We start from the raw sequence: 212776 nt of genomic DNA, 5'->3' as shown, positions 1-212776 counted from the left end.
AAAAAAAAAAAAAAAAAAAAAAAAAAAGAAAATAAAAAACTCACCAAAAAAAATCATCAAACAAGTAGAGGAGACATAATTGGCTAAAAATAAACTAGGAGAGAAAAAACCTCTAAAACCTCCCTAAAACTCCAAATCCTCTTTTTTGATTGTTCATTTTTATTGCTTTGTTTTTTCTTTCATGGTTTAAATTCCTTTTAGTATTTTCTTTTTTTAAATTACAAAAGCAACGAGTGAGCCTTGCGGGAAAAGCAGAAACTTCAGTCAATCTATATCTAGATCTACATATCATACACACACACACACACACGCATGCACACACTCACTCACTTTTTTTTTTTTGAGATGGAGTCTCGCTTTGTCGGCAGGCTGGAGTGCAGTGGCGCGATCTCGGCTCACTGCAAGCTCTGCCTCCTGGGTTCAAGTGATTCTCCTGTCTCAGCCTCCCGAGTAGCTGGGACTACAGGCGCCCGCCATCATGCCCAGTTAATTTTTGTATTTTCAATAGAGACAGGGTTTCACCAAGTTGGCCAGGATGGTCTCGATCTCTTGACCTTGTGATCTGCCTGCCTCGGCCTCCCAAAGTGTTGGGATTACAGGTGTGAGCCACTGCACCCGGGCCACACACTCACATATTTTATATACATATATAAGAACCTTGAACTCACTCACCCTGCTTAGGTACAACATGGTGTATTTTTCCAGACCTTTCTCTATATACACTCATATGAATGTATTTTCTTTCACTCTTTCGCTCTCACTCTCTCATTCTTGCCTTTTCTTTCTTTCCTTTTAACAAAAGTAGGATTACATCGTAATTTCTGTTTTGCAAACTTTCATCTTTATTAAACCAATCCTCTATTTTATCTTTTTTTTTTTTTTTTTTTTTTTTTTTTGAGACAGAGTCCCACTCTGTTGCCCGTGCTAGAGTGCAGTGGCACGATCTTGGCTCACTGCAAACTCCTCCTCCTGGGTTCAAGTGATTCTCCAGCCTCAGCCTCCGGAATAGCTGGGACTACAGGAGCCAGCCACCATGCCCGGCTAATTTTTGTGTGTTTGGTAGAGACGAGGGTCTCACCATGTTGGCCAAGCTGGTCTGGAACCGTTGACCTCAAGTGATCCACCTGCCTCGGCCTCTCAAAGTGCTGAGATTACAGGGATGCGCCACTGTGCCTAGCCTCCCCTATTTTTTAACATTTAGATTGTTTCCAACATTTGCTGTTATAAACCTCACAGTATGGTAATGAAAAGGAGTGTACTGCAACCACACAAGAAAAACGAATGTCACAGTGTTGAATGAAAGAAGCCAGACACAAAACATTTACAATATGATTTCGTTTGTGTAGTATTCTCAAACAGATAGGCAAACCTAAAGCTCAGCCACAGAGATGCATTCTTAGGAGGCAAAAGGACAAAGGCAAAAAGGATGCAGTCACCCAGCAGCAGGGTGGCTATGTCCTTCAGGGCTAACAAGGGTGCTGTGTCGGGAAGGACACTCAGGTGTACCTGGGGGCCAGTGATGTCCTGGCTCTTCACTAGTTGTGTTTTTGTGGGTTCTTACTTTATAACTATTAAACAGTACCTTTATGTTTTATGCACTTTTACATCTATATGTGCTGGCTGGGGGTGGTGGCTCATGCCTGTAATCCCAGCACTTGGGGAGGCTGAGGCCGGTGGATCACCTGAGGTCAGGAGTTCGAGACCAGCCTGCCCAACATGGCAAAACCCCATCCCTACTAAAAGTACAAAAATTAGCCGGGCATGGTGGCAGACGCCTGTAATCCCAGCTACTCAGGAGACTGAGACAGAAGAATCGCTTGAACCCGGGAGACAGAGGTTGCAGTGAGCCGAGATCATGCCATTGCACTCCAGCCTGGATGAAAGAGTTAGACTCTGTCTCAAAACACAAACAAACAAACAAATACACATATATGTGCCAAATCATGATAAAAACGTTAAAAATGAACAGAATAAAAATAGTTAACTAAAAAATTAACTAGAAATTTAAAGCACAGGGTAAAACTAAATATCCCGAAATGTAAGCAAAATACTTGAAAAGGCACAAAACGATGCAATTCACCTTCATGCTGCATTAAAATTCTAATTTTTGAAAAATAATGTGGGGTATACTTTTAGACCAAATTGTCCTTTGGGTTGAATTGTTTCCGCTGCAACTTGTTCTCAACCAAATTGTTTTCTGTCCAATTGCTTTTGTTTTTGAACCAGTCACCTGGATTATTCCAAAACCCAGGCATTTTCTGTGGCCCTCATTGTACTGTACAACTCTGATGGTGATCAAGTCCTTTGTTTTTAATAAAAACCTCACTGGCTGTGTTTCACCACCTCTGCTTGGGGCCATATGATACTGGAGACTCTTGTCCTGCCTTAGCTCTGAGCCTGAAGTTCACGTCTGTCTTTCTTGAAAAGCATTCATTCGTTTGTTCATTCATTCATTCATCCGTGCATCCATCCACAAGTGGCCATTGCTGAGCACCCACAGGCGTGGTCCTGGGCACTGGGTCAGAGCCGCAGGGTGCCTGCAGTCTCTGCTCCGGCAGAGCTCCGTGTGAACATCACACAGGTAAAATACAAGGTGTCAGGTGGCGATAAGAGAAAGTGAAATGCATCACTGCGGGGACAGCAGATAGAAAGTGACCAGGGAGCTGCGATTTTATACAGGTGGAGTCGGGGGTCCTCAAGGACACGGGGACGTTTGCACTGAGACCTGACTGAAGCGCAGTCTGCGGCAAGGGTGCCCGGGGAAGCGGCCAGGCAGGTGCCCCAAGTGGGGGCCCCCAGGTGTCCAGGGAAGAGTGAGTGAGGAGAGGGCTGGGGGGTGGCCAGGGCCTGATCGGGTGGGGACCCGCCGCTGGGGAGGCCTGAGTGCTGTCAGCCGGACGGCATTTGCGGGAGGGCAGGGTTTACAGGGGAGGCAGGGGGCGCAGGCAGAGCGGGGAAACAGGGAGAGGAGCTCGGAGGCTTCTGTGGGGTCCGGTGGCCCCGGGGGCAGGGCAGCCCCCTCCCTCGGGGCCTCTTCCTGAGACCAAAGGCCTCCACTCTGCCGGAGCAGCCCGCCCCCTTTCCTCCAGGGCGCGCCGCGGTGTTCAGCACCGCCCTCCGTGGCTGCAAGCCTTCCCAGCCTGCCCGGAGCCTCCACTGATCCCTCCTAAAGGCATCTGGTCCAAGCTGCCCCCGCTGCGGCCTGTCAAGCACTTTTGGATCCTGGTTCTGTCAGGCCCTAAGTGCCGTCTGGCAACCACGGGGTCATTCCTAGACGTAGAGAAGGTGCCATCCATTCCCGACTGCAAATGGCTGTATTGACGTTGACTGGAACAGGCTGAGGACAGTGTCCCCTCCATGCCGCTGGACAGCTTCCTGCAGTGACCTGTCTCCGCTAATCTAACCTTGGTGGGGGCCGAGGGATGGGGTAATAAAATATTGAAATTTGCAAGCTATTAATTTTGATTGTTTGTTTGAGACAGGGTCTCACTCTGTGGCCTGGGCTGGAGTGCAGTGGTGCAATGGTGGCTCACTGCAGCCTCGACCTCCCTGGGCTCAAGCAGTTCTCCCGCCTCAGCCTCCCAAGCAGCTAGGACCACAGGCACAGGCCACCACCTCAGCTAATTTTTTTTTTTTTTTTTTTGACAGATGGGGTCTCCCTCTGTCTCCCAAGCTTACTCTTAAAAAATCTGTGGCCAGCCTCGGTGGCTCACGCCTGTAATCCCAGCACTTTGGGAGGCTGAGGATCACAAGGTCAGGAGGTCGAGGCCATCCTGGCTAACACGGTGAAACCTCGTCTCCACTAAAAATACAAAAAATTAGCTGGGCGTGGTGGCGGGCGCCTGTAGTCCCAGCTACTCAGGAGGCTGAGGCAGGAGAATGGCGTGAACCCGGGAGGCAGAGCTTGCAGTGAGCCGAGATCGTGCCACTGCACTCCAGCCTGGGCCACAAAACAAAACAAAACAAAACAAAACAACAACAACAAATCTGTAACAGAGCAGATTCAAAGCTAGTTCCATAGAACAATTATTCTCATTTACTTGCAATCCAATGAACTTTCTCCAGTTGAGGAGAAAGGATGGCATTCCTTCCTGTTTCTGACAGGGGACTCAGACCCAGGTCAGCACTGCCACTGCCTCTGGCCTCTGGAAATCCCCCGAGGAGCCCCAGTTCTTCTAGACAGGAGGGATTCTTTCCAGCCCTGGGGCAGCTCCCTCCTACTCCTTGGCAAGTTTGTTTCCATAACCAAAAAAACAAACAAAAAAACCAAAAAACCCGTCACACTCACCTTCCCTCTCCACACCCTTGACCCCAATAACCTCACTCCTGCTTAGTCAACCTCACTTCCCTCTGCTTGCAAAGCATTTTTTATTTTACACAGTGATTCCGCGTGGCAGTATCCTCCTGTTCTCTACAAAGGTGAATCAGAAGTGACTTCCAAAATTACAAATACTAAAATAGGAAAAATGTTGAGTAAAAGTCAAGGCCAGAGAAGAGACTAAGGGGAAACTGGGTCACAAACATGCAAATTACAGGTTCTCACAAAATTACTAAAGGTGAAGAGTGAATTTGGCTCTGAGTTTCCTGACGGCCAAAGGAAGAAGAGAAAGATGATCTATTGCATGATTCACTGTTTCCCTGAGGTAAACACACCTGTTTTTCAGGGGAAAGCAATGGGATTGCTGTAATTAGTCCCAAAAGAATACTTTTCCCTGACATTAGAAAGTGTGGTGACGAGAAAGCAGGGCCAGGTTCTATCCTGATTATCTCTTTACACTTCCACTGATACCTCTTCTGGGCCCCACGCTGTTCCATGCCCTGTGCTAGTCTGCATTGACTGGCGGCTTCTTTGACCAAGGTTATTAACTGTAAGGTAGCCAAGAATTGTCACAACCTCTGCAGTTGCTCAGAGGTCACACTGGAAGTGTAGAGTTGTTCCTGTCTTGGTGGAGCTCTAGCTACTGTTGTTCTCAATTCGTAGTGCAAAGGTACATGTGAATGCTGGAACTGAAGTCATCTTGCACTCTTCTGACGAGATACTTGCAACATACGGGCATTTTAGCAAGGACTTCCTTCTGTCTCTCTTTCTCTGAGTCACCTCTGTACGACCTGGTCTCTCTTTCTATGAGAGGAGCTGCCCTGTAGGATTGGAGGGGTTTTAGGGTCATTTTGACCTTCCGAACAGCACCTAGGTGAGGTACCACCTGGAAAATACCCACCCCCCCCCCACTGTCAATGCCCACATTCTGTCCCTGAGTCACCCTCTGCTCCCCCTTTCGGTTTAACCACTTCCTGCCCACTGTTTGTTGTCTAAACAGCACAGTCAGAATGACATATTTGAACACTTCCCCACCCTCTAATGTAATTTTCCCTTCCAAGCTTATTTCTTCTCTGAGTGTTGGAATTTTGTATTCTGAAAATCCAAGTCACATGCCAGACAGTGTTCGAACGTTCTCTCCTTGGCTGGGAAAATGATCGTAATTGCTCATATGTACTGAATGCTTTCTGCATGTCAGGCACGGGGAAAAGTTGTTTGCATACTTTACCTTACTTAATCCCCCCAGCAGCCCTGGGAAGTACATGCTGTTGTTATCCTCACTCTACAGACCGGGTCGGTAGAGCCCCCGATACTTGCTTGGGGTCACCTAGGGTGTAAGGGTGGAGTTGGCATCGACACTTAGCTCCATTTGACCAGAGTCTGCATGTGACCATCACCCAGGACCACCTTCCGGGGTACCGAGAGGACATGGGCACTCCCCCTGAGTTTCCGTTTCCACTTGGTCAGCCTATTCGTCCCTGTTGGTCATTATTGGCTCGAAAGCTTCGCAGCAGTGGTGTTTTCCACCTTCCGGGGGATGACAGTATCAGCGTGGCAAGGCGAGTGTGCTGGATGTTCTGCTTGTAACCAAACGGACTCCCCAGCAGATGCTGGGTCTCCCATGCCTACTGGCCCCTGTACATGGCTGGGGGCTGCCTCCAGGTGTCACCCAGTCCGGCCATCTGGCTGGCCAATGGGGTTGGTTGGCCTGTGCCTTTCTTTCTTTCCCCTATCCCTCAGGCCCTCCCAGGTGCCTTCTCCTCCAGGATGGCTGCTTTCTTTGAAGGCAGACATATTTCTGACACAGGGCTCCCTGCATTGACTGTCTTCCTCACCTCTGCCCCCAGGCGAGGCCAAGAGCATCCTAGAAAAACCCCCTCCCTTTTCTCCAGGGCCTGAGTGGCCTCTCCAGCTCCAATAACCCCAGTCCACCCGCTCTGACCTGGCCTCAGCTGCATGCCCTTGGCCTCTGTGCTGGCTCTTCCTGTGGTCATCCCTTTGGATGAGATGGTTTGCCTGGCCCATTAAATCCTTAGCCTGTCTTCACCAGACATGCAGCCTTCACCCACAGCCCGGGAGGCTCCCGGAAGCTTCAGCCAGTTAGAGCCTGCCCTGCTGTCTTCCTGAAAGGGGGTTAGTCACTCTGTCCCAGCATAAAGCTTCCCTTTCCTCTGGGCAACATGTTCAACCCAGCTAGCAGCCAGCAGCCGCATCTACCTCATCCAGTCCCACAAAGAAACTCTCAGAAGCAATGACTCCAGAATTCTGCATGGAACAGAGTGGGAGGGAGCTGCCTTGCCACCCCGTTTGGCCTGAGCCCTTAGCGATACTACCTGCAGAGACCCCGCCTGTAGGGCCCTTGGCCACTGGAAGCCGAATGTCCTTTCCTTTTATATATATTTTTAAATAATTCCAACTTTCGTTTTAGATTCAGGGGGTGTATGTGCAGGTTACAAGGGTTTGTTTTTTTAGTTTTAGTTTTTTGAGACAGGGTCTCGCTCTGTCACCCAGCCTGAAGTGCAGTGGTACAATCATAGCTCACAGGAGCCTTGACCTCCTGGGCTCCCATCCTCCCATCTCAGCCTCCAGAGTAGCTGGGACTACAGGCCTAAGTGTCCTTTATTGATGGGAAGGCCTAAGTGGGCAATGGGCCTTCCATAGTCTCTTGGCAGAGAGCCTTGGTGTGGCCCTCCTCATCTAGGTCATAGTGACATAGAAGAGGCAGGCCAAAACTGCACTGGGTAATGGAGACTCCAAGGCTTAAGTAGAAGTTGTGTATGGTAAATACTGGTTGAATAAATAAGTGATGTCACAGGGTTCACCACCAAGAAGACATGGGATAGAGTGTCTTCCTCTGAGAGCATGCTGGTTTATTCCCACCAGATCCCCAGGAGGATCAGTAGTAGGGGGTCCTTCTTCACAACAGGCACAGAGGGAAGTTAAGTTTGAGAGGAGAGCCATGCCTTAGTAATTGTATTGTGAATTCCCAGTTTTCTGCTCCACTGTCTGGAATCTAAGGTCCCCCCTATAGAAAATAGGTAGCCTCGTTCAAAGGCTTAAACAGGAAAAGATGCTGTATATGGAAGACTGATGACAATGTGGCACAGCTCTTGTAAAAATTGGGGCAAAGGAGTATGGGACTCAGCAGCCAGGCTGCTGATGCTTCCAATCCCACCCCTCACCAGCTCTGTGGGCTTGGGGCAAAATGCCTCACTTCTCTCTCCCTCAGCTTCCTCACCTGTCAAGTTTGGATAATGCTAGCACTCCCCTCCCAGGGCCAATGCGAAGGTTCACAGAGGCCCTGCAGTGGCGCACTCAGCCCTTAGTCAGCACTCAGTAAATGTGGGTTGACCCTCATTATGACATGGGCCCATACAGCATTATAACAAGTGATATTTTTTCATCCAGCTACTGTGAACAAGTCAGGAAACTTCGGAAATAAGATTTGTCATCTTGTGGGGGAGGCTATTTTATGTGAAAGCTGTCTTTCTAATTATCCACAGTTCAGAGCTTCCTCTCCACAACCACAGTAAACAAGGGATCCTGATGCTGTAGAGAACGTAGCTTTTGTTGAGGTTGTGACCAATGCACTATTAGGTGGGTTCCATTTGGAGCTCGTCCACGGTGAAGGATCCTAGAATCACACATCCTAAAAGGACCCAGCTGCCACCCCTACCCTTTGGAGAAAGCAGACAAGGCAGGCCACTTGCCAAAGTAGCAGTACCAGAAAGTTCCTTTTTCATCAGCCCTGCAGGCACAATGCCAATGTAGTTAACTTATAGGGCACCATAAAAAACTTTCAAAAATTTTAGGTGGTTTTTAGAATAAGAAGACATTGGTCAACAAGGAGAAAGACAACTTTTTCCTTCCTCTTGACTCTGAAAAAGTGCTCTCCTGGTGTAACAAAAACAGGAAGACACACTGCACTTGGCGAACTTGCCAAGACGAGGACTTGAGCACCAGTGAGACTCACGCTGGAAAGGTGGCAGCATGAGGCAGGGCGTTTGTGTGCTGTTCTTAGATGTGTCCTCACCTTTAGGACACAGCCTGATACGGAGCGGGTGCTCAAGCTGTATTTGTTCAGTGAATGAATAAATGTATACTAACCAAATGGGTTAGTATGTAAAAGAATGGACATCCTCAGCCAATGCCTCTCTCCTCTCAGTGAGTTGTGCAATCCACGAGGTCTTTCCTTCCACGTGCCCCAGCCTCCAGGCCACACCGCAGCCCCACGAAGCTCTGCCCTGCCTAAGCACCTGCCTCAACTGCCCTGGATGTTCTCCTTCCCAGTAATGCTCCTTTCCCAGCAAACACTCACTCTTCCTCCAGGGCCTAGCTCGAATGCACCAACTCTGACTTCTCATGGAACTTTACCATACAACTTTATTCCACAACTAATTACACCGCATTAAATTGTGTGCATATCTTTCCCAGGCTACAGGCTGCTCGAAAGACGCGGAAGTCTTGGCAGTGCTTACAGCCCCAGTGCACTGCCTGCATCATCAGAGACACCCAAAACAAAGGGCAAGTCAGCCAAGAGCGAGTGAACCAGCAGGTGAAACCAGTAGGTGGGATGATGGGGCAGTGGAGAGGGTGGGACTGTGGCTAATTCTGATCAACAAATGGGCTCAACTGGAGCTACACAATCTCAATCCTCATCACAGGCTCCAAGGGCTGAAAACTTTTAGCTAGTGATGTTTCCCTTAAATTAAAAGAAAAAAAAAGAAATCTGATGAACGCAGTTCTGCAAGGACAACCATGAAAGGGCAAACTGGGATACAAAACATCAGAAAGACCACAATTTCTTTAATAATGAAATAATTTATTATTTGTTAACGGTTGAACAATACAGTTTACATATACACAGCAAAGATTCTCTAAAACATGTAGTTTCTAAAAATGCATGTGCTAACTGTAGTAAAAAGCACCATTCTCTATGGTCTTGACACAGGATTTACATTGGCGTCATATTTACATAAAGAAACATCTGGAAACAGAATAGCATACCCTTTCATCTGCTGCTCCCCTGTCAGGCTGTATGTAGCATTAGGAAGATGGCCCCCCCAAAATGATGGTTAACAGCAATATTCCAAGAGCACCAGTTCTAGGGACGGGGGTAAAGGCAAGTTTGGTTGTCAGGTAAAAGCTAAAATGAAGAATGCTCCCTCAACTTGCCACCCCCCCAGAGAGAAGAAATCAAAATGTAAAAATCTGGATAAATCTTAAAATCGGGTGCCTTATGATTTCTCACTTTATGATTTTGAGAAAAGGTCAGATACTCAATCTCTTCAGCCATTCAATAGCTGAATCTAGCAGTGCCTGTCAATTTCTTCTTTCAGAAGAATCTGAGAAAAATCATCCATGTAATATTGATAATGAAAAAAATCATGATAAATCACCTATTGCACACCCCACCCTCTAACCCAGTTATCTTTGAAAGCAAAGCATCCTACAGTCTATAGATATCAGAGGATGTAGAATGAGAAAACCACCTCATCGAAAAGGGCCTTTAGGTTGTCTTCAACCAGGAAGAGTTTTTAAATAGGAGTAGCCAGCTACTAGACACGCTAAACACGCTGCACTGGAGTCAAACATAGAAAAAGAATAGACTGACGTGCAGGAAATCGCGTTTAGCCTTTTACTACCTGATGTTCAACACTCAGGGAAGGCAAAGAGGTGCAGACAAACTTGGGGAAACAAAGAAGAAACAGAAAAGACCAGGATTTTAAAGTCTCTTGTGTGGTTCATGAAAAAATAAAAAATAAAAAAAGACCAAGACTTGGGGGAAGAAGTAGACTGTAAAGGACAATGATAGTGGTATTCTTGCCAATACAGTGTGGTATAAAAACCTAAATAATAATGTGTGTGTGTGTGTGTGTGCGCGTGTGTGTATAGACACTTTTCAAAAATAAGTTCTCTCTTGAAAGGACGGGGAAGAGGCAAGAAGAAATAAGCCCACAAAATCCATTCTCAAGCTCTAAGATATTGCTAGACGGTTATTTTGAGCATCACAATCCTACCTAGTTTACACTTTTTTCTTTTTTCTTAGCCCCCAGGATTTGCTTTTGGCCACTTTGGGGATGCAGAAGAGAGGCCCACAGGAAACCTAGGTCAAGGCCCCTTTGTTGCTTTTGAAAAAGTAGAGGTTAAAGGAAAATGCCCACCTTAAAAAATAAACAAAACAAAAAAACACTCAAGTGGCCAACTGCAGGATGAGGGCCTACTTCATGTTCAGTTCTGAATCAACACTGAAATTATTTTCATCTTGGGTTGACTGGGAAAATCTAGGTCCTGCCTAAAAATGTGATGCATTTGGAATCACTAAACTAGCATTAGGTGTGTGACTACAGAAAGGAGCCAGCAGTTGCTATCAGCACCTTGAAGAATTCAAGATCTCTGCTTAGCAAAAGAAAACCAAAATAAAGACACCCTGGGTGCTCGGCCCACCATTCAAAGCCAACAGGGGATGGAAAGCTATGTTTTCAGGATGTTACAGAAGCACACATATATATTTTCTCACTGAATGAAATTAAATTAGACTGCATACTCTTATTTTTCCCACTTGCACTATGATGGTATCAATAAGAGTGCAGTTTAGATTTTTTTAGTTTTTTAAAATCAACTTTCACATAAAAATATGCATGTGCCTATATTTATACATGTCTATATTTACGTACAATTGTCAAAGTCTTAAAGGCTGGGGTTTATATCTTTGCCCATCCCCTCCCAACCCCAAATCCCTACTAGAAAGGTTTTCATCTTGCTTAAAAAGACAAAACAACTAAAAAGACTATAGCTCTTAGCAGTCAGGCTGGTGGATCAGTGAATGAGAGAGGATAGACTGGCAAACCAGGGCTGCTGGTCAGCAGCGGGGGCGGAGGATGGGGTCAGGGGATTAGCTGCCTTGGGCTGAGTTTGCTGGTCCTGAAGATTACAGTTTTGGTTAGAGAGAGAAGCCTGTCTAGCATGCTGACTCGGTCTACCTCGAGCTTTGAAAGTAATGTCTAACCCTGCTGTCAGTTTATCACAAGTGCATTAAAAATATAGAGATCTATCAAGTTCCACATTTATATGCAATCAAATTGAAAAGGACCAGACAAACAGTGCAAAGGTCAAATAATTACTGTTTTATATTGGGACAGTACATTTCAGATTTCAACCAAAAGACAAAAATGCAGTTTAACTCAAAGGCACAACAATTGAAACACAGAAAATAATGGCATCTCTTGGATGCCTTATTTCTAAATTAAACAAAGAAGTACACAAATTTTGTTCCCTTCCCTCCCCCAGTGCAAGCCCACAAGCTTTTTCCAAAGTCTTGAGCTTTCGATGCTGTCCCGCATCGTGGACTTGTGAGGCGCTTGGATGTAGCAATGAAACAAAATGCTTGAGAGGTCTAGTGAATGGCATTCAAAAGGGACCTCAAAGTGCAGACATATCTTTTTCAAACATGTTACAGGCTGAGCTGGCTCTGTGAACACCATCACTCTGCTTAAAATCCAGGAAGCAGGCTTTAAAAATGCAAAAGGCATACAAGTTGTATTTCAGTGCAAATCTTTAGCTGGTTGTTGGAAAAGATTCCAAAAATTAAAAAAAAAAAAAAAAAAAAAAAAAAATCCTTTGTGTCACCTGCCCCTCCCCCCAGCCAAAGCTGAAATGAAGAAAAAACAAAGACAGAAGAATTACAGATGACTTTGGAATCATTTAAGAATCCACTACTTCCAATTAGAACATTTAGAAAAATACATTAAAGAATCATTTTTTAAAACACATAAAAGTAATCTTGCTTTTTGAAATTGCTCTTCGGGCATAGAATGAGCTTCCGTGGGGAGCGCGTTTGAGCTTTGACCTTAGCTGTGTGCGAGGTGCAGACGCTGGGGGAGCTTCAGGCTGTGGTGTGCGAGTGACCGCAGGCCAGCAGGCGCGCGGGGGGGTGGCTGCCCGCTGCCGAGTCAGCCATTGAGCCCTTAGGTCGCAGTGCGTCCATGGATTTTAGGAATGTTCTCATCACTTTGTGACACACTCTGCTTCAGCATCACAGATTTTACAAATGGTTCAAATTCAATGAAAAAGATTCGCCAGAGGCTGAAAACATCAAGACCTCAAAAATATGAATGCAAAAATATTCAGGGGAATGAACTAATTTTGTAGATACCTACATACAAAGTTTCTAGAACATCTATAAAAGCACAAAGTCATAAGAATTTTTTTCCATTACATTAGTTTATATAAAATGAATAAATAGTATTTATAGATTTAATGTGTCTTATGTACATATACATGTGCTCTGTTTTAGCTTAAATAAAAATGCTACAAAGTTGGAGACCACTTAAGGGAGAAATCATAACCAAAAAGAAAAATCAGCCTTTTAAACTATCAACCCAAAAGCCTCCATAAAGAAGTTTCTGGGTGTGTCCAAAAATAATCAATAAGGAGAGGAGTTCTAGTAACGGTGTACCATCCTCTCCTGTTCACCTGCAACAGAGTAGAAACGTGGACTTTTTCTTTCACTGATAATGGCTACTAGCGCTGCTAGTGCCACAGCTCAGTTATTGCTGAAAGTTCAATAGGAAAATAGATTATAATTGGACCAAATGTCACTTATTTGGGGGGAAAAAAAGGATAATCACTTTGTGTTAAGTGGGAAATGGAGATCTCATTTATCTCTGAGGTAGGAAAAAAAAATGTTCCAGAGACAAGTAGCATTAACAAAGTTGGAGGGGAGAATGTGCCTCGAGATAGCAGAACACAACGAGGTCCCAAGAACATCGCACAAAAATAGATTGTACCGTTTTGTTTGTGAGAACAAACAATTTGGAACTTTGATGAGCTGTGCAACCCCAAAGACACACTATCAAGGTGTCCATTTTAAAGTGAGAAATACTGCTCCCATCCACACGCGGTGCGTCGGGGGAATGAGCATGCGCGGTGTGAAGGGCGTGTTTTCTAGAGGTATTCCTGACTTCCTCACTGGTGGTGAGGTCCATGGTTAAGTGCTCTTAAATGCCGCTTTCAAAGCTTACTTTGGAGTTCTGAGATCAGGATCTCAATTTCAAAAGTTTGTTTCCTTCAGTTTCCTAAGTACAAGACACACTTGGACGTTCCTCCTAGGCAAGTAACATAGTAAGCCAGAAAACTGGAAGAAAGGTCTGGGAGAGGACACGAGGAGAGCAAAGAGGGGGACTGCTGAGATGTGGACATTGCTTACTCGGTCTAAGAATTCTTGGATGCTTCAAATTGATTGGAATGTATAGTCTCTCAGAGACAAATTTTTATGGCGAGTAAAAGAGAAGCTAGTGGATGCAATCAGAAACCCACAATCCTAAGCACTTCCTTGAAAACAGTTACAAAGCTGATTTTGGTCAAGGTGGGACACTGAAGTTTACGTGCAAGGGAGTTGTGGGCAGGTCCAATACGTTACCTAATCAGAACCAACAGGGAGAACCTTCAAGGAGGCAGCCGCAGTGCCCATTCTCTTAGAGACCAAGACATGCCTTGTGACTGTCCTGCAGCTTTATTCTCTTGATGCTGGCGCTGGAATAGCCCTCGTCACTGCCGAGGCTCTGCATGCTGCCCCGCTCGTCAGAGTCGCTCACGCTGCTGCTGCTCCAGTCCAGATCACCCGTGAGATAGTCCGTGCTCTCCACGTCAACGTCGATTTCTTCTGCAGGGAGGACAAGAGAGAAGAACACTGATGAAAGCGCTCTGCAGAAAACTCAGGTGCAGTGGCTCATGCTTGTAATCCCAGCACTTTGGGAGGTTGAGGCGGGTGGATCACTTGAGGTTAGGAGTTTGAGACCAGCTCGGCCAACATAGTGAAACCCCGTTTCTACTAATACAAAAATTTGGCCGGGCGTGATGGCTCACGCCTGTAATCCCAGCACTTTGGGAGGCCAAGGTGGGTGGATTACTTGAGGTCATGAGTTTGAGACCAGCCTGGCCAACATGGTGAAACCTCATCTCTACAAAAATACAAAAATTAGCCAGGCATTGTGGTGTGTGCCTGTAATCCCAGCTGCTTGGGAGGCTGAGGCAGTGGAATCACTTGAACCCGGGAGGCAGAGGTTGCAGTGAGCCAAGATCACACCACTGCATTCCAGCCTGGGTGACAGAGCAAGATTCTGTCTCAAAACAAAACAAAACAAACTCAGGTTGAAAACCAACCCCAAACAAACCCTTCTGTGGGTTGTCACCTAACTGTTAGCAGGGAGGAGGAACCTGTCACTGCAGGTCACACTGTTCGACTTCTCTACATCATACCCAATGTCTTAGTTCTTCTTACACTCTGCCTCCTGTCTGCAGCACTGAACCCCTGCTCTGGAAGTGGGAGAGGACAAGAGAGACAGGAGGAGAGTGAGAGGGGCTCACCCCTGTCGGAGTCGGAGCGCTCCGAGGAGACGGTGGAGCCAATGCTGTCCATCCGGATCCTCTCAATGCCCAGTTTCTCCAGCTGCCTCTTCAGGTGTCGCTGCTCTCGCTGAAGTTGGTCTATTTGGTGAACGGCTTTTCTGTCACAATCTTCAAGTTTCTGCAAGTCAAAGGGGTAGTTGTTGGGCCCCACAGGGAGATTTCTAAATGGTCAATGCCCCCCACGTCTTCCTTTCTAGCAGTAGAATGCGCCAAACTTCCTCAGACGCCTTCTGGTGCCACTCGTCAAGCTTCTCCCTGAGACAGAAGTCGACTGGCCAGTGACTCCTGGCTTCGTCTGACTCTTCAGCATCGCCAGTGCTGGGGGTACTTGTCCTGTCACAGGGATTCTGGGGGAGAGCTCTCACATGGTGGCACCCTGGTAGCCCTCAGTTTTAGTATCAAAAAGACTGCAGGCAGCAGCCCCCAACCTGATCTCCCTTGTTTGCAGCGATCCCCTGAACACCTGATCTCTGAACTAGAAAACTGCACGTGACGGGAGCTTAAGAAACATGCTTCCATTTAAAACTATGTTTATTCAAGTACATGTCCCAATTACATAAGCACTTTTTTGTGTCATGCCAAATCTCAATTAACTTCTGTTTGTTAGCAGGAAATAATAGTCCCTTTTGATGTCCTGATTCTAATTTGTCCAACAGAAGAGTTTAGAAAACACATTTCCATATAATACTCATTTTTACAAATCTGCCCCCTAGCTTCTCATATTCTTCAGATAATTAAGAAGATTGTTTAATTGTAGCTGTTTTGCTTTAAATAGAGGTTTTCTCCCAGAATTGTCATGAATGTAGGCTACTAACCATAATTAAAGTAACATTTGTCCAACTATAATATGATTATACGAACATGCTAAACAGGGATTTTGGCTCTGCAGACTTCGAATCCAACTCCCCTTACCCTTTGCTATTCAGGCAGCATAGAGAGTGTCAACTCTGTGCCCAACACCCTGGGAGGTGCTGGGGCTGCGAGGTGAGCACAAAGACCCAGTCCCCTGCCTCGTGGAGCATATAGTCTAAGGACTGAGACAACCCAGTGGTCACACAAACCACTGTCAAATGTCAGTTATGACAGGGCTAAGAGATACCCAGTGCCTGGACCACCTGTCCACAGGAAGGAGGTCACTGAGTCGGGAAAGTCAGCGAAGGATTCTCTGAGCTAGAGAGACTTGCACTGTGATCTGAAGAATAAGTAGAAGGGAACAGCATGGACAAAGGCCCTAAAGTAAGACAATACGACAGTGCCAGGGACTGGAAGAAGAGCTGGAGAAAGGGGACTTGGGGAACAAGATGGTGCTGCAGAGGCAGGTGAGGACCAGGCAAGGCAGAGCCTGGGGCAGGCCAGGTGACAGAGCTTGTCCTGAGCCAGAGAAAAATTTTAAACAAGGTCACATGTTGATTTGCACCTTGAAAGGACTGTTCTCAGGAAGCATGGAAAGCAGACGGGAGGGACCCAGAGGGATACAAGGAGACCTCTGAGGATTTTATTGCAGTAGACAGTGGGGATGAAGATGGAAGTAGACCAGGTTGTAAAATATTTAGGCCTTGGAGATGGCCTAGATATATACGGTTAAGGAGCAGGAGCTATCAAGGACTCCTGAGTTTCGGGCTTGTACAACTGGATGGAGAGTTGGATGGACCATTTAACCTCTGGTGCATGGGAGTGAGAAACACTAAGCTAGGTTTTTAATATGTTGCATTTGAGGTACCTGTGATTCATCCAATAGCCAGACTGGAGGAGTTCTGGGGAGAGGACTGTCCTGGAGATATAACAACAGACAAACCCTCACTGAACAGGTAAGGATAAAGCAGCATCCCAACAATACACTTACCTTTATGTGCAATTTGGCTTTTGTTAATAAACTCAACGTAGTGTGTCGACTTGATTCAGGTCCAAGTGGCACCAGCCCCTTCAGCTTCTCCAGGCACAAGCGAAGATGAGCCCGTCTATGAAAACAAGACCACGGCAGCATTTGAGATTTCACAGTGGGCCAGAAGCACCCCAGGCAGAATGAGTTCTAAAAGAGTGTGAAGTTGCCCAGCCCTTGCTATGGCAAATGCTACCAATGACCTCTTGCTGAATAAACATATTTTGAACCAGACAATTCTGGTGAAAACCAATGAGAAGCAAAATCCAAGGTTTTCAAAGCTAAGTCTGTTGATAATACAAGCGTTGGGGTAGGGAATAATATCTGCTATTATATGGTCATTCACATATGTAAATACTATATACAGCAATGATCCCTGATTCACGATGGTTCAATTTACAATTTTTTAAAATTTATAATGAGTTTATTGAAGTATTAAATGCATATTAGACTTGGGATGTTTTTTATTTATGATGGGCTTTTTGAGACATAACCCCATCATAAGTCAAGGAGCATATATATCTGTGGCGTTATTTGTTGAAGCTTTATTTGTAAAAGCAAAGATTGAAACAACCCAAATGACCAGCCAGGAGGGAACTGGTTAAATAAATTATGCTACATCCACACCATGGAGTACTATGTAGCTATCAAAAAGAATGAGAATGTGCTTTATGTCCTATTAGGAAAGATTTTCCAGATATATTGTGAAGTGGAGAAAAGCAAGATTCCAAACTGTAAGTATACCATGCTATCTTAAAGGCGGAGGAAAACAAGAATCTATATTCATGTTTTCTTGTATGTAGACAAACTCTGGAACGACACATAAGAAACTGGCTAGGCAGGGAGAAGGCAAGGAACAGTCAGACAGAGATAAGGAAGGAAGCGATGGGGGTTTTTACTGAGTCATTTTTTATACTTTTTGTTCTTGGAGTATGTCAGACCGATGCAACGGCATGGAGTGGGAGAGGGAAAAGAGCTAGATGAAGAAGCAGACATGGCAACTGACTGAAGAGAGAGCACAAGAGTTGCTCCAATTTAGAAATTTACATTTCCTTGAAATGGTTTGTGCTTTATTCTAGAACCTGGAAGATTCTGTGAATGTAAGAAACAGCTGAGATTTGGGGTTTTTGCTTAAGCTTACCACCTCCTTAAAGCCTTCCCAAGCCATCCTAGCTTACAGTGATTCCTCTATTTTCTCAGCATCACTTGTTTATACTATTCACTGGGAAGTTCACTGTACTGCCTGAATTGTTTTGTAATTGTTACTTAACGATTCACTACAGTCTCCTTAGAAAGTCAGGACTGTAGCTTAATCATTGCTGTGCTGCCACAGTGCCTCAAACACATATGTGCTTACTAAGTGTTTGCTGAATGGATTATGTCATCTATTCAACTAGACTTTAAGCTTCTAGAGGACAGAGTCCATCTCTACTGCATCTTTGCACCATCAGCAGTACTCAGAGTCTTCAGGTTTTAGATAACATTCATTGCCCACACACAACCTACCTGGAGCAGAGCTTCCTGGAGTCTAGGAGGCTACCCTCCAGCTGAATTGGGAAACAATGCAATGCCTTATAGGTTTGCCGTTTTTCCTCTTAAGAATTGTACTGGTATAGCAAAAGTTGAAATGTAGACCAAAAAAAGGAAATGGCTTCAGAAAGCTATAGGACAGGTGAATATGCATGATATTAATGTAAGAAGTCAATTCACACTCTCTAGGGAGACTTCAGGATGTTCCCCCAAGGCAGGTCTAGTAAGCGAGGCATCAGACTTCCTTCCTTCTGAGCCTCCTGCCTCCTCTAGGTCATGAGGAAGTAGTCCTGAACTCTCCAAGGGCACTCTAAGGTTTGGCAAGCTTGGGGAGTACAGCATTCCTTTCTGAGCTAGGAAGAGGTAATGGGACACGGGTTTTACTATTTTGTAAGTCTTTCACTTGTTCTGAAAACCTGTCCATGTGGCAGAGTCATAGCAAAGACTCACCTTACAGGTTCGCTCCTCCCACTACTGCAACGGGTGGGGACGGGGAGGGGAAGGGAAGAAAACTTGTATGTAAAACATACTTGTTAATCTTGGATAATATTCTTCAACAAGAGCCATGAAAATAGATGTTATTAGAAACACTATGAGAAAGTATAATTTATACATTTATAAATTTGTCTAATTTATTTCTTGTCATAAAACTTATAGACTAATTTTCTTTTTCTTTTTCTATTTTTGAGACAGAGTTCTCGCTATTGTTGCCCAGGCTGGAGTACAGTGGCGTGATCTCAGCTCACGGCAACCTCTGCCTCCCAGGCTCAACAGATTCTCCTGCCTCAGCCTCCTGAGTAGCTGGGATTACAGGTGCCGGCCACCACGTCCGGCTAATTTTTGTATTTTTAGTAGAGATGGGGTTTCACCATGTTGGCCAGGCTGGTGTTGAACTCCTGGCCTCAAGCGATCCACCTGCCTCAGCCTCCCAAAGTGCTGGGATTACAGGTGTGAGCTAATTTTTGAATTAGAAGAAAAAGTTCAAAAATTAAAATTATATTTGGATATTTTTCAGTCAGCTTGTTATTTGCAAAGACTGCATGATTCAGTCTGCATGATTGTCATATTAGTACTTTTATGATGTTGGTTTATATGCAGATATGAGTGTGTGAATTTTTTTAGGAAGTTTGTCCACTGATAAAAATATAATAAAGTCATCTTTTGAAGCATTGTCATTTCTAGCCTTATAGGAGTCTTGCCCAGAAAGTGCAATTTTCACTACCTAAATGTGGGTTTCCAAAGAACACTCCTAGTTGTGAAACTAGAAATAAGCCATTTGACTAATTCCAGCTGAGGCTAATACTTGTTCATTCAGTGTTTTCTGGCCTAGTTCTACAAAAATAGGACCAGAATTCTTTCTGGATTTTTGCAGAGACCCAAAGCCAACTCTGTCTTTGGCAGGGTCTGCCTTGGCCTTCTCTGGCGCCTCACAGCTGCAGCCTGATGGCTGCCCCCTGCCCACATGCCACTGCCTGCAGCCATCCCCACACTGGTGCCTGGGCCAACCACAGGAGAGCAATGAAATATATTAAGTAGACTCAGTTCCATCATATAGTAGTGAAATCCAATCTCTCAACCAAAAAAAGCAAACAGACCCCTCTGTTACGTACAGCTCCTACCAAGGCTCTCCAACCCTGACACACACACAGACACATAAACAGACACACACACACACACACACAAACTCCTGGGATCTAGAATCCCTCTGCCAGCCCTGAGTACCCACGGAGCTCCCAGATCCAAAACAAGCAGAACCACCACCCATCTCAGCATTCTCTTCTCAGTTCTGACTACTTCCCTGCCCTGCTGTCCCATTTTAAACCAGGTCAAACTCCCGTTTGGGGAACTAGCAGGGGTTTTGCCATATATCCTCAACAGGAAGCCACTCAACACCTCAATCTGACCCCTGCAGTTGGCTCTCCTCCCATCACATCTTCTTCAGACAGTCTTCGCTCTGTTGCCAAGAGCTACCTCCCAGCTTCCTGGCTGCCTCTTCCTTTAGCACTGATCCACACTGCTTTGTACTTAGGTCATGAACTTTAACAAACTTCACCTTCTGACTCTTCAGAAATATAACTTTAATTATTCTGAATAGGCTGATATACCTTTGGTCTACAGCGGCATAAAGAAACCAATCTTTGAACCATAATAAGTCATGCTCCCAAGCAAGTATGGCCTATAACTAGTAATGACGAATTTAGGTACAACTATAGATTCTCTTCAGTAAGTTTTAAGTATCCCAAATTTTATTGATTTTTATTTTAAATTTTTAGAAAATATTCTGACTCTTTCAGTCACTATGCAACCAAACATTAATGCAGTGATTAAGAGTAAATGCCTGGAGAAATGTGGTACATATACATAATGGAGCAATATTCAGCCATAAAAAGAATGGGATCCTGTCATTTGCAACAACATGGCTGGAATTGGAGATCATTAGGTTAAGTGAAATAAGACAGGCACAGAAAGACAAACATTGCTTATTCTCACTTATTTGTTGGATGTAAAAATCAAAGCAATTGAACTCACAGACATAGAGAGTAGGAGGGTTACCAGAGGCTGGGAAAGGTGGTGGGGGTGGGGAGGAGATGGGGATGGTTAATGGGTTTAAAAAAAAATAGCTTGAAAGAATGAATAACACCTAGTATTTGATAGCACAACAGGGTAACTATAGTCAAAATAATTTAATTGTATATTTTTAAATAACTGGAAGAGTAGAACTGGATGGTTTGTAACACAAAGGATAAATGCTTGAGGGGATGAACACCACATTTTACGTGATGTGGTTATTATGCATTGCATGCCTGTATCAAACACCTCATGCACCCCATAAATATACACACCTACCACATGGCCACAAAAATTAAAAATTAGTATTAAAAAAACAGTAAATGTTTGAGATCCTGGCTCTGCCACTTACTCCCTGTGTGACCTTGAGCAAATTACTTAACTCTGTGTAGCCTCAGTTTCCTTATTAGTAGAAAGAGGGTGACAAGTGCCTGCCTGGGAGGGCTGCCATGGGTACTGACTGAGACAAGGTATGGAAGCCCCTGGGTCAGGGTCTGACAGGGAGTACTCTGTATGTGGTAGCAGTTATCCTTTCAATCCTAGCTTCCTCTGTAGAAGGAGATTTACTGTGAGCAAACACAGATAATAATGGCCCTATAATATTCCTTTTACAATCAATAGGAACTAAAAAATGTCTCACTAGGCAGACAGAAGCTATCTGGCAAAATCCATTTTTCTGAACACTTCCTTGAAGAAAATGGACATCTTTTGTCATTAAAATAATTAATGGAAAATCTAATCCATTTTCTGTGGAAACACAGAAAATGCTTATGCTAAAGGTACTATTTCTTTACATTTACAAAATTAGCAAGGGTTTTATAAAGCCAATGAATGCAAAATAAAAGATTCCTTTATTTCCTATTCACATCATGGAGAGGCAGGGGTAGAAAGGATTCCACGGTTGGGAGAGAGGCAGCTGCCTCACTTCTGCTTGCTGCAGGAGCAAGCATTCTGAAGAGCCTGGGCCTGCCTCCTTGACCTCTACTGCAAGGGCCAAAGGAAAATAAAAATAGAGGCAAATACGTATTGACTTGCGAAGTCCAAGCACACAGATCTTAAAATATCTCACGTGCAATAGCAAGAAGAAAGTATAACATACTGGGGAGCAAATTTAAAACAGATTGGGAAGGATCTATGGGAAGAAAACTATAAAACTTTCTGTCGAAAGACAAAGAATATTTGAGTAAATGAAAAAAATAGCAGATTCCTGGATATGAACCCTCCAAACAAAAAATGTCAATGTTCCTCAAGTTTGTTTACAAATTTAACACAATTCCAAGAAAAAAACTCCCAACAGTGTTCTTTTTAATGCTGGGACTACACTTCATCTAGAAGAATAGATGTGTGAGACACTGCCAAAATTTTTGAAAAAGAAGAATAATGAGGAGGAATGTGCTGTACCAGATATTAAATTGTATTATAAAGCTTCAATAATTAAAAACAGTGTAGTACTAATACAGGAATAGGCAGACAAATCAAGTGAACAGGATAGAAATCCCCAGAAACAGACCTAAGAATAGATAGGAATTTAGCACATAAAGGAGATAATGCCACAAATCCTTGGGGAAAGAATGGATTACTCAGAAAATGGCAAGAGAGTGAGGAGGTTAACATCAAAATAAATTCCAAACAGATTAAAGATTTAAATATAAAATATATTCAGATACCACATATTTCTGTTGTTAGTCTTCCTTAACTCTTGCCAGCCATGAATTACGGAAAGTAAATATCCAAGTGAAGGAAGTTATTAATGAAGAAGGTGCCAAGCTGTTTGAGGCACCAGCTCCTACCAGAGCTTTGGCACTGATAGAAGGCACCTGGGCTAACCTGCGTGTCTCAGACAATTCTGACGGTAGCTCTTCACAGACCATGCTTCCTTGATTCTATCTATGAATCTCTCTCAGGCTAGTAGATCTGCAAATTGGGGAATAGATTCAACAGAGTAGGATTATTAGGCAGATGGTGCTATCTGTAGATAGTGTCTCCTGCACTTAATATACTATCCTTAAAGTTCTTTCTGACTTGGATGTAATCAAGACCAGAAGTGGTACCAAATGAGGGGTGTGTGGATATGTGTGTGTGTGTGTTTGAGGGAAGCACTGTTATCTGTGATTACTTCTCTTTATTGAAAGTGTAACAGGCTGGGCCGGGCGCGGTGGCTCATGCCTGTAATCCCATCACTTTGGGAGGCCGAGGTGGGTGGATCACTTGAGGCCAGGGGTTCGAGACCAGCCTGGGCAACATGGCAAAACCCCATTTCTACTAACAATACAAAAATTAGCCAGGTGTGGTGGTGCACATCTGTAATCCCAGCTACTTAGGAGGTTGAGGTACGAGAATCGTTTGAACCTGGGAGGCAGAGGTTGCAGTGAGCTGAGATTGTGCCACTGCACTCCAGCCTGGCGACAGAGCAAGACTCTGTCTCAAAAAGAGAAAAAAAAAACTATTATGTTATGTTCTGCTGCTTTCTTAGGTCACAGGCTATATTTTCTTTTTTTTTTTTTCTGCATTGTCAACCAGGCTGGAGTGTACTGGTGCCATCACAGTTCACTGTAGCCTCAACTTCATAGACTCAAGCAATCCTCCCACCTCAGCCTCCTGAGTAGCTGGGACTACAGGTGCACGCCACCACGCCCAGCTAATTAATTAATTAATTTATTTTGGTACAGATGGGTCTCACTATGTCGCCCAGGCTGGTCCTGAATTCCTGGGCTCAACTGATCCTCCCACCTCGGCCTCCTAAAGTGCTGGGATTACAGGTGTGAGCCAGTGCCCCCAGCTAGTCTTGGGATACAATATTGAGTAAGATCAAGTCCCTACCTTTGAGGTAATTAAAATTTAGTTGGAGTGCTCAAACATGTAGATGAATTATTGCAGAATGATTTGTAGGAGCTACATTCAAACCCTGACAGATATCAGCTCCCACCTCAAGTTATAGAATGGGCTCCCCTTTGTTCTTACCAAACACGTTCTTTCTTTTTCCTCACCCTCAAACATCCCATCTGACTTAACTTATTTCCAAGTTTTCATAGCCTATCATAACTTTCTTTTCCTTTCCAAATAGATCACCTTAAACAGGGTAGCCTATTTTGAGGTTTCACCATTTTATCACCTATCTCAGTGGGTGCACAGACTTACCCAATTAAATAGCATCTTAAATCCTATAAGATAATTGGAGGTTGAACAAAAATAATTTTAGATATGGGTATGTATGAGCTGTATAATAAGGAAAAGAAGGTATTTAGTATAAAGTAAGAAGGAGCAAGTCTTATTAATGGGACTCGTAAAATTAATCCCTTAAAGTGTCAAGGGTCACAAGAGATTCTTTTTTTTTTTTTTTTTTGAGACAGAGTGTCGCGCTGTGTCACCCAGGCTGGAGTGCAGTGGCGCGATCTCGGCTCACTGCAAGCTCCGCCTCCCGGGTTCACGCCATTCTCCTGCCTCAGCCTCCGAGTAGCTGGGACTACAGGCGCCCGCCACCACGCCCGGCTAGTTTTTTTTTTGTATTTTTAGTAGAGACGGGGTTTCACCATGTTAGCCAGGATGGTCTCGATCTCCTGACCTCGTGATCCACCCGCCTCGGCCTCCCAAAGTGCTGGGATTACAGGCTTGAGCCACCGCGCCCGGCCTCACAAGAGATTCTGCATTGAGAACAAAGCCCTACTAGGTGAAGATGACAAGTCATGCTTTGAAAAGGGAAAAAATACTTTCCTTCTTTCTCTAAAATGATCCCTTTATAAACAATTGCCAAGTGCATCATTATTACCAACTTAATTGGAACCCTAAAAGGTTTTGAAGATTTCTCACAGTTGTGCTGATAAATCTTTGTAGAAAATACAAAGATATTAATATATTCAGTGAATAATACATAAATAGCAGTTCACAGTGGCTACATTTTGGAGAGATAAGATCACTTCTTTATTAAAGTATAAAATGCATAAGTACACCTCATTAATACTTCCTTTTTAGAGCCTAATTTTCAAATGCAACATATATATTATAATCATACTTGTTGGCTCTATCCCACTGTTTGACTATTAATGCCTATGACAAAAAGTCAGGGAGTAGCCCCAGAGTTCCAGGTAGGAGACTAGAAATTGGTCAAATGACCAGCGTGTGTCTCTCCTCCACGTCTTGCCAAAGGCAGGTGTCATCTACTCAAGGGTTATAGTACAAGAAAGATGATTCTTGTGGTACAAATGTGAGTTCTTCTCCAGACCATCAATATAGACTGGATTTATACACTGATCCCTGTGTCTCTCCTTCGTAATAACCTTACCCCATGTTGCAACAAACATGGACTTGTTACAACATCCCAGAGTGAAATCTGAATGTGGTCAAGAAAGTTCAGAAACAATAAGAGTGATGCAACACATACCACAACTCAGGCCCAGTGCAAAAGTCAGGCCCCAGCCCTTCCGATATAAGGGACTTGGTCATTCGAAAAATCAAAATCCAAAAGGAACAACTACAGGGACCTGTAATCAATTAGAATATTCTTCCAGAAGAGACCTGACTGAATTAGTTTCTCATGCCAGACCAGATGCCACTGAAATACTGTTTGATCAAATGGAAATAACAGCTTAGACTGGGCTGCAGAGTCTTCCCCATGGAGCCACACAGAAATCTTCTGTCACAGGATCAGAAGACTCTGGCAGAGGTAGTAGCTCTAGACCAGGCACCTAATTCCAGCAAGAGCTGCATATGCACCATTCCAGAAAAATAGATGTCTACTATTAAAGGAAATGCCAGAGCCATCTTTTGAAAAAAGAGTCTATTCTACCACCTGGCTCCTGACCTATTGGCTGTAGCTTACATGTGTTTGCTCAGTCTCCATTTGCTGAGGGGCTCATTGAAAGGCTTTATTTTAAAGTGGAGGAATTCTCAGTTAAGAGAAAGATATAGCAGAATTATCATCAATAAAGGGTATATAACAACAAAATATTCAAATATTTTTATATTCCAACAATAATCAATTAGTTAACTAAAATGGGAAACCAATAGCAATCTAAAAATATACAAATCCAGGAATACCTTTTACAGGACATGTATAAGACCTGTGTGGAAAACTTCGCTACAAAACTTTGCTTAGAGACAGATCTGAATAAAGAGAGATCTCAATAAAGACACACACCAAATCCTGGATGAAAAGATCTAATATATAAGCATGAACTTTTCAAGGTTAATTTATATTGGAATTATGCAATGTTAATTTTTAAACTCCCAAAAGAAGTTAGGGGTTGGGGAATTCATAAAGTTTTTTTCAGGAAAAATAAACTGGTGAAAATAGATAAGACCATGGAAAAATAAAAAAAGGAGAATGCAAGGGTATGTATTGGCATAGAAAGAAGAGATGGATCAATGGACTGGAAGAATAAGTCTAGAAAAAGACCTAGCCATAAACAAAAATTAAGTATACACCAAAGGCAGCAACTTGAATCAGTGAGGGAAGACTGATTCTGTAAAGCTAAATGACAAACTGGACAGTTATTTTTTTTTTTTTTTTTTTTTGTTTTTTTTTTTTTGAGACTGAGTCTGGCTCTGTCGCCCAGGCTGGAGTGCGGTGGCCGGATCTCAGCTCACTGCAAGCTCCGCCTCCCGGGTTCACGCCATTCTCCTGCCTCAGCCTCCCGAGTAGCTGGGACCACAGGCGCCCGCCACTTCGCCCGGCTAGTTTTTTGTATTTTTTAGTAGAGACGGGGTTTCACCGTGTTAGCCAGGATGGTCTCGATCTCCTGACCTCGTGATCCGCCCGTCTCGGCCTCCCAAAGTGCTGGGATTACAGGCTTGAGCCACCGCGCCCGGCCAAACTGGACAGTTATGTGATAGAAAAAGTGTCAATATCTTTCATATATGTCCTTTATATTACTGAAACTTTTTAAAATAAAGATAAATTCTTCAGTAGAAAATTGGGCAAAGGCTATTGAATAGACAATTTGCACAAAGAGACGCACAGAGTCAAAGACATCAACACTGCTCAACTATGCTAGTAGTATAAGAAATGCAAATTAAAACAAGTTGCCCGTGCGGGTGTTTTTTATTTTTTACTTATCAAACTCATAAAGGTTTTAAGTTATAACATCAACTTGTGAAGTGTAGGGAAAGTACTGCCTATAACCTGCCTGGTGGACAATCCAGCAATCCTAAAAACGTGCTCACCACCAATTCCACAGCTATAAATTTATCCTAAGGAAATAATTATGACGTTGGACAGAGATTTTTCTACAGGTGGTTTAAGAAAGCATTGTTTAGGTTCTGGGAAGAATCCAAACTAGGGGACTGATTACACGAGGTTTAACGTATTCATATAATATAATACTGGGCATTAAGTAATGTTGGAAAAGGAGATTTAATGACGCTGGAAAATGTTTATAACTGGAAAAGATGCTACAAATTACTATATGATCCCATGTTGGTTAAAAAAAACTGTACACAAAAGTCTAGATGGATATAGAACAAATGTTAGCAGGTGTTACCTCTGAGAGGCCTATTACAGGTGATTTTACATTCTTTGTGCTTTTCTGAATTTTCTAACTTCCCACACAAAACTATATTTTCAGTTCTTTTCCAAAACAATTGGATATACTTCCAAGTTCCATTGGTTTTCTCTGAGTGCCAGAACCATGGATGATTTAAATTTTTAGTATTGTTTTCTATATTTCTCAAAATTTTCTGCAAGATTAGTTTAAAAAAAGAAAAACCACACACACACACCGCCCGCCACCCCCACACCCCTAAGGGTGTTTTCTTAGGAGCTCAGACCCAGAAAATTAGTTAAAATGCAGAGAAACACAGGCCATGTGCTGACTGACAAACCCCCTATAGAGTGATATTAATCTGAGCTCCTCCACAGCAGTGGGTAGCCTTTACTGGACTCTGTAGTCCCAGCACCTACTACATGGCATCTTAGGTGCTCAACACCTATTCTGTTGAGTAGAGAATACTACCACCACCATTCTAGAAGTCTTTTCATTTATTGTCCCACCAATGCGAAGATACTTCCAAGTGTTGGTGTTGGGTATAATATCCTTACAGTTAAGTCCTGATAATATAGAGTAACACTAATTATTTAGGATCTCTAAAGTGCTATAGAAAAGGTTTCCATTCAAGAAAACTAACCCAAGTATAATCAGCTCTGCAATATCAAAAGGGAAAATCCCATTGTTAGAAGTTCTTTTCCTAAGTTGCCTTTTCTTCTTCCTTTTTTTTTTTTTGAGACCCACGGCAATCTTTTTACACTTGATTATAGCCAAAAGGCCGAGAAGCAATGAAAGCCATGATAATCTTTTTATGCAATGTTATCAGGTAAAAAATGGCTAACGTGTATTAGCATTTACCAGAGTGGTATTCTTTTATAGAACTCAGCTACTAAAACCAGGAAGAGTACAAAAACAGCTGTTCAACTGACCTCCAAACCCTGAAGTTCGTAAACATCCACACTAATAAGAGAGGGGAGCCCAGCAGCTTTAACCTCCCCTGAACTGCAGCAACCAATGCTTGCTTAAATTAAGTACACTGAGTCCTGATTTTCCTTCTCTTCTGTTCACATGCTCTAGACTAGAAAGACTATCAAGACCTTAAAAGACCAAATTCCAAAAAAGAAAAGAAGGAAACTAGATAACTAACCCTTCAACAAGCAAAATTGACTGGTCATATGGAAGCAAGCTCAATTATAGGCAGCTTGCCTAGTGGTGACTTCACGTCCACTCTTCTAGACTTTTTACCTCCAGCTTCTTGTGCACACCTCAATCTTAGCACTTAGTATATTAACTGAAACTGTCTCTGCATCTTTACCATTGGACAAACTGCACATTTATCTTGGATGAGGACCTTGCCGATTTAATACCCTACTAGGAACGCATTTAATACCCAGTAACACGCACAAGTTCTGGGGCCACCATAGACAAAAAATAAACATCCCTGAGGTGCTAAAATAAATAATACAATTGACATTCTGTGGCATTCCTGCAGAGGCGAAAGTCACAAAGTTTTAGTAAGTCTTTATGTGAAGGGATCAAATTTTAATAATAATAATAATAAATACCAAAGTAAAGTATTAGAGGGGTAAAGAACTAGAAGACTTTTTAGTAGAAACAGTCCTGGTTTACCCACATCACTGCAAAAGCAGGAAGAAGGGACAGAATCTGAAGAGAAAATCTAAAGATGAGAAAGAGAAGCCACACTGACTACCTTTCCACTTTAAGAGATACTTTTGTGTTTCTAGTTCATGATATGTAAATAGCTAAAGCATAAAGGAAGTTTCAACTTAAAACATGGTCAGTCACGATCATAGAACAATTAAAAGGGAAGACGAAGGGATGAGCAGAAGCATATGTGCAGTGAGGCACACTCACCATCACACACATAAACACACACACACACAAAATTCCATAGTGGAGTAAAGCTAACCGCCCTCTTCTAGAATTCTACCTGCCTGGGAAGGGTTTGGTCTGCCCTTTCACTGATGAAACATAAATATAATTCAGATCCTGACTTTCAGAGTCAGGCTCCTTTTTCAAAGAGGGTTGGCAGGAAATAACCACGTCTTTACAGAGCCATCATTACACATCCTTTTCTTGTTCATGCAGGGCACTGAGAAAGCACTCAATTTGGATGGGTAGCCCGCATTTCAAATTGATGGGAGCTCAGAGACCAGAATGAGGCTAGTTCAATGGTTCTCCGCCATGGCTGCACATGAGAATCACCTGAGGAGCTTTTGAAACATATGAGTGCAGAGCCTCAACCCAAACCAGTTAAATCAGAATTGCTAAAGGTAAGGGTCTGGGCATTATTTTGTTTGTCTGTTTGTTGGCTTTTAAAAGCTCCACAGAAAGTTATCATTAATTTTTTTTCAGTATGGTAAAACCAAGTGTTTTTTCTTTGTTGTTGTTGTTTTGGGTATTTTGTGGCTTTTTTTTGGTGTTTACTAGAGATATACAAGAAAATTTGCTTTAAAATACTCCATGGGGAGAGGTGGTTTTGCTTATAGAAGACTGGCAAAATGCTGATAATTACTGAAGCTGGGTAATGGATACATAGGAGTTGATTAGTCACTCTACTTTTGTAGATTTGAAATTTTTTCTTTTTTCTTTTTCTTTTCTTTTTTTTTTTTTTTAAGACAGAGTCTCACTCTGTTGCCCAGGCCGGAGTGCAGTGGTGGGATCTTAGCTTACTGCAACCTCCGCCTCTAGGGTTCAAGTGATTCTCCTGTCTCAGCCTCCCTAGTAGCTGGGATTACAGGCACGTGCCACCACACCTGGCTAATTTTTGTATTATCAGTTGACACAGGGTTTTGCCATGTTGGGCAGGCTGGTCTCAAACTCCTGACCTCAGGTGATCCAGCCACTTTGGCCTCCCAAAGTGCTGGGATAACAGGTGTGAGCCACTGTACCTGGCCAGATTTGAAATTTTCTATAATAAAAAGTTATTTTATAGAATCAGCAGAAATAAAACTTTGTTCTCTACCCTCACCAGAAAAATCTACAAGTCTATGTGTATAATGTGTTTAATATAAAAATATGTTTAAAAATACACAGAAAGCTTTGCAAGTGATTCTAATGTGCAACCAGAGTTGAGAACCACTCTGCGGCCTCACTGAAGGAGGGGCAACTGGATTTGGAAAATAAAGATTTAAGTAAGCAGCAAGAAGCAATCCAGGTGAGAGAGATTCCACTCAGGCTGTGGCAAGATGGAGCCCAGTGACGGTGGTAGGCCTCCTCTAGTTAGGCACCATCTCCAATTTTTGCTATGCATACATTTGCCTGAATTTTGAGACTCTTCATTCACAAGTAAACTGCAAATACACATACATACACATGTTAATACACGTGTTAATATATACACACATATATTATGTTTGCGTATATATATCTATGTATACATATTTTAGATAACATTGCCAATTATATTCAGTAGCATGTAATGTTTAAAAAACACTACTTGTGGAAATATTGCCTCTTACTAAAATGCTTTGGTCTGTGGAATAGTCATCCAAAGGCTTTCTTCAGGAGTGGGCTGGTGGGGGTGAGGGTTAGGGGTGTAGTCTTTTAACTGGCAAGCTCTATATCTACCTAAGTAATTTATGAGCAATGCTGCTTAGAGGGTCCTGGGTGAATTCTGAAATCAGGTGCTACTAGTGGGAAGAGTCAAAAAGAGCAACCAAGTTTGAACTTAATGAACAGAGAATGCAACAAAGCTCCCCACATTCCACCTCCCAAATCCCCAACTCACCTATTCTTCTCCATTTCATTGTGAGTTGATCTGAAAGAGGGAACAATAAAAGAAGAATAAGATATTTTTGTCTTAAAGAACTACTTCAACACCAACACAATTCTTTTAACTTCTTTCTCTCCGAAGTTGATAGGAGAGATGTAGAAAGGGAGAAAAATTCACTGGGCTCTACTAAAAAAATTAGTCCATTTGAAGAGTTAGATAAATGTAAATACCTAAAATAGAGTTCAAGGTAAAGAGACAAACCAAGAAGCATGCCTTCTCTAGTGGAAATCCCTTTTAAGACAAGGAAGAAAAGGGGTCTATTTATACAAAAACAGCTGCACAAAGCAATGTGAATTTGCGTTACATAATATGACAAAGCCTTCTTTAGGCTAAGGGTAGAACAATGGAGGTAGCATCCCTACCCCACCCCTGCAGTTTTCCCTAGGGGTAGCATACACCAAAACTTTGTGTAAAGTTGCTTGACTATGCTGTTTTAAATAGTAAAATAACCCTCTTCCCCAATCTTCTGACTCCCTGAAGTAACTATCATGTACAAGATGCTACTGTTAAATAGCAACCAAATGATTTTAGGAAGGGGTTTCCGAAGCTCAGCTCAACATAAAGATGATAGGTTGGTTAAAGCAGAAGTTAGTGAAATGTGAAGTCCAGCTTTGCCACTGATATGCTGTGGAATAAATAAAATTCTTTACCGTCCTGTCACTGGTTAACCTGTCTATAAGATAAGAATAAAAATAATTACCAATTATTTACTGAACAAGTATAGGCCAATGAGGTAGCAACTGTAAAACTGATTAGAGAGCCTCGGATGAAAGGTGTGATAGATATGAAACCATATGATTAGTGTATTTATGGCTGACCTTAAAGACAAGGTCTGGCCTAAGACTGTATGGACAAGTTACCACAAAGTTATAAGAAGTCAATGTGGCCCTTTTAGTGTCCTCCTCACACAACTCCTTCCTAACCAGTTATAAATCTGGAAGAAGCTACCAGCATTATAAAGGAGCTGAATCTTGACCTTTCTTATGAAAATTCTCTGGAGTTTAACCAGCTCAGGAGTTTACTCCCTGGTTCAGCTCATGAATTCTGTTGGGCCATCGATAATCAGCACCTTACTGGGCTTAGGAGATATATTCTCACAGCTATCATGGAGGAATACCACCTCAAGAGTGCTCAGCCACTTATTTACATCAGGGGCACCACCACCAAGTTCACTCATCAGAGAATGGGGGTAAGGATAGCAAATGTGGGGGGATGGCGGAGGAAATGAGGAGGTTGTCTTGAAATGAGAAATTTCCAACCTAGCATTAAACTTCTCTTCCACAAGGACCTTGGGAATCAATTTTTATTCACAAAGAAAATATAAATGAGAAAATGACAGTATTATAAGTTTAGAATATTTGTTTTCTAGGTAAACAACACATGGACCTCATGTATTCAAACCAATCCAAAATTGGTTAACTTAAAAGTTTTAGGCTGGGTGTGGTGGCTCATGCCTGTAATCCCAACACTTTGGGAGGCCGAGGCGGGCGGATCACGAGGTCAGGAAATTGAGACCATTCTGGCCAACTGGTGAAACCCTATCTCTACTAAAAATACAAAAATTAGCTGGGCGTGGTGGTGGGCGCCTGTAATCCCAGCTACTCGCTTGAACGAGGGAGTCGGAGGTTGCAGTGAGCTGAGATCATGCCACTGCAATCCAGCCTAGCGACAGAGGGAGACTCCGTCTCAAAAACAAAACAAAACAAAACTTTAAAATTGTCAGACATGGTGGCTCAGACCTGTAATCTCAGCACTTTGGGAGGCTGAGGCAGGAGAACTGCTTGAGCTCAGGAGTTGGAGACCAGTGTGGGCAACACAGCAAGAGCCCATCTCAATTAAAAAGAAATAAAAGCTTTACATTGATTCACTTGGTTATCCCTCGGCATTCTCCAGTCACATTGTTCTGAAGGTTTATTGCCTTCAATGGCCAAAGGATACTATAGTTAATAAGTATCTGGCATATACGGCAAACCTTTGGCTCTAAAGCACGTGGCATTTTAACTTTAACCAGGACTAGTAAATTCAAAGTCTGACAGATTTTTTTAAAAAGATGAAAGTAGATGGGCACGGTGGCTCACGCCTATAATCCCAGCACTTTGGGAGGCTGAGGTGGGTGGATAACTTAGGTCAGGAGTTCGAGACCAGCCTGGCCAACATGGCGAAACCCCTTCCTTACTAAAAATACAAAAATTAGCCAGGCATGGTCACATATGCCTGTAATCCCAGCTACTCGGGAGGCTGAGACAGGAGAATCACTTAAACCCGGGAGGTAGAAGCTGTAGTAAGCTAAGATGGTGCCACTGCATTCTAGCCTAGGCAACAGAGCAAGACTCTGTCTAAAATAAATAAATAAATAAATAAAATAAAATGGATGAAAGTATATGCCAACAGTTGGTTCAGATTACCCTCTTTCACTGTAGACAAGGACCATCCCTTGTAGGTGGAGGAGAGGAAAGTGAACAGGTTGAGAAGACAGTAGAAAATAACAGCACACAGGAAATTCTTACCAAAATATTTCTGGATTCTTTGAAAATATATAGATAAACTAATAAATAGAGTTATATACTTATGTAAAATTTTGAATCCCCAAAATAAACTTTTAAACAAACTCCATAGGAAGCACAACTTCTTCCAAAATTTGAACAAAATTTTTAAAACTACAGATTTTCTTTGATTACTTGAGAGTGTTAAACACATGGTGCTTTTTCAAGGGGGACTTATAGCAAATGGCTAGAGCATTACTGAAGGGTATCCAGTTTACTGAAACTGAGTTATTAATAAAAAGCAGCCCTTTAAAAAATGATGAGTTCCGAGATGCCAGCCACCTCCATTGATGGGTAAACATTTACATTTTTAATTAAAGCATTATAAGAACACATTGATACCTTGTGTCAAAACTATTTTCCATGTGATTATGGAAAACAATGGATAACTCTGGAATCACTGATAAAGGTCAAATTTCACCATTTAAAAATACACTCTAATAAAAAAATAACTAAGCCAAATTATGGCGTATCTGAGATAACCAGGAAAGATCCTTGGGTTCAAAAAGACTCCTCATGTCAGGTCACTCTAGCCACTGTCTTATAAAACAACTGGGTGGCAAGTCCTGAACTTCCTCTTTCATATGAGTGCCAAAGCTTGCTTTACTCATTGAACAAAACACACTTTTAAAAAGTTCTAGATTTCAATTCTAAATAATTAGTAATTGACTTCAAAAATCAGTAGGAAAGAAACTTCCATCTTCCTACGGATAATTTCAAAAACAACTGATATTCACAATTTCATTTTCGTTTTTGTTTTAATAAGCAACTAGAGAAACGTGAATAAGATCTGCATTTTCAGTTCCCAAGAAGTTTCCTATGTGGCTAAATCTTATCTTTTATTGTCCAAGGAAAAGTACCTCCCCAGACTCTACAAGCAAAAAGCACAGCATTTTCAACCTGTATGAACAAGAGTAAACTGTTATCCAAGGGTTATGTAAACCAGCAGTAATCTCTCCCTATCCTTTACCTCAGTTCAAAATTCTGACCATACATGGCTGAGGATATAAAGCTGATTCAAACCATGGGGTCAAGCTGCTTTCTCCATTATGATTGCTTGTTCCTCAAAAAAGGAGCTATTCCAAATGGGTCATGAAGGAAATGATCACACTGAAAGAAAACTACCTGCTCCTGCCTCACACGTGTGCCTGGTGCTACCTCTAGGTTTAATCATGGTCTCTCAGAAATCCTTACACCACTGAATATATTACACTAACTCACTATCAGTCAAGTATATGGACAACTGTGATAATCCCCTGTCTCTAACCATGGAAAGCAAACCAACCCATTAACAGAAGAATTTGTAGCCCTTTTTTTTTTTTTTTTTGGCATAGTACTGATTTTTTTTTTTTTTTTTTTGGCATAGTACTGATTCTTTCTACTAGAAAGAATCCATTTCTTGGCTTAAGATTCTTAACTACTATTATTTTTCTTTCCTAATCACCTTTTGGGACCAAACCACTTCAACATCTCATTTTTTTATCCCCACTAGTGAACATCCCCTACAACCTTCCTGTGAAACTAAGGAAAAAAATAAGGTGTTAAGGTATTAAGCCTAAATAAGTAACATGGACAATTCCTCTCAAATCATTAGTGGACAATAATAAAAGCCAAAATGGACTATGTTTTTCCAGAAAAATTAACTGAAAGGCCTCAAAATTCTTTTAAACAAATTTAAAAAAAAATACTGTATTGAAATGCAACACAGCTTAATTGTTTTTATACCATTGCATATTACAAGTCAGTATTAACAACCTTCTTAAAGTGCCTTCATATCCATGCACAAAACTACAGGCTACCACCTTCAGGTAATGCTAAGATTAGAGGACAAGCAAAACCCACCAAGTAATTACCAGGTTGATTCTTCATGTGCCATTTTTATTCAAGGGCATGGCACAAGTAATGCTGCTCACATCCTGTGGTTCCACCAACGATACTAATGAGGTGAACCAAGTACAGAAGACGCAGCAAGAACAAGTGATTTTTAGGTTTAAGTGGGAAATTCCTGGTCTGTATTAAGCCACAGAGGATATCAAATAGACACTTGCAAGGAGTTATTCATGAGGGTGAGGGAGGGATGAGGATTCTAAACCAGTGACGAAAAAATCAATGCTTTTAATTTACTGGCAGGAAAGGTATAGTTGAAGGGATCTAATAAAACGACTTTCCTAGCCAACTACATTTTAAGGGCAAAGAAGGGAGAAAAAGGGCAGTAACATTGATGGACTATTTACATGTACCAGAAACTATGCACAGGACTTTAATATGTGATTTAACTGACCATTAACCAAATCTCCAGTGAGATTCACAGCTTTTAAGAACTATGGTATAAGACAATCTATAAGACTAACATGGAAAGGTTGTAGCATATTAATATTTCGGTATTATATATTCCTCTATCACTAAAGAGGTAGGTTTTAACCTCAATCATTCCTCTTTGCCATTACAAATAGAGGTGACAAATTAGAGTATCAAACAAACCACTGTATTTAATTTACATGTCAAGTATGAGATCCTACCACTTATGCCAAATCAGGTACTTTAATGTGTTTATAAAATCATTACAACGAAAAGTAAAAGAAATGGATAATGTCCAGCATTTTGACTTATAGAAAACTTGCCCTGATCTGCAACTTCTGAAGGGAAAATATTGTCACCATTGCTAATCTCACTTGAAGCTTTCACAGATTTTTTTGTTCCAAAAGGGAAGAAAAGCGAAATTAAAATTTGAATAAAGTTCATAAAAAATGTAAAACATTTCTATTTTTCTTTTCAGTTCCCTCAACCCAAACAGAAACAGCTTCCTACAAGGTCTTAAGTCCATGTGTACATTACTGAATCATGACGGCCACAATGTAATTTTATAGGGTTATAATCACAACAGGCAACTTACATTCAGCCGTTTGTGTCACCTACAATATAATCTAAAAGACAGAAAGAAGTATTTACCAAATTACCTGCTACTGCTGTTATTCTTTTTGGATTTGTTCCTCCGTTTTAAGGCATCTCTGTCCTTGTTATTGTATGGTAACATGGAGGCATAACCATGTTCAGCTTCTAGAAAACAGGAGGATTCAGTTAATGAATGGGCCCAGAATATTTAATACTCTCTCCTCTCTACAGTATTTCCTTTTTCCTTTATTTATCTTTAAAAGAATATTGTGGAAATAATTAAATGGAGTAAGGTGGAATTCTGAGAACAATGATTTAAAAAAAAAAAACATTGTGTGAATACCCTCAGTTCGGAGCAGGTGTAAAGAGGATTCCAGCTGCTCATTGTTGAGAAAGACACAGTAGTGGCTAAGCTCACGCAGCCTGGGTTTCCCACTGGCAACGTCCAGCAGGTTGGTGCGGGTTAAGTGGAACCAGCCTCAGGCGAAGGTGCGGGGCAAGCACCGTGAGGCGCTGCTCCTCTGCCCAGGAGACTGGGGCGCTGGACCCACCTGGGGGCCGGCCGGGACCAGCCCGGGTGAGGTAAACCAGGGAGGCTATCGGAGGGGGCCCCGGCCACCCATTCGGGAGGGACTGCGGAAGGGGCGGCGTTCGGGACCCCGGCGGGCGATAGCCCCTTCTCCACCTGATTCATTGCTCTAGGGCAGCGGCGGCCTCCCTTCGGACCGCGCGTGGGGAGAGCCGGAGGGGTTGGGAGCGCTCGCGGTCTCCCCGCCTCCAACCACCCTCGGAGCGGCTGGGCGCCCGGACTTGAGGCCGGCCCTACAGGACCCCCGGCCTCGGTTAGAGTGGACCCCTTCCCGTCCCCGTGCACCTCTCTCTCGCCGCTCCAGATAGTCGGCCGCCTCCAGCAGCATCTGGATGTTCATCCGAACCGCCGCCGCCATTCTGCACCGGGGGCCGGAGCCACGGGACCAACCCCCACTGCCCACGGGCTCGCTGCCGCCGCCGGACCGCTATGGAGCCCGCTGTGGACACCGCGGAGCAGGGCTGAGGGAGCCTCTCTGGCAACCACGCTCGACAAGAGAGGGAGGGGGGCCAGTGAGCTAGGCACCGCCGACACCGTGACAGAACCCGGAGCAGAGCAGCAGCCGCCACCGCCGCGGAGTGTTTATCCCCGACTCACCATCTCCCCGCCCCCAGCCCCTTCTCTTGACAGGCCAGCTTCGGCCGCGTTCCTCATTGGGCCCCCCAAAGAATGCCCCGCCCCCAAACTTGTGCGATTGGGAGAGGGCTTCACGGCTCCACCCCCCAAAGTCCGCTCCTCTCGCTGGTTGGTCACGCTTGACAAGGCCCGGGCGCCACCCCCTCTTTCCAATTGGTGACAGGATTCGCAACTCCGCCTCGTGCTCCTTCCTTGTTTCCCATTGGTTCTATACCAACAACCCGGGCCCCCTTTTGCTTTGTTAGTATTGGCCAAGAGCTGTAGCAGGCAAGCACCTCGCCGGTCTCCCATTGGTGAAGCCTTCGGAAACCTCCCAGCTACGATGATGTCACCTTTCTCCAGTCCAGGCGAGCCCTAAGTGGCTGATGGTCAGCGGCCTGCCTGCTCCTCACCAGGTGTGGCATTGGCTGGGAGGGCCGGTCCGGCGCTGGGCGGCGCTGATTCACCGGCAGCCGCGGAGCTCGGCTCCACCCGGCCTCGCCTCGGACCTGTTGCCAAGACCTGTCCCCGGGGAAAACTTCCGGGGACCTGCCAGGCGTCCCTCGAATGGAAGGCTGGCACCTCGCGTCGCCTGGGCGCTCTGCGCCGCTTGGGTTCGGGGCCGGAGCCCTGGGTCTGGTGGCCGCGGCCCTGGAGGTTCTGGGCTTCGCCGAACTCCGGCTGGCGAGGGCCCAGCTGCGAATCATCCCGGAGAGCGGTGCAGGATAGTGGCCGGTGAGCCGGGAGCTCGGGCAGGCGCCACGTGGCTGCTGCGGGGCTTGAGAAGAAAAGCCTGGCGGTTGTTAAATGCTTGCCGCCTGGCGTTTTTTCTGCCCTCAAGAAAGAGCTGGAATCGGGCTCCAGTATACAGCATTGAGCTCATGCGCCTTTTCCGCACCCCCTCCATCCCCGGGAAGTGATGGAATAATTAATTACTTTCACGCGAGTGGGTTTTTAAAGCTGAGACTTCCTGAACCTACAGAATGGCATTAAACTCTAAGATTCTTTGACTTAAATCTCTTTTAGGGTTTTCCCCTCCCTTTTAATTCTAGATGAAGGCACTCACAAGATTATTGGGGGTTTTTTGTTTGTTTTTTTTGTTTGTTTTGAAAGGGAGTTTTGCTCTTGTCGGCCAGGCTGGAGTGCAATGGCGCAATCTCGGCTCACGGCAACCTCCTTCTCCCGCCCGGTTCAGGCGATTCTCCTGCCTCAATCTCCTGAGTAGCTGGGATTACAGGTGCCCACCACCACGCCCAGCTTATTTTTGTATTTTTAGTAGAGACGAGATTTCACTATGTTGCCCAGGCTGGTCTCGAACTCCTGACCTCAGGTGATCCACCAGCCTCGGCCTCCCAAAGTGCTGGGATTTCAGGCCTGAGCCACCGCGCCTGGCCAAGAATACTCTTTAACATGTCTGCAAATGGTGTGTTTCCGCATGGGGTGGTACCAATATAAATGCTTAATAGAATGTTATGTATAGAAAACTAAAAAGTTTAAAGATCGTTCCCTAAACCTATCAAAATTTTTGAGATGAAAGCTATATGGCAAACCAAGCTATGCTGCCAATGTCCTGACAGACATCTCCAATTTTAAAAGTAGAAATAAAGTTCTTGGTAGGTTGAGTCCCCAAAGTACAAATGAGTAAAGCGTGAACATATTTCTTTTTTTTTTTTTTAAGTTTATTATTGTTGCCAATATATAATAGCTTACTATGTGTAGGCATCATACCTACATTATCTCTAATCTTCAACATAGCCCCATGAGGTAGGTTGTGTTAATTACATTTTGCAAGTGAAGAAACTGAGGCCCAGGGAGGCTAAATGATTTTCCTTGTCATGCATTCAGCTGCAGACATGGAAACTGAATCTAGGTCTATCTCACCCAGAGCCCAAATTACCAATCCTCCTGTTGGTAGTTGTATAAAGACAAGGTGGTTTAAACAGATTTCCAGACTGAGTCACAAAACACTGACAAGTACTGAAGAAAAAGACAAAGGTGTAAATGTAATTATGGTAGGAAATATTAAACATGTATTTTTTAATGGTCCACAAACCCACTAAAATTAAATCAACTCAATAAATAGAATAAACATGTAGTAAATCATGCCTGACATATAGGCATATTCTGGTTTCAGTGGTTAACTGGATCTAAAAACTGATTCTTTAGGCAAATACTAATGAAATACACATACTGTAGGTAAAGGTTTTCAAAGTACAATACAAAGTTGGAAATGAAGGTAGAAATATAACAGTATTTTTTTTCTCCCCATCAGACAGGTAATGTGCCAATGCTGTAACAAGCTCTTTGGGGGGCACGTCTCACACATGAATGGGAACACCTAATTACTATGTTTATGAACTACAAAAGGATCTAACAGTTTTTAAAGAGTATTTTTAAATTGCATGTTATTTGTAAAACAAACTTGAAAATCATAAACAAGTGCAATTCTACTAAAGTACCCAAAGCGATAATACTAAAAATGCTTTGATTTTTTTATCCTAACATTTTGGATTTTGTGTATATTTATATTTTCTCTTTGATTTTATTACAAACATTTGGCATATATCTCTATTCTCTTACTCTCAACTCTTTATTTTAACCAAGTCCTATTTCAGTATCATGACCCTTTCTCTACCATCACCCTGACTGGAAAGTCACACTTATTTTTGTTTTAAAAAGGGGGAAAAAAGGTTGAAATCTGAGCCAGAAACAGCAAATAATTTAAATGCCAACAAGTCTAGCTTAGACTCCAAACAAAAATACTACATTATATAAAAATTAGAGAATCAGACTAAAGAATAGACCATGTTCGTTCCTTGGTGGTGGACGCAATTATCAATTAGCCAGCAACACCAACTAGGAATTAGTATAACGAAGACCTTCAAAGGGTATTTGGTGCCATCTACTGGAAATGAAGTAGTAAGTATAAAACAAAGGTTTTGAGATTCAGAGTTTCCTAGAAATTATTTTACACAAATGTATGGGATGACCAGTTAATTAAGAAAACCTGAAAGTATAAGTCTTGAAGAAAGAACTGAGAATCCTAAGATAATGAAAAAGTGGTGACTTTCAATACCTAGTGCCTCAAAGGCATGATATAAGCATTGACTGACTGAGAGTCACAGCTCCAAACATAGAAGTTGTGAATTCTAGGATGTTTGAACCTGAGTTTTACGACCAGAACTTTAAATAAAAAGCTATGTGTAATAGCATAAACATGGGATGACAATAGGTTATATCTCTGAGCATATATCAAGATAAACTAATTGAGATATACCTTGAAAATGGGGAATTACAAAGACCTAAAATATTAGACTTGTCAGATAATCTTTACTGCCAAGTAAATCTCTGCCCAGTCTCCTCTGGGGGGCTCATATTCCAGATGGGCACAGGACAGTATATTAAGAGGTAAATGCCAATACTGAACAAGCAGCAGGCTCATCACACACTATGGAGTTCTTTGCCGGAGATGCCGCTTCAGAGAGCACCCCAGAGTGGCAGGGAAGACAACTGTTATGGTATTATAATCCTGAAGTGCTTAAAAAGTTCTATCACTATGAGAATTAAAGCCCCCTATTTATAACTGAGTTTGATACCTAACTACTATGACATTAAAATAAATTTTGCCTCATAAGGTTTTGAGGAATTGATTTTGTTCCTTGAAGTGTAAATCAGGATTTCAAGTTTCTGCTTCAATAGTATCATCTCTTTCTTTGTGGCTACTTTGGACACACTAATATGATACCTAACATCATAATACTAAATTTTAAAAACCTTTAAAAACTCTGCTTTGCAAAAATTAGTCACTGTACAAATCTGTGATTTAGAAAATGAGGCATTGGCCAGGGACTGTGACTCATGCCTGTAATCCCAGCATTTTGGGAGGCTGAAATGGGAGGATCACTTGAGCTCAGGAGTTCGAGACCAGACTGGACAACATAGTGAGACCTCATCTCTATTCAGAAAATAAATTAGCTGGGTGTGGTGGTGCAGCCTGTAGTCCCAGCTACTTGGGAGGCTGAGGCAGGAGGACTGTTTGAGCCCAGGAAGTTGAGGCTCCAGTGAGCTGTGATCACACCACACAGCACTCCAGCCAGAGCGGTTCAAAAAAAAAAAAAAGGCAATGGCTAAACTGTCATATGTACATCACACAAAACACTATGCAGCAGCTTTTTAAAAGGTAGACTTACATATACTGGCAAGAAAAGATCCCCAAGGCACAGTGTTGAGTAAATACATTGTAAAATAACCCTTACAGCTTTTTCTTTTTAAAGGCCCAAACTATGTATTTTCCCAATTTCCTACTCTGTTATATACATAGAGGCATGGACAAAAGATACAAAGCAAAGGATCAGCAATAAGAATGGGCAATATCGGCCGGGCGCGGTGGCTCAAGCCTGTAATCCCAGCACTTTGGGAGGCCGAGGCGGGTGGATCACGAGGTCAGGAGATCGAGACCATCCTGGCTAACACGGTGAAACCCCGTCTCTACTAAAAAATACAAAAACTAGCCGGGCGAGGTGGCGGGCGCCTATAGTCCCAGCTACTCCGGAGGCTGAGGCAGGAGAATGGCATGAACCTGGGAGGCGGAGCTTGCAGTGAGCGGAGATGGGGCCACTGCACTCCAGCCTGGGCGACAGAGCGAGACTCCGTCTCAAAAAAAAAAAAAAGAATGGGCAATATCATTCTGAGTACTGTTCGAAAGGAGTTTAGCTTTGTCACAATGTTTTAAGACTATTACAAGAAAGAGGCTTGCCACAAATGATATTTCCTAAACGAAAAAAAATGTAATATTTAACTTTTCTTCTGTTGAAGCAAGATAAGTGAACTGCATATATCAAAAATAAGATTTTCTTACTTTACAGGAAAGAAGAACTGAGATCCTGTGTTTTGAATGCAAGTTAAATACAAAATAAAGTACTTGGGTAACTAAAGGTAATCAGATGTAAACTGAAGATCAGGGGACTCGGTTAGTGAAAAAAGGTTACAGAACTATATTCACGAATTCAAGACATGCATTGAGTGTTGTACTCTGTGCCAGCCACTGTGTGGTGCTGGGGCTGCAGAGCTAACCAGACAGATGCCCCACTTCTCCGAGCTTGCTGTCTAATGGAAGAACCAGACAATAATAAAAGAATATAGAGTATGTCAGGCAGTGATAAATGCGGTGAAGACAAGTAAAGGAGGGTTTGGAGAGCCACATGGAGAAACTGGAACCCTCATATATTGTAAATGGGACTATAAAATAGTGCAGCAGCTTTGAAAGACAGTTTGACAGTGCTTTATGTTTAAGTCAAACATAGTTTCCATATGACTTGGTAATTCCACTCCTAAGCATACTCCCAAGAGAACTGAAAACATGTTCACTCTAAAACTTGTATACAAATGTTCTGGCACCATTTCTTTCTCTCTTTTTTTTTTTTCTGAGATGGAGTCTCGCTCTGTAGCCCAGGCTGGAGTGCAATGGTGTGATCTCTGCTTACTGCAACCTCTGCCTCCCAGGTTCAAGCAATTCTCCTGCCTCAGCCTCCCAAGTAGCTGGGATTACAGGCACACGCCACCATGTCTGGCTAATTTTTGTATTTTTAGTAGAGATGGAGTTTCACCATGTTGGCCAGGCTGGTCTTGAACTCCTGACCTCAAGTGATCTGCCCACCTCGGCCTCCCAAAGTGCTGGGATTACTGGTGTGAGCCACTGCGCCCGGCCATGGCACCATTATTTCTTAATAGTCACTAAGTGAAAACAACTCACATGCCCATCAACTGATGAATTATAAACCAAAATGTGGTATAAATAGAGAATGGAATATTATTTGGAGACAAAAAAAATGATGGATGTACTGATACATGCTACAACACAGAGGAACTTTGAAAACACTATGCTAAATGAGAGAAGCCAGACACAAAAGGCTACATATTGTATTATTCTATTTATATGAAATGTTCAGAATAGGTACATCTGTAGAGACAGGAAATACATTAGTGGATTCTAGGGGTGGGGGGGATGAGGAGTGATTATTAATGGATATGAGGTTTCTTTCTGGAGTTATGAAAACATTCTGGAATTAGGAATGATGGATGCGTAACTCTGTGTATATTAAAAACCACTGAATTGTAAACTTTAGAAGGGTAAATTTTACGGTATATAAATTTAATCTCAACTTTTTAAAGGTTAAAAAAAAAAGAGTAAAGCAGAGTGCAGAGATAGGGAAGAAAGTTTGCTATTTTGGATACGGTGGTCAGGAATGACCTTAGTTTGAGCAGCGATCTGAACAATGTAAAGAAGCTACTTGTGCAAATCAAGGAGGTGGGGGAACATTTCAGAAGGAAGAAAGAGCAAGTGAGAAGACTCTGGGAGTAGACACATGCCTGTTTTGAAAGAACAGCAAGGAGGCCAGCCAGTGTAGCTCAGTGCAGTGAGCAAGGGAGTGAGGCTGTAGAAAGCCAGGGTCTAGGTCATGTGGAGGCTCTGTAGACCACACTGAGGACTGGACTTCATTCTAAATGATTAAAAAAAAAAAATATCACTGGAGCCAGGAGAAATATGACTAGTTGCACATTTAATTAATTTAGAGACAAAATCTTGTTCTGTTGCCCAGGCTGGAATACAGTGGTAAGATCTTGGCTCGCTGCAGCCTCTGCCTCCAGAGTTCAAGCAATTCTCCTGCCCCAGCCTCCCGAGTAGCTGGGATTACAGGTGCATGCCACCACGCCCAGCTAATTTTTGAATATTTAGTAGAGACAGGGTTTCACCACATTGGCCAGACTGGTCTCAAACTCCTGACCTCAAGTGATCTGCCAGTCTCAGTCTCACAAAGAGCTGGGATTACAGGCATGAGCCACCGGACCCAGCCTTGATATACATTTTAAAAGGTTCCTCTCTGATACTGGGTGAAGAATAAACAGCACCAAGAGTGGAAGGAGGGAGACTTGTTAGGAGGCTACTGCAGTAGTCCAGGCAAGAGAGATGGCTTAGGTTAGCATAGGTGGTGAAAAGTGGTCCAATTCAAAATGTACTCTGATGTTAAAGCCAAAAGAATCAGCTAATGAATCAGATGTAAGACATAAAATAAAGGAGTCAAAGACAACCCCAAGGACCATGGTCTGAACAAAGGAGTGAATGAAAGGGCCATTTACTGTGATGGGAAAGCCTCAAAAAAGAAAGCCTCAAAAAAGTTCAGTTAATCTTAAATTTGAGGTGCCTAATAGTCTAGCTGCATATACGTGATTGTAATTCAGTAAAATGGTCTGACTGGGGGAGTATAAATTTGAGAGCCATGGCAGAAGGTGTTTGAAGCCACACAAATGGACAGTTCACCAAAGAAGAGATTGGAGAGTTCAAGGACTGAGCCCTGAAGCACTTATCATGTAGACACTGAGAAAACCTGGCTCAATTTACATCCCCTATGAGGATGAGCCTCTTAGAGGAAGAATACAAGGATGCTGCACTTTGGTTATTCTTCCAGAATTAGATGATCTAATGGATAAAAGTTCCTTCAAACCAAGACTTTTGGGATCAAAGGTATCTTTTCTTGATTTTTCAAAGATTTCCTCTTCCTCTATTTCTTTAGTGTTAGCTCACAGAGAGCAGATCTGTTGACCTACTAGATTCTCTCAGATTATTTATCTGCAAAGTATGCTGCCTTAAGGATTTCAAGTCAAATCTCTAGCAACACAATTTTACAGGTACCGATAAGAAACCATCAAAAGATGTATAAGATGTACGTAAACAAAGACTAGGTGCAGAACAATGTGAAGAGTTTGCTTCTATCTTTATGTATAAGAGATATATATATATAAAAATATATGGTTGTGTATATGTGGAATATCTCTGAAAGGATATACAATTAATGCATCACTAGATATCCTTTGTATCATCTGAATTGTGTTCTGCATTTGAAGTACTTACTCAGAAAAATAAGTTAAAATCTAGCCATACAGCCTTAACTACCAGCAAAGTCTACAACAGAATGGGTGATGGTTATTATCTTCAATATAAAAAGAGTGTTCTTCAAATGAAAAAAAGAAAAGTTTGACAAAAGACAAATATTAATAGATCCAAGATTTAAAATTAGCATGTCACAAAAGAAATATGGCTAATACATTAAAAAAATATTCATCCTCCCTAGAAACGAAAACAAAAACACAAAACCAAATAGTACCATTATTTTACCCATCAGGTAGGAAACTTTAAAACAAATTTTACACTTAATATTTGTACATGTGTCTGAAACAAGAATGCTCATACTTTACTGGATAGAGTTGGTTGTTACCTTCTAGCCAGAGATACCAAACGTCTTAAAACATGTATACATAGCCCTTTTAATCTCACTCAGCAATGCCACGTCTAAGTATGGAGCCTGAGGAAATAATGAAACATACAAAAATATGTATGTAATGGAGATAGAGTAGTCACAGTTTTAATTATAATGGCAAGTCATGGGAGGCAAGCCAGTGTTTACCAATAAAACATTAGTTAATAAATTATGATACAACCAAGTAGCTACTAAAAGCTAAGTTTCCAAAGAATATTTAAAAGTACTTTTTAAATGTTCACAGTACATGGGAGAAAAAAGGGTTAAAGAAAGAACTGCATACATATTCTGATATCATGGATGGGATTAACCCAAAGAAGCCTGGAAAGACATATACCAAAATGTTGAAATTGATTTTTTCTGGGAGTAGATAACAGGTGATTTTCTGCTTTTCTTTTACTTTTTGGTTTCTCTCAGATCTTTTTTTTTGCATGTAATGCTTTTTATACTTGGGGAGAGAACCATAAATGGCATTTTTTTCGGGGGGACCATAGAAGATAGAAAAATCTAGTTATGCTTTTTCATTCTTCCCATTTTTAAACTACTAACAATCAATATACTTAAATCTATGCATGAAAAAAAAAAGAAAATGTCTAGGGAGATTCGTTAGTAATAAAAAATATTTATCAAATCTAAAAGGGTAGAAATACTGCTTTATTGGATAAACTTACTTCCAAATTACTTTCATGTTTTTTAAGAAGTCCTAATGAGCATTCAAGAAGAAAACATATACTGCTTCCACAGGAATAAGAACAAATAAAATGGGGTTGACGCCTGCCACAAATGATATTTCCTAAAAGAAAAAAATGTAATATTTAACCTTTCTTCTGTTGAGGCAAGGTAAGTTAACTGCATACATCATAAATAAGATTTTCTTACTTTACAAGAAGGGAGAAATGAGATCCTATGTTTTGAATGCAAGTTAAATACAAAATACAAAATCCACTCTCTGACCAAGATGAGGGGGAAAAAAGTTATCCTTCAACATTTCAATTCTCATGCAATGAAATCCAAAGGTCTGTTGAATCCACCTTTTCGATTCATGTACTGCCTGTGATGAGAAGAGAAAATTCATTGTTTATTTTTTTAATCCTATACTCTTCTTATAAAAAAAAAAAAAAACATGCTTCAGAGATTAAACCTATAAACCATCTTTATAATAGCAAAGTCTAGGGTAGAAACTATTCAAGGTAATTTAATGTATATTTAGAGATTATTTTACTTTCAAAATAAACCAAAGACTTTCAGATTTCTTTTAACTCCAAATAGCAATATGGAAGTTTAATTTTGAAATTATTTGAGAAGATTCTATGGACTTAAAAAAAATCAATTGAAAATCCTTATTTATTTTAGGTAATAAGAAACAGGTAATTTAGAAATAGAGAGGAGTTCCAAAACAGACACCCATTAAGCCAATTCAATTGCACACTGTAATGATTCTCCCCATAAGACCTTATTTGAAGGTAATTTTACAAAAGATTGTCCAAAATGATTCTAGTACCTTAGCTTATAGCATTTTCAATCACATGATTCATAATCTAAATTAACTGGACTATTAATCTTTTATCAGTGATAAAGTTAGAGAGAAAGGCAATGTTTGAAAATATCTTGACTTTTTCATTAAGAATTCATGTATGGATTGGTTTGTTCCAAAACTGTGGTACAAATAAAATATGCCTATACGTAACAGAAGAATATATTTACAGTTGAAATCATTACATAATCAATCTAGTTCAGGAGGATCTATTTTATACCTAAATTATACTGAAATCAAAGCCCATAGACTTGAAATTATGCTTTTCTGAGGAAATTACTATCTATAGTCCTAAAATATTTAAGCCAACTGCCCTCTCTCTCTAATAGCTATTAGCTCACATGTAAATGGGAAAACAATTTTAACACGCCAGAATATAAGCAATGAAGATAATATTTCATTCAAACAAGGAACTGTATGGAAAACTGCTACATTTCCTACAAATGTGATTATCCCATAATAACGTTCTAAGTACAAAACTGATTAGTTCAAACATAATAATGGGGGCCATGCATACCTGTACTTCCTCTTCTGAGAGACATTTATGGCATAGGCATTTACAGAGCCATCCACCTTCTTACCCTGAAGAAAAACAATAAACAAATAACAAACAAAAAACCAGGGAGGATACATTAAATCAGGATATATGAAAGCAGGTGTGGTAGCAGTGGCATGTACCTGTACTCCCAGCTACTTGGGGGCAGGCTAAGGTGGGAGGATTGCTTGAATCCAGGAGTTTGGGACTGCAAGGAGCCATGATCACACCAATCCAATGCACTCCAGCCTGGGCAATTGAGCATGATCCAGTCTCAAAAAAAAGAAAAAAGAAAAAAGAAAAAAAAAAGAAGAAGAAAGCAGGAGGAAGGCAGAGGGAAGTGGGGGAGAAGGGGGGAGGAGGGGGAGGAGGAAGGGAAGGAGAAGCAGCAGCAGAAGCGGCAGCAGCAGTGGAAGAAGCAGAAACAGCAGCAGCAGAAGCAGAAGCAAGAGCAGCAGCAGCAGCAGCAGCAGCAGCAGAAGCCAAGAGCAGCAGCAGCACAAGAAGCAGGAGCAGAAGCAGAAACAGAAGGAGCAGCAGCAGCAAGAGGAGCAGCAGCAGCGGAAGAAGAGGAAGGAGGAGGAGAAGGAAGGAGAATAAAGGAAGGAAGGAAGGAGGAGGAGGAGGAGAGTCCAATGAGGGAGAGATAATTTCCAGATCCTATGAACTCCCAAGCGGTACAACTCTCTGCTCACACTTTTACAATTGCACATAAGCAATTAATATTCAAACCAACAAACATTCACAGTGTATGTACTATGTGCAAGGCATGCTGAGAAAGTAGGGTAGCAGAATCTAATCTTTTCTGGTCAAAGAATACTTTGAAACCAGATAAAAGGTATAATCTCCAGAAAAACTCATATTTACACAAAATTTAACTTACAACCTTAGCTAATAATATTCTCATATCATGGCTGGAATGGTTGCCCTTGCAATTTTTTGTTCATTTTAAAAATTATCATTTTTTAGACACAGGGTCTCGCTGTCGCCAGGTTGGAGTGCAGTGGCGTGATCATAGCTCACTGCAGCCTCAAACTCCTGGGTTCAAGTGATCTTCCTGCCTCAGCTCCTGAGTAGCTGGGACTACAGGCACATGCCACCAATCTGGGCCAATTTTGAATTTTTTTTTTCCTGTAGAGATGGGATCTCACTATGTTGCCCAGGCTGGTCTTGAACTCTTGGTCTCAAGCAATTCTCCTGCATTGGCCTTCCAAAGTACTGGAATCCCAGGCATGAGCCATTGTGTCCAGCCCAATTTTGATCTTTAAATCAAGAATCAGAACAGAATAACAGACACAAATGCTAGGTTATGTGTCACTCCGTCTTGACCTTTCTGAATGTAGCACCCATTCTCTTTTTCACAAATTCTTGTTCAGGTCTTCTAATCCAGCCAAGTCAACTCAACATACCCACTTTCCCCCATGTTGTTCCTCATGCCTGAATTGCCTTCCCCGCCTCTAACTTGAACTATCTGGTTATTATCCATTGTTCAAGGCCCAATTCACGCATTCCAGTTGCTAGGAAGTGCCATCTTCTCTAACTGCAGAAAAATTGTTAACTGTGCTTTCCTCACAGTACCCTCTATTTTCTTTTCTTTTTTTTTTTTTTTTTTGAGATGGAGACTTGCTCTGTCACCAGGCTGGAGTGCAGTGGCGTGATCTCAGTTCACTGCAAACTCCACCTCCCGGGTTCAAGCGATTCTCCTGCTCAGCCTACCGAGTAGCTGGGACTAAAGGCATGCGCCACCACGCCCAGCTAATTTTTGTATTTTAAGTAGAGATGGGGTTTCACCATGTTGGCCAGGGTGGTCTTGATCTCTTGACCTCGTGATCCCACCCCACCGCCTCCCGAAGTGCTGGGATTACAGGCATGAGCTACCACACCCAGCCCAGTACCTTCCATTTTCTACCCTATAAAACCATGATGTGCATCGTAAAGGTATTTTCCCTATGAGACTGCAAGCTTCTTGATGGAGGGATATGTCTGAGAGTCACCTTTGCATTCTTACATCCTAGGTAACTGCACTCCCAGGTATTCAGAAAATGACTTAGATGAGTATCATTAGTTAATGTCATGACACACACAAGTGACCCCCACCTCCTCCCTCTCCCATTACTACCTATGCAAGAGTAGCCTATCTGTGTAGTGTACTTAATTAGATATTGGTGTCAGGGCAAAAACTGATTCTGACCCACTGGCCAAAAGGCATACACAGATTAATATATATTTGAAGTGGGGCTAAAATAAATGTATTTGGTCTTACTTTTCTATACCTATTTTCACGTATTTTTTGGGGGGTGGAGGGTGAGTCCTCAACAAATTACTTGAGGTATATGATTTTGAACTCCCAATAATAGGAAGTAAGCATGACTGAGAAACTGGTCTTGGGCACAAAAAAGTAAATGATGATAACCTTTTTACAAAGTTCGATTCCTAAAGGTTAACTGATTTCTGGCAACTAGTTGCAGAGTTGCATATTATTAGTTCTATCCTCATTTATTTACATGCTGGCATAGAAAATTATCCATTAATAAACAAAACCAAACTTTGAAACTTCCTAGAAGAATGTTATTGAAGTAATTGCAGTTTTAGCCATTATTTTCAATGGCAAAAACTGTAATTACTTTTGCACCAATCTAATAAAATGAAAGGGAAAAGCCAAGCACATTGCTGTGAGGCTATAGTCCCAGCTACTTGGAAGGCTGAGGCAAGAGGATTTCTTGAGCCAAGGAGTTTGAGCACAGCCTGGGCAACACAGGAAGGCTCCGTCTCTTCAAAAATAATAATAAAAAAAAATGGACTGAGGCAGGAGGATTTCTTGAGGTCATGAGTTCAAGACCAACCTAGGCAGCACAGCAAGACTCTATCTCTGCAAAAAATAAAAAAATTATCCTGGCGTGGCGGCATGTGCCTATACTCTTAGCTACTCCAGAGGCTAAGGCGGGGAAATTGCTTCAGCCCAGGAGGTCAGGCTGCAGTGAGCCATGATCATACCACTGTACTCCAGTATGGGTGACAAAACAAGAACCTGTCTAAAAAACTAAAAAATGAGGCTGGGTGCAGTGGCTCATGCCTGTAATCCTAGCACTTTGGGAGGCCAAGGCAGGTGGATCCCTTCAGGCCAGGAGTTCGAGACCAGCCTGGCCAACATGGCTAAATCCCATCTCTACTAAAAATACAAAAATTAGCCAGGCATGGTGGCAGGCACCTGTAATCCCAGAAACTTGGGAGGCCGAGGCAGGGGAACTGGTTGAACCTGGGAGGTGGAGGTAGCAGTGAGCTGAGATGGCGCCACTGCACTCCAGCCTGGATGACAGAGCGACACTCTGTCTCAAAAAAATAAAATAAAATAAAATAAAAAATAATAAAAATAAAAAAATGAAAATACAATCAAATAGAAAGGAAAATGGGTGACTACACTGGCATATGAAGAGGTCCCACAATAGATCAATGATGAAACATCACAAGATACACATTACTTAAAAACACAAATGAGCTGACTTTATAACTGATAGCCATGAAGCCAACTGCATATAAACTAAATTAACATCCTTGTAGATGTCATTTTAAAAAACTGACATCAATTAGTGTGACAGTACTCCATAATTTTTATAAGATCTATGACTTTTCACCTAATTTTTCCCTTATAAGCAAACATCCTCAACACTGACTACATTTAAGTGATGGGTGGCACCACCCTTAGATCTGACTTTCAGGAGCTTCAAATCTGACATCAAACAACAGGAAAACCAAAAAACAAAGAAAATAATTCCATTTTCTTTGGGGAAAAAGTTCCCTCCTCATTCTTCTAAAGACAATAAAACTATAGTTGCTTTACTTTTAATGTATTTTTATTCACCCAACATATATATTAATAAATTTTCATTTATAAAATACTCTTTGGAAAAACAAATAAGGATTTAGGGCATTCAAGGGGAAAAAAGCTGATAAATAAACTTCATTAAATTCCAAAACAGAATTCATATAACCATTGCAAGAATGAGAGCTTGCTCTTAATTTCTCACCTCAAAACAGTCATGCCTCAGTACTCCTAAGTTACACACTGTCATTTTAAAACATGTGAGCCCTGCACAGTCACATTAGTTAGAAAGAAACTCTTACAGCAACTGCGATTACCCCACTCCATTAGCAACTCAATGGAATACAAGACTTGGGAAAGTGCATTATTTTTGACAATTTTTTCTCAAACATCTCTATTTCCATTCGCAAAACTAAATGGAAAGATTTAAAATTCTAGCAAAGAGATTTTGAAAAATATATTGTTTTTCTTTCCATACACCCTCCCTCTCTCCATCTCCTCTCCTCTTTCTTCTCTCTATGCCTATCTCTCCCTTCCCCCATCTCTCTCTCTCTATGCTCTCCCTCCTCTACCTAATCCCTCCCTCTTTTTCCTCTTCCCTCATCTCTCTGCTATTATGAAGGCTAGACAGCATTCACTCCCCTATCCACCCTACTTCTAAGCTGTGAGACATGTATGCAGCTGCCCAATGTCATCTCTATCTGGCAGCTGGATTTTGTTCTTCCATTTCCCAGCAGTTCCCCTTCCAGAAACTCTGTTCCGGGTTAACTGTATCACTCAGGGTCCCAGCCTGACACCTGAGAGGCATTACTAACTACTCACTCCCACTTCCCCCAGCTCCTGAATCGTTCTCAACTCAGCTCAGGCCTTCATCATCTTTCACTTGCACAAATCAGCAGTTCTCCCTGCCTCCAGTCTAACCCACCTCTCATCTGTCCTCCATGCTGCCCCCAGAGTTATTGTTCTAAAACACACATATAACCATGCCACTCCCTCATTTAAAAATCACTACTTCCTCTCCTCAACACCTAAAGAATCAACTCTGAATTCCTTAGCATGACTAAGGGCATCAAAAGCCCTCTGTGATTTGCCTCCTACCTCTATTTCTAGCCTAAGTCACTAGCCCATCAGCACTGCTTTATCCCCGGCAGAATTTGAAATTCCCACAATACACTGTGCTCCTTTACAGCTACATGGCATTTTCATGAGCTCTTCCCTTTACCTGAAATAATCATCTTCCTCTTTTTGTCTGATCACTTCTACTTGCCTTTTAAGATCTAACTCAAACATCGTCCCTGGCAACCACTCCCCGAATTCCAATGGCAGTTCACTATTTCCTCCTCTGTATTCTCAAACTTCTTCAAACAGATAGTTATTGTCTTATAATCAAACACATTTGTATAAATGGAAAAGAACATGGAAAGACAGGACAGTCATAACAGATTAATTCAAATGAGAATGTTGCACGTTTTACTTACTTTTGTGGAGTCAAAGGAGGCAAATCCCATTAACTTCATCATTTCTATTTCTTCCTCTGTTTTGCCCTCTAAGTCTTCCTCTGCAAAAATGAATAATTTTGTGAACTCTCTATCATTTCATATATATACATAAACAAAAAGAGAGGTGGTAACAGATTAATAGTCATTCCACCTCACTAGCAGAGAATACACAAAACAATTAGCTGAAGATGAGTCTAATGAAAAAATTCCTCTTACATTTGGACAGAATGTAACTTATGGTACAAAGAAAAAGTCCTCTCCTTGAAGCCTTTAGACAGGATTACCTTTTAAAAAAAATCTGGGTTTCATATTAAGGACTACCTTTAATAACAGGCATGACACTATCTAGTTCTGAAGATACTTCCAAAATAGAATATTCTCATGTTTGTAACTTCCCTTCTATATCAGGAGCACCACAGATAACCAGCAACTTGCTAGGGTGTAATTAAAACAAAATCTCACGCTGGGCACGATGGTTCATGCCTATAATCCCAGCACTTTGGGAGGCCGAGGCGGGAGGATCATCTGAGGTCAGGAGTTTGAGACCAGCCTGGCCAACATGGTGAGAACTCGTTTCTACTAAAAGTACAAAAATTAGTGGCGGGTGCCTGTAATCCCAGCTACTCTGGGAGGCTGAGGCATGAGAATTGCTTGAACCTGGGAGGTGGCAGTTGCAGTGAGCCAAGATCGTGCCATTGCACTCCAGTCTGAGTGACAAGAATGAAACTCTATCTCAAAAAAAAAACCAAAAAACTAAAAAACTCAAAACCATATGCAATGAACATTATAAAAGGCTTAACATTTAAATGTTCAAAATTAAACTTTTATAATTTTATCATCACTGTACTTTTACTACAGTTATTTATCTAATAACATTACCAGTAATCTGCCGTTCTTTGCTCTTTGTTTCTTTTGTTTCTTTCTTTTCCTCATCTCTTCTTTCTTTCAGTCGAGAAGGGGAAGGAGATGTGGATCTATGTCGTCTTGGAGATCTAATATTTACAAGTAAAGATGTTAGAAACAGACATATCAACTTTGTATCAATCAGCACAGATATACATGAGCCGAGCTCCATAGAACCACCAGTCATTCCCTATAGCAAAGTGAGGAAAAAGGTTCTGACAAGGCCTTGTTAACAAAAAAAATTTTAAATGTAGTTTACTGCTTAATCATCAGTTGTCTTCAGTACAATTAGAGCTAGAAAGCTTTCTGGAAGGCAGAAAAATGTAAATCCAGCACTTTGGAAAGCCGAGGCAGGAGGATGGCTTGAGCCTAGGAATTCAAGACCAGCCTGGGCAACACAGGGAGACCCTCTCTCTCTCTCTCAAAAAAAACAAAAACAAAAACAAAAAAAGACTCAGAGCCCATTTCTGAAGTTCTTCCAAGATCATCCATTCTTGATTACATACTTGAATAAATCATTATCACCAAAAGTTAATAAAAAAGAAACAAAAGGCCGGGTGCAGTGGCTCACGTCTGTAATCCCAGCACTCTGGGAGGCCGAGGTGGGTGGATCACCAGGTCAGGAGATCAAGACCATTCTGGCTAACACGTTGAAACCCCGTCTCTACTAAAAATACCAAAAAAAAAAAAAAAAAATAGCCAGGTGTGGTGGCACATGCCTGTAGTCCCCGCTACTCGGGAGGCTGAGGCAGGAGAATCGCTTGAACCAGGGGAGGCAGAGGTTGCAGTGAGCCGACGTTGCCCGGCTGCATTCCAGCCTGGGTGACAGAGTGAGACTCCGTCTCAAAAAAAAAAAAAAAAAAAAAGAAAGAAACAAAAATATAAAATACTTACTTCTTCTTCTTGCCAAGCACCATGCTCTGTGGTTTGCATGCGTTATTTCTTACTTACTCCTCAAGACAATTTTGCGATGTGGAGTACTATTAGCCCCATTTAACCAAGCTGAATGTTAGCTTTAGAATACGGTTGGATTAAGTTTCCTCCATTTCAGGAAACTGTAAATCCCCTTAAAAGCGATCAAAACAAAGTTAAGAGCAGCGACCAGTTTCTTAGGGACTTTCGGTAAATAAAGCTCTTGGCTTATTTTCTACCCTTACCGGGAGCGTCTTCGGTGCGGGGATCGCGAACGGCTCCTTCTCCGATCTCTCTCCCGAGACCTGGACCTTTCTCGGCGCCTGCGTTCTCTCTCCCGGGATGTGGACCGGGAACGCCTACGTTCTAATGGAATCGCACACAAATTGCAGAACTGAAAATTACCTCAAATATCTAGAGCTGCGCCGTCCAGTAGAAAAATAATGCAAACCATTACTAGTCACATTAAAAAGGTAAAAAGAGGCCAGTGGCTCACGCCTTTAATCCCAGCACTTTGTGAGGCCCAGGCGGGCGGATCACAAGGTCAGGAGTTCGAGACCAGCCTGGCCAATGCGGCGAAACCCCGTCTCTAATAAAAATACAAAAATTAGCCAGGCGTGGTGGCACGGACGGGTAATCCCAGCTACTAGGAAGGCTGAGGCAGAAGAATCGCTTGACCCCGGGAGGTGGAGGTTGCAGTGAGCTGAGATCGGCCACTGCACTCCAGCCTGGGCGGGCGACACAGCGAGACTCTGTCTCATTAAAAGTAAATAAATTGATTAAAAAGAAAAAAACCAACGAATCGGGGCAGAACGGAGGGTCTCAGTTAGATCTCCTGATGGAAGTCCAGCTTTCTTTACATCGCGCTGCCTCATTTATGGGGCTGGGAGCCAGAAAACATTACGAAGTGAGCTCCCAGGACTCAAAAATCTTAATATCATTTCCCTGTAATGACTTGGGCAGGAATCTAACATTTATTAAGTATTTAAGAACTAGGCAGAATCACATACTGTATGTTATGGGATGTGACATTAATTATCACATCAGTTTTTAAAAGTTGGCAATAGTACCCTCAATGACTAATTCTGGGAATTCGATTCAGAAAGGCTGAGTAGTGTCTTGCCCACCGTCGCCCAGAAATTCAGCAAAGGAACTGAGGCCTAATTCTAAACCCACCGGCCACAGTGTAATAAAGGTTATTGTATTAAGGTGACAAAGACTTAATGAAACTAATTCAGAGACACTGCCTTCAAACCGGAGAAGGTGGGCTGAAGAGGGAAGGGCCCAGGTCTACGTTCCTTTATCCACCCCTCGCTCTCCTCCTGGGGAAAAGACCCCGCCTCTCTACTACCCGGCTACCAAAAACAAAACAAAATAAAACAAAAGGGACCGGCCTCCGACAGAGCCCCACATCCTCCGAAATGCTACAGGACTCACCCCTCCGTGGGGAGCGGCTACGACTGCGACCCATTTGGAGTCCCGCTTCCCGGAAACAACTGTGCAACAACTTCCGGGAGGGCCGGGAACCGAGCTTTTACCGCCGACCAGAAAACGTCAAAATGAGTCGCGAGGGTTCCGGTCTTCTTTTGTTCACGGTGGGCATTAAAACATGCGATTTGGTATTACTATAGAAATTCCTGGAAAATTCAGTCGTATACTCATTACCCTAACACATCTTTCATTTCTTCCCCCATTTTTGTCCACATGCACAAAATACAGCAAACGAATTGTAAGCAGCAAACAGCTTATGTTTTTCCACATAACATTTATAAGCAGTGAATATACCAAAGTTCACCTTTTTTTTTTTTTTTGAGACAGAGTCTCGCTCTGTCGCCCAGGCTGGAGTGCAGTGGCGCGATCTCCGCTCACTGCAAGCTCCGCCTCCCGGGTTCACGCCATTCTCCTGCCTCAGCCTCCCGAGTAGCTGGGACTACAGGCGCCCGCTACCACGCCCGGCTAATTTTTTTGTATTTTTAGTAGAGACGGGGTTTCACCGTGTTAGCCAGGATGGTCTCGATCTCCTGACCTCGTGAATCGCCCGCCTTGGCCTCCTAAAGTGCTGGGATTACAGGCGTGAGCCACTGCGCCCCGCCCCCGTCCATCTGCTTTATATTTTCTGATGCCATCATTGAGAAGGCACCCAAAACCTCCTACGGGCTCTTGGAAGGAAAACTAAAGGCCCCAAATTCCATCCTACCCCACAGAGTACTTCCCCGAAGTTGCCTCTGTCCTCACGGAAAACAACAACAACAACAAAAACTTTAGAATGTTCAAAACTACAAAAATTAGGAGAAAGACTATCTTGCCCCAAGGCTGAACCATCTGTAATAGAGCATAAATAAGCTTACCAGGAAAGACTCAAACCTCTTTATTTTATTTTATTTTATTTATTTTGTTCCAGGGTGCATTTGCAGGATGTGCAGTTTTGTTACATAGGTAGACGTGTGCCATGGTGGTTTGCTACACCTATCAACCCATTAAGCCCTGCATCTATTAAGCTATTCTTCCCAATGCTCTCCCTCCCCCCAGCTCCTCCCCCTACAGGCCCCAGTGTGTGTTGTTCCCCTCCCTGTGCCCATGTGTTCTCATTGTTCATCTCCTACTTATAAGTGAGAACACGCAGTATTTGGTTTTCTGTTTCTGTGTTAGTTTGCTGAAGATAATGGCTTCCAGTTCCATCCATGTCCCTGCAAAGGACATTATCTCGTTCCTTTTTATGGCTGTATAGTATTCTATGGTGTATATGTACCACATTTTTTTAATCTAGTCTATCATTGACGGGCATTTGGGTGGTTTCTATGTCTTTGCTATTGTGAATAGTACTGTAATGAACATATGCGTGCATGTATCTTTGTAATAAAATGGTTTATATTCCTCTGGGTATATACCCAGTAATGGGATTGCTGGGTCAAATGGTATTTCTGGTTTTCGGTCTTTGAGGATTCACCACGTTGTCTTCCACAATGGTTGAACTAATTTACATTCCCACCAACAGTGTAAAAGTGTTGAACCTCTATTTCTAATCAAACCAACTCTTTTCAGTCAGTTCTCTCCAGAATTATCAAATCTAGTGACCTGGCTTTTAAAATACAAAGAGCTGGGAGATGGAAAGGGACTTTATTAGGTTGGAAAAAATGCCCACCAATCACATACATTTTTAGTTAGATTTATACATTCAGAGTGGCCTCTTTAATACCTATTCCAACCCAGACTTCCAGGAAAGATCCAGCCATGACATGTAGGATTTCTACCACCAGCCCCGACCCCCAGACTCTTTTGGAATTACCCTGGCAAAGCATGCACTAGGTGTAGAATGGGGAGGTTCAAGAGAGGCGCAGGCCCCAGGGAAGAAGATTTAGGGACATCACTGGAGAAACACACCACTAATGATAGCTGGGCGTGGTGGTACACGCCTGTAATCCCAGCTACTTGGGAGGCTGAGGCTGGAGAATTGCTGGAACCTGGGAGGCTGAGGTTGCAGTGAGCTGAGATTATGCCACTGCACTCCAGCCTGGGTGACACAGTGGGACTCCATCTCAAAAAAATAAAATAAAATAAAATAAAATAAAATAAAAAGAGAGAGAGAGAAAAAGAAGAAATACACCACTAACGATTGAAGAAATTGTCCACAGGGAAGACAGGGTTTATGGGAAACCTAAGGGGGTATGTACTAGATGTGTAAGAGAGGAAGAACATGGTGGCCTCAGGTGGTGGCTGAAAACACTCCTTCTCTTTCTCCTTGTCCCCTCAGGGGTGGAGTCTCATCTGATGAAAATGCTTTTTAAGAAACCTCTCTAGGACTAAAAATGATTGGAAGGTATGTTGGGGATCAGTTGAATACACAAAGATTTTTTGAATGCATAAGATGCACAGGACACTATACCACTTTGGCACTAGGATGAAAAGATGAGTAAGACATGGTCCCTGCCTTAAGGAGCTTGCACTCTAGCTGTGGAGGCAGACAGAGACACATCTTCACTATAATGTGGTAAGATAAAATATGCACAGTGTGCTATGGTGACATGAAAGAAGGCTTTTCAGCCTAATTTGTCCAAGAGGGTTTCCTGGAATAATAATAATAATAGCTAATACGTACTGTGCTAATTATATTCCAGGCACTGTTATAAAAATGTTTATGTACACACACATTCACACGCACACAATTAGTTGAGCTGTGAGACTCAAAAGAATACATTGTCCAGGTAAAGAGTGGGAGTAGCAGCAATAGAAAAGGCACAGAGATGTGTCACACTAGGACATACACAAGCACTAAAAGAGGTTTGATATTATCACTTTGAGTTCACCATGGCAGACTTTACTAAGTACCTGGGACTTTATCCTTATGGTTACGAGAGGCCACTGGAGCATTTCAGGCTGGGGAGTGACCTGACCAGATTTGCATTTTAGATGATTCATCTGGATCTAAAGACCTGAGCCAGAAAGAACAAGTGGAGGGAATAAGGGGTTGCACTAAGGCAATGATGGAAGAGAATGAGAAAGAACATAGGAGACATTTGAGGAATAGCATGGCAGGTCTTGGAGACTGGTTAGATCCAGGCAGTGGGAAGAGAGAGAAGAAATGACTTCCAGGCAGGGCCAACTTTACAGGCATGTGACCTGTGTAGTCATACAGGGTCCTGGGCATAGAAGGGCTTAATACTCAGCTTTTGCTACTCTTGAAATTCCTGCTAATCTTTGAACAAGAGGTTCTGCATTTCCATTTTGCACTGGGCCTAGCAAAAAGTGTGTATCTCATAGTGATGCCTACTAAAGTGAGAAAAATCACAATTTGTCAGTTTACTACTTAACTGAGACACAATGGTGAGTCCATGTGGGAGACGGTGGAGAAGGCAGTAAAAGGGACATCCCTTTTTTATGTGAGACGCCCTCTGTCAGTGATTAGTATGGGCCCTTCCCTGCTCCTAGATCCCCCCATATCCATTCAGGGGAATTCCTTTTGTACATGTTTGCTCCACAGTGTGAGAACCCAGTTACACTTCTGCTTTTGGTGAGAGGAAGAACATGAATTTCATTTTAGAAGATTATTAAGTGTGAGGGACTTGAGGAACATCCAGATAGATATATTTTTGGTAGGCATCTGACCAGCTACAGACTGAGTCTGATAATTACAGGGAGCAATCACGGCTAAAGATAGAGATGGGGGGGATGGGCGTGGTGGCTCATGCCTGTAATCCTAGCACTTTCGGAGGCCGAGGTGGGCGGATCACGAGGTCAGGAGATCGAGACCATCCTGGCTAACACGGGGAAAGCCCGTCTCTACTGATAATACAAAAAATCAGCCGGGCATGATGGTGGGAGCCTGTAGTCCCAGCTACTCGGGAGGCTGAGGCAGGAGAATGGTATGAACTTGGGAGGCGGAGCTTGCACCAGTGAGCCGAGATCACACCACTGCACTCCAGCCTGGGCGACAGAGCGAGACTCTGTGTCAAGAAAAAAAAAAAAAGATACAGATGGGGGAGTGATGAATCACAGAAGTCCATGAAATTGTCCCAGTGAGAAAAGTGTGCTAGGTGAGCAAAGGATGGCCCCCATGTGGGATTAAACAGAAAAGGAAAGGCCCACAAAGGAAGCCAAGATGCACTTGTCAGGTAGCAAAACAAGAGTACAGAACAATGTGCCAGAATTCAGAGGGGTGGAGTTTTGAGAAAGAATGAGAACGGTCAGTGTAGCAAGCTGAATAATGGCCACCCAAAGATACCTGGTTCTTTCCTCTGGAACCTGTGAATATTACCTTCTATGGGAAAATGTTTACAGATGTGATTCAGAATATTGAGACAGGGAGATTATCCTGGATTATCCAGATAGACCCTAAATGCCATCACTAATGTCCTTATAAGGCACAGGCAGAGGAATGTTTGATACATACATGAGAGAAGGAGGCAGTGTAACCACAGAGGCAGAGATTGGGTGGTGCAGCCACAAGCCAAGGAATGCTGGCAGATTCTTCTCTAGAAACTCCAAAGGGAGCACACCCCTACTACACTTTGTAGTAGGGTTTGGCCCGGTAAAACTGGTTTTGGATTTCTGGCCTCTAGAATGGTAAGAGAATAAACTTCTGTTGTTTGAAGTCATCAGGTCTGTGGTAATTGGTGGCAGTAGCCTCAGGAAACTAATACCATCAGCTATGTCAAATGCAGCAGAGAATCCTTTAAAACAGGGGTCCCCAGTTCCCAGGTCATGGACCAGTATGGATCTGTGGCCTGTTAGGAACCGGGCCACACAGCAGGAGGTGAGCAGCTGGTGAGCTAGCATTACTCCCTGAGCTCTGCCTCCTGTCAGATCAGAGAGGCACTAGCTTCTTATAGGAGCACGAACCCTACTGTGAATTGCACATGGGAGGGATCTAGGTTGCATGCTCCTTATGAGAATCTAACTAATACCTGATGATCTGAGGTTGACAGTTTCATCCCAAAACCATCCCCTGCCCTGTCCTGTGGAAAAACTGTCTCCCACAAAACTGGTCCCTGGTGCCAAAAAGGCTGGGGACTTCTGCTTTAAAATAAGAACTGAAAACTGTCCACTGGATTTAGCTTTATAGAGGCCATTGGTGAACTTGCTGAAAATTGTTTTTGGGGAGAGTAGGTTAAGACAAATTACAAAGAATTACATTCATCTTTCCTACTCCCGAAATCCATACCAGCATGGGACATTAGGGAAGATGCCATCAGCAGACCAGAAGCTGAGGAATTTCCAAACCAGAAAAATCATACCTAAGACAATGGCAACTCAACACAACAAAAGAAGTGATGACTGAAAAGGTGAGCAGATCTCTCTCTTTGTAGTCACATTCATCCACCTCTCCTTCACCACCCCAGGCCTGTGACAACCACTAAGCTTTTTTCTACCTCTGTAGCTTTCCATTTTGAGAATGTTATATACATGGAATCATGTGATACATGACTTTTTTTTTTTTTTCTTTTGAGACAGAGTCCTGCTCTGTCGCCTAGGTTCAAGCGATTCTCCTGCCTCAGCCTCCCAAGTAGCTGGGTTCACATGCATGTGCCACCACACCCAGCTAATTTTTGTATTTTTAGTAGAGGCAAGGTTTCGCCATGTTGGCCAAACTGGTCTCAAATTCCTGGCCTCCAGTGATCCACCTGCCTCAGCTTCCCAAAGTGCTGAGATTACAGGCATGAGCCATTGTGCCTGGCTGATACATGACCTTTTAAAATGGACTTTTTTTATTACAATGCCCTTGAGATCATCCAAGTTGTATCAATTATCTGTTCCTTTTTGTGGTGGAGTAGTATTCCATAGTATGAATGTACCACAGTTTAACCATTCACCAATTGTAGGACATTTTGCTTGTTTCTGGCTTTTAGCTATTACAGATAAAGCCCTTATGACTATTTGTATACAGGTTTTTCTACCGATAAATGCCCAGGAGTGTGATTGCTGGGCTTTATAGTAGGTGCCCGTTTAGTTGTTGTTTTTTTTTTTTTTTTAAAGAAACTGCCGATCTGTTTTCCAAAATGGTTATGCCATTTTACTTGCCTACCAGCAATGTATGAGAAATCCAGTTTCTACACATCCTCACCAACATTTGGTGTTGTCACTATTTTTTAGGTATTCTAATAGGTAGATAGTGATATCTCATCACAGTCTTAACTTGTATTTCCCTAATGGCTATCTCAATATATTTTCATGTTCTTATTTACCATCCATATATACTTTTTGATGAAATGTCTCTTCATATCTTTTGTCCATTTTCTGTTTGGATTATTGGTTTTAACTGTTGAGGTTTTGTTTTGTTTTGTTTTTTGATACGGGGTCGCCCAAGTGGTGTGAACACAGCTTACTGCAGCCTCGACCTTCTGGGCTCAAGTGATCTTCCTACCTCAGCCTCCCAGGTAGCTGGGATTACAGGTGCATGCCACCACACCCAGCTAATTAAAACAATTTTTTTTTTTTTTTGTAGGGATGGAGTCTCCCTACGTTGCCAAGGGTGGTCTCAAACTCCTGGACTCAAGCAATCCTTCCACCTCAGCCTCCCAAAGTGCTGGGATTGCAGGTGTGAGCCACCATGCCTGGCCAATTGTTGAGTTTTCAGAGTTCTTTATATATTCTAGATATGAGTCCTTTGTCAGATATATGATTTACAAACATTTTCTTCCAATCTCTAGTTTATCTTTTCATCCACTTAACAGGATCTCTTACAGAGGAAAGTTTTAAATTTTGAGTAAGCCCACTTATTTTCTTTTTTACAGATTATGCTCTTAATGTTATACCTAAGAGCTGTCGCCAAGGCCCAGAATCCTGCTGTAGGTTAAATGTTTGTTTCCCCCAAAATTCATATGTTGAAACCTAATCTTTGGTGTGATAGTGTTAGGAGGTGGGGCCTTTGGGAGGTGAATAGGTCATGAATCTGGGGTACTCATGAATGGGATTAGTGCCCTTACAAGAGAGACTCCAGAGAGTTCCCTTTCTTCTTCCACCATGTAAGGACACAGCAAGAAGGCACTATTCTGTTCTGTGAACCAGGAAGTAGGCCCTCACCAGATGAAGAACCTGCTGATGCCTTTATCTTGAACTTCCCAGCCTTCAGAACTGTAAGAAATACAATTCTGTTGTTTGTAAAGCTACCAGTCTATGGGATTCTGTTCTAGCAGCCTGAACGGACTAAGACTGTCCAAAGACTTTCTCCTACGTAATCTAAAGGTTTTATAATTTTACATTTTATATTTAAATGATATTTTGATTTTTGTATAATGTGTAAGGTTTAGGCCAAGATTCACTAAACCTTTTAGTGTTATATTTGGTCGAATGCTTTTTCTGCATCTATTAATATGATCATGTGATTTTTCTTTAGTTTGTTAAAATGGTAAATTACATGAATTGATTTTCAAATTGATTTATATTGAACCAACATGACCCAGAGAATCCCGCTGTTGCGTATATACCCAAAGGAAATAAAATCAGCACCACAGAGGTGTCTGGGCTCCCACATCAATTGCAGCATTATTCACAAGAGTCAAGATATGGAAGCAGCGTAAGTGTCCATTGATGGATGAATGGATCAGTTGTGCTATATATAAAATGGAATGTTATTTGGACTTAAAAGAGGAAATATGTCATTTGCAAAAACATGAATTAAACTGGAGGACATTATGCTAAGTGAAAAAAGCCAGACACAGAAAAATACTGCATGATCTCATTTATATCTGGGATCCAAAAAGAGTCACATACACAGTGTAGAATGGTAGTTACCAAGGGCAGAGAGGAGGAGGAAATGGGGAGATGTAGTTCAAAGGGTAGAAACTTGCAGTTATGTAGGATGAATAAGTCTAGAGGTCCAATGTGCCACAGAGCTAGAGTTATTAATATTGTATACTGAAGTTTTGCAGAGCAGAGATTTTAGGCGCTTTTACCACACAAAACAAGAGGTAACAGTGGTAGGTGATGGATATATTAATTTGCCTGCATGTCCTAATCTTTTTACTATGTATATCAAAACATCATGTACACTTTAAACATATGCAATTTTTTTTTTTTTTTTTTTTAAAGGAAAACAGCTCTGGGGTTTGAGTTTACTTTCAGCTCCACTGCTCCACAGCTTTACCACCTTGGACAATATTCTTAAGCTTTAAGCGTTCAGTTTTTTCTTCTCTAAAGTGGGAATAATAAAGTTTAATACGTTAGACTGTTGTGAAGAATAATAGCACATAGCACTTAGTAAATGTGTGTTTTAAAAATCTGGAATGTTTTAATCAGATATGGTGTCTTAGTCTGTTTCTACTGCTGTATCAGAATACCACAGACTGGATAATTTACAAAGAAGAGGAGTTTATTTGGCTCGTGGTTCTGCAGACTGGGAAGTCTAAGAGCATGCTGCCAGCATCTGGTGAGGGTCATCCCATGGTGGAAGGTATCGTGTAGTGAGGAAGCACGTGTGACAGAGAGCAAGGGGGGAGGGGGCAAACTCATCATTTTCAGCAGAAACCCCCTCTCACAGTAATGGCATTAATTCATTCATGAATGTGGAACCCTTGTGACCTAATCACCTCTCCAATGTCCTGCCTCTCAACACAGTTAAAATGGGAATTCAATTTTCATTTTATGAAGTTTTGAGGGACACACTCAAACCATAGCATATGGTAAGACACAGAGACACAGATGTGAATGTCACGAAGGAAGATGTTTTTAACTGAGTAAAACATTACAGTCAGTTTCCTAGAAGCAGGAAGCATGGCATTCCACACAGGGAAGCACTAGGGTTGACCAGGAGGTGAAGGGAATGAGGGGAAAGCATGGGTGAGACTTTACTGTGGTTGTCATGGGAAGGAATGGGTGAGGCAGGGTAAGCAACTTCTAAGACTGGCTAGTTTGGCTAGTTTGAATAACTTCAGCAGGCTGTCAGGTAAGAGGCTGGCCCTGGGGTGATTAGGGGATGGGAATATTGGCTTGGCTTATGAGAGTTTGTTAAAGGAGGTAGTTGGGGATGTGGGCTTTGGATTGGCTGGGGTGTATATGTAAGGCATGCTCCAATGGGAGTCTTTTGCAATCTCTAGGAATTAGTCCTAGGAAGATAAGTCTTAGTAAGAACCCAGATGTCAAAACATCAGAAAATAAAAAAGGCATGTTACTACAGTTTGTCATTATTCACACATTTATGGCACACCACATGTATCAGAGGATTTAACAATGCAAAAGACACAAGTCGTGAGTAGCTTGCAGTCCAGTGGGGGATACAAACAAGTAAACAGTGTGAAAGTGCATTAATGGGGAAAGAACAGAGTACTAGGAGGGCACATACCATGGGAAGGTTGTCAAGAAAAGTTTCCAGGAGAAAACAACATCCAAACAAGACCTAAAGTATGAGCAGAAACTAGCCGGGTGAAATGGGGTGACATCTGTGGTGGGGAAAGGTGGAAGAGATTGTCCAGGCTGAGGAGACTGCATGTGCAAGGGCAGGAAGCGAGGGACAGGATGGGCTCTTTAGAGAACTAAAGAAAAGTATGACAGCCACCTTGGGGGCAGAGTGTGGAGATGTGAAGACAAGGCTGAAACAGACTCGTTAGCTATTGTACAGAGTTATCCTGAGGGCAAATGGGGGACCTTCAAAGAATTCTGAGGATAGGAGAATAGACAGAGATTTGAGTTTATGCAGATAACTCTTTGGGTAATGTGGAGACTCAATTAGAAGGGGAAAACACAGGAGGTTGGTGCAATAATCCAGGTTGGAAATTATCATGGTCTGTACTAGAATGGTGGCAGTGGGCAAGGTGAGAAGTGGCTGCATTTGAGATACAGTTGGTAAAATCACAAGAACTTTGTGATTTCTGGATGCAGAGCATGAGGGAGTTGGAAGATTCGAGAATGACATCTAGGTTTCTGGCTTGCATAATTGAGTAGTGTCATTTGCTGACATGAGGCATACAAGACAAATTCCAGGGAAAGCAGATGCATGCAGATCTGGACATGCTAACTTTAGGTGCTATTTTGAACACTCAAGAGGAGATGTCAACTAGATGTGTATCTGGAACTTGGAAGAGAGATCTAGGCTAGAACTATAGGAAAAGGAATTATCAAAAATAGCACGCGCCACCATGCCCAGCTAATTTTTGTATTTTTAGTAGAGACAGGGTTTCACCATGTTGTCCAGGCTGGTCTCGAACTCCTGACCTCAGGTGATCCACCCTCCTCAGCCTTCCAAAGTGTTGGGATTACAGGCGTGAGCCACTGCATCTGGCTTCACCTATTTTTTAAAAAAATATTTTTTGTAGAGATGGGGTCTTGCTATGCTGCCCAGCCTAGTCTCAAACCCCTGGCCTGAAGAGATCCTCCTGCCTTGGCCCCCCAAAGTGCTGAGATTACAGGCATGAGCCACCATGCCCAGCCTTTCATACTTTACAAATGAATGTATGCTGTTGAGTAATTCTGCTCCATAATCAGATACAGTCTGACCACTACTTAATAATGATTGATGCCCTTTGAGGATTTTTGCTTTTTGTACCCCTGTACCTTAGACCTTGGGAAGAATTAAAACTCTCTGGTTGAGGAGAGTTTGTGCCATGCCTTTTTAAAAATTTTAATCCAGTCACATGATTGGGTCCATATTGGTTGAACACATTTCAGGAGATTGACAAGTCATTTATGCTTATCATTTGTACCCCTGGCTCTATTATTTTCTATTCTTTACACAGGTTCATCTTAAATAGTTTAACAATTACCAGTCCAATATTCTACATCAGCTATCAGAACTTTCTGCAATAGAAATATTCTATAGCTGTACTGTCCAATATGGTAGCCACCAGGTACATGAGTTACTGAGCACTTACAGTGTGGCTAGTGTGACTGAGGGAGTACATTTTAAATTTCTTTAAATTTTAATTAACTTACACTTAAGTGGCCACAGTGATCTTCAGTAACCCTATTTTTTCATATATTTTTTGAGACAGAGTCTTACTCTGTCATCTAGGCTGGAGTGCAATGGCACAATCTCGGTTCACTGCAACCTCTGCCTCCCAGGTTCAAGCGATTCTCCTGCTTCAGCCTCCCGAGTAGGTGGGATTACAGGCGCCCGCCACTACGCCCAGCTAATTTTTGTATTTTTAGTAGAGACGGGGTTTCACCATGTTGGCCAGGCTGGTCTCGAACTCCTGACCGCAGGTGATCTGCCCATCTCGGCCTCTCAAAGTGCTGGGATTACAGGTGTGAGCCACTGTGCCCGGCCCCCAGTAACCCTATTTTTGCATTTGATGTTGAAAATTGTTCACATATGATGGTAATCCTATTGAAAGACTTGAAATTAGATAAAATGTTAGCTGTGAAACACTTTGTAAAAAAACAAAACAAAACAAAAAACAGGCCGGGCAGTGGCTCATGCCTGAGATCCCAGTACTTTGGGAGGCTGAGGTGGGCGGATCATGAGCTCAAGAGATCGAGACCTTCCTGGCCAACATGGCGAAACCCTGTCTCTACTAAAAATACAAATATTAGCTGGGCGTGGTGGCACATGCCTGTGGTCCCAGTTACTCAGGAGGCTGAGGCAGGAGAATTGCTTGAACCCAGGAGGCGGAGGTGGCAGTGAGCCAAGACTGCACCACTACACTCCAGCCTGGTGACACAGCAAGACTCCGCCTCAAAAACAAAACAAAACAAAACAAAACAAAACAAAACAAGTGACTACCACTGTTCTCCACACGGTTTTACCTTTCTTGCTAAGTTTCATGCCAAACCATTTTTTTTTTAAAGGAAAGGTATTCATATCCCTTCTTAATAACTTAGTGTGAAACTCTAGGACATATTTTCTTAAAGACCTCTTCCTTACTGACAAACACAAATCATTCTTAAAATATAAATGTTGTTTTCTAGCCCTAGCATAAAAAAATAGTAGAGGCTGTAAGACAAAAGCTGACAAAACACAAAGCTTTCATAAACCATAGTTTATATAATACTTTAGCTTACACTATTAACACTTTATTGAAAATATTTCTATTGAAAAGAACTCTGCAAACACATAAAAGTATTTGGTAAGAAAACAAAAGCACATCTTTACTACCAATGTGAATTACTAGCTGACAATTATCAATTTCTCAAATAAGAACATTAACCTACTTGTGATTGAAGAATTATCCTGTCTATGGATGACATAAGCAACTTGGCCAGGACAGAACCAATGGATGAAACCACATACAATTCCAATTTGGCCAGTTAACTTATATAAGTGAAATGAAACAGTTAACTTTATTCATTAATATGCTCAAACATTATCTTTACTTCCAAGATTTGCAAAAACTTAATTATCCAAATAATTTAAGTGTGGCATTTATATATATTTCAATACATAAAGGGTAAGGAAACTCTTATACAGTAATGAGATAGAAAGAAAACAACAGCTTCCCGTGAAAGAGACCTAATATAGTCAAATATAAAAATAATTAATGTAACCTCTTTTTTTTTTTTGAGATGAAGTCTCACTCTGTCACCCAGGTTGGAGTGCAATGGTGCAATCTCCACTCACTGCAACCTCTGCCTCCCGGGTTCAAGTGATTCTCCTGCCTCAGCCTCCTGAGTAGCTGAGATTACAGGCGTGTGCCACCATGCCCGGCTAATTTTTATTTTGTGTATTTAATAGAGATGAGGTTTTACCATGTTGGTCATGGCTGGTCTTAAACTCCTGACCTCAAATGATCTGCCTGCCTCGGCCTCCCAAAGTGGCTTACAGGTGTGAGCCACCACACCCGGCTGACGACCAGCTGAAATGTAACCTCTTGATAACAGCCAAATCACTGTATTAGAAACATTTAAATTCCAGCTCTGAGGGTCAAGGGTGAGGCATTTAAAAGGTTCCTTTAAGTTAAACCAAATGGATGAATTTTAAAAGAACAAAAGCAATTTATGAACCTATGGGCATATCATTAAGAAAGAAAAAAATTATTAATAAATTCCAAAAGTTAAAAGGAGTTGGAATAAAAACCTAACTAGAAAGAAAAAAAATTTTGGTTTCAGTTAAGGGGGGTTTTTTGGTCCATTTTATGTAAGAGCTTACTTACTCTTTTTCCAAATGGGCATTTATTATTTGCACAGATACATAAAAATGATTCCCATTTTAAAAACCATAATAAAAATATACATTAACCACAGAAGTACTTACTCTAACTGGAAAGAAAATGAACATGGCTATTCTCAAAACAGTAATAAACACAAAAGGTCAACATATATAAATCACGACAAATGTACATCTCATTTTTGACAAAAATAAGTTCCATTTTTACATTAATGCTTCATCATCAGGTTCTATATTAGATCCTCTGACCTTATTTACATTTACTATGAAATTTCTATTAGCATGTGTAACTCAAAGGCACTCAATTCAGAGGGTATAAAGTCCTGAGCTTAAGTAGGAAACAAAGTTCCCAACTAAAATTTGAACATAAATAATTCTAAAGATCAGAGAATATTAAAATGTTTAAAACTATAATATCTGGTACATAAATAATTCTAAACCTAATAATAAAGGTGTACAGACTGTCAAAGAAAAGACCATGTAAGGCAAGAAATATCCTTGGAATCAAACTGATTTTTCCCTCATTCAAGATCATTTGAAGGTGTGAAGCTAACTTTCATTGTTCTTAAAATCCTAAGAAAGCCTAATTTAAAAAAATAGCAATGACAATGCTTAAGTTTAAAAAAAAGTTTCGCAGTTTAGTCTCCAAAACCAGGAAAAAAATATTTAATGATTAAAAACAAGTGTGAGCTGGAAAGATATTGAACTAAAAGAAGGCATCATAATGAGAGGTGAAAATATTAAAGGAAAGCTTTAAATGCACCAACTGAAAAGAGCATTTCTAATTGGCCATCCGAATTATTCTTTTAGATTATTTTAGCCAAATAAAAAGAAATTTACAGATGGATAACTGAGGTCCACTAACATAAGGCAGAAAGAAAGTTTAAGCTAAAAATTAAATCTATATTTTGTTGCAGATAAATGTGAGATTTACCTACAGCAATTTTCTACTGATGCTAAATTAAACGCATGAGTTGACATCGCTCCAACAGAAATGGTTTGACAGATATTTTCTTGGCTTTAAAATGTTTTTTCGTATATGCATAGAAATGCAAGGAGGATAAGAATAATCTTCTGTATTGTCCGTACAGTTCGTAAGGCCTTTGTCATTGTTAGTCACCTTAGATGTGAATATCAGTAGGGCCATTAAATTAAAACTGGCCTAAAAAGTTTTCAAAGTGCTACTGTTTCCAACTGATGAGATCTTCAGTTTTCTGTATTTTCTGGGTGACGATTATTTTCAATTCTTTTTTTCTGGTGATATATACAAGAAGTTACAGCAGATATATAAGGGGAAGATCAGAAGCCTGCTGTCCAAGTTCATCACCACTTGTTCCTATAAGACAGATTTGTAGATTTAATGACAATTAGATAGCAATAGCTTAAAAATAAAAACAAAAAAACCAAACTGTTGAACTGAGTGAACCAAAGGAGATAGTGTCCTGAGTCTGAGATCCACAACTCCACTCTCCAAATTCCCACCCACTAGCTGTGTGACCTTGTCAAATACAGCTTCCTCACTGTAAGATGGGGACAATAAGAGTACCTGACTTACAGGAGGATTACATGAGACAATGCACAGGGAGTTTCACAAAGCCAGCTATCTATTGTGTACTCAATAATGGTAGTTGTTTTCATTATTGCAAAAATTTCTATCAAATATTTACATATTTTGTGAACAGATACAATGTCTACAAATACATAAACTTCTCACTTGACTTCAATGTTTTAAACATTTTATTTCCTTTTAAAAAATAATTATTTAAAAAAAATGAGATAGGGTCTTTCTATATTGCCCAAGCTGGCCTTGAACTCCTGGGCTCAAGAGATCTTCCTGCCTCATCCTCCTGCCTCAGCCTCCTGAGTAGCTGGGACTACAGGCAGGTGCCAATGTGCCCGGCTACTTGGCTTTGATTTCTGATGGCCGTTGGGTACAGCAAATCACTGGGATGAGGGTCGGGAGTCATTATCATCACCAAAAAGCAGGGTTCCTACTATTGTTTAAGATTTCCCACTGTCCCTATGACAAACATGTAATTTGTCTCCTGAAACATAAAATGCATTATCATGGAAAAGCAATTTCAGGTTCAGTTACATCAACACACACAAGAATGCTCAGAACTCTCAGAGACAGGAGTTGACACTACACAAATATAACATCCCTGATGCTACAGATCTCTGTTTGGAACCTCATATATCCTTTACTAGAAGCATTTGCTAGACAGAATCAATCCTCAGAGTAAAAGAGGAAACACTAAAATGAGAATTCCTACATTTTAAATGCCTGGCATACACTCTCTGCAATAGTATGCATTAGTTACACTTTATTTATTTTGGGTAAGATACTATTAAACACTGTTTAAATCCAAAGTTTTAATTTTTTACTGAGGCATGTATTCCTGCATGAAGAGGGACTAAAACTAGAATATTTGAGTGACTGAAGCAGACTCACTGGACACAGCTTCTGTGTTGAGGGAACAAGGAGATAAATTTGAATAAAGAAGGTAGAGAGTACAAATGTCTCACACACACACACACACACACACACACAATCTCTCTCTCTATATGAGGGAAAGTGGTATTTTAAAAAGACATCAGTGAACAAAATCAGGGGAGGCCATCACCTAGACTGATTGTGCTAACAGTGTCACCAGAGAGGAACGATGCCAAAGCATGGTTGGTCTTCAGATACTTGAGACATCCTGACCTAGTCAAAATTTATATCAATAATCTGGATGAAGGCACATTTACCAAATTTGTTGAGGACAAATGCTTTGATGATATGTATATCTGATGATAAAAATTAAGATTCTGTACCTAATAACTAAAAGCTTCTGAGGAAGATTAGCCTTCTGGTATTTGAATATAGTTAAGATTGAGGCAGGGAAGGGCAGGTCAAAGGGCCAACTCTGGAGAAAGAAGGAAGCCATGTGGATATCATTTGGCTGAATGGACACACCAATTTTTGAATATTAAATTGTATTAATCCCCACTCTCCATTCCCAAACAGGATAGGTTGATCCTAGCTTCATCAAGTGTGTTGCTTCACCTAAAGGTTCAATCTGCATCTGCATTTGCATTGAAGTACCTTTACAGCAAAGTTCTATTGTCATTATTCCACTATGGATGGAAGCTGTGGAGCCCACATATCACAGCAGCAGAGCAGCAGCATCCTCCTAGGTCCGCACTTCTACTTCCAGATAATTAGTTATTCATCTCTATGTAGAGATCCCTGCTTCTCTGAGGTTTTTGCAACTTATTCTATACTATTCCTCTATTACTTCCCCCACATTCTATCTTATATGTCTAAATTCCAAGATCTACAAATACAACTCACTATTGAATAATCTTTACTTCGTTATAAAGTAACTCAAATTCAAACCCTCAACTATTGGCTACTATCTATCCCTTCCTTTCTTTCTTTCTGGGTCACCTCCACTTTCACTCTTACAATTCGGCTTAAAAAAATAAATTTCTGGGTATTTGTTGTTGTTGGTAGTGTTTTTTGTTTGTCTGTTTTTGTCTGGAGACAGGACCTGACTCTGTCACCCAGGCTGGAGTGCGGTGGCATGATCACAGCTTATTGCAGCCTCAGCCTCCCAGGCTCAAGTGATCCTCCTGCCTCAGTTTCTGAGTTGGTGGTACTACAGGCACATGCCACCATGCTTGGCTAATTTTTTAATTTTTTGTATAGACAGGGTTTCGCTATGTTGCCAGGGCTGGTCTTGAACTCCTGGTCTCAAGCAATCCTCTTGCCTCGGCCTCCCAAAGTGCTGGGATTACAGGCATATGCTACCATGCCAAGCCTGCAATTTGGCTTTGATTCCCCATCGCAGCTTTTGAATGTCTCACCAGGTTACCTTTTTTGCCCATCTCTTAAATACCAGTGATTACTAGGGTTCTATCGTGTCATATTCTCTACACATTTCCTGAATGTTATCTCATCCAATTATTATTTCTAGTTCAGGCATTACTTGTAAACTCCAGATCCATTTATTAACCAGCCTATCAAATTTTCACCTTGATGTTCTCAAATTAAACGTGCCCTAAACGGAATTCATCATCTCTTCACCATCACCAACACTACGTCATGTTCATTTTCCTTCCTATAATTCAAATCTCAGGTAAAACCACTACTATAAATCAAATTGCCCAAATCAGAAAACTATGAACCATCTGACATTTCCTCATGCACACACACGATTAAGAATCAAATTCTCAGTTGCACCACTTTATTTCCAGAACCCATCAGTATTTTCATCTTCACTGCTACATTCTTTAAGGTTCTCATCACTTTTAATTTGAATTATAGCTATATAATCAATAAATTGTTTTATTGCCATTATCATATCTTGAATCCTTCCTACACATTGCCGTCTGAGGGAACCTTCTATAGTGAAAATCCATTTAGCATGGTCTTATAAGACAGACAGTTACAAAATAAATATACAAAATTCACTACCTTCCTTACATTATCAAAAACTATTAGAACAAATGATTCATTTCATATTAGCAATTGAAATGTAAAATACTGGCTGGGCGCAGTGGCTCACGCCTGTAATCCCAGCACTTTGGGAGGCCGAGGACAGCGGATCACAAGGTCAGGAGATTGAGACCATCTTGGCCAACATGGTGAAACCCCGTCTCTACTAAAATACAAAAAAGCGGGGCATGGTGGCATGTGCCTGTAATCCCAGCTACTTGGGAGGCTGAGGCAGGGGAATCGCTTGAACCCAGGAGGTGGAAGTTGCAGTGAGCTGAGATCACGCCACTGCACTCCAGCCTGGCGACAGAACAAGACTCCGTCTCAAAAAAAAATAACAAAATAAAATACTAAACATTATACTTCTAGGAAATAATACAGGAACAATATGGGAAAAACTACAAATTTTAGAGAGAGACATAAGAGAAGACCTAAATAAATGTAGAAAATACCATATTCCAGAAAGGAAGACATCAACTGTCCACAAACTACTCTACATATTTAATCATATAAATTAAAATTCCCACAGGAATTTTTGAAAGGAAACTTAGCAAAATGATTCTACATCCCATACAGGAGAATAATCATGCAAAAAGAACTGAGAGATTTTTGAAAAAAGAAAAATGAAGGTGGTTTTGTATTACTAAATATTAAAATGCATTTTAAAGTTAGCCTAATTAAAACAATGCCTTGTCTTCATAACAAAGAAATCAATAAAACAGAAAGTCTAGAAATGAAAGCAAGTTTATAAGTATTTCATGTACAATAAGGCATTTCAAACACACTGATACATCCAGTACATTTCAGATACATCGTCAAATACTCCAAAGTAAAAAATTAAGCCATAAAAAGAACAGAAAAATATATAGATGACTATTTATATAATCCTAGTAAAATGGGGGCCTAAGGGTCACACCAAAAAAACAAATCATAAAAGAAAAAGATAGATTGTTTTGAAGGTTGAAAAGACAAATGACAAAAATGTAAAGACTGGGCATGGTGGCTCATGCCTGTAATCCCAGCATTTTGGGAAGCCGAGGCAGATGGATCACTTGAGCCCAGGAATTCCAGACCAGCCTGGGCAACGTGGCAAAACCTCGTCTCTATAAAAAAATACAAAAATATTTAGCTGGGCGTGGTGGTTCAAGCCTGTAGTCTCAGCTACTTGTGAGGCCCAGGAGGTGGAGGCTGCAGTGAGCCATGATTGTACCACCGCACTCCAGCCTGAGTGAGAGTGACAACCTGTCTCAAAAAAAAAAAAAGAGAAAAAGTAAAAACTACAGACTATCACAAATGTTAGTATTTTTAATATATAAAAGCTGTTAAAAATTAGCAAGAAAAAAATGAACATTTTAATAAAAAATTTAACAGAAACAACATAAGCTGTCAGTTTACATGAGATGATGTGTTCAATAAGCATAACAAAACCCAACCATACACTAACCAAAGAAATGAACATTGAAAATTAAGGGCCAGGCGTGGTGGCTCACACCTGTAATCCCAGCACTTTGGGAGGCCAAGGCAGGTGGATCACTTGAGGCCAGAAGTTCAAGACCAGCCTGGCTAACATGGTGAAACCCTATCTCTACTCTAAATACAAAAATTAGTGCACTCCAGCCTGGGTGACAGAGCAAGACTCTGTCTCAAAACAAACAAATAAAAAAGAAATGAAAGTTAAAACAAATATTTGTTTTCACATTTACTACACTGGGATAGAGATGAAAAAGAATGATAAGACACAATATCGGGTATACTCTCCTGTACTGCTGCCGGGGGGGGGCAGTATGAATTGGACAGTACCTTTGGAGGGCAATTTGTCCATTAGAAAATTGTATGTACCATGCAACAAGAATTCTACTTGGAATTTACGCTTTTAAAATATCATAAAAACGGACAAAGATATACGTATATTTCCTATAGCACTGAAAAAAATGAGAAACAACTTTATCCAATAAAGAGGAATTATCTAAATTATGGTATAGCCAAAACAACTAATATTATGCAGTTCATAAAAATGATGCTGTGAATATATATTTATTGACAAGAAAAGCTATGTACAACAAAGTGAAAAAAAAAAAGTAGATTACAATTACTACCTCACTGTCTGATGCATCTAGGCTCTCCTGGCCCTGGGCTCTGAAACAGGACTAAGCCTTTCTTCTACTGGGCCCAGGCCAGGTAACCCCACTTTGCCTCTTCCCCAGGCCTGACCACTATGCGGCCAACAAGTTCTCCCCAACCACTGAGTTTGCCATGAAGGAGACAGAAGACAACACCACACTTGTGTTCACTGTGGATGTCGAGGCCAAAAAGCATAAGATCAAACAGGCTGTGGAGGAGCTCTATGACACTGAGGTGGCCAAGATCAACACCGTGATCAGGGCTGATGGAAAGAAGAAAGCGCATGTTCAACTGGCTCCTGAGCATGCTGCTTTTAGATGCTGCCAAAAAACTGGGATCATCTAAGTTGAATCCAGCTGGTGAATTCTAAATATATATATATTTCACCATTAAAAAAAAGCAGGTTACAAAATAGCTAATCTACTGTGATCCAATTTTGCAAAAAAGATACAGGTGAAGAAAAAACTCAGCAATGTATCTGAGTGGTACATGTATGATTGTTATTTCAGCTGACTTATATTTTCCGTTCTTTCTACAACATCCATAACCTATATGAAACACACAACTCCCAAAGTAAATCTTCCAAACTCCATCCACAGCCCTTATGCCCTGGCTCTAGTTATACTGAACTCTTCCAACCGTCCTACAGTTCCTTGAATGACCCGTGTATTCCCTTGCTTCCATCTTACTCACCGTTTGAGGCTTGGTTCAGGTATGCATTGACTTTAACACTTTTCCAGGAGACGATGCTTTCCCTGAGCTGTCTTTCTTTCTCCTCCTCCTCCATTAACCACCCCCAACCCCGGCAACTGCTCAGTTACAGGTTAGAGTCTTCTCCCTCAAGGTTGCACACTCTGAGCTCATTCTATCATGCTACTTACACTAGTCTATATTAACACAAGCCTGTCTTTATTTCTTCTACTCCTAGCTGAGAACCAAGCACATGGTGGGGACACAAATGTTTGCTGAAGGAACATATGGAATACAACTACTATCTTGGCCTGGTGCATTTTTAGGTCTCTGGCTGGGATTGAGCCATGATGGTATTTTTCATGAAGTTTCAGGTAGAAATAAAGATAGTCATTGTCTATTCAGCTGCAGAGGGTACAAGAAGGACCAACAGAGAATTCTGATGGAGGCAGATTTGAACTTTCTCATTATATATCTGCCTTGAAATGGACATTCCTACCTATTACCTTTCATGTAAGATGGGGGTCGGCTAGAGTTTCAACAATGAGTGGATGACCCTCTGTAAGAATGCTATTAAAAGAAGTTCTCATATGGCATGTGAGGTTACAATGATCACTTTCAGGGTTACTTGCAATGCTAAGGATGTTCTACGATAGTCTCTTCGGTCTGAGGAAAACTACTAACTTCTCATAATTTATGTAAACTATAACAAGCTTTGAATCCTTTAATAAAACATTATGCCTTTTGGAATGATGATTAGTTTTAATAGAAATAAACTTCCTCAATATTTTAACAGCTTTCAATTTTACTTTTAAAAATGGTCTACTTTCTCATCATGACACTTTGAAACTTCTCCAAGTGTGTGATGTATGAATAAATAAATGGCTTTGGAGATAATCTGGGGAACAATACAGAGTTTGCCATCTTACAAACCTAATGGGCTAGAGAATAATGCTCTTATGATATTAAGGAGCTTCGGAGACATACAGGATTGTCTTCAAGACGCCTGCTGTGAATGTATAAATAAATGCACTATGTACACAATGGATAAAGCACTTAAGTTCCTAAAATTTTAGGAATGAATTTTAGTGCTGCTGATGATATTCAGGATAAACAATTATTGCCTTATAATCAGCGTTTCCCTGCCCCTCAAATAGTGTTTTCTTTTTTTCTCCCAATTATGCTTCCATTGGGATGGGGTCAGTTATGCATAAGTGAACATGGTACTTTCATCTTTACCTTCAAAAGGCTTTCAAACCAACTTTTAGGTCAAAATACCATCACTGTAATGTTAATTCTACTTAAGAATTTTCAAAAGAGGATTCGAAAGACAAATATTATAATGACATACCAGAAGATAACCGAACATACCTGATCCTTTTCAAGTGTAAGTATTTGATAGCCAGTTGTTCTACTACATATTAGTTTTCCACTACTATCAAAAGAAGCCAAACGTAATCTAGGATTTAAAAAAATAAATAAATAAACACAGGATTTTTAAACCACAGATTAAATAAGCCCTTCCTCACTTTCATATTTACTTTTTCCTCTGTTTTTTATTTGATAAAAGACTTTCAGGAAGTCTTTTCAAACTGTAATCTGACTGCATTCAGTGACAAGCCTGTGCTATTACACATATCTGGCCAAGAGAAATAATTTATAAATGTTTTTACTGTGGTAAAATATACATAACATTTATCATTTTAACCATTTTAAAGTATATAGTTCTGTGGCATTAAATATATTTCCACATTGTTCTTTACCCATCTCTAGAACATCTTCATTTTCCCTCGCTGAAGCTCCTTACCCATTAAACACTAACTCCCCACTTTCCCTTCCCTCAGGCCCTGGCAACCACCAGTGTACCCTCTGTACCTATGAATTTGTCTACTCTAGGTACTTCATATGAGTGGAATCTTATAATATTTGTGCTTTTGTGAGTGGCTTATTTCACTTGGCATGTCTTCCAGGTTCATCCATGTTTAGCATGTATCAGAATTTCCTTTCTTTTCAAGGCTAAATATGTTCTCTTTTATGTATGTACCATATTTTGTTTCTCTAGCATCTGTCAGTGAACATGTGGGCTGCTTCCACCTTTTGGCTATTGTGAATAACGCTGTTATGAACATAAGTATACAAAAATATCTGTTTAAGCCCCTATTTTCTTTTCTTTTTTTTTTTTTTTGAGACGGAGTCTTGCTCTGTCGCCCAGGCTGGAAGGCAGTGGCGCAATCTCGGCTCACTGCAAGCTCTGCCTCCCAGGTTCACGCCATTCTCCTGCCTCAGCCTCCCAGGTAGCTGGGACTACAGGTGCCCATCACCACGCCCAGCTAAGTTTTTTGTATTTTTAGTAGAGGCGGGGTTTTCACCGTGTTAGCCAGGATGGTCTCGATCTCCTGACCTTGTGATCCGCCCGCCTCAGCCTCCCAAAGTGCTGGGATTATAGGCGTGAGCCACCGTGCCCAGCCTAAGTCCCTATTTTCAATTCTTCTGGGTCTATACTCAGAAGAGAAATTACTGGATTGTATGGTAATTCTGTTCAATTTTTTTGAGGAAGCGATATACCATGTTCCATAGTGTCTGTGCCATTTTATATGGCCACGAGCAGTGCACAAGGATTCTAAATACTCCACATCCTTACCAACACCTGTTACTTTTGTTTTTTTTTTTTTATTCTGTTTTTATTAATAGCCATCCCAATAGGTGTGAAGTGAAAGATCATTGTGGTTTTGGTTTGTATTTCCCTAATTAGTAATGTTGAGCATCTTTTCATGTGTTTTTTAGCCATCTGTATATCTTCTTTGGAGAAATGTTTATGCAAGTCTTTGGCCCATTTTTGAGTTGAGTTTTCTTTTTAAATTATAGAGTTGTAGGAATTTTCTGTATATTCTGGGTATTCATGTCTTGTCAAATGTATGGTTACAAATATCTTCTCTCATTCCCCAGGTTGCCTTTTCACTGTCCTCTGATATATGGGTTTGTGATTTTGATGAAGTCCAATTTTATCTATTGCTTCTTTTGTTGCCTGTGCTTGGGTGTATTACGGAAGAAATCACTGCCAAATCAATCGTTAGGAAGCTTTCCCCCTATGTTTTCTTCCAAGAGTTTAATAGTTTTAGTTCTTATGCTTAGATCTTTGATCCATTTTGAGTTAATTTCTGTATTTGGTGTAAGGTAAGTATAAACATATGACTTTTAAATCATATGTTCATTAAGCTATTGTCCAATTTGTCAGCTTCTGGTATCCTCTCAGAAAAAGATTGCTAGCAACTACTGGGCAAAGTTTAATATATTAAATCCTTTAAAAAGTTAAGGATAATACATGTTTTCCTGGAAACATACCTTGCTACATATTTCAACAGTCTGGAATTTGCTAGGAATAGCAACAAGGCGATAACTTCAAGGCTGATATTCCCTATTGGTATATATTCCAGCCTATTCATTCTCCCTGACATACTAGATCTTATGATTCTGATTACTGACAATACATTTCACAGGAATGGAGCCTCGTCATTTCCTACCACTTTCACATATACTGTAGCTTACCAAAGTTCTACTAATGTTGGCGTAAATTATCAAGGTTTTATTTCTTACATTTCCTCTGGAGTGAGGAGGAGTGGGGTGGGGAATCTCATCCTACCTAAATGCTATGCTCCTTCGAGGCTGTAAACTGACAGATCCGCTACATGGCTGATTCAGTGTATTGCGTTTGAAAATGATGTATCGATTGGTGTAAGTTACAAGTAGGTCAAAGCCGAAGTTAAAACCCGTCCAACGCCAGCAGTACTAAAAAATACAAGAAAGAAGACTTACTTCAGTTTATCATATTAGCAAGTCAAAAATAAAAAATTCAAAATGTCTTTTGTCTCTAACTCATTACAAGTGTTTCCCTCATGAGTGGCTGACTTTTTGTCAGTGACTTTTTCTTCAGGCTTATCACCCCAAACTATACATACATCTATGCCAGAAAAGCTGCCCTTATGATCATAATTCTCTAAGCTACTTTCCTCTTCATGATCAGTTTCCTTATCTCTTCATACTGCAATTCTACCATAAATAATAATGCTTTTTTTTTTTTTGAGATGGAGTCTCACTGTCACTCAGGCTGGAGTGCAGCGGCATTATCTCGGCTCACTGCAACCTCCACCTCCCAGGTTCAAGTGATTCTCCTGCCTCAGGCTCCCAAGTAGCTGGGACTACAGGTGCCTGCCACCACGCCCGGCTAATTTTTGTTGTTGTTGTTTTTTGAGACACAGTTTTGCTCTAGTTGCCCAGGCTGGAGTGCAATGGCATGATTTCGGCTCACCACAACCTCCGCCTCCCGGGTTCAAACGATTCTCCTGCCTCAGCCTCCGGAGTAGCTGGGATTACAGGCATGCAACACCACGCCTGGCTAATTTTGTATTTTTAATAGAGACGGGGTTTCTCCATGTTGGTCAGGCTGGTCTCGAACTCTCGACCTCAGGTGATCTGCCCGCCTCAGCCTCCTAAAGTGCTGGGACTATAGAAGAGAGCCACTGCGTCTGGCCTTTTTTTTTTTTTGTATTTTTAGTAGAGACAGGGTTTCACTATGTTGGCCAGGTTGGTCTTGAACTCCTGATCTTGTGATCCGCCCGCCTCAGCCTCCCAAAGTGCTGGGATTACAGGCATAAGCCACTGTGTGAAGCAATAATAAGGCTTTTCGCTGCAACTCTATGTGACTATATAGCTTAGAGCACTAAGAATCTAGATGGGGGTAACTAAGAACCCATTAAAATCTCCTTGCTGCTGGGCGCGGTGGCTCAAGCCTATAATCCCAGCACTTTGGGAGGCCGAGACGGGCGGATCACGAGGTCAGGAGATCGAGACCATCCTGGCTAACACGGTGAAACCCCGTCTCTACTAAAAAAACACAAAAAATTAGCCGGGCGCGGTGGCGGACGCCTGTAGTCCCAGCTACTCGGGAGGCTGAGGCAGGAGAATGGCGTGAACCCGGGAGGCGGAGCTTGCAGTGAGCTGAGATCCAGCCACTGCACTCCAGCCTGGGCGACAGAGCGAGACTCTGTCTCAAAAAAAAAAAAAAAAAAATCTCCTTGCTTTAAAAATACTCTAAAATACCTTAAGTGACACATAACTGGGTTATGTAAATACCATCATGGGGTTCACGAGTTTGTTTATTCTATCAGCTAATAGTTAATGTGAGAGTATCAGATAAGGTGGTGTGATAGAGAGAAGTAGTTAGGGCTTCAAGTGTTTGGCTGACACCCTGGATTGCAATTCAGTATTAACTGATATTTATTGAGCACATATTATATGCCAGGCACTCCTCTAAGCAATGGAATCATAGCAGTAAATAACATACAGTTTCTGCCCTAGCAGAGGTGAGGTGATAACTGTAAGGGCAAAGCTTTTTTTTTTTTTTTTTTTTTTTTGAGACAAGGTCTCTCTATATTGCCCAGGCTGAACTCTAACTCCTGGGTTCAAGCAATTTTTCCACCTAATCCTCCCAAGTAGCTGGAACTGCAGGTGCATACCACTGTGCCTGGCTGGAGCAAAGGTTCTGAATAGGTGAGCATGGATAGAGTCCAGTACAAGAGAGGGAATGGACTAAGAAGCAGGCAGTTCATTTTTCTAATAAGAGGAAAAGCATAGTGCATAGCTATAGATGCAGGTAGACTGGCAGAACTACTGGTAAGAGGATGTACAGATTCTCTTTTCATTGCAGTAGGCAGCAAGGCCATCAGGTAAGAATAAGGGTGAGAGTATTGCCCTTTTGAGGAGAGAAGGTATGAGTTACCTCAGCTAATGGGAGGATCAGTTCACTAGGGAAATGCAGACAGATCATGATGCAGCACTAACCTACTTGAAATTCATGGTTACCACATTCAAGTGGAACCTAATGGGGTATGGTGCTTGTCTTTAATCACATTCATCTGTCTGGATGCAAGCATGGAGTGCAACCCTTAACAAGAGTTGGGGTTTAGCCAGGTGAGTTTAACATGTCAAAGAGGAAAAAGAAAAGTTAAAAGAGTATAAGCAAGCGACCAATTTTAAGATGGAACACAAAATATAAGTCAGGCAAAGAAAGAAGTAGAAATGTGGTCAGAAAGGTGATAGGGAAAGGTTGCAAAAATAATGTATTATATAGCCAAATGGGGTTAAAAAATTGTTGGAGTCCAGGTGCTAGAGAGAATGAGCTAGAAAGACGAGGTGGGGTCTGAAAACGGGATGCCTGAAATGGAGATTTTGAAGGTGGTGTAGTAATTAATAATGCAAGGGTATGCTCATGGGAATGGATGCCTGAGGTAGGGTGGAGCACAAGAGCATGGGGGAAGGAAGGTCAAGGAATAGAGATATTGAAATCATCAAGACTGATAATAAGAATAGTGATAAAGAAAGGTAATGAGGGCTGGACGTGGTGGCTCACGCCTGTAATCTCAACAATATGGGAGGCCAAGGTAGGAGGACCACTTGAGCCCAGGAGTTTGAGACCAGCCTGGGCAACTAGTGAGACCTCGTCTTTACAAAAAATTTTAAAAAATTAGCCAGGCGTGGTGGTGCATGCTTGTAGTCCCAGCTACTTGGGAGGCTCAGGTGGGAGGATCACTTGAGCCCAGGAAGTCAAGGCTTCCGTGAGTCATGATTGTGCCACTGCATTCCAGCCTGGGCAACAGAGTGAGACTCTGTCTCAAAAAAAAAAAAAAAAAAAAAAAAAAAAAAAAAAAAAAAAAAAAAGAAATAAAAAAAGAAAAGAAAGGCAGTGAGCTCAGTGAATTATGGCCATAATAAGGGTAGTAGGTGGTATAGTGGAAGCATTTGCTTCAAAGTAACAACAAGATCTGGAAGCAGCAACAAGGAAAAATGTGAACTAAAGAAAACTATTCTTTTATACTCTGAACATCTATCATAATATAAAGGCAAACATAGGCTGGGTATGGTGGCTCACGCCTGTAATCCCACCACTTTGGGAGGCTAAGGCAGGAGAATCTCTTGAGCCCAGGAATTTGAGACCAGCCTGGGCAGCATAGGGAGACCCCCATCTCTACAAATAGTAAAAAATAAGATTAGCTGGGTGTGGTGGCATGTGTCTGCAGTCTCAGCTACTCCACAGACTGAGGTAGGAGGATTGCTTTCAGTTCAGAGCACTGAGGCTGCAGTGAGCAATGATTGTGCCACTGCACTCCAGCCTGGGCGACACATTGAGACACTGCCAATCAGTCAACCAATGCAAACATAAAACAATCAACTTTTAAAAATTAAAAATAAATAAAGTAAAAATGAGGAAAAGTTTGGGATAGAAATAACCAAATGGGTATCTATATAAGGCTGATTTTTTTGAAAAATAAAAATTATAATTAGTTGGGGGGGAATATTTAAAAATGTAGTTCATGTCCCATTAGTAGATTGTAAAATCAATTGAATAGGATACAATCAGCTGGTTTTGTTTTGTTTTGTTTTGTTTTTGAGACGGAGTCTCGCTCTGTCACCAGGCTGGAGCGCAGTGGTGTGATCTCAACTCACTGCAACTTCTGCCTTCCGGGTTCAGGCGATTCTCCTGCCTCAGCCTCCCGAGTAGCTGGGACTACAAGTGTGTACCACCACACCCAGCTAATTTTTGTGTTTTTAGTAGAAATGGGGTTTCACCATGTTGGCCAGGATGGTCTCGATCTCTTGACAGTGTGATCTGCCTGCCTTGGCCTCCCAAAGTGCTGGGATTATAGGCGTGAGCCACCACGCCCAGCCACAGTCAGTTTTTTTTTAAAAAAAATATTAAATAGATAGCTGGGCATGGTGGTTCATGCTTGTAATTCCAGCTATTTGGGATGCTGGGATGGGAGGAGTGCTTGAGCCTGGGAGGTAAAGGCTGCAGTGAGCTGTGGTCATGCCACTGCACTCCCGATTGGGTGACAGAGGGACAGCCTGTCTCTAAATAAAAAATAACAATAAAAGTATTAAATAGAAAAAAGAATCTCTGGATGCACAGGCGTAAGTATTGTTTTCAAATACTGTTCTTTCACTCATATACATTTATATTGGGTGATAATGAAAAAATATCTTTTTTTTTTTTTTGAGATGGGGTTTCTCCAGCCAGGCTGGAGTGCAGTAGCATGATCTTGGCTCACTGTAACCTCCGCCTCCCAAGTTCAGGTGATTCTTGTGCCTCACCCTCCCTGGTAGCTGGGTTTACAGGCACGCACCACCATGCCTGGCTAACTTTTGTATTTTCAGTAGAGACAGGGTTTCACCATGTTGGCGAGGCTGGTCTTGAACTCTTGGCCTCAAGCGATCTACCCACCTCAGCCTTCCAAAGTGCTGGGATTATAGGTGTGAGCCACCGTGCCTGGCCGAGAAAAGGTAATTCCTAATGTGGGTAACAATCAATGGATCTGAATGTCCTTGATTTAGGATAACTGTAACACAGAATCACTTTTAAGACTATGTAACAGATCCCTCACAATTTCTTCATCTTAATTTCGGATTGCTAAGGTACCCTCTTCTTGTATCTCTTATCTGAACTCAAAATTTAAGTTCGGCATTCTCATACAAGGCCAAGTAATCAATCGCTACTGAGTGTGGTGGCTGTAATGCCTTTCCCAGAAGATCATGCTACAGAAAGTATACAAGCTCTTCTGAGGTATGACAAGTGTCATGATTATTACTTACAGGTGCAGGATGTGCTGATAATACAATTTGTATGAGAATATTAACAGTCACAACCCATACTTACTTCACCATCTTTGGCAAGCTTTCTACCACACCTCATGCTATTTCCCTCTAGTTCTTCTTTATTGATTTCTTGAGGCCTAAAAATATACATAAAACATGAACTCTCATAGAAAATATGCAACTAATAATTGAAAAAGAACTATGAGTTAAGGACAGAAAATCTTGCTACCAGATTTAAAAATAAATTTTTGTGGTACAGATAAAAATAACAATGTGTTGATTAAATTTAGTCTATTACCTTTGCTAGATAAAAAAGATTTAATATCTTCTATGTTTCACTTATTGCCCTGACTTCTGGACTACTTTTATTAGGGCTCAGTCAAACCAGAGAAGAGGAAAAGAAAAACTGAAAAATTCTATTTGCCAAAAAAAAAAAAAAAAAAAAAAAAAGCAAAAGTCTACTAAGTAAAACAAGTTAAAATCTATTATTTCTGTAAATAAGATGTGACTTGATATCACCTACCACTTAACATTACTTGTTTCACATGCAAACCATTTTTCATGTAGTGTAAGTATGCAAAATCAATATTTAATAGAAAATGTAGAATTTTATCAGTTAAGTCTTTACTTGGTTCCCTAGTTTAAAAACCTTAATAAATTAAGAGAAACACTGTTATCTCAAGTTGTAATAAATATAGTATTATTATTAGCTTTATAATTCCAAATGATAATAGCAATACAATACATTCATTCATATACTCATTCACAACATGAAGTGTCTAGAAACTGGGTGCAATAATAGCATATATAATAGATAATAAAATAATGAAACAAATACAATAAATAAATAAGTGTAAATAAGACTAATAAAACATGTCCTTGATATCCAAGAGCTCAGTTTAGTAGGGAATTAGACATAAGTAATAATTATAATACAGTTAATTATAATAACATTAATAGTTTGTGGTTTGTGATGTTAAGAGCATGAAGAAGGTACAGATTTATTGCCCATGGTTAGAGGGGGATCATTAGAGAGTAAATATTATTTGTGCCTGAGTGGAAGCTTGTTGGGTGAGGTGGAGGTGAGGGGTGAATTCTAAGGAGGGCTAAGAGTATTCCAGGCAGAAGAAATAGTGGATAAAAAGGAACTGGAGCATAACAGAAAACCAAATGTAAAGGAATTTAATACAGCTGCAGCATACGAACATAAGAATTTAGTGCACATTTAGTGCAGATGAACATGAAAGGAGATGAAGCTAAATGCATCTGGGATAGAATGCTGACAGTTCCCACAGGTCATGCTAATAAGTTTCAACTGCTCTTGTAGGTAACTAGTTCCCAAGCATTTATTCTGTAACTTTAAAATTTTTTATTATGAAAAACTGCAAACATATGAAAGCAGAGAAAACAGTGTAATGAGCCAAATTTTCTTACCATCTAGCTTCAATAATTTTGAATACCAATACTATAATCCCTTAACTATCATCAAATATCCCTGGACATATTTAAGTAGAGGAGTGACACAGTTTTACTTCCGTTTTAGAAAGATAACCTTCTTGGCAATGTAAACGAGAGTTTTATGAGAACCCCAGAGGGAGACTTGACATCAGATTATAACCTAGCATCCAGGGAATATAGTGTCTTCCTCACTTTAGCAGTCCTGCAGCAGTGAGCAGATGCTTGGTTTATCTGCTGAACAGAACATTTCCTAAGCGGGAATATAATCATACACAGTTGACCCTTGAACAACAGGTTTGAACTGCTTGGGTCCATTTATACACAGATTTTTCTCAACCAAAATCAGATAAAAAATGAACTATTTGGCCAGGCGCGGTGGCTCATGCCTGTAATTCCAGCACTTTGGGAAGCCGAGGAGGGCGGATCACAAGGTCAGGAGATTGAGACCATCCAGTCTAACATGGTGAAATCCCGTCTCTACTAAAAATACAAAAAAATTAGCCGGGCATGGTGGTGGGCGCTTGTAGTCCCAGTGGCTGGAGAGGCTGAGGCAGGAGAATGGTGTGAACCCGGGAGGCGGAGCTTGCAGTGAGCTGTGACTGCGCCACTGTACTCTAGCCTCGGCGACAGAGACTCCGTCTCAGAAAAAAAAAAGAAAAAAAAAAGCAGTATTTGTGGGATGTGAAATCCCACTTGTATATGGAGAGCCAACTTTTTGTATATGTGGGTTTTGCAGGACTAAACAACTGTGGGACTAGAGTATGTGTGGATTTTGGTATACGCAGGGGTCCTGAAACCAATTCCCCCAGAATGACTGTACCTCTTAGGCAAAAAACTAAACACTTATTCTAGTGCAGTGTCTTAGATGAGACTCTATATTACCCTCAATAAGGATATGGGTGAGGAAAATCTTGAAAAGTAAAGAACATCCAAAATCTAAAAATTGAATATACAGAAGATATAGGATGATTTATAAGCTACTTCATACACTACAAAAATGCTTCAGTTCTCAATTCCATTAAACAGTTCATTGTTACTTCATATACTACAAAATGCTTCAGTTCTCAATTCCATTAAATAGCTCATTGTTACTTCATATACTACAAAATGCTTCAGTTCTCAATTTCATTAAATAGTTCATTTTTTGGTTTCAATTTATTATTTGTATTTCAACAACCTTTTTTTTCTTATTTATTTTTGGGACGGAGTTTCGCTTTTGTTGCCCAGGCTGGAGTGCAATGGTGCAATCTTGGCTCACTGCAACCTCCACCTCCCAGGTTCAAGCGATTCTCCTGCCTCAGCCTCTTGAGTAGCTGGGATTACAGGCATGTGCCACCACACCCGGTTAATTTTGTATTTTTAGTAGAGATGGGGTTTCTCCATGTTGGTCAGGCTGGTCTCGAATTCCCAACCTCAGGTGATCCACCCACCTTGGCCCCTCAAAGTGCTGGGATTACAGGCGTGAGCCACCGCGCCCAGCCTCAACAATCTTACTATTATTTATGCTGGATAAATATACCAGGAATATAGTTGAAAAAATATATAATTATAATCAAAGTAGAAACTAGGATCCTGGATAATAAAAATCTCATAAGCATCATGAATTTATGTAATACTTTCATACACTTACTGTTTGGATGAAAACTTATAATTAGGTCATTACTTAAAAAAATTCTTTGGTATATAAAAATGAGTTCAAAGAGATCAGGGGCAAAAAATTAAACTTCAAAGGTCTTTCTGTATTCTCAGTCTCTTCATAATACCTATATATTAAGAAGCTAGCAGAAGGATCAAATCACAAATATAAAAGTTCTGTGAACTACAAAACACTATACCTCTTTCCTTTAAGATGAAGGAAGAGCATTAATGTTTTGTGGGGGGAGTCATATGTTTTTGGGGAAGGTATCCGTAACCAGATGGTGTTTTTGTTTTATTTTATTTTATTTTATTTTATTTTATTTTATTTTATTTTATTTTACTTTACTTTACTTTACTTTATTTTATTTTTTATTTTATTTTATTTTATTTTATTTTATTTTATTTTATTTTACTTTACTTTACTTTATTTTATTTTATTTTTTATTTTATTTTATTTTATTTTATTTTATTTTATTTTATTTTATTTTTGATACAGAGTCTCACTCTATCCCCCAGGCTTGGAAGTGCAGTGGAGCAATCTCGGCTCACCGCAAACTCCACTTCCAGGGTTTAGTAGAGACAGGGTTTCATTATGTTGGCCAGGCTGGTCTCAAACTCTTGACCCCAAGTGATCCTCCCACCTCAGCCTCCCAAAGTGTTGGGATTACAGGCGTGAGCCACTGTGCCTGGCCTGCATGGTATTTAAATTCATTTTAGACTTAAAGATCATCAAAACCTATTTATTACATTAATTAGAATTTGATAATACTACCATAAATAAGAAAAAACTGATTTACCTAGACATAAATATAAAAATTGTGCTTTATGAAAGCATTACCTCAAATAATAGTTCAGTATGTCGAAAGAAAATCGTATGATACTAAGTGAAACAAGGTATACAAGGATTACATGTTCGATTTTACTAACAAAGTAAATGACATTTCAATAATTGCATTATACTAATTGACCAGAAAGACATTTATAAGACTGATAATGTTGCAAAAATATAATAAAAAGTGATATGATCTTTACTTCAATAGCTTGAGTTTTCAATACTGTTAATTATTTTTCAACATAATTAATGCATTAAAAAATCCATAGCAAATTTTTTTAACGAAAAATGATATGTTATAATATACTTACCCCACCTCACTGTCTTGTTCTGCCCGCAGCAGAGCAAACCACTGCTGTTTATACACAGAAGAGAGCCATTCTGAAATGTAAGAATAAATTAATAAATAACAACTGAAGAACATAAAGGATTTAAACATTCATAGTTGATAAAATTGTTACCATTTCTAAATACAAGTTTAAAATAGCAATTTAAAAATTAGGTAGCTTAGGCCAGGCATGGTGGCTCATGCCTGTAATCCCAGCACTTTGGGAGGCCAAGACAGGTGGATCACCTGAGGTCAGGAGTTCGAGACCAGCCTGACTAACATGGCAAAACCCCATCTCTACTAAAAATACAAAAATTCGCTGGGTGTGGTGGTGGGCACCTGTAATCCCAACTACTTGGGTGGCAGAGGCAGGAGAATCGCTTGAACCCAGGAGGTGGAGGTTGCAGGGAGCCAAAATCATGCCACTGCACTCCAGCCTGGGTGACAGAGTGACACTCCATCTCAAACAATCAAACAGACAGAAAACAAACAAACAAACAAAAGAAACTGGTAGGTAGCTTATATTTTACAAACATACTATAATGGCTTAATGATCTTTAAAGTGGTAAAGGTTATATAGCTTTGTCTCAGGATAGACTGTACTTATATTGCATACATTTAAATTGGGATGTAAATCCTTAGTTAAAAGCATATTCTTGCATTTAATGTTTTCCTTTTCATAGTTCATATTAATTTTTCAATTGTAAAAATCATACCTAAAACTATATTTTTAGTTTTTACAGAAGTTCTGATAGAAAATTGAATAATAAACTCTTCAGTTATTAACATCTAAAAAATAACAATTAATTTGTTTTGGAAATCCCTAAATTAGTAGATGAAACATGCACACTCAATAAATAATTCTAGAATATTAGATTTAGATAATATAAAATTAGAATATTTTAAATTATTTGAAATAGAATAAAAATTATAATTATAGACATTCCTTTAATAATAAATACACCTTTTTCCCACAAAATAAGCCTGTGTAAGTGGAAATGTTAGTTATTTTAGATAAAAACAGATTAAAAATAAGAGTAGGCCAGGTGAGATGGCTCATGCCTGTAATCCCAAGCACTTTGGGAGGCTGAAGTAGGAGGATCACTTGAGCCCAGGAGTTCTAGACCAGCCTGCGCAACATAGTGAGACCTGATCTCTCCAAAATCACGAAAATTAGGTGGACATAGTGGCGTGTGCCTGTCGTCCCAGCTACTCAGGAAAGCAGGAAGATCTCTTGAGCCTGGGAGGTCAAGGCTGCAGTGAGCCCTGGACATGCCAATGCACTCAAAACCTGGGCAACAGAGCAAGACCCTGCCTTAAATAAATAAATAAATAAATAATTGGCTTAGCACTATTTATCTCTCTGCTCTTGTTTATCCCCAGCTAGGGTAGTTTTTCTATTTTTTAAAAGTTCTTAAATTATTTTTCAATCTCTGTCTAAAAGAGGGGTGGAAATTGTAGTGCAATTAAAATCTGGATTGTCACTTGCTAGGTATCTACTTAATAAAAGTAATCAGGTGACTTCCAATGATTTACTGGTGTCTTTCCTTAAAACATCTTATAAATACAAATACTTTTTTTTTTTAGAGAGAGAGACACGGTCTCGCTCTGTGGCCCAGGCTGGAGTCCAGTGGCCCTATCTTGGTAAACTGCAGTCTTGAACTCCTGGGCTCAAGTGATTCTCCTCTCAGCCTCTAGAGGAGCTGGGACTACAGGTGTCTGCCACCATGCCTAGCTAATTTTTCCATTTCTTATGGAGAAGGGGTCTCCTGCTTCAGCCACCTAGTGCTGGGATTACAGGCGTGAGCCACCATGTCTGGCCTAAATACACTTTTGAATGTTTCTTTCAGGGTCCTCCAAAATTATATTCTTGATATTATAAGGAATTTAAGTGTCTAGCACAGATAATTTGTCTTCATAGGTAAATACTAGTAGCAACTATTGCATGACTCAGCACACATATACTCATATATGTTTTTAAATTCTTTTTTTTTTTTTTGAGACGGAGTCTCACTCTGTTGCCCAGGCTGGAGTACGGTGGTGCGATCTTGGCCCACTGCAAGCTCCGCCTCTAGGGTTCACACCATTCTCCTGCCTCAGCCTCCTGAGTAGCTGGGACTACAGGCACCCGCCACCATGCCTGGCTAATTTTTTGTATTTTTAGTAGAGATGGGGTTTCACCAGGTTAGCCAGGATGGTCTCGATCTCCTGACCTCATGATCCGCTGGCCTCAGCCTCCCAAAGTGCTGAGATTACAGGTGTGAGCCACTGTGCCCGGCCAAAAATTCTTATATATGTGTATTTAAAGCTGATCACTACCTATTAAAATGCCTGGAGTTTGAAACTCATTGATCTAGAGATAGCATATGGCATTTCATGATTCATTTGTAAAACTGGAATGAGTTACACATACGTGTATATTCTCAAATATCATGTTAGACGTATCCCACAATTTTTTTTTTTTTTTTGAGACAGAGTCTTGCTCTGTCACCAGGCTGGAGTGCGGTGGCATGATCTAGGTTCACTGCAACTTCCGCCTCCTGGGTTTGAGCGATTCCCCTACCTCAGCCTCCCCAGTTGCTGGGATTACAGGCATGTGCCACCACACCTGCTTATTTTTTGTATTTTAGTAGAGACGGAGTTTCACCGTGTTGTCCAGGATGGTCTCGATCTCCTTACCTTGTGATCCACCCACCTCCGCCTCCCAAAGTGCTGGGATTACAGGTGTGAGCCACCGTGCCCGGCCAAAAATGTTTTAGAATTTAAATTGCAAAATTTTTGTATAACCTCCTTTAAAACCAAAAGCATTTTAACAAGTTAAAAACATGAGTACATATTTTTGTTTCTCTTGTCATGGCTTAATCCAAAAGAGTAAAAAGTCAAACTTCAAATCTTTCTGGTCATTGGTAGCTCAAGGATTCTAGGTCCCATGTCTTAAAAGCAGCATTCCAAAAGTAAGTCAATGTAACACAAGTTCAAATGCAATGTTAATAGCATTGCAAAAGGAAAAAAAAAAAGAATCCCTGGTAAAATATGGGATGAAAAGAAGTGAAGCAGGTTCCTTTACACAGAGTTTTCAATATGTTTGTATGCAATCATTTCCAAAAAGGAAGAAACACTAGGCAGAGTTTGCCAGAATCCTTTTTGGCAGAGAGCTACTGTTGGCTGGAAAGATTCTGAAAAAGTGCCTTCAAGAAACTTTGACTACGTAGACTAAACTTTGACTAAATAGTAATATGTTTCAGCACTTATTTTAAACTTTATCAGACCAAGGTCCAAAATAAAAACTCAAAATAGGGGCTAGGTGCAGTGACTCATGCCTGTAATTCCAGTATTTTGGGAGACCGAGGCGGCAGGATTGCTTAAGACTAGAAGTTTGAGAAGATCCTGGGTAACATAGCAAGTCTCTGCCTCTACCCGCCTGCCCCTCTCCAGGCCACAGGGCGAAAAAAAAAAATGGGCATGTCAAGGTGGTATTTGACAGTGTCATGGATCCGATCTGCAGCTGAGATCTGGTCTACAGCAGTTTTGAATATAAACACAGTATTTTCCCAATGGAATAAATGAGATACATGAGACTGAATTTATTTAGATTATTTCCCTAGTTTTACACAAAGAATATGGAAAGGGGACCTCTAAAACAATATTATTTGAAAATGTCATGTCTTACATTTACGAACTTTAAAAAGCAAAAAAAGATACTTCCTAATTTGCCCAGCATTTTTTGTTTAAGTGAAGGGAAAAGTGTATCTTCAGGTATACATACACTCACACGAATCCACTTAAAACTAATATGGCTTATAGCAAAAAACTAAGCCTACAAGTTGAACTACTTTATGAAACACATAAATCAGATGTAGATAATGAAGATGAGTGACCAAACATTTACATAGTAAAAATTCCTACATGGACAAATAGGAGTACTCTGTATAGAGCATCTAGGTAGAAAATAGTAACACAAAATTATGGAGAAGCCTGGTTCAAAAACGCTTATGTATAATAACATAAAAATCTAGTTCTGAAGCTATTTTCTGAATTTATTACATGGATTTATATACTTTTTCATTTTCAGTAACTTATTTTCACAAAACTGACAATGAGGTAATTGCGTAGAAAGTTGGAACAGAGTGGCAGAAATTGATATAATTGCTGAAGGAAATGAGAAAGAGAAATAACGAACTAAAAGTAGTATAAGAAGTCCCAAGGTTCAAGCTTAGTGTTGAAATGTCAATTTGCAGTGACACCAATACGAGAGCTGTAGAATGCTCTGCAGCAGTACTCAGCACAAAGTAGAGTGCTTGACACAGTTGAATCCTAAAATAAAGTGCTTCTATACAAAGTCCCAATTCAACTTTTAATTAAACATGTTTCTAAATTTTTTACCTAAAGATGGCAAACAGATGTACTCAAACTCTCCATATTGCCAAATGCCTAACTTTGATTAATGTTAACACGTTTGGCACTATTTCTGAAAAATGATCAAGTTTTAGGTTGATTAATCAAAATAATTTCAACTCATTTCAAATCTAAGATACCTTCCTATTGACAGCATATACCAATCTATCTCAATAATGTGAATTAGGTGGCTTCCTTCTGTCCCTTCACAATGTGATAAATATGTGGTAAATAATTATCTGTAAGATATGGTAACAACGACTGACATCTGCCAGAAAATACAGGATCTAAACTCTTTCTGATTCTATATTGAATAAACTATTTTAGACTAGAAATACTTGTACCCATCTTGCAATCCAAAAATATAAAGCTTATCCACTTGCATCACAGGCACACTTAAATTAAACCACTTTAGAACAAACTTTTCCCCAATCTCTTTCAAAACTCATTTGCAAAAAGCCTTAAAAGGAAGTACAGTTAGAGTGGCATATGTAATTGGCTTTGGCATCTAATATTACATCATTGCTAGAGCCTGGTATTTAACAGATACTAAAACTATTATAGAACTGCTATACTATAAGGAATGTAAAATTCAGAGAATTTGTGATTTAAACAGCATCTATAAACTTGCTGAAGTGATTTTATAAAAATGCACCACTTCCAAATATACCAGAAGAGTTAACTCTAAGTTTTTTTTCCCTTCAATTCCTTTCCAAATAAGTATACAGATTTCAGGAACAATTTAAATCTATAAACATACAGCTATGTCACAATTAAGGTGTAAAAAAAAATCACAACTTTTTACACAAATCTGTAACTCTAATTATTACTGCAAACATGACATATAAATCTTCAAACAGAAATTCTATTTTCCATTTCTTATATGTATATATAGTACTAAATGGAATTATTCACAAGCACTAGAGATTTAACTCAGGTAAATCAGTAGTTATTTCAAAAAATTTAAATTATAATTAGCAAAGACACATTTGCTTCAACATGAAGTTTAAGACTTTAAGAAAAAACCAGAATAAACAAATTTAAGGAGCACTAATAGAAAAATCAGTTATGATCTTTAAATACTTCAAAAGTCATTTTTAAAAGTCTGATCCAAAATCATGTACTGGTTTATTAAATTAAAGAACATCCATATTACAGAATACTAGATAATCATTTAAATATTCTAGAGAGTATTTAATGAAATATGATATGGGAAAATACTCATGATATGTAAGCATGGAAAATTACCTCTATAGTATGATTCCACTTTGGAATAAACATGTATACCTTTTTGGGATTAATAATAATTTCTACTTCCTTGTTCTATTCTATGATCTATATTACTGTTATAATCAGAAATATATTACTTAAAATTACAAATTCATTATGTTCTCTTACCTGAAGGTACTATAGCATCTTGTTCAACAATTCTTGCAGAGGCCAGATCACTGATAATATATTGTAACCTTAAATGTCTGAATACCGACACAAATGGTTTTCCTTGTTCAGTTTCAAGAAAGGCCATACCTTCAAAATCTATAAAAAACCATGTAAGTTAAACAGTCATTCTTTTCAAACCTATTATTCTTAAATGTTTTGATGGACGGGAGATACACACATACACTCACGTCTATTAGAATACAAAATAAGGTAGTTTTAAAGTTCTCAAGAATTTTATAAACCTTAGGTTTACAGATAAAAACATACGGAGATTTATTTTAAAATCCCAGGAAATTAACTTTGGTCCTAATGAAACCCCTGGGCTGGGAATTCAGCTGTTTCTGGGCATTTGGCATTTATAGCGCAGCAAGCTGGGAAAGGAAGGCTTGAGAAAGGTACTTAGGGTTACACACTCTCACCAGAATCCCCCTCCCAGGAACCGAACAGGCCAGTGAAACTCTGGAGCCCAAAAGCCTCACTCAAGGGTAAGGTACACAGGACAAAGACTATCTCTTAATTTCTTTTAACTTACATTTCAGCTACATGTAATGAACACTAGTTAACATACTAATTCTCTATTGAAATACAAAATAAGAAAGACTACGTATGGCTAGCCGTGGTGGCTCACGCCTGTGATCCCAGCATTCTGGGAGGCTGAGGCTGGCAGACTGTTTATGCCCAGGAGTTAAGAGACCAGCCTGGGCAACATAGTAAGATGCTATCTCTATTAAAATAAAATAAAATAAAATAAAACAAAATAAAATAAAAGACAGACATTGTAGCCATAGTTTTGCAACAGTTGGGTAGTATTCAGTTATTATTAAGATAATTCAAGGCTGGGCACGGTGGCTCACACCTGTAATCCTGGCACTTTGGGAGTCTAAGGTGGAAGGATCACTTGAGTCCAGGATGTCTAAGATCAGCCTGGCCAACATTGTGAGACTCCCATCTCTACAAAAAATAAAAATAAAAAAATTAGCGAGGTGTGGTGGCATGTGTCTGCAGACCAGACCCAGCTCCTCAGGAGGCTGAGGTGGAAAGATTGCTTGAGCCCAGGAGTTAGAGCTTGCAGTGAGCTATGATTGTGCCGCTGCACTCCAGCCTGTGTGACAGAGCAAGACCCTGTCTCTAAAATAAATAAATAATAATAATAATAATAATAATACTGAAAACAGAATAATTCGGCCGGGCGTGGTGGCTCATGCCTGTAATCCCAGCACTTTGGGAGGCCGAGGCGGGTGGATCACGAGGTCAGGAGTTCAAGATCAGCCTGGCCAAGATGGTGAAACCCCATCTCTACTAAAAATACAAAAAAGATTAGCCAGGCGTGGTAGTGGGTGCCTGTAATCCCAGCTACTTGGGAGGCTGAGGCAGAGAACTGCTTAAACCTGGGAGGCAGAGGATGCAGTGAGCCGAGATCATGCCACTGCACTCCAGCCTGGGTGACAGAGTGAAACTTGGTCTCAAAAAAAGAAAAGAAAATAGAATAATTCAAGTTTATGAAGTATATAATTTTTTTTCTTTTAGGGAGAATTTAAGGTTATTCCCAAAAATTACCCTCAGTTACATTCCAGTGTGCTTTCATGAGTCAGAAGGAAAGGTTTAGGGTTACTGCTATCAAACAGGTATTTGTACATGAGCCCTAGTCTATGTTTTCTGTGAAACGACATACACCCAGGAAAGTATACACCCAGTCCTGTTGCTATTAAGGATAAGGAGAAAAACAAGACAGTTGCCATTATAGACTATTATGTCTCAAACCATGCTTCACATAGAATACAGGTTTTCTGTAGACCAAAAGGTGTTCACTAAAATATTTTTTTCCTGAAAATTGTAAAAAGACAGCCAAGTTAATGAAAAGAATTTCCACATTATCTCATATATTTTTTGTATTCCCTTGGCACCTGCTTAGAGTCAGCAAAGCAAACAAGAAAGCAGTAAATTCATTAAAAAAATTAATAGTTAACTTTGCTTATTTATACAACAGGTGTGTGACGGTGGATTTATATCTCTTGCTTTTAAAAATAACAACATTGGTTCTAGTTCACACGTTGAATTAAATGTGCCAATTTCATGGGGTGTGCTGAGAATACCATTTTGTTTTTACAGGTGTTCTGTCACATGAACAAGACATAAAAATCTAATTCTGGATTGTCTCACAGAAATCTGGTGATTATATCTCATGAAGCCTTTTCGTCAAGGCTGTAGAAGAGACTGGCTCATTTACTTCTGTAAGAATTTACAGAACCAAAAAAAATGTTTTAAAGTTGCTTGCTGGACAACATGTGGCCATACTTATTCCATCAGCCAAATTCAATAGCAATCCTTAAGTATAATTGTGTAGAAAACTTTCTAAATTTCTATTGTTTCTTGTAGTCCTGATCCATATAGATCTGAAAAGTCAAAGAATTAAGATAACTTAAAAGAAATATACAAAAATATATGCCGGGTGTGGTGGCTCACGCCTGTAGTCCTAGCACATTGGGAGGCCGAGGCAGGCAGATCACTCGAGGCCAGAAGTTCAAGACCAGCCTGGCCAACATGGCAAAAACCCATCTCTACTAAAAATACAAAATATTAGCTGGGTGTGGTGGCATGCACCTGTAGTCCCAGCTACTTGAGAGGCTGAGGCAGGAGAATTGCTTGAATCTGGGAGGCGGAGGCTGCAGTGAGCCAAGATTGCACCACTGCACTTCCAACCTGGGTGACAGAGCAAGACTCCGCCTCAAAAAAAAAAAAAAAAAAAAAAAGAAAGAAAGACATACACCAAAATATAACGAGTGAGGGATCACAAGTGATTTTTTCTATCCTATTTCCTAAGTATGCATCTTATTTACAATTTAAAAACTATTGAAAATGACTCTATAAAATCTTCACAGAAAAACAAGAGCATTAGACAATCAATGTCTCCCTGAAAAGTTATGTTGAACTGTAAACTTTCACACCTCAGGGGCTGGGAGGGAGAGCCTCAAGTGGGAAACCAGAAGTGGACCACAGCTTGCTTCTCTAGTCTCGCTGTGTCTCCCAGGCTGGAGTGCAGTGGCGTGATCTCGGCTCACTGCAAGCTCCGCCTCCCGGGTTCACGCCATTCTCCCGCCTCAGCCTCCCAAGTAGCTGAGACTACAGGCGCCCGCCACCACGCCCGGCTAGTTTTTTGTATTTTTAGTAGAGACGGGGTTTCACCATGTTAGCCAGGATAGTCTCGATCTCCTGACCTCGTGATCCACCCGCCTCGGCCTCCCAAAGTGCTGGGATTACAGGCTTGAGCCACCGCGCCCGGCCCTGTCTTTTTAACTTCTTCTCCATCCTTGTCTCTTTCCGGTTTTCTTTTGTCTTTTTTTTTTTTTTTTTGAGATGGAGTCTCGCTCTGTCACCCAGGCTAGAGTGCAGTGGCTGGATCTCAGCTCACTGCAAGCTCCGCCTCCCGGGTTTACGCCATTCTCCTGCCTCAGCCTCCCGAGTAGCTGGGACTATAGGCGCCTACCACCTCGCCCGGCTGGTTTTTTGTATTTTTTAGTAGAGACGGGGTTTCACCGTGTTAGCCAGGATGGTCTCGATCTCCTGACCTTGTGATCCGCCCGTCTCGGCCTCCCAAAGTGCTGGGATTACAGGCTTGAGCCACCGCGCCCGGCCCTCTTTCAGTTTTTCTCTCTTCTGTTTATTTAAATGCTTTCCCCTACTTTTCTCCTCTATAATTTCCCTAGTCCCTCTTTAATTGCCATAATGTAACATGATTTAAGATACAAGTTTAGTATTTTTGTTCTTCAAGGAAATCAAGTTATATTTCACTGATATGGTTCTTTACATATTTTTATTTCAAGAGTTTTATAGAAAAATAATTTATCTGGCTCTGAGGTAGGAAATCTAACTACATAAAATAATTCTATAAAATGAATTTAAGCTATAAAGAGCATGAAATTTTAAAATTAAGAACATCTATTCATCAAAAAACATTTTTTTTTCCTTTTTTTTTTGAGACAGGGTCTCACACTCCGCTGTCCAGGCTGGAGTGCAGTGGTGTGTGGCCATGGCTCACTGCAGCCCCAACCCCCCCAGGCTCAGGTGATCCTCCCCCCATGTCAGCCTCCCCAGTAGCTGGGAATACAGACAAGTGCACACCACCATGCCCTGCTAATTCTTTTTTTTTTGAGACAGAGTTTCGCTCGTTGCCCAGGCTGGAGTGCAGTGGCGCAATCTTGGCTCACTGCAACCTCTGCCTTCTGGTTTCAAGCGATTCTCCTCCCTCAGGCTCCCTGGCAGCTGGGATTACAGGCGCCTGCCACCAAGCCCAGCTAATTTTTGTATCTTTAGTAGAGATGGGGTTTCACCATGTTGGCCAGGCTGGTCTCCAACTCCTGACCTTGTGATCCGCCCACCTCAGCCTCCCAAAGTGCTGGGAGTACAAGCATGAGCCTCCGTGCCTGGCTGCCCTGCAAATTCTTTTTTTTTTTTTTTTTTTTTTTTTTTGAGACGGAGTCTCGCTCTGTCGCCCAGGCTGGAGTGCAGTGGCCGGATCTCAGCTCACTGCAAGCTCCGCCTCCCGGGTTCACGCCATTCTCCTGCCTCAGCCTCCCGAGTAGCTGGGACTACAGGCGCCCACAACCGCGCCCGGCTAATTTTTTGTATTTTTAGTAGAGACGAGGTTTCACCGTGGTCTCGATCTCCTGACCTTGTGATCCGCCCGCCTCGGCCTCCCAAAGTGCTGGGATTACAGGCGTGAGCCACCGCGCCCGGCGCTGCAAATTCTTTATGTTGCTCAGGCTGTCCTTGAACTCCTGGGCTCAAGTGAGCCTCCTGCCTTGACCTCCCAAAGTGCTGGGATTACAGGCGTGAGCCACGGCACCAACCAAAAAGACATCTTTAATAAATTAAAAAGATAACCTACAAACTGGAAGTGCAGAACATATTTACGACAAAGTATTAGTTATCAGGAATATATAAAGAAAGCCTACAAATCAGTAAGAAAAGACAAATGTGACATTACAATAGGAAACATACCTAAACAGATATCTCACAGAAGAGGAAACACGTGGCTAATAACCATATTAAGGGTCGTTCAATCTCTTTAGTTATAAAGGAAATTAAAATTAAGGCCACAATGTGACATAGTTCCATAACAACTAAAACAAAATGATACATTACCCAGTGGCGTGTTGCCGCTGGCTTATAGGAGCTGACTGTGTACATCTCCTTTTTCACAAAGTGATGTCATGTTGGTAGTTTGCAATCAATCAGCCACGATGGGAAAATTTGTACCATGGGAATTAAAAAATGGTACTAATCAGGGATTGTTTTTTTCAGAGTCAGCTTATTAGCACACCACTATGTAATATATGTTAAGATATATATACTTGGTGCAATAATATATATTTTTAAAGCAAAAGAATAAACACGAAGTTCAAGATAGTGGTTAGGAAAAGTCAGAGGGACACAATGGAAAAGCAGCACATGAGTTAGACTGAAGTTACTGATATTCTAATTCTCCAAGATTAGGTCATAAAGGCTCAATGTATTAAAAATAAACCAAAAAGGTGGCTATAAGCTAAGAAACTCATGAACTAAGGATTATGATTTATCCAGTTCTTTGCACCTGACAGCCATAAAAAATACTTTTTCTAGATATGTTTTAGCAAAGTAAAAGATAACATACATACATTTTAATATACACACACATGTATTTTTTGCATTGCATGCCCTTCTTTGTACAGATAAGACCTTATAGCAGTTGATCTTAACCAATTTTAGATCAGTCTCTACTGAGAATCCGACGGAAGGCATGGAAGCTCTCCTCCCACAAATGTATGCAGCAGCACACACACATATCAAATTCTGTAACCACTTTTGGGGGTCAGTGACACATGAAAGCCTATCTATGGCCCCCATGTTAAGAATGGTTGCCTGACAGGGTATAGTTTGTTAGAGAAAACTCAGTGTGGTCAAGACAAATGCAGTCAACAAGATCTGTTGGTGATATAATGGGAAAAACAATCGTTTTGGGGGATCAAGAGTATGGTGACAGCTCAAGGAATAACAATTCAGATAATGATAGGTAAGGCATTTTTCTTATCTAGCCTTGATTTTCTCACTGTAAATGAGAGGCTGAAGTAGATAACTGCTAAGGTTTTCTCTAAGCTCTAAAATTAAGTCTATAAACAAGTCAGGGCCTGATTTCGTTTGATTAATTAATTTATTTATTTTCTGTTCTCACGGGGCCTGATTTTAATAAATTTCCTTTTAAAAGACAAGTTCTCAAAAACTTCAGGCCTACCTTTCCTCTGTTTAGAAAACCAGACATCTGTCTCTGTCAAAAGCTGTTTTAAAGATCCATTCCAAGAAGGCACAAGTTGAAGGAACATCCACTGGGTTAAAAAAATTAAATAAGAAAACAATTATGAAATTTCATCATTTTATGATTTTACATTTTCAGATTGCTTTCACCTTAAAATATAATAGCTAAAAAATTTAACTTCTACTTTACCAGCAATTGCAAAAAAGAAAGTACAACTATTAGATGACATGCTTATAAGCACTCAATTTATCATGGCATTATCATAGTCCAATGGCTGGGTGCTGTGGCTCACACCTATAATCCCAGCACTTGGGAGGCCAAGGCGGGCAGATCACTTGAAAGAGGTTTAGACCAGCCTGGGAAACATGGTGAAACCCCACCTCTATGGGAAAAAAAAAAAAAAAAAAAAAAAAAAGCATGGTGGCATGCATCTGGAGTCCCAGCTACTCAAGAGGCTGAGGTGGGAGGACCTTTTGAGCCCTGGAGGTCTAGGTTGCAGTGAGTCATGATTGCACCACTGTGTTCTAGTCTAAGTGACAGAGTGAGACCTTGTCTCGAGGAAAAAAGAAAAAAAAAATCACAGTCCAGTGATAAAAATTGGATGTGGGTGCTAATGAGTAAGCCAATCTTTGAGAAGTCTTTATGGTAACTCACTGGAGATTACTGTATTAAAAAGGTAAAGGTCTAATATGTATATTACATTAGTAATTTTATACTAACTTATTCTACTGACTAACAACTCAATTTCACTAAATACTATATGAGATTATAAAAGCAAGAAATTAACACGGGAAAAAGGAGCTTCTTTGTCTTATTGCTGCTGAGATAATATGCACAGCAGGTAAGAGCAAAAACTTTTAAATCCTGGACCTGGCACTTAAGAGCTGGGCACATTACCTAATATCTCTGGGCCTTAATTTCTTCATTTGTAAAATGAGCATGATAATATGTTTACCTCATAGGACACTAAAATATTTAATATATATAAATACTTAGAATGGTGCATGGCATGTAAACACCCTGTAAGTATTAGCACTTATCATTACTGGCAAAAACCAGTTATAACAACAGAAATGAATGCCACTGTGACAACTCACTGCAGGCTGCACCTCCTAGGTTCAGGTGATCCTCCCACCTCAGCCTCCTGAGTAGCTGGGACTACAGGCACAAACACCACACCCAGCTAAGCTTTCGTATTTTTTGTAGACAGGGGTTTTTGCCGTGTTACCCAAGCTGATCTTGAACTCTGCGCCGTAAGCGATCCGCCAGCCTGGGCCTCCCAAATTGCTGGGATTACAGGCGTGAGTCACTGTGCCTGACCTCTGCACCAATTTTTTAACAGACTGGATAGCCCAGATAGTAAAGTTCCTTGAAGAAAATAGTAACAAAATTTCATCTCTACCATAGAAACAAACAAACAAAGAGTCCCTATGAGATAAGCTAGAAAGTGTCTCAGTCCGAAGTTTCACAACTGTGTTAAATACTCACAACAGTTTTGGGGACAAAAGGGTAAAGGCAGGATTATGCAGTACGAAGAGGGCAATGGACTGGGACTCCCAAGATCCAGTCTCTGCCTCAAGCCTGCTCTGAGTCTCACTATCTACATGAAAGAATAGTGGCTGATCTGTATCTTCAAAGAGTTGTGAAAATAAAATTAGATTTTTAAAATGTTGAAACTTTTCAAAAGGATGAAGTAAAACATATGCCAGACACGCAAACAAGCCTTTGAAAGAAAAATTTCAACATTGCTTAGAAAAAGTGTGTCTAAAAATACCATCATTAACTGAAGCTCAACTTTGAAAACGTTCCTAAAAATGATATAAAACATTTCTGATTATGTAAATAAATAACAACAATATATTTTTTGTTAAAGAGAAGTCTGGGAAAAAACAGAAAAGTATTCCTAAAATAGAAAAGTACAAAAAATAAAGTTAAAATCACTAATGACACCAAATCCCTAAATATAAAGACTTTTTAATGTTTTGGCTTATTTCCTTTTCCTACATTTATAACCATCCCTTTATTGCTGGACACAGTTTCCAGTTTTTCACCATTATACACAGTGCTGAGGTGACATCCTTGCATAATATGACATCATATTATGTCAGTACCTTTTTTAGAGCGGTGTATATATCCATCTCCACTTGCATCACAAATAAGTTAGATGAACCAATGAGCTGTTTCATGACATTTATACTGAAAAGGATAAATAGAGGGAGTGAGCTTATCTTTAGGCACAGGCTAAAGGATCCTGGTGGAACTAAAAGCTTTGTCTTTCTTTTAAAAAATATGTGGAATTAAAAATGACAGCAGTCCTTCTGCCCAAGACAAAGAATCTTAGAAAACAATCTATCTGGATACAAGGATACTTTTAATTCAGATAGTGTGCTGTGAAAGGTCCTTTTCACACTGATAGGGAAACAAAGAGCTCTGATCTGCTGATTAATCAAGTTAAAGCAAGGTTCCAATAAGATAATTTTCAGTATGCGCTGATAAAATGACAGCCATCCTCTTTTGCCTTCCACCACCCCACTTCTATGTTTTGTTTTGTTCTTTAAAAAAATGCCAGGCATAGTGGCTCACATCTGTAATCCCAGCACTTTGGGAGGCAGGAGAATCATTTGAAGCCAGACGTTTGAGACCAGCCTGGACAACATGGTGAGACCTTGTGTACCAAAAAAAAAAAAAAAATTAGCCAATCATGGTGGTGTGCACCTGTAGTCCCAGCTACTTGCGAGGCTGAAGGGGTAGAAGGATCACTTGAGCCCAAGAGGTGGAGGTTGCAGTGAGCCGAGACTGTACCACTGCACTCCAGCCTGGGCAACAGAGCAAGATACTGTCTCCAAAAAAAAAAAAAAAAAAGACACTAGAACAGCTATATCGTCAAAGTAATCTTTAATCTCTAGGCTTAAGAGAATTGCTTAGTCATAAACTATGGTTTTAGTACTATTCAAGAGCGTAAGATCAAGAAACATGTGCTATTTAGAGTGAAAATGACATCATCAGTTATTTTGTTTTGTTTTGCTTTTCCTTTGTTCTTTCTTTCTTTGAGCCACAAAAAGCCAAGAGAGCATGTGGGTTTTTAAGAGGATCCTGCTCCTTTTTCAAAAAGCTCAATGAGAAATTAGAGTTGTCCCCTTGTATCTGTGGGGGGTTGGTTTCAGAACCCCCTACAAATACCAAAATCCTCTATGCTCAAGGCCCTTATATAAAATGGCACAGTATTTGCATGTAACCTATGCACATCCTCTCATATACTTTAAATCATTTCTAGGTGTTCTTATAGTACTTACTACAATGTAAATGTTATACAATAGTTGTCATACAATATTGGGTTTTTTGTTATCATTTTTTAAAGTTTTTCCCCCAAATCTTTTCAATCAGCAGTTGGTTGAATCCACAAATGGAGAACCCATGGATATGGAGGGTTGACTGTATTAAAGTGTTTCTAATGATTTTCAAATCAAACATTCTACAGTGATTTATTTATGCCTCGATATCACCAGGTGATGAATGTCTCTCACACTTCTCTACCAAATTACCTCGTGAAGGCAAAAGAAAGGAAAAAACCCAATGATCTAGGTGGTGGTCTAACCATAAAAATAACATTTCTATAAATGGTATCTTGAGAGTTCAAGGAAATTTGAATTCCCTCTATTCTATAATGTATTTAAACATAAAAATGTTTACCTCTCCCCCACCTCAACAACAACAACAACAACAACAAATCAGTACAATCAGTAAAATTCACATCCCGGGAAGCTATGCAATGTTTGACTTTAGTTTTGTACATTTCCATCAGAAAGTCACTTACTCCTGGGCACATTTGCATCCCTGTCTCCAAAGCACCACTGTCAAGTAAATGCAAGCCAGAAAATGACTGTAATGCCAACCAGCCTTCAAAACTTCACTGCTAGCCAGATTTTCTCAGAGCCATCACAAATACCTTAGTCCCATTACTATAAATAAGTTCCCTGACAGCAAGAGACCATGACAAAATCATCTCTGCATCCTTCACAGCCACAAACAGAATATCTTTACATAATGAACAGTTAGGAAGTACTTGCTGCAGGAATAAATGGATAATATGCGTACTTAATCCAAAAAGCCAAACTAAGCTGGGTGCAGTGGTATGTGCCTATAATCCCTGCTACTTGGAGGCTGAGGTGGGAGGACTGCTTGAGCCCAGGAGTTTGAGTCTAGCCTGGGCAATATAGCAAGGCCCCCATCTCTTTAAAAAAGAAAGACTGCTATATAGCTTGGGTGGTGGGCAGTCCTCATTGTCACCGCCATATATCTTGTAGGTTTTTAGAACCCTGGAATCCATTTCTCATGGGTGACTGCGGTCCTATTATTCCAGCTTGGACTACATGGTCCACAGGTGACAGAGAAATCTTGGCTCTCTGGCTCCATCTCCAGGACCTCTGGCTCTGCGCTGTGCTGTGTGCGACCGGGTCCCGCTTGAAGATGAAGGCAGCGCAGTTGACTGTGGGAGCCTCTGCAGCCCCAGCCTGAAGCCTGCATGGGACCCTGTGTGGTGCTAACAGTTTTTTTTAAAGGAAGACTGATATTTTCTCAAAGAGAGGGGACGTCACTATGTTGCCCAGGATGATCTCGAACTCCTAGATTCAAGCAATCCTCCCAACTTGGCCTCCCAAAGTGCTGGGATTACAGGTCTAGGTTTTCCTAAATCTGCTTTTCTGGTAGAGAAACCCTGAGGACTGATTGGCTTTTGCTTGTCTAAAACCATGGCCTGCGAATTCGTAACATTCAGGGACATGGCCATAGACTTCTCTCATCAGGAGTGGGAATACCTTGACCTGGTTCAGAAGACCTTGTACCAGGAGGTGACAGTGAAGAACTATGGTAACTTGGTCTCACTGGGGTCTCACTCACACTGAGGCTGGAGTGCAGTGTCGCAATCACAGCTCACTGCAATCTTGACCTCCATGGCTCAAGCAATCCTCCTGCCTCAGCCTCCAGAGTAGCTGGGATTACAGATTTGAATTCAAGGAGTGAAATAATCAGAGACAGAAAAATGTACATTTATAGGAGCCACACATTTGTTACGCCACATCAGAGAATTCATTCTAGTGAGAAAACCGATCAACATGAAAAGTTTTTGAAGGTTAAAAAAAAAAAAAAAAGGCCAAAACAGTTTCTTCAAACTTATTTCTCAATAATAAAGATGATTTTAAAAATATACCTTTTAAATTCTCTATAAGTCTAGCAAAACCTGAAACTTTTCTATAGTCTTATAACAGTAATGCATTTTTCTATTAAAATTGGTTAAAACAGTAGACATAATATCCATTATATTATTCACAACAAAGAAATAAGTTTGTGTAGCATTTCCTCAGCTTATGGATGTAGTCAAGCCCTTTCATTAAATTGTTTGCTTTTTCATATTTTTGTGTTCTACAAAAATGTTATGTACTTTAACAAATGATAAACAATACTTGAGGATGACTAATTACAAAGTTACTTGAAATTCAAATACCTGAGTTCTTTAAAAAGTTCAACATTCTGGTGAGTCATCAAATTGTTTAGAAGCCATTCAAGGCACCTGAAATTAAAACATATAATTATTACATTATATACCATGTATTTACAATTTATTAAGTAGGACTTATAGTTAAAATCAGAATATTAATCTTGCCAGAACATGCTCAAAACTTTTAACTTAACAATAGGAAATTTAGTATTATTTTTGTCAGTGGATATTATTAAGAGAATATTTCCTTTATATTAATGACAGCATTTCTAGTTTTAAAACTTCATTTTGAGTTTGTGTTAAATAGTTTATCAAGGGGTCTGCATACTACTATAACCTTTAAAATCTCAAAACAGGTACTGCAACTTTCAAGAGTTAGAAGGACTGTCAGTCATTGCAATGATATAATGTCTATCAGGCCTACTTCTTAAACAATTTTAATAGAAAATGTACTATAAAGTGCAGTGGCATGATCACAGCTCACTGCAGTCTTGAACCTCCTGGGCTCAAAGAATCCTCTGACCTCAGCCTCCAGAATGGCTGGGACCACAGGTGCATGCCACCATGCCTGGCTAATTTTTTAAATTTTTTGTAGAGATGGGGTCTCCCTATGTTGCTCAGGCTGGTCATGATCTCCTGGGCTTAAGTGATCCTTCTGCCTTGGCCTCCCAAATCACTGGGATTACAGGTGTTAGCTACCACACCTGACCAAGAGTGACCAAGGTTTTTATAAGCATATATATAACCCATATGGTCACTGACAAAGACAACACTTTTGAGGAATTTACTAATTAGTCCAAAAGTTAAAATGGGCTTTTTATTTAACAAAATTCCATTCCCCATCCTAATTTTCCTTAATTCTTTCTTTCTTATAGCTATACATTCTCTTAAGAAACTAAAGCAACCAAATTCCTAAAGTGGGATAGGAAGAAAAATGAGAAAGGTAACTCACTTTTTCTTTACAGAATCTAATCCATAGGTCCCTGCTGATGTGTAATAGCCACATACAGTTTTCACATTAATTGTTTCCTTCATTGTCTCACCACACTGCTGTATTAAACCATCCTGTAAATATAAATAAGCACTGGAAAGGCCCATTTCACGTGGGAAAAATTAGCTCTGATATGTGCTTTTACATATTAAAAAGGAAAAAAAAAAGAAGGAAGAAAGAAAAGAAAGAAAACTCATTAAGTGCAGCAAACCTAAGTTTTGTGGTTTTTTTTTTTAACAAGTCCAATAAAAATACTGAAAAAAATTCAGCAAGTATTCAACTAAATACTTGGAATTTGAAAATGGAAGGTGGGGGGAGCAGTCAGGTAGAGATGAATACTGCTATTCTTTTTCTTTTTTATTCTTCCCTCTCTGAGAGCTTTGCAAATTTCTTTAGCAGCATTTTGTCTGTTTTGCCATTTCTTTTTAAATTAAGAAGACTACATAGTCAGTTAACCATGTCATGGGCCTAAACAAATAGTATGCATTAGCAGAAAGTAATTACTAAGTTTAAAATAACTACAATATCTAAGAGACACACCTAAAACAAGTATATTGTTATTTTAAATTATGAACATTAAAGTTTTAACCTAAAATGTTATACAGGTTTTAAGTGAACTAACTTTAATATATGGAAAGAATACTACTTTTCGTTCAAATTTCTGAAATATATTCATCATGCAGGTATATTAAGTTAAAGAGTTAGTAAATCATAAAAGTAACGCAGAAAGTGAATTTAGAACAAAATCAAAAGGACCAGAGTTAGAAAATAAAGTATACTTATTGGAAATAAGTATTGAAAGGATCAAAACATTTTGAAAATCAAATGATCTCAACCAAGGATATTTAGCAAGCTATTAACTAATATTTCAAATGAATCAGTACAAAAATACCACACAAAAGTAAACAATTTTTTAAGATTAAAATAAAACATTGACTCCATTAGGATTTTCAACTTACCTGGAAATCATTCTAGACTCCTCCCCTTTCCTCTTAACACTTAGTCTGTCACCAAGTCCAGTGGATTATCCCTGAATCTCTCTGCTATCTACTTTTTCCTCTCCAAGCTTATTGCTACTACCCTACTTTCCTCCCTTGGACGACTGCAATAGGTTTTTGTCTCTAATGTTGTATTCGTCATTCCTTCAATTCATCTTTCACATTGTTACTGAAGTGTTCTTTCTAAAACATAACTTCGTCTTTCCCCTGATTAAAATATTCCAAAGGTGCTGTGTACGCTAAACTCAGCAACGTGTAACGGTATTTTCATGATCTGGCTTCTGCCCCTCTCTTCTCCAATCCTTCTTATGTTTATGTAGGAGCCATGTTTCTGTTAGAGTCTTGAATCCTCCACGATTTCACATCGCTAGGTCTTAGTTTACTCTGTTCTGTCTGAAATGCTCTTCCTTCCCCTCTTCCTACTTTGCAATACAAACACACTTTCAACTTTCAAGACTCAATGTGGAAACGTAACTTTCCCCTGTGATACCACCACGGTGAACTGACCACTTCCTTCTTTATGCATTCACTAAATGCTACAGGATGTTTATTATCATATCTATAATATTGAACAGCTCTTACTTTATCAACCCTCCCACCGCTCTCCACACATACATACTATATTGTGAACTTTTTGAAAGTAAGGATTACATCTTAAGTTACCTTTGGATTTCTGTGTCTAGTTTGACACAGTGCTCAATACACTTTGGTTAAATGAACAAATCTGTCATTCTGCCGGTAGATTAAAATACATATATGTGATTTATACACAATTCTTTCAAAACTAAGAGAAATTTAAATAGTAGGAATGCATGTTTATTTGAACCCATGAATGATATTAATTAGTAATCATAAGCCATCTGCTTAAGAGTCAAGTCATTAATGAATAGAAATCTGTAAATGACCTTAGACAAGTTTTTTCCACATTATAGTCATACTAAGATATCTACACAGAAATGGCCTGCATTCATTTTATGCAGACATTAAGACTCTCTCAGTTATAATAAATTGCTTTTGGTTAGGCATTTTAAATGATTTCTAACAAATGGCATATTTATACATTTCATTTTTATTTAAAAACTCTAAAAAGCTAAGCTTTATTTTTGTTTTTGGAGTACACACTTTAAGACAAAGATTATTATTCTGAACCTTTCTTTGAATCATGTGCATACTTACCAACTGCAGCAAACAAGCTGCTGCCAAAATGGCAACAACTCGACTGGGCTTTATCAAGACATCATCTCGATACAGTGAACCAAATGCAACCTGCAGTGCTGAAAGCAAGGTACACATGTAGGATGAAATAATATTTATATCTATTACAAGTATTATACAAATAACAACGATGACTGTCTTCACACACAAAGACATTTGTCTAAATGTGGCATGTACACAAAAGGATAACAGAAGTATCTCTTTAATTAAAAACGCTAGTAATCGTTACTGGTTGACACTGTTAATTTAATAACAAGGTTATAAATTTCTGTTTATTCTACCAAATCTAGCTGCATTCTTCTAACATGTAATCTTGACATCAGTGGTCACAACCAAGATGGCTTGGAAGAAGTTTTATAAGATACTCCTGAGTAGACCAATCGTTAAGTACAAATACGCAGACTCAAAGATAATCTTAACCCTGCTGCTTTCAGCACTTCACCACTGAGAAATGTGGTACAGTTCCTGAGTCCTGTCCACGCCACACTCATGCCCAGCCCCCACAGTGATCTATGCCTGTCCATCCTTCCTCCACTGCCACTGTTACGAATGTCCCACATGGTTTGCTTTGTAAATATTCTTAACTATTTCTTTGCCTTTGTATTGAGCACCAGGTACTTCCATGTGGACCACCAATGAGGGAGGCAGCAAGAGCACTGGAATGCGAATGAGGAGAGCTGTCGTCTGACATAGGCTCACTAAACTGCTCTGAGATCCAAAGTAAGTCCCTTAACTCCTTTGGGCCTCAGCTTCCTCAACTAAGGATTCTTTTAGCTCTAAAACAATATTACATGATTTATGCCTTTACTGTTCCCAGAAAATAGGGAATAATCAATAAGTATTATTTATCAGATTTTCTACATAATTAAAAAAATGGTCATACTTTTCCTTCCTTCATCCTACGTCTTCCATATCCCAGGTGGGCATATTTACAAAGATAAGTAAACAGACTGATAAGGCCCACATGACAAAACAGATTAGTGACAGGATGGACAGAACTGATAAACTATGGCGTAAATCAACATAAAATTATCACCTTGAGGTGATAAAAGGAGTTTGCTAGACTACAAGGCTAGAAGAAATTATTTAGTTTCTACCAAAAGAATAAGATTATGTTTTTATGATTCTTGCATAATAGTTAATTATTATGGTAGTTACCTTCTACATCAATGTTCTGGTCAGGAATCTCCAGTTCAATAATATTCATGCTGGATTCTTTCCAAGAACCACTGAACATACTAGAAAAGTAGCCAGACTTAAAAAAAAAAAAAAAAAGTCGACGATTATCAAGTACTTTCTGTGTCTTCCAAATTATTTTCCCATTTCTAATTCTAAGCAACTATTCTATCCATTAACTAATCTCATCCATTCTATTACTTCAACAGAAAAAGAACTGCCAAATATGTCTACAGGAGAAAAGAAATTAAGATACGGACACTACTAGGTGTATCAAAATATACGTTCAGTTTAGTACTATTTTTGACAAAAAACTAAAATTCCTATATTACTATCTAAATTGAATTCCTGTATTTCTGTTTGAACCTGGTTAGCTTTTTATTCAAACTGTTGAATCCTTACTGTACACCTGAGTGGCTATAAAGGACCAAACCAGTCCCAAGTCAGCACAAACAGAACGATTCCCAAAGAAATTAGGGAAAATCCAAAATTTAATCTAATGAGAAATTTCCAGAATGGACCTGAATTCTTGGAAAGGTATAGAATGAAGTCTTTAGTTATCTGCCAGATAGCACTCCTCATAATTAGAATTACTTTGAAATTGATCAAATATTAACTAATTTATTTAAAAATGTTACTGAGTACTTAGTATGTAGAAGGCACTGTGAATATAGCAATAAACAAAATCAATATTGTTTCTGTCTTCAGGGGGCTTATATTTTAGCATGTGGCTTGAACTATAATCAATACAGCTTCCATGAGAGGTAAAGTTTTAACAGAGGTATTCTCAACCTTAAGTTCACAAAACTGCTTCCAGATATTAAAAAGAAACAATATGAATCATATCCTGAAGTTAAAAGCAATATTCTGATATAGTGTCTGGGCAACATACTTCAAGCTAAAATAAATTTGTTTCAAAAACACATTTTTTTTTTTTTTTTTGAGATGGAGTCTCGCTCTGTCACCCAGGTTGGAGTGCAGTGGCGCAATCTCGGCTCACTGCAAGCTCTGCCTCCCAGGTTCACGCCATTCTCCTGCCTCAGCCTCCCGAGTAGCTGGGACTACAGGCGCCCGGGGTTTCACCGTGTTAGCCAGGATGGTCTCGATCTCCTGACCTTGTGATCCGCCCACCTCGGCCTCCCAAAGTGCTGGGATTACAGGCGTGAGCCACCGCGCCCGGTCTCAAAAACACATTTTAAAACATGATTAAAATGTTAGAGAAGGCAATTCCTTTCCAAATACTTTTACTGAAAAAGTTTATACTATACTGTCTTACCAGTAATTATTCTCAAATGGTAAAGAGGAAAAATATAAGTTCCAAACGATAAAAACTGTTGTTTTATTCCTAGTGCCCAGACCAATATCTGGAATAAAATATTTGGGCCCTTAGAGCAACATTGTATTCTATTTTGAAAACTCTGATTTTTTTTTTTTTTTTTAAGACAGAGTCTCGCTCTGTTACCCAGGCTGGAGTGCAGTGGAACGATCTCAGCTCACCGCAACCTCCATCTCCCAGGCTGAAGCAATTCTCCTGTCTCAGCCTCCTGAGTAGCTGGGATTACAGGTGCCCATCACCACGCCGGCTATGAAAGTTCTGAATTTTTAAAGTGGGGTGGCAAGTAGTAATGTTTTCAGTACAGAAATCGACTTAGTCTATACTTTTTGGTGTTGTCTTTACCTGGATTTTCCAGGAGAGGACTTTCCACTCACACTCAATGTGAACTACAAAGCAACATTTCAGGTGAGTTTATCCAATTTAAATAACCATAAGCAAAATAAACACATTACAATCTTAACTTTAATGTTAAATATTTTTCCCCAACTTTTCCCCTTTTATCAACAGAAGGCACCGAAAAAAGCACTTTATGAAGTAATGACAAATACGTAGTATTAGGCTCGTATGATACTGAAATCTCAAAATCTCTTTCTAGACCAAACTTAGTTTTCACTAACAATGCTTACCATTTTTCTTACAGACTTTTTACCAAATGAGAGGATTTAACCACTATGGTGTTCATGCAAAAGATTACTGTGAAGTGCAATGAGAAAGAACATGATTTAAGAGTTTAAGTGATTACTCTGTTACTCAAATAGAAAAAATACTTACTTGACATAAATATATTTTGTGTAAGCTCCATTCTTCTCCTAGAGCACAAATCTTAATGTCACTGTTTTCACCATTCAAAAATAATGTTTGATAAATATATTTAGATGTACTCTTTAATTTTTTCCTGTTAAAAGAAATGAAAAAGTCACATATTTATATAAATTGAATGTTTTACTGATTTTGCATATATTTCTAAATACTCCTTTTATTCAATTTCTATTAAATAGAGTCAACTTACCTATTGTGTAAAAGGATAGGGGGAGAGTATATATTCAAATTTTCTTGTGTCTAGAAGAGTACATAAGAAATTAACAATAGTGGTTATCTCTGGGTCCTCTATGCATGAGAGAGATAGTGGAGAAATGGGGGCGGCATGGGAGGCAGACTTTTCACTACACACATTTTAGCAATTTTGGACTAATTTAATTACCTATTCAATAGATTAAGAAGTTAGCATGTTGATTTTTTTGCTTATTTCCTTATTTAAAAACCAGCACTATGAAGGAACTCAAATAGTGCAATAATCTGCAACTAGGAAATGGAGAACAAGAGTAAACATTTCACTTACCCAAGTAATTTTAAAATGATTTACATTTAATCTTACTTTGGTACCAACCTATTCTTAAACTACTTAAAATGTTTTCTTCCCGCTGGACAAATGGTTTGCAACCTTAGATCAAAGGTTTTCTTTTCTTATTTGTTTTTAAAATTTATTTATTTATTTATTTCAGATGAAAGGTTTTTAAAAACTGCTCAAAGGAGAAGTCTTAGGGGCCACCAAGGATAGCTGAGGAGTGAACTGTGAGTATCCCATCTAACTTCAACCAGAACAGCATCACCTATTATATCTGTAAACATACGGGATTTCTGCACAGATTTAATTTAAAGGAAGAACTTGACTAAAAAAATAAAGTTTGAAAATAATTGCTCAAAATGGTCCAGTAACCAAGAAAAGGCTCTAGGCAGAGGCTGACCAATATCTCAAATTCCTGACCAATTCTGACAACTTTCCTAGCACATAAAACTTTCAATCTCTTTTTTTTTTGAGACGGAGTCTTGCTCTGCCACCCAGGCTGGAGTGCAGTGGCCAGATCTCAGCTCACTGCAAGCTCCGCCTCCCGGGTTCACGCCATTCTCCTGCCTCAGCCTCCTGAGTAGCTGGGACTACAGGAGACCGCCACCTCGCCCGGCTAGTTTTTTTTTGTATTTTTTAGTAGAGACGGGGTTTCACTGTGTTAGCCAGGATGGACTCGATCTCCTGACCTCGTGATCCACCCGTCTCAGCCTCCCAAAGTGCTGGGATTACAGGCTTGAGCCACCGCGCCCGGCCCTCAATCTCTTTTTAAAAATGAAGTAATTGTTTCAGATGACATCCTGAACCGGTGAATTTAACACCTGTGTACTTAACACCTCTTCCTAGCCAACAATAAAAACAGCACATGCCTTAGTGGTAACAGACTTGGGTTTGAGTCCCAGCTGCCCCCCTGTTCAGTTATCACAGCTGTAAAAAGAGGACATTAATAGTACCCACTTCATTGATTATGATAAGAAATCAAGAGACAATGTAGTTTCCAGTTCCTGATAGCAGAATGTACACATGTTGGCTTCCCATCCCTCCCCAAATTACATTAAAGATTAAGAGTACAAAAAGGAATAAGTCCACACCAGGAAAAGGTAAAGGGTAGACTCATTACTTGATGAGAGATTTACACAGATCTGAAAGTTAGAAAATAAATTCAAATGAAAAAGAACAGTGAAAGCCATAGCCAAATAATACATTATGGAGGGCTAGGATGGAGGCTAGGCTTATCTTCCCATTAGAACCCTTGGTTCGAGAAAAGTAGGATGAGGCCTCAGGGAAACAAAGGCAGAAGAAAGAAGAGGGGCAGAAAATGGGGAAATTAGTGCCTTCTCCACTCTATGAATACAGATTATAGATAAGGAGAGTACAGATACTGAGGCAAAAATATTCCAAGGCTTTTCTAGAAACAGCACAAAGCTAATGGAAGATCTAAGGCTGTAGTGTAGCTGCTGGTGCCCAGACAAAGCAATTCTCATTCTGAAATTTAAAGAATCTGTGGCCTGTTCACTCCCAATCCATTCACCCTGAGTCATGGTTCCCAAACTGTGTGTGAAATTCACCAGTTCAGGATACCATCTGAACTTAGAGCACCACAGCCAACTCAGAGAAGCATGTGGAATATTTTAAATTTGAAGGAAATACAGTAACATCTTTCAGATACCATGCAATCTGCTATCATTAGGTTGTTTGGCCCTAACTATGAAGTATATCTTTTGGACTAGGGGTGAAAATTACTAAAACATGAAATGTGCTGTGATCCATGAAAGCTTGGGAACCTCTGCTCTACAAAGCATGCCCCATCTATAACCAAGTTAGTAGTCTTCTTACTCCAAGAAGAGGTACATTGGAAATAGATCTATTTACTCAAAACACCATACACCAGTTACTCATTCTTCAATGTAAGTGGACAAGCAAGGAAGGATCACCCAACATGAGGAAGAATAAGAGCATATGAGAGACAGAGAGACAGAGAGAGAGACAGAGAGAGAGAGAGAGAGAGAGAGAGAGAAGCTCCCTACATCCCTGGAAACATATAATTCAGGGAAAAGAGAGGAATAAAAAACCCTCTCACTAGTATACCTAGAGATCTGAGATTATTATATTCACCCCGTAGGATGCTATGATAAAGGATGACTCAGAACAAGACAGAGCTTTTAGAGACTAAAGACATGATTACTGAAATTTAAAAAAATTTAATTTTTTTATTAAAAGAAAGAATGGTTTGTTTGTTTTTCTTCCTCATGTTGGGTGATCCTTCCTTGCTTGTCCACTTACATTGAAGAATGAGTAACTGGTGTATGGTGTTTTGAGTAAATAGATCTATTTCCAGTGTACCTCTTCTTTGAGTAAGAAGACTACTAACTTGGTTATAGGTGGGGCACGCTTTGTAGAGCAGAGGTTCCCAAGCTTTCATGGATCACAGCACATTTCATGTTTTAGTAATTTTCACTCCTGGTCCGAAAGAAATACCTCATAGTTAGGGCCAAACAACCTAATGATAGTAATGAAAAAGTTAAAGGAGATTTCCCAGAACATAAAGCAAAAAGACGAAGAAAGGAAAAAAGAAGAGACAGATGCATAATCCAAGAAATCCAGAATCCAGTTAAGAGGCATCCCAGAAAGAGAAAATAAAGACAACAAGAGAAAGGAAATTATGGAAGAAATTAATGGAAAAAAATTTCCCAAAACTAAGGTGGTATATGAGTCTTCATATTATAAGGAACAAGTACCAAGACCATTAAAAGACCCATACTTAAGCACATTCTAGTTAAATCCCAAAATACCAAAGAAAAAGTTCCACAAGTTCCAGAGAGCAAAAATGGTCACCTGAAAAGAGAATTACACCAGGATCAAATTTTTCATCAAGACTGTAGGCCTGAAGACAATGAAGCAGTATCATCAAAGATATGAAGAAAGTTATTTTAGATTTCCATACCCAGACAGAGGATGAATAAAGTAAAAGAGACTAAATTTATATTTAGATATGCACAAATTACTCCCTTTTGCACCCTTTCTTGGAAAAATACTTGAGATGTATTAAATAGTTCCTAAAATGAGTGAGAAAGAAATGCAGGCTACACAAAATAGTGGATTCAATCCTAGAGATGGGGTGAAAGGAAGTCCTAGCATAAGAGCAGACAAATCCAGATTGGAACAGGAGGATGGAAGAGGTCTAGGTTTTAGAGAAGGATTCCATGAAAGTGTGTTTCAAAAGACTTTTCTGTGTTTTTTCAGAAAAATCTGAAGCCATGATGAAGGAATATTGTTACTTTGTCAAGAGTGGGGGAAAGGCCATTATACACTCTAGGACAATAAAAAAGCAATACAAAAAAAGGCACGGTCTAAATAAGATACAAACAAAAGCAGGGCCTGACTTTAAGCACTTGATGGAATATAAGAAAAGATTCCATATGACTGTGAGGTTAGAAAAATTTCTCCCTTTGAACAGACAAGGGGTTGTGACATTGGACCCATCAGACCCACCAAGTATGATTTATAATCCTAGCACACTACTTAACTCTTCAGAAACAATATTTACATAGTTATAAGTATGTAAATGTTGTTTCAATTTTTTAGAGACAAGCTGTGGACAAAACACTCAAGATCTGGTTGTAGAACAGTGTGGGTTTTAACAGTCTTGTAAATGTAAAAGTAAAACATGCAGTTGACAAAGGTATGAGGTGGAAGTTGGGCCTAAAAGCTAAAACTTCTCATAAGGTGGTCTGTTGATGTGGGAGGGCACACCAGACAACCTCAGGAAGAATATACTAGGGCCAACACACAAAATTCAACATCTTAATGCTTTCTCTTTTAAATTTTTATTTATTTAGTTTTTGAGACAGGGTCTCACTCTGTTTCCCAGGCTGGAGCGCAGTGGCGCAATCTTGGCCCACTACAACCTCTGCCTTCTGAGTTCAGGTAATTCTCCTGCCTTAGCCTCCCAAGTAGCTAGGAATACAGGCGCGCACCACCATGGCTGGCTAATTTTTGTATTTTTTGGTAGAGGCGGGGTTTCACTGTGTTGGTCAGGCTAGTCTCAAACTCCTGGCCTAAAGTGATCTGCTTGCCTTGGTTTCCCAAAGTGCTGGGATTACAGGCATGAGCCACCGCGCCTGGCCCATCTTAGTGTTTTCTTATACCCTGCATCCGTACTGGGCTGAACAATCCAAGTATCTTCAGTAATATACACACACTAAACTCTGATACGTATTTTCTGATAAAGATTTGCTTTAAAAACTTTCCATTCCAGTCTACTTATGTAGTCTAGGAGTTGGTACACTTTTTCTGTAAAGGTCTAGATAGTTAATATCTTTGGCCTTCTGGGCCAAAAGGCCTTCAAATAATTTTGTTGGCATCCTAGTAGGTAGTGTCCTGCTTGCCAGCCTCAGCCTACCGCACCTGAGCAAACTTTTCCACCATCCAGTGGGCTACAGCCACACCTCCTTCAACATCATCTGAATCTTAGCTTGGTAAAGGGTTGGGGGCACCTATTCCAAATTAGTTCCTTCTGTGGCTATTCTGACTCAGCCTTAGAAGTACTGACGACTCCATGTATTTTCTAGAGATCTCTTTACCTTAGCATTTTGTCCTCAGTAGTTAATTCTCTGTGCCTTGTTAATAATGTTTATATTAAATTTCCTGTATTCAAATTGCTGTGTGATTTCTCTCCTTCAAATGCACTGTGACGTATATTTCAATAATTGCATTAAATATAAGTGGTCTAACTACTAATTGAAAGGTTAGATTGTCCTGTTGGATAAAAGAAGCAAGACTCAACTATATGCTGTTTACATGATATCTATTTTAAATATACACAGGTAAAAAGTGAAAGGAGAGAAAATGAGATATTCAGACATTTATCAAAAGAAAGTGGCTGATGGATACACTACAATCCCAGACTTCACCACTACTCGTTATATGCATGTAAGAAACCTGCACCTGTACCCACTAAATATAAATAAATAAATAAATACATGTATGTGGTAGTGGCTAAATTACTAGGGATAAAGAAGGATGAACATTTTGTTGTGAAAAAGGGGCCAATTCATCAAGGAGACATATTTACTTCATGCTTACATGCTAGACATTGTGCATTTGTTTGTTCTCATATTTGTCAAAGCCTAAAAGGCAGGTATTTATATCTCCAATTTACATATGAGGAAAATAAGGCTATTAAGTGCAGAATACAGACAAGAAGTCAGAATTTTTTTTTTTTTTTTTTTGAGATGGAGTCTCACTTTGTCACCCAGACTGGAGTGCAGTTGTGCCATCTCGGCTCACTGCAACCTCGCCTCCCAGGTTCAAGCCATTCTTCTGCCTCAGCGTACCAAGCAGCTGGGATTACAGGCGCCCGCCACCACGCCTGGTTAATTTTTATATTTTTAGTAGAGACAGAGTTTCGCCATGTTGGCCAGGCTGGTTTTGAACTCCTGACCTCAGGTGATCTGTCTGCCTCAGTCTCCCAAAGTGCTGGGATTATAGGCATGAGCCACTGCGCCTGGCCAAGAACTCAGATTTGAACTCTTAAAACTATGCTACAGGTTGGCAACGGTGGCTCACACCTGTAATCCCAACACTTTGGGAGGTCAAGGCAAGAGGATCACTTGAACCCAGGAGTTCAAGGCCAGCCTGGGTGGGCAACAGAGTGAGACCTTGTTTCTACAAATAAAAAAATTAGCTGGGTGTGGTGGTGCATGCCTGTGGTCTCAGCTACACAGAAGGCTGAGGTGGGAGAATTGCCTGAGTCTGTGAGGTCGAGGTGGAGTGAGCCATGATCCCACCACTGCATTCCAGCCTGGGCGACAGAGCGAGACCCTGTCTCAAAAAAGAAAAAAATTTTTCCAAAAAAAAAACTATGCTACACTGACTCTTCAAAAAGGTTACAGGGTCAGGCATGGTGGCTCACACTTGTAATCTGAGCACTTTGGGAGGCTGAGGTGGGAGGATCACTTCAGCCCAGGTGTTTGAGACCACCCTGGGCAATATAGTGAGACCCCTGTCTCTTTAGAAAAAAACTCCAAAAATCAAATAAACAACAAAAAAAGTTACTGAATAGTATTCACAGTAGGGGTCCAGTTTTGTAAATAAATAAAAATATTCATTAAAAAAGGTACAAAAGGTTTTATAAACCAAACTATTGAGTTTTTAATCTATGATTCCTTTTTTACAATATGTAACACTTGTATAGCAAAACCTTTTTGAATCTGCTCATAAAGTTTAATTTTACGCTGGGTGCGCAGTGGCTCACGCCTATAATTCCAGCACTTTGGGAGGATGAGGCCAGCAGATCACCTGAGGTTGGGAGTTTGAGACAAGCTTGGCCAACATGATGAAACCTGTCTCTACTAAAAATAGAAAACATTAGCCAGGCATGGTGGTGCGTGTCTGTAGTCCCAGCTACGTGGGAGGCTGAGGCACAAGAATCGCTTGAACCAGGAAGTGGAGGTTGCAGTGAGTTGAGATCGCACCACTGCACTCCGGCCTGGGTGACAGAGCAAGGCTCTGTCTGAAAAATAAAAAAAGAAAAAGAGGCCGGGCGCGGTGGCTCAAGCCTGTAATCCCAGCACTTTGGGAGGCTGAGATGGGCGGATCCCGAGGTCAAGAGATCGAGACCATCCTGGCTAACACGGTGAAACCCCGTCTCTACTAAAAAATACAAAAAACTAGCGGGGCGAGGTGGCGGGTGCCTGTAGTCCCAGCTACTCGGGAGGCTGAGGCAGGAGAATGGCGTAAACCCGGGAGGCGGAGCTTGCAGTGCGCTGAGATCCGGCCACTGCACCCTAGCCTGGGCGACAGAGCAAGACTCCGTCTCAAAAAAAAAAAAAAGAAAAAGAAATCATTAAAAAAATTTCATCTGTGACCCTACCAAATCACCTTTAAAAACAAAAGCAGAAAAACCAAATTGTTTGTGTAAGAATACATTCTACCTATAAACTACATTCCAATTCCAGGTCACAAGTCAATATTCCATCTTTCAACTCATCAAAAAAAAAAAAAAGTTAAGCAAGCTGCAGCAGCACCGCCCTACATACAGTACATCCAGGGTCAACGACTTCAACTACTAGAAACTTGCACAAACTCTGTTCCTGGTTAGGAACAAATGTACACTATTGATAAACTTCACCTTTACGATTAACGAGAACTCCTGTGTGCAATTATTTCCCCTCCACTGAGTGGGCGACAGTAAGAGTGCCCATTTCAGAGATTACATTTAGTGTCTGTACTAAGGCAACCGGATGCAAAACAACTTAGTCTGCGGCTACCCACTTGAGAGGGCAAAGGTGGACTGGGAAGGCCAGCCAGCCGGGCGTCTCCAAGGTTTAACGAGACGCGAGCTCGGGCTTGGCGTTTCTCATCCTCATCTTGGGGCTGTAACAACACCCTGGAAGCGTCTGTGGTTAAAAATGCAGAATACCAGGCGTCTCCCAAGGCGCTCCCCCGTCCGCCCGGCATCGGGCCGGCTTCCACATTCACTTGTCAAGGGCACGACCCCTCTTCATAGGCTGGAGAGCGCTGCACCCCGCAAGCGCACGGGGCGCCGGCTCGGCCCCAGGCCAAACAGGTGCGGGTCCGGGTCCGCGCGGGTGCGTGCCCCCACGTACCTTCGAGGGGTGTTGAGGAGCCGCTGCTGCTCGTCCCCCTCCTCCTCATCCTCATCCGTCTCCGAGTCAGGGTGACAGTAGCAGAAGGCCCCGCTGCTCCGCTTGCGCTTGTGGCTGCCCGGACAGTAACAGAAGTCGTGGCCCGCCGCATCGTCTCCAGTGTCCGGCCTCCGGGCCGAGCCCCCCGCCCTGGCACCCTGCGCCTGCTGGGCAAGGGCTCGTCTAGGCTGGCGCAGCACCCGGCTGCTCAACGATCCCATGGGTCACGGCTCCCCGAGACTTCAGGGAGCCCAGAGAAGGGGGTCTCCCGCCATGGCCCGGCCGCCGCCGCCAGCCTTCCCCGAGCGCAGATGCCTACACCACCACCTTCTCACGCGCAGCTCCAACCGTTGCAGCGGACGCTACAGCCTCCATCCTCCGCCCCGCCCGCAGCTTCTGGTCGCTCCGCGCGCTAGCACCGCAGGACCTCGCCACCTCGCCCCCTCGCTTTCGCAACAAAGCGCGGGCCGGCGGGCGCATGCGTGTGGCGAGCCTCCGGAAGGGGCGGGGCAAGGCAGGCGTGCGTGCGTGGCAGGTGGAGCCTGCGCAGAACGCGGCGTGCTCGTACGCGCCGATGTTTTCGGGGCTGCGGTGGGCCTGGCGTCCTACTAACATGAACTTAGGCGTAGACGCAGTGTTAAGCCGTAGTTCACACACGCCTTTGTAGTGGCAAGACTTGGGACTTCAGTCGCGCATTCTTTATACAAAGGTGCCTTGAGCCCCCGGTGCTTATGGGCCTGTGCTAAGCAAGTGGCAAAACCCCGAAGCTATTTGGTCTTCTTGCGGGAGCTCGGCGCTTGCTGGGGCCGCGCTCTGCTTTGTTGGGCGTGGCCTCCTGTGAGAGGGGCCCTAGGATGAGGCGCTATGCTGGATTCCTGGGCTTCCTTAACAGGAGCCCTACCCTGCTGTAGACGTGAAAGGAACCCGTTAAGTTATGGGAACGTTCCCGGCACTCCTTTTCTTTCCTATCAAGTGCCAGTGGGATGTCCGAATAGGGTCTGGCACCGTGACTGTCCGTACTCAAAAAAAGTGCCTTCAGGAGGCCCTAGCAAAATTGACAAGTGTCTGCCTGGAGGAGCTGCTCTTGTGATGGACTCCGGACAGCGAGCGTTCACTCCCTGACTCCCTTCTGTTACTTTTTAAGTAAAATAATAAAAATATTTCTCCTGTGGACCCACCACTAGCTTGAAATTTTATCATACTTGGTTTCATTTTTTTTTTCCTCTCCGCTTTATTGAGGTGTAATCAATGATTCATTCTTTTTAAATAGAACAGTACAGATAGGCAGAAGCCCCTGTGTACCTCCTCCATCTCATTCTGTCTCCCTCCCCAGTGTCAATCACTGTGCTGAGAATGTTGTATATCATTATGTCCATGTATGTCCTTATATGCGTACCCATAAATATTTTCTTTTGCATGCTTAGACATATCATGGAACGGAATCATAGCTGTACCTCTCACTGTGCACCTTTCTCCTCTCAAAATTATACTCTCGAGATTTGTCCATTTGGTCAATTGCTAGATAATTTTCACTGCTCATTGAATGACTGAACCATATTTGTTTTTACATTCCTTAGTGAGAGAGGTTATTTCTACTTTAACGGCTTTACAGAGCAGCAATGAACATCATGTGCAATGGATTCGCCAAGCCGATTCCCAGAAGTGAATTTGCTGGGAAATTTGCAACTTTGTTAGCTATTACTAAATTGCTCTCTGGGTTGATTGCATCAATGTACCAATTTAGACTCCCATCGGCAGTATACGTAGTTTGAGGGCCCCAGTGGACTAATGTCTGATTCATGTATGAGAAATGTGAACTGAGAGAGGCTAGCCGAGGCAGCTTGGGGTGGAGGTGGGAGGCGGAGAATGATGGCTACAGAGGGATCAGCTTGCATACACAGAATTTGCCAGCACAAAGAACGTGCAGGTGTTTCCCATGGAGCAGATGTGGACCACCATGAGATAGCTGGGATGGGATCATCTTGGGTCCTGCCCAACAGGTCTGGGAGGAAAGCAATGAACTTCAGCACTGAGAACCTCAAAGAGTCACCAAATTCCTAGAGGCTGAAAAAGGAGTACACATTTGCCTTGCCAAAGGAACCGCAGGTGAGTAGCATGATGAGGTGGACAAAGGAACCCACAAGAATGCCCACAAGAATCAACTTTAGTCTGTCAGAGTCACGCAGGGCTGATCCTCTACCACTACAGCAATGACAGTCAGGTAACAGCTTTCCTGCTCCCCTTAACTCTCTGCTCTGCTACAGCCCAGACATGGTAGGTTGGGGCAGGGGAAGAACGTGGAAGGAAACCTAGATGGAAAAAGAAGAGAAGCCCATGGTCACCCTTTCCCCAGAAACCAGCTTCCTACTGGCAGTAAGCCAGAAGTAAGTGAGGGAAGAAGCCTCAACTATAAATCAAGCTTGGAATTTTGACTGGATATATTACTTACTAAAATGACACTGTTTTATGACCTTAAGGGACTACACAGTAGGACTTTAAAACCTAAGAGTGAACAGAAAAGTTATGACTCTATTCTCTATGTGAATCTACATCTAAAAGAACTAGGCCCGCTGAATAAATGTCAGTGGACAGTGGGAGGGAAAAACAAAGTTACTTCATAATTATATCTCAAAGTCATGCTAATTCAATATGACAAACTTTCCTCCAGGGTGACTTTATTCTACCTTCTGGAAATCTTCTGGTGAATAAATGCTATTTGTTTTAAAATTTTGGCCAACCTATGTATCATTTAAACATAAAACTTCTACCAAAAAATTCACCGTGCTTCCAAAGACAAAATAAAGCTGATTTGGAGATTCTGTGGTCTTCTGGAAAGGCATTCAAATGGCAGTATTATTTCCTGTAAGTGGAGTGACTAAATATTCACATAAGTAGCTTCTACCAGTAGCTGTAGCTTTTATAATAAACAACACAAAACTTAAAAATTCTTATTATTCCACCCACCAAAATACAACGGATGTTATAAAATGAACAAAGAAGGCAAGTATTCTTACTATAATGTCTTTTATACATTTATGATATTTAATATAAATGGTCTACTTAGAGCAGACAGCATCATTCATTTCCATAGAATAAGTTCATACATTATTTTATGATATTGAGTAGTGTTTGGCATATATGAACATTAGCCAGTTGGCACACATAAGACTAAATATGTGATTTTTTTCCCTTATATTTTAATTCCTATAGAAACTGAGTAACACAAGTCCTTCAAAAATAGCTCCTTTCAGGGGTCGGGATGAAAAACCTCAGAAGGTGAAAAGTGGATCAGAGAAAGACTATACCTCATTTTAAAAACACTCCCCTCCCCATCCCTTTAAGATTTGGTTTCTCGCTCTGTCGCCCAGGCTGCCATGATCTCGGCTCACTGCAACCTTCGCCTCCTGCCTCCTGGGTGCAAGCAATTCTCCCTGACTCAGCCTTCTGAGTGGCTGGGATTACAGGCACCTGCCACCACAGCCGGCTAATTTTTGTATTTTTAGTAGAGATGCGGTTTCTCCATGTTGGCCAGGCTGGTCTTGAACTCCTGACCTCAGGTAATCCACCCACCTTGGCCTCCCGAAGTGCTGGGATTACTGGCGTGAGCCACTGCCCCCAGCCTAAAGACACCATTTTAAAATTAAAATTATTTTTCCACATTCATACAAAGTGAACTTTTTAATTAAATCCAAGTACATCTTCAGAATGTTTCTAGAGTTGAAAGGCACAGTGCAAACAGAAATTACTACAATCAACAAAATTGAAAAAGATTTTAAAAAGTATTTTTAGCACAAAAAAGTTTTCTTTATATCAAACTAAATTCAGAACATTACACAAGTCCCAGAAAACTGGATGGGCGTTCTTACTAACCAGATGCTTACAATTTCAAATGAAGAAAATACTAGCTACTCTAAAAATCAGATTAGGGAAAAAAGTGATTTTAGAACAGTTTTCCATTTAAAAAATTTTTCACTGAAAAGAAAATATGGAATAATTTAATATATTCAATGTCTGTGAAACACAAAGTATAAAGTAATCTTTTAAAAACATGGAATACATTTTTATTTCTATTTTTAAATCTCCATTTATGTCTTATAAGCTTTGAAATGCAAGTACAGGTTTAAAGCATCATAATGACTAATTATAGGCGAATAATAATACAGACAGTCTATATCCTAGGAGGCAGCTGTAGGCGTTTTAATTGGAAATAAGCATTCTGAGATAATGATAATAGCAGTGTAGAAAAATGAAGTTAAAAAAATTCAAAGTGTGGAGAATCCTCCTGTCCTTCTGGGATTTTTATTTTAATCATCTCCTCCACAGAGAACAAGCAGTACTTTCCTGTAGTCTCCAGATGTGTCACCCTGTTGGATAGGGAAGCAAAGTTAGATAAATAGATCTTGAAACAAAACACACAGTTCAAAGTCATGTAAGCCAACTTTTTCAAGCTTGGCTGGATTTTTCTTAGCTTTAAATTTTTTTTTTGTTATTTTTTATTACAAAGGTAATACTCATTCAGTGTAGAAAATAAAGACAAAAAAGAACACAAAAATCAACCATTATTCCATCATCTAGAGACTACTATTCTTACCATTTTGATGTGTGAATGTCCTTCCAGTCTTTTTTCTATGTATCTAGATGCCCAATGTGATAGAACAGTAGTATTCTGTGTTCTGCTTTTTCACTTAACAATATAGCCTATTTCCCTATTTTGTTAATTTTTTTTTTTTTTTTTTTTTTTTTTTTGAGATGGAGTCTCGTTCTGTTGCCCAGGCTGGAGTGCAGTGGCGTGATCTCAGCTCACTGCAAGCTCCGCCTCCCAGGTTCACGCCATTCTCCTACCTCAGTCTCCAGAGTAGCTGGGACTACAGGCGCCCGCCACCATGCCCAGCTTTTATTTTTGTATTTTTAGTAGAGACGGGGTTTCACCATGTTAGCCAGGATGGTCTCAATCTCCTGACCTCGTGATCCGCCCACCTCGGCCTCCCAAAGTGCTGGGATTACAGGCGTGAGCCACTGTGCCAGACCCCTATTTTGTTAAATATTATTCTACAACATTATTTAATGGTTACAGAATATCCCATTGTATGTAGGTAAAATAATTTATTTAATCACATCCTCCCTCTCCCTATTGTTGGATATTTATGTTGTTTCAATTTTTCACTATTATAAACACTGCTTCAATAAGCATATTGTAGTTACATTTTTGTATATTTTCTTAATGATTTATTCTGGATTAATTTTCATAAAATAGGAATTACTGGACTAAATGCATTTTCTTAAACCTTTTTTTTTTTTTTTTTTGAGATGGAGTCTCATTCTGTAGCCCAAGCTAGAGTGCAGTGGTGCAATCTTGGCTCACTGCAACCTCCGCCTCCCAGGTTCAAGCGATTCTCCTGCCTCAGCTGCCTGTGTAGCTGGCACTACAGGTGCACACCACCACGCCTGGCTAATTTTTATATTTTTAATAGAGACGGGGTTTCACCATGTTGGCCAAGTTGGTCTTGAAGTCCTGACCTCAAGTGATCCACCCACCTCAGCCTCCCAAAGTACTGGGATTACTGGTGTGAGCCACTGCACCCAACCTGTTTTCTTAAACATTTTGATATGGGTTACAAAACAGTCTTCCAGAAAGGTTCTATAATTTCTACATAGAAATTTTAGTGGTCATAATAATTGATTAATTTTTTAATCTTTTATTTATTTATTTATATTATATTTTTAGAGACAGGGTCTTGCTATATCACCCAGGCTGGAGTACAGTGGTGTGGTCATTGCTCACTGCAGCCTCGAACTCCTGGGCTCAAGCGATCCTCCCACCTCAGCTTCCCAAAATGCTGGGATTATAGGTGTGAGCCACTGCACCTGGCCTAGATTAATTTTTATTAGTCATTCGTGGGGACTAGAAAAGATGGAATCTCTGTATATAGGTTTCGAAGTTTAATAAATATCTGTTAAACTCAATCTTAATATATCCTTGTTTATACTTTGCCTTACTGATCTGCCAAAGCATAGGATGTATTAAAGTCTCTCACTAGCATAGTAATTCCATTATATGTTTTCTTCTGGAGCCTCGAGTTTCTTATTTATACATTTCAATGCAATATGATTTGGTACTTGAAGTTTCATAACAGTTTAATCTTTGCTGTGAATTGTTGCCTTTGTCAGTATAAAGTGATCCACTCTCTCCTATTTAATACTTTTTCTCCGTAAATTCTTCTTTTTACTAATAGCATAATTTCCACTTTCTTTCTTATATGTTCGCTTTCTTTCCCTGGTGTTTTTCTTTAAGCTTTTTACATGTCACTATATTTTAGTTGTTTCTTATAAACAGCATGAAGTTGGATTTTATGTTTTTACCTAACTTGAGAGTTTATTTTTATAACTTTTATTTTTATCTTTTGTCATTTTTTTCTATTATTTACATATTTTATTATTCTATTCTGCGTATTTTGTTTCTTTTGACAACTATTATTGAATGAGCAATGTATTCTTTATTTTTAATCTTTTCTAGTGGTGTGTGTGTATACACACATATATTTACATATTTATATATACAGACATATATACACTAGATTATAGTGTTTTCTTCCCAAGCCAATCAATATATTTGTACTCAATTATTTTAGTGTTGGTATAGTATTATATTATATGGATTTTCCATAATTTAAGTTATTCCCTATTGATTAATAGTAATAATAATATAAAATTATATACTATAATACCATATTATTGATATAAATATAAATAACATAAAGCAATGTAAATAATATAAATAATGCTATGATGAAGCATAATAATACTTAGTCTACTCTTTTGACATTTCATTAAATAATTTTATTTAAATTCTTTCGGAGACATTTTATTGTGTTAAAAAATATATATATATAATTTGTCATTTTAACCATTTTCAATGTTCCTTTTACAATGTTTTGTAACCATCATCACTGTCTATTTCTAAAACCCTTTCATCACCCCAAATAGAAACTCTGTACCCACTAACCAATAACTCCCATTCTTTCCTGTCCTTCCAAATTCCTGGTAACCTCTAATCTACTTTCTGTCCCTATGAATCTACCTATTCTACATACTTCATAAAGCAGAATCATACAATATTTGTCCTTTTGTGTCTGATTTATTGCACTTAGTATATTTTCAAGGTTCATTCATGTATCAAAAATGTCATTCCTTTTTTTCATGACAGCCTACCATTGAATGTCACTGCTTTTTATGTATGTATATATATATTTTGTTTACCTAGACATCTGTTGATAGATATTTAGGTTGTTTTCACCCTGTGCCTATTGTTAATAATGTTTATGTTGATGTACAACTAGCTGTTTGAGTTCCTGTTTTCATTTAAGTATATAACTGAGAGTGGAATTGCTGGATCATGTGGTCATCCTATGTTAAAATTTTTTCTTTTTCTTTTTTGGGAAGGGTCTTTACTCAGGCTGGAGTCTTGAAGTGGTACAATCATGGCTCACTGTAGCCTTGACCTCCCCAGCCTCAGGTGATCCTCCCACCTCAGCTTCCTGAGTAGCTGGGACTACAGGTGTGCACCATCACACCCAGCTAATTTTTGCATTTTTTATAGAGACAGGGTCTCACTATGTTGCCTAGGCTGGTCTTGAACTCCTGGGCTCAAGTGATCCACCCGTCTCGGTCTCCCAAAGTGCTGGGATTACAGGCGTGAGCCACGATGCCTGGTCTATATTAAACTTTTTGAAGAAGTTTGGTGCTTAAAGTTTCTTAACAGACTGTTTTTCACAGTGGCTGCACCACTTTACACTCCTACCAATGGTGCACGAGAGTTCTAGTCTCTCCATATCATCCATAAATCATTTGTCATTTCCTGGGGTTTTTTTATTTTGTTTTTTTTCTTGTTTGTAGTATATTTTCCCATAACTTCACTTACTGTCATCCTTGAATCTTAAACTAGTTATACAGTTCAGCTCTGCAAAATCAAGTTACCTAATAGCCTAGCCAGACATAGAAACAAGTTCCTGCATGCCTTGCAGACATGGTAACAAAATCCACAGCTTGGTGGGGCATGGTGGCTCATGCCTGTAATCCCAGCACTTTGGGAGATCACGAGGGGTGGATCACTTGAGGTCAGGAGTTCGAGACCAGCCTAGCCAACACAGTGAAACACCATTTCTATAAAAAATACAAAGCTCATGCCTGTAGTCCCAGCTACTCAGGAGGCTGAGGCAGGTGGATCACTTGAACTGAGGAGGTGGAGGTTGCAGTGAGTGGAGATTGTACCACTGCACTCCAGTCTGGGTGACAGAGTGAGACTCCATCTCAAAAAAAAAAAAAGAGAAAAATCTGCAGTTTAAATCACCGAACTGTCAACCTCTCCAAGCTTTGAGTAAGATTCAGAATATTTAATTCACAGATCAAATGCTAATTTGAAGCTTGCAGTGCAGGCAACCTTAGCTGCTAGGGAAATCTGTCTCACTTTCATGTCCATGAGACTCTTCTGGCATCCTCAAGAAACAAAATCCCAGGAATGCCTGGCTTTGAGGGAGGTGAATCATTTCTCACCACTACCATGCCCTCTTAGGACTCCTAGAAGTCTGGTGCCTGGTAAAGAACAGTAATTCAGGATAACTAAAATGCTTTTCCATGTTCCCAGCAGACCTCAGCTGGCCCTGCATAGGACTCTGGATTCAGTTGTTTATCTTCTATCATAATTAGGTAGACAAGGAAATTGTGGGCTTAAAAGTATTCATTAAAATGTAATCTTTGTCTAGGGTCAACATAAAATAATTACTGTATTTAGAAGGCAAATTTCCAGCTTGTATCCTGGCAAAGGTTTAAATATCTGTGTGAAAGAAGAGAGACTGGAAATATCGGGCGTATCATCTTTAAAGGAAATTATATATACCAAGAAGAGGGGACAAGTGCTAAATGCCAAGGTCAGAGGGGTCCTTTTCTGGATCCTTTCCTCTGGACTGAGGCTGCTGTGACCTACCTTGATGAACGAGTACAGAGACTTTCCATAGAGTCTCTTGAAGTGTGCCCGGATATCCAACATGTCAATTTCTGCTCGAGAAACCATCACTCTGATGAGGGTGTTATCATCGGTGCCCAAGCCCTAAGGAAGAAAACGAAATCCAAACATATACAATAACCTAGCTGTTTTTCAGTGTCTTCTTTAGTCTGCCAAAGCAAGACTAGAGATGACTGTGCTGATGATGTCCTCTGCTCCACTGCTTGGCAGTCCTGAGGAATATCCTCACTCCTCATCATGGTATTCAAGGCTCTCCACAACTCACTTTTCCAGTGCTATATGTTCTGACCACAGGATGCTGTTCCCTGCTTTTCTAGAGCCATAACCTGTGCTGTCCAGACATACCCTGCCACCTGGCTCACCTACGATTCCTTCTCATAGAGTATTATCCTTCCCTCCCCAGCCTTATCACCCCTTCCCCTCACCATGTGAAATCCTCTGATGTAAAACTTTTACATTTGGAAGGTCCTGCTCAATTGGTGTTTTGCACATACTTGTCTAGGCTAGACATTCTTTGAGAGCAAGTTCTACATTTTTTTGTTTTGTTTTGCTTTTTTTTTTTTCAGACAGAGTCTTACTCTGTCACCCAGGCTGGAGTGCAGTGGTGCGATCTCAGCTCACTGCAACCTCTGCCTCCTGGGTTCCAGTGATTCTCCTGCCTCAGCCTCCCAAGCAGATGGGATTATAGGCGTGAGCCACCATATCTGACTAAGTTTTGTATTTTTGCAGAAACAGGGATTTCACCATGATAGCCAGGCTGGTCTTGAACTCCTGACCTCAAGTAATCCACCCGCCTCAGCCTCCCAAAGTGCTGGGATTACAGGAGCCACCGCACCTGGCCAAAGACTACATTTTGACCTTCCCTGCACCTCCTGTGATTCTCAGCACAGGTGCCTGCAGAGTACGATGGAGGGTTAGGAATATGGGCTCTGGAGCTAGAATGCCAGCTGTTTACCTGGCATTCTAGCTCCATTACTTCCTCACTGAGAATCTTGGGCAAACTGCATATCCTTTCTATGCCTCAGTTTCCTCATCTGTAAATTGGGGGTTAGTAATAGTACCAGCCTCATAGAGCTGTTGTGGGGATATAATTAATCTATTAAAAACAGTGATCCACACATCCTAAGTACTCAGTAAATATCACCTAGTATTATTATTAGCAGGCACTCACTGACGTATTCCATGAATTGAATTGGATCTTTCAGAGCAAAGTTTGGATAGGGGATATAAGTAAGCTTAAGAAGGTGGACACAAGATAACTCAAATTCATTTACATGCTAAAAATAAGGCCATTTACCTTCATTGATTTATAGAGTTTTTCAGCAAAATACGCAGATTTGTTCCTCATGCACTTTACTGGCAAAGAAAAATAAAAAAGAAGAAATGAAAAGATTACAGATAAGACCCATGAAAAAAGGAAAGTGACAGTTGTTTCCTCTGTTTCTACAAGGTATCAATATTTGCTTTGCCAGGGAAATTTTAGCCAAGCAATGTTTCATGAACATAGGCTATGCTCTATGTATTTTCACAGATAGAAAGTACCCTCGATTTATCATCAAGTTCCTGGAGAAGTAATTGATAAAGTCTATCAAAGCAAAGGGTGGTATTTCGTTTCAAAATGAGGATTATTGTATCTGCCATATGAGACAGTTACTAGTTTCTAACCATTCACAGACTTGCAAGCTGCAGCTTGTTTATCTGCACACTATTACCTTTCACATAGGACATACAAAAGCATAGAAGATATAAAATATATAAACCACGTGGCACAATAGCAATCAGGTTGTATATGATATTTCTTGTTTAAAAACCTGGAATGTACCATGAGTGATTCAAACAACTTTTATCTCTGAAAATAATTCTATATCCCCATATTGCAAGTTGATAATGAGAAGGAAAATCTATAGACATTTGTTTCTCTACTCCCCCTACCAGCTTACCTATAGCCAGCAGAGCATCTTCAAAGCTACCAGATGTTTCAGATTTAATACTCTGTTCAATATCCTTCTGTGATATCCTTTTGTATTCATCAAACACTGCAAACAATAACAAAATAGTATTATTGGGAAGAAAAAATAGAGGAAACTGAAATTTATGGAGCAAATGAGCATTTTTAACTAGCCTACACTATTTATTCTTCAGCATACTTGAGGAGGAAACTAATTAGTAATGTGGGCAAGCACACAGGAGGGAGGTGCAGAGTGGACAAGAAGGAAGAAATGCTGTGATGTTTGGAGGACACCAGTCAAGTCCTTTCCCTTATGTGGGACCCTTGTACATAAAATGGAGATGGCCTCTGGGGACCTTTGCTTTCCTTTCCCATTGTTTCCTTAATAAGCAGAATGTGTCGTTTTGTGTTTTTGTCCTTGGCAATCACCTCCCTGTCATCTCCCTTTTGGCTCAACAAAACTAGAACAATTCAACCCCTTCAAAACTGAGTCACAGTTAATAACAGCTGGTTGCATCTTTTAAAATACTTAAACTTAATTACATTTGCTTTTTTTTTTCCCTAAGTATTTTTGAATGTGGTGAATATGTTTCCCTCTCTTGCTGTCTCCTTCTGGAACCTTCTTAGAGCAGGTATCCATTTTATCTTCCCACCATCGCCTTCTTTGGGGTGCTGCCTCACTTCCATCAATGTGATTTTAACAGGGCTGTCAATCAAGGGACACCATACTCAACAACATACACCACAACCTCTGTCAAACACGTGAGCAGTTCACCCAGTCAGGACCCATTAGACTCTCTCCTGGGAACTTTTTAATTGAGCAGCTCACGGGGATGGCCAAAAGCACTGCGTCATCTTTACCCTCAGAGAAACCTGTTAAACTTCCTGGGTGTCACACTCAGAGGTTCTAATTCAGCCAGTCTCAAGTAGGGGGTCAGTAATGAGCATTTTAAATAGAGAACGAACTTCAGAAACTCTGCTTTAGAAATAAAATCCATTACTCCCTTCTACTGAGACCCCCAGAACTGCCCTGATTGCTGTTCTTCCTGAAGGTGTTCAGCTCTCTGTATAAATCGGTGAGCTACCAGTATTTTCCATTTTCCCTCTTGTGCCATTCTATATTATTTCATATTTTCTTTTTTTTTTTTTTTTTTTTTTTTTTTTTTTTGAGACGGAGTCTCGCTCTGTCGCCCAGGATGGAGTGCAGTGGCCGGATCTCAGCTCACTGCAAGCTCCGCCTCCCGGGTTTACGCCATTCTCCTGCCTCAGCCTCCGGAGTAGCTGGGACCACAGGCGCCCGCCACCTCGCCCGGCTAGTTTTTTGTATTTTTTAGTAGAGACGGGGTTTCACCGGGTTAGCCAGGATGGTCTCGATCTCCTGACCTTGTGATCCGCCCGTCTCGGCCTCCCAAAGTGCTGGGATTACAGGCTTGAGCCACCGCGCCCGGCCATTATTTCATATTTTCTTACTTAAATTGAAGTCAGTGTGTGTGGCTTGGAATCAAAGAACTTAATTGACACATTTCTAAGCCTCAGTTTTCTCCACTGTAAAATGGAGAAAATAATTACTGCTCCACTGGGTGTTGCAAGAAACAATGCTTATAAAATGCTTAACACTGCACCTAGAAAATAGAAAATTATTAACAAAACCATAGTTATTATGAAACCTCACCATTATTGTTGGTTGGTAAGACAATTATGAAGTTTTCCTAATCCAAACAGCGCTTAAAATATTTTCTCCTGGTGGCTTACAAACAGATATTTCATAATTGCCTAACTATTGACTTGCACCCAGAAGTGAAAATGCTTGCAAATGCATTTATGCACTAAATCGGCTTCTGAGGACCTGCAGTTCTTGGAAAATACCACCAGGGGGAGATTCCTATTATTTGTAACCAGGCAAGGGAAGGAAATGAAGAAAGAAGCTGAGTCAGAAGTTTGTGTTTCTGATGGTAGCCTGGGATATTGATTAACGGGAGTAATCACCTGTTTTTTGTCACTGTGAAAAATCTGAAATAATTACAACTTCAGAATGTGTTGTACTTCTCAATTGCTTTATGTTTTCAATTTAACAAATTCATTCTCAAATTTCCCACAGGCTTTGCAAATCAGTGTGTGTGACTAAAAAGGTATGGTGGGTGGGTTTATAAAATTATAATGTACTTAAAGATCTAAAGAACTCATATAAAAGATGAAATATGTTATTAAACCCTTACTGCTGTTTAAAAGAATATAAACCTGACAGCAAATATTCTAAAATTGTCTAGTATCTTTCCCCCAAATAAGTTAAAATCACATTACAAAGTTTATATTTATCAGAAACAAATCAGAAACATTTCAAATTTGAAATTATCCATTATTCATCTTATACAACGTAACCCCTAAAGAAATCACTTGTATTAGCTTTACAGCTTGGATGGTACACAGGAATAAATATCAACCAACATTGCTATTCTATTGCTGCCTAATCTACTACAGATTACTTTCATATGTAACTAAATTAGAATGAAAATACTGGGGCTACTTTAGAAAAATGACTGACTATGAAGGTCAGTTTTCTAGAAACAAGAATGCCAAACTTCTATGACTACATGCATTTTTGCTAATTATTCATAATTAATCTTTCAGAAATTAGCTTTCATACACGTCGTTGGACTAATACATTTCCAGGGTGAGAATCTAAGACACTTGGGTACAATCAGTTCTTTGTACCCACTGAAAGAGAAAGGTTATCAATTACTTATGGGCAATACAGTTTTTGCTATCTTTCACACCCTTTCTTTGGGAAATGAAGTGCCTTACCATGCAACAGGTGATTTCGGTTCCGGGAACAGAGAACAGTTAGGAATTTTACCTCGTCTGTCCCCCATTTCTTCTCTCCAGCCTCATACAGGTCCTGAAGCCAAACAAAGCACAAGTCTAAAACTCCAAAAAGGATGTGCCAGGACACAGGCAAATATTTCCAGAAGCTCAAAGAGCTGAGACAGATTAGTTTTATTTTGTTGGTGATGGGGGTGGAAATGGTGGTGGTGAGTGGAAATGACTCAGGGCCCTTCCTCAGGCATAAGGCTGTTGGGACTCTGTCATACCTTCCTGGGAGTCAAGGCAAACACTGGCAGTTCCCTAGCTGCAGACTACATGGTTCTATCTTAAGAGCTAAAAGAAATGTCCTAGATTTGGGCTGTCCCCTACAGTTGCCACTGACCACATGTGGCTGTTTAAATTTTCATTAAAATTAAATACAATTTAAAATTCAGTTCTTCAGTCACACTAGCCTCATTTCAAGTACCCAGCGGCTACAGGTGGCCAGTAGTCACCCATACAGGACAGCGCAGATGTGGAATGTTCTCATCACTGCGGGGAGTTCTATTGGATAGCCCTGCTCTAGAATGATCTGTGATTTTTCTGAGGCTACAGGTCTCACAGTAGAACCAGGGACCCATTGCCAATTGCTTACATTCCAACCAGGTAGGAATACAAGAAACTGATTCTGCTCAATTTAACTACATTATCGCTGAATTCAGAATTACTGTTCATTTATAATAAGTAGCTGGCCTGTTACATTTCTCAAAAAGATCTTAACTCACACATATTGTTGCTCATTGGGCTTACCTCCATATACTCCCCCATTTTTTCACTTCTTTCTCTGATTCCCTCACTGCTTTAGAGTCAATTCACATAATCATAAAAATTTAAGCTGAAAGCGTTCATCTAATTCACCTAATTCAAAAACGTTCATCTTATTCAGCACTTCTGAAACTTGAATCTCAACAGGCTTGTGACTATTTATTTTATGTCAACTTGACCAGGCCATGGGTTACCCAGATTTTTGCTCAAACATTATTCTGGGTGTTTCTGTGAGGGTCTTTGGATGATCCAGTATGGAACAGGGGTCCTCATACAATCAGCTGAAAGCTTTTGTTTTCAAGAACAAAAGGGCTGACCTTCCCAAGAGTAAGAGGGAGTCCTCCTGCCTGACTGCCTTGAGCTAGGGCATCCGTTTTTTTCCTGCCTTTGGATGTGAACTGAAACATCAGTTCTTCATGGGTTTCCAGCCTGCCGGCCTTCAGATGGGAACTGCTCCTGGTTGTCAGTCCTTTGGACTCAGACTGGAACAAAATCATGGCTGTCCTGCATCCCCAGCTTGCTGACTCCCTCGGAAGATCCTGATACTTGCCCACCTCCATCCTCAATCTCTTTCACCCTCCCCCACCACACACATACCCCCTCTGTGTGTGTGTGTGTGTGTGTGTCTGTGTGTGTGTGTCTGTGTCTGTCTCTCTGTCTCTCTTTCTCTCTCTATTGGTTCTGTTCCTCTGCAGAATTCTGACTAATACATTGCTTTAATTAATAAAGCATAGTAGTTGGCTGGGCACGGTGGCTCATGCCTGTAATCATAGCACGTTGAGAGGCCAAGGCAGGTAGATTGCTTGAGCCCAGGAGTTTGAGACCAGCCTGGGCAATATAGCAAAACCCCACCTCTACCAAAAAAATATTCAAAAATTAGCCGGGCATGCTGGCATGTGCCTGTAGTCCAGCTACTCAGGAGTCTGAGACGGGAGGATCACTTGAACCTGGGAGGTGAAGGTTGCAGTGGGCCAAGATTATGCCACTGCACACCAGCCTGGGAGACAGAGCAAGAACCTGTCTCAAAAAAAAAAAAAAAAAAAAAAAAAAAAAAAAGATACAGGTTAGTGGAAGTGACACTGTGATTTCTGAGGCTAGATCATAAACAATCCTGCAACCGCCATTGGTTCCATTAGAATGCTTGCTTTCTGGGTGCTCCCTTTTGAAACCCAGCTGCTATGCTCCAAGAATCCCAAGCCACACACAGACCTCTATCCCCTCTAATGAAAGCAACAAGTTCTCTTTTGCATAAAACTAAGTTGTTCATACCTCACACACTGAATGGGACCAATCCCTCATTATGGTTATATATTGGTTAAGAATACTGGGTCTATGGCCAGGCGCGGTGGCTCATGCCTATAATCGCTGCACTTTGGGAGGCCATGGCAGGTGGATCATTTGAGGTCGGAGTTCAAGACCAGCCTGGCCAACATGTTGAAAACCTATCTCTACTAAAAATACAAAAACTAGCTGGGTGGTGGTAGCACATCCTGTGATCCCAGCTATTTGGGAGGCTGAGGTGGGAGAATTGCTTGAACCTGGGAGGGGGAGGTTATGGTGAGCTGATATCATGCCACCATACTCCAGTCTGGGTGACAGTGAGACCCTGTCTCAAAAAAAAAAAAAAAAAAAGACAGAATACTGGGTCTAGATGCCAATTGGTTCAAATCCTAGCTCTGTCCTTTATTGTCTGTCTGAGCTTGAGCAAGGTACTTGACCTCTCTGAGCCTCAGTTTCCCTGCTTGTAAAATGGGGATAGCAATACTTACCTTATGAAATTATTGCAGATTCAATGACATACTTAATATAGAATTTAGAACAGTGGGCAGGGTGCGATGGCTCATGCCTGTAATCCCAGCACTTTGGGAGGCCGAGGCAGGTGGATCACCTGAGATCAGGAGTTCAAGACCAGCCTGGCCAACATGGTGAAAACCTGTCTCTACTAAAAATACAAAAAATTTGCCGGGTATGATGGCAGGCACCTGTAATCCTAGCTATTTGGGAGGCTGAGGCAGGAGAATTATTTGAACCCAGGAAGCGGATGTTGCAGTGAGCCAAGATCATGACATTGCACTCCAGCCTGGGCAACAAGAGTGACATTCCATCTCAAAAAAAATTTTAGAACAGTGTTTGGTATCTGGTAATGACCCACTTTTTATTAGCTATTAGTGTTATCTGGCCACAGCTGATTAGACCATGGACTGGTTCCAGGACAATCATCACTGGGCTGGGAAACAGAGAGGCAAATGCCTCTTGGGGTTTCCTACTAATTTTACCCAGCAGGGTATACACTGTGCCAGGCTATTTTATATAGGTTCTATCAAATGTCCCCTTTGACGAAGAAAAATGCACAGTGAACAGTCCCTTTCACCTCCAAGGCATTCAGAAGACACTCAGTGGTTCTCCGGGATTGCCACACAATGGTCCTAAGGCTGAGAAACCTGGAACCCGGGAGTGCTTATATAATGATGTCCAGCCCCAGGCACCTCCGCGAGAAACCTGTTATTAAAGGCCATCTGTGGGAATGTTTTTAAAGAACATATCCAAGCCTGGCTAATATACACTGTAATATAAGATGTTGTCCACCCACTAAGGCCTGTCTTATTGGCAAAAGAGAAGAAAACTGGAAGAAAGCTGCAGTTCTACCAACCTGGGCATCCTGTCTCACGAGAGCATCGTCCAGATAATTTCCTTCATCCCTCCCACCCTGAGGATGAGAAAACAAACAAAAAGTAATTTGAGAATATACATGAAGATCTGGGGACACCATTAAGATAGCAGGTCTAGAGTAATGAGACAAAATACCATGAGGAGTGGGGCTTCAGACCCAGGGAGGAAGGACAGACATCCTCGAAATGTGCTCGCATTATTACCATGGCTCTGATGTGTGCCTAGAGGGCTGAGGCTCAGTGTGGCCCCTAACATTGCATGGGTGCCTTTGCCAATAGAAGGAGAAGGAGAATAAACGCTTCCCAGGGACAGCTCCCTCCACTATCTCCTGGCCTCACCCACACCCCACTCTCCTGTGTCTTCCCAGCTGACTCATGCCTTCCTAACTGGCAAATCTACATTGATCAACCTCTGCCAAAAGGGGGTCGGGGTGTGCTTGTAGTTCCAGCTACTCAAGAGGCTAAGGTGGGAGGATGGCTTGAGGCCAGGAGTTCAAGGCATTGAGCTAAGATGGCACCTGTGAATAGCTGGTCTGGGAAACACAGCAAGACCTTGTATCTTTAAAAAAAAATAAAAGCTGGGGAGGCTGGGAACAGAGGAGAGTCAAGAGAATATGGGACCTATGGTGGGACTTGAGGATCCCATAAAAATGTCCCCCTACCCCTCAGCAACACCAGCTCACAAGAAGGCAGGGTGGAAGCCTCCGAAGAATGCTAACAAGTGACAAAATGGGCTACTTTCCTCTAGTTTTTAGGCTATTTTTATTGTTATACTGTCTCGACATTCTATGGTCTAGGCATGGCTCATCAGAGTGGTAAATATGGGTGGAAAAGAAAAAGTGGGAAAGAAATATGAGACACAGGCAGGTGTTACTAAGTAAATATTGGAGACAAGAACAACGTGAAAATTGGAGATGATTTCTAGGGTTCTGCTTCTTTAAGTGTAGGAGGAACAGCAGCAACATTAACAGAAACAGACAAGTCAGGAAGAAGAGTTGGTTTGAAGGGAGAATGAGTTCCGGTTTAGTTCATGAGGACTGGTTTAAGGGGATAGTAGAATATCCATAAGGAAACATCTAAAAAGCAATGTGAAATGAGAGTCTCACGCTCAGGAAGGAGGCCGGGATAAAGATGCAGTTGGGAAGTGATGTGAAATGTCTCGAGTCTCCAGCTTCCCTTTTCAGGCACCCCTGCCCCACCTAGCTCAGTCCTGCTTTATTTTCCAGCTGGAATATTCCAGGTAGCTTCGTACCTGGTCATCCAGCCTCCAGTTCCCGCCACTGTTCATCCTACATGTCACTATTACATTACTCTTCTGAAAGTGCAGCTCCAGTCACATCACTCCCATCATCGTTGTCATCATCACGTCATCTACTGCTCCCAAATCAGTAAGTGTAAACTCCTCCCAACATAGAATTCCCGTTTATCCTCCCACCCTGTTTCCAGAATCACCAGCCCAACTGTTCAGTCAGTTGTTCCCTGAAGCCCCTGTTCCCTGCCTTGTTCTTGCTGTTCTCCCTGTCTGGAATACACCCACCCACGTCTCTGCCTCTTGAAATTCTAGTAATCCTCCAAGTCCTCTCTGAACCAGCATCTCTGTCATGAAGGCTTTTCTTTGTTTCCACAACCAAAATTTCTCCTTGAATCTTCTTTTTCGTATGCGCCTCTCCTTTGGCATGTAATCTTTTCATGCCTTCTAGCAACTTGTGTACCTGATGTATTCCCTTATGACAATATATACTGTTAAGGCCCAGGAACTGCCTCTGAATCATCTTCATAACTCTCTATGCACTGAGTGACAGGGGGACCTGGCAGGTATTAGGTACTTGTAAATATCAAATTAAAGTAGAACAAATGGGCATGAAGGATTAGCCAGAGTCTCTGAAGGAGAAATAAGATAAAGGAACAGAGGGGTCCAAGAACAGCACCTGGGGAATATCCACATGTCAGGGACTGAAAGGATGAGAAAGGCTGGCAAAGGGGATAGAGTGGACATTTCAACAAAACCCACCCCCCATCAGAAGCAGTCACTCACAGCTGACAGAGACACCAGCACTCGCTGGAACATGAACGATGTGTCAGAGCGAATGTCATCTTCAAGGCTCCGTCCATATTCTAGCAAGAGAGTGAAATTAGCTACATCAGAATAAAGAGTCTTGCCCAATGTCCTGTCACACTCCAGAGCACTCTGTACCCTCAAGACCAGCCTGCTTATGGAAGCAGCTTATCACCCCACACACAGTTTTTCAAAAACTAAACTCTGGTAAAATGGTCAAGATAAGCTTATCCAGTCACAAGATATTCCTATTTTTGTTTTGTTTCTTTCGAGATGGAAACTCATTCTATTGCCCAGGTTAAGAGTCTGAAGTGCAGTGGCACCATCTCAGCTCACTGCAACCTCTGCCTCCTGGATTCAAGCAATTCTCCTGTCTCAGCCACCCGAGTAGCTGGGATTACAGGTGCGCCCCACCATGCCCGGCTAATTTTTGTATTTTTAGTAGAGATGGGGTTCTGTCATTTTGGCCAGGCTGGTCTTGAACTCCTGACCTCAGGTGATCCACCTGCCTTGGCCTCCCAAAGTTCTGGGATTACAGGCGTAAGCCACTGTACCCAGCCGAGATATTCCCAATTCTTAAAATGTGGGGTTGAAAAAGCTGGAGCTGAAATCCTCCCTCTGTGCTTCCTGCCACCCAGGGGTCTGATCTGAATGTGGTTCTCAGTGATGCAGAGAGAACCTGCTGCTTCACGGATGGAAGGCAACCACATAGGAGCTTCTGAACCCAGCTTTGGGGTGGGGCTGGGGTCGGAGCACCATCAAGGGCAAATCCTAGCATATGCCTTTCTGCCACGTCTCTCACTTGGGAGGTTCTGACAGGGTATCCACAAGAAGCTCCATGGCCAAGTGCAGTGGCTCATGCCTGTAATCCTAACACTTTGGGAGCTGAGGAGGGCAGATTGCTTGAGTCCAGGAGTTCGAGACCAGCCTGGGCAACATGGTGAACCCCCATCTCTACAAAAAATACAAAAATTAGCTGGGTATGTTGGCACATGCTTGTAGTCCCAGCTACAGGGGAGGCTGAGGTGGGAGGATCACCTCAACCTGGGGAGGTCAAGGCTGCAGTGAGCCATGATCATGTCACTGCACTCCAGCCTGGGCCACAGAGTGAGACCCTGTGTCACAAAAAAGGGCGGGGGAGCTTCAGCAAGAAATTAAAAATCACTTCTTTATTAATTTTTAAAAAGCAAAAACAAAAAGAGAAGCTCCAGCCCTTCATAGCCCTCAGGGAAGAAAACCCTCATTGGGCAGATGTGGGGACTGGGTTGCTAAATCCAGACTCCTAAGGTTTAGAATCTCCTGCTCTGAACACTTCCCACAAAGCTCTTATTGTGGTTGTTTTTCTTTCTATAAAGGTAACACATGCTGACCACAGAAGACTTAGGAAAAAACAAATAAGTAAAATGAAGGGACAAGGCGAGGAACTCCACTGCAATCTAGTCACCCAGAAATAATAATCATTGATAACATTTCTGTAAATATCCTTCCTCATTTTCCCCCATATACACACATTATCTTCATTTATTTAAAAAATAATGTGTTATTAACTGTGTTAATTTTTTAAAAATGGGATCATAGCATACTATTTTATGGCTTGTCTTTTTCACTTATACGTACTACACCATTTAATAAATATTTTAATAATATTGTTGGCCAGGTGCAGTGGCTCACACCTGTAATCCCAGCACTTTGGGAGGTCGAGGTGGGCAGATTGCTTGGGCCCAGGAGTTTGAGACCAGCCTGGGCACCATGGCGAAACCCCATCTTTACAAAAAATACAAAAATTAGCTGGGTGTGGTGGTGCATGCCTGTGGTCCCAGCTACTCAGAAGGCTGCAGTGGATGGATTGCTGAAGCCCAGGAGGTCGAGGCTGCAGTGAGCTATGATGGGGCCACTGCACTCCAGCCTGGGCAACAGAGTGAGACCCTGTCTCAAAAAAAAGGTTAAATAAAAGAAAAAAAATACTCTTTGACATAAGTTTTAATGACTACATAACAGTTCATTGTGTAAGTGTATCGTATTTTGTTTAGACACTCTGCTACTGTTGGACATTTTTAGCTAATGTAGACAATACTGAATAAACACTGTGAGATCTAAACCTTCGTTCATGTTTAGTTATATTCTCAGGGCAAAAAGTCAGGCATTTTTTAAAGGCACTTCGTATGTATCACCCTCTGGAGGGCTCTAAGGGGGAGTGAATGGCTGTCATTCTGATTTGGCTGGAGGACATACAGTCCAGTCTGAAGGGAAGAATATGGGCCAGACAGCCCCTCCAGACCATTCCTTGGAATGCTAAGATCTGCTGGTGCCACCACTTTTGAACAAGTACCTTAGATTCTTTGTCTGATAATAAGGAACAACTTTCCAACTTTTAGGGTAATAAAATACTGCACTGGGTAGGCAAAATAGTGTGTCATCTTCACCTGAGAAATCTTAAGAAGCCAACAGACCACCATTTGCCTAAACAGGGATCTCTCTCAAAGCAGAGCTTGGCACCAAGGATCCCTCATGCTCAGTATTCTATGAAAAGTCTAATCAGCAGACAACCACCCGCTGCTACCCTCATTCTCTCATCACAGCGAAACCTCAGCCAGGGCCACTGCGGATGTCACGTACGCTGCTGGTAGGTTTGGCTTATGCGCCGGATCTCCTCAGGGGTCCGGGAGGCCAGGATCTCAATTAGGCAGCCCTCATCAGTGCCAGCTCCCTAAACAAGAAACCAGAGGACAGGGCTATATGAGACAGTTTACAAAGCTGAGGCCCAGACACAGAAGGAATACAGCCATGAATCTGCAGAGAATAAAGACAATCCACTGTGTTCTAGCAACAGGATTTGTTCACTTTTATTGTCCTGCCTGAAACCCAAAGTGTTTGCCATAATAATTATGAGTAATAACAAACATTTCTAGGTTGTTTACTATGTGTTGGTTACTCCAGGATAGGTATAGTTTCTGCCCTCTGGGAACTTAATTTTTCCTTGACCTCTTCTACTCTCTTCCTCTGAAGGGCAGAATTTTCTGGCAAAGACTTTGTCACCTCTTTGCTTTCCCAGAGCCTGGCCCAGAACCTTCCACAAGTCTGAGTATTTATTGACCTGGTTGAGGAGGATAACTGTACTCCTTGACTTATGATGAGGAGTACAATACGCTGAAAATTTTTAAGTAGAACCATCCTAAGTTGGGGACCATTTGTATTTGCATTACATACTTGGTCATTAAAATTCAGCAGACCCAGGCTAGGGCACAGTGGGTAGGTCATCTTAGGGAAGCCAAGAACTCTTTCGCCAGTTCTAAGCCTATAGTAGACCTGGAGGCCCCCAAGGTGTCAGTCATAAAGTTACATATCTCAAAAGTAGTTAACATGACCATGAAGTCTCTGGAGCTGTACTAAAAGCCACAATTATAATCACTCCCCATTGAGCCACAGGAAGGAGCAAGTGATGCCCTTTTTGGAAAAGAATTTTTAAATGATCATTGGTATAATGTAATGTTGTTTTCAAGTTGTCATAAATGAAGGAAAATATCCTATACTTTACACCTGCCACTCTCAGAAGGCCTTGGTCATAGTTTCTTTCTTTTTTAAAAAAATTTAACTTTTACTTTAAGTTCAGGGGTACATGTGCAGTTTTGTTATATAGATAAACTTGTGTCACGGGGGTTGTTGTACAGATTATTTCATTACCCAGGTATTAAGCCTAGTACCCATTAGTTATTTTTCCTGATCCTCTCCCTCCTCCCACCCTCCATCCGCCAACAGGCCCCAGTGTGTGTTGTTCCCCTCTATGTGTCCATGTGTTTTCCTCATTTAGCTCACACTTGTGAGTGAAAACATACGGTATTTGATTTTCTGTTCCTGCCTTAGTTTGCTAAGGATAATGACCCCCAGCTCCATCCATGTTCCTCCAAAGGACATGATCTTGTTCCTTTTTACAGCTATTCCACGGTGTACATGTACCACATTTTCTTTATGCAGTCTACTATTGATGGGCATTTAGGTTGCTTCCATCTCTTTGTTATTGGGTGACAGTCTCTTAAGAAAGCACATCAGCGTTTGCATCAGCAGCACCAAGAGCACAAGAGGAAGAGCACAGACCTTCATGGCCCTTCGCAGCTCTTGCACGTCATACAGCACCGTGGGCGTCATCATCCCCACAATCACCTGCTCGAAATTGCCACTCAGTTCTGACTTCAGGTCGTCTATCAAGTCCTGCAATACAAGAAAGTAGCTCCACTTAACTGCGACAGCAAATGAGACCAGCCACTCTCCAGTGTGGTCCAGGGATGTCTGGGATCTCCAAGACCCTTTCAACGAGCCTGCAAGTCAAACCTATCCTCGGAATAACACTCAGATGTTATTTGCCTTTTCACTGTCATTCTTCCACAAGCATACAGTGGGGTTTTCCTAAGGCTATTTGACATTGTCTGTGCATCAACAACTGTTCAAATACTCTCCCCATTTTCAAGTACATATCTGTACAAGACCAGATTTTCTTCATATACCTCAACCCAAACAACATATCATAACAAATTGAAGTAGAAACAGATATGAGAAGCCATCTGTCTTCCATTAAGCCAGACATTAAAGAGATCTGCAAAATGTAAAACAATGCCAGTCTTCTCACTAAATTTTTTTGTTTTGGGACATACAGCTATTTTTCCATTAAAATGTTATTTATAGTAACATACAATACACTTATTGTTTTTACTAAGTTAACAAATATCTATTTTTTAAATGCCCTCAGTTTTAGTTTCTAATAGGGCAAATATCAAAAGATAGAACCCACAAAACCAAAAGTCCTAAAAAATTTAAGAGGTAAAGGAGCCTTGAGGTTAATATGCTTGTAGACACTGATGTAAATGTACTTGCCTACTTAACAATATGTCTTGAATATATTTCCAAGTCAGTATTCACCGATAATCTTTTTAGCAGCTGTGGAGATTTCTATAGATAGGTGCAATATAATTTTTCTTTTTTTTTTTTTTTGAGACGGCGTCTTGCTCTGTTGCCCAGGCTGGAATGCAGTGGCACAATCTAGACCTTACTTGCCTTGGCCTCCCAAAGTGCTAGGATTACAGGTGTGAGCCACCATACCTGGCCTAATTTCTTTAACTAGTCATCTGTTTCTATTTTTCTACTGTTATATACATAAGGCATTTAGTTGTATCTTTGTGATCATTCATGATTATTTCATAAGGCTCAATTCCTAAGATATAATTTCCAAATATAATTATTTGGAAAATGGACTGAATTCTAAAGATGTTTATTCACATTTCCTCCTAGAACGGGTCAGAGAGTTTAAGAACCTGTTTAAGATCAACTGACTAAGAAGGAGCTGAATTGCTATTCTCTATTTTTTTCTTTTTTTTAGATGGAGTCTCACTCTGTTGCCCAGGCTGGAATGCAGTGGCACAATCTCAACTCACTGCAGCCTCCGCCTCCCAGGTTCAAGCAATTCTCCTGCCTCAGCCTCCCAAGTAGCTGGGATTACAGGCACCCGCCACCACACCCAGCTAATTTTTTTGTATTTTTAGTAGAGATGGGGTTTCACCATGTTGGTCAGGCTGGTCTCAAACTCCTGACCTCAGGTGATCCACTCACCTTGGCCTCCCAAAGTGCTAGGATTACAGGTGTGAGCCACCACACCTAGCCTAATTTCTTTAACTAGTCATCTGTTTCTATTTTTCTACTGTTATATACATAAGGCATTTAGTTGTATCTTTGTGATCATTCATGATTATTTCGTAAGGCTCAATTCCTAAGATATAATTTCCAAATATAATTATTTGGAAAATGGACCGAATTCTAAAGATGTTTATTCACATTTCCTCCTAGAACGGGTCAGAGAGTTTAAGAACCTGTTTAAGATCAATTGACTAAGAAGGATCTTAATCGTTCTTCTTTTTTTTTTTTTCTTCAGATGGAGTCTTGCTCTGTTGCCCAGGCTGGAGTGCAGTGACATGATCTTGGCTCACTGCAACCTCCACCTCCTGGGTTCAAGCAATTCTCCTGCCTCAGCCTACAAAGTAGCTAGGATTACAGGTGCCTGGCACCATGACCAGCTAATTTTTGTATTTTTAAGTAGAGATGGGGTTTCACCATATTGTCCAGGTTGGTCTCAAACTCCTGGCCCCAAGTGATCAGCCTGCCTTGGCCTCCCAAACTGCTGGGATTACAGGTGTGAACCACCACACCTGGCCTCGAGAACATCTTTAAACAAGACAAAGGATCGATCTTTTAAAACACAGGGTCACTTCAGGATCCTAGATCAGGAAGAGGCCCTGCTTCCTGTTGCTGCCAAGTCAGCCAGACAGAGCAGGAAAGACTGTGGCCTACCCTGCCGATGGTGCTCTTGTAGGCCGTCCTGATCTCCTGGCGCTGGGCAGTGTTGCGGTAGGCAAGGACGCTAATAATGGCGTCTTCATCAGTGCCTGGGGACAGAATGGAGACAGCAGGTGAGTGTAATTGGAGAGAGGAATGAGAAAGCGGGTTCCTCTGCGGACACTGGAGTTACCCAAACACACGCAGAGGGCTTTCTAAGAAAAGAGGCCCTTATTCAGAGGGTTTTCTACTTTTTGGGAAACAGATGCTAGGTTTGGGACTTAGCCTCTCCTTTAATTGGCTGTTTATTACTGAACAAAATGGTTAACTTTCTAAACATTAGTTAGTTTCCTTATCTGGAAATGTGAATGATGACAGTGATTTCCTTCGATAGGTTGCTGCAAGTGTTAAACAATATAATTAAATGCCTAGCACTTACTAAACATTTAATAAATGTTGGCTGGAGTAATTATTCTTCCTGTCCTCTAGAATTTTATTTTATTTTATTTTATTTTGAGAGGATGTCTTGTTCTGTCGCCCAGGCTGGAGTGCAATGGCACGATATCAGCTCACTGCAACCTCCGCCTCCTGGCTTCAAGTGATTCTCCTGCCTCAGCCTCCTGAGTAGCTGGGATTACAGAGCTGTGCCACCACCCCCAGCTGATTTTTGTATTTTTAGTAGAGACAGGGTTTCACTATGTTGACCAGGCTGGTCTTGAACTCCTGACCTCAAATGATCTGCCCGCCTCGGCCTCCCAAAGTGCTGGGGTTACAGGTGTGAGCTACTGTGCCCAGTCATCTCCTCCAGAATTCTTTTCATGTCTTTTGAATCTCCTATCTCTCTCTTCCATATTCTTGCCTTTTCTTTGTTTTTATCTCTTTATCATCTCCTCTGAGTTTTGAAACAATTCAAACTTGTCTTTTAATTCACCAATTTGGCATTTTGCAGAGTTTAAATTGGCTGTAACTACGTTCACTGTGTTTTAAAATCTGGAACTATGTTTTTCACTTCTAAGCTATCTTTCCTGAACAGAAATGGTTCCCTTTTAGAACTGCTGACAAATTACCATGATACAACATCTTACTAAAACTTTAAGCAAAAATTACAAATTAAAAATGTTCTAAGTTTTGCTTGCCTGTTTCTTGCAGCAGCTTTTACAAAGAGACTTTATTCTGATTTTTCAAATTGGTCCCTTATCTTTATAACAACTGGATGTTCATAAATGTTTGGTGAATCTTCTGTTTCCTCGTTGTTTATGCTGTATGGGGGGTTGGGATAGGTTTCAGAAGTGATTCTACTGAAAATATTTCAGGGAGAAGTGAAAAAATACAGCCTCACCTTAGTCATCCTTGGCAAGATTAGAGATAAGATGTGAGTTGTGGGGAGGAAGCTATAGAACTTTAAGTTTACATACCTTGGGGACCTACTTTCTGTTCCTTTTTTTTTTTTTTTTGAGATGGAGTTTCGCTCTGTCACCCAGGCTGGAGTGCAGTGGCACAATCTTGGTTCACTCCCTCTGCCTCCCAGGTTCAAGCAATTCTCCTGCCTCAGCCGCCCTAGTAGCTGGGATTACAGGCGCCCACCACCACACCCAGCTAATTTTTTTTTTGTATTTTTTAGTAGAGATGGGGTTTCACCATGTTGGCCAGGCTGGTCTTGAATTCCTGACCTCAGGTGATCCACCTGCCTCAACCTCCCAAAGTGCTGAGATTACAGGCATGAGCCACTATGTCCAGCCGTGTTCCTATTTTTAAAAAGGAGAGGACAATCCATACAACAATAAGTTTCTCCCTTGGCACTCTCAGCTGGGAGGGGATGTGGAGGGGGCAGAGAGGGTTCATTACCTTTTGTTCTCTCCCTGTTTCTTTGAAAGGGATCACTCTTCTCCCCAGTCAAGCCAAGCTGAAATTCTCAAAATAGACTTGATTTTTTTTTTTTTTTTTGAGACAGAGTCTTGCTCTGTGGCCATGCTGGAGTGCAGTGGCACCATCTCAGTTCACTGCAACCTCCGCCTCCCGGGTTCAAGCGATTCTCCTGCCTCAGCCTCCCTAGTGCTACCACGCCTAGCTAAATTTTGTTTTAGTAGAGATGGGGTTTCACCTTGTTGGCCAGGATGGTCTCGATCTCTTGACCTCGTGATCTGCCCACCTAGGCCTCCCAAAGTGCTGGGATTACAGGTGTGAGCCACTGCACCCGGCCAATAGCTTTGATTTTTTCACCCTCTCCTTTCCTCTACATTCAAGTCCACTGTCATGAAAAATGTTGCTTTACAGCCTCTTTTGCATTCTTTCCCTCTTTTTATTTCCTACCATAACCACTCCAATTCAAGATTTCAGGGTTTCTTCTTAGACAAGTGCAGATGTCTGCTAACGAGTATTCTTAACTCCTGATTGGTCTTCCCAGAGTCTTGCCAGATTCATTTGTGTAAAAAGAAAAACTCACAATGTCCCTCCCCTGCTCAGAAATACACAATGGCTCCCTATCATCTACTGGATTTACTTTAGGCACAGCAGCCTGACATTTGAGACTCTACAATATCCCATTCACTATTGTAAACAGCCACATAAAAGGACACTAGGCAGCCAAATTCACGGACTCAGCTCTTGAAATATTGTGCTTTACCCAACTGTGCTGCACTCCACGCTCCTGACCTCTTTCATTACCAGTCTATTGGTTTATATGTCTCCTTAACCCCCTCCATTTAGCATCATGATTCTGGCATATGTTGTTTCCCAGCCAGTACCTGTGAGACATCCCCCCCGTCTGTGATTCTTATCGGTGGCTTTCTCAGTAGCAACCCTAGAACCTCCTTCTGGTACCTGCTTTCTCAGAAAGCTCCTGCTTTGCAAGTACCTCCTGCTGATACAGGAGATAGAAAGAAATTGTTTAGGCAGATAGTGAGGGCAGGCTGGGTGTGGGGGCTCACGCCTGTAATCCCAGCACTTTGGGAGGCTGAGGTGGGTGGATCACTTGAGGTCAGGAGTTCAAGACCAGCCTGGCCAACATGGTAAAACCCTGTCTCTTATTTAAAATATAAAAGTTAGCTGGGTATGGTGGTGGGGGCCTGTAATTCCAGCTACTCGGGAGGCAGAGGCATGAGAATCACTTGAACCTGTGAGGTGGAGGTTGCAGTGAGCCGAGATCATGCCAGTGCATTCCACAGCCTGGGTGGCAGAGCGAGGCTCCATCTCAAAAGCAAAACAAAAACAAAAACAAAAACAAAAACAAAAAAACAAACAACAGATAGTGAGGGCAAAAGAGTCCTTGGCAGAACTTCCCTTCTAACAAAAAGCAGCCCCCAAAATCTTTTTTTTTTTTTTCTAACAAAGAGAAGCCTGAAAGATCAAGCTACAAACGTAGATAAGGAAACTGAAAGCTTGCACAAGGGAATGCTGGCCACTGTGCCAATAGAAAAGGGCTACCTGGGGGCCAGACATGTCCACCATGGAAACTTCATCTTCCCTTTTTTGTTAGCGTGTGTACAGTAAGAAAGAAATGTAAGAAAGTACAGCTCAGGCTGAAAACCCACCTGCATAATAAAAGACTGGGGTACCGGCTGCCAGAGATTCCTGCCCTATGCAGATAGCCCACCTGTTTCTAACTGGTTTTTGGTGCCCTGTGTAAATCAGACATCAGCCCTCCCCATCCCTGGCCCCTGCCACAGATCATCTATAAATCCCTCTGCATTTCACTGTGAATTGGCAACCCATTTTTCAGGAATTCCTTTCTGTAGCAGACAGCTAGTCTCTTTCTTTTCCCTACTAAACTTCCGCTCTTAACCTCACTCTTTGTGTGTCCACATCCTTGATATCTGTGGTCATGAGACAACAAACCTTGGGTGTCACCCCAGACGAGGCCACTTCACTGCTGCAAGACACTTTTCTGTGTATTTACCATGACTCCCCTAGACCTCAGGACATGCCATTCCATTCATCTGAAACACCTTGTCTCTTAACTCTGTTTACGGAAACTCAATCATCTCCCAAGGTCCATTTTAACTTCTACATCCTCCAAGAAGCTTTGCCCACTGCCCCCAAGTGAAACGTGATCTCTTCTCTCTGAACCCCTGTGGGCTCTTATTTGTGCCCCTCCTGTTACTGTTATATTATGAATTAATCATAGTTATTACTGTGCATGCCTTAGCTGTGCTAGCATTCATAGACTATTTGAACACAAGAACTAGGGATTATAATCCTTGTCTCCTCCAACAGTCTGCCTTGCATTGGCCCACACATAACAGGCACTGAAAAATGATGGTTGTGCCAAATGTCTCCTCACCCTTTATGTTGATAATTCTGAATGTGACCTGGGCTACATTTTGAATTATGGTGTCTTTGTAATACACCAAAGAATTAGGATAAACTGAAAAAAAAGGTGGGTCCTGTACTTTTCTCTTTTTATGAAAAAGGGAAAAGAAGAAGATACATAGATTCAGGACAATGTTCTCTTCAGAGATGGGCAGCAGCATAGAACAGTGGCTTAAACTCCAGCTCGGGAATCAGACATGAGGCAGCTGATCATGCAAAGATGAAAGGAAAACATTCTAGGAATTACCTAGAATCCTGAATATACCACTTAGTAGTTCTGGGACCATGGGCAAGTTAGCCAACTTCAGTCAGTATACTTTACCTTCTCAACAGTAAAACAAGCTGCTGTCAGGATTAAAACAGATAACCCATGGAAAGCATCTATCTCTATGTCTGACGCATAGTAGAGCTTAATAAACATTTGCTATTATTGCTACTGTTGTTGTTACTGTTAGCAACCTTGAGGCTGAGTAAAATGAACTCTTTTTGAATAGAAAGATGGTCTCACAGTCAAGTGTTTTTACCCTAGTCTCAAGGAGATTCTAAATAGCAGCTAAGAACCAGGGGATACTTCTCTGGCCAAAAGTTCACTGAGACAAGGTCTTAGGGGCAGAGGCTAGGCCAGGTAGCTTGTAGTGCACATAGAATCACTGTACCTACCCAGCATGAAGGTGGTGGCCCCCAAGGAGCTAACTGGAGGGTAGCATGCTGGAAGACACTACCAGTGTTATAGGAGGCAAAAATAAATTATTTAGGTAGACATTTAGGGTAAAGTGAGTCCCCAGCAGAAAACTTTCCTTTTAACAAAAAGCAGCTGAAAAATAGCTCCCTTTCTAATCACACACAGTTAAAAAAAATCACTTCTAACAACAAGCAACCTGAAAGTTCAGGCTGTAAAACACAGATACGACAGCTCAAGCACAGAAGGAGGGGTGGAAGTCTCCTGGGTCATCGCCAAACTTCACACTTATACAGGGGGCCCCAGTAAAACAGTGGGTCTTAATAAGCACATTCCTTTCCCTTTAGGTGCACTAAGATAGAGAAACTAAAAGTAGACTGGGGGGATGCCTGCAGCTGCAAGAAGATGTATGGGAACAGACACAGAAACTCTCCCTCCCAGATAAGCAAGACAAAGAAACACAGACTAAGAGTCAGCCTATGTGGTCAGGGAATGGGATAAGAGCTGATAAAAAAATTCTGCTCTATACAGACAGCACACTTGGTCCCAACTAAACTGTCAGGCCCTAAGAGGATAAGATATCCCCTCCTCATGAGGCCCCTCCTCCCTAGACCATTTATAAAAACCCTGACATTTTTACTACTGCTTAGCAACTTGCTCTAGACCCCTCTCTGTGATTGTTCTGTTCTGTTCTTTTGCCTATTAAACTCCTGCTCCAAACTCACTCTATGTGTGTGTGCATGTCCTCGACCTCAATCTCCTTGGCCATGAGACCAAGAACCTCAGTATTTACCCCAGACAACAAGGCTGCTTCATTTTGAGGGCTCGTCCAGGATTTGAAGGTGACTTAATCAGAATGGTGAGTAAAGGAGCGGACTCTATTTTCACTTCCAAGTTTTCTTGTCCTCCATTTTAATTCTCTCAAATAACTATCAAAAACACCAGGCATCTGACAGCTGATTAAGGAGCCACAAGGGCTGGCCACCAGTCTTGAAGACTCAGATGTGAGGCTTGCCAGGGAGGACATAGTCAATCCCCTAGTGACCTCAGGGTGCTGGGAATGTTGGCTCTGTCCAAACTAGTTTCTTTTCACGGAAAGCCTGGCTGTCGCTTGGGGCTGGAATAGGTCCTGGAGCAACTGAGAATTTCTGGCCAGGACCACACCCTGGTGTTATTCAAAAGGCTCCTGGACTGACCCCAGCCTCTGACTGCCTGACTGGGTGTCAGCCACAGGATCCCCAAGTTTTCCTGTTGCAAATCTTATTTTCCTCCTTTCCTTTCTGCAGTCACCATGTCTCCCATCCCCTCTCTGTATGAAATGCTGCAGGAATTTTTACAGCCCAGGAAATAATTCAATTAGACAGGCTTAGCAACCACCTTAGTAACCAGGAATACAGTTCAAGGGATTGCTGTTTTTGTGACTTTTTACAGATAGGGGGATTCCATGATCCAGATCTCAAAGGCTATTTAACTCCTAATGATAACACTTCCTGGGGTTGGGTGGGTGGTTACTTTCCCCCCAGTAAATGCCCCTCTGTCTACTTAGACTGTTTCTTTTCCCATGTGAGGAGCCAGCACTGTCCAGTCAGACTGGATAGCCCCTCTATGAGGCGAATTAACTTTCTCCTGTTAGGAGGTGTGCTGTGGGGACAGCTTGCCACAGGTCAGACTTCTCTCTCCGTCCTTTGTTTAAAGAGCATATGGAGGCAAAGTTACTGCCAGGTATTCCACTAGCACACCTAGTAAAACGGGAATCCTCTCCATGAGGAATCTTGTCTGCCCTTTGCTAAAAGTCTCTGGCTTTTCAATTCTTCTCCCTTTTACATCCCTCTAACAGATACCAAACCTTACGCCCCCTCTGCAAGTGGGAGAACTCTGCTTTCAGCAGTGAGGAGGAATATGTCCTCCAAAACCAAATTTTAGTCTCAGTACTCTCTCTATTAGCAGGAAGGCCACCATTTGACCCTTATGTTCTCTGGAGACACCCATTCTGCTTACAACTAGAATGGCATCGAAAGAGAAAGGGGATTTTATGTCTGGAAGTTTATTGGAAACACCACCTAAGAGTAAATTCTGTAGTCCGGTCCATAATAGCAGAGTATAAAGCTCAATCCAGTATACTCCCTCCATTAATGGGCCTTGCTCAAATGCAAGAGTTATATAATCTCTCCTGAGACTCATTTATCAAGAAGCCATGCGGGTCACACAGGTCTAGGAGGTCAGAGGGTAATTACCCAATTATTAGGCAGATGACTAAGGTCATACGGGTAAACATGACTAGCCCATTGATTAGGGCCTCTGGTATTACGCTTGGGGGTCACACCTGCAACCATGGGGCTGCAATTATGGTGCTGGGACCTGGGGACCAAGGAGGGAGAACAGCCGGGAGGACGCTCCTACTGTGTCCCCTCCTCCCTGAGTCACATTGAAAAGAACCAGAAGACCGAGGAACACCTCTACTCTTGTCTCTTTTTCAGATGGGTAACAAGCCATCTTCAGCCGGCACTCCTCTGGAGTGCATTCTGAAGCACTGGGACTCCTTTGACCCTAAAACTTTGAAGAAAAAGCAGCTCATTTTCTTTTGCACAAGGGCGTGGCCTTCTTACTCTCTCTGGAATGAACAGACATAGACAGCTGAAGGGAGCCTTGATTTTAATCTTATCCAACAATTAGATCTTTTCTGTAGACAGGAGAGCAAATGGTCCAAGGTGCCCTATGCACAGGCTTTCTTTGCCCTGCGAGACAACCCAGACCTTAGCAAGCACTGCGCAATTGACTCAGCTCTCTTAGCAATCGTATCAGGCAGGTCTGTGGAGAGTAATTCCCCTAAGTCAGAAGAGCAAGTTTTGGAGGAGCCACTGGGGGCAGCTTCTAAGTGCCCCAGTCCTAGTTTTCCTAATCTGGGGCCCCCTCCAACTGCACCATCAGCTCCTCCAGCTCCACCATCTCCAAAGCTCCCCACTGCCCCAGCTTCACTCCTACCCCTACAAGAAATGCCAGATGGAAGGGGCACCTCTAGGGTACATGTTCCCTTCTCATTACAGGACCGCAGACAAATAAAGGAAGACTTGGGCCGATTTTCTGATGACTGTAATAGGTAGATAGAGACCTTCCAAAATCTAACTCAGGTGTTTGACTTCACATAGAGGGCTGTTATGCTGCTTCTAAGCCAAACCCTCACTGCAGCTGAAAAGCAGGCAGCTCCTGACATTAGAAGGAAGCCACAGAAACACATTATAGGACCAGATAGTACCTTGGAAGATCTCCTGAAGGTGGCCACCTCAGTCTTTTACCATAGGGACTGGGAGGAGGCCCAGGAGAAAAAGAGAAAGTGACTAAGGCTCGAGTGGCTGCTTTGCAGGCTTGCAGAGTCCAGGATCCTCAGGAAGCAGCCACTAATTGCTACTGGTGTGGCAAGCCAGGGCACTTTGGGAAGAATTGCCCAGGCAACAAGAAAAAGCCACCTTGACCCTGTCCAGCCTGTGGTGGAGACCACTGGATATTAAACTGCCCCTGAAGATGGAGGTCACTAAGTCCAGAACTGGTCTCACAGATGGTCCGGCAGGACTGACAGGTCCCAGGGCTCAAACCCCTGGCTCCAGTGGCTCAGACTGCCATCACTGCTCAGGAGCCCCAGGTGATTCTGGAAATTGAAGAGAGGAGGGTGGGCTTCCTCCTGGATACTGGAGCCAGTCTCTCTGTTCTGTTGTACAATCCAGGCCTCCCCTCTTCCCATAGCACAACCATGGAGGGTGTCTCAGGAAAGACTCTAACCCAATATTTCTCTCAATCCCTTAGCTGTAGTTGGGAGGACTTATTATTTACACATGCCTTCTTAATTATGCCTGAAAGTTCCACTCCTTTATTAGGTAGAGACATTTTAACCCGTATGGGCCGAGAGTCCTCATGGCCCCAGGACAAACTCTTTGTCTTCCCTTAGTGAAAGCCAATATTAATCCAGAAGTGTGGGCAACTCGAGGAAGAATAGGTCAAGCTAAAACTGCTAGGCCAGTTCAGATCCACCTTAAAAATCCCACTTCTTTCCCTAACCAGAGACAATGTCCTCTAAAGCCAGAGGCCAGAAAAGGGCTAGAAGCTATTATTAATAACCTAAAAATGCAGGGCCTCCTCAGACCCTGTAACAGTCCTTGCAACACCCCTATACTAGGAGCGCAAAAACCCAAGGGGGAATGGAGACTAGTTCAGGACCTCCGCCTCGTTAATGGGCCATAGTCCCAATTCAGCCAGCAGTCCCTAATGCCCACACCTTGCTGACTCAAATACCTGAAGGAACTAAATGGTTTATAGTCCTAGATTTAAAGGATGTCTTTTTCTGCATACTGTTACATCCTGGCTCTCAATACCTGTCTGCCTGTAAGGATCCCTCTGGCCAGACTACGCAGTTAACATGGATGGTGCTGCCTCAGGGATTTCAAAACAGCCCTCATTCGTTTGGACAAGCACTGTCAAAGGACCCTTCTAAGTTCTCCTGTCCTCAGCTCAGGGTCTTGCAGTGTGTAGATGACACTTTCCTCTGTGCCCCAATCAAGGAAAGCTCAGGAAGACGCTAAGACTCACCTCCATTTCTTAGCTAAAAGAGAGTATAGAGTCTCAAAATCTAAAGCTCAGCTCTGTCAGACTTCAGTAAAGTACCTAGTTCTAGTCTTATCAGAAGGGACCAGAGCACCAGGTGAGGAAAGGATTAGGCCCATTTCCTTTGATAGCTAGGAAAATTCTTGGGCATTAAATGGATTTTGTAAACCGTGAGTACCTGGGTACAGGGAAATGACTCACCCTTTATACTGCCTCATAAAAGAAACTCAAACAGTTAAAACTCACCCCTCTCTTTTTGGGGAACCTAAGGCTCAAAAAGCCTTTAACCAGCTAAACCAAGCCTTCCTGGCTAATACGGTGAAACCTCGTCTCTACTAAAAAGACAATAAAATTAGCTGGGCATAGTGGTGGGCGCCTGTAGTCCCAGCTACTCGGGAGGCTGAGGCAGGAGAATGGCGTGAACCCGGGAGGCAGAGCTTGCAGTGAGCCGAGATTGTGCCACTGCACTCCAGCCTGGGGGACAGAGTGAGACTCCGTCTCAAAAATAACATAACATAACATAACATAACATAACATAACATAACATAACATAACATAACATAACATAACATAACAGCCCGCAGTCTTTCCATGGGGAAAGCATTCAGTCTCTACACAACAAAAAGGAAGGAAATGGCCCTGGAAGTTTTAACTAAGGCTTGAGGTCCAGCTCAACAGCCAGTGAGTTACTTAAGCAAGGAACTTAAAACTTGGTGGCCAAAGGATGGTCAGTCTGCCTCCAAGCAGTTATAGTAGGGGCTTTGCTGGTGCCAGAGGCCACTGGGTTAACCATAGGAAATAAGTGTTTAACGCCACTAAATGTAACAGGACTGTTGTCCTCTAAGGAAAGTCTCTGGCTAACAAACAATTGCCTCCTCAAATACCAAGCTTTGCTGCTAAAGGGATCTGCAGTCCAGTTGAAAACCTACCCTCGCCTGAGCCCAGCCACTTTCTCCCAAAGAAAACTGGAGAACCTAAACATGATTGTGAACAGGTAAGTGGATCAAACTGGGTAAAACAAATAATAAGAATCACTGTTTGCATTCTCTGTAAAGTTTTAATTAATGAAAAAGGATTTTCTTAAAGAACATTCAGCTCAATTAAAAGTGGATATCCAAGCTATGGTTATACTTAAAAGGCCTTTATATTTTTCTCTTCATAAATCTTCTTTTCCTGGAAAACATTTTTTTCTTAGTCGACTGAATTTTTTTTTTTTTTTTTTTTTTTAACTGTGTCTTGCCACTCTTGGTCTATCTAGAATGACTTCTGGTGGCCTGGGACTCCTTGGGGAAACAGAAAAGGCGCCACAAATCCCATTTTAGGAAAAAATCTGTTTTCCACATGGAGCCTCTAGAATTAAAGGTGAATAAATACCTCTCAAAATCTGTCTTTGTCTTCTGGCTATGCTTGCTTATTAGGCCCTGGAAACTGTATTCCTAGTTCTGTTCTTAAAGAACCTCACTCGGAGGCCAATAATCCAACCGGAACATTGGCATGTGCAAAATCTTATAACTACTAGATCTTCTTCCTTTTGTCTGTGTGGTTACATGTGTGCTACTTATGTAATGTCTATTTAAAAAAGGAACTCTAATTAATTGGCCTAAGAAAAATAAGTGCGTAAGTCAAATATTTTTAAGGGAAAAACAAAAGCTGTGGTACCTTTCAGTTCATGTGACTTCAATCTTTAAAAATAAAAAGAGTCTTAGGAATTATTGGTAAAATACAAATGTCTTCAAGGTATAAAAATGTGGTCTAAATTATGCAGCTCAAATACTAGGTTTGCTAAATATTTCAAGGTTGTTGTAAACTGCTTTTTTTCTTTTTCTTTTTTCTTTTTTTTTTTTTTTGAGACGCAGTCTTGCTCTGTCACCATGACTGGAGTGCGGTGGCGCAAATCTTGGCTCACTGAAACCTTTGACTCCCTGGTTCAAGCGATTCTCCTGCCTCAGCCTCCTGAGTAGCTGGGATTACAGGCACGTGCCACCACACCCAGCTAATTTTTGTATTTTTAGTAGAGACAGGGTTTTACCATGTTGGCCAGGATGGTCTCAATCTCCTGACCTCAGGTGATCCACCTGCTTCAGCCTCCCACAGTGCTGGGATTACAGGCACGAGCCACTGTGCCTGGTCGTAAACTGCTTCTTTAGCCTTTAAAAACTGTCAACTTGCCTGCTTCACAATTGGTAGGACCTGGGAACATATGGAAGTAACCATGCCCCTAACTATGCTGAAAGGAGTCCAACTTTATCTGCATCTAGCATATAATTAAAACAACCTAACAGGTTTTACATTAAAGTTAAAAATTACTATAAGTTACCATTATAACATGTGATTGAAACTACTGAACATGCAATTGCATGCAAAGTGTGTAAAAACAGTAAAAGATGTTTTTATTTAAAGATTATAAGGAGGCATGGAAATGTATATTTTGCTTAAAAATAAAGAATTGTCTTAAAGTAGAAGGTTTAAGCAAATTGTAAAAAAAGTTGTAAAAATTAATCTTGCAAAGAAAACTGTGTGTGTGAACATATTAACTAAATCAAAAGGGCATTATATGGTTTTTTTCTGTAAATTAATCACTGAAATAAAAGCACAGCAAGGTTTTCCTAAAATGCTAATCTACTCTTTAGCAAAACTTGTCAAGGGCTATAACAGGTATGTGAAAATCTCACTTCATGGTCAAACTGGTTAAAATTAAATAGGATTGTCTATAATGTTTCATTTAAAATTAAGGTTAACATTAATAGTAAACTAATGCAAAGGTAAAATTTAACTTTCTCTCTTAACACAGGAGTTTCATGGAATAGAAAAGAATGAATGGTTTTTGCTTTTTCAAATTTCTGGCTCATCATTTTGGCAAAAACAAAAAACTTATGGTAATCTAAAAGTCTATTTCATAATATCAAGTGTTTTAAATTTTAAATATACTTAACAGGCTTCCCAAAGTCAAACTTTAGTCTCAAGGTTGTCTTTCCTAACCCCTGGCTTTTGGGTGCTGCAGAGGACCCCCGAAGCATCTAGAAGAGAGGTAAACAGAATTATTTAACATGTTGAGGAACATAAAATTACCAAAATGATGTCTAATACTCTTCAGGTTATGTTTTAGGGGATAATATTAACATGTGTTCCAAAACTGTATGGGATGTCTGTGGTTCTAGTGTCTGAATGTGTGCTATTACAATTAAGCTTGTTATGTTGGGTTTTTGAAAACCACAAAAATAACCAAATTTCTTTGTTAATTGTATTTCTGACTATCCAAACTGGACATTTTGTCATTTACAGACAATTGTTGTTTTGTTTTAATTCTCTTCAAAAGATGGTTTATAATCAAGCCGTGGGACTTCAACAAGTTCTCTCCAATGCAGGTTTGTCATGACCAAAAAATGTACAGGACTCATAAAAGGCTAAAATGTTTATCACTATCAAACAAAACAAAAGTTAATGGAATGAACTAAACTAATAGAAAACTAAAGCAATATTCCTCATTTATGCTTAGAACATGGCTAATCCTTATTTTATTTTTTAGAGTCAAAAAAACTTGTCTTTAGCTACAGCCTTTGACAACTAAGCAAAGTGTACTACTATAGGCAAAGTTTGGAGCATGTTTATTTCTCTCTAATTCCTCTAGAATTTAGAGACTAGTTATAAATATTCTTAAATTACAACAATATAGTTGTTTGAATCAGTGCAACAAGAATCCATTTTCTCTTGCAACAAAACACAATCGGAAAAACTGGTTGTTTTACCAAGGCTTTGATTGGAAGGGTCTGTTTCCCTTTAAGGGATCAAGCTTAACTTGCTGAGCCAATAAAAAGCCCTGGGGAAAACTGGCCTCATACCTGTCTACACAGTCTCCACACCGGGTTCCTGACCTGCGGTGAGTAAAGAATGTCACTTTCTAACGGGCCTAGGAACCCCATGCTTCTGGAACCTCAAGAAGGAAAAGAATTTATCCAACTCACAGGTATTTAAAAGTACAAACCCATGGCTGGGCTTGGCTTTAAAAAGTCCTATCTAAAATTCCTCATGGAACAAGGTTCCATCAAAGCCAATCTAAAAGGCCTATATAAGGATGATTATTCTTGCTGTACTTTATGCAAATAATTAGGCCAAGTATAGGACTGAAGTCTGTTTTACAAACAGCCCAGTCCTATCGTAGATTGTTTTTAACAAAAATGAGGACAAGAGAAAGAGAAATTATGTTTTAAAACTTATCATACCTCTGTTATTAACTTCTAGTCTCATTAGTTGTTTTTAAGTTCTTGCCGACATTTTAAACTATCCCTGCTTATTCCTGTCAACCAACCAGCAATCTCTGGCTGCAGCTCAGAGAAAACAGAAAGGCATGGGTGACAGAAAAATCTGGAAACATGTTCTAGTTCTGGGCAATTATCCTACAAATCCTGTCAGGTAAACTATAACCCCAAGGTTTCCCTCTTTTTTGGGAAAGTAAGACCAAGGAAGCTAAATAAAGCCAAGCCCCATATACCCACTTACAACAGCACAACCCATCTGAGTGGCTCACGGGTATCAAATAAACTCTGTTGTCATGGTTACGGCCTATCGTGCCCCCATTAATAATAGTCATCTTAATACTCATATTTGGAACCTATATTCTAAACCTCCTTGTAAAGTTTATCTCTTCTCGTCTAGAAACCATCAAGCTTCAGATGGTGCCGCAAATGGCGCCGAAAATGAAACTGCCCTCCTACGAAGGACCCTTAAATCAGCCCCAGGAGGAAGCCCCAGCTGCTGTTCCCCACACAACACCACTCTCCAGCAGAAAGGAGCCAGAAGAAATGTCACCCACTTTCCCCTAGCGGCAGTTAGGGATTCTATTTCTGAGGGGGGAATACGTTATAGGAGTCAGAAATTATTTAGGTAGACAGTCTACCTAAAAAACTGAGTCCCTGGCAGAAAACTTTCCTTTTAACAAAAAGCAGCTGAAAAATAGCTCCCTTTCTAATCTCATGCAGTTCAAAAAAAGTGCTTCTCTTCTAGCAACAGGCAGCCTGAAAGTTGAGGCTGTACAACACAGAGAAGATGGCTTGAGCACAGAAAGACGGGGGGAAGTCTCCTGGGTAATCACCAAACTTCACACTTACACAATGGGCCCCAGTAAAACAGTGGGTCTTAATAAGCATATTCCTTTCCCTTTAGGCGCACTAAGATAGAGAAGCTAAAAACAGACTGGGGGGATGTCTGCAGCTGCAAGAAGATGTGTGGGAGCAGACACAGAAACTCTCCCTCCCAGGTAAGCAAGACAAAGAAACACAGACTAAGAGTCCATCTCTGTGGTCGGAGAATGGGATAAGAGCTGATAAAAAACTCTGCACTATAGACGTAGCACACCTGGTCCCAACTAACCATTAGGCCCTAGGAGGCTAAGACATTCCCTCCTCAGGAGCCCCCTCCTCAGTAGCCCGTTTATAAAAACGCTGACAATTTTACTACCACTTGGCAACCTGCTCGGGACCCCTCTCCGTGATGGAGAGCTATTCTTTTCTTTTGCCTATTAAACTCCTGCTCCAAACTCACTCTCTGTGTGTGTGTGTGTGTCTGCAACCTCAATCTCCTTGGCCATGACACCAAAAACCTTGGTATTTACCCCAGACAACAAGGCTGCTTCACCAGCCTTCTCACATTAAATTCCACACATTGCATGTCAGTGCTGTCACAGCTGTGTCTATCACCACAGCAACAAGCAGAGGGACTCAAGGCAAGAATGTGGACTTAGCACTGATGACCCGGAGCTTGAGATGGGATCTGCCTAGTGTGAGCCATGGCTCAGTTTCACTCACTATGTGACTTGGTGAGAGTTACTTGGCCTCTCTGGGTCTCAGTTTCACATGTGTAAAATGGGGCTAAAATGACAATAGGAATAGCTGCTTTCGCTAAATCACAGGTTGTTGCATGTATCCAATGAGATAATGTTTGTCAAAGTGCTTTGTAAATCTATGGCACCATATACATACCAGCACTAATTGGAAAACAAATGCATTTCTAAAATTTAATATGCAGATTCATGATGTTGTAATTCTTTTTTTTTTTTTTTTTTGAGACAGAGTCTCGCTCTGTTGCCCAGGCTGGAGTGCAGTGGCACGATCTCGGCTCACTGCAAGCTCTGCCTCCCGGGTTCACGCCATTCTCCTGCCTCAGCCTCCTGAGTAACTGGGACCACAGGCGCCCACCACCGCGCCCAGCTAATTTTTTGTATTTTTAGTAGAGATGGGGTTTTACTGTGTTAGCCAGGATGGTCTTGATCTCCTGACCTTGTGATCCGCCCACCTCGGCCTCCCAAAGTGCTGGGATTATAGGCTTGAGCCACCGCTCCCGGCCGATGTTGTAATTCAAAGCAGGTTTAAACAACAGGGGAAATCCATAATGAGTATATTAAATGTATCATTCTTTATTAAAGTGAAGAACTAATGCCCCTCCCCATCCAATTTGTCCCAACTTTTCTCAACTTGTCCCATGTGTTTTCTTTCCCTCCCTCCCTCCTTCTCTTCCTTCTTTCTTTCCTTCTTCCCTTCTTTCCCTCTTTCTTTTTTGAGATGGAGTCTCACTCTATCTCCCAGGCTGGAGTGCCATGGTGAGATCTCAGCTCACTGCAACCTTGCCTCCTGGGTTCAAGTAGCTGGGATTACAGGTGTGTGCCACCATGCTTGGCTAAATTTTTTATTTTTAGTATAGATGGGATCTTGCTATGTTGGCCAGGCTTGTCTCAAACTTTTGGCCTCAAGTGATTTGCCCACCTCAGCCTCCCAAAGTGCTGAGATTACATGCGTGAGCCACCACACCCAGCCTCCCTTGTGTTTTATTAAAGGAAGACCCACGTGATGGCCAGCAGAAATGGCACCCTCCTGTGTGACCCTGTGATGTGGAATGCACGCGGGAGGATTCACTTCCAGCAGGACACTTACCGAGCCCTTTCATGGCCTTCCTCAGGGTCTGGGCATCTTCCAGGGCGTTGAATCCTGAAGCAGCTTTGACAGTACCTCCTTTGGTTGCCTGAGCACAAAAGACAGTGATGTTACTGAGAGGCAGCCTCTTACCAACACGGAGTCATCTCATTCGGCAAACATTTGCTAAGCACTAACCATAGCCTAGACAATATTCTAGGTTCTGGGGATACGGCAGTGACCGTGAAAAATGGAGCTCTTGCTCCCCGGGACTGATGCTCTAGCTCATGGGAGGCAGACAGTGAACAAGCCAACAATTCTGAATTCCATAAACTGCCTGTGGGTGAGCAGTGCTGTGAAGCAGATAGAGAGGTCCTACAGGCCCATTCTGAGGAGTGACATTGAGTTAAGAGCTGAATGAGATGAAGCAGCTGCCCATGCAAAGACGGAGGCAAGGGTTATGGGCAGAGGAAACAGCTCCTGCAAAGGCCCTGAGGCTGGAACTAGTTTGTAGGGAGAGCAGGATAGAGGCCAGTGTGGCTCAAGTTGGTGGGCAAGGAGGGGAGGGGAAGATGAACTACATCACCATGGAATCCTGTTCCCCCTAAGAGGGAAAAATATCAAACCTGAATCCAATCAAGCCTCTAGAGCCAAAAACAAATTTACAGTAAACAGGAGAAAGGAGAATGTTAAACCACACCAAAGGGTTGCAGTCAGCAAAATCCAGACTCTGAGACACAGCACTTAACAAACGACCTAGTTTCTTTGACAAATAAATGGCAAGGAGAATTTAAAGAGAGAGATGGAAGGGAAATACAGTTTAAAAGACACTAAAAAGGAACATCAATGATCATAATGTGAACCTGTAGTACCATAATTTGGATCCTAAATTAAACAGTGAAAAACAAAAGACATTTATGAGACAATGAAAATTTGAACATTGACTTGACATTTGATGACACTAAGGACTTGGTTTTAACATTTTTAGGTATAAGAACGGCATCATGGTGATATTTCATTTTGAAAAGAGGTTTAATCTACTGAAATAGTTTACAGATGAAATGATAAGATGTCTTGGGTTTGCTTCCAAATCACACAGGTGGAGAGAAAGGGGAGGAAGTGGAGATAAAGAAGAAACAGGCCGGACATGGTGACTCACCCCAGCAATCCCAGCACTCTGGGAGGCTGAGGCGGGCGGATCTCTTGAGCCCAGGAGTTTGAGACCAGACCGGGCAACATGGTGAAACCTCATCTCTACAAAAACACACCAAAAAATTAGCTATGCATGGTGGCACAGGCCTGTAGTCCCAGCTACTCAGGATGCTGAGGTGGGAGGATCTCTTGAGTCCAGGAGGTGGAGACTGCAGTGAGCCGAGAGTGGACCACTGTGCTCCAATCTGGGTGACAGAGTGAGACCCTGTCTCAAAAAAAGACAAAAAACAAGAGTGACGATGAGTTAATAATTATTGACAGGTACACAAAGGGGTTCCTTATAGTATTCTGTTTACTTTCATGTATGTTTAAAGTTTTCCATAATAAAAATATTTAAATAAATGAACTAAAAATAAAAAAGAAGGAAATCAGAGAGGTGGGCTGGGACCAGAGCAAGGCAGCCCTTCAAGCCAGGTAAGGAGTCTGTATTTTATTCTAAGTGCAGTGAAAGCCACTGACAGGTTTTGAGCAAGGAGATGGGGACACATGATCTGACTTATCGATTTAAAAGATCCCCTGGGCTGCTGTAGGGAGACGCAGAGACCATTTGAGAGCCTGGGCCAAGATCCGGGGGTGGGATATGAGCTAGACTAGGGTGAAATAGTTAAGATGGAAATAAACAGGAGAACAGACAGCTCAGCACATGTTTTGGTGCAAAGGCGACAGAACTTGCTGATGGACTGACGTGGGAGGTGAGGAAAGAAAAGAATCAAGTATAACTCTAAATCTTTTCCCCTGAGCAGCTGGGTATCATTTACCCAGATGGGGAAAACTGGAGGAAGACTACTAGATTTAGGGTGGCAGTGTGGGGTGGGATTTAGAGGTTCTATGTTGGAAATGTTAAGTTTGGGATGTCCATTAAACATCCCAGTGGAATTGTCAAAAAGACAATTGGTCACACAGTATAAGTCTAGAGGTCACATCCAGCATAATAAAGTTAGGACGCATCAGCATTTGGGTGGCACTTGATGAGACGACCTGGAAAGAAAGTGAAAATAGGGACAGGAACTTAGGATAAGCCTGGGTCTCTTCAACAGTACAGGTCCAAGATGGGAGAGCCCAGAAAGGATGGCTGAGAAGGGGCGGTCCTTGAGCTCATAGGAAATCCAGGATCGAGCACTGTCCAGAGGCTGAGGAAGGAGGGAGTAGCTGGCGCTTGGTCTAAGAAGCTTAGTGGGAAGGAGCATAAGCACTGGAGTGGGGTATGAATCTTACCTTTACCTCTTTCTAGCTGTGTGGCCTGGGACATTTCATTTTTCTCACTTGTATATTGGGAATAATGATAACTCACAGAAACAGGATAATATAGGAATGTACTTAGCACAAAACCCAGAAAAAAGTAAACACTAAAACAAAAACTCAGAATCATCATCATCATCATCATCATCATCAAAGAGGACTTCAGCTGTGCCTCCATAATAAATAAAATAATGAGATTCTTTCATCTATTTCTTGTATTACACCTCCACACAAGCCTATGGGGTAATGCCAAAGCAGAATCTAGGATGGAGCATTTGTACAAGGTGGCAAAAACGGTGTGGAATAGAGTTAAAGTTTTCTGATAATCTAATTGGATCCAAGAATGTAATATGGGCCATCTAAAGGAATGGAGGATTTTTATACCCTTAGTGCAGTTCTCTAGTGAGCCTGACTTGAGCTTACTGCACTAGACCACCCTGGCCTAGACCTCTCAGGCCCATAGTGGCCCACATCAAGCCCGTCCAAGTCCTCAGGTACCCAAGGCATGGGCCTTCTCTGCTGCAAGACCAGGCTTTCATGTCCTGGATATGGTAAACATTTAGCACTTGGTCATCACCCTTTTACGTCTGACAGAGGAACGTAGAAATGTATGACATCAACTTCCTTGGGCACTGTTATTGGATGAATTGTATCTCCCCCACAAAAAAGACACGTGGAAGTCCTAACCTCCAGCACCTCAGAATGTGACCTTATTTGGAAATAGGGCCGCTGCAGATTAATCAGTTAACATGAGGTGATACTGGAGTAGGGTGGGCCCCTGATCCAATATGACTGGTGTCATTATAAGAAGATGTGGGCCGGGCGCGGTGGCTCAAGCCTGTAATCCCAGCACTTTGGGAGGCTGAGGCGGGCAGATCACAAGGTCAGGAGATCGAGACCATCCTGGCTAACACGGTGAAACCCCGTCTCTACTAAAAATATAAAAAACTAGCCGGGCGAGATGGCGGGCGCCTGTAGTCCCAGCTACTCGGGAGGCTGAGGCAGGAGGATGGCGTAAACCCAGGAGGCGGAGCTTGCAGTGAGCCGAGATCGCGCCACTGTACTCTGGCCTGGGCGACAGAACAAGACTCCGTCTCAAAAAAACAAAAACAAAAACAAAAACAAAGCAAAAGAAGATGTGGACATAAGAAGACAGAAGTAAAAGGGGCGAGCACCGTAGGACAAAGGCAGAGACGGAAGTTATGCAGCAGCAAGCCAAAGAATAGCTAGGACTGCCAGCAAACCCCCAGAAGCTAGGAAGAGGCCCAGAAGGCTTCTGCACAGGTGTGAAAGGGAGCACAGCCCTGCTGACACCTTGCTTTGGGTTTCTGGCCTCCAGAACTGTGAGGCAACACATTTCTATTATTCTAAGCCACCCAGTTTGTGCTATTAGGTTGGTGCAATTACTTTTGCACCAACCTAATACTTTGTTTTGGCAGCTTCAAGAAACTAACAGAGGTACTTTACTTCTTTTCTTCTATTATATATCAGTAGTAATACGCAAATTGGTGACTTGCTGTCAGAATTCCAACATGGCCTTTGGCCCCAGCATGAGACAGCTTTCTGAGTTGAATGTTTCACAAGATTCTTTTGGAACTCCTGTATTGAAAAATTTTTGGATGGCATTCAAACACTGCATTCAACTATTAAGCAAACTACATTGCTGAGGGACACTACTGTGGGATTAGGATTAATAGATAACAAGGTGAATCGATAGAGGAATTGGCAAGGGTGGTTCTGTTTACCAGTTAGCATTCTTAGTGACTCTTTTTCTCTAGGAAAAAGATCAAGAAATGTGTTCCCTGTTAGCATGATAAATACCCATATTGATTAAATTTCAGAGTATAATATACCATTATCCATTCTGGGAAGACACGGAATTCTGTCCCAAGAGGGCCCATTGTGATAGCAGGCAAAGGAAACAGAGAGGATACAGGAAGGAATGATGAAAATGAATAGATAAAAATAGGTGCCATATCACAATTGATGAAATGTTGTTATTACATTAATAATGAAGAAGATATATGCCAAAAAGAACGGAATACAATACAATGGATACTAATGAGCAAAAAAAGGAATGGAGGAACAAACTACTGATGCAACAACACGGATGAATTGCAAAAGAATATAATGCCCAGAAAAAGAAGTCAGACACAAAATAGTACCTACTCTATGATTCCATTTATAGGATGTTCTAGAACAGGCAAAACTAACTTATGATAACACTCAGAAGAGCAGTTGCATTGCCTGTGTGGAGTGGAGGGTGGGAAGGGGAGTTGATACGAAAGGGGCATGGAGGAGCTTCTAGGAATGATAAAATGTCCTACCTCGATACACGAGTAGGTTATGTGGGTATATACATTTGTCAAAACTTATCGACCAGTAACCTTAAAGGATGTGCATTTCACTATATGCAAATTATACCTCCATAAAACATGTTTTAAAATCTTGAATACAATGATTTAAAAACATATTGCAGAGAATTCAGCAAATTTTTTAAACATTAAGAAGAAAGCAGGGCGCGGTGGCTCATGCCCGTAATCCCAGCACTTTGGGAGGCCAAGGTGGGTGGATCATGAGGTCAGGAGTTCGAGACCATCCTGGCCAACACGGTGAAACCCTGTCTCTACTAAAAATACAAAAAAATTAGTCAGGTGTGGTGGTGGGCACCTGTAATCCCAGCTACTTGGGAGGCTGAGGCAGGGGAATCGCTTGAACCCAGGGCGGAGGTGGTAGTGAGCCGAGATCACGCCACTGCACTCCAGCCTGGGCAACAGATTGAGCCTCTGTCTCAAAAAAAAAAAAAAAAAAAAAAATTAAGAAGAAAATTAAAACATAACCACTAGAGTAAATAATTTTAATGATATGAAATGTAATATAAACATTACATTATTTCATTAGCATAGAGAAGAGATAAAGCATAAGATCAGAGTGAATACATAACTTGTTTCCTATTTTCCTGTACTAAGTAGAGGAAAAGAAAGGCTATAAAACTGTTGTTTATCCTCTTATTACTCTTATTGAAAAATCATTATACATATGAGTAAGGTCTAAAATAAAATAATGGCAAATAGTTGGTGTTTCCAATGTTGTGACTGGATACTGTGGTTTTCTTTTTAAAATGTCCTTTATCTATCTAATAAATAATAGTCATGATAGAAAAACAGGTTTTAGGAGGAAAGATGAGAGCAACTGAGGTAATTTTCCTAGAGTGGAAAGCACACAAAGAGCCACTTAATTACAGTCTTCATTTGTAGGAAAGCTGTGAGCCTACCGAAGACAGGAAAAGCATCTCATTAATTCTGGGTCCCAGTACCACATCTGGCACAAAGTAGGGGCACCATAAGCATTTCTGAATAAATATTCTCCACGTTGGCTAGGCACAGTGGCTCATGCCTGTAATCCCAGCACTTTGGGAGGCCAAGGTGGGAGGATTGCTTGAAGCCAGGAGTTTGAGACCAGCTTGGGCAACATAGCGAGCCCCTCATCCCTATAAAAAATAAAAATAGGCCAGGCTCGGTGGCTCACGCCTGTAATCCCAGCACTTTGGGAGGCTGAGGTGGGTGGATCACGAGGTCAGGAGATCAAGACCATCCTGGCTAACAAGGTGAAACCTCATCTCTACTAAAAGATACAAAAAACTAGCCGGGCCTAGTGGTGGGTGCCTGTAGTCCCAGCTACTCGGGAGGCTGAGGCAGGAGTATGGTGTAAACCGGGAGGCGGAGCTTGCAGTGAGCCGAGATAGCGCTACTGCACTCCAGCCCGGACAACAGAGGGAGACTCTGTCTAAAATAAATAAATAAATAAATACAAATAAATAAATAAAATAAAAAATAAAAATAAATAAATATTTTTTTAAAATTCTCCATGGCCAGGGAGAATCAATCAGCAAGAAATTGATTTTAAACTAAAGCATGAGAGATTTGGGGCACACATGAATAAGCCTTTGACTGTCAGAGATCATGAAGAAATTTCTGGAACATCTAATGCCAAAAAAAAAAATTAAGAGTATATTACTCTTTGTTCAGGATAATTCACTTTACACATCCATCTCCCTAAAGGAAGGCAAATCGCAAGCTGGCAGGCTCTCCAGTTCCTCTCTAGGTATAAGATTTCCACTTCTATTATTGCTTCCTCCAGAAGACCATGGACCAGAATTACTTGTCTATTCAGAAACATATTTGGGTGAGAGAAGGCGAGCAGATGGCCAGCCTTAGGTAGAGCCATGTTTTCAGCTCAGAGGCTCAGCTTCCACCTCAGAGCTGAACTGTACAGAACTCTCAAAGGGATTCAATTCGATGCTTGTTCCAAAGATCAGATAACCAAGGTCCAAGGCGTCTGATTACTGTGTAAAGCAAGAGGCGGCCGACACACCCATATTGTTAGCAAATGCCCCTCTTGAAGAGCCTGAAATGATATGGCTACCTCAGAATATGGATAGCAGTCCTCTTCTGGTGGTAGAACCTGCAGAATTTTTAGTTTTTCCTTTTTAAATGTTCTAAAATAAACATGTAGTGCTTCTGTAGACAGAAAACTACAACTTGTTTCTATATTCTCAGAATGTTAAAAGAATTCAAATAATTCTCTCTTTGAATCAGTTTTCAAGGTCAAGTTGCTTACCACCCCTAAAAGAAATTTAAATGATGTTTAGAAATAGATCTGCCTTTTCATGTCCTCCTCCCTTCCCTCTGTTGGGTAAACAAGGCTTTGTTTAAGCTAACAGTCGCTGCGCCCACATTCTGTACCTGTTAGCAGCTGGCACCAGATAAGGTTGAGGTAGTTCACAACTTACCACGGCCATGACTCTAGGTCAAGATCAGAGTTCAGTCACCCAAGCAGAAGTTCTTCTGTGATAAAAGCAGAGGGGAAATGATTGTGATGAAGGAAATGGCATTAAAATCATTCATCAGGATAACTTGCAGTTTGCATGAAGCTAAGCCATGAGGAAATGACATCCAACTTAATCAAAAGGCCAGTTACTGATTAGCCAAAGATACAAGGAGTGGGCTAGTAATTAGAGAAACTGTTAAAAAAGTCAACTTTATCATACTGGTAAAATATTTTCCTACCTGTTCTTCTGTTTGGAGATACACACGACAGAAAGGATTCCTATTGTTTTTTTAGGATAAGGTACCATTACTTGTACTCAAGCTGGACACAGATTCTGAACTGAATGTTATAGCAGACCAGAAGAGGTTCCCCCTTTGAGAAAAGAGATAATCCAACTGCATCAGAGGAAAGTACAGCATACCAGCCTCCCCTCCGTGTGTGCATCTGTGTGAGTGTGTTTGTGTGTGTGTGTACGTGTGTGTGTGATGACAGGCCAGCAGCCCAACCAACATGAGAATCTTTTCATTTCCCAATGGCGATTTTTACTGCCACCATTCTAGGATTAAAGATGTTTCTTCCCTTTAAGCTGCAGGCTTATCCACTCAACTTTGTCCTCGGTTTTCAGTACCCCCTCTTTCATCATCATCACACATTTCTTTCAGTTGTTCAGAATGCAAGAAATGTCTTCATTGTAATCTAGGACTCTTGTGGAGTTCTCATGATATATAAACAGTCCCCTAACGGCAGCCCACCACCTCCTGTTCCCATATCTAAGTCATATGAACAAGGCACCTTCTCTTTTCTTGCTTTTTTTGAGTCAGGGTCTCCCTCCATGTCCAGGCTGGAGTGTACTGGTGCAATCATGGCCCACTGCAGCCTCAAACTCCTGGACTCAAGCGATCCTCCTGCCTCAGCCTCCCGAGTCACTGGGACTACAGGCGCAAACCACCTGGATAAGGTTCCTTTTCTCAGAATTTAGTTAGATCCTCGATACTCAAAGAGTCATCCAAGAACCAGGAGTACATGCATTCCTGGGAGCTTGTTAAAAATGCAGAATCTGGCTGGGCACTGTGGCTCATGCCTGTAATCCCAGCACTTTGGGAGGCCGAGGCAGGTGGATCATTTGAGGTCAGGAGTTTGAGACCAGCCTGGCCCACATGGTGAAACTCCATCTCTACTAAAAATATAAAAATTAGCTGGGGGGTAGTGGCACACGCCTGTAATTCCAGCTACTTGGGAGGCTGAGGCAGGAGAATCACTTGAGCCTGGGAGGCAGAGGTTGCAGCGAGCCAAGATCATGCCACTGCACTCCAGTCTGGGTAACAGAGTGAGACCCTGTCTCTAAAGAAAGAAAGGAAGAAAAAGCAGAATCTCAGGTCCCTACCCCAGACCTACTCCCAGAATCTGCATTTTTAGAAGATTCCCCAAATATTTGCCTGTACAGTAGTTTGAAAAGCACTGGTCTAGATAATCTGACCAAGCAGCGTGCCTTTTGATGATAACTAAGTCCTTCTTAACCCACCTGATTACCACTTAGGCCTTGTTTGATCACATTTGCTTTTTACCTTCCAGTTTCATTCTTCCTGTTTCCCATCATTCATTGCCGACTGACCCCCTATTACCTGCGGGTTCAACTAAGGGGAGAACCAACTAGTCCTGGGGCACAGCCTGAGCAAAGGTGCAGAGGTGGGAATGAGCTGCAGTTTCAGGGATAATGAGGAAATGCGGGCATGACAGCAGAGGGCTCATTCCAGGCAAGGCTCAGAAACAAGGTTGGAAAAGCCAAAGCAAACTGAATGGTATGGGCCTTGCATGCCTGGCTGAGGAGTCTGGCTTTAGAGCATACCACAGGGCATGGGAATACTGTGGAAAGCTTTTTGTTATTTGCAGAGAAGTGCCATAATAAAAGAAAAACTTTAGCAAGGTACTGTACTTTACTATAGGGTAAACTGGAAAGAGAGACTGCAGTGAGGGAGAAGGAGTTAAGAAGGCTTGAGAGATGACTACAGGAACAGATGGGTAGAGGCAAAGTCCTGGGCAGGGTGTGGCACTGGAATATGATATACGGAGGATGTTTGGAAGGCTTTATCAGATGTAGTGACTCATGGACTGTATAGATTTACTCATTCAATCACCAAATGTTCCTAAATGACCTCTCACAACACCTCTCCAGGCACACTTGTTCTGTTGATAGAGATAATGCAGTGGATAAGACAATGAACCTGCTGTCAAGGCATTTATAGTCTACCAGGAGAGATAAACAACACATTTATTTTTTAATTTTATTTTTTACATAACTAGACATCTTTATCTTTTGACAAATAGTTTTAACAAACGTAATTTTCAAGCTCTTTCCACAATAGAAATCATTACTTGAGCCCCCTTATTTCATTTAAAAAAAAAAAAAAAAAAAGGATTCATCCTGACTTCTCTTTCCTTTTTTTTGGAGGCAGAGTGTTGCTCTGTTGCCCAGGCTGGAGCGTGGTGGCGCGATCTTGGCTCAGTGCGACCTCTGCCTCCCAGGTTCAAGCGAGTCTTCTGTCTCAGCCTCCCTGGTAGATGGGATTACAGGCATGCATTACCATGCCCGGCTAATTTTTGTATTTTTAATAGAGACCAAGTGAGGATTTCAAGAATCCAAGATAGGATTTCACCATATTGGCCAGGCTGGTCTTGAACTTCTGACCTCAAGTGATCTGCCCACCTCAGCCTCCCAAAGTGTTGAGATTACAGGTGTGAGCCACCGCACCTGGCCCTCTGACTTCTCTTTCTTTCTTTCCTTTTTTTTTTTTTGAGACAGAGTTTTGCTCTTGTTGCCCAGGCTGGAGTGCAATTACGTTTAACAAATGTAATTTTCAAGCTCTTTCCACAATAGAAATCATTACTTGAGCCCCTTATTTCATTAAAAAAAAAAAAAAAGGATTCATTCTGACTTCTCTTTCCTTTCTTTTGGAGGCAGAGTGTTGCTCTGTTGCCCAGGCTGGAGTGCAATGGCACGATCTCGGCTCACTGCAACCTCTGCCTCCCGGGTTCAAGCGATTCTCCTGCCTCAGCCTCCTGAGTAGCTGGGATTACAGGCATGTGCCGCCACGCCTGGCTAATTTTGTATTTTTAGTTGAGATGGGGTTTCTCCATGTTGGTCAGGCTGATCTCGAACTCCTGACCTCAGATGATCTGCCCGCCTTGGCCTCCCAAAGTGCTGGGATTACAGGCGTGAGCCACTGCGCCCAGCCCAACTTCTCTTTCTAAATGCCAGATATACGTCAACCAGGCCTTTTCTGACCCCAGAGACAGTAGAGTTGGTGACAGTGCTGATATCTGCTGTAGAGATGCATTGTAATTTGGCTAACTCTAATTAGTTCTGATATTAACAGGCCCAGCATAGGCTGCTAAAACACTTTGACAATTTTAAAATATATTTTTAACTCTTACTTCTAACTTCTACTCAACTTCTTTGCCACCAACAACAAATTTTAGAAGCAATAAATGAGGTAATTTCTGATTTTGGCGAGATGATGAAAATATAACGGGATGACAGCACAGATCAAGGATCGGCAAAACACAATAGCTCATGGGTGAAATCCTGCTTTTGTATGACCTACAAGCCAAGAATGTCGTTATATTTTTTTATAATTGACTAAAAAATTTAAAAAATGATATTTTATGACATGTGAAAATTATACAAAATTCAAATTTCAAAGACTTATTGGAACAGTCACACGTGTTTGTTTATATTTTGTCTGTGGCTACTTTCAAGCTACAACAGCAGAAATGAGTAGTTGTGACAGAGACCATGCGGCCCAGGAAGCTAAGAATATTCACTGTCTGGCCCTTCACAGAAAACATTTGCTGACCCCTGACATGGAGGATAACAGGATCAGGTTACCAGGAAGGAGCTGGCCTGGGCAGGGCGATCCAGGAGGCATCTCTGAGTTGACATCTGAACTAAGACCTGAATGAAGGGAAGGGGCTAGCCATTCAAAGTTCTGAAGGAGAACTCTCAGGCAGCTGGAACAGTCAGTGCAAAGGCCCTGAAGCAGAAATGGGCTTACTGTGTTTGAGGGATGGACAAAAGCATTGTGAACAAGGGCAAGAGTGTCATGAGATGAAGATGCAGTCAGGCCATACAATATTGTGACCTAAAATAAGGAATATACACCTCTTCATCCTCCTGTTCCTGGTACAGAACTCCTAAATCCCTTGGAATTTTCTAAGTGATAAGAACAATAAGGGTGAAAGGAGCATATTTTGTTATTCATAACAAGCCCCATTAACCACACCTGAGTTCATGTTAATGAGGGGATGTCTGGAAAGCCACCAGATAACTATAGGATGGGGACTGGTTGCTCCAGTAAAAAAACTCTGTGATTAGAGAGTTGGAATTTTCAGTCCAACCTCTCATCTCATGGGAGGGGAGAAGGGCTGGAGACTGATTTCATTACCAATGGCTAATGATTTGATCAATCATGCCTATGTAATGAAGACTCCATAAAAACCCAGAGGACAGTGGGAAATAGGGAGTAAAGGGTTTGAAGAGCTTCCAGGTTAGTGAACACATGGAGGTGCTGGGAAGACGGTGCATCTGGAGAGGCCGTGGAAGCTGTGAGCCCCTCCCCACATGCCCCACTCTATGCATTCTTCCATGTGGCTGTTCCCAGACTGTATCCCTTTATTATAAACCGATAATCCAGTAAGTAAACTGTTTTCCTGAGTCCTGTGAGCCATTCTAGCAAATGATGAAAGTCAACAGGGGGTCATGGGAACCTCCGATTTCTAGCTATTCCATCAGAAGCACAGGTGACAAGCTGGACTTGCCACTGGCATCTGAAGTGGGGAGGCTTGTGGGACTGAACCCTTAACCCAAGCTTGTCCAACCTGTGGCCCATGGGCCACATGCAGCCCAGGACAGCTTTGAATCTGGCTCAACACAAATTCGTAAACTTTCTTAAAACGTATGAGATTTTTTCAATTTTTTTTTTTTTTTTTTAGCTCAGGAGCTATTGTTAGTGTTAGTATATTTTATGTGTGGTCCAAGACAATTCTTCTTCTTCCAGTGTGTCCCAGGGAAGTCAAAAGATTGGACACCGCTGCCTTAACCAGTGGGGCCTGTGCTAACTTGATAGTGTCAGAACTGAGTTAAATTGTGGCATACCCAGTTGGTGTCCAAAGAGAACTGAAGAACTGCTTGATGTGGGAACCCCCACCCCGCCTCCTCACCCACCCACATCTGGTGCTAGAAGTGAAAAAGTGTTAAAAGTATAAGAAAAAAAATAGTTTGTTTTCCTATACAATCGGTGTCAGAAGTGAGGTTTGCTAGAATGGCCCTGGCTTGCAGAAATATGTGGTTTGGGAAGAGAAAGAACGAAAGGGTTAGGGATGAGGAACTTTGATTCCTAGGTGGCCACATGGTCAGGCAGGCAGGCTGGTGGGTTCCCTATTTTTAAATGGTCTGGGCCAGGCATGGTGGCTCATGCCTGTAATCCCAGCACTTTGGGAGGCTGAGGTGGGTAGATCGCCTGAGGTCAGGAGTTCGAGATCAGCCTGGCCAACATGATGAAACCCCATCTCTAATAAAAATATAAAAATTAAGCTGAGCATGGTGGTGGGTGCCTGTAATCCCAGCTACTCAGGAGGCTGAGGCAGGAGAATCATGTGAACCCCCAGAGGTGGAGGTTGCAGTGAGCCAAGATTGCACCACTGCACTCCAGCCTGGGCAACAGAGTGAGACTCTGTCTCAATAAATAAATAAAGAAAATAAAAATAAATAAAATGGCCTGGAAGAAAATGATAGAAGCCCTTCACTCAAGCTCTAACTTATCTAACTCTCAATTAATAACAAAAGACCCAAGAAGCTTATTAACCACAAGCTCCTATTTCAGGGGGCTGGGGACTTCCCTGGAGCCCTGTATGCATAGCTAGACTGAAAGTCCAACCTACAGTTACCCTTCCTCATTTTAAGGCTCAAAATGAGTGGGGTGGAGATTTAAAATGCTAATGTTGCATATGATGCATGAAGAAGCATGCTGAGCTACTGTGTGAGTGCTAGAAAAGCCTCTCCTATACATGCTCTGATGTAACCCTTTCCCATGGAAAGACCCTATAAAACTAACCCACACACTATCCTCTGAGAGCAGTCTGTTTCTTTTCCTTTCTCAGCACTGGCTCCCTTGTGCACAAGCCAAAACAAACTTTTTCTTTGCTGCTATGTATGGTGATTGCTCTTGATTTCTATCCTGGGTAATTACAAGAACCCAGGGCATTGGTAACAGCCACCCATGGTACAGAGTAGCATACCATGCTGAGATCTGTTAGTAAAAGTAAAAGCTACCCCAAGGAGCTGACTTACTGGGTGCATAGGGAAACACAAACTAATAAGAAAAGGCGACATATTCAGTCCCTTGCTTATTGTTATCTGTAATAGTTAAAATAAAATTAAAAGAGAGTGCTAGGTCAGACCAAGCTCAGATTTCAGTGAGTCTATGCTCTAGCCACTAACTGCAAAGCCACCCACCAATGGCAAAATTATGCTGAGATTACAGACAATATCACTAAGAACTCTGGTAACCAAGAAGGCAGTTCATGTGGGGTGGAAGGCAAACCATGAAACGATTGAAAACACAGGGTATAGTGTGAAGAAATTATTTCTTTTTCTTTCTTTCTTTTTTTTTTTTTTTGTGACAGAGTCTCGCTCTGTCGCCCAGGCTGGAGTGCAGTGACGCAATCTCGGCTCACTGCAAGCTCTGCCTCCTGGGTTCACGCCATTCTCCTGCCTCAGCCTCCCAAGTAGCTGGGACTACAGGCGCCCACCACCACTCCCCGCTAATTTTTTGTATTTTTAACAGAGATGGGATTTCACCGTGTTAGCCAGGATGGTCTCGATCTCCTGACCTCGTGATCCGCCCGCCTTGGCCTCCCAAAATGCTGGGATTACAGGCGTGAGCCGCCGCGCCCGGCCAGAAATTATTTCATTTTGTAGATCAGTATCATAAACTTCCTGAAGAACCTTTATTCAAATGTGTTGTGTGAGTAACTGAGTGAGTGACAGTGTTGTAGGTTTTGAACACTGCAGAGTATTCAAAACGCTAGCATTCATGTTTGGGTTGATGCAGGACCCACAGCTCTCCATGGAGCAATTGCAGATGTTTCCGGTGGTCCAGAGGCACAGGAGGTTATTCCTGAAAGAACATCCAGCCTGGTGGACTGGAGAAAAGCCACACTAAGGTCTGTTTACCCTGAGAAGGGGGACTGTTCCTCTCCCCTTATAAAAGTCAAGTAGAACACCCCTGATGAAGCAGCTGATATGCTTCATATGCAAACCACACAGGACTGGCTTGATGATCATCGGGTTATTTGTCTGCTGAATATGCCTGTTACCCAGGTCATGGTAAATGCTGCGGTTAAGGGCGCTCCTTTTGGCCGGATGCAGTGGCTCACGCCTGTAATTCCTGCACTTTGGGAGGCCGAGGCAGGCGGATCACCTGAGGTCAGGAGTTTGAAACCAGCCTGGCCAACCTGATGAAACCCCATCTCTACTAAAAATACACAAAATTAGTCAGGCGTGGTGGCAGGCGCCTGTAATCCCAGCTATTCGGGAGGCTGAGGTGGAAGAATCACTTGAACCTGGGAGGTGGAGGTTGCAATGAGCTGAAATTGCACCACTGCTCTCCAACCTGGGCAACAACAGCGAAACTCCATCTCAAAAGAAAAAAAAAAAGGGCGGGGGGGCTCCTTTAACATAAACACCTCATATAACCTTACCGCTGCAAAACCAAGGGAGTCTTATTGAATTTCCTCTCTCAGTTTCCCCTTATGGGTCTTACAGATGCTGATAAAAACATGAGGTTAGTTAAGAGAAGAATGGAGAAAGGCACAGAGAGTCAGAGACTCGTCTTAGCAGGGTGGAAATTTTTAAACGGTTATTAACACATAGGGCAGGGTGAGATGGCTCACGCCTGTAACCTCAGCACTTTGGGAGGCAGGGGCGGACAGATCACTTAAGGTCAGGAGTTCGAGACCAGCCTGGCCAACACAGTGAAATCCTGCCTCTACTAAAAATACCAAAATTAGCCAGGCATGATGGCGCATGCCTGTAATCCCAGCTACTCGGGAGGCTGAGGCACAAGAATCGCTTGAACCTGGGAGGTGGAGGTTGCAGTGAGTTGAGATTGTGCCACTGCACTCCAGCCTGGGCGACAGAGTGAGACTCTGTCTCAAAAAAAAAAAAAAAAAAAAAAAAGAAGAAGAAGAAAGAAAGGAGAATAAAACAAATATTGATAAACAAACAAACAAATAAAAGTCATGGGCAGAGCTTAAGACCTTCATAGATCTCAGCCAGTCCTTGGTCTGGAGGCCCTGTTTCATGTCATGTGAATGATCCACATGTACCCATATCCGTTGGTAAGTATGATTCATATGCTAATTGGCTGACAACCCTGGCAGATACAGCTTTTCAGAGCAAGGGCCTTCCCTTTGCTTTCATGTAGTTTTGGAATAAATGACAAGTGAGGAGGCAGGGAAGGGGGACACCTCTCCAAAAAAGACAACCTTTAATATGAACATTCCACTCCTTTTTACCACATCAAGAAGTGGAAAGGCACCTTGATCAAAGCCTTCTGGAAATACTGAGAGTCATTATGCAAGGAGCTAGAAATATTTCACTTAAGGAAAAAGAAGGTATCATACTTGAACACTGGATACTTTTAGTCAATTTACTTTGAAACTCGGACAGCACACAGTGTAATATACACATTTATATATAGACAGCTGTTGTTTATTTATTAAAGTTTTACTCGTATGAAACAAATTTCTTTTTTTTTTGAAACAGAGTCTCGCTCTGTTGCCACGCTGGAGTGCAGTGGTGTGATCTCTGCTCACTGCAACCTCCGCCTCCCGGGTTCAAGTGATTCTCCTGCCTCAGCCTCCCCAGTAGCTGGGATCACAGGCGCCTGCCACCATGCCCAACTAATGTTTGAATTTTTAGTAGAGATGGGGTTTCACCATGTTTGCCAGGATGGTCTCGATCTCCTGACCTCATGATCTGCCCACCTCGGCCTCCCAAAGTGCTGGGATTACAGGTGTGAGCCACTGTGCCTGGCCACCAAATTTCTAAATAGAGCATAGAAATAAATGCAGAAAATGGTACTCCTTGATTCATTGTTATATCAGATAATATGTATAAAGTCAGTCTACACAAATGCTTATTAGCCTAGAGCCTGGGACCTGGTAAGGCCTCAATAACTCTTGGCACAAGGATGGGGGGAGCAGAAAGAGGAAAGAAATGCACCCCCCAAAACACAATTGCTGTAGGCCTCTCTTAGCTGCACACAATGATAACTCCCAAGGACTGAAAAGCCTTTCTTCTGGAAGCTGCACCTATAACCTTCCCACCTCATTTTCCACCTGCCTCGCAGTGCCATACTCTTAGCAGAGCCTCTGCCCAACAGTCTTTGCTACCTCAGCTTCCTTGATTCCTTTGTTCTTTCTCTCTGAAGGCCTTCCCACAATCCATAAGCTGCACATTATGACCAATTCCACAATGACTCAGACTGTGTTGGGGGTTTTTTTTTTTTTTTTTTTTTTTTTTTTTTTTTTTGAGACGGAGTCTCGCTCTGTAGCCCAGGCTGGAGTGCAGTGGCGCGATCTCGGCTCACTGCAAGCTCCGCCCCCCGGGTTCACGCCATTCTCCCGCCTCAGCCTCCCAAGTAGCTGGGACTACAGGCGCCCGCCACCGCGCCCGGCTAGTTTTTTGTATTTTTAGTAGAGACGGGGTTTCACCATGTTAGCCAGGATAGTCTCGATCTCCTGACCTCGTGATCCACCCGCCTCGGCCTCCCAAAGTGCTGGGATTACAGGCTTGAGCCACCGCGCCCGGCCTTGTGTTGGGGGTTTAAAAGCTCCTTTGCTGCTCATAGATGGGGCGAAATAATTAGCAACTATACCTCAGTTTTTACATTTGTAAAATGCAAACACGCCCCCATTTTGGGGGTGACTCAAATAACTCTAAGCATCAGGACTGTTCCAGATGGAAGGATGAAGCCTGAAGGTGATGCACTTTTTAGTGATGTCTTTAAAAACCTAGGGTTGGCCGGGCGTGGTGGCTCACGCCTGTAATCCTAGCGCTTTGGGAGGCCGAGGCGGGCGGATCACGAGGTCAGGAGATCGAGACCATCCCGGCTAACACAGTGAAACCCCGTCTCTACTAAAAAAATACAAAAAATTAGCCGGGCGTGGTTGTGGGCGCCTGTAGTCCCAGCTACTCGGGAGGCTGAGGCAGGAGAATGGCGTGAACCTGGGAGGCGGACCTTGCAGTGAGCCGAGATCGCGCCACTGCACTCCAGCCTGGGCGACAGAGCAAGATTCTGTCTCAAAAAAACACAAAAAACAAAAAACCTAGGGTTATGAAGAACATGGGTAGGTGAGTACAGCTTCTTAACAGTGTCTGAACTCTACAACTAGGGCTTAGGATAGGGATCTGAAGTTTTAAGACATAGTTTTAGAGCAACTGAAAGATAGTTGGGAATTAAACATATGAGACCTATCTCAATAGCAGTTACCAAAGGGAAAAATAAGTTGTAAATAACTTCAACTTATTTCAACTAAGATTAAATAAATTCATGGAAATAATTTACAATGAATTCATAAAGAAAAAGTAGGTATGTTGAGAATACATCTATACTGGTTTCCAGGATGTCCAGAAGGATAATAATACACTACAACACAAATTGCCCGCTTGTATCTGCCAGAAATGGGCAAGCCAGGTGCTGACTCAAGTAGAAAGTTTCTTTTGTTCTTATGGCAGACTGCAGGGATGTGGAACAAGGACTTCTGATTTCAAGTCCTATTTAGTAGGCTATATGTGGAGGCAACGGTATGGTGCATTCTCCTCTCTCACCCAGAATTTGGAAAGCAGGCAAAGTAGATACTTCCCTAAGCATTAGACTAGTAAAATCAGCAAACACCCATCAAAACAAAGATATGCAAACGCATTTTAATGGGAAAGAACAGCTCCTGGGTTGAAGCAGGCTTGCTGGAAGGTATTAGCATGTTTAAAGAAAACTTGTGTCTATCAGCAAAGCAAGCTCCATGCAAAACTGGCACAGATGCTCACTTTGAAACATTCATCTAAGCCCTGTCCTACGGAAAGGGTGAAGCCAGTGGTCAGGGTCAGGTATTTCCCCACTGTGAAGATGAATTCTGTCCATCTAATACTCCCTTGTTCCATGGCTGCCAAGCACCTTTTAGACTAGAGTTTGGCTTCCCAAATTAACCTGTCTACAAATATTGGAGCATGAGGATTTTTGCCTAAATAATACATACATATACATATACATATATATATATATACATATATATATATATATTTTTTTTTTTTTTTTTTAAGAGACAGGGTCTCACCCTGTTGCCCAGGCTGCAGTGCAGTGGTACAGTCATAGCTCACTGCAGCCTCGAACTCCTTAGCTCAAGAGATCCTGCCGCCTCAGCCTCCTGAGTAGCTGGAACTACAGGCACATGCCACCATGCCCAGTTAACTTTTTTTTTTTTTTTTTAATTTTCTAGAGACAAGGCCTTGCTGCATTGCCCAGGCTGGCCTTGAACTCCTAGGCTCAAGCGATTGCCCGCCTCACCCTCCCAAAGTGCTGGGATTACAGGTGTGAACCACCATGCCTGGCTCCGTATTTCTTAATACAGATAAATTAGCAACATGTGGTGTCTGCACGTGTGTGTGTTTGCACATGTGTATGTGCATACAGGTTTAATGAGCCTGGTGAATAGGAACCCTCCCTTTCTTGCCGTGCTGAGAGAGAGTTTCTCTGGGTCTGCTGGATGTTGCATTGTGGTGAATTCATCCCAGTAACTGATGCTCTCCTTCAGACCCCATCACAACCTGGCAGCCTCCATTCAGGTTCCTAACATTGACCCACATCCCAGAGCAGGCCACCTGAGCCTACATTATGAAGGGAACTGCCAGCCTTGTGGCACATTCCTACTGAATCCTTCTCTTCGCTGGAAGATCACATGTGAGTGAGTCATTCACTATTTTTCTTTGGTACATGGTTTCACTTTACAGCCCACAAGGATGACAAATTTAAACTACTGGTCTGCAGATTGCAAAGGGTGTGACTGGGCCCCACCCAAACACTAAAGGCTTTCAAAACCGTCTATGAAATAGGAAAATGACAGTAACTCTCTTTTTTTCTTCTTTTTTTCTTGGAACTTAGATCCTTCTAAAAGTAAAGGAAGTTTTATTGCAGTGATGGGGTTTGAGTTCAGAGAAATAACATTTTAAACATGTATTCAAAGGCAAGATGTAGAAGCTAAAGGAATGAAAACAAATTTGGAGGCCTGCCTGCTAGGCCATCAGAAGTAAGAATCAATTCCAGCCTAGCACCCAGCTAGTAACTTACAGAGGGCCTTTTGTCCATATTTTGGCCAGTTATTCACAGCATTGTTGAAGGCAATAATAATCCTTTCAATCCACAAGTAATTCAAAAATACGTATCTTAGACCTGGTGCAGTGGCTCACACCTGTAATCCCAGCACTTTGGGAGGCTGAGGCGGGCAGATCACCTGAGGTCAGGAGTTCGAGACCAGCCTGACCAACATGAGGAAACCCCATCTCTACTAAAAATACAAAAATTAGCTGGGTGTGGTGGCATGTGCCTGTAATCCCAGCTATCCGGGAGTCTGAGGCAGGAGAATCTCTGGAACCTGGGGGCAGAGGCTGCAGTGAGCTGAGATCACACCACTGCACTCCAGCCTGGGTGACAGAGGAAGACTCCATCCCAAAAAAAAAAAAAAAAAAAATGTATTTTACACATAATTTAAAACATCCCACGCCTTCTCTGCCCTTCCCACATCATGCCAAAGCCAGTTTTGCCTAAAAGGCAGGGGAAGGAGGGAAGGAACACTTATTAAATACTCCTCCATGTTATCTTAATCTACTCAATAACCTCTGGGACAATGACTATTATTTCTACTTAACAAGTTAAAAACTGAGACTTAGAAAAGATGTGTAATTTGCCTGAAAGTCACACAGTTAGCATGTGGCCAGACTGGGATAAAACACCTAGTTTGCCTGATTTGAAAGTCACTAGATACCACAGTAGTGAAAACTGGTTGTGGTGAGTTCTATCTTGTCTTAAGAGGTAGGGCTAAACAGCTACATTTTACAACACTAAGGAAAGTCACAGTGGCCTCAATGGTTGCTGGGAAAGCTGGTTGGGTCCCACATGCTGATAGTTTAATCCTTGCTTTGTTGTATGGTCTTAGTTCCCAGGTTCAAGCTTCGAATACTGCATAAATCAAAGCATATTCTAATAAGCTTTATAAATGTGCAGCTTCCCTACCTTGTTTCTCTGGGCACCATATTCAGCTTGCTTCAGATATAATGAAGCACCAAATATAGTGCTTTAGATTTTCCTAAGTAATTTTTTGTTTTATTTTTATTTTCTGAGTGACCCGTAGTGCCACCTGTGGACTAGAGCCTTTGGAATCTTGGTTGGCTGTTTTTTTTGTTGGTGGCAGGTTTTTTGTTTTTTGTGTTTTAACTTTTCTTTTGAGATGGGGTCTCACTATGTTGCTCAGGCTGGGCCTGAACTCTTGGGCTCAAGTGGTCAGCCTGCCTCCACCTCCCAAAGTGCTGGGATTACAGGCATAAGCCACTGCACCTGGCCTTCTGCCTTTTAATTGCAAACAAACTAGTTGGATTTCTCTCCCCCCAGACCAGTGAGCTCAGAAACAAGAAGCTGATGTGGTGGTAAGTCTGCCGATTGCTATCGTGGGACCGACAGGATAGTTGTACTTATGTTTCATATTCATTCACCGACTCATTCAGCACACATTATCTGAACGCCTGCCCCATGTCAGGTACCATTTAAGGTACTATATGGCACGCTTTCCTTTCTGCCTGTATACCTTTCATGACAGTATATGATCCCCTATGCCTTGTAAGTTTAAGAGTAACCTGCCATTTAAAAAAATCCTGGAGGCTATGGAGATGACTTGGTTGAACTTCCTGCTGTGAGGACTCTACAATCTTTTGCAGTGGTCCTCTCTCAGCTTCCAGTCACCCTCTCTCTGGTCCCGGGTTCACACACCCACAGGTAGGCTTTGCCAGTGCTAAGCAGCTGTGACCATCAGGAGAGCTGGCCTTATATTCCTCGTTCTGTCCTCTAGAGTCAGAGGGACTTTATTTTAAAATAAGTATTTATTGAGCTAGTTGTACTGAATGCTTATGTGTTTTGTCACTATTACATCATTTTGCCCTATTATTGTCCAGTGGACTGGAAATGATAATTTAAGTTTTAGAGAAGTTAAGCATAGTACCCCAGGTCACTCAGTAATAGGTGATAAGAGCTATGTTTTCATAAGTCTGCCTGTCTTTAGAGACCTTTATATATGCTGAATACATGCTATAATATATACTTGCATATATTATATAAAGTATGCATATACTAATGTGTATAATTATATAAATATTATATATGTATATACACATACTTTCAATATGTGTATATGTATATATTTACATAATGTGCATAATATATGCAAAGTGTATATATATAAAGAGTGTATATATATGTGTATAATTAGGTGAAAAGGCAGATGACAATTCTAGAAGCTTTTAGAATAATGATAGAATAAAAACTAAATTGTTACATTTCTTGCTGAGCTAAAACTTTCTCATTCTTCATATCTTTTAACAAGCTGGATGCAAAAAACAAAACAACAACAAAAACCTTCCTCTTCCAGACTTATCTGATGGAAACTGGACCACACTTCGACGGGCAGACAGATGGCCCCGGTCAAACGTATTTAGTACAAGGCTGGTGGCCATTTCAAGAAAGCGGCGCATTTCTAACCCCCACACGCTCTAATTCAGCCGTACAGCCTTTCTGGTGGGAGAACAATGCGGCATGGCTCTGTAATATGTCTCTTTGGGCAGACATATGGTCAGAGTTGTGCCATCTCCAGCTAAAAGGGACATAAAGATTCCACCCAAGCACATTCTGTGGCCCCCACCCCTTAAAACAGGGCCCAGCATCCTGTGTTTAGTGATTAGGGCAGGTAGGGAGGTCATGGCTGATCCAACCACAATAGCAAAGTTCCCAAAGTACAGCCTGCTTCAGAGACTACTGATGCATCATGCCTTTGGGGTATCTGAATCCAGTGTCAAAACAGGTTAGATATAATGACCCCATTTGGTTATGTTTATTTTAGCACCAGCAATATTAAGACTATCCAGTATACACCAGTAGGGAGAGAAAGGAATGCCAAAAATAGCTCTTTTAGCTCTTGCTACAAACTGAAAACATTATGGGCTTTCATTCAAAGCCTCAGATGGAGTTGGCACAGCTGCAACATGTGCTTTCCAGCCCTGGATGGCAGTTGCTTATGCTTTTGGAGGCAGCGCCCCTCCAGGCTTAAAGGCACAACTCTTCTTTTGATCACTCAGGGTTGATTTTCCCCGTTTCAGATCAAAATGTGAAGTAAACCATACATAAGAGAGTAATTCTAAGGCTAAAATATAAGTATGCAAAGAAAATGGGAGTAGAAATAGAGGGGAAATTCTTGCCCCCCAGAAAGAGTGCATTTCTGCCAGACTGGATTGTTAGGGTAGAAAAGATTTCAGAGAGCATCCGACCCACCCCTCCACTTCTAGCTAGGAAACAGGCCTATCTACAGGTGAGTGATGGGTTTGCCCTCTGGGCAGTGTGCTTGGTAATAACACGTTAAGTTCTGTCAGCTGACACAAGGTCTGGAAGGTGCTGGCACTGTGGGCAAAAACAAGTTCACCCTGGGATGGGCGATCTATGCCACCCTTCTGATGAGAAAAAGAAGGAAAAGTGCAGGTCTAACTATGGTGCAGCCAACTTCCTGACCTAGTTGCTAATTTTGCATCATGGGCCATTCAGATAAACAGAAACTTCTCCTTCAATGACCACCCCATCCTTCCTCCATAACAAAGTGGTTGGAGCCCCGGAGCACAACCACCTGGATTTATAATCCTCCTAAAGATACCTTCTGACTGGGTGATTTGGGCCAAGGTATAGTCTCTTGTGCCTCAGTTTCCTCGTGGGTAACATAGAGTTAATAACAATAGTTCCTTTATAAGAAGACTGCAAAAATTAATCAAGTTATTACATCATGTAAGTACTTAGAATGGTGCAGATATTGTGTACTTAACAAATGTTAGCTATTCTTCTATTACTGTTCTCTTCCAAGTAATCTTTATCTCATCTACAGTATTCTAGCATTACCTGTTTAGTGAGCTGTTTAAGGTGGGGTTACCAAATCTACCCACATGAAAAGCATCTGTGGTGTACAGAGTTCAGGCATTCACATTTACCAACAAGTCAAACTAGATTCCTTTGCAGTTCTTCTGGTCACCAAGTCCATAAGGTCCTCAGTGTGTGTCTGTCCTCTGACAAAAGCATTATCCAGTTGTATGAATTCTAAGGCAGCATCTTCCCTCACCAAATTCTCATCCTAGGCCTCTAGTTTCCTGTTTCTAAATTTTAGCAGTGCCTTGCACATAGCGGGCCTGCAAGAAATGCTTGCTGATTAATTGAACTGGCTGCCTCTGAAGCCATAGGACTGACATTAATTGCTATGGCTCCTCGGGCTTCCTGCAGGCCTCATTGCTAGGAAGGACCCTCTCCAGCCTTCCTCAGCCCTCCCCAGGATCTCCTCCTCTCACTTTGTTTCTGAGACCCATTGTATTCTCTAACCAACCACTAGCACAGTATCAAACTCCAGTCACACTGGGGTTTATTTTCCATCCACATTTAATTTTAGACTAGGGGTTTGGATAAGCCTCAAAAGCATTACTCGGGCTAAATGAAGCCAAACAAAGTATTTATATGAAATGCTAGAACAAACAAAGCTAATATATAGTGCTAGAAAGTGCGAAAGTGGTTGTCTGGGGCCAGCAATTAGGGGCACTGGTGAGGCAACAGGGATACTAACTGTAGAGGCGCATGAGGCAACATCAAGGGGTGATGAAATGTTCTTTACCTTGACTGGGGTAGTGTACCCAGATACACACATCTGCCAACACTCACTGAGCTCCACTCACACCCATTACAGTGGCCATTAGAATGGCTATTACTCAAAACAGAACAACAGAAAATAACAAATGTTGGTGAAGATGTGAAGAAACTTGAACCCTTGTACACTGCTGGTAAGAAAGTAAAATGGTACAGCCACCGTAAAAACAGTACGGCGGTTCCTCAACAAATTAAAAATAGAATTACCATATAGTCCAACAATTCCTCTTCTAGGTATACATATACCCAAAAGAACAGGAAGCAGGAACTCGAAGAAATGTTTGCACATCCATGTTCACAGCAGCATTACTCACAATTGCCAAAAGTGGAAGCAACATAAGTGTCCCTCAATAGATAAATGGATAAACACAATGTGGTGTGGGGTGTGTGTGTGTGTGTGTGTGTGTGTGTGTACACATACGTACATTGGAATATATACAGTAATATTACTCAACCTTACAGAGGAAGGAAATTCTGCCACATGCTGTAACACCGATGAACCTAAGGACACTATGCTAAGTTAAATAAGCCAGTCACAAAAGGATGAATACTACATGAATCCACTTACATGAGGTACTCAAAGTAGTCAGATTCATAGAGACAGAAAGCAGAATGATAATGCTGGGGGAAAGGGAAGAGGGAGTTACAGTTTAATAGCACAGAGTTTTAATTTTACAAGATGAAAAGAGTTCTGTGAATGGATGGTGGTGATGGTTGCAAAACAATGTGAATATACTTAATGTCACTGAACTGTTACATTTAAGAATGTTTAAGATGGTAAAATTTCATGTGTATTTCACCACAATTTTTAAAAGTTGATTTTAAATGTTAACTCCTTAAAAGAAACAACGACTCATCAAACTAATCACTTAAGATGGGTGCATTTTATGGTGGCATAAAACCTAAGTAAGAGGTCAAGTTCTCAACCTAAGTAAGAGGCTCACAGTTGCCTCTCAGGGAAGCATGCTGCTGTTATCCGTCACTCAGCAATGCCCACTCTAAGGCAAAATCCAAACCAGTGTAATCCATGTGGCTTTTGCACAGCATCATGAGTAAAATCATCTCCTCAACTATAATTGTTATTTAAAGAGAAAATGTGTCAAGCATGGTTGGGGTTATATCATGTTTTCTGATCTGTTCTCAGAGTTATTTTAGAATCAAAGTCCCTTGAGGAAACATGAAAGGTCACTTAATTTTATGTTCATCTTTCAGAAACACCATTGGTAAACTATTACAGGTGAGTGTGAAACTAATACAGAAATCCCAACTGGTTGATCACACAGGAACCCCAACACGTTCATCACAAACTACTGGCATTGATCTCCAGTTCTTGTCCGTTCTATCACGAGGGATTCTCATCTGTCCATCTGCGCTTAGGCCCCTTCAGTCTCTCTTTTTGGGTCACAAACTACAGGCCTCCATTTCCCAAGGTCCAAATTCCAAGGTTGGCCAGTAATGTTGGTATCTTTTGTTGTCTTAGCAATCATAAGTCTTAGGGATAAAAGAAGAGGACCTTGTCAGAAAAAAACTAAGACCAGGTGTGGTGGCTCACATCTGTAATCCCAGCACTTTGGGAGGCCGAGGTGGGTGGATCACGAGGTCAGGAGTTCGAGACCAGCCTGACCAACATGGTGAAACCCCGTCTCTACTAAAAATATAAAAATTAGCTGGGCATGGTGGTGGTGCACGCCTATAATCCCAGCTCCTCAGGAGGCTGAGGCAGGAGAATCGCTTGAACCTGGGAGGCAGAGGTTGCAGTGAGCCGAGATCACGCCACTGCACTCCAGCCTGGGCAACAGAGCGAGACTCCATCTCAAAAAAAAAAAAAAAAAAAAAGTACAGGAGGGAAGGGATTTGCAGTGAGTCAGTGATAAAGCCAGACTGTCGTCCTTGTTGGGTTCTATTTGCTTGGAATACAGGCATTATGCAGCCCAGAACTTACTTTCTGGCTCTAAACACACAACATCAACTACCTTTATTTGCCCATGTGGGGAAAAAACAAAAAGCCTTCTCTTTCCAGATGAACCGGAAAAGCAGCTTCGTTTCCTACACAGATTTCAACTGGCTCCACCTCGGAGATCTGGAAGTGAGCAGAGAGTAAGCACTGCTCTCTTCAAAGTCTCACTTTGTTCTGAGGCCTCCCGCGCCCCAAAGTCATCAAGTTCCAGCTCTCTGGGCAACTCCTCCTCCCCTTGGATCAGCTACTCCCTCTCTGGGCCAGGGCAGGGTTCTGTCCCCACATCTTTCCAAAATTCAAGCTGACTCTGGCAGAAGAGCACAAAAACAGAACTGTAAAATTCTTGCACAGTGGATTTCTGATTCACGTGAGGAACTCAAGCGATCTTCCCACCTCAGACTCCCAAAGTGCTGGGATTTCAGGGGTGAGCCACTGCACCCAGCTATGTTTTAAGATTGATAAAGATTCTTTATCTTTTGATGAATTGATTTCAATTGATAAGATTGAAAAACAAAGGCAGTTACTGATGTACAATTGAGGAGAGTGGCAGAAGCATTACAGCTGGCACAGTAAAGAACAAGAGATGGAACTGACAAGAGAGTTCGTGAATTTACTTAACTTGGAAAGATGCAGTTTTAAAAGTGAGAGGCTTTTCACTTCAAAGTCAAATTCTTCTAAAAAACATGAATCAGTTTCTTCAATGTGCATGCAAATATTAAAGGAAAATTATTTTAGAGTACTTGATCTAGTTACTGGAAAAATTTTGAAGTATGTTTGAAATGATTTGAGCATGTAAATTGATGTGAAACTGAACATTTCATGAAATCTAAACACAGACAAAATATTTGATGAAAAATTTGCATTTAAATTTGGATGTGCTATCAGTTTAAAATACACATTAGACTGCTACAACACAGCATGAAAAGAAGCCTATAAAATATCTCCTTAATAATGTTTATATTGATTACATGTTGAAATGATAATACTTTAGGTATACTGGGTAAAATAATCTATATGATTAAAGTTAATTTTGCCTGTCTCCTTACTTTTTTGAACGTAATTATTAGATAATTCAAACTTGCATTTGTGGCTTACTTTATGTTTATTTATTTTTAAATTAATTATTTATTTTTAAATTAATTAATTAATTAATTTAATAGAGACGAGGTGTCACTCACTATGTTGCCCAGGCTGGCCTTGAACTCCCAAGCTCAAGCTATCCTCCTACCTTGGCCTCCCAGTGTGAGCCACCACACCAAGCCTCACTTTGTATTTCTACTGCATAGCACTACTCTACACATATTTCATCTTATTTGTTAATAATTGTTATAGGTAATGTTGACTAAACATTTATTATGGTCAGATACTGTTCTGAACACTTCGCATGAACACTCAGACTAGCTCTTTAAATCACGCACACAAAAACGTGTTTATTTATCTTCTCAGTGCCTTCATTTCCCCATTTGCTAAAAAAGAAAAAGAAAAACATAACATGCACCTACATCAAAATGCTTTTAGAAAACAAGGGAAAAAAACAAAGCCCCATAATATTTAAAAGAAGAGTCTATCTCTGAAAATAATCCACTGAATTATTCAGAAGAAATACTTAGGAAACTATTAGGCATCCTCAGTGTTTGGTAGAATAACACAGCACTCCAAACAGAGAAGACTGGCTGGCACCAAAATATCACTAAATCCTTTCAGACTACAGATTTTGGCTTAAATATTCCATACTCATCACATCAAGGGCAAGATTCATTTTCTATGACCATCCTCTCCTCCCTCTCTCTATTTAATCAAGTGACAAGATATTTTAGATTTTTAAACCATATGTGCATTCAAAAATGACTTACCAACTCATCTCTAAATATCACCCTTTTCACTACTGTTTGGTTTCAATGAAATTGTTTTTTCATAAAAATGGAATCTCCCCTAAAAGAAATGAAGACTAACTGCAGAGGTCATAGAAAATGTAATACTAATACCTCAAAAAATCACACAAAAAAAGATAAAACAGGCCAGGCGCGGTGGCTCACGTCTGTAATCTCAGCACTTTGGGAGGCCGAGGCGGGTGGATCACAAAGTCAGAAGATCGAGGCCATCCTGGCTAACACGGTGAAACCCCATCTGTACTAACAATACAAAAAATTAGCCGGGCGTGGCGGCCGATGCCTGTAGTCCCAGCTACTCCAGAGGCTGAGGCAGGAGAATGGCGTGAACCCAGGAGGCAGAGCTTGCAGTGAGCCGAGCTTGCGCCACTGCACTCCAACCTGGGCAACAGAGTGAGACTCTGTCTCAAAAACAAAAACAAAAAAAATTAATTGTCTTTTTAATATTAATCTTTATTTAATTTTGAATTTTAAAGATAATATGTGTACACGGCAAAAAAAAATTATTGTTTGGTTTTGTTTTAGCAACCTCAGGATCTTCTGGTAGTAACAATGAAGTATGCATCCTGGACAGTCAGTGCTGGTTTTATTTGTCACTATTAACCTCTCCTTCCCTCTAGCTATTATTATTATTGTTATTATTAAAGTAACCTGTGTGATCTGATAAACTTGTTTTCCAAATCCTGCAGAATCTAGGTAGAGGTAGAATTTTTCACTGCAGTGTTGAAAATAATGAATCTTTCCACACTTACAAATACAAATGATTAACTTTCATAGAATTTTAGAGACTGGAAAGCCGTCAGCAGTCATGTATTTCCCCTTTTCATTTTATTTTGTAGATTATTAAATCAACTTTAAACACTGTAAAGGACATTTTTTTAAGTAATGTAAACTTACCATCTACTTTCTGTTTATTCCAGTCTTTCAGCATAGTTGTAATCACAGTATGTATATAATTTTGTGTTCTACTCTTCTTAATTTTCTATATTTTATACAATCACCATATTTACTATTTTACTATAGTCTTCCATCAAACTGATATAATTTACTCAATGTCCCTACTACTGGTTGTTTAGATTTTCTATCTCAGAAATATAGTCTTTTTTTTTTTTTTTTTTTTTTTTGACAAAGTCTCTCTCTGTCACTGGAGTGCAGTGGTGCTATCTTGGCTCTGCCTCCTGTGTTCAAATGATTCACCTGCCTCAGCCTCCTGAGGAGCTGGGATTACAGGCGTGCACCACCACACCCGATTAATTTTCAGAATACTTTTAGTAGAGACGGGGTTTCACCATGTTGGCAAGACTGGTCTCGAACTACTGACTTCAGGTGATCTGCCCACCTCAGCCTCCCAAAGTGCTGGGATTACAGGCATGAGCCACTGTGCTTGGCCTATAATCTTTACAATTAGCTTTGTAGATATTTTCTTCTGTTGGCTTATTCCTTGTGATATCTGATAATTATGAACATTCTAATTGTCCTCCAAATTTATAAGGCTATCCAAAGCCCAACCAGCCATAAGTTAGCTTGCTTGCTCAATTTCTTTATTCTTAATTTAATATTTAGGCATAAAATGGAATCTTATTAACTTGCCTGATATTTTTTATTTTTTTAAGAAACAGGGTCTCACTCTGTTGCCCAAGCTGGAGTGCAGTAGCACAATCATAGCTCACTGCAGCCTGGAACTTCTGGGCTCAAACAATCCTCCTATCTCAGCCTCTTGAGTAGCTGGGACTACAGGCATGTGCCATCACTTCCAGCTACTTTTTAAAATTTTTTTGCAGAGATAGAGTCTCCCTATGTTGCCCAGCAGGCTGGTCTCAAGCTTCTGGCCTCAACCAATCCTCCTGCCTCAGCCTCCCAAAGTGCTGCGCTTATAGGCGTAAGCCTCTGTGCTTGGTCTCCTTTTAACCTTAGTAGTAGGGGTCGGGTACGGTAGCTCACGCCTGTAATCCCAGCACTTTGGTAGTTCAAGATGGGCAGACCACTTGAGGTCAGGAGTTCAAGACCAGCCTGGCCAACATGGTGAAACCCTGTCTTGACAAAAAACACAAAAATTACCTGGGCATGGGGGTGCACGCCTGTAATCCCAGCTATGCCGGACGCTGAGGCACAAGAATTGCTTGAACCCAGGAGGCAGAGGTTGCAAATATTTGTTTTCATATTTACTACACTGGGACAGAGATGAAAAAGAATAAGACATAATATTGGGTACACTCTCCCGTACTGCAGGTAGGGACTATAAATTGGACAGTACTTTTTTTTTTTTTTTTTTTTAATGAGACAAAGTCTCGCTCAGCCACCTAGGCTGGAGTGCAGTGGCATGATCTTGGCTCACTGCAACCTCCTTCCCCTGGGTTCAAGCGATTCTCCTGCCTCAGCCTCCTGAGTAGCTGGGACTACAGGTGTGCGCCACCACACCCAGCTAATTTTTGCATTTTTTTTAGTAAAGACCGGATTTCACCATGTTGGCCAGGATGGTCTCAATCTCTCGATCTCGTGATCCACCCACCTTGGCCTCCCAAAGTGCTGGGATTACAGGCATGAGCCACTGTGCCCAGCCCTGGACAGTACTTTTGGAGGGCAATTTGGCCATTAGAAAATTGTATGCACCATGCAACAAGAATTCTACTTCTTGGGATTTATCTTTCAAAATATAACAGAAAAGGCTGGACGCAGTGGCTCACGCCTGTAATCCCACCACTTTGGGAGGCTGAGGCGGGCAGATCACGAGGTCAGGAGATCGAGACCATCTTGGCTAACACAGTGAAACCCCGTCTCTACTAAAAAAACAAACAAACAAACAAAAAAACAAAAAACAAAAAATTAGCCGGGCGTGGTGGCAAGTGTCTGCAGTCCCGGCTACCAGGGAGGCTGAGGCAGGAGAATGGGGTCAACCTGGGAAGCGGAGCTTGCAGTGAGCCAAGATCACGCCACTGCATTCCAGCCTGGGCGACAGAGCGAGATTCCATCTCAAAAAAAAAAGAAAGAAAGAAAAAAAAATATACACACACACACACACAGGAGTTCAAGGCCAACCTGGACAACAATATGTATATACACATACAGAAAAATGGCTGGGTGTGGTGGCTCACACCTGTAATCCCAGCATTTTGGGAGGCTGAGGCGGGCAGATCACCTGAGGTTAGGAGTTCAAGACTAGCCTAACATGGTGAAATCTCATCTCTACTGAAAATACAAAAAAATTAGCCAGGCATGGTGGCGCATGCCTGTAGTCCCAGCTACTCGGGAAGCTGAGGCAGAAGAATTGTTTGAACTTGGGAGGCGGAGGTTGTAGTGAGCCGAGATGGTCCACTGCACTCCAGCCTGGGGAACAGAGCGAGACTCTGTCTCAAAAAAAAAAAAAAATTAATTAATTAATGTAATTTAATAAGTAGTAGGAACACTGACTCTTCCTTTTTTTTAAACTTGTATTCTTCTTTGTGAATTATTGGTGCATATGTTTTGTCCATTTTTAGGATCTTGGTGCTTTACTGACATATACATTATGCATATATTGTAAATTTTAATATTTTATACCAAAAATTAATTTTAAGTATGTTTCCAATTTAATATTCTTCTTTTAGTTTTGCATAGTCACAATTTGGGAGAAAAAAATTAAATTATACCTGTCCATCTTTTCCTCTGTATTCCTCCTTATTATATTTCAATAGTTAGAAAAGTCTCTTTTTCATTGAAATGTTGGTAACTGTTGAGGTGGGTGATGAATAGTTACATGGTGGTTCATTTTGCTATTCTCTCACTTGGGTGTATATTGGAAAATGTTCATAATAAAAGCTTTTTTTTTTAATGCTAGTCCAGGGAAACAGTAGAAGTGGAGAAGGAACAAAGAAATCTCTGTAACTGGCTGTGATCAGTAATAAAAACTTTTTTAAAAAACCATCTCTTCCTCATTGCTAGAAAAATCATCCTATTTTATTTCTACTAGTTTTTCTCCCACCCCTTTCATCTTACAGTTGAGGAAAGGCACCCATGAGGTTAAAAAGTAACCAGCTGACTCTGTGACTCATCTTCCCCCTACTAAACTTAGCCATCACCCTTTCTTTTTTAGGCAAAGCAAAAACACCCCAAGGCAGGGCTATTTGGAAAGGGCTAGGATTCAATTAAAGAAAGCTGGGCTGGTAGCTTCCAAGCGACTGGTGTTTTATTCCTACAAACTTACACCAACCCTAACCCACACGGTAAGGCCAGGGATGTGCTGATAAACCTAATAGCCAGCTCTCCAAGGAAAGGACACCCTGATGTGTAGCCACTTCTTTGGTGTAAATCTTTGCACCCTGACCAATTTCAAGTTACTATTGTGATGTCACTGAACTGGGAGTTGGGAGTAGATGGGCAGCAGCACCCCATTACACATTAATACTAGTTTCACCACACAGATATAATAGACACAAATACCTTCAGGAGCATAGATAATGGCAAAAGGGAACTTAAGAACTACGAAATGATGAATTGTTTTAAATACAAATTACTTATAAATATTCATATTTCAATATAACTTATTTACTCATTAGTTCATATAATTTAATTTTAAATCACAGCTGGCTATATTTAACAATCAGCTTGCAAAACCTCTAAAAATTTAACAGTCAGCTCTCAGGGCCTGATACAAGGACAATTTAGCACATCACTGGGAGATAGAAGAATAACAAAAACAAGATTTTTTTTTCAATCATGGTAACATATATATAGCAAAATTTACCATTTTAACCATTAAAAAAATTTTTTTTGAGATAGGGTTGCCCAGGCTGGAGTGCAGTGGTGTGATCTCAGCTCACTTGAGTCTTGATCTTCCTGGCTCAAGCGATCCTCCTATTTCAGCCTCCCAAGTAGCTGGGACTACAGGTGCAGGCCACCATGCCTGGCTAATTTTTGTAGAGACAGGGTTTTGCCATGTTGTCCAGGCTAGTCTTCAACTCCTGAGCTCAAGTGATCCTCCAGCCTCAGCCTCCCAAAGTGTCGGGATTACAGGTGTGAGCCACTGTGCCTGGCCTATTATGACCATTTTAAAGTGTACAATTCAGTGGCATTAAGTACATTCACAATGTCTTGCAACAATCATCACCATCCATTCCTAGAACTCTTCCATCGTTCCAAACAGAAACTCTGAACATGTGAAACAGTAACCCCCTCACCTCAGCCCTTGGTAATAACCTCTATTCCACTATCTGTCTCTATGAGTTTGACTATGGTAGGTACCTCATATAAGTGGAATCATATAACATTATCCTTCTGTGTCTGTATTATTTCACTTAGCATAATGTTTTCAAGGTTTGTCCATGTTGTACCATGTATTAGAATTTCATTCCTTTTAAAGTGAAACCAAAATTTCAAGACCAACATTTAGAGCCACCATCAGTATACAATTAACCAGGCCTGGAGGGAAGATGCATTGACCTCACTCCACCTTCTCACTTCTTTTGGAACAAGCCCAGCCTAGAGTCACCAAAATACAGAAGGCTAGGTGACTCCCTCTACGCAAAACACAGCCAGAGGGGAAGGCCGGGGACAGCCTTAGGTGGGAGCACAAAAGAACCTGGAAAGGATAGGATGTGTGTGGCAGGCATGATAAAATCCTATTATGTCATCTTTTCAATGAACCCAGATCAGTATCATTTGTTCTAAAAGTGTGGTTTCCAGACCAACAGCATCACCATCACCTGGGACCTTGTTCAAAGTGCAATTCTTAGGCCCAACCCTAGATCTACAGAATCCTAAACTCTGGGGATGGGATCCAGCAGTTTGGGTTTTAAGAAGCCTCCAGGCCATGCATGATAGCCTGTGCCTGTAATCTCAGCTATTGGGAGGCTGAGGTGGGAGAATCCCTGAGCCCAGGAGTTTGAGGCCAGTCTGGGTAACATACCAAGACCATCATCTCTAAAAACTAAAAATAAATAAATAATCTTTGTCAAGTGCAAGAATCCCGCCAAGTGATTCTGATACATTCTGAGGTTTGAGAACCCTGATTCTATAGTAATAATTCTAGACTCAAACTATTGATGTCTAAAAGGCCCCCAAACCACCCCATGAGCATTTCATAAATATAGATTGCCAGTCATGACTTTACATCAAGTATGAGGAAATGGGAACGGGGATAAGTTATGTTAATGGGGGAAGTTATAATACCTTTTTTTTTTTTTTTTTTTTTTTAGATAGAGTCTTACTCCGTCGCCCAGGCTGGAGTGCAATGGCACAATCTCGGCTTCACTGCAAGCTCCACCTCCCGGGTTCACGCCATTCTCCTGCCTCAGCCTCCCGAGTAGCTGGGACTACAGGCGCCTGCCACCTCGCTCGGCTAATTTTTTTTTGTATTATTTAGTAGCAACGGGGTTTCACTGTGTTAGCCAGGATGGTCTCGATCTCCTGACCTCGTGATCCACCCGTCTCGGATTACAGGCATGAGCCACCGCGCCCGGCCATTATAATACTTTTAAAACACTTGCATAAACGTGACTTAGGAAATATTGTGTTTGCCAAAGATTATTTAAACAGTAGAGTTCTCAAAACCATCCACTGCAAACATGCATTACTCCTGGTAGGCCAGATCTGGTATTCTATGATATCTGTGAAACTCCAAATTAAATTCTCTTCCCACAGATGGGTGCTGGCATAGGCTGTCATGAAGATCATTCAGGCCTAGAATCCAGAACAAGAACCAAGTTCCAGTCTCTGTTCTGCCCTCCAGATTTAACCCCACCTATGAGAGCTGGTTTATTTTGGCATAAAATTGGGACAGTAGCAGTTCCTGCAATGCACAGACTTTTTTGCAAAAATCAGCAATAATGTCAACCTCTATTACACTTTCCTTCTTCCTTAGGAGCACCTTCTTTCTGTTTAGAGAGTGGGTTTGGTAAACCAGGAAGGTGGGGCTAGCCCCAGGAGGAGATAATAAGTGGTCCAAGGCAACCCCATTTGAACAGCCATGAATAGGTTAGGAGTGGCCACGTGACCCACTTCTGACCAAAAAGAAATAAGAACAAACCTGCTAAGATGCTTTGAAGTTCCTCCAGGCTAAAAAGACAGAGTCAGCCAGCCAAATTCCCCCTTTCTCCTGGCCCTGGATGTTGTCAGGACACGATGTCTGGAGCTATGGCTTCAAAAGGATTCTACTTAATAACGATTGTATAGCGTCTGTCCAGCTTGTTATATGAGGAAAGTTCTCAAATTCAAAAGTACACAAAAGTCATGTGGGGAGCAGTTAAAATACAGATTTTCGGTGAGGACCCTGGAGATCTTGGGTGGGCCCCAGAGACTTCATTTAATCCAGTTTAAATAAGCAACCCTGGCATTCTCCTCATAAGAATCAGTCCGGGCCCTGTTTCTTACACAAGTGGTTTTCAGACTCCAGTTTCAAAACTGCCACTCGCTATGTGTGCAGGCACTCACAGTCCTTACTTAAAATTTATTTTGCCCCTATCATGTGCGAGGTGTGGCAGGAGAAAGATGGAGGGGACATGATCTTGCTCTCCCAAGGATCCCAAGGATCTTGCTTCTCCCAAGAGAAATAGAACAGGTATATAACTAGTCTACGGACAAAGCGGCATGTGAGAACTATTACGAATTGCAGGGTAGAGGAAGACGGACAATGTACCCCTAAGAAATTCAAAGAGCTCTCATGTGACTTAGGCTTTGAACAATAATGGGATTTCAATAGGGAGAGAATTTTCCAGGCAGAGAAAACAGTAAAAGCAAAGCTCCCGCTATGATTATGAACATTGAGACTTATTTGGAAAAGAGTAGTTAGTTTAGAGTTGAGTGGGGGTTTAAGGACACCATGAAGGGAGCAAGAGCTACAAAAGTAATTTTCAAAACTGGATCATTTTTGTGGCAGGCCAGGACTAGAGGGTTCTAGGCCATGGGAAACTGTCCATTCACACTGCACACTTGTAGCAAGGCCCGAGTATGTGCTCAGCAGCACTGTGCTAGCCAGAGGGGGCTGCGTGGTCCCTGCCCTCAGTGGAGCTCAAAGCTGAAGAGAGGAGGCAGGTATGTGACCAGACATAATAAGGTGTGAACATACCCATGCTGGGGAAATCACAGAGTCAGGAGTGTGTAGGAGAGGCCCCTGACCCAGATTATATCAGGGAAGGAGACCGTGTCTAAGATGAACATTGGCGGTCTGGACAGGCTAAGCAGGGAAGCAAGGAGCCATGTTTCTCCAAGGCTAAATCTCTGCCTTGGTTTCCTTCCTGTTACCCAGCACTTTCATTATATCTGAAAACATTTATTACGTAACTTTACCAGGCACTGGGGCAGATGCAAAGGGAAGTAGGGATTTATATTCCAGGCCAGCAGTTCCTTACATGGGATCCTTGGACCCTCTAAGACCTATCCCTCAATACTCATCTGGCCTGTCTCCCATACACCTACAGAATGGATTTAGTTTCTAAGGGACCTCCATCTCCACCTCTGGGACTTGCCTGCCATAACAGACATGCCATTCCTTCAGTGTGCTTTGGCCTAGCTTTCTCATCTCCATGACTGTGCATAAGCCCTTCTTCTCTAGCCCTGGCTCAATAGAAAGCTTCCTCCTCCAGGAAGCCTTCTCTGACCACTAATGATACAGTTAGGTGCACCTCTTCTGTTACTCCATGGCAGTCTGCACATATCTGTCAAATTATCATACTAATCATACAGTCCTATGATTTTTGAATCATTGATTTACTGATCTCCCTGAGTCAGTGTGTTTCATTCTTGAATCTCTAGTGCCTGTCACTTATATATAAAATAAAGAAATGCACCTTTGCCCATTTGGCAGAGGCCACTGACCTCCTGCCTAGCTCTCGAAGACCCTACCCCAAGGTTCTGAGCTGTCTCCCCTCCCTTTAGATGCTGCCCTAAGTCTTGCTCCCACAAGGATGGGCCACCAGAGTCATGATGCAGCACATCGTCCTGCTTCAGCCTCTGCTCTCCACTCCTCACCTGGACCCCCTGGATACTCAGAATGACCTAGATCAATATCAAGTTCATCTTGGACAAGTGGTTTGGACTTAGACTCTCCTTCCCCTCTGAAAGAATTCAGCCCCATGGCTTAATCTCCCAGCCCTGTCTTTTTCAGCTGATTTCCCTTTTTATTTATTTATTTATTTTATTTTATTTTATTTTTTTTGAGACAGGGTCTTATTCTGTCATCCAGGTTGGAGTTCAGTGGCATGATCTTGGCTCACTGCAACCTCTGCCTCCAAGGTCCAGGTAACCTCCCACCTCAGTCTCCCCAGTAGCTGGGACTATAGGCGCATGCCACCATGCTTGGCCAATTGTTTTATATTTTTGGTAGAGAAATGGTTTCGCCCAGGCTGGTCTCGAACCCCTGAGCTCAGGCGATCCACCTATTTTAGCCTGGGATTGCAAGCATGAGCCACTGCACCTGGCCTGATTCCCCCACTTTTAACCCATTAGACAGAGTGGTAAAGCATAGGATATAGTCATACTGACAAGTTCAAATCCTGGCTGTGCCGCTCGTCAGTGTGCAACTTTGAGCAAATTACTCAACCCCTTTGTGCCTCTGTTTCCTCATCTTACATTGGCAATGATAATACTAGTACCCGCCTACTATGGGTGAAAATTTAATGAAATATCATACCAGATGTCTGGCACAGGGTCAGGATCATAGAAGACACTTGGTGAACATTAGCTAGCAATGTCTCCAGCAGAGACAGGCAGGTCTTTCACAGACTAAGACACAGTCTGGCTGAAGATAGAGATCCAGGCTCCAAAGTCAAGGTCAGGCCCCTCAGTGCCCACGGCCATTGATATCACCAGAAGAAATTTCTCTGACAAAGGCCCCTGCCCCAGAAGGTCTACCTAGTCTATGGGCCCTGATGTATTCCATCTACCTCCTGTCTCTGCTTCTGCAGCAAAAGACACCCTGGAATCAATCAGACCATTTAAAAACAGAGCTAGGCCAGGTGCCGTGGCTCATGCTTGTCATCCCAGCACTTTGGGAGGCTGAAGCAGACAGATGGCTTGACTCCAGGAGTTTGAAACCAGCCTGGGAAATGTGGTGAAACTCTGTCTCTACAAAAAATACAAAACATTAGCTGGGTGTGGCAGTGCATCCTATAGTTCCAGCCACCTGGGAGGCTACGGTGGAAGGGTCGCCTGCACGCAGGAGTTTGAGGCTGCAGTGAGCCATGGTTGTGCCACTGCACTCCAGTCAGGGTGACAGAGTGAGACCCTGTCTTAGAAAAACAAAAAGAAAAACGAAACAAAACCAAAAGCAGAGCCTTCTCCACCATCCAACTAGAGGCACCTTTACATTCTTTTAGGAACCAGCTACCCAAGTGAAACACACAGCAAGAATGAGCGGTAGCTGCTTCATCTCATTGGAAACTGAAGGATACTTGCATGTTAGTTCTTTGTACACATATAAGGAAGTATATGATCAAATGTTAATTTTACAGTTGGAAAATCTGAGAATTATACATTCCTCATTTCGATTTAATTCTCCCTCTTCACAAACAATGTTAAATGGGCAGGTGATATCTGTAACGCTCTACTTTTTAAAATTAATAGGTAATACATAGACAAAATAAAAAATTCAAATAGTACAAATAAGTACATAATGACAAGTCTGTAAGACTTTCCTTTCCCCTCCCCAGGCAACCACTCTTATAATTTTCCTGTGTATCCTCCTAAAATTAGCATATGAGAATATAGACAGCCTCCATCTTTTTTTTTTTGAGATATTTTTTAAAAAGTAAAGTACAGCTTTGTATGGTATGCTACCATATTGGTGTATAAAAATGATGCAGGCTGTCACGCCTGTAATCCCAGCACTTTGGAAGGCCGAGGCAGGTGGATTACTTGAGGTCAGGAGTTTGAGACCAGCCTGGCCAAAATGGTGAAACCCCATCTCTACTAAAAATAAGAAAAAATAGCTGGGCGTGGTAGTACACGCCTGTAATCTCAGCTTCTAGGGAGGCTGAGACAGAAGAATTGCTTGAACCCAGGGCAGAGGTTGCAGTGAGCTGAGATCAAGCCACTGCACTCCAGCCTGGGTGACAGAGCGAGACCGTTTTTTAAAAAAAAAAAAAAGTAGGGTATACAAGCATCTGTACTCCACTGTAATATCAAGTAAAATCACTCTGTGATTTTCCTCCATGTATAATATGGGGGAAAATGAATATTCCCCCATAAAATATGTATTAATACAAATTAATGTGAAATATAAAATTAATAAAGTAAATTAACATAATTTATGTAATATAATATAAAATTAATATAATTTATACAAATTAGTTACAATTTTATAATACATTAATATAATGCAAAATTAATGTAAAATATAATTTTACATTAATATAATGTAAAAATTAATGTAAAAATAATGTAAAATTAATGTTCCCCCATAGTATATGTATTTTCCCCCATGTATGCCTTTTCTCTAATTATCCTCTTTTGTGAGTTGATTTTTCAGCAAACCTTCAGAGGGCAAAGGGGATCCCTTCTCTTGTCCCCTACAGTAATTTTATACAATATTTTTAAATAATTTGGGGCCAGTGGCTCATGCCTGTAATCCCAGCACTTCGGGAGACCAAAGCAGGAGGATCACCCAGGAGTTTGAGACCAGCCTGGGCAACATAGTGAGACCCTACCTGTACAAAAATTTTTAATAATAATAATAAGCTGGGCATGCCTATAGTCCCAGCTACTCTAGAGGCTGAGGTGGAAGGATTGCTTAAACTCAGGAGTTTGTGGGTATGGTGAGCTATGATTACACCAGTGCATTCCAGGCTGGACTACAGAGCAAGACCCCCTTTCTAAAAATTAAAAAAGTAACAATTTTGTGTATGAAACAAAGTTTTGACCACAACTCATTACACGAAGTCAGGTGTGACATTTCCACTTGCAGTGTCATGTCGGCACGCAAAGAGTTTCTGATTTTGGATTTTCAGATTGGGGATACTCAAGCTGTATCCATGACTGAGTTTAGAAGTGTGTCTATAAACTCCTTGAAATTGTATGAAAAATGTTAAGTATATATTTATTTTTATCAAGAAAGGATCCATGGCTTCAGTCAGATTCTTATAGGGGTCTGTGATTCTAAGGATGAGAACCACTGAGTCAGCAGGTGCTTGTACAGCATCAAAAAGTAGCAGTAGCAGAAGCTGAAGTTGGGTAAGACTCAGAAAATGTTTTCCTGAGTCCCCTGTAGAGGAGAAGTAAGAGAGAAGATGCTGGGGGCTGATCATGGCACAGGCTTATAGCTCTAAAGGACCTTCTCCAGGGAAGATGGTTCAATCGCATATGAATCAGGAGAACTTGTTCCCAGTAATCACAGGGCCCCTCTATATTAGATTCTGTTAACGATTTAATATGCCACCTCTCTAACAGGGGTGAGTGCCTAAACCCAGAGGAATGAATCCACAGTGACCGGGCAGGGAGGTCTCTTGATGACTTGACAAAATGAAGTAGAGGTGGGCATGGTGGGGCTTCCTGCTCTGTTACATGTCACGCTGCTTGTTCTGTGTGTTGCTTCTAGGCCTAAAGGGTTAATTATTTCATGGGGAGGAGGAGGAAAATGGAAGGATTTTTTTTTTTTTTTTTTTTTTTTTTTAAACAGAATCTTGCTGTCACTCAGGCTGGAGTGTAGTAGTGCAATCTTGGCTCACTGCAACCTTTGACTCCTGGGCTCCAGTGATCCTCCCACTTCAGCCTCCCATACAGCTGGGACTACAGGAGCGCACCACCACACCTGGCTAATTTTTATAGTTTTTTTCATGTGTTTGTTTGTTTCTGGCAGAGACAGAATTCACCATGTTGCCCAGGCTGTAGAAGGTATTTTCCATAGTAATTTACAGTCTGACACTTAGCTGCAATTTATTTCTGGTGCTGACTGTGGATATAATATTCACTCTATTTTTTCATGTCAAGTGGTATGGACCAAGAAGCAGTATAGCAATTTACTGACATCAAACAACTTGAATCTTTAAAAAGAATTCTTCAAAGGTGGCGGTTCAGGTTCCCATAGCAAAAGCTCTCAATCCAGTTCAAACAAAACCAAACACTAATAAATTACTCCCAATAAAACCAACAACAGGCCTTAGACAGAAATCCTAAATTCCTCAGGGAATTAATGTAGTACGCCATCTCAGTTTCCATTAAGTTAATGAATAAACAGACAAAAAAAAAAAAAAAAAAAAAACATTCAGTTGGAGCTCCACATTGTTCTAGAGTTGTTAGTGCTGTAAGACTATGTGGTGAGTTTGCAGAGGAAAAAAAAAACTGCTAATCAAATCACAAGGGAGATGTGATTGGTGTAATAAAGAACTATCCTTGGCCGGGCGCAGTGGCTCACGCCTGTAATCCCAGCACTTTGGGAAGCTGAGGCAGGCGGATCACGAGGTCAGGAGTTTCCACCCTGGCAAACATGGTGAAACCCTGTCTCCACTAAAAATACAAAAATTAGCCCGGCATGGTGGCGTGTGCCTGTATTCCCAGCTACTTGGGAGGTTGAGGCAGGAGAATCACTTGAACCTGTGAGGCAGAAGCTGCAGTGAGCAGTGGGTGACAGAGCAAGACTCTGCCTCAAAAACAAACAAACAAACAAAAGAACTATCCTTGAGAAGGAAGGTTTTAGCATTTACCACATTACCTGGAGTTTATACATAATGACCAAAATCTAAGTTTCCTTGGAAAGGTGATATGTTTTTATTAACGCTTTATTCAATTTAAGAAGTATGCACATATTCATATAAGTGTTTCTAAAACATAGTTTCTCAGTCGGGCATGGTGGCTTACACCTGCAATCCCAGAACTTTGGGAGGCTGAGGCGAGCGGATCGTCTGAAGTCAGGAGTTCGAGACCAGCCTTGGCAACATGGTGAAACCCCACCTCTACTAAAAACACAAAAATTAGCTGGGTGTGGTGGTGGGCGCCTGTAGTCCCAGGTACTCGGGAGGCTGAGGCAGGAGAATCGCCTGAACCTGGGAGGCAAAGTTTGCAGTGAGCTGAGATGGCGCCATTGCACTCCAGCCTGGGTGACAGAGAGAGCCTCTGTCTCAAAACATAAAAAAAAAAAAAAAAAAAAAAAAAAAAAAAAAAAAAAAAAAAAAAAAGCATAGTTTCTCAAAGTGAGGCCCAAATCACAGTCATCCAGGGAGCTGCTTAAATAAGCAGAATCTGCATGTTGTATAAGCTTCCTGGGTGATTTTGATGCACCCTGAAGTTTGGGAACTACAGCTTTAGAAGTTACCTGAGCTTAACCTGCTAACCCTTCCCAGCTCCATCAGAAAAGGGCTGTGAACCTCTGCCTAAACACCTCTAGTGAGAGAGCTCTCGCCAACATCACAGCTGCCCACTTCCTCAGATTCAACCAGAGCCTACCACCCAGCTCTGCCAAACACCTCGAAGAACAAGTTTATTCCCTTGTCCACATGTCAAACACCTCTGGCATTTAGGGCTGCTGGCTAGCATGCACCCCCCACACTCACTGCAAACTTCTCTCTTTTTTCTTTTTATTTAGAGACAGGATCTCACTCTGTCACCCAGGCTGGAGTGCAGTGGCACAATCATAGCTCACTGCAGTCTCAAACTCCTGGGCTCAAGGGATCCTCCTACCTCAGGCTCCCAAGTAGCTGGGACAACAGGTGCACTCCCTTTCCAGCTGAAACAGTTCTAGTTTATCCAACCCCATTTCACATCAGCTTGACAAGAAGAAAATAAGAAAAAGAAAAACATTTGTTCAAGATTTAGTTAACAACCTACGAAGCCACAACTCCAAATTACTATGAACCAAGCACTGATGGAGTTATGGTAGGGCGGAGAGGATAAGAGAACAGGCTTTTGGGCCGGGCGCGGTGGCTCAAGCCTGTAATCCCAGCACTTTGGGAGGCCGAGATGGGCGGATCACGAGGTCAGGAAATCGAGACCAGCCTGGCTAACACGGTGAAACCCCGTCTCTACTAAAAAAATACAAAAAACTAGCTGGGCGAGGTAGCAGGCGCCTGTAGTCCCAGTTACTCGGGATACTGAGGCAGGAGAATGGCGTAAACCTGGGAGGCGGAGCTTGCGGTGAGCTGAGATCCGGCCACTGCACTCCAGCCTGGGCCACAGAGCCAGACTCCGTCTCAAAAAAAAAAAAAAAAAAAAAAACAGAACAGGCTTTTGTATCCTGGCAGCTGGATTTAAGCTTTAGTTCACAAATGGTCTGAACTTGACCAAGGATGATGATATGGAACCTTAGGATCCTCAGCTGTAAACCAATGTTAATAACCCACTGCAGGTTGAAGTGAAGATTAGATAAGACAGTCTAAGATGAGTGTTATTAAAAGTTGCTCCAGGGAGGACACTGCAGTGTCTATCAAACTGCCTCCATACGTAGCCCTAATTGCAGTGAAAACAAACCCTCAAGGGCTAGGTTTGAACCAAATCGCAGCCCAAATCCCAAGCAAAATGTTTTCGAGGTTTCTTGTTTTAGATTTAAAAGGTATATAATTTTTGGATTCTACTTCAAAATATATCTGTGATTGTTTTAGTATAAAAAGTGTTTTTAATCTGAAATATTTGTGTAAAAATGACACTCAAAGAAAATCTCCTCCTCTTGCTTTTGTTTGCTTGCTTGTTTGTTTATCACCCAGGCTGGAGTGCAGTGGTATGATCATAACTCACTGTGGCCTTGAACTCCTGGGCTTAAGCGATTCTCCCTCTTCAGCCTCCCAAGTAGATGGGACTACAGGTGGGCGTTACCATGCCCAGCTAATTTTTAAACTTTTTGTAGAGATGGGGTCTTGCTATGTTGTCCAGGCCTCCCCACTGCTTGTTTATTCTGGAACTTCAGGTACTCCCTGGCACACTGCCCACCATCCCCAGTGCCTGCCACTCATCTTGATCTCCCTTGGAGAAAAGCAGGCTTAGTCTACAATCAGATAATAAGTGAGCTCAGGAAAACAAAAGAGTGGCTGGACATAAACAAAGAAACATGCCACTGGACATGAGCCTGGGGATGACCAGGAGACTCACCCTTTAAACACTAAGGCCTGGAGTGGTACACGGCTTGACTGTGCAGGTTACCTTCTAAATTGCTTGCAGAGAAAAATGATCCCTAACCAAATGCAAGAACATCCAGGAGGGAAATTCACAGAAGCCCTTGATCCAGTAGCTGTGTGCCTGTGCCTGTGCCTGTCTACGTGTGAGTGGGGGCAGGGGTGTACTTGCGTCTATATCCTCAATCAACAGAAATCTGACATGAGCTGAATGAGGATGGCCTTGGCCTGATAGGGCTCTGGGGAGTCAGCAGTTCTTGGGTCACTGGGGTTATCCATTTTCTTATTCCTGTCCACTTCCTCTCCTACTTGCTCTTCCATCTGTGTCTGAGAATTCCCTGGCAACGACAAATCTAGGGTTTGGACGCTGGGCATGGTGGTTCATGCCTGTAATCCCAGCACTTTGGGAGGCTGAGGCAGGTGGATCACCTGAGGTCAGGAATTCAAGACCAGCCTGACCAACATGGCAAAACCCCGTATGTACTAAAAATACAAAAAAATAGCCGGGCACAGTGTCGGGTGCCTGTAGTCCCAGCTACTCGCGAAGCTGAGGCAGGAGAATGGCGTGAACCCGGAAGGCAGAACTTGCAGTGAGCCGAGATCGAGGCACTGCACTCCAGCCTGGGCGACAGAGCAAGACTCCATCTCAAAAAAAAAAAAAAAAAAAAAAATCTGGGGTTTGATTATCAATAGTTACCAGTTACCTCCTGAGTAGCTGGGCCTATAGGCACGTGGTGGCATGCACCTGTAGTCTCAGCTACTCAGGAGGTTGAGGTGGGTGAAACACCTGAGCCTGGGAGACAGCATGAGCTGTATCCAGGCACTGCACTCCAGCCTGGGCTTCAGAAGTGACACTGCGTCTCAAAACAAAACAAAAAATTAAAGGGCAAACAGTAGGGAATGGAAAGGGGTGGTGGGGTGTCATGGACTGGTGGGCAGGAGAATGGATAACTTGGAGAGGGCCACCCTATCTATCCTTCCCACTGTCAGCAGGAGAGAGCAGATGCCGAGTTCCATGAAAAGCACGAGTTATGCAGGACCCACTCTGCTCTATCAGCTCAGAAGACTTGCATTGACCCGGGGGGCACTTCTGCCGGCAAATTGTTGAGAAGCAATCCTCCTGGGCCCCAAAGTCTCCAGCTGGTCAAAGTCATGACAAACTGGTGAGACTGCGCCACCGGCCAACTCAAGTCATGGACCCTATAATGATCAGACTCTGATGTGCCGGGTACTGTGCCGAGGGCATTGGACACACGAGAAGGTAAGAAAATGGTAAGGATCCAGGAGAAAGGAGTAAGTTTCTTAAATGGAGTAAAGAAAGAATCAAAAAGTCAACTGTAAGAGGTGTTAGGCGCAGTTAGCTACAGTCAAGATTATCTCGGTCCTTTCTTTTTGATGCCCGAGATCAGCACACGGACTGAATAAATAACTGCCGTGGTCTCTGACCCGCGTCCTGAGCTGTGTAAGCGGCCCTGGATGTCTGGATGGTGCCAGTGGTTAGGCGCCGCACTCGCCTCCCTCTCGCCCACCCGGAGCGAGTCCCGGGCCCGCTGGCCCCCTCCACCCTGTGGCCCCCCGGGCTTGCCCGCAAGCCGGTGGCAAACACCCACTCTGGGGCGCAGCGCGGAGCCGGGCATCCCCGCGAGACGCTCCCGGGCCATGTTCCCCGTTCCCCGAGCCCAGGACCCCCGGCCCGGAGCCCCTTTACCCCTCGTACCGAGGCCGGGCTGCGCTCCTCTGCGGCTGCGGAGGTCACACCCTGCTCAGGGCCAGACGGCAGGTCTTATCCGGGACGGATCCGCCCCGCTTTGGGGTGGAGACTGAGCCCGAGTTCCTGGTTTTTCCTCTGCCCACGAGACCGGCAAATCCCTCTCTAGGCGAAGCGCACCTGGGGCCCCGGGCCGGGACAGCAGCGCCAGGAGCTCTCTGAGGGGCGGGCCTCGACCCTCGGCGGGTCCGCCCTCCACACGTGCCCGCGCCCTAGGCCGGCCCGGTCCCCCGGCCTCGCCCCCTGCCCGGATTGGATAGTGCCGCCAGTACCGCCAGCTCCTGGTCCCGCAGGGTGGGAGCAGTTGGATTCTCGGGGTCCCCGTGTCCCGGGCGCTCCACCCCTCGGAGGGCCGAGCCCGGGCCACCTCGCCAGTTCCTCCCTGCGCCTGCCGCGCCCAGCTCCGCGCGGAGCCGCAGTCCCGCCTCGAATCCACGCTTCCCCCAACCCCGGAAAACCGTTTCTCTCCCAACGGCAGGCTAGTGCTGAGCCCGTGGCCAGAAAAGTAGAAAGTGAAATCTGAAGGGTACTTTTCATTTCCCTCTTTCACATGAAAACACATTCCCAAAAGTTTCCAGCACTTCCCTCTTCCCTGTGCGCCCAGCAGGCCCGGAAAGCTTTGGAGTAGGAGCAGGTCCGGATCTTTATACTCCTGTGAGTGACTGAGGTTTAGACACTGTCCGTAGCTCCCAGGTTCGACTTGGCGTGGTGCTCATCCCTTGTAATAGTGTTGTGTTTTTATATCTGCTTCCCCTGCTGGACACAGCCTCTTGAAGCCACCAACTAGGGCTAGGTCGTCTTAGCAACCATGCCCAGCACCGATTCCGCCACGTAGTGAATGCTTGCAGAATGAATCCGTTGAGTCTATAGGCAAATTCAATTTTTTAAAAAAACAGAGAACAGCCCGTTTGGGGAGTGTTTTCTATCCGACACATCAAAATCTAAGTGGTTAATGGCACCCTTAAAGCTGGAGAGGTAACATTAAATTATTTCATTAAGATGTAATTTTAAAAGGTGGTTTAATATGGTTTAGAGCATGGGTTTTAGGATCAGACTGATTTGGATACTAAAACTGGTTCTGCCTCTTTTGTCTGCATCTGATAACTTAAAAAATTAAGGCTGGGAATGGTGGCTCACGCCTGTAATCCCAGCACTTTGGGAGGCCAGGGCAAGTGGATCGCTTGAGCCCAGGAGTTCGAGACCAGCCTGGCCAACGTGGTGAAACCCCATCTCAAAACACACACACACACACACACACACACACACACACAAATTAGCCAGGTGTGGTGGCATGCGCCTGTAGTCCCAGCTATTCAGTAGGATGAGGTGGAAGAAACACCCGAGCCTGGGAGGCGGAGGCTGCAGTGAGCTGAGACTGCGCCACCGCACACCGGCCTGGGCAACAGAGCGAGGCACTGTCACGGAAAAAAAAAAAGAAGAAAAAAAAGAAAAAATAAGTAAAATAACTAGCCGGGCGCGTAGCCACGCCTGTAGTCCCAGCTACTGGCCAGGCTGAAGCAGGAGGATCACTCTAAGCCCAGGAGGTCAATGTTGAGTGAGCTATGACTGCACCACTGCACTCCAGCCTGGGTGACAGAGTGAGACCTTGTCTCAAAACAAAAACAAAAACAAAACAAAACAAAAAATTAAAGGGCAAACAGTAGGAAGAAATGAAATACAGATAATTCATTTCCTCAGCAAGATTAGAGAGACACTGCATCCCTTACAAGCAACAGTTAGTCTGGGTGAGGTGGCTCAGACTATAATCCCAACACTTTGGGAGGCCCAGGTGGTTGCTTGAGGCCAGGAGTTTGGGAGACTAGCCTAGGCTACATGGTGAAAACCTGTCTCTAAAAAAAAAGAAAGAAAAAATTAGGCTACACGAAAAAAATAAAGGTTAGGAATGAAGCAGACGCTGTTGGCACCCCGCTCAAATAATCTTTACTAGGTGGGTGCATCCGGCCCCAGATCACTGCCCCCTCACTGCCCGCTTCTGCCGATATTTGCGCTCAGACCAGACTGGGGAAGCCACAGCCAGAGGCTAACTTTTTTAGGGTTTAAAAGATGTGACTTCCTTGCTGCATTGGATAATACTTTTTAAATATTGGGAGATTATTTGCCATTTTTTGTGCTATTCACAATGTAACAGCTACAAATATGATACAATTAAAAATGTTAATAGTAAAAAAATAAAAAAATAAAAAAATAAATTAGATGATGGCGTATAATCCAGTGCAGAGATTCAGAAGATACTCAGAGGACATTGAATAATAGCTTTTCAATTACATTAGGGAAATCCCCAGGGTTGAGAAACCTTGAACTTGGCTGAGTTTGGATTTTGAACATTTATTTGACCATATTTATTGTAAACAAATCAAGATAATGCAAATGAATTATTCCCTTGTGAAGTTTTGTTGTTTAAACAAAAAGGAAATATTTCTTTCTAAATAAATGACCTGTCACCACTTAAAAAAAAAAAAAAAAAAGGCCAGGAATAAATCTGCGGTACCCTTCAGATG

At 41.7% G+C, this 212776-nt stretch overlaps 4 protein-coding genes and 1 non-coding gene across 11 annotated transcripts; all 5 read right to left on the bottom strand.

Moving 5' to 3' along the window:
* Positions 1-9119: 9119 nt before the first annotated feature.
* MXD1 (MAX dimerization protein 1) lies at positions 9120-37811 on the bottom strand. Of its 3 annotated transcripts, none has more exons than XM_025353723.1 (6): positions 37290-37811; positions 36481-36580; positions 30936-30965; positions 16572-16686; positions 14687-14846; positions 9120-13982 (listed from the first exon to the last, which is right to left on the bottom strand). In XM_025353723.1, the coding sequence occupies exons 1-6, from the start codon at positions 37360-37362 to the stop codon at positions 13795-13797; spliced, it is 666 nt and encodes a 221-aa protein (XP_025209508.1). In that variant the 5' UTR covers positions 37363-37811; the 3' UTR covers positions 9120-13794. The 3 variants fall into 3 exon arrangements, with proteins under 3 accessions (XP_025209508.1, XP_025209509.1, XP_025209510.1); XM_025353724.1 differs by having other exon boundaries at positions 9120-13979; XM_025353725.1 differs by lacking the exon at positions 30936-30965.
* Positions 37812-39885: 2074 nt separating this feature from the next.
* On the bottom strand, positions 39886-39989 carry LOC112605494. Its single transcript, XR_003115480.1, has one exon. It is a non-coding gene; the product is annotated as a small nucleolar RNA U13 (small nucleolar RNA).
* A 6019-nt stretch (positions 39990-46008) lies between these two features.
* On the bottom strand, positions 46009-56644 carry SNRNP27 (small nuclear ribonucleoprotein U4/U6.U5 subunit 27). 3 transcript variants are annotated; one of them, XR_003115255.1, is made up of 7 exons: positions 56575-56644; positions 55383-55503; positions 54202-54314; positions 53302-53381; positions 47986-48050; positions 46814-46985; positions 46009-46727 (listed from the first exon to the last, which is right to left on the bottom strand). XR_003115255.1 is itself a non-coding variant. In XM_025353726.1 (6 exons), the coding sequence occupies exons 1-6, from the start codon at positions 56606-56608 to the stop codon at positions 46931-46933; spliced, it is 468 nt and encodes a 155-aa protein (XP_025209511.1). In that variant the 5' UTR covers positions 56609-56644; the 3' UTR covers positions 46009-46930. The 3 variants fall into 3 exon arrangements, 2 of the variants coding, with proteins under 2 accessions (XP_025209511.1, XP_025209512.1); XM_025353726.1 differs by having other exon boundaries at positions 46009-46985; XM_025353727.1 differs by having other exon boundaries at positions 46009-46985; positions 55443-55503; positions 56575-56631.
* An 11916-nt stretch (positions 56645-68560) lies between these two features.
* On the bottom strand, positions 68561-122707 carry GMCL1 (germ cell-less, spermatogenesis associated 1). The gene is made up of 14 exons (XM_025354537.1): positions 122153-122707; positions 113969-114092; positions 111844-111940; positions 110647-110744; positions 108434-108546; positions 107488-107553; positions 104099-104183; positions 101967-102057; positions 95657-95794; positions 89847-89916; positions 85669-85744; positions 80602-80747; positions 78333-78420; positions 68561-71003 (listed from the first exon to the last, which is right to left on the bottom strand). Exons 1-14 carry the CDS (start codon positions 122410-122412, stop codon positions 70908-70910), a joined length of 1548 nt encoding a protein of 515 aa, XP_025210322.1. The 5' UTR covers positions 122413-122707; the 3' UTR covers positions 68561-70907.
* A 3520-nt stretch (positions 122708-126227) lies between these two features.
* Positions 126228-211093, bottom strand: ANXA4 (annexin A4). Of its 3 annotated transcripts, XM_025353678.1 has the most exons (14): positions 210788-211093; positions 171831-171870; positions 171554-171608; positions 164332-164419; positions 147844-147938; positions 145603-145716; positions 144127-144217; positions 141490-141569; positions 139436-139492; positions 135961-136054; positions 133151-133246; positions 132508-132566; positions 131172-131294; positions 126367-126555 (listed from the first exon to the last, which is right to left on the bottom strand). In XM_025353678.1, exons 3-14 carry the CDS (start codon positions 171560-171562, stop codon positions 126496-126498), a joined length of 966 nt encoding a protein of 321 aa, XP_025209463.1. In that variant the 5' UTR covers positions 171563-171608; positions 171831-171870; positions 210788-211093; the 3' UTR covers positions 126367-126495. The 3 variants fall into 3 exon arrangements, with proteins under 3 accessions (XP_025209464.1, XP_025209462.1, XP_025209463.1); XM_025353679.1 differs by lacking the exons at positions 171831-171870; positions 210788-211093 and adding an exon at positions 210207-210650 and having other exon boundaries at positions 126228-126555; positions 145669-145716; XM_025353677.1 differs by lacking the exons at positions 171831-171870; positions 210788-211093 and adding an exon at positions 210207-210335 and having other exon boundaries at positions 126228-126555.
* Between the last annotated feature and the right edge of the window lie 1683 nt (positions 211094-212776).

Source organism: Theropithecus gelada, chromosome 13 (genome assembly GCF_003255815.1).
Source record: "Theropithecus gelada isolate Dixy chromosome 13, Tgel_1.0, whole genome shotgun sequence".
Classification (NCBI taxonomy): domain Eukaryota; kingdom Metazoa; phylum Chordata; class Mammalia; order Primates; family Cercopithecidae; genus Theropithecus; species Theropithecus gelada.
This window is presented reverse-complemented; position numbering and strand designations above follow the sequence as displayed.

Bases quoted from the DNA above. Each gene is read 5' to 3' on its own strand.
- MXD1 (XM_025353723.1), bottom strand. From the start codon at position 37,362: ATGGCGGCGGCGGTTCGGATGAACATCCAGATGCTGCTGGAGGCGGCC. The intron at 36,581-37,289 runs GTGCACGGGGAC...CCTGTTTTCTAG, and splicing joins TCTGGAGCGGCGAGAGAGAG to AAGCTGAACATGGTTATGCC. The intron at 14,847-16,571 runs GTAAGTGTATTG...TTTGACTTGCAG, and splicing joins AAGCCAAATTGCACATAAAG to AAACTTGAAGATTGTGACAG.
- ANXA4 (XM_025353678.1), bottom strand. The intron at 147,939-164,331 runs GTAAGTGTCCTG...TTCTGTCCCCAG, and splicing joins GAAGGCCATGAAAGGGCTCG to GCACTGATGAAGACGCCATT. The intron at 144,218-145,602 runs GTCTGTGCTCTT...TTTCTTGTTTAG, and splicing joins AGCTGCGAAGGGCCATGAAG to GGAGCTGGCACTGATGAGGG.
- GMCL1 (XM_025354537.1), bottom strand. From the start codon at position 122,412: ATGGGATCGTTGAGCAGCCGGGTGCTGCGCCAGCCTAGACGAGCCCTT. The intron at 85,745-89,846 runs GTAAGTATATTA...GTATATTTTTAG, and splicing joins GAACAAGACAGTGAGGTGGG to GCCTCAAGAAATCAATAAAG. The intron at 78,421-80,601 runs GTAGGATGAGAT...TTTAAATCCTAG, and splicing joins CGAAGGAGCATAGCATTTAG to ATTACGTTTGGCTTCTTTTG.
- SNRNP27 (XM_025353726.1), bottom strand. From the start codon at position 56,608: ATGGGTCGCAGTCGTAGCCGCTCCCCACGGAGGG. The intron at 54,315-55,382 runs GTAAGGGTAGAA...TGTAAATATTAG, and splicing joins CCGCACCGAAGACGCTCCCG to ATCTCCAAGACGACATAGAT. The intron at 48,051-53,301 runs GTAAGTAAAACG...GTTTTTCTTCAG, and splicing joins CCTCCTTTGACTCCACAAAA to GGTAAGAAGGTGGATGGCTC.